Below are 288,358 nucleotides of genomic sequence, written 5' to 3' on the forward strand. Positions count from 1 at the left end.
ATTAACAGTGACTCATAGGTGGGTATCAATACATAAAAAACAGAATGGCTTCAAATAGTGTAAAATCCCAATTTAATGAAGGTTAAAAAAGATAAAATGCACACTTACAAACATGAAGAAACATCAGGCCTTAAGTGGGTTGCGCCGGCCGGATGCACACCATTACAAACCCGTCCTCCCCAGATCGTATTCACAAACCACGAGGTGACGTCAGCGCGACGCTCTTCCCTACGCATTTCGTAATAACTTACGTCATCTCAGTGAACGGGTGGTGCGCGGCATCACCTCCTATTTATATTATTATTCTCTGCCCAAACCTCGTTGGTTGGAGAAGCTGCCATAATCCTTATAAGCCATTTTTGACCCTTTGGGGTCTGAACCTTCTGGTAAGAAGCCAATTCTTATATAGGTGGTGGTGGATTCTACACGGCTCACAGCAATAGAAGAATTTTTGGATGAACTTTTATTCACCTTTATTCATCTATTCATTTATTGGTCACATTTATGGTCACAAGTGGTGCACATATTGTTATTTGGACTTTTATTTCAAAGGACTTTTAGTATGTGTTGTTAGTCACATTTCTTTATTTACAGGTTCGGAGCAATTTCGTATGTTTATTATCACTTTTAATTTATTATTTTGGTCACAAATTTATTTCAACAGTCTTGAGACATTCTGATTAGTGTCCAAATCCACTTTACATTATCAATGTTGTTTTTCACTGCTGTTCGTTTAGAACAGTTTTGAGTTGGTGGAGGAGAGTGGGGCCTTAAGTAGTGAGGCTATCCCTCAATCTAGTATATTTTTATCAAGGTCAGCGCAGTTCTAATATTTCACAGTTTGATTCAAGTTTGTATTTTTGGTACAGAATAGAACCGCAGCTTTCACTCAATTCAATCTTTCACGAGATTACTTATAATTTATACTGTAGCGCAGTTTCTTTTCCGACCTTTTTTTCCAATATAACAGTTTCATTAACTTTTATTTTCAAATTTCACACGTTGGTAGAGTAACTCTTCCTCTAAAGTCACTCTTCTTCTTTTTCATTGCAGGTGAATAATGGATGGTGAATTGCGGATGAATAATGGATTCCAAGCAGAAGCGTTGTGACTTTGCTGAGTTCTTGACCAAGGAGGGGGATAAGCCCACAGAATGGCTACAGAATGAGTATAGAGATGACACATTGACAAGATCCATTTTCATTGTCCTTCTATGGAAACATAACACAAAAACCTGATATTCACGCTATATTGGAAGCAGTGTCCACCGCTTGCTTCCTGGTGTGACTTCTCCCTGGTCATGGAACGCACTCATCTCGTCCGTCGTCGTAAGTTCGCATCCTGACTAGTTTCGTCATTATGACTTCCGAAGAAGACAAACAAGGAAGCAATCGGTTGACACTTCTTCCAATATAGCGTGAATTGCTCCTTCTCTGTGTTGTGAGGAATGCCCGTCCATTTTCCTAGGACGTTTTTGAATGTTTTGACCGATGAAGCTGTATGGAAAAACTTTTATTTAATAAACTAAAGAGAGAAAACTGAATTACACTATTGGAGCCTTTTTTTATGCCCTGAGTACCGGTGGATATGCTGTGGCACCTTCCTTGTTGCTGAGGAGATCTGTAGTTTATCAATCCATGCCTGATATATACAACCCTCTGGTGAGTATGAACCCCAAAGGGGAGTGTGATGCACAGACTTCGGTGTGGGGTGTTTAGAGTTATAACAGCAAGATTTCCATCTGAGGTTTCTGGGACTTTTTTCACATCATCTGTCAACTATTACTACTTGTGTGTACCATATACACATGAAATCTGATCATAAACTTTATGACAGTAGCACTGCTATAATAATTATAGGCACCTGTTTTGGACTTGTGCAATTTTTATTATCACCTTCTCTGATGTTTATGCATTTGCATTTTAAGCGGCAGCTGTTCTATTAATGTTACACAGTGATGACATTTATTGTTACAATTGTGGAAGTTCTATTAATTTTATAAAACCTGACATATCTTTAGTGCTGTGATACTATATTTTTTAGATATGATATTATAATTATTATTTTTTATTTTGGTCTTACAAAATGTAGGTTTAATTTTTTTTTTTTTAATTACTCAGAAAAAAACTTATTTAACAGGATAGTCTACAGTAACAAAGGCAAAAAACACAACTAATAGCTGTCCCGTGGACAGATTCTCCCATCTGATATGTGAATCTCTGCAGCTCCTCAAGAGTTACCATGGGCCTTTTGGCTGCTTCTCTGATTAATGCTCTTCTTGTCCAACCTGTCAGTTTAGATGGACGGCCATGTCTTTTTAGGTTTTGAATTGTGCCATATTCTTTTCATTTTCGAATGATGTATTGAACAGTGCTCCATGAGATGTTCAAAGCTTGGCATATTTTTATAACCTAACAATGCTTTGCAACGTCTCCACAACTTTATCCCTGACATGTATAGTGTGTTCCTTGGCCTTCATGATGCTGTTTGTTCACCAAGGTCCTCTAACAAACCTCTGAGGTCTTCACAGAACAGCTGAATTTATACTGCAAATAAATTACACCCACGTGAACTCTATTTACTAATTAGGTGACTTCTGAAGGTAATTGGTTCCACTAGATTTTAGTTAGGAGTATCAGAGTAAAGGGGGCTGAATACAAATGCACTCCACACTTATCTGATATTTATTTGTAAAAAAAAAGAATTAAAAAACATTTATCCTTTTCCTTCCACTTCACAATTATGTGCCACTGTGTGTTGGTCTATCACAATAAAATACATTTACATTTTGGTTGTAACATGACAAAATGTGGAAAATTTCAAGGGGTATAAATACTTTTTCAAGGCACTGTATGGCAGGAGAATATCTAGTGGTGAGTCCACAGTGACTATTGCAGGAGAATGTCCAGTGGTAAGAAAAACTACAGTGACTGGGAGCCCACCAGCCTTTACTCATTGATTCCTGGCAAAGGCAGAGCACTGTTAAAACCATTTGAAGAGGTAACATAATCACTTGTAGTTCAGCAGTATAAATCGAATTGTGTGGTTTAAGAAAGAACGTATCACAGCTCTGATTTCTTCCAAGAACATGTCATCAAATATCTAACAAACATCTTTTAACAGTTACATTTCTTCTTTGCCAAATAACCTCAGAAGTTTACTTAACCTGCTGGTACTGTAAGAAGTTTCAATTTCACCTTAAAGTGATATTATACGCTCACTTTGTATGCACTTTCAGCAGCTTACTTAATAATTTACTGAGTATGCAGCTTATTTATCTTTTAATCCTTGACTATGTCCCAGTTTAACCACTTCAATACTGGACACCTTTACCCCCTTTCTGCCCAGGCCAATTTTTAGCTTTTAGAGCTGTCATACTTTGAATGACAATTGCGTGGTCATGCAACACTGTACCCATATGATTTTTTTTTTCTTCACACAAATATAGCTTTATTTTGGTGGTGTTTAGTCACCACTGGGTTTTTTAATTTTTGCTAAATAAATGAAAAAAAAAAAAAACATATGTTGAAAAAAAATGCATTTTTCTTTGTTTCTGTTATAACATTTTTGCAAGAAAATAATCTTTCTTGATACGTTTAGATCAAAATGTATTCTGCTACATTTCTTTGGTGAAAACGGTGGCCTAAGTGGCGGTTCTGATCAAGCAACCCCATGTTTTCAGTATGCAGAGGGGAAGCTGTTGGAGCTGCCAAAAGAAGATCATGGCTATCACTGTATGTAGTATGGACTACTACAGTGATTTTCAGGATCTCCAGTGGTTCTACAGATATCAGATATGGCTACTGGCATCAAGCCAAGATGGACCAATGTAAGTTTACAAAAAAGGATAATTCCTTAAATTCCACTGTAAAGAAGAGTTCCACTCAAAAGTGGAACTTCCACTTATCCGTCCCCCCATCCCCTTGAAAGGTGGCAACAGGGAGGGGAGGAAATGGGTACCTCTTTTTGACAGGCAACGTTGCCCACTTCCAGGAGACGGGGCCGCTGGTTGGCTAATGCAGTGATCAGTAACGTTGAAGCCAGCCCCTGTGCTTCTCTCTGCGAATGGAGAGGAAGGATACATTGTATCTCTCTCTCCTTGCAGAGAAAAAAAAAAGAAACTGCTAAATAATAATATTAATTCTAATAATGAAATAAATAAATAAATTAGCTAGATCAAGGTTTGATCTAGGTCTGTGCCTTGGGTGCTACAAGCTGAGGTCTGCAGGCAAAGACCATGAAGTTTGTTCTTGGATAGAAAACTGGTTACAGGGGATGGTGATAAATAACGTGATTTAGTCTGGAGTAATAAGTGAGGTATCCCAAGTCTGTCTTGGGACCAATTATGTTTAATTTATTCATAAATGATATAGAGGATGAGATAAATAGCTCAATCTCAGTTTTTGTGGACAACACAAAAATAGGGTAATAACTTCACATCAGGATGTAGAAATTTTACAGAAAGACAAAATAATGGAGTGGGCAACTACATGGCAAATGATGTTTAATGTGGAAAAATGTAAGGTAATACACTTGGGGGCTAAAACATAAACGCAAGCTACTCACCAGTGGGAGAACCTCTGGGGAAATCAAGGATGGAGAAAGATCTGGGGCTCCAGGTAGAAGACAGACTGAGCAATAGCATGCAATGTTAAGCTGCAGCTACTAAAGTCAGCAGAATATTAGCATGCATAAAAAGGAGGATAGACTTCAGAGATAAAACTATAATCCTGTCACTTTATAAAAAACTCTTTTCAGGCCACATCTGGAGAATTCCATCAAGTTCTGGTCACCAGTCCTCAGAAGGGATGTGCTGGAGCAAGAGAGAGTCCAAAGAAGGGCAACAAAATTAATAAGGGAACTGGAGGACCTCAATTATGAGGAAAGGCTACAAGCACAAAATGTATTCTCACTGGAGAAGAGAGGATTGAGAGGGGACACGATAGTGATTTACAAATATCTCAATGGTGATCCCAGCATAGGAAAAAACAATTCAGTCTCAGGGAATGCAAGAGGACACAGGCCACACAATGAGATTGGAGGAGAAGAGGTTTAGCCTTAAGCTGTATAAGGGGTTTTTCACTTTCAGGTCGATAAGGATGTGGAACTCTGTTCCACAATTGGTGGTGTCAGCAGGGAGTAGGGATATTTTTAAAAGACTCTTGGACGTGCATCTTGAAGAGCACAACATACAGGGATATGGGAAATAATGATCAACACTGACACACGTAAACCTACACAGGTTGAACTGGATGGACTATTGTCCTTATTCAACCTAACCTACTAGGTAACTATGTAACAATGGTTATTGTTTGGGCCAAGTAAGGGTCGAAGATCAGGGGAAAAATGCCATGGTCAGTATATTTTGGACATGATTTTTTCCATTACTATCAGTGTCAGATAGCATCAGTGTGTTTTAGGTAGGATATAAAAAGGAAAATGCGCACTATTGTTTCTGACTCGGAGGGTCCCAGTTCATCTTGCATAGCGGAGCGGTGTGACGGAGCCGGCCGGCTAGAAGCAAGACTGAGCGCACCGGAGCAGAGCTGTTCCATTATTCAGATCCAGTTTGGTGAGAGGGCTGCTGCCCACAGTTTTTTGACACACTTTTATACACCTAGACATTTAATACAGTGTTGCTGGGACCTGTAGTCCCACGGAGGAGAACCTGATAAAAGACTGAGTTTAAGCAGGCCTCAAGCCTACCCTTCACTTTACTACCGACACTGTGTTATACAAAGCCAATTACACCGGAGGCAGTTGCAGGTGTATCACACTACAGGAACAGATCTAATATACTCTTTACGTTAACCCTTGTTGTACCACTGTTGGATTACAATTATCACAACACAAATAGCTAGCAGAAGAAAGAAGATCAAAGACTGCACTTCTCATTGCTAGGCCTTGCATCCATTTAAAGTAGGGGGAGCTCCCTAGTAATTGTGTTGTATTTCATTATTAACCCTGCATTCCTGTAGTTACCAGAGTGTACTGGAAGTGGGAAGGTGACCAGAGTAAGGCGTATTCACTCTGAGCATTAGTCCCAATTAGAGACACATTCTCAGAGACCATCATAGACAACTGTAAATGTACAAACTGTTGTAAATGTTTATTGTGCTGTTACACTATGTTGGTGTGAGAGTACAAACACTGTAACTACTATTTTATACACTGGTTCCAGTAAACATACATTCTTGTTTAAGTACTATTGGTGTGGAGTGTTGTTATATATTGTTGTTATACTGCACATTGTGGGGTCATCCTTCACTATTAGCTTCACACCAATATTGCACCACAGCTGTGTCAAGGGGACTGAGCCAAGTCAGTGGGGGGTTTAATAGCAGAGCACAGGCCCAACCAAATCCAGCAGCTCAATTCGGGGGTCAGTGCTACATTTGTATACACTGAAAATAAACAACGAGCTTAACATAGAGGATTATGAAGGACCTCAGGAACCCTGGGATATAGGCAAAAAATAAGTGCTGCAGAACATGTAGCACACAATAGCAAATGATGTTCATGGTCAAGTTGCACCTAACAGTGGAATAATTAAACAGGAGCTGAGCCTAGTTGCTGTATACCATGCAGCATTGCTTGAACAAATGAACATCAGAAGGAAATCGTATCTCAAATGTCAGAAATATGCAACATAACACTTAGGGCTCAGTAACATTAGTGTTTGTAGGGGTGGAAAAACTGTGACTCAACCACAGGGTTTTACCACCTTGTTAAGTGCTCCCCCTTTAGCTACAGAGGCAGTAGCCAGGGGTGTACATATACTTTGGTCCGTGGCTGTGGCAGGAGCTGTATCCCCTTATGCATTAGCAGCCACTACTGCCCACAAGTTGCGACCCATTTAAGTGAATGGGGATGCTTTACAAAGCACTACTTTTTCAAATCGCACCATGCCAAACCACATAGTACTGCAGTACCATGTAGTTTGGTGGCTGCAAACACACTGCCATTAACAAATAATGGCACATTCATGCGTCTCACATGGTTGCATGCGTCCAGTGTGAACCAACTCTTAGGAAGAGGGAAGGATTGCTATGGTATATGGAAGAAAGAAAGGAAGGATCACTATGAGACATGGAAGGCAGGGAGAAAGGATCCCTTTGCTACATGGAAGAAAGGAAGTATCACTTTGGTGCATTGAAGGTAGGAAGGCAGGATCACTATGGTACATGGAAGGCAGGAATGATCACTATGGTACATGGGAGAAAGAAAGGAGGGATCACAATGGAGGGAGAAATGGTCAGTATGGCATATTGAATGCAGGAATGATCATTATGACACATGGAAGGCAGGAAAGATCACTATGGCATATGGAAGGCAGGAAGAATCACTATGTTTGGAAGGCAGGAAGGATTATTATGTCACATGAAAGGCAGGAAGGATCACTATGGCACATGGAAGGCAGAAAGAATCACTATAGCACATGGAAGGCAGGAAGGAAGGATCACTATGGCACATTGAAGGCAGGAAGAAAGGATCACTATGGTACATGGAAGGCAGGAAGGAAGGATCACTATGGCACATTGAAGGCAGGAAGAAAGGATCACTATGGTACATGGAAGGCAGGAAGGAAGGATCACTATGGCACAAAAAAGCAAAGATATTTGCTTAACTAATGAATATAAGATGATTTCATATGAGCATGTGGAGCTGTATGCTTCTGTGATTTTTAGTGAAAGGGGAAAGGTCTGCTTTAAGAGCAGGTGATGTATTCTGCACACTGAATAAACTGATATTATTGCATTTTGGCCCTGTACCTTCACTCTTTGAGCATAGTGCCAATGATGATTGTGTTTTACAATAGATGATATGCATTGTTTGGATCCAGATTACAGCTTCTCAACCCCCTGTATCCCTAAAACCTGTTCAGCAATGGCAATTGGCATATTTCTGTCCTCACAGCACCAATATATTGAGAAGCAAATTTGTAAACATGTTATATTTACCTGCTCTGTGGAATGAATTGAATATTTATGTCAACACAGGGTGGCTACCATGGACATATACTGGTAAATATAAAGCATAAGAAAAAGAGGATCCAAAAATATGGGACTTTTTGCATTGTGTACGTCGGTCTGGATGCACATAAATAGGGAGAGATGATCAGCTGGGCCTCGTTGGGACCCACTGATCAGTCTCATGCAACATTGGAGTGCAGGTGAGGAGCAAGTAGTCTGGCAGATATACAGGTGACAAGGTAGGCATGCTTTCATGACTTGTGCTTGATGGGCCCCTTTGTATGGTGGGTTCTACTGTGTCACTGACTATTGGACCACTTACTATGCCTCTCTATATATTAAGAATCCCCAGAGGGAGGGTCCTGGATGTTCAGCAATCCCAGTGTGCAATCAATATATTATATCAGATGATACCATCCACATTGATGTATTCTAACATCAGCTATACCAATCCTGGATACTTCAACTTTGATAGTGATGAACCTATGTCTATATAGTCAAGATGCTATCACATTACCTATCTTCTGATTCTCTCACTGCAAGTTCTTCACTTTCTATGTAAGTTTGCCGTGTGGCCCCCAGTTTATATTTTATAACATATACAGCATTCCACAAATACTAATGTTAATCTATGCACCTCTTACCTAGGTGTATCCCCATATCTGCCTATCTCTAGGGGGCCATATGCACCATCTCCTCTGCCCCTTGTTCCACCTGACCCGCACCTGTTTCCGTAAGTATATATGGTTACCTTCTATGTATACAGTAATTTGTAAATGTAATACATTGTATAGCTTGTACTATTGCAAACCAATAAGTTCTGACTAAAATGTTTGTGTTTAACCCTAACAGGGAATAGAATCAAACTTAACCCCTTCAGCTCCTGAAGAAGCGTTCTTCATGACTCGCATAGGTGTGCACATCGTATTGCGTTAGGGTGTGCACGCCAAAGCTCAAGCACACATGCCTTTCTCGGGCAGTGAATGAATGGCAAGTACTCTGTGCTGAACGGTTTCCTATTAATTTACAAACTGAAACATAGTAAACACAGTTTAATATGCTTCTGTTATAAATGAACACAGTGAGCAAGTGTTCACTGTGTTCAATTAGAAAAGGTAGGGGCCAGTAAATTACATATTTACTAGTCCCTTGATTGAAAGCAGCAGGAATCAATAGCTTGTAGGTGGGGTGCAGCGTGGTGCGGCGGCAATTATTCACACAGTCAGGAGCAATAAGAAACTTGTGTTGAAGTAATGCAGCAACAGTCACAAAAAACCCAGTGGGAAGGGTGCCCAACCAGGTACACTCGCGGTTTCCAACAACATGAAGAGAGCAGGATTCAGCTGGACTGACAGTGTCTGCCAAAAGAGCAGAATGCGGCCTGGCCTTCTTGTGCCCAAGCGAAATGAAGCCCAGAGGAGTTCTCGTCAGGAACCTTTCCTTACTGTCCCTAACAGATGGGGTGCCTTTCCCTAATTTACCCACTCACATAAAGTGCAACAAACTTAGGAGCCAAGGCTCTTCCTGATCCAAGATGACTGTCAGAGTCACATGGGGCAGCAGTATCCAACCAGATAGCTACCCCAGTGACCTAGGAAACCATAGAGAAACTATGTTCCTCTTGACTTCCTCTCCAGCTGCAAGGCCACTGCGGTTGAGCGCAACCTGCAGTGGATAAGGTAGACTGCACTTTCCTACAGGTTTCCACGGCAATCAATCTGCCCAGTGGGGAGGGAGAAAACTACTGCTCGCACACACAGCACTGGATTGAGATCAAGCTCAGGTAAGTATAAGGGGGGGCTGGGGGGGAACCTACAGCACAGAATCTTGCTTTACCTTTTAGCCCTTGTACACACGATTGGTCATTCTGACAACAAAATCCGACGGATTTTGTCCGAAACTGGTGTTGCATACACATGGTCGGACAAAGTTGTCGGAAAATCCGATTCTTCGGAACCTGGTGACGTTCATTTGTTACGACGGGACTATGTTCAGGCTAGTAGCCAATAGCTTTGGTCTCGTAATTTGATCTAAGCATGCGTGGCACTTTGTCCGATCGTAATTCTCTACAAACGATCGGACAAAGTTCCATCGGATCATGTTGGCGGAAAATTTTATATCCAGCTCTCAAACTTTGTTGGTCAGACATTCCGATGGAAAAAGTCCGATGGAGCCCACACACAGTCGGATTATCCGACAACATGGTCAGATCGGACATTTTCCGTTGGAATTTCCGACCGTGTGTACAAAGGCAAAAAGGAGCTCCAGTTGTTTTTGCATTTATTAAAAGTCAAAAGCTACAAAAAAAAAACTGTAGCGGCTGACTTTTAATTAAAACACACTCACCTGTCCCAGAATCCAGCGATGGGCTTGCCCAAGCCGTCCTTTTCCACCAGCTTCTCTCGCCGGTGCTGGCATTTCAACTGTGGGTACCCAGCAGTGACAGTTTTCAGCTTCACAGCCGGGTGCCCACTGCACATGTGCGAGTCATGCTGTGCCTCCTGTATGCTCTGGCAGTCTTAAGGGACCTGTGACAGGGAAGGGGAAAGGAGAACTGTAAAAATTGTGTCCCCCCCCCCCCCCGAAAAAAATGACATGCCAAATTTGGCAGGGAAGATGTACTTAAGGCGGAACTTCCCCTTTTGGGTGGAGCTTCACTTTAACACAGAGAATGCATTGAGGTAAAGAAAACATAATGCTTTTAGAACCACCTTAAGTCAGTTTGCCTTGGCTGATATGAGGCTATCAGTCTTCTTCAGCCAGGAAATCAGTGAGGCCAGTGATCAGACTGCAACATTGTGACTTTGTAGCTAGTCGCAAGGCTGTGACGGGGCTGCTTTGTGTCAGACATTTGTGAGCACAACCTAGAACTACACATGCACCACATGAGCCAGAATTTCAGTCCAAGAAGTAGATGGTGACCCTGGTTGATACCTGAACAAAGATGGCTGTGCCCTTCTAGAGAGAAAAACAGATTAGGACATGGTCAAGGGGAGTACTTTCATCTTTGTCAGACATAATGCATACCTGGTAGCATTACACATTATTTGGCGTACATGCACGCTGCATGAAAATATATATTTGATGCTAGGTTCACTTTAAGCATATCATTTTATGTTACAGTAAGTTATAACCGTGTCTAGAGAGCTATGCAGGTGAATATGGAGCACCAACTGTTCTATTGTGTCTTCTATATAACATAATTGTACTGGGCTGCACCGAATTTCATGTCGGCTTATAAAAATCTATGTAGCGTGGTGCCTCAAATGACTTGCCAGTGCAAAGGGGACTAGGAAAGAGCTGAGCTATTGTACATTGAACCACATCCATCATACAGGCTGGTACTCTGAAATCCAGTTATGGAATAAGCATCTCTACAGTGGGCAGAGAGTGAAATAACAGAGAATTAGAAATTCCTACTGTGGTTATTTAAGATCACCTAAAGGAAAATTATAGTCATTTTCAGGTAATAGCCATTTGAGATAATGTTTTAACATTTATCTTAGATGAATTTTTAATGCGCAGTTTTACGAGATTTCCATAACGGTAGTCTAAATACGGATATGTAGGTGTTTATACCCCAGATGGGAGATGGAATCCTACCCACTGTGTGCTCTTTTTAGCCATTCCATTCTTAATGATCGTGTTTGATGACCTATCACAGGAGGTTGAAGAATGACACCAAAGTGGAGCAGTGACCAGGGTATCAGAAGAACACAATACAACACAATAATTCTCCAGCCCACTTTACAGCTACTGTACTCAATATAAAAAGACAATTTTAGGGTGACCTTACCAGTCCCAGAGAAAACATAGTTACATAGTTAGTCAGGTTGAAAAAAGACACAAGTCCATCCAGTTCAATCCAATATACCAAATTCCATACCCACAGTTGATCAAGAGGAAGGCAAAAAACCCCAGCAGAGCATGATCCAATTTGCTACAGCAGAGGAAAAAAATCCTTCCTGATCCCCCAAGAGGCAACTGGATTTTCCCTGGATCAACTTTACCTATAAATGTTAGTACCCAGTTATATTATGTACATTTAGGAAAGTATCCAGGCCTTTCTTAAAGCAATCTACTGAGCTGGCCAGAAACACCCCTGGAGGGAGTCTATTCCACATTTTCATAGTTCTTGCTGTGAAGAAACATTTCCATATTTGGAGATGAAATCTCTTTTCCTATAGACATAAAGAGTGCCTTCTTGTCCTCTGTGTTTACCATAAAGTGAATAACTCAACACCAAGTTCACTATTTGGACCCCTTATATATTTGAACATGTTGATCATATCCCCCCCTTACTCTCCTCTTCTCTAGAGTGAATAAATTCAGTTCCTCTAATGTTTCCTCATAGCTGAGTTCCTCCATGCCTCCTATCAGTTTGGTTGCCCTTCTCTGCACTTTCTCCAGTTCCCCAATATCCTTTTTGAGAACTGGTGCCCAAAACTGAACTGCATATTCCAGATGAGGTCTTACTAATGATTTGTATAGGAGCAAAATGATATCTCTCTCTCTGGAGTCCATACCTCTCACAAGAAAGGACTTTGCTCACTTTGGAAACCACAGCTTGGCATTGCATGCTATTACTGAGCTTTTGATCTACCAAAACCCCCAGATCCTTCTCCACTATGGATTCCCCCAGTTGTACTCCCCCTAGAATGTATGATGCATGCATATTCTTAGCCCCCAAGTACAGAACTTTACATTTCTCAACATTAAACCTCATCTGCAACATAGTAGCCCAATTAGACAGAGCATTAAGGGCGACTTGCAAATTGGAGACATCCTGTAAGGACAATATTCCACTGCATAGCATGGTGTCATCTGCAAAGACAGAAATTATACTTTTGATCCCAGACCTAATATCATTTATTATCATTTATTATCATTTAAAACAAAAGGAATGCATTTTGAAAGACATTGTTCTATGGGACTCAGTTCGGAATCTCTGATACGTACAAAGAACTACTGGCTGCCAGGCCCCCCCTGGGTTGGGAACTGAGGAGTGCTCCCCACACCATTACCCTTCTCCCCACCCACAACCCTCCTCTCATACACACTTTTTTTTTCTTTTTTTTTCCCTCTCTTTTTTTCTTCTCTATTCTCCTCTTATTACCTATAGTTATAGATCCAAAAAGTAAACAAAAAATCAGGAAGAGTTTGTTCTTTTTCTTACCCTTGTAGACAACCCTCTTAAACATTTTTAATGAGCAAAGCCACTATCTTCGGGAAATTTCTCAATATAGATGCATAAATAGATTAGGTACATTGCCCCAGTGTGCCTTCCAAAGCATCCATACATGTGTGCGAAGTCCTTAAAGCGGTAGTAAACCGCTGGGTGTTTTAATTTTTTCTAACCTGAAAAGCAACGTTATAATGTGTTAGTATGCATCACATACTTGCACATGTTAAACTTACCTGAAAACGAAGCCTTCCAGGCTGCGTTATAACTGCTACAGGTGCTTCCATCTTCGCCCAGTCTTCCTTCTGGGCTAGCGATGACATGTGCGGGAGCTGCCGTTTACAGGTGGCCATTTCTTCAGAGCACATGCGCCTGTGATGTCACCGGCTGCATGTACAGTAAATATCTCCTAAACAGTGCACATTCAGGAGATATTTACAGTGCCTATAGATAAGCCTTATTATAGGCCTACCCAGTGGCGGCAAACAAACCTAGCCCCCCCCCCCACTCACACTATCCCCCCCGGCACTCACTCGCATTAACCTCCCCCCCCGGCGCTCAATCAAGTGAATGGAAAGGTGGCAATCCATGGCCTTACCTTATGTGGGGAGGTGCGGGGAGGAGGTTGTGAAGGGCAGAGTCGATCCGGGGCATTGCTTCTCCTCCCGGCCGAACAGGAAGTGGGACCTGACTGAGGCCAGATCGGCTGGGAGTCCTAAGGCTCCCTGGCCAATTAGGTCTCATGACCCGCTTCCTGATTGGCAGGGAGGAGAAGCAGGAAGACTGTCAGAGTCACATGGGGCAGCAGCATCCAACTGGATACCCTGCATGGAGATTAGGGGCCAGGCGCATGAATTAGTGGGGAGGTGCCCCTGCGTCCGTAATGGGTGGCCCGCCACTGGGCTTGCCTATAGGTAAAAGTCAGAGATGGAAGTTTACTGCCACTTTAATTCAGTAATTTGCTTGTTGTTTATGTCCTTTAAATTACCAGATTGTACCTGTTGCCTACCAAAAATAAGGGACTTACAAAATAGACTATTTTAACATCTCAACCATTTAGGTGAAAAGCAGAGTTTTTTGTGCCATATGTTTGAAATACATGTGAAGCAATAGTGCCACATCAGGGTGTCTCTGGTAATTGTGGTCCCTGACTCTTCGTGCCATGCAAACAAAATATGTAAAAACAGCCCTCCCTTAATCCAGGCACCAAGGAGCTCCTAAAATGCAATACCTCCTGGAATGTTTGAAAAAAGTAGGTTTGGGGAAGGTAATTTACCATATACTGTATAGTTATACAAGTTTATCTACATATCACCTGTATTGAATAATATTTTATAAAGTACCAATATATAACTTATATAAAATATATATCAAGATACACTTTAACCAAAATAAAGTTGATTTTTTATTTAAAACAGATTTTACCTAAGCAGCTCAATGCGTCAAAATGCTAACCTATTGGTTCAACAAATTTTCACCAATTGTAAAATCAGTTATTTGGCCTAAATTATCCCACTAGTGCAATAATAATTACCTAAAAATGCTGGAGAGTAAAATGACCTCACCATTTCTTTTATCTGAACACAGTTGATGAGATTAAAGTCAAATGAATGCAATAGGCACAAACCAGTGTCCCAAACAGGGCCTCTGCTCCCACTACAGAACACCCTGTAGAAAGCACTGGCCTGAAGAAGACCCTCCATATGTGAATGTGCTTTGCATTAATACAGCATGAGTACACATCTGTACACACAGATTTACAAATAAGCTCAATCAGGGTGAAACACATTGGAGGTGTATGGCTCACAGGTGGGGAATGTTTGGGTACTATGTGACGGTACCAATGTGAGGCTCCGCTGTGTACTCATGCTGTATTAATGCAAAGCACATTAAAGTATGGAGGGTCTTCTTTGGGTCAGTGCTTGCTACAGAGTGTTCTGTAGTAGAAACAGAGGCCTAGGTTCTCCTGGGCTTAGTGATGGGGTCACTGAGCCAATTTTTCCAGCACTGAAGGTGACGAGGACCTGTAGGAGCCGCTATCAGGCAGCGTGCACACTGAGCACTGGCGAACCACATGTTGGCCACCACTGGTCTATTGTCTACATTTTATTGTCTACAGTAAACATGTTGCTCATCTATTTTACCAAACATATTTGCAATTAATATGTTTCTGATGTTGCTGTTACTGTAAGCAAAGGTACAGCTTGTTGACCTATAATCATGTTTGTATTAGATGAAGGTTTGAAATAATTTTCTTTGGCCGGTAAAGTAATATATAATGACCTTTAAGCGCTGTTTGAATGCCAGTAAAGGTTATAAAATTTGTGAAAGCTTAAACTAAACTCTAATAATTGCTCCCACGAGAGATGAACTTTCATTGCCTGTTGCTCAGAATCGAAGATAAAAGTTGGAGAGGGAAGCTATAAACTTTGATAATTGCTTAATCTGCTTACATTCTACATGAAATTTCAGAACTCTTTTAGGTACATGGAAGTATTAAACTATCTTCAAAGCGCTAAAGAATGCAGTCTGTTAATTAGGATGAGCAGCAGTTAGATACTGCAAGGGTCTTCAGTTGCCGATAATGACTGAATTTATCAAGAAGAAAACGTAAACATTTCTTATTAATCCAGTGGCTTATTAACAGAGTTTCTTGTGATATCGTAATCTCTGACTACAAATTTGCATAATGAAAAGGATGGATAAGGTTTGCATAAAAAGTCTAAGAACAAAGCTAGTAACATTTTATTTCCATAGCTGGCGCTTGGCCCATCCGGTAGCATACCTGAGCTTCCATATATTTCTAATGTATATAATGTCCTGGTGGGATTTGGTGTGGTGACATTATCCTCTACAATGCAGGAAGAAGAGTCTACATGTATATTGAGCAAATATATCTACATGTATCATTACAAATACATACGGTCCTAAGAAGGCTTTCAAAATAATGCAGATTGTCATAATTATTTACATCAAGCTGATCACTTTTAAATTTGTATCTAATTTTGAAAGCATACACATTCCCTTTAAATTCTGAGCTACATTATTTGATGCCATTATGCACAGTCAAGAGCCTGGTAGACAATAGGGTTGATTTACTAAAACTGGTAAGTACAAAATCTGGTGCAGCTGGGCATGGAAGCCAGTCAGCTTCTATCTTCAGCTTGTTCAAATAAGCTTTGACCAAAAAAAACCTTGAAGTTAATTGGTTTCTATGTGGAGCTGCACCAGATTTTGCACTATGCAGTTTTAGTAAAGCAACCTCAACATGAAGTTTGGTAGTTGACAGTAAAGGCAGACAGTAGATCCAAGAAAAATTGCATACTCATGTGCGCTCTATCAGATCAGACTCACATGAGTAGGTGGCCTGCATTAGATTTTATTTTCTGTACCAGAAATCATTCTCCAATAGAGCAAAGCTGGCCATTCAAGTTTAGTTTTTGTTTGTTGTTGGAGCGTTCCCTTGCTGAGCCCAGCAAAACCGGTAAGACAGAGGCGCCCGTGTGATGGGGGGCCTTAGGTGCTTTTACTAGGGGAAGAGATGGAATTTAGGGACACAAACTCCATCCCCTCCCTCAATGTCAGAATGGCGATCTGCCTTGTTTACAAAGGAGGATCGCAATTCTGTGTCTCTGCCTGATGATGGCTTCCACTGTGTGTAATCACAACAGAAGCGAGCCACCAGTGGTGCACCCCTACCCGGAAGTGCGGGATCACGTATATATGCACAGCTGCCACCCTGTAGCAGTAAAACTTCTATAGGGAGGATGGCAAGTGATTACAAATTCGGACCCGCCCCCTTCAGCATGCAGAAGGATATTAACAGCCTCAGCTGTTCATATTTGCCTATGAGACTCTGTAGAGGGGCGTGTCTATTCCTTTCACTCAGGTCTCAGATTACATTCAGCTCTCCTCTATTTGCGATGCAGCGTTTGAGTTCTGATCTCACTTTCTGCCTGCTGGAGCTGAGAGATAGCCTTTGATCTTTGGTTTTATAAGGCTGTAGAGGAGAGAAGATTGAAGATAAACAGATACAACTTATATAGGATGGTTTGATTCATGTCTGTGTATCAGTGAGGCCAGTAACTTCACTTTGTATATGTAAGGGTTTGCAGTTGCTTCAAAGTCCATAGTCTGGGCACAGGTGCATTTAAAGGCTAAATTCTAGCAGTAATATGAACAAGGTAATGTCTATTTTGAAAAATAGATATTAACCCAGAGAAAATGTGTTTTATATATAAGGTTGCAGGTTACACAATTCTGCTGATAGTGCTTGGGAACGCAGATGGGCATCAATACAGATATTTTATTCTGGATCAGCAAGACGCAGACATGAAAAACAGCTAGAGTTATAGAGAGAGGAGCCAATCTGTAGTAAATTACCGGTATACAACAGGGTTGCTGGAGCTCTGCCTCATAACATATGGAGGAGCAAGCCTTCCAAATAACCAGATCTACTTTCACTGTGTGTTTGTTTTTATTCCACATCCCTGCGCTCTTCCTCCTATTGTTATTTATATGAGCCAGCAGAATATTCAGAGCAGAAAACAGCAAGCATCCTGTATTTCTTAAAAAACAGAGCGCCTTGTTTATTGTAATAACTTATCGATGAGGACACGGGCAAGCGTTGCCAAGAACGCACCCGGCGGTGTCTGACCTCTGAGTTACAGTACATTACTAACATAATCACTTCAGACTTTGCTAAACTTTTTTGCTTCTCACTCATTATAGAACTGTGCCTTTCGGATGTACTTGAGAGTTAAAATCAATATGTAACACCTTTATAACATACACGCTAATCCTAAAGTACATGCCTCTACATAAATAAAACAAATATAGCTCAATGTCACATAATGCAACTGTGAGCTGGATGAATAAGAAAAAGCATTTCTATTTATTTATTTTGTTATTCTGGTAATTCCCACCTTCCCCTCATGACTTAAATCTGGAGTCTCCAAACTTTCTAAACAAAGGGCCAGTATACTGTCCTTCAGATTTCTAGGGGGGGGGGGGGGCGGATTGTGGCCAGTATGAGTAGAAAATGTCCTGGAGTCCAGTGGGAGTGAACAATGCTTTATCTTTGGTGTCAGTGGGAAGAATAGTACCCTTTCGTTGGTGTCAATGGAAGAAATTCTGGCCTATCGTTGCTGTCAATGGAAGGAATTCTGCCCCATCGTTGGTGTCAATGGAAAGAATAGTGCCCCTTCATTGGTGTCAGTAGGAGGAATAGTGCCCCATCATTGGTGTTAGTGGGAGAAATAGGGCCCCATCATTGGTGTCAGTAGGAGGGATAGTGCTCCATTGTTGGTCAGTGGATGAAATAGTGCCTCAAGGGCCAGATAAAGGCAAGCACAGGGCTGAATCCATCCCCCATGCCGCAGTTTGGAGACTGCTGACATAAAGGATCAGTCCACCTTAAACCAGTATTTGTTTTTGGTAGATAGTGATGAGTCAGGTGTCCTGGGTTTAATTCAAAGGACGCTAGATAAACAGGTAAAACTGTGAATATTTCCTGAACCCCACTGAAGTCTAAGGGGGACAAATTCTACAAATAGTTTTTAGGGCTAATAGGAAAGAGATTTTCAAACAATGCATGGGGAGCTGGGCCCCTTCAGGGGTAACATGTACCAATGCAAAAAAATCTCATCTGGGAGCAGCACTTTTAAGACTTATGCTGCATACACACGATCTGACTATCTGCCCATGTGTGACTTTTTTCTCCCCAAAAGCCTGAGTCCGGCGGACAATTTTGAGTCAAAACTCCTTTCTAAGTCCGCTGGACTCAGCAGTCCGGCGGACAATCCGCCCATCTGTGTGCTAGTCTTTTGAAATGAACGGACTTGCCCACACATGGAGAAAAGTGCGTCATTTTGAACGTGGCTCCAGGTAGACGGGACTAGCGAAGGAAGTCAATGTCGCTGCCTCTGTCGGCGAGATTGACACGTCGCTAGCTCTGTCACCTGGTATGGACTTAAAGGGGAAGCCCTATGCCGAAAAAACGGCATGGGGGACCCCCCAAAGTCCATATCAGACCCTTATCCGAGCAAGTAGCCTGGTCGGTTAGGAAAGGGGGTGGGGACGAGCAAGCACCCCCCCCCCTCCTGAGCCATAGCAGGCCGCGTGCCCTCAACATGGGGGTGCTTTGAGGAAGGGGGGCCCTGCGGCCCCCCCCACCCCAAAGCAACCCTGGCTGTTGGTTATCGGGGTCTGCGGGGGGGAGTCCGTTCATTTCAAAAGTACGGCGGATAGTCTGCCGGACCTAGTCCGCCAAAATAGTCCCATGTGTGGGCAGGTCCGCTCGTTCGAACAGTCCGGCGGACTTTATGGCGGTTTGTCCTCCAGACTAAGTCCACCGGATAGTCCGATCGTGTGTACTCGGCATTATCAACCAAAACCCTAGCCAGGTAAGTGGTCATTCATTACTGATGGTAGTAATACTACCAGTAATGAGTGACTTCCTGCAGCAGGCTGACAAACAGACCATTTCGTCTACTCATTAACCAAGACACAAACAGCTAGAATTTGCGGCAAACCTTGCACCAAACAAACAAAGATGTCACCGCTCCAAGTCAAAACCACTGACAGGCTGCTAGCTCTCCAAATGGGGTTCCAGGTGCAGGCTGATTGCATAAGCCAAATGTGTAGAAACAGAACGAAACTCTGGATAGCCGCACTCCGGATTGTGTAAAAATTAGATGCCTTTATTTCTTCAAAATGCAAGTGCAAAACTTCATTGAACAAAACGTCACAGCAAAAAGGGAACAAAAAAGGATTTTTGAATAAAATACTAACGCGTTTCACGCTACAAACAGCGCTTACTCATAGCTAGCTTATGTTCTGAATAACAAACAAATATATACTGTTCATGTATAAGCACACCACAGTGAAATCAGAGGTGAAACCATGACAGCTGATAAGGCTATCATCATAGATTCTCCACACATGCATTCTACACCAACAACTGGGTGTAGAATGCATGTGTGGAGAATCTATGATGATAGCCTTATCAGCTGTCATGGTTTCACCTCTGATTTCACTGTGGTGTGCTTATACATGAACAGTATATATTTGTTTGTTATTCAGAACATAAGCTAGCTATGAGTAAGCGCTGTTTGTAGCGTGAAACGCGTTAGCTATTTTATTCAAAAATCCTTTTTTGTTCCCTTTTTGCTGTGACGTTTTGTTCAATGAAGTTTTGCACTTGCATTTTGAAGAAATAAAGGCATCTAATTTTTACACAATCCGGAGTGCGGCTATCCAGAGTTTCGTTCTGTTTCTACACATTAAACCTTGCACCAGTTAGAACACAAACCTGATCTCTATTGGTAGATACCCAAGATTTAAGCTACCTGAAAGTTTCTCATGATATGCTTCTTGGGAACTCTATTAAAGAGACCTCAACACTGAGTTATCGGCTCTGCACACCTGTTGTGACTATTATGATGGGCTTTCGATTTTTATTAATTTTATACTATGGATGGAGACTATAACAGAAGGTGCAGGAACACACAAAGACAGGAAAAGATTCAGTAATTATGGTGGGGATCTCACAGTTTGAGCATCCAAAATAGAGAAGACAGCAAGATCTGACTCATTCCACCATGCTCTACCAATAAATATAATTTTTGACTGGATTGAGACTTTATGAATATCTGAGGTTTTTTAGTCACTGAGCCTTCTGCACTATCATAAAATACTTTAAGAGGCAGCGGAACAAAAAAAATAGACCCTTCTGCCAAAACACTGCTGTCCCTTGTTTTGGAATTATTTTTGTGTGTACAGTACAGTGTGCACTCTTGTCATTAGGGATGCGATTGATGTTCAGGTAACCCGAAGTTCAACTCGAACATTGGGTGTTCATCCGTTCACCAAAGAGCAAACATTATGGGGCGTCTGCGGCAAATTCGAGCGCCCCGGAACGCCCCATAATGCACTGCTAGATTACAGTGCATTGCTGTATGAGAAGAGGGGGAGATCTCACCGCTCCAGGAACACAAACAGATGGTGAATCTCTCTCTCGGTTCGGAAGCCGTAGGTACTGGCAATTGCTAGTGCCAATGAACAGGAACAAACTCTGGACTGCCGCACTCTTGAAGAAAATGCTTTCTTTATTTGAAAAAAAAATTCACACAAAAAAAAACAAAGAACACAGCAGACAAAAGAGCTGACGTTTCGCACCAGCAGTAGTGCTTATTCATAAGCATGCACCTGACCTGCATGCTTTGGCCAATCATGACTCATGACCCACACTATATAAGGCTGCTTACACGGGGGCCGTGTGTAGTGTTGTTGGTGTGGACAGAGAGATAGCTTGATTTAGATTAAGCAGGCAGGTTATTCAGGTTAGTGGCAGTGCATTTTATTTATATATATATATATATATATATATATATATATATATATATATATATATATATATATATATATATATATATATATATGTACTGGACAGACTGTGTGTATAATATATATATATATATATATATATATATATATATATATATATATATATATATATATATATATATATATATATATATATATATATATATATATATACCCTGTTTCCCCCGAAAATAAGACCTAGCATGATTGTTGGTGATGGCTGCAATATAAGCCCTACCCCCCAAATAGGCCCTACCCTGTTTCCTCAAAAATAAGCCTTACCCTGAAAATAAGACCTATAAGGACTTTAACTAGGGCTTATTTGGGGGGTTAGGCTTATATTGCAGCCATCACCGACAATCACGCTAGGTCTTATTTTCAGGGAAACAGGGTATATATATATATACAGGTCACTAAAAGAGGGTAAGCGGCCTCTGTTTCTACAGTCAACAGTGCTGGTCATGGGCATGGTGCATCCTCTGCAGGTGGCCGTGGGGCATGCTTGTCCTTTTTTTTCTGTTGCTGGCTGCGTTATTGAGCCAGAACATGCTGAGGATTTGGTAGAGTGGATAACTGTTCTCATACTCCTCATCCTCTGTCACCCAGGCTCAGAGTTTGCCTACCAATGCAGCTGCCAAAGTGCCTTAGCCCCACCATCATGCACGAAGGAGTCCCCAGAATTATTCAACCAACAGTGTTGGGTACATGATGCTGGAGGATGCACAGCAATTTGAAGGCTCTGATGGGAGGGAGGGGATGATGAGGTCACTGACTGTACTTGGATTACTGAGAGAAGAGAGGAGGAGGCACAACTCCAACAAGGAAGGATGTCCTCTTGAGGGCAGCTTAAGGGCAGCCACCCTATTGCATCACACTGTGGAGCTCCGCAGGTGCAGGGCACTGCTGACTTTTAAAAGTTCCTTGGTGTGGGCCTTTTTCGACACGTGTGCAGCAGATCGCCCTGTTGCTGTTTGCAACCTATGTCTGAAACGGATCAAGCATTGATAGAAACAGCAGCCGCTTGGGCACCACATGCTTGACCAGACATATACCGACCTGCCATGCAGTCCATTGGCAACAGCACTTGAAAGACCCACATCAAAGAAAAGGCCAGACTTCTCCTGGGATCTCCAACCCTACTATACCTCCAGTCCTCTCACAAACCTGCACTGAGAGGAATGAAGGTATAGCATTAGGGGTCCCAAGTACTTACAGCCAATCTGCTAGCAGTACATCACCATCTGATTTTAGCAGGCAAATTTCCCTACCCCATTTGCTAAACTGTAAAAAGAAATTCGGTGCCAGCTATCCAAATGCTCAGCGTCGAAATGCTAGCTTGGCCAGATTGCTGGCACTGCAACTGCTGCCTTTTCAGCTGGTAGACTCTGCCCCCTTTTGTGAATTTGTGGAATGTGCGGTACCTCAGTAGCAGGTTTCAAAACACCATTTCTTTTCATGGAAGGCCATTCCGGTTCTCTACCGACATGTGGAAGGCAATGTTTTAGCCTCGTTGGACAGGGCGGTCAGCTGTAAGGTGCATATTACTGACTAATGGTCCAGCAGGCATGGGCAGGGATGTTACCTTTCCTTACCTACCAGTGGTTCTTGAGCAGGTACCAGGCTTACAGGATCTCCTGAAGCAGGCCAGAAAAGTCTGTGGTCATTTCCCCCGGTCATACAATGCCAGTGCTCGGCTGGCTGACATTCAAAGGGAATGCAACCTGACCACCAACCGCCCCCTTTGTGACATGTCCACCAGTTGGAACTCAACGTTGGCAGTGCTGCAGCGGCTGTACACACAGTAGAGGGCCATCAATAAGTACCTGTGTGAGTATGGCACCAGGACAGTGTCAGGGGAGTATGGCTTCTTTTTGCCATGCCAGTGGCTACTGATCAAGGATGCATGCACTGTCCTGTCACCATTTGAGCAGGCCACAAGGAGGGTGAGCAGCGACAATGCATGCATCAGTGACACTGTCCCTCTAGTCTTCCTGTTGGAGCACACGCTTCATAGAATCATGGACAGGGCACTTGAGGCAGAACAGTGGGAGGAATAGGAGGACTGCCTTACCTCTCAAGGCCCCCTTTATCCAGATAGCATTCCTGCAGGTCTGCCAAACATACAGGAAGAAGAGGAGGAGGAGGGGGATTGTGTCAGCATGGATGTAGAGGATAACACTCAGCAGCAGTCTTCAAGGAATGGTTTTCAGTCCCCAGAAACCCAAGGATGTTGTACATGGCTGAGAAGAGGTAGTTACAGATCATGTGATCCTTAGTGACCCAGAGGATTTAGAATCGAATGCCTCTGCAAACGCTGCATGGCCTCCCTGATTTTGAAAAGCTTGCGAAAGGACTAGGATTCGTGGTAACAAGGAGAGGGTTCATTACTGGCTGGCAACCCTTCTTGATCCACATTACAAGGGTAAGGTTGCAGAACTCACCCTGCCTTCTCAGAGGGAGCAGAGGATGAAACATCTTCAAGAGGCCTTGAAGAAAGGTTTCTGCAACGCATTTCCAGACCCTGGGAGGTTACAATTTCCTGGTGCTGGACAACGTGTTGCTGAGGCCCATTTTTTCTGCCCCTGTTTAACAGGGGCATATAATTACAATTATTGATATAATATTTCACAGCAGGGCCTGTTCCTGCACCCCCCAAGAGTAACTGTGAGGGCTTACAGTGTTCTGGTACTACCACCATCACTTCTAAAGGCCCAATTATTCTGCCCCTGTTTAACAGGGGCGTATAATTAAAATTTTTGATATAGTATTCCACAGCAGGGCCTGTTCCTGCGCCCAACAAGAGTATCTGTGAGGGGTTACAGTGTTGTGGCACCACCACCACCCAAGGCCCAATTTTTCTGCCCCTTTTTAACAGGGGCATGTAATTACAATTCTTGATGTAGTATTTCACAGCATGGCCAGTTCCTACGCCCACCAAGAGTAACTGTGAGGGCTTACAGTGTTCTGGTACCACCAACCCCTAAGGCCCAATTTTCTGTAGAGTATATAGGGCAGGCCGTATAGTTTATATACTGCTGTTCAGAGTATATAGGGCCTGGGGGAACCCCAGGCCATTTTTTTTTTAAATTTGGGTTCCCCTTAATATCCATACCAGACCCAAAGGGCATTTTCATCTAAATTGCCGGGACCCAACACTGCGACCTTTTAACTGACAAATGCACGGGCGTGTGACCTGGTACCCAAACAAAATCGAGGTTCTTTTTTTCCCCACAAATAGTGCTTTCTTTTGGTGGTATTTTATCATGTCTACGTTTTTTTCTTTGTTTTTTTTTTGCGCTATAAACTAAAAAAGAGCGACAATTTTGAAAAAAAAAACACAATATTTTGTACTGTTTGATATAATAAATATCCCCAATTTTTTTAAATAAAATAAGTGTATATTAATTAATTTGTGCAAAAGTTGCAGCATCTACAAAATAGGGGAAAGAGTTATGGCATTTCTATTTATTTATTTTTTACTAGTAATGGCTGTTATCAGCAATTTTTATCTGGACTATGACATTATGGCAGACAGATCCGACACTTTTGGCAGATTTTTGGGACCATTGGCATTTGGCATTTATACAGCAATCTGTGCTAAAAAAATGCACTGATTACTATGTAAATGTCACTGGAAGGGAAGGGGTTAACAGTAGGGGTTAATTGTGTGTCCTAGAGAGTGATTCTAAATGTGGGGGGATGGGACTGCCTGAGTGAGGAGAACGATCTGTTGTTTATACCGTACTTAGTATGAACAACAGATCGCTCTCCTCACCCCTCACAGCATGGAGATCTGTCTGTTTACATTGACAGATATCCATTCTGTCTCTGTGTGGAGCAATCACAGGTGCCCGGCGGCCATCGCGACTGCCGGTCACTCGCATTGGCTCCGGCAGTGCACATGCGCTTCCTAGTGGTCCAAAGGCGAACCGACGTAAGGTCGGGAAAGGGTTAAATGAATTCTTTCCTTTAGAAATGTCATTTTTCTGTGGTATTGTTCTAAACACAGGAAACATTTGCTACTTTACAGGCATACTAAGGACACCCCCAAGCATGATATTTAAAGGAATATTTCATTTTTATTGTTTCATTTTAAGCATTATAAAAATCACTGCTCTCGAAAAAACAGCCATTTTTAAAACTTTTTTTGCATTGATACATGTCCCCTGGGGCAGGGCCCAGGCCCCCAAATACTTTTTATGGCAATAACTTGCATATAAGCCTTTAAAATTAGCACTTTTGATTTTTCACATTTGTGTCCCATAGACTTTAACGGTTTTCGAACAAATTTTTTACATGTTCTGCTGCAAACCAAACCGAGGGGTGTTCAGCTCATCCCTACTTGTCATATGTAAGATGCCAAGAGAAGAGCTGAGTCCTGGGACAATGTACCTCCAACATGCATGTAAAAGAGTTACCTCACCTCTCACTCAGAACTCTGATGCTGGGCACTTACTTCCATGATCAGCCTCAAACTTTCCCCATCTGCTGGTCAATACTTAGCACTGCAGCTCTGGTCTCTGCAGCACACACCTGTACCCTAATCAAGAAAGGTGAAATTGAATGTTAGGAGTTTGGCTTTTGTCTGAGTAACCTATTTCTCAGTTTGCTCATACTCTGGATCAAGGTCTGTCCATCTCTGACTTCTGCCTGACTGCTTATGTCTTGATTTATTCTTGTGTATTTTTTGGACTGCTTTTGTACCTAGCTTGTCTGTGAGTATGCTGATTACAGCCTGTGGTCACTGCTATGTCAGTCATTGCGCAATTTACCTGTCTGGAACCTAGAAGCTGTTTCTCTGTGCATGAGCTATAAATCAGTTTGTGTTGACCGTTTTTCTGAAGAGTTATACAGCTCTTAATTAGTCTTGCATGTTGCTAGCTCCTGGCAACATAAAGGGTCTACCTAACTCTATGACATTTACCCAGTCATCCTTACCTTTCTACAGCCTTCAGTGCTATTTGCATTCTCCAACCAAAATCTTCCTCGCTGCTGGACTCTATGCACATATAGTCCTTGCATAAGACCTGTCTCTGAGAGTCAATCAGTGTATAGACCTATGCAAGTGTATAGGGACATACTGTATAGGGGCAGCTAGTAGTGAGGAAAATTTCAAGCGGAAGAAAGAAAACATAGAAGTAGTAGTAGGTCTGGAAGGCTAAGGATGGTGAGTAACTGCACTTTTAGGCAAAAAACTTTTAGGCTGGCCATAGATGGATCAAACTTGCACCTGAATGGGTCAAATTATGATCTATCTATGGTTCTTCCTGTTCGAGAGAAGTGAGTCTAAAGCCTGGTACATGTGATCGGACTTTCCGATGGGAAAGGTGTGATGACAGACTATTGTCGGTAAATCCGACCATGTTTATGCTCCATCATTTATGCTCCTGGCTAGCAGGTTTTCAAATTTTCCGCAGACAAATGTGTGTTATCGGATTTTCCGAGCGTCTGTACACAAGTCCGTCAGACAAAAGTCCAAAGTACAAACACACATGATCGGAAGCAAGGATGAGGCAAAAACGGTATGTCTTGTAAACTAGCGCTCGTAATAGAGAATTAACATTCGTGACGTGGCAAGTTATGAAATCTGCAAATGCAGCGCACAATTCTCTTCTTCTTTAATGGGATAGTAATGAAGCTGCTTTGCTGGTGATACTGATGATGCTATTGCAAATTAATTTTCAAAGGCTTTTTTTTCTAATGATAGCAAGAATAATATTAATATTATTATGCTTTTTTTTTTTTTATTCGGATCAAAGGTACAACTATGTTGGTGTCCCTTGTCAATATTACATTTTTTTTAAATGTACCTGCCTACTTCCAAACTGTCATTTGAAGTAAAACACATAGCCAAGTATTATTCTCCACAATTTTTCTTATTGTGCATTAAAAAAAAAAAAAAAATAAATAAATAAATAAAATTAGGCATGCTATCTGCCAATATAACTTAACCAAAAAGTGTATTTTATGCATCCAAAAATATAGAAAACATACCAAATCAAATCATTATTCAACCAAAAAAATTATGTCAAAGCAACAACTCCGAGGCCAAGAATACAGTGGCACAGCTGGGAGGATTCCTCCATCCACCTCTCTTGTGTGGACAAGAGAATCCTTTATTTTTTATTTTTTTATCAGCTTGCTGGATGTTTGTCACTGGAATAAATGGAAAGAGAAATGTCACTGAAAAACCTTCCCTGAAAGAGGGAAGTTTTCCCTCTTTCAGGGAGCTTTGCAGGCGCTATTTTTAACGCTGTAGCACCTGCAAAGCACCCCAGTGTGAAAGGGGTCTTAAAGTGGTTGTAAACCCTTACAAACCCCTTTGACCTACAGGTAAGCCTAGATTAAGGCTTACCTGTAGGACCAAGCAATATCTCCTAAACCTCTATGGTTTAGGGGATATTTGCCCGAAAACAGGCACCGCTGTCTACGGCGCATGCGTCGTAGATAGCGGTGCGCAGGCGCACTGAGCACGGCATTTCCAAGAATGGAGCTGCCGCGCGTGTCGACTCCCGTGCGCATGCACGGGAGTGACATCATCGCGGCTTCGCCGAATGACAGCGGCGGAGCTGCGAGACCCCACCAACAAGATGGATGCGGCGAACTACAGGGGACAGCGGCAACTTCGCTGGCTCCTGTGTCAGGTAAGTGACACATAATGGACTACTATGCGATGCATAGTAGTCCATTATGCTTTGCCTTTGCAGGGAATGAAAGAGGAAGTAAACTCATCAGGGTTTACTTCCTCTTTAAGTGTTTAGGTAAATGATTAAAAGCTGACCATTGTAAGCACCCCTGCCAGTGTTAAATGTTTGTCTCCAACTGTCATTTTTGCTGGACATCTTGGTCTGTTAAAAGAAGTAGAAAAATTACAGACCTAATGGCAGGGTCACCAGGTGAAAATAAAGAAGAAAAGCAAAACAATTAAAAAATAAAAGCAGCGATCACAATTAAGGACTGGTAAATTGCAGTATATTAAATGTTTGTTTTTGGGTTTAGATACGCTTAAGTGACAGTCAAGGTATTTTGTGTTGAGGTTCTCCCTGGGCTTAGAGCACAGCCAGTGAAAGAAATGAACAATAACAATATATCATACCGTGCCTTCTGCAGCTTAATCAATTTGCTGTATCTTGCAACAACAGGTTCACTTTAATTTTCTACAATGATACACTTGGGACGAACAAGAAGATCAGTATTGACCATTAAACATGGTGCCATTTATTCAGTAAATGGGGGAATATTAGTGTACAATGTACAGCAGGAACAGAGTGATCTTAACTACAGAAAAGAATGACGCAGAGGAAAAGCCCAATCCATATATTCTATTGATTTACGATTAAATAATTGGCTCTGTACACTGTAATGCACTATCCAGAATGCTATATAAATGAAACAATTAAATGAAAAAAGTTCTAAAAAAAATTAATAAAAATAAAAGCTTACCTCCCTGCATTATCTATAGTACATTTGAACTGATGACCTAATATGACCCCAATTTAATAAAAACTAAAAAATGACGTTTGAGAAAAAAGTTTATCAAAATTACATTAGTTTCACATGGAAATGTGAACATTTTTCATGTCCATCAAACAGTGTATGAGAACTGTTGCCGATTACGCCATTGAATTCTGTACTCTGGCAGCAGAGGTCGCTTGGAATAATGAGGCCCTTGTGGCTGCTTTTTCTCATGTCTCTCAGATAACATCAAAGATGAGCTAGCAGCCCGAGACATACTTATAGATCTGGAAAAGCTGGTCACATTTGCCATTCTCATTCACTCCAGACTCCGAGGTAGACCTTCCTTTAAGGAGCGCTTGTGGAAGCCTCCTGTACATTTGGCCCTGAGCTTTGCAGTTGCTCCCTTGGCCCCCTCACCTCCCATGCCCCCTGGTACCGAGTCTGCCAGTGAGGTAGAACCCATGCGAGATTTTGCCTTTATTGTGGCCAGGCAGGTCACTTTTTAAAGCTCCTTTCCTACCCATCTGGGAAATGCTTGCACCTGAGCTTCTGTAGGGGACAGAACTTAGGTGGCATTGTTACGTCCCCAGTTACCTTGAAAGATAAGCCTCTAGTTCCAGTTGTCCTTTTGTGGTCTGAGTTGTCCATCGATACACATAGTCTTATCGACTCTGGGGCTGCATGCCTGTTCATAGACATTGCCTTTGTGTCAAATCACTTGATTCTGCTGCTGCTTCATGCCACTTCACTTACCACTGAGGCTATTGATTGGAGACCTCTACAGACTGCTGCATTGGCCATGGCCATAGGGGCTCTTCACCATGAGATAATCCAATTTCAAGTCATTTCTTCTCCTCATTATCCAGTAGTTATTGGTTATCCTTGGTTACAGAGGTACAACCTCACATTCAACCTGGTGCTATGCCTCCCCGTGGCCAGGTTTATCCTTTGTCTGTCTTGGAGGATAAAACCATGGAGGACTATGTTGCTGACGCACTTTCTCAAGGGTTCATCCGCAAATCATTGTCTCCTGCTGGTGCTGGCTTTTTCTTTGTGAAAAAGAAGAGTAGTGAACTGAGACTATAGGGGTATCAATCGCATCATGATTAAGAACGCCTACTCGATTCCGTTGATTACGGAATTATTTAACAGCCTTAGCGAAGCAACGTTTAAAAAAAAAAAAATGAACTAAGAGGGGCATAATCTTGTGAGGATCAAGGAGGGCGACGAATGGAAAACTTTTTTTAACAGCAGGACAGGACATTACGAATACCTCGTAATGCCATTTTCTCTTGCAACGCTCCTGAAGTTTTTCAGGAGTTTATTAACAATGTCCTCTGAGATATGTTGCATCAATGTGTGTTGGTTTATCTCAATGTTTTTAAATATTCGAAATCCCTAGATAGCCACCACACAGATGTCTCCCATGTTCTATAGAGGCTGAGAGATAATAACCTGTATTGTAATTTGGAGAAGTGCGAGTTCCATCATAAACAGGTTCAATTTTTGGGTTATGACGTTTCTATTGCCGTTTTTTTTAATGAAATTATCTGCAGTATTACAGTGGCATCCACCCGTAGGTCTACGTCCATTACAATGTTTTCTTGGCTTTGCCAATCATTATCAGAAATTTGTTTGGAACTTCTCTTCTCTGGTCAAACCCCTGACCGATGTGACCATAAAGGACAATAACCCACAGAATTGGTCTCTGGATTCCCCTGAAGCCTTGGAGTCTCTTAAGGCTATCTTTGTTTCAGCTCCTGTGCTGGCACATGCTGATCCTACGTTACTCTTCATTCTTGAGGTTGATGCATCTGAGGCTGGAGTGGATGCTCTTTTGTCTCAACGTCCTACCTCTGAGAGCGCTATGCATCCTTGCGGCTACTTTTATAAGAAATTGTCTCCTGCAGAATGCAAATACGAGATTGAGGACAGAGAATTTAGCTATCAATATAGCTCTTGAATGGAGGCATCTCCTTGAAGGTACCACTGTGCCGGTCCTTATTTTGACTGACCATAAGAATCTCACATTCTTGTCTGGGGCTAAACGCTTATCTCCCAGAAGAGCGCATGACCCGGTACTAAAAATGTAAGGGCTGATGCATTGTCGCAACAGCTTTCCTCCACTTCCAAGATTGGGATGGTGCCTGTTCCTCTACTACCTCCCTATCGCATTCTGGCTACTGTACACAACAGTCTCACCTCACCTTTGGGTGACAGAATTCATGGCGCTCAGATCCAGTCTCCTCCCGAGAAACCTGGTGACCGCTGCTTTGTCTCTGGGAATCTCCGCACTACTTTGCTACTACTTTTTATTATTATTTAGAGGACATTTTTTTCTAGTGATATGTATTTAACGTTGTTATTATGTCTTGGTTCTGTTGCTTTTATAGTGTTATTTTTTTTTTCATTCTTTCATTATTTGTTTTTACATAATAATATGTACTGAATATTTTCAGGTGCAGTTTAGTGTCTGCATTACAATTTAAAAAGGTTTATTCAACAACTGAGTGACATTTAAAGCTTAGAGTGGGATAGGCATGAACATCTAAACTGTAAGAAAGCGGTGGGGTAGGGATATTTGGTTTAAGGGTTGAGGCCTCCAGTAGGAATTCCAGTACAAGCGTGTCCTTGGAGGCTTGTATAAGTTTAGCTTTTGGGTGTAATTAGGGTGGGGGTATTGAGTCTGAGAGGTCTTATTAAGAGGGTCAGAGGGAAATAAAAAAGTTAGGTTGAGAGGGGGAAAATAGGGGGCTAAGGGAAAGGGGGAAGGCAAGTGCTGTGTTTCGAGGGACAGGGAAGCCCAGGATAGGTTGTGTGTTTAACCTCTCTCCAACCTACGAGGGTCCCCCAGATTCAGATCCAGTGAATAATTCACTATGACGCATGCAGTTGGGCACCCAAACCTTAGCAGTAGGGTACAATCATACAGATTGGCACATGGTAATTCTGTATTTAATTTTTATTTAATATTTGTATTGCAACCAACAGCCCCGTTTTAGTATATTCAGTTTACCTATCTTGGGCCGTGTAGATGAGTTTCTCTGTCTCAGCTACTGTATCCAGTCTCGCCAACCACATTCCCAGTGTAGGTGTTTGTGTTGTTCTTCAGTGGGTGTGGATACACATTCTGGCTGCGCTGACCATATCCATGGTTAACGATTTCACATGGTATTTCCTAGGTAGAGATGTATGATGTAAAAGGTATTAGGAAGGAGAGAAACCCAGATCATCAGTAGTTACTGCCATAACAATCTGGTAATCTTTTAACCAATATGACCTGGAGCACAGGGAATTGCCACCTTATATATAGAAAAGTCTATTCCTCTGCTGCGAATACCAAGAGAAATTCAATACTGTACAGAATTGGTGTAAGAGAGGCAATATTCTATATCATTGTGTACAGAGTTTATATCTATTTTCTTGGACATTGACGTTAAGGGAGCCCTTGTGAATGGTGTAATTTATGTATTACCAATCATCATCTGAAAGACGAATACCTAGATCTTTCTCACACGGTTTCCAAGCTTTCCCCATGTTGGTCGAAAATTGTAAGGTACTGATAGATTGCAGAGATAAGGTGCAGTTCAAGAGACAAAGCGACTCAAATGGTGTTTGCACCTACCTAATTACATGCCTGAGAGATGGTTGATTCAGAAAATGTCTACTCTGAAGATAAGCTCACATGTGGAAATGGTTTGTTTTGAGATTGTTTTGGGATTTTGGGATTGTGTTGTTTAGTCTGTGTGTTCTTGGAAAATAACCTTCTTAAAGTAATGGTTTACAACCAATGTGTATTTTTTTTTTATTTGTTGTTGTGAAAAACATAATTAATACGATTAATAAGGGATCATTGTTTGGTACAAGAATAGGTCTATGACCCTCAGTAACTAAAAGCCCATTGCACCCTTAAAACCATAACAACCACCTTAATTTTACCTTCTCTATTTACTCCAGTTCATTTTGCCAAAACACATTTTCTAAGTCTACAAATTTTCACTCACATTGAGTAGAACTTCACTTAGCCCTGAGAATACAAATTATGCTCACAATACTCCAGCCCTCTGATTCTAAACAAAAGATGAAGAGGTAGATATTGCCATTCTCCATCTTCTAGAGAGTGTGGTCACCAGAGACAATTCTCCACCATAGGTAATCAAAAATGCATGCCTACCAATATAGGTGAAACCTTGTGCTTAAAAATAATAGTGAGCTCCTGAGTATTAGTGCTGGAAACAGGAGTGTATCCAGGGAAAATGCTGTCTGAAGCAATTCTAGACCTAGCAGTCTGCAACTGTGGAATACTTCTGGCTATTTGTTCACTTTCGCTTTTTTGCTCTGTTTATAATGATTACAACTAAACATACAGTAAACTCCCCACAACCACTCCCATAGATACAACCTTTGACCTTACCCTAATCACACCTCATTAGACATGGGCTCCGTCAATAAATTCGTTATATTCTGTTCCGTTTCGATTCGTATTAAAATGAATTCGTATTTCGTGTCCGAAATTCCGTTTCGTTTCGTACGAAATATGAATTGTCGTTAGGTTCGTTAACGTGTACAAACGTTCTTTACGATGAAGGCAAAAATATACCTCAATATGACAGTCGATGCTGATCGAAGTTTGGTTTTTATCCGAAATAAGAAATTCCGTTGAATAATTTCCTATCCGAAATACGAAGTTTCATTAGATGAGAAAGAGAGAAGCGGATTGGTTGTCTGCAATTGTAGTGTCATATTTTGCTCCCCATCATAGAATGCTCCGGAAGTGACGTTGCGGCCAGAAATTTTGCACTGCGCATGCGCGATGCGTTCCAAATGCTTGCACCATGCGTTTCAGAGGATTTCCGACAATGTAGTTCAGTGAAACCGTCAGATAATGTCACGGGAGTGAGGGGAGGTAATCGTGATATTAACTTTAGACAGAGCAGAGAGCGGGTAACTGTGGCTCAGGGAGGGGATTACCTCCCCTCACTTCTCTGACATTATCTGACGGTTTCACTGGTCTGCATTGTCGCAAATCATTTGGAACGCATGGCGCAAGTGTTTGGAACGCATCGCGCATGCGCAGTGCTAAATTTCTGGCCGCAACGTCACTTCCGGAGCATTCTATGATGGGGAGCAAAATATGACATTACACCATGCACCGCTGGTCCAGTTTGCGCCTGCTCCTCCTGGGGCTGCTTATTATGAGGGGCTCCCACCATCCCTGTGCTGACATAAGCATAATGACGACAACTGATCTGAAATCCGAAATTCGTAAACAAAAGTTCGTATTGCGTACAGAATTCGGACGCACAGCAATTCGTATTTCGGATCCTCCCGAACGTACGAATTTTGGGAAATTCGTACGAATTTTGGGAAATTCGTACGAATTTGAGATTTGTACGAAACGAATCGCACATGTATACACCTAATCACACCCTTTCCTTATAACTAGTACCTTGCCTTGGCATACCTCCTTAGAGCTAGTCATGTGGACAGAACGACCACTTGCTGGCTTGGCAGAATCCACAAGCAACTTAACTTTTTAATAAGAACTTAACTTAAACCCAATGTAGTCTTACTTCAGATAAGTAGTAAAATACCGAAGATGCTTTTTCCAGTCTTTTGAAGTGTCAGAAGACAATTGCATTCTAAAGCCCTGTCTGCGGTAGAAACTATTGTGCAACTGGGAAAGGCAAGGAAGGTCTTGCTAGGGACTGTACTAATTAGAGACACAACTGAAGAGGAGGAGCAAATAAACATACCAAGGGTATAATAAACTAATAAAAAGGCAGCCATGGCAGCACAGTCATTACATGCAGACTAACTTTATACTTCTCACAAAAAATGCTCTTAAACATTCTCTTTCAAGAGAACATAAAAAGTTTGTAATTACTTTTTAAACTATTGATTGCAAAACAGCAGAGCTAACAAATGAGACTCTTCCTGAGTATTCATGGCTGGCACTGTGGCATTAATGTTTTAGAATTAAATAGTTATAGCTGTGGCTCTATATCAACCTTATATAAAAGGCTTGTCATAGAGCCTCTCAGTACATATTGGCTTCTACATAATTTCATAACCATATAATAGATAGAATAGGTCTGCTATCTTAACAGTTTTATCAACTGAAATGAATGCTCTCTATTGATTATTTTATGGTCAAGTTGTATAAAAACAAATATATGGGCTTGTCAGACAGTGATAGCTGTAGATGCAGAAAAATACTTTGTGTTTAAAGCTGAACTCCAGCCAAGGAACAAAAAACACAAGTGTTTACTGCTTTACCCAACTCCAGCCAATCTACCACAGTTTTTAGGTTTTCTTTTTTTTTTTGTGCTTTTAGTGAATTTTCAATGACACAGTCTTGTCCCCCTCTTCGGTTCTTCTGCCGGGCCACCGCGCCTTCTTGTAGCTCTTTTACAGGCGGTGGCCCGGTCTTCTGTCGCCGCTGCCTTCCGTTCTTCTGTCGCCGCCTTCGGTTCTTCTGCCGGGCCACCGCGCCTTCTTGTAGCTCTTTTACAGGCGGTGGCCCGGTCTTCTGTCGCCGCTGTCGCTGTCGCCGTTGCCGCCTTCCGTTCTTCTTCTTCTTCTTCTTCTTCTTCTTCTTCTTCCCCAGGAGATGTTGACACGTCGCTCTCTCCGGCCGGAATGCCAGAGCCGCGCTGTGCGGTCACTTATATAGTGACAATGGGGCGGTGTCACATGGTATATGTCACATGGGTTGGTCTCCTGGGGAAGAAGAAGAAGAACAAGAAGAAGAAGAAGAACGGAAGGCGGCGACGGCGACAGCGACAGCGGCGACAGAAGACCGGGCCACCGCCTGTAAAAGAGCTACAAGAAGGCGCGGTGGCCCGGCAGAAGAACCGAAGGCGGCGACAGAAGAACGGAAGGCAGCGGCGACAGAAGACCGGGCCACCGCCTGTAAAAGAGCTACAAGAAGGCGCGGTGGCCCGGCAGAAGAACCGAAGAGGGGGACAAGACCCCCGAAGTCGGGAGAAGAGGCCGGCGGCGGGGAGGAAGAAAGCCGGGCTCCTCCGCTAGTAAAAGAGCTACACGAAGATAGCGGAGGATTCCGGCGAGAAGACCCCCGAAGACGGAAGACCCCCGGAGCTGTGCAATAAAATATTTTTTCTCTGTGTTGTGTTTTTTTTTGTACTTTATTTCACAGGTGAATGGGTAGGGGTACATTGTACCCCATACTCATTCACATAGGGTGGGGGGCCGGTATCCGGGGGCCCCCTTCTTAAAGGGGGCTCCCGGATTCCGATAAGCCCCCCGCCCGCAGACCCCGACAACCAACGGCCAGGGTTGTCGGGAAGAGGCCCTTGTCCTCATCAACATGGGGACAAGGTGCTTTGGGGTGGGGGGGCCGCGCGGCCCCCCCTTCCCCAAGGCACCCCCCCATGTTGAGGGCACGCGGCCTGGTACGGCTCAGGAGGGGGGGCGCCGGCCGGCCGGGTAGCGTGCTCGGACAAGGGTCTGTTGTGGACTTTGGGGGAACCCCCACGCCGATTTTTTTCGGCGTTGGGGTTCCCCTTTAAGTCCATTCCAGGCGGCGGAGCCCGCGACGTCTCCTTCGCGGGCCCCGCCTACCTGTACACGCGCTCGAAATGGGCGGATTTGCCTCCGCCTTACGTGGGCGAGTCCGTTCATTTCAAAAGTTGAGCGAACTGTTTGTCAAACAGTTCGCTGAAACAGTCCGCTCAAAAAGTGCCGTGTGTGGCCATGTCCGTCCATGCTAATTTTGAGCGGACTGTTTGCCGAAACTGTTTGACAAACAAAGTTGGGCGAACAGTCCGCCCGTGTGTACGCGGCCTTACAGTGTGACTTTGCCAGATGAATTTAGTGCGACTTGGAGCGACTTTGAAGCAACTTCATGGAGTGCCTGGGTAATTTTCCTGTAATGTCGGATTCAAATCATATCAATTAAAAAAAAAAAAAGATAAGGATTCGACTTGGAGGTGACCTTCATTAAAGTCTATGGGAACAAGTCAGACAGAAGTCGCCTTGAAATAGTACAGGAACCTTTTATAAAGTGGGAGGGGACTTCAGTAGTGCTAATTAGCATAAAGACAAATGGATTTTTCGACCGGACTCGAGTCCGTCAGATAGATTTGAAACATGTTTAAAATCTAAAGTCCATCTGATTTTTAGACAGCAAAGGTCCGATGAAGCCCATGTTCCGTCTGACCTAGTCCATCAAAGTCCGATCGTGTGTATGCGGCATTATAGTTGTCCTGTGGATAGATTCTCCTACCTGAGCTGTGGATCTCTACAGTTCCTCCAGAGTTACCATGGGCCTCTTGGCTGCCTCTCTGAGTAATACTCTCCTTGCCCGGCCTGTCTTGATAGGTTTGCAGTCGTACCATACTCTTTCCATTTTCAGATGATGGATTGAACAGTGCTTTGTGAACTGTTTAAAGCTTGGGATATTTTTTTGACACCTAACCCTGCTTTAAACTTCTCTACAACTTTATCCCTGACCTGGAGTGTTCCTTGGCCTGCATGATGCTGTTTGTTCACTAAGATTCTCTAATAAACCTCTATAGAGCTTCACAGAACAGCTGTATTTATACTGAAATTAAATTACACACAGGTGGACTTTATTTACTAATTAGGTGACTTCTGAAGGTAACTGGTTTCACTAGATTTTATCTGAATACAAATGCACACCGCACTTTTCATATATTTATTTGTAAACAGTTTTGAAACCATTTATAATTTCCCTTCTACTTTACAATTATGTGCCATTTTATGTTGTTCTATGACATAAAATCCCAATAAATTAGATTTACATTTTTAGCTGTAACATGACAAAATGTGGAGAATTTCAAGGGGTATGAACACTTTTTCAAGGCACTGTGAATATCCTACTCCAGAAACATAAAAAGAAAAAATAGATTGAAAAACTCAAATCATTCGCTATAAACTATGTACCGAAACAAGTTTTTAAAAATCTTAACACTTACTGCTGCAAGAAAAAATAAAGCAAAACTTACTTATCTTGGACTCACCCTGGCTTCTGGCCTGTTCCCGTAAGCAGCAGTGATGTCACTCAGCCTTACCGCAGCCTCCAGGGAAAGCTTAGGATCCCTGTGGGTGGGGCCAGTGGTATGGTGCCCAACACGAAGAAGCAACACACTCAGAGACCAAGGAAGTTTCACAGTATGGTATTTAGTTGAATGCAGTTCCACAAATAGCACTTTCACTTGCAGAGTGCAAAAGTAAGCATTAGCAGCTTTATCTTACACAGATGTAGTATCTCTTGTGGTGACAGGTTCAGTATTATTCAGTAACAGGTTCAGTAACTCTCCCTAGGTCTGTAGTTCATTCCATAGTGGCAAGGCACCACCTGCTGGGTGGAGAATAAACTATACCTGCCAACACATCAAATCTCACAAAATGTTAACCTCTACACAGCAGAGGAGATGACTTTAAAGGGGTGTTCCAGCGGGGACATTCTTTTTTTAAAAGTCAGCAGCTAAAAAAAAAAGTAGCTGCCAACTTTTACTAATGACACTTACCTTTCCAGGGCGCCCACGATGACGGCCGCCCGAGGCCAACCCATCCCTCGGCTCTCGGGTTCCAGCAACCGCCATCCTCAGTAAGGGAAACAGGCAGTGGAGCCTTGTGGCTTCACTGCCGTTTCCTACTGCGCATTCGTGAATCGTGCAGCGCTTTGTGAATGGGACGCGTTGTGTTAGGAAACACACAGTTCCCAGAACACAGCATGTCCCATTACCCAGAAGACAATGTGAGGAGGAGAGAAGACCGAAGATCACTGCGGAGTAGGAAGAGGCAGATTAGGAAGACTGCCTAGCAACAGGGATTTCTGGTAAGGTAAAAAAAAAATTTTTTCACATTTTTTTTTCTTTTTTTAAGAATATTAATGAGTTTTTTTTTTTTTTAGGGTGGCCCTCCACTTTAAAGTAATATTAAGCCCTTAGTTTTTTTTTTTTCAGCAGCTAATTTAAAGTGGAAGCAAGTCCTTTAGTCATGTCAACAAACTGACCAGAGATCATGGGTGATGTCATTGTCCAAATATGGTCATGAAAAATTTGGTCAGTGACATGACCCAGGATGCCCATCGGCATGTCTACAATTTGAAAGAAGTCAGGCGACAGATAGCTGGAAGTGTAATTTAGCGGTGGTAGTAATACCACCGCTAAATGAATGACTTTAGCTTCATCAGCCATCAGGTTTGGTCAGGTGAACTTACCAAATCTAAGCATTTTGTTTCCCCATGTGGCAAACTGTGAACAGCTCAGAATCTCATGGCTGAACTGAACCCGTAACTTTTCACTAGTCACATTTCCTCCCACTGACACCAACAAAATGTCACTATTCCTTCCACTGATACCAACAATATGTCACTATTTCTCCCAAGCTGACACCAACAATAGCTCAGTATTCTTCTGATGGCTGATGTTGGGGCCTTTTTTTTTACTAATAGCAACAGTATGATGGAGTGATCTGGCTCTTTGTTTTAAAAGTTTAGAGGAGCAAAAGGGCACAGTTAATAGTGTGAGCTTAGCTGGCCTTATCTACTATGGCATTCTTAGATCTATTAAATCTGACAGTAAGTACAGACCTTTATGACATTATTCCTACTGATACATTACAGTAACTTTTGTCCCATATTTAAATAATAGTGTCAGTTTAACAGAACAGTACAGTTCTCTCTAAGCCAACATCTTTAGAATCAAATCAAAAGGGAATCCAAGTCTGAATACCATCTTAATGTATCCGCTGACTTTCACATCCTTTCATTTCCAATATGTTACATTAAGACAAAAATGCTAACTAGCTACAATTGAACTGTTCATAAAGTTTAATAGCATAAAGAAATTCTTTGTAAGAACTCTAGAATGGAAAATCATTACCAGTTTTTTTTTTTCTTAAGTGAGTCTTATTTGTTTTTAAATGTTGCCCTGTCACCTAGAGTAAAATAAATGCCATCCCACAGTGGAGCAGGGAGGAAAAACATCAATTTTATTGCTCAGAAAAACATATTTTTTTTCCCACCATACATTACTGGATGTCTTAAAACTGCTGAGATAATAATGTTGAGTCATTCATAATTCAGACTGAAATAGAAAGTACATTTCTGCTGAAGTCATTGAAACTCTGTTCAGCGGGCTGATTTGCATAATTACTTAGGATAAACCATTGCAGAATTCACTGCTCAAATCCTGACAGTACTTTGAAGAGCTTCCCAAGGAAAGAGGTTTGATAGCACAAGCCTTAGGCTTAATCTAGTAATAAGAAAGTGCAAAGCACCGTGTGGACAATGAGTGACAAGCTAGTAGGTCAACCTCATAGAGCACAGCAAAGAAGAGCTTTTGTAGACCTTTCTCCAAACAGGTCATTTGGACCCTGAGAACCAAATGCTGTAAATTCAGAATACTTTTCAATGTTACTGACTTCACTAATGACCTGCAGGCTTGCATTTCAATAAGAAGGCCTCTAAATGTTACATGGTCTGTGTAATAATGGGGCTGCCCGTAGATCTATGAGGGTAGTTGGATGTGCTTGCATGATCCAACCACCCTCAAGAGCTGGGGGTGTAGAGAAGACAAGATGAGTAGTGCTTGGCAGATGTTGCTCCAGAAGAACACTCAATGGGTCAAGTACCCAAACCACGTGACCTCCGGAAGATTCACCCCCTTAATGACCAGGCCATTTTTTGGGATACGGCACTATGTTACTTTAACTGAGAATTGCACGGTCATGCAACACTATACCCAAATAAAATGTGTGGCTTTTTTTCCGACAAATAGAGATTTCTTTTGGTGGTATTTAAAGTGGTTGTAAACCCTTACAAACCACTTTGACCTACAGGTAAGCCTAGATTAAGGCTTACCTGTAGTTCCAAGAAATATCTCCTAAACCTATACGGTTTAGGAGATATTTACCTGAAGACAGCCACCGCTGTCTACGGCGCATGCGCCGTAGACAGTAGCGCGCAGGCGCACTGGGTAAGCCGCAGATCATGGCGATATGCCGCAGATCGCGGCGATATGCCGCAGATCGCGGCGATATGCCGCGAGTGTCGGCTCCCGTGCGCATGCGCGGGAGTGACGTCATCGCTGCTCTGGCGAATCACAGCGCCGGAGCAGCGAGACCCACGGAGACCCACCAAGAAGATGGACGCTCGGAACTACAGGTGACAGCGGTGACTTCGCTGGCTCCTGTGTCAGGTAAGTGACACATAATGGACTACTATGCTGGGCTTGTGCACATCGCTGGATCTGATGGGTTTAGGTAAGAAAAAGAGGGGCTCTGGGGGCAGGTGCAACAAAGAAGGTTTTTCATCTTAATGCATAGAATGTATTAAGGTGAATAACCTTGAGACTTTACATTTACTTTAAAGTTGTTGTTGAAACAATATATGTGGTCTTTTCATGTACAGTATCCTACAAAGACCCAGTCTAGATTGTCAAAGATAGGATTAAAGGCTGTATTAAATCATATCAAAGGTTACACTGCTAGCATGCAAACAAAGGTTATTAAAAGCAACTGGCCTACAATTTGAGTAGAGAAGTACTTTAGGTTGAGTATTGTATGCAGGAGCCTAGTAGCAGTGATAATACAACAAAATAATACACCATCACCAATACAGAAGTGTTATAGCATATAGCAATTTTTGTAAATTGCGCCAATAGTCCCAATGCCTCTGCTACCTTAGGTTAGGGCCTGTGTATGAATGTGAGTTAGGGACCTTAGATTGTAAGCTCCTTGAGGGTAGGGACTGATGTGAATGTACAATGTATGTATGAATGTAAAGCGCTGCGTAAATTGATGGCGTTATATAAGTAACTGAAATAAATAAAGTAATACACCATCACCAATACAGCAGTGTTATAGCATGATCTGTAAATTGCGCCAAGTAGTCCCATTGTCCCTACTACCCTAGGTTGGGGCCTGTGACCCTCGATTTTTTTTTTACCAAATTTTTTTTGGTAAAATTATCTGAATATGTCTGTAGCGCTACCCCCGCAAGAGCCACTAGTATATTTTGGTCCTCTGTTCATCACTGAGCCCTGGGCAGTATACCACCTCCTCTAACACCACAAAAATACCTTGGCCAAGGAGTTCCCTGGATCTCACACAAGGAAAAATATGCATGCACTTATAAAATAAATGATTGGGTTGTGTTAAGATGAATGAATAGAATGGTTGGCAAAGAAAGAGTTGACAAGAGTAAAGTAGTTCAGCAAAGAAACAATACAATACAGTACAGTTCCCCTTTAACCACTTCAGCCCTGGAAGATTTGGCTGCTCAATGACCAAGCTTTTTTTGCGAAACTGCACTGCGTCGCTTTAACTGACAATTGCGCGGCCGTGCCACTTTGTACCCAAACAAAATTGACATCCCTTTTTCCCCACAAATAGAGCTTTCTTTTGGTGGTTTTAGGTCATCTCTGCAGTTTTAATTTTTTGCACTATTAACAAAAAAAAAAAACGACAATTGTGAACAAAAACACAATTCTTTTTTTAAAAAGCAAATGTTTAGGCCGATATGTATTATTCTACATGTTTTTGGTAATAAAAATCACAATAAACGTATATAGATTGGTTTGCGCAAATTTGTAGCGTCTACAAAATAGGGGAAAGATTACATTTATTTTATCAGAAGTACTTTATTCCCACCCCTTATAGTTATTTTCCCCTCCCCATCCCTCCCTCCCTCCCTCCTTAATGTCAGTAGTTTTCCTCTTCCGTATTTCTTCTATGAAAAGGTCTTTATGGTCCTAATTGTGCGATATAACTCCATTCTCTTTTGAAGTCTTTCCAACCTCTCCATTTTTTAATAAATACTGCTCTTTCACCTTCATCTCCAATCCTTAAACTTTCCATATTGAATATTTCCTCCACCGCATCCACCCACTCCCATATCGTTGGGCAATCTACGTCCTGCCATTTCTTGGGAATCAGTTTTTTCGCCGCGTTCAGAAGATGGGGGATAATTGTATCTTGGTATTGTTTAACCCCTCCCTCTGTACCGTGAAAAAGTACTATCCAGGGATCCACTTTCACGGTTATTTGGGTTATTTCTTTTATCATTTGCAAGATCCTTCCCCAGTATATCTTAATTTTTGGACATTCCCACCATAAATGTGTCATTGTTCCTAATGTTTTACAGCCTCGCCAGCACTCGGCCGATCCTCCCTCTTGATGTTTAGCAGTCTTATCCGGGGTATTATACCATCGAGATAAAAGTTTGTAATTCATCTCGGCGATTTTATTATCTATTGCCGAACTATGTGTTAGTTTCAATATTTTATTTATTGTTTCTTTATCTTTTTGTGCTCCTAATTCTTTTTCCCACTTTTTTATATATGGCGGCCCCTCCAGCTGACTGGCCGATATCAACAGCCCATACATCCTTGAAATTGTACCTTTAGCCTTGTCTGAAATACAGAGTTGCTCCACCCCAGTCAGCTCATCCTCGGATCTGACTGGCTGAGGCAACCCTTCTATGAAGTGAGCCAGCTGGAGATAACGCCATCAGTCCCTTGTGTTCTAAGTCTTCGAGTGATATAAGTTTCCCTTTTTTAATAATATCTTTTATTTGTAATTTTTCCTTTTTTATCCAATTCCCACCAATTTCCCTTTTACCGGGGGGGGGGGGGGGAATACTCATTATCTTTCAAAACTATCAGAGGTGAGTTATAGTGTCCATTTAATCTTTTATACTCCCCATCCCATATTTTAAGTGCAATCCATGTCAACTCATTCGTGTCCGGGTCTAATACCCAAAATTTTGGGGGATTCCATACTATCTTACTAAGTTGTGCCTTACTATATATACATTCTAAATTCACCCACCTTTTCTCGTCCTTTTTTTCCCTCACCCATTCCGCAATTCTGGACAACACTACTGCCTTATAATAATATTGAAAATCTGGGACTGCCAATCCCCCTCGCCTTTTCTCTCGTTTTAAAACAGTGTGGGAGATCCTTGATTTTTTGTTAATCCGTATATATTTACACATTAGGGATTTTATCTTAAGAAAATAACTGGGGGGTATTGGGATCGGCATCATCTGAAATTTGTATAAGATTTTGGGGAGGATAAACATTTTAAACACGTTTATCCGACCCAACCAGGATAGAGGTCTATTGGCTACCTTCCTTAGTTCAGTTTTAATTTAGTTTAATAATGGGATGTAATTTAGCTGGTAGATCTTACCTAAGGTGCGAGCCAGTTTTATTCCTAAGTATCTCAATTTTTTCACCCACTTAAATTTACAATATTCTTGGATTAGTTGTACTTCTTGTTTGCCAACATTTATATGGAGAATTTCATATTTCGTTTGATTAATTTTAAAATTTGACAGTTTCCCATAGTCGTCAAGGGCCTCAATTATCTTGGGCATTGAGCTTGTAGGTTTACTTATATAAAACAATACGTCGTCCGCGTATGCTGCAAGTTTATGCTCCTCCTGCCCCGCCATGATTCCTGTTATCTCGGGATTGTTTCTGACCGTCGAGAGTAGGGGTTCTAGCGAGAGCACAAAGAGAAGGGGTGAAAGTGGGCATCCCTGTCTAGTCCCGTTTTCCATCTCAAAGGGAGGGGAGGGAACCCCATTTATATTTATAGTTGCAGTCGGGTGGTGATACAGTGTTTTAATCCATTTGGCCATCCTTGGCCCGACATCCATATTTTCAAGTGTCTGAAACATAAATCCCCAATCGACCCTGTCGAAGGCCTTTTGAGCATCTGTCGACAGTAGTAAGGCCGGGGGTTCCGTCTCCTCCCTCTGAGATAGTACCAATAGGGTTCTAACCCCATTATCTTTGCCCTCCCTTCCAGGGACGAACCCTACCTGGTTGGGGTGTACCAGTGAATTCATTACTGTCTTCATCCTACTTGCCAAAACCTTGGCAAATAGTTTAGTATCTGCGTTCAACAGTGATATTGGTCTATCACCTGTTCTCATCTTTTCCTTCCTTCCGGATGACAGTAATTGAGGCTATCAATGCCTCTTTACTCAGTTCATATTCTGTCCCGATTCCGTTCATATATTTACATAGTCTCGGTATCAGAATATCTTTGAACCTTTTATAGTATCCAATTGTCAATCCGTCAGGTCCAGGGCTTTTCCCCAGGGCTGACTCCATTAACTCCTTATTTATTTCCGCTTCTGTTATGGGGCTTTCTAAGTTGTCTTTATTTGTCTCATCAATCTTGGGGAGTCTAGCGTTCTTTAGGTATTCATCTATTTCTTTTGTTTTCCCTTCTATCTTCTTCTCCTTATCTTTAACTGCGTATAATCTCCCATAGTATGTTTTGAATGAATCTTCTATTTCTTTTGTAGTATGCACCATATCCCCATGTTCTGTTTGAATTTTCTCTATATAGTTGGTGGCTTTTTTCTTTTGGAGCACTTTAGCTAGGTATTTAGTGGGTTTATTCCAGTCTTGATATCTTACTTTTGCTAGTTGATTAAAACATTTTTTTGTTTCTTGTTCCATTAATCCCCGTAGTTCCTCTCTTTTAGATAATAATTTCTGATATATTTTTTTATCCACAATACCTTGTTTATGTTGTTGTTCTATACTCAAAATTTCCTCCCTTAATTTGTTACTCCTCGCGGCACGTTCTTTTTTTTTTTCCACGAACCCCAAGCCATCAGAATCCCGCGGATGTACGCTTTGTGGGCGTCCCACAGGACTTGTCCAGATATCCCCTCCGTCTCATTCATTGAAAAGTACTTTTCTAATTCTCCCCTTACTACTTCGCCTCCCTCTTTATCTAGAATTAAATCTTCATTTAGACGCCACCTGTAGGCTTGTTTACTATAACCAGGGATCTGCATTTTCATTTTTACAGGAGCGTGATCTGACTGTGTTGTTATTTCTATGCTCGTTTCCAGCACCGTCTCTAGTACTCTATGTTCCACAAAAATATAATCTATCCTAGAATAGGTCCCGTGCAAAGGGGAGTAAAACGTATAATCCAGTTATTTTGGATGTTGTACCCTCCACTAATTGGCTGCTGCTCAGATTTTGATTTATCTTTTTTAGTTGTGCATTACTCCTTCCCTGTGCACGGGACGTACTATCTAGTCCAGGATCCAGGCAGAAATTCAAGTCTCCCATCATTATCACATATCCGCTTTTAAATTCCTGTATTTTGGCCAATATTCCCTTTAAAAATGTTATAGGATTTTTATTCGGGGAATAAATGTTAATCAATGTATACCTTATATTGCCTAATTTCCCCTTTAGAAACAAATATCTACCCTCTGGGTCCGTTTCTTTTCCCTCTAGGACAAAGCGAGTATTTTTTCCAAATCCTATTGCTACCCCTCTCCCCCTATTTGTAATCGTATCGCCATAATACCAACTCGGGTAGTCTTTAGAGTGAAGCCTGATCTTTGATGTGTGTGAAATGTGGGTCTCTTGTAAAAAAATCCCATCTGCCCTACATTGTTTTAATTCATCCAAAATTTTGTACCTTTTTTTTGCTGTATTGAGGCCCTTGACGTTATAGGACAAGAAGTTAATCTCCATTATTTCATTATCCATATTTTCTATTTAGACCTTGTTTTCTATTTTTTTCCCAGAGGATTTCACTACTGACATTACCCCCCCTCACCCTCAATCCCTCCCCACCCCCCCATCGCCGCGACCCCCCAACCCCCTCTTTCCCTCCCCTTGTTGGCCACAGTTCAGCCTTCGACTTGTTAATGGACCTGAGATCTCTGGCCATTTCCAAGTCTTTGATGTTCTGAGGTGGAGTTCTTTGTTCTGCCTCCATACCTCCCCTCCTTAGAATTATCCTTCAAAAAGGAGGTGAGGTAAACGGTAAAAGGTATTACCTTACCTAGGGAGTGATTCTAACTGTGGGGGGGGGGGGTGGAACTGCCTGGGTGAAGAGAGCAATCATTGTTCATATTTAGTATGAACAACAGATCGCTCTCCTCACCCCTGCAAGCACAGAGATCTGTCTGTTTACATTGACATATCTCCGTTCTGTCTCTGTGTGGTGCGAACGCCCCCCTAGAGGTCAAAAGGCAAACCAACCTACAGCTATGTCAGTTCGCCCAGGGGAGCCAACCTGCCGCAGTACAACTGCGGCGGCTGGTCGGAAATTGATTAAGACACACACACCCATCCTGCAGGACTGAAGATATAAACGATAACTCTCAGAATGGGAGATTTTCCCCAAGTGAGCAAAGAGTAACAAAAGCACAAGGCTAACTGACTTGTAGGCCCTCAGTCAGAAGAGGCAAAGTTTATGCTCCAGAAAGTTACTAAAATCCACCACTCACAATTAAACTATGTATCAAGTTCTTATGCTGGTTTAGCTGGGGCCCTTAAAGTGTTACTAAACTCACAACAGTAAGATCTGTCTGTATATACAGTAAAGCATGTTTGTTATACTCACTGTGGAACCTCAGGGGTTCATCCTCCACATTGTGTAAAAAGGCTGTTTGATCCTGTCTTATCTGATCCTCCCCTTCTTCCATCTGCTGATAGAACAGAGCCTTGGCGGCACACCGCACTGCTCAGTTTGGTGTGTATTGCTAGGGAGTTTTTTTTGTTTTTTTTGGGGGAGGACAGTCAGAGGAGCATGAAAACTCTTCCTACAAGCCTTAACCAGTGCTCAGCCAGACACTGATAAAAGTTGCAGGACTGCTATATACTGCTAATAAAAAAAGGTATTTAGCTATTTATATTTACTAAATATTGCATTTTCATGTTCTGTGTACTGTGGGAGACCAGGTATAGTAAATGCAGGGTCCTGGGTTTAGTAACACCCTCAGTGAGCATGCAGTGAAGGATATGAAGGATGTGAAGATGTGAAGAAATAGGATAATCCCTATGGGCAGTAAAGCGGAGGAGTAGGAAAGGTTCGTAACTCTGGTGACGTAACTGGCTGCATCCAGGGTGAATATCTCCTTTTACCCATACTTACCAGTCTTGCTAATGATTGTTTAAGTTTAAAGGCAAAGAAATCTATTGGTGCTTAAAAGTATTGCGTATTGATTTTTATTATTTAAAATAATCAGTTAAATTATTTTTTTGTCAGGTAAATAGAAAATATTGTATTTGAAAATGTTTTATTTCCTAAGGCAGTCAGCGAGTGAAGCTCTTGCCTTCTGTTCACACATTTTCCTAGGTCTTGTTAGCCCCTTTGATGGAAAAGGCCTACTGCTTGGGTTCAGTAGATCAAACTGAACTTTATACACACAACCGAATGAATCACAGTAGTGACTCATCCCTTATTGGATGGTTTGGATCCTGTTTTTATTGTCCTTGAAAATCCACAAGGCAGGTAGGTTTCAAACTAGCTGCAATCAGTTTATTATGACTAACAACTTTGGAGGAAAAAAATAGCAGTTCCAGTATTTAAAGTGGTTTGAAAGGCAATTTCTTTTTTTTTTACTTTACTGCATTCATAATTACATAGTTGGTCTGGTTGAAAAAGACACATGGCCATCTAGTTCAACTGAAGGAATATGGAAGGAATATATATATATATATATATATATATATATATATATATATATATATATATATATATATATATATATGTAGCACTCACCCCCGAAGGAGTGCCTGGTTTTGTTAGGCTTACCGTTACCTTCTTGACCTTGTGTGCGTCTAGGGGTTTCCCGAGGTAGATGGCCCAAAGAACTTGCAGAGACTGACACTGGATCCACTTTTAGGATATTTATTTAGCAACAATTAGACAGAACAGTCTTTCAATGAAGGGTAGAGGGCTAGGTAAGAAATTCAGGTACTCTTGGAACTGTAAAAGATAGGAAGTCTCTCACTATAGAAATCCAGAGAATTGCCACTCACAACTGGATTCTCACAGCTACCGGATAGACCTCCTCTCATTAGGCCTAGCAGCCGATAGAGTGTTTGAATAAAGTGAAGCCTCTGCCACAGACTTGCAGATAGAACACTTGAACAAAGTCGCTGCCACAGACTTGGATGTAGAACACTTGTGAATAAAGTCTCTGCCACAGACTTGGATGTAACTGAAGGATGTAGATAAATTTAGAGAGCCATCATACGGTACCAGTATCTCGCAGCCGGTCCGGCGATACCGTATGAGTGTAGATTCGCTTTGTGTCTTTCAACTGAGCCTCCAGGCTCTTTCTGAGAAGCCAGCCTTCAGCGTGGCCTTCTACCAAAGAGTCCTCCCCTGGTTGCTTCTCCAGTTACTGGGCCTCTCCACAGATGAGATGGCACCAGACCACCTTTGAATCCTCCTTCCAGTTAGTTTGCCTCGGGCAAGCCAGCCTAGAGACTCGGAATTGGATGGATCCGCACCCCAGACCATGAGGGCCATGGGGGCTGGTCAGGCACGTGATGTCAGTACCTTAAGTACCCTCTCCCAGAATGCACAGCAAGATGACACTCCCACTGGGCTGCTTCCGGGAAAGAATGGCACTCAATGCGCCTAGCTAAACTGCATTCTCACACTTGCCAGTGATGACAGCGCCATCTGTGGCCAAGCAGAATGCAGTGCAATCCAGCTAGACTGGTACTGAAACCATAATTTGGTATAATTGACCCTAAAACCCAACTGAGGTTTTAGGAACTTTAAATAGAAAAAAACACGTCACATGCTCATCAGGGGCCGGCACTACATATATATATATATATATATATATATATATATATATATATATATACACACACACACACACACACACACACATACATACATACATACATACATACATACATACATACATACATACATACATACATATATATATGTAAATATATATACAATTCTTGACCTACAGTTGAACCAGAGGTAGGCAAAAACAACCCAATAAAGCATGATACAATTTTCTCCTGCAGGGGAAAAAATTCCTTCCTGATCCCCCAAGAGGCTATTCCCTGCACAAAGAGAAAAACCTTCCAATAGCAGCGTCCTCCAGCCCACCCTAAACACCTACCTGAGTCCTGTATGATCCTGTGCTGTACTCGGCTTCAGCCGTTCTTTCCCCTTTTTCTTCTCTCAAAAGCTTCACTGAGAACAGCACACTCAGAAGCAAGCCCACACATCTGCCCCTGTAGGAAGCAGCTTCTTATGGCGGCACACTGAAAAGGGGAGTAGTGGGGAGCGTTGCCCCAGAAGAGGATGTTCGGGCTACTCTGTACAATACTATTGCACAGAGCGGGTAAGTATAAGATGTATGTTATTTTAAGAGATGTAGGCAGCTTCTACGCAGCAATAAAACATACATATGGTACATACAAATAATTCCTAGACTGCCATGCTCTAACCACACATCATATCCCTTTCTTTCAGGATAATAGGCACACCTTGTGCCAAAATCTCTGCCCCAGCAACAACCCCCCCCCCCCCCCCCAAAAAAAGGAGTTCTTGCTTACAAAGCTTGTAGGCAGATACAGTCTACTGTATTTTCTCCATTGAAGGTGGCGCTCAACTGCAGCAGCATTACAGAGGGAGAGGAAGTCGAGAGGAACACGGTTCTTCTATGGTTTCCTGGGTCACTGGGACGGTGATCCAATTGGATGCTGGCAGCCCATGTGAGACTCTGGTGGCCATCTTAGGTAAGGCAGAGTTTATTTAAGACCCTGGCACCTGGGATTGGTGCTCATTCTTGTGAGTAGATAGGTTAGGGGCAGATCTCCCATCTGTCAGGGAATGTGGCAAGCGGTAGTGAGAGGTTCTTAATGAGTAGGGGTATGCCTTCCTTCTTGGAATCCTCCCGCTTGGGTGCAGACCGGCCAGGCTGCATTTAACCTTCTGGGACAGATGCTATCAGCACACTCAAGAACTGCTCAATTCTACATTGGCAAGACATACTGTGAATGCTCCCAGTTGGGTGCCTTCCCACTAGGCTGTTTGTATCATTGAACTTTCTTCTTAATACAAGTTCTGTTTATTGCGACTCTGTGTCTGTACTGAACCACACTGCACCCAACCAACAAGCTGCTGCCACACTGTGTCTCTGCAGCTGAACATGCTCTGGATTTTCCATGGTTTGCAAGTGTCAGGTAAAGAGCGACTGAATATTTAAGGTGTAATTTCCTAAAAATATGTGAGAGTTGCATGCAAGTCTGAAAGTGAATATTTTAGAAAGTGATGAACTATGATGAGAGGTAGTTTAGGAAATTTACAACACATTTTCACAGTAATGTGCAAGGCAATATTTTGTAGTTGCAGGTTTTTTTTTTGCTAACAACAATATAATGATCTATGGATTTACACTTACCAGATATTCACTGGTCAATTTAGCTAAGCACCTGTTATTAGTAGTATATTAAAAATTCTAACGTTTTAATAATCAGTCTAGCCAAATGTAGGTGTTCCCCAGATAACTAGATAGCTTAATACACACACATATATAGCATGTCCTTCACTGCCAAGGAAAAGCATGACAGGGTAAAAGCCAAGGAGGGAAGAAAATGGCTCAGGAAGTGTTAGCCCACGTACACACGGTCAGAGATTTTGCCAACCAAATCCGTCGGATTTTGCCCGTCGGATTTAGTCCGACGGATTGCGTCCGAAACTGTTGCATAAACACGGTCGGGCCAAGTTGGCGAAAAATCCGATCTTTCAGAACGTGATGACGTAATTTCGTTACGATGGGACTACATTCAGGCTAGTAGCCAATAGCTTAATGTAGGAATTTGATCTGAGCATGCGTGGCACTTGGTCCGATGAAAATGCTCTACACATGATCGGATTAGGTCCGTCCGGCACAGTTGGTCGGGAAATATTTCCAACATGTTGGAAAATTGGGTCGGAAGGAGATTCGGACGGAATCAGTCCGATGCTTACCACACACAGTCGGATTATCTGATGACACGGTCCGATAAGACTCATTCCGACAGATTCTCTGACCGTGTGTACAAGGGCTTACAAATATTTAATATATTCCCAGCCAATTCAAGAGGTCCCCCCAAGATCAAGAAATCAAACATCCATAACACAGAGAGCCACCTCTGTAGCACACCCTGCTGGAACAAGTTCGTACACCAAGTGACAGAGAAAGTACATTGCATGCTTAAAGAAAATTAACAGGCACACACAGACAGGCTAAGTATAACCCACTGCACTACACAATCACAAAAAGGCAAAATTTGAATTTGGAAAAAAAGAAAGAAAAATGCTACATCCTTTACAACTACACACATTGTGCAGATAGGCTCTTTGCTTTCAAGGCAGAAGCATTGTTTTGCTGGAGCAAAAATCAATGTGTTCGCATGAAGCAGGAAAGAGAGGAGTGGGGTGTATGAGGACTTCTGTGGTCCAGCAGGCACAGCCAACAATGCAGCTTGAAATTTCATTGCAGCAAATGTGCCATGGTTTCAGCACAAGCAGCTCAATTATTTTTTCTATACTTGCAGGATTTTTAAGGGACAAAAAAAGGGGAAATGTCCATGTATTGCAAAGATGTACTAAATATATTTTGCCCTAAAGTGATTGTAAAGTCTCTTTAAAAAAAAATTAAAATAAATAACAAACATGTTATACTTACCCACTCTGTGCAGTGGATTTGCACAGAACAGCTCAGATCCTCCTCTTCTTGGGTCCCTCTTCTGTGCTCCTGGCCCCTCCCTCCTGTTGAGTTCCCCCACAGCAAGCAGCTTGCTATGGGTGCACCCAAGCCGAGTCACAGCTCCGTGTGTCCATTCAGACACTGAGCCTCGACCTGGCCCCGCCCTGCCTTCTCTGTCTTCTGATTGGCTAACTGACTTTGACAGCCACGGGAGCCAATGGTGTCGCTGCTGTGTTTCAGCCAATCAGGAGAAGAGTCCCGGATGGCTAAGACACTCGTTGACATCGCTGGAGAGAGAAGAGGCTCGGGTAAGTAATTGGGGGGCGTTGGAGAGGCTGCTACACGCAGAAGGTTTTTTTTTTTTTATCTTAATGCATAATGCATTAAGATAAAAACCTTCTGTCTTTACAACTCCTTTAACATACACTTTCTGAGATTCTACCTCTGGAATTCCTGAAGACTGGCTCTGGCAGATTTTGCGAAAGTGCCTCTCATGCATTCTAAAAGTGGTGAAGAATGCTCCAAATTCATGTACCTGCCTAGAATTTGTACTTGAATTTGGCTCATGCTGCACCACTTTTAGAATTCACGGCAGACCCTTTTGCAGAATCTGTCTGAATCAGTTTTTATCTCGGTACACCAAAAGAGAGTTTATTCTTAACTTGCTCCACTTTTACATTCAACGCATTCAATGCAACACAATTTAAAATCGCCCATCCAATGCAACACAATGTAAAAGTGGTGCATTTTAGAACTACCTGAACTTGATGAACGCTTTGCTGTCTGGACTAAGAGGGTTGCAAATTCTTCATAAATTTATAAATGTATTTATAAATGATTAAAGCAGATCTTCTCAAAAAAGTGAAAGTGCCGCTATTCCTCCCCTCCACCCCCACCTCTAACAATTTTTAGAGGTTTTTTTAATTTATTTTTACTGAGAGTGGGTATTTTTTGACAGGTACCCGCTCCCACTTCCTGAATTCTCTCCTAGGTGAAAGTGGCATCTATGCCCCCTGTCTTCATCCCGGGACACATCACACTGCCAGAAGTCTGCAAGTCTGCAGTCCTGTAGTGCCATGTGATCTGCATATGCAGTGCTAAGCTGGTTATGATTCCTCATGAAGTCACAGCCACCTCTCAAATCTAAGATGGGGGTGCCGAGGACCCACAATGGTAAAAAAGAACTGGCTGTGGAATTTAGCTCTGGACTCCAAGCACTGATTTTTTAACCACTTGCCCACCGATGTCGGCATATATACGTCAGCAGAATGGCACGGCTGGGCAAAGTAAGGTACCCGTACGTTACTTTGAATTTCCAGCCATGCGCGCCTGCCGCAAATTCGATGACCGTGCGCACGGGACCCGCGGACCTGATCGCAGCGGGGATACCTGCGATCGTGTCACGGAGCTCAAGTACGGGGAGATGGTGATGTAAACAGCATCTCCCCATCCTGCCTAATGACAGGACACTGATTGTTTGCTCCCTGTCATCGGGAGCAGTGATCAGTGTCATGTCACACACAGCCCCTCCCCCAGACAGTTAGAAATACTCCCCTAGGACCCAATTAACCCCTCCCCGCCCCCTAGTGGTTAACCCCGTCACTGCCAGTGACATTTTTACAGTAATCAATGCAATTTTATAGCATTGATCGCTGTATTAATGCCAATGGTCCCAAAAATGTGTCAAAATTGTCCGATGTATCTGCCATAATTTTGCAGTCATGATAAAAATCGTTGCTCACCGCCATTATTAGTAAAAAAAAATTATTAATAAAAATGCCATAAAACTATCCCCTATTTTGTAGACGCTATAACTTTTGCGCAAAGCCAATCAAAGCAATCAATAAACGCTTATTGCGATTTTTTTTGATTTTTTTTACCAAAAATATGTAGAAGAATACGTATCGGCCTAAACTGAGGAAAAAAAAAGTTTTTTTTATATATTTTTGACGGATATTTATTATGGCAAAAAGTAAAAAATTAGTTTTTTTCAAAATTGCCACTCTTTTTTTGTTTATAGCACAAAAAATAAAAACCGCAGGGGTGATCAAATACCACAAAAAGAAAGCTCTATTTGTGGGAAAAAAAGGATGTCAATTTTGTTTGGGAGCCATGTCGCAGGACCACGCAATTGTCAGTTAAATCAACGCAGTGCCGAATCGCAAAAAGTGCTCTGGTCAGGAAGGTGGTAAATCCTTCCATGGCTGAAGTGGTTAAAAAGTCAGCAGCTACAGTATTTGCAGCTGATGTCTTTAATTTTATTTTATTTTTTTCAACAATGCTGAAGTTCCTCTTTAATTATAATATTAATATAATAATGTGATCTAATCTCATCACAGTATATAGCCAAGAATTGCTATAGACTTCCTGTGAGTATTTTTCTCATTTTATTTAAAACTGTTTCAATGCAATATATTAGTACAAATAAGGCTATAATTTTTTAGGAGTAAACACATGAAAGAAGATTAAAAACACTTTTGGGTAAAGAAAATAAACTTTTCACGACAGTCGAGGAATGCAATTTTTCTACTTTACAAAAGACATTTACTTTAATGATTAATTTTAAACTTTACAAACCTGGATGAGATGTTCTATTGACTTTGGCTGATTTGTTGTTTGTGTTCTAAGTTTGTTGCAGTTGTTTCTTTGAGTTAGTTAATGACAATATTTGCAGAATTACACTAAAATAATGTTATCACAGCTGCTTCATGTGTTCTCTCTTCGCAAATTAATATTTATTCAGGTTCTCTGTGTCTCCTGTCTTGTTTCTTGTAGTATTTTTTTGTTAAGCTTCTTTGGTTTGTTATTTTTGTTTGGATAACAGAGTACAAGATCAATTACATTCCAACAGATGCGATGAAACGGCAACACATGGGTAGCAAACGTTTATTGTAATGAACAAAATTAAAAATGAGTGTTCCATAAAGTGTATGCCTAGCCAAAACTTATAGTCCCACAGGACACAGCGGAGGTGGTTGGAAAAAAGTAGAAGAAGGGCACATATGTCTTTTTTCCTAAAGGGGTCGACCAACACAGCCATAGCACACCCAGCAGATAGTCCTGACAACGATGACACTGGCCAATTTATAGCAAGCTATACCTGCTTCCATTGCCATTTAGTTAAGAAGATACCTTCTTAAAGCCGAGTTCCACCCATTTTTTTACCTTGTGATCAATCCAAAGGCCATGCTCATCTATATTTCAGATGGCAAATATTTCATTTTTTTCATACCCTTGCCGCCTAGGTGATAAGGTAACTAGTCGATTCCAATGGACTCCAGAGATATCGACATCATCTATCCCAGGAGTCCATGGGAATAGCCTAATGCCGTAATCTCACGAGATTTCAATACTGGAAATTATGTGATCGGGAGGACTAGGATGTCCTGATTGACAGGTTACTATAGCAACGGGGCGGTAGTGTCCCCTGATGCCCACCATTGCTATGGCAACGTGTCAGGACAAAAGAGTGCCATGCAGTGGCATTACTGTGCAGGGACGAGTTTGGGAGGTGCATGCTAGGTAGAAAGCTGCACCAAATCCCGGAAATCAGTACAAGAGGGCTTCTGAATGCCCACAGCAGAGATCAGAGATGCTTCTGAGATCAGGTCAGGTTTAAACATTAACTAAAAGGACCACATTATTGTCATTATCTAAATGTTAAATTTGAATTGGAGCCAATATGGCAGAGTATTTAAAAAAAAAAATCTATTGGGGGTCTGGAGCTCCACTTTAAGTAAATTGCAATATATCCAAAGTACGCACCTTTTTAACTGTTAAAACCACTAAGCAACTTATTCACTCTCCTATTATCTCTCACTTTGACTATTGTAACTCTCTCCTCATTGGCCTATCTCTCCGTAAGCTATCCCCTCTTCGGTCTATCATGAATGCTGCCGCCAGACCTTACCAACCGTTCAGTGTCCACCTCCACTTTCTGCCAATTCCTCCACTGGCTTCCCATTGCCCAACAAATAAAATATAAAACTCTAACAATAACATACAAAGCCATTTACAATTCTGCCCCGAGCTACATCGCCAATCTTGTCTCCAAATATAACCCAACCCGTCCTTTCTGCTCCTCCCAAGAACTCCTGCTCTTTAGCGCCCTTGTCTCCTCTTCCCATGCTTGTCTCCAGGACTTCTCCAGAGCCTCTCCCATCCTCTGGAATTCACTACCTCAATCTGTCTGGTCATCTCCTACTCTGTCCACTTTTAGACTATCCCTGAAAACTCATCTCTTCGGGGAGGCCCATCTTGCCTTCAACTAACAACCGAATCTTCTACTTCCTTCATCAGTTCATCCCTCATAGTTACTACCTTTTGTTTCATCACTCCCTATTAGATTCAGATTGTAAGCTAGCAGGAGCAGGGCCCTCCTAACTCTCTTGTATTGAATTGTATTGTTGCTGTATTGTCTCTTTTTATATTGTATTGTAAGTTGTACAATATTGTACAATATTGTTATATTGTATTGCAAGTGTTGCGCAAACTGTTTGTACTATATAAATCCTGTATAATAATAATACTTTCCTGTGACTTTCAGAGCTACTGCTTCCAATTTTTTTTTAAACAGAAATAAATCAGACTAACTATTTCAATACTGAGCACTTTCACCCCTTTCCTGCCCAGGGAATTGTAAGCTTTCAGAGCTGTTGTACTTTTAATGAAAATTGTGCTGTCATGCAACACTGTACCCATATCAAATGTTTATCATATTTTTTTGATTTTTTTTTTGTATTTAATCACCACTGGGTTTTTTTTTTTTTGCTAAATAAATGAAAAAAGATCAAAAATTTTGAAAAATAAAAACATTTATTATATTTCTGCTTGCCAATTCTTAGATGTGATGGCTGCATTTGTTTTCTTTTTTTTTTTTTTCTTTTTTTAGGCTTTCATTCCTTTATTTTCATCTGCAGATCCTGTAAGTCTGTTGTTTTTTCACAGAACAAGCTGTCTTGTAGCTGTAGCAGTTAAAACATTGAGACAAACCATTTACTACTGACAAGAGATCTTATAATGGCTAGCTTTTATTTATTTATGCAAAACCTTTATCTTAAAAGAAAACAAAAATGTTGCTGCATCTGCTTAAAAAGTGCTAGCTGTAGTTTGGGTTCAGTTTGGTTAGTGTATCTAAATCTGCTAGTGCATCTAACCCCCCTCCCCCAATGCTGCTGTCCATAGGTGCCTCCTGCGCTGCTTCCTCCAGTGTGGTACAGGAGGTGAGTTACTAGCCAGATTACCAGGTGAAAGCAGAGGGTAAAAAGAAAATAAATGCAGTCGCCACATCTAATAACTGTTAAGCTGCAATATATTACATTTTTGATTTGGGGTTTAATAACATTTTAAGGTGTAAATTCATTCAAATTCAAATATACCAGAGTATGCTGTCTCTAATGCCGCGTACACACGAGCGGACTTTTGAACATCCAAAGTCCGACGGAATGATTCCGTCAGACTATTCGATCGTGTGTGGGCTGCAACGGACTTTTGATTCGCCAAAGTCTGACGGACTTTAGAATATGGAACATGCTTCAAATTTTTCCGCCGGAACTCCGCCGGACCCGGTCCCTCCGAAAAATTTGCTCGTGTGTATGCTATTCCGACGGACTAAAACCGACGCTAGGGCAGCTATTGGCTACTGGCTATGAACTTCCTTATTCAAGTCCAGTCGTATGTCATCACGTTCGAATCCGTCGGAGTTTAGTGTGATTGTGTGTGGCCAAGTCCGCTCAGTCGAAAAGTCCGTCAGAACTCTGTCGGAACTCCGGCAGAACTCCGGCAGAACTCCTTCGGAAGTCTGTCGGACATAAGTTCTCTCGTGTGTACGGGGCTTAAGGCTGTCCATGAAAATGGTGCTGTTCTGTAACACCACTTCCAGCTGTATGGCATCTCCCAGAACTATAATGTAAAGAATTTGAGTATTTTCAAAGTTGCCATTGAAGCTGTATGAAAAGGCCCTCTCCGCACTGTATAATATATTTTTATTTTGGTGTTAATATATATATATATATATATATATATATATATATATATATATATATCCCTCCTTGCATTGTCTGGATCCCATTGCTTTTTGTTTGATAATAGTTTGGTTATTAACAGCAGCCTGCCTGGATACCAGGCAACATAGTAAAGGTCTGGACTAGCCTTTCTCAACCTTTGTATTCCAGAGGGACCGCTAAAAAAAACAATGTAGGTATTAGGGAATCCTGAGGGGTCAGTGTAAAAATGTCTCTTGTATTGGTGGTCAGTAGCAAGAATGCCACCCTTATAGTGTTGGTCAGATTTCTACTTGTACAAACAGTTAAAAACGCCACAGGTGTCATGCTGCTTGCTATGCCAAGTGGTATAGTCTGTGAAACTTTTCAGGCATCATTAAATGGAAGATCAATCAGCCCCAGCTCAAGAAACCCTTAACAACCTTTGAAGGTTGAGAATGTATAGACAGGTGAGGTCTATTTTCTCCACTGCAGGTGGTCCTCAACTGCAGCAGCAGCGCAGAAGGAGAGGAAGTCAAGAGAAGCATGGTTCCTCAATGGTTTCCAGAGTCACTGGGAAAACTTTCCGGATGGATGTTGGCAGCCCTTGTGACTCTAGTGGCCATCTTGGGTCAGAAAGAGTCTATTTAAGACCCTAGCTCCTGGGTTTTGTGCTCATTTAGCAGATGGGTAGTGTAGGGACAGGTCACCTATCTGCATAGGACAGTAATACCAGCAGAGAGAGTTTCCAGACAAGTAGGAAAAGAATAGAGACATACAACTCATCTTGGAAACTCCCCCGCTTGGGCACGGACCGGCCAGGCCACATTCTGCCCCACAAGACAAATGCTGTCAGTTCAACTGAGACTTGCTCTGCTAGACTGCTAGCTGCTGTTCAACCTGCAAGTGTTCCTGGTTGGGTTGTCTCCTCTCTTCCAATACCGCTTACTGCGATAGCCAGCTATAGATGAGGGCGGTGGCAAGTTTTTGTTATCACGTGTGTGTTTGTATTGGTCCAGCAGTGCACCAACACCTTTGCTGCCATTGTGCTCTCGCTGGGTGTTTGGTGTGCTCCTGTACCTTTAAGGAGGGATGGCTCCCCTTCAGTCCCCCTGCTCTCATCTATCCATCAGAATGCATGTGCCTCCACTGCGGGGACACTTATATTTTAGTGTTAGGACCACAGATACCAGGGTACCTTGACGTGGCTCTGTGGCTCACGCATGCGTTTGCAAATGCGTGTGGACTAAACCCCTGTTTTTATTTTCAAAAATAATTTTATTGAGGTATATCACATTAACAAGCATATGACATAAACATATTGTACACTACGTGCTGTGAGGCATTGAATGTTAGAACAAGTTGCACGTTAACACAATGAATAATCAATGGAAAACGCAGGCTGCTAATGCAAGAGATTACGGGCCTGGTGCCCTTCTGCTGGATCCTGCGGTTAAACCCCTGTTTTTAACGCATACTGTTAGACAGGTTAATTTGGTTGTCTGTGAGCTGGTGGTAAGTAGGCTTTGGTTTTTTCCTGGGCATTCCCCAGACATTGTTGTTACCTGTCTCCTCTCTGGGCCCGTTGTGAACTTTTGAACTTTGACTTTAATACAAGTTCTGATTATCGAATCTGGACCCTGTGTGGTTATTGCTGCTGCACCATGCTGCACCCACCCCCCAATGACTGATCTAGACTGTGAGATGAGCTGGAGAGTGGTAGATCTGTATAGGAGTATACTGTATGTTAATTACTGGCCACATCTTTTCCCACACCTGGGGTATAATTCAAGTCTTCTTTGGGATGAGTGGGTGTAGATGGTTTTTAAGCAAAAAACTGAAGCCGGCTGTGCTGGAGGAGTATGCCGCTCTAAGCGGACCCAAAAATGTCTCATAAGGCCCCTTTCACACAGACGGATAGAATGGTGCTTTTAGCTGCGGATTTTCTAGTTTTCTACTGCAGCTAAAAGCACACAATCCTTTCCTATGGCCCCATTCACGCACTGCGTTTAGCTGTGATTTTGTTACATGCGGTTCGGTGCGAATAGAAAAAATAGAATTGAATGCGTCCAGGTGCGATGTAGCGCAGCTATATGCACATAACCGCAGGTAATCGCAGTCTTTTGTGTCAACTGTGAATAGCAGCATGAGAAGAGATTCAAGGGACCAAATAAATAAATAAAAAAGGGTTGCTATGGGAACAGCTATATTAGATAACTGCAGCTGAACGCAACTGCACAGGAACGCACATAAACGCAGGTAATTGCACTGTACAAATGCAGCTGATCGCTGTGCCTGGAGTTTTGAATTTCACAGAGAAAAATAAACATGTTAAACTGCAGCAGAACCGCCGTCCGTGTAAAAGGGGCCTAAGAAGCCAGGAGGCTGATATTTTGTTATGTTCTGCATTGTGCTGAAATAAATCTCTGCAATGAAAATTTGTTTGCTTGTGTTTGCTTCAATGGTGACTTTTAACCATGCTCCAGAAGCCGTTGAAAGTGGAACGTCACTCTCGCAATCAACATTGATTATTTTTAATCCTTACACTGCTAGCATTAGTAAATAGATAGGAATATATATCATATTTACTTGTTTTAAACTTTTTTTTTTACATTTCTTCAGTTACTTCCTGGTTTCTTGCCTAGGCAAATGACATCATACATCCCAGGAGACTTCAGGAGGGGTTTCCTCAGCTAAGCTCTCCTGCATGCAGGCTTGAGATAAGGGGCAGATGGATTCCAGGTACTAAATACTACATGAATCATCTGCCCTTACTCAAGATGGCAACGGCCAGAAATGCTAGGAGGGTGTTTTTCAAAGTGATTTCCCAACAAAATAAAGCATGGAGACATGGATGGATGAGGGAGTTTGCTTTTAAATATTAAAGATGAATACATTTGTGTTTTTAGTTTGTGGTGCTCAGATGCAGTGCTTTAATGCATTCCAGTGTCTGGACTACCCCTCTGCAAGCTCTACATTTGAAACACTCCCCTACTCCCACATAGACTTCAATTTGGGTTCAGAGAAATGTTTAGAAGGTGTTCACCTATTGAACCCAGGTAGATTCGCTCATCCCTACTGTGTAATCACTGTCTTTGTTTGTCCTATTGACCCCTGTTTCTGGTACAGGAAACGATGGGGAATCCAATATTTTACAGTTGTCATGGGAACAATGCTGTTGTGAGATTTCACTGCAGAAAGAACAGTGGTGTCATCTAGGGTTGCCACCTGTCCAGGATTCACCCAGACAGTTCAGCTTTTGAATCATGTGTCTGGGTTTCAGTCCACCTGAAACCCAGACACATTATTCAGAAGAGGCTGTGGCTCCCCAAGTAACCGAGATAGTCATACACAAATCTGTTGCCGCTGCAGGCGGCTGTTTGGGGGTAGGTTTGGCATCACTGAAGGGTGGGGTGATGATGTCAGCAAGAGCGATTTGGCCACACCCACTGGTCTTTTATAATCCTATAGTGTTTACTGCGAAAAATTAAAATTGCCCTGTACCGCAAAAGTGTTCGGGTTTAGCTTGAAGAAAAGGTGGCAACCCTAGTGTCACCCTTTTTACGGAAATGGAAAAATGGTCCCCCGACCATCCGGGACTCTCCCTCCTGATTGACTGAGACACAGTAGTGGCTGTCAAATCAGTTAGCCAATCAGGAGAGAGAGGGGACATGGGCCAAACAGCAGCTCCATGTCTGAATGGACACACAGATCTGCAGCTCGGCTCAGGTACCTCCATAGCAAGCTGCTTGCTGTGGGGGCATTCAGCAGGAGAGATGGGCCAGGAGCAGCTAAGAAAGACCAGAGAAGAGGAGGATCTGGGATGCCCTGTGCAAATTCACTGCACAGAGCAGGTAAGTATAACATGTTTGTTATTTTAAAAAACGCATTATTATTATTATGTATTTATTTTTTACACACATTTTTTTTCTCTCTGCAAAGAGTGAGAGAGATACAATGTATCTTTCCTTTCCATTCACAGAGAGAGAAACACAGGGGTGGGCTTTACAGTGGCAGATCACTGTGATAGCCAATCAGGGGCCACCACAGCGATAAGGTGACCCGGAATCGGTAGTTCGCTATGGGACTTGGGGCTCTCGGTGAGACCGAGGTCTCTGTGGCGGAAGTGAGCTGTGTGGTGCGCTCCCAGCACCAAGACAGAAACACATATCTGCGGCCCCACGACTAAAAGCCCAGTCCAGTGAGGCCTCATTCATATGTTATGTTGGCGTGAAGGGGTTAATTAATTTGAATTTTATGTTTTATTTCATTTTGTATTTTATAGAAATGTTATATACACAACTGTTATCAATACAATAACTTTTTTGTTTATTTCAGGTACTTTTATAAAGCTGTCCCAATCTACACAGCGCTTTACATGTACAGTAGCTCACAAAAGTGAGTACACCCCTCACATTTTTGTAAATATATTATTATATCTTTTCATGTGACAACACTGAAGAAATGACACTTTGCTACAATGTAAAGTAGTGAGTGTACAGCTTGTATAACAGTTTAATTTTTCTGTCCCCACAAAATAACTCAACACACAGCCATTAATGTCTAAACCGCTGGAAAACAAAAGTGAGTACACCCCTAAGTGAAAATGTCCAGCTTGGGTCCAAAGTGTCAATATTTTGTATGTCCACCATTATTTTCCAGCACTGTCTTAACCCTCTTGGGTATGGAGTTCACCAGAGCTTCACAGGTTGCCACTGGAGTCCTCTTCCACTCCTCCATGACGACATCACAACGCTGTTTAATGTTAGAGACCTTGTGCACCGCCACCTTCCTTTGCTAACCACTTAGCCACTATGCTGCCCAAGTTGATTTTTTTTTATTGCAATTTTGTTCATACATACAATAATTCATATTACTGAAAAACAAATCTGCTGTTGAGGGAATGATAATAAGGGTTTTGTTTTGCTACATATTTGGTTTAACTGTGGCACTTATTTATATGTGCTTGTATCTACAGTGTGGATTTTTCATTATTTGCTCATGCTTATATGTACTGATGCGGGGAGAGTACCTTCGGGTTTCCAGGTCACAGTAAAGCATAGTTGAGGATTTATTTCTCACTCTTTCCTCTGTAATTTTCCACAAACCATAAATGCTCCTTTCATTTGGCAAGAATTGATGCCGCCCTTAATGGGCACTTATGGCATTCAACAAATGAAGGATTTTAGCATTGCAGCACACATAAAGCATATTAATTGCTAGCTGGGAGGTTTTTTTTCACACTGCAGTAATGTTTCATGATGGTTTGTGTTGACACAGTGAGCGCATCGACACCTAAAGTCAAAAAGGTTACTGGTAGCTTTTTACAGTACATTTAACAGTGCGACAGGACACTATATAAAATGTAAATGGTTAATGATGCAATATGCACGTTTACAAATTGTTAAATAATATGCCTGCTATTCAGCTATGCTTTTGGCTTTGCATCAAGGATGAAATGCAATTTTGCATCATAGCTGCCAATTAAATAAAATAACCACAGATCCCAACCTCCTTATATGGAGAGACTGTTCCCTTCTTTAGAGCCAACTCTATTGTCCCTCGTTCCTTCTCCTTTTTCCCTCTTTTTAATCTGATGTATAGACCTGTATGAAAATGTACTACTTAACTGCCAAAAGTGTTAGCCCTTGTACACACGGTCGGACATTCCGATAACAAAATCCGTCGGATTTTGTCCGACGGATTTTGTCCGAAACTTGTGTTGCATACACACGGTCGGACAAAGTTGTCGGAAAATCCGATCGTACATAACGTGATGGCGTTATTTCATTACGATGGGACTACGTTCAGGCTAGTAGCCAATAGCTTTGGTCTAGGAATTTGATCTGAGCATGCGTGGCACTTTGTCTGATTGGAATTCTCTACACACAATCGGACAAAGTCCGATCGGATCATGTTGTCGGAAAATTTTATAGCCCAGCTCTAAAACTTTGTCCGTCGGATATTCTGACGGAAACAGTCCGATGGAGCCCACACACAGTCGGATTATCCAACAACACGGTCCGATCAGACATTTTCTGTCGGAATGTCCGACCGTGTGTACAAGGGCTTACACCGCTCTGAACATTTCATCCAACCTCTATACCATTGCATTTATTATTTTGAAAAGCCAGTATTAAGCAAAAGAGGGGTCAAAAAGCATTTTTCATGTCCCACATAATTAGGGGCTTGGCAGGGGGTGTCCTTGTGTCTTCATATCTTTTTGCTAAAAGGTGTCCCTCTTTCTCTCTCAGAAGTTTAGTATAAAATAGCTCCCAGGAACACATTGCTGCTGAGCTGATTTCTCCAAACCCATTGTACATAATACTGCAGCGAAATACCATATGGCAAATCCAATAACGTCAACTGTCCCAGATTTGCTAACACAGCCCCGCATCTTGGTCCTCAGTCTGACCAATGCTGAGTCCCGGGTCATGTCCTGGGATCACATCAATGTTATTTGAGCTACTGCACATGTGCAGTAAATCAAAAAGGTATTTATTGCAGGGATCAGGGCTGCAACTGTCCAAAAGCCATTAAGTGGACATGATTTGGGGTATAAAATTTGGACTATGGGCACAGTTACCAATGTCCCAGGAACTAGAACCATAATGTTAGAAAGTATGCAAATTATGACTTAGTTATGCACTTGGCATATAAATAGGTGTAGCATCCTCTTAGTTAGCTGCTAGGATATTATTTAAATGTTGTTCTCTTTTGGCTCTGTAATCAGTGGAGAAGTTGCTGATTGTCTTGCACTGAGCTCAGCAGCAGGTTTGATTGCTTCTCCGTGCCATCTGGAAGGCTCCAGAACATAGGAGTGGAGCAGGTCAAATGAGCGTCTAAATATTTATGGGGCCAATCCCTGGGGAGGTGTGACCAGTAGGTCGTTGAAGAGCACATAAATAGTCTGGAGACACTACAAGAAAATGTGGGCAATGTAATAATAAACATTATAAGCGGTATTCATTAAAGTGTATTTAAAATGATACTAAAGTCTCAATTTCTGTTTCGCTTAAAAATAACAAATAGGTTATGCTTACGTGCTCTGTACTGTGGTTTTGCACAAAGCAGCCCAGATCCTTCTCTTCCCCCATGGCCGCTCCTGACCTCTCCCTCCTGCCGAGTGCCCCCACAACAAGCAGCTTGTCAATTCAGACATGGAGCCATGGTTCGGCCCCACCCCCTCTCTCTCCGTCCCACTGCTATCTCAGCCAATGCGGAGGGAGAGTTCCGGACAGCCAAGACTCTTGTGCAACATCTCTGGATCAAGATGGGCTCAGGTAGGTATTTGGAGGGCTGAGGAGGGAGCTGCACACAAAAGGTTTTTTATCTTAATGCATAGAATGCATTAAGATAAAAAAACCTTCTGACTTTAGAACCACTTTAAACAAAAGAACACAAATCTTATTTTATGCAGCTTACCCAGATGTGCTGGCTGCATTTGTTATATTTTTTCTGACTTTTTGCCTTTATTTCCTCCTGGTAATCCTATCAGTAGCCCACTTCTTGTCATAGATAACAACGCTCACTCACCCTACTGTATCTATGGAGAGACAGCGTTTTTACCCTAGGACAGAAAGTATTTTAGAACTACAGGCCTTACTACTCCACTTATCCTCCTTTCCATAATATAGGGGAGGAGTTCTGTAGTTAAAGGGGTTGTAAACCCTCAAGGTTTTTCACCTTAATGCATTCTATGCATTAAGGTGAAAAACCTTCTGTAGTGCCCCCCTTTTTTACTTACCTGAACCCGATCGATCCAGCGACGGGGACAAGCACAGCAGCTCCAGCCGCTGTCTCTGGTTCTAATTGGATAGATAGATTGATAGCCGCAGAAACCATTGGCTCCAACTGCTGTCAATCAAATCCAGTGACACGGGAGCCAGGCCGAGTCCTGCTGTCTGTGTCAATAGACTCAGCAGCAGGAATCGGGAGCATGAGTGTCCCCATGGAACGTGGCTCTCCGTGGGAGCACTTGAGAAGAGGAGGAGCCAAGAGCGCCGCTGAGGGACCCCAGAAGAGGAGGATCTGGGCCACTCTGTGCAAAACCCTTTGCACAGAGGAGGTAAGTATGACATGTTTGTTATTTTTTCATTTTTTTAACAAACTTTTACAACCTCTTTAAAAGATAAGATATAGCAAAACTCTTTGTCAGGAATTGTTTCACCCACTGGTGGCACTTTGATTTCCAGATCAATATGCTGTATTTAGAGATAAGGGGAAATTGAGAAAAGGGACTGGAGGGTAACCAACCCCCGGGACTTTTATGACGGCACCAAATATATTTAAACGGTAAGTAAAATCGATAAAGTTTTATTTAGTGTACAGAGAACATTTTTCAGACAAAAAAGACAGCTTCATCCATTTACATACAGAGTAGAAAATGCGGGTATACAAAAGTTGGTATATAAGCCTACAAGACTCCACAGATTACCACATTCATATACGATTTAAACTGCATTGTTTCTTTCCTACATGTTTCGCTCTTCTGAGCTTCCTCAGGACAATTGCAGCATACAGCAATCAATAGAAAACCCATATAGCTGATGAATTTATATAAATGTATATCGTTGTTTCCAAATATTATACACATCAATTTGTGCTTAGGCGAGGATAAATTATCTTCTCCTCCTTTACCATCAAACAGGCGGATTGCGGCGAGAGCACCATTAGGGATCCCCCATTCCTCCCCCCATGAATCTGGTGATACCAAGAGGGTGACTAAACTAGAACCAGTTGGACGTGCCCGGTACCAGCGAACCCCATATATTGTCAGATGAAAATTGAACAGAATATGTTTTTGAACACGAGAAATTTCTCTGTGCTAATCTGTAGTGATGGCCGAACGGTTCGCCCGGCGGTCGTTTCGCGGCGAATTTCCGACTTTCGCCGTCCGCGGGTTCGAACGCCTTTTTCCGTCGTTCGCCCCGGCGGACTTACGTGTTTAATGTATACAAGAACTTTAACCTTTCGTGACACGTTTATCATGTGTTACAGGACAACCAATTGAGACATGACAGCTCATGGACACTTGGACATTCCCCCTAACCTATAAATACACCCGATCCGGTGGCCATTTTACATTCTTTCTTCTGTCACTGTAGGGAAAGGATCCTGTGTGGAGTAGGGACAGAGAAAACGCTAGCTATTTGGTACACAAAAGTTCTTTTCAGGACTGGTATAGGTGTTAGGTCAGCAGCCTGAGTTTCTTTTGTCAGTTTAGATAAAGGGACAGAGCGCTGTATGCTGCTATTTTAGGGACAGCTCAGCCAGATTAGTCTTTCTTCATCATCATCATCATCATCATCATTAGCTGTTACTATCAGGTCCACAAAAGAGCTGTTCCAGCTAATCGTTCCAGCCTACTCTTTTTTGCCAATTTGTATAGGGACAGGCAGGAAGCAGTGTTGTCAGGCAGTGAGGATAATTTTAAAGACTTGCTGTTACTATTAGTTCCACAAAGGTTCTTTTCAGGACTGGTATCAGTGGTACGGTAATAGGCTTGTACACGTATAATATTCTTTCTTCCAAATATAGAAAGAATATTATACTTGACTGCTGCCCTTCTGCTGCAGTCTGCTAATCATTCACAACTCACTTGTTCCACAAAGCTCTTTATCAGGACTGGTAACTTGGTCTGTCTAGGGTGCTACGGTACATAGGCTTGGGTGCGGTACAGTCTGCTGTTCTGTAAGGACCGCTATCGGTCCACAATACATAGGGTTGCCGTGCACTACTGCTGACCGCTGCCCTATACTGCAGCAGTCCTTCATTGGTATAGGGACTGACGTACAGTCTGCTAATCACTAACACACAACCTGCTTGGTCCACAAAAGTTCTTATAAGGACTGGTAACTTGGTATAGGGTGCTACGGTACATAGGCCTGAGTGCAGTACAGTCTGCTGTTCTGTAAGGACCGCTATCGGTCCACAATACATAGGGTTGCCGTGCACTACTGCTGACCGCTGCCCTATACTGCAGCAGTCCTTCAGCGGTATAGGGACTGACGCACAGTCTGCTAAACACTAACACACAACCTGCTTGGTCCACAAAAGTTCTTATAAGGACTGGTAACTTGGTATAGGGTGCTACGGTACATAGGCCTGAGTGCAGTACAGTCTGCTGTTCTGTAAGGACCGCTATCGGTCCACAATACATAGGGTTGACGTGCACTACTGCTGACCGCTGCCCTATACTGCAGCAGTCCTTCAGCGGTATAGGGACTGACGCACAGTCTGCTAAACACTAACACACAACCTGCTTGGTCCACAAAAGTTCTTATAAGGACTGGTAACTTGGTATAGGGTGCTACGGTACATAGGCCTGAGTGCAGTACAGTCTGCTGTTCTGTAAGGACCGCTATCGGTCCACAATACATAGGGTTGCCGTGCACTACTGCTGACCGCTGCCCTATACTGCAGCAGTCCTTCATTGGTATAGGGACTGACGTACAGTCTGCTAATCACTAACACACAACCTGCTTGGTCCACAAAAGTTCTTATAAGGACTGGTAACTTGGTATAGGGTGCTACGGTACATAGGCCTGAGTGCGTTACAGTCTGCTGTTCTGTAAGGACCGCTATCGGTCCACAATACATAGGGTTGCCGTGCACTACTGCTGACCGCTGCCCTATACTGCAGCAGTCCTTCATTGGTATAGGGACTGACGTACAGTCTGCTAATCACTAACACACAACCTGCTTGGTCCACAAAAGTTCTTATAAGGACTGGTAACTTGGTATAGGGTGCTACGGTACATAGGCCTGAGTGCGTTACAGTCTGCTGTTCTGTAAGGACCGCTATCGGTCCACAATACATAGGGTTGCCGTGCACTACTGCTGACCGCTGCCCTATACTGCAGCAGTCCTTCAGCGGTATAGGGACTGACGCACAGTCTGCTAAACACTAACACACAACCTGCTTGGTCCACAAAAGTTCTTATAAGGACTGGTAACTTGGTATAGGGTGCTACGGTACATAGGCCTGAGTGCGTTACAGTCTGCTGTTCTGTAAGGACCGCTATCGGTCCACAATACATAGGGTTGCCGTGCACTACTGCTGACCGCTGCCCTATACTGCAGCAGTCCTTCATTGGTATAGGGACTGACGTACAGTCTGCTAATCACTAACACACAACCTGCTTGGTCCACAAAAGTTCTTATAAGGACTGGTAACTTGGTATAGGGTGCTACGGTACATAGGCCTGAGTGCAGTACAGTCTGCTGTTCTGTAAGGACCGCTATCGGTCCACAATACATAGGGTTGACGTGCACTACTGCTGACCGCTGCCCTATACTGCAGCAGTCCTTCAGCGGTATAGGGACTGACGCACAGTCTGCTAAACACTAACACACAACCTGCTTGGTCCACAAAAGTTCTTATAAGGACTGGTAACTTGGTATAGGGTGCTACGGTACATAGGCCTGAGTGCGTTACAGTCTGCTGTTCTGTAAGGACCGCTATCGGTCCACAATACATAGGGTTGCCGTGCACTACTGCTGACCGCTGCCCTATACTGCAGCAGTCCTTCATTGGTATAGGGACTGACGTACAGTCTGCTAATCACTAACACACAACCTGCTTGGTCCACAAAAGTTCTTATAAGGACTGGTAACTTGGTATAGGGTGCTACGGTACATAGGCCTGAGTGCAGTACAGTCTGCTGTTCTGTAAGGACCGCTATCGGTCCACAATACATAGGGTTGACGTGCACTACTGCTGACCGCTGCCCTATACTGCAGCAGTCCTTCAGCGGTATAGGGACTGACGCACAGTCTGCTAAACACTAACACACAACCTGCTTGGTCCACAAAAGTTCTTATAAGGACTGGTAACTTGGTATAGGGTGCTACGGTACATAGGCCTGAGTGCAGTACAGTCTGCTGTTCTGTAAGGACCGCTATCGGTCCACAATACATAGGGTTGCCGTGCACTACTGCTGACCGCTGCCCTATACTGCAGCAGTCCTTCAGCGGTATAGGGACTGACGCACAGTCTGCTAAACACTAACACACAACCTGCTTGGTCCACAAAAGTTCTTATAAGGACTGGTAACTTGGTATAGGGTGCTACGGTACATAGGCCTGAGTGCAGTACAGTCTGCTGTTCTGTAAGGACCGCTATCGGTCCACAATACATAGGGTTGCCGTGCACTACTGCTGACCGCTGCCCTATACTGCAGCAGTCCTTCATTGGTATAGGGACTGACGTACAGTCTGCTAATCACTAACACACAACCTGCTTGGTCCACAAAAGTTCTTATAAGGACTGGTAACTTGGTATAGGGTGCTACGGTACATAGGCCTGAGTGCGTTACAGTCTGCTGTTCTGTAAGGACCGCTATCGGTCCACAATACATAGGGTTGCCGTGCACTACTGCTGACCGCTGCCCTATACTGCAGCAGTCCTTCATTGGTATAGGGACTGACGTACAGTCTGCTAATCACTAACACACAACCTGCTTGGTCCACAAAAGTTCTTATAAGGACTGGTAACTTGGTATAGGGTGCTACGGTACATAGGCCTGAGTGCGTTACAGTCTGCTGTTCTGTAAGGACCGCTATCGGTCCACAATACATAGGGTTGCCGTGCACTACTGCTGACCGCTGCCCTATACTGCAGCAGTCCTTCAGCGGTATAGGGACTGACGCACAGTCTGCTAATCACTAACACACAACCTGCTTGGTCCACAAAAGTTTTTATAAGGACTGGTAACTTGGTATAGGGTGCTACGGTACATAGGCCTGAGTGCAGTACAGTCTGCTGTTCTGTAAGGACCGCTATCGGTCCACAATACATAGGGTTGCCGTGCACTACTGCTGACCGCTGCCCTATACTGCAGCAGTCCTTCATTGGTATAGGGACTGACGTACAGTCTGCTAATCACTAACACACAACCTGCTTGGTCCACAAAAGTTTTTATAAGGACTGGTAACTTGGTATAGGGTGCTACGGTACATAGGCCTGAGTGCAGTACAGTCTGCTGTTCTGTAAGGACCGCTATCGGTCCACAATACATAGGGTTGCCGTGCACTACTGCTGACCGCTGCCCTATACTGCAGCAGTCCTTCATTGGTATAGGGACTGACGTACAGTCTGCTAATCACTAACACACAACCTGCTTGGTCCACAAAAGTTCTTATAAGGACTGGTAACTTGGTATAGGGTGCTACGGTACATAGGCCTGAGTGCAGTACAGTCTGCTGTTCTGTAAGGACCGCTATCGGTCCACAATACATAGGGTTGCCGTGCACTACTGCTGACCGCTGCCCTATACTGCAGCAGTCCTTCATTGGTATAGGGACTGACGTACAGTCTGCTAATCACTAACACACAACCTGCTTGGTCCACAAAAGTTTTTATAAGGACTGGTAACTTGGTATAGGGTGCTACGGTACATAGGCCTGAGTGCAGTACAGTCTGCTGTTCTGTAAGGACCGCTATCGGTCCACAATACATAGGGTTGACGTGCACTACTGCTGACCGCTGCCCTATACTGCAGCAGTCCTTCAGCGGTATAGGGACTAAGAGTTTTGTCACAGGGTGATTTAAAAAATGACAGGCAGAGGAAGAGGCAGGCCCTTCCGCAGGGGTGGTAGGGGTAGGGCAGGAGCAACAGCCTTGAGCCAAAGTGGGAAGTTGCAGAAGGTGCGTTCAATTACTTTAAAGGACGCACCAGACTTGGTTGAGTGGCTCACTCAGCCTTATTCTTCTGCACCCTCCTCATCCTCTCGATCTGCACCCTCTTCTTCACTCTCTGCTATGTGCACCCCCAAAGACACTACCACCAACAACACGACCACCACCACCACCACCACATACCTTCCGCTTGAGTCACTGGAATTATTTTCCGATCCATATCAAGAGGACATTTCTGATGCGCAGCCACTCTTGGTATTGGATCAGGAAGAGGAGGTAGCAACAAGCGCTACTCAGCAGTCTGACGCCAGTACCCAGATCAGCCCAAGGAGGAGGTTGGTCCCCGGTGTTGCTGCCTACTCTACTTATAGCGGTGGGGAAGGTGACGTTGATGATGACGTGTCTAGTGATGTCACGTGGGTGCCCACAAGAGAGGAAGAGGAGGGGAGTTCAGAGGGAGATATGGACCAGCAGATAGGGAGGAGAAGCAGCAATGACTTACATTGCACAGCAGGGACAAAGCAGACTGCAAATGTATCAGGAGCGAGTCATCGACCATGTACGGTCACATCTGGCGCTCCCAGGACACCGGCACATGGCTCCGCAGTGTGGGCTTTTTTTAACGTGTCCGCTGCTGACAATAGCGTTGCCATCTGCAATCTTTGCAGTCAACGCGTTAGTCGCGGTAAGCCCAATACTCACCTAGGGACGACCGCCTTAAGAAGGCACATGAGCAGCCATCACCGAGCCCAGTGGGAGCAACGGAACACACAAAGCCACACTGCAGGCTCTCACCGTCCAGCCTCGTCTTCTACTTCTCCTTCTCCTCTCTCCTCACAATTGTCCTCCACTCCACCTTCCATCACGCCAAGCTCACATTTTTCTGCAAAAAGGCAGGCTTCCGTGGGCCTAATGTTTGAGCGTAAAAAAATGATGACGCCGGATAACCCTCTTGCCCAACGGTTGGCGGCTGGCTTGTCAGAACTCATAGCCCGCCAACTACTGCCATATAAACTGGTGGACTCGGAGGCCTTTCGCAAATTTGTGGCCATTGGAACACCACAATGGAAGGTCCCAGGAAGGAAGTATTTCTCAGAGAAGGGCATCCCAGAGCTATATGGCCATGTTCAGCGGCAAGTGAATGTATCTCTGGCACACAGTGTCGGTGCCAAGATACATCTGACCACAGACACGTGGTCTAGCAAACACGGGCAGGGAAGGTATATCAGTTTTACTGCCCACTGGGTGAACCTTCTGACGGCCGTCAAGCATGTAACCCGTGGCACCCGTGTAGATTTGGTTTTACCGCCACGGATTGCATGCAGGCCTGACTCTTCTTCTCCTCCTCCTACTCCATCCTCCTCCCTCTCCTCCTCAGCTGCCTCCTCCTTTTCCGCTGCTAGCGTCTCTTCCACTGCACCGCCCAAGCTCCCCAGAACCTATTCCACATGCCAGGTGAGACGTTGCCATGCCGTGCTGCGTCTGTTGTGCCTGGAAGCAAAGAGCCACACTGGCCCGGCACTCCTTTCAGCTTTGCGTTCACAGGCAGATGAGTGGCTAACACCGCTCAATTTGACAGTTGGTAAAGTGGTGTGTGACAACGGTGCCAATCTGCTTAGCGCATTGAAACAGGGCAAAATCACGCACGTGCCGTGCATGGCACACGTCTTAAACTTGGTCGTGCAGCGATTCCTTGTCAAATACCCTGGGGTCCAGGACATCTTGCGGCAGGCAAGGAAAATCTCGGCCCATTTCAGAAGATCTTACACGGCCATGGCTCGCCTTGCTGACATTCAGCGGCGACACCATCTGCCGGTCAGACGTCTTATTTGCGATTGCCCGACGCGATGGAACTCAACCTTCTATATGCTTGATAGGCTGCTCCAGCAGAAACGTGCAGTTAACGTCTACCTGTATGAACTCTGCGAAAGAAACGGTTCTGGGGAGCTGGGTTTTTTTTCACCGCGCCAGTGGCTGCTCATGCGCGACACATGCAGACTTCTGCGGCCATTTGAGGAGATCACCAAACTGGTCAGTCGCAGCCATGGCGCCATCAGTGACATGGTACCTTATGCCTTCTTTCTGGAGCGTGCATTGCGTCGTGTCATTGATCAGGCTGTGGAGGAGCAGGAGCGGGAAGATGAGGAAGTCGCAATGCTGGATGAATTCCCAGGGGGGGCTACTCTATCTGAGACAAGTCAACAACAGGAGTCTGATGAGGAGTCAGAGGAGGATGGTGCCGGGGCGGATGAGCAGGAGCAAGAAGAGCATGCTTTAAACCTTTCTGGGATCCCTGTTGTGCGAGGATGGGGAGAGGAGAATGAAGAGGACGACATTATCCTGGATGATGAGCAGGAGCCAGGCCACCACACCGCTTCCACTTTAGTGCAAATGGGGGCCTTCATGCTCCAGTGTTTTAATAGGGACCCCCGTATAAAAAGCATGAGGGTCAAGGACCAGTACTGGGTGGCAACGTACTTAGACCCCCGGTACAAACACAAAATGGCGGAAATGTTACCGCCGTCGCAGAGGGCTGTCAGAATGCAGCACTTCCAGGCCTTGCTTCGAGAAATGCTGCATTCTGCTTTTGCGTGCGCTGGCAGAGGAGCAATTCCCACTCCCAGAGAAGGATTTGCGGGTACCAATCCAACAGCGCCTGCAAGAAGAGGCCGGTTTGAAGATGTGTTGGTGACTTCGGATATGAGGTCATTCTTTCAGCCGACCCATCGACAGGTGTCATCCGGATCCAGCATCAGGGAACGCCTAGACCGTCAGGTGTCCGACTACATTGGGTTAACGGCCGATGTGGACGCTCTGAGGAGTGATGAACCCCTAGACTACTGGGTGGGCAGGCTTGACCTCTGGCCAGAGCTTGCCCAATTTGCAATCGAACTGTTGGCTTGCCCCTCATCCAGTGTCCTGTCCGAAAGGACGTTCAGCGCAGCAGGGGGGATTGTGACCGATAAGCGTACTCGCCTAGCTCACCACAGTGTTAACTACCTCACATTTCTAAAAATGAATGAGGCATGGATCTCGGAGGAATTCAACACATGTGATCAGTAGACCATGTATATGTCTATAAACAATTTTTGGAATCAAGCACACAGACCTTCTTAATTCATTTGGCTCACTTCCCTGACCCAAAAAAGCACACCGTACTATATGCCCCTACCCTCCTCTTTGAAGAGGTTGAGCGGTGTCATATTTCTACTGGGGCTGCTTATTATGAGGGGTTCCCACCATCCCTGTGCTGTGCTGACTTCCTCCTGGGTGTTCTTATTATGAGGGGCTCCCACCATCCCTGTGCTGTGCTGACTTCCTCCTGGGGGTTCTTATTATGAGGGGATCACACCATCCCTGTGCTGTGCTGACTTCCTCCTGGGGGTTCTTATTATGAGGGGATCACACCATCCCTGTGCTGTGCTGACTTCCTCCTGGGGCTGCTTACGGTGCTGCTGTCAGCGCTGTATGTCACGGAGCTGCTGTCAGCGCTGTATGTCACGGAGCTGCTGTCAGCGCTGTATGTCACGGAGCTGCTGTCAGCGCTGTATGTCACGGAGCTGCTGTCAGCGCTGTATGTCACGGAGCTGCTGTCAGCGCTGTATGTCACGGAGCTGCTGTCAGCGCTGTATGTCACGGAGCTGCTGTCAGCGCTGTATGTCACGGAGCTGCTGTCAGCGCTGTATGTCACGGTGCTGCTGTCAGCGCTGTATGTCACGGAGCTGCTGTCAGCGCTGTATGTCACGGAGCTGCTGTCAGCGCTGTATGTCACGGAGCTGCTGTCAGCGCTGTATGTCACGGAGCTGCTGTCAGCGCTGTATGTCACGGAGCTGCTGTCAGCGCTGTATGTCACGGAGCTGCTGTCAGCGCTGTATGTCACGGAGCTGCTGTCAGTGCTGTATGTCACGGAGCTGCTGTCAGCGCTGTATGTCACGGAGCTGCTGTCAGCGCTGTATGTCACGGAGCTGCTGTCAGCGCTGTATGTCACGGTGCTGCTGTCAGCGCTGTATGTCACGGAGCTGCTGTCAGCGCTGTATGTCACGGAGCTGCTGTCAGTGCTGTATGTCACGGAGCTGCTGTCAGCGCTGTATGTCACGGAGCTGCTGTCAGCGCTGTATGTCACGGAGCTGCTGTCAGCGCTGTATGTCACGGTGCTGCTGTCAGCGCTGTATGTCACGGAGCTGCTGTCAGCGCTGTATGTCACGGAGCTGCTGTCAGCGCTGTATGTCACGGAGCTGCTGTCAGCGCTGTATGTCACGGAGCTGCTGTCAGCGCTGTATGTCACGGAGCTGCTGTCAGCGCTGTATGTCACGGAGCTGCTGTCAGCGCTGTATGTCACGGAGCTGCTGTCAGTGCTGTATGTCACGGAGCTGCTGTCAGCGCTGTATGTCACGGAGCTGCTGTCAGCGCTGTATGTCACGGAGCTGCTGTCAGCGCTGTATGTCACGGTGCTGCTGTCAGCGCTGTATGTCACGGAGCTGCTGTCAGCGCTGTATGTCACGGAGCTGCTGTCAGTGCTGTATGTCACGGAGCTGCTGTCAGCGCTGTATGTCACGGAGCTGCTGTCAGCGCTGTATGTCACGGAGCTGCTGTCAGCGCTGTATGTCACGGTGCTGCTGTCAGCGCTGTATGTCACGGAGCTGCTGTCAGCGCTGTATGTCACGGAGCTGCTGTCAGCGCTGTATGTCACGGAGCTGCTGTCAGCGCTGTATGTCACGGAGCTGCTGTCAGCGCTGTATGTCACGGAGCTGCTGTCAGCGCTGTATGTCACGGTGCTGATGTCAGTGCTCTGTATTACGGTGCTGCTGTCAGTGCTCTGTATCTCCTGCACCCTCTTGTTTGCCTACCCTGGTCCCTGACCTTCCCTCTCCTCCATTGCCTTCATTAGCTCCATAGTCCTGAATTGTCAGAACAATTTCCCAAATAAAAAAAAAATGCTTGTAGTTATCGATCCCAAATTCACCTCATACATGTATTATGCTATTGTCCAGGTGGTGGGACTACGTGCTACCCCCTAATAATTACCCCGTGGCCGCAAATTCGACCTAAAGGTTTGCGAAATTCGCCTCCCATTGAAGTCAATGGAGCCCGCGGCGAACGGTCGTTTTCGCGAACGTTTGTGCCCGTTCGCGTTTCGCGTTCGCGAAACGTCCCGTCGGAAGTTCGTCCATCACTACTAATCTGTTCAATAGAGCAGTAGTAGTGTAGTCAGGAAGATTTAAGTGCTTCTCCGTCAGTGAGCGGCTCCACGTGTCTGCTTCCGTCACCTGTTTCTCAATTTCCCCTTATCTCTAAATAATCTTTAACTGGGATGTGGCACCCTTTTATCATCCATACGAATGTGACCATTAGCCTTTTCTATATATATCCTTTGTCCATCAATATGCTGTAGTTATGGTGTGCACTATCAGGTATCTATAAGCAGGTAGAAGCTCATAGTAATCAGCCATCGCCTAATGTTTGTTGCTGAAAGAGTATTTAGTCTTTCATGTGCTACTTCCCCTTGCTTTGGTGTTCTGCCCATGTGCCCCTGACCTGCGAACCATGTACCTGCATGTTGATCTTTATCCCATTCCTGATCCTCTGCCTGCTTCCTTGCTCCTGTTCCTGTGTACCCTCTCCCTGTTCTGGCTTGCTCCTTGCTCACTCTGCCTGATCTCCTGTGCATGATCCTGGCTTTGACACTGACTACACTTATCAGCCATGTCCCACTGTATATTTGGTTTAGGTGGTTGCTTATTGTATCACAGGATACCAGCACTCCGTATCCGTGACACTCTTCCAATGGTTCATTTAACAGACCAAATAGGGACATATAAAGTGCCTTGAAAAAGTATTCACACTCCTTGAAAATGTCCACTTTTTGTCATGTTATAATCAAAAATGTAAAGCCCCGTACACACGAGAGGACTTATGTCCGACAGACTTCCGAAGGAGTTCCGCCGGAGTTCTGCCGGAGTTCTGACAGAGTTCTGACGGACTTTTCGGCTGAGCGGACTTGGCCACACACAATCACACTAAACTCCGACGGATTCGAACGTGATGACGTACGACTGGATTCGAATAAGGAAGTTCATAGCCAGTAGCCAATAGCTGCCCTAGCGTCGGTTTTAGTCCGTCGGAATAGCATACACGCGATCGAATAGTCTGACGGGATCAGTCCGTCAGACTTTGGATGTTGAAAAGTCCGCTCGTGTGTACGGGGCTTTAATGTATTTTATTGGGATTTTATGTGATAGACACAAGTGGCACATTATTGCAAAGTGGAAGGAAAATGATAAATGGTTTTCAAATTTTTTCTTTTTTTTAATAAATAAATATCTGCAAAGTGTGGGGGGGTATTTGTATTTAGCCCCCAAGTCAATACTTTGTAGAACCACCTTTCGCTGTAATTACAGCTGCAAGTCTTTTTGGGGATGTCTCTACCAGCTTTCACATCTAGAGAGTGGCATGTTTGCCCATTCTTCTTTGCAAAATAGCTCAAGCTCTGCAAGATTGGACGGAGAGTGTCTGTGACCTGCAATATTCAAGTCTTGTCACATATACTCATTTGGATTTAGGTCTGGACTTTGACTGGGTCATTCTAACACATGAATAGTTTTTGATCTAAACCATTCCATTGTAGCTCTGGCTGTATGTTTAGGGTCGTTGTCTCTGCCCCAGTCTCAAGTCTTTTGCAGACTCTGGCATGTTTTTTTCTAAGATTGTTCTGTATTTTCTTCCATCCATCTTCCCATCAACTCTGACCAGCTTCCCTGTTCCTGTTGAAGAAAAGCATCCCCACAACATGATGCTGCCACCACCATGTTTCACGATGGGGATGGTGTGTTCAGGATGGTGTGTTCAGATAGCCTTTTGCCTTTAGGCCAAAAAGTTCAAACTTGGTCTCATCTGACCAGAGCACCTTCTTCTACATGTTTGCTATGTCCCCCACATGGCTTCTCAAAAACTGCAAATGGGACTTCTTATGACTTTCAACAATGGCTTTCTTCTTGCCACTCTTCCAGATTTGTGGAGTGCATACGTTTTGCAGTTGTGCTATACGCTTTCCATTTTCGGATGATGGATTGATCAGTGCTCCATGAGATGTTCAAAGCTTAGTATATTTTTTATAACCTAATCCTGCTTTAAACTTCTCCACAACTTTATCCCTGACCTGTCTGGTGTGTACCTTTTCTTCATGATGCTGTTTGTTCACTAAGGTTCTCTAACAAACCTCTGAGGGCTTCACAGAACAGCTGTATTTATACTGAAATTAAATTACACACAGGTGGACTCTATTTACTAATTAGGTGACTTCTGAAGGCAATTGGTTCCACTCGGAGTAAAAGGGGATGAATACAAATGCACGCCACACTTTTCAGATATTGATTTGTAAAAAAACTTTAAAATCATTTATCATTTTCCTTCCACTTCACAAGTATTTGCCACTTTGTGTTGGTCACATGCTTGCATCATGTAAAATCCCAATAAAATACATTTACGTTTTTGGTTGTAAAATGACAAAATGTGGAAAATTCCAAGGGGTGTAAGTACTTAGGGTCTACATCTGGCGACACAGTGGTGTAGTGAGTAGCACTCTCGCCTAGCAGTAAAATGGGTCGCTGGATCGAATCTCCAACCACGACACTAACTGCCTGGAGTTTGCATGTTCTCCCTGTGCCTGCATGGTTTTCCTCCGAGTACTCCAGTTTCCTCCCACACTCCAATGACATGCTGGTAGGTTAGTGAGTTGGGGACCTTGAATTGTGGGCTCCTTGAGGGTAGGGACCAATGTGAGTGTGCGATGTATGTGTGGAGCACTGTGTAAATTGATGGTGCTATATGGGTACCTTAAATAAATAATAATAATAGATGGCATCTTAATGAGACGCAATGGGTGTTATCTACGAAAGGCAAATCAACTTTGCACTGGAAGTGCACTTGGAAATGCTGTCGCTCTAAATCCAAGGGGTAGATCTGAAATGAGGGGAAAGACCCCCCCCCCCCCCAAAAAAAAGAAAACTAAAAAAAAAATACTACAGAAGAATCTTGCCATAAAAAGAAAAATATAACGTCAAAAGTCCATTAAAATGTCTGACAGCCATAGTGGTAAGAAAAATTTAGGAAGTCACTCTGTTCCTTCCAACAATGACGGTTGTATCATTTTAATAAAGCTGAAATTAAATAATACTTATTATATTTCTAATGATAATAGGTGAACAGATATCTTAAATCATAATTGTTGAAAATGTATGTAAAAATATACAGTATACTGTATATAGGCGTGTAAGCATAAACCTAATTTGTCCCACATTGTAGGGACTGTTTTGTAACCAATTTATTCTATCCCTCGTTCCTTCCAAATTGTCCCTCTTTTCGGTCTGATGTATAGACCTTTATTAAAAAAATACTATTTAACTACAAAAAGTGTTTAACTATACTGAAGTCTTTCATCCCACCTCTAAATCATTGCATTTGATATGTTGAAAGGCTAATATAAAGCAAACATAGTAATATAAAAAATCAACCATAACCATTCATTTTATGCATATCCTTATCATCCACAAAATATGGGACACGGTAAGGGTATCCTTTGCATGTATACATTGTGCTAAAATATATTCCCCTTTCTCATCTGAGAAAGTTGGGAGGTAAGTGTTTGCAATATAAATATGTAGGTAAAGTCAAATATTTGTTGTATACAGTACATGGCAATCAAGCACCAGACCTCAATGTCAAGGATCACTGGATACAGTCTGAGGCCAGCTGTGATGGTATAATTTGCATGTGGTAGAAATGACTGGATAATGTCTGAAGTCAGCTGTGGTGATGTACTTTTGCATGCGGTAAGAGTCTACTATCAAGAAATTGAGATATGTTGCAGTATAGCAGATCACATTAGATCTATATGCACACATTTGCAAACAATATTATGTGTGTCCATGGTTTTTTTTCAGCTGGAATTTGATGGAACTAAGTTCTACCACCTCGGGCTTAGGCCCTGTGCTCCCTGCTCAGCACTATCACTTGTAAACACAGAAGTCCGACTTCTGTTTTTACATGTGACAGCTCATCTCTCAGCAGCTCCCACAAATCTGGTGTCCTGGGTGGCTCCCACTGAGTGCAGGATGGGGACAAGGGAGATGTGGGTGCCTGTGGTGCAGTGCAGATGCTGACACCCCTACTGGATGATCTCCCTGCAAGTGAGAGAGGCAGAGCCATTTACAGTGTGCAATATGAAACATGACCACACCCAATTTTTGATGCTGTTTAGAGGGTGTGTGTGGGTGTCAAGGGGATTTTGGGTGGTCATGGTTTAGTTCCTGCACCTACTTTCTGAGAAAAAAGCCCTGTGTGTATCACAATAAATCTTGCCACACAAAAGTGTGCGGAGTCTGTAGTAAAATTGCAGAAATACAAGGATCAGCCTCCTATAGTCACAGACACTAAATATATCTAGTAAAGACTGAGATAGCATGTGAATTGCATTTAGGTTCTAGGTCAAGATGCACCTTTAAAGCATGGTTATCTCCATGAAAGTTCTATAAATAAAGCAGTTGTATATATTTAAAAGAATTTCAGATTGCAGGCTCCAGTGGAAGAGTATCTTATAATAGCATCCAATGCATAATCCTCCATGAATGTCAGTAAAACATAAGTCCACTGAGCTTACCTTACTGCTACCTTACAACATTTTCGAACCAGGCCCAGCATTCACCAAGGTCCAAGATAGAGCTTCCAAAATAGGCCACATGCTGGAGTATTCACTATAAAGGAAACAAAGTTCCATCTCACAGCAAAACATACATATTCAACTATCAGCTATTTAATGTGAACGAGTGCTTTGCCCTTTGGGTAGTACGGGTAAAACAGTCATGTGTAAGCTCAAATTGGATTTCAATTGGATCATACACAAGTTCCCATGTGGCATTGCTGGACCAACCGCCCAGCACATGCTGCCCTGTGCCTGGTATTTCCATATCTCTTGGTGGTTTCACAGAGCTGCAAGGAAGGGGGCATTAAAGTGACCTATTGCTTTTCCTTGCAAAGCACAGATTTGCTTTCCATAAAACATTTTAGACCACATTAATATTTTGGCCACTCCTACAAATTGTTCAAGTGTACTTTGCACACTGTAGTTTATACTAAAACCAAGCAACCCTTAACTGGCTTCAGTTATATGCTTGTTCCAACTTAATGACTCACCAACTGGTTAGACTATGATAAGGATGACAGCTTTCGAATAGCTCCTTTAAAATCAAGTAAGCAATGGTAATCTCTTAGCCCTTGTACACACGGTCGGAGATTCCGTCGGAATGTGTCCTATCGGACCATTTTGTCGGATATTCCGACTGTATGTGGTATGCATCGGACTGTTTCCGTCTGAATATCCGTCGGACCAAATTTTCCAACTTGCTGGAAATATTTTCCGATAAACTGCTCCGATTGGATATACTCCAAACATGTGTAGAGAATTCCGATCAGAGAAAGTGCCACGCATGCTCAGATCAAATTCCTACATCAAAGCTATTGGCTACTAGCCTGAATGTAGTCCCATCATAACGAAATTACGTCATCACGTTCTGAAAGATCGGATTTTCCGACAACTTTGTCTGACCATGTGTATGCAGCAGTTTCGGGCAAGATCCGTCGGACAAAATCCAACGGATTTGGTTGTCGGAATCTCCGACCGTGTGTACAAGGGCTAACAGGATGTTAGGCCTCTTATGGTAGGTCCCTGGCAATGGGTGTGTCACATAGAACGCCCTTGTGATAGTTTGGTTGTGGTGGTTGGATCTGGCGCTTGGATGGGTTGTAGTCCTTTCCTTTCTCTTCTCCTTCCTTTTATTTTCTTCTCCTCCTTTGATGGTACAATGATAACTTATTGACTATGATAGGTCCTATTGTGTAATGATGGTCATGCCTGAAATATTTCCCAGTGTGCAATGCAGTGGGTACCTAGCCTACTTACATTTTAATCGTTTGATCTAGAACACTTCCTCCTCATTTCTATACTTGACTCTCTTTGGTTGATACATGACCTGTACAAGTCTACTGCATTCATCATCTGTGCCCTTGTTGTGTACACATGTTTGATGTGTCCCATCTGCATTGCAGGATTTTGCCATCAAAGTTTTACTGCTGTATTGTTATCCTGTTTTAAAACTTTAATAAAAACAGCAGAGTGATTAACACCAGGAAGCAAAGCATACAAGGAATTGTAGTTCCAGGACTCAAGTTTCACATTGAGACTTGTTTTAGGACTACAACTTCCAGACTGCTGAGGAGAGAACCGACTGCTGGGAGAGGATATAAAAAGGCTGGTCTAGGCCTAGATCGCTTACTTGGAACGCTGGCCTGGACCTGCAAGCAGGGGCTCTGTGTTGAAGAGTGCTGAGGCTGAGTTGTGGCCTGCACAAGAAGAGCCACCACATGTGCAGCTTTGGAGCACCTGCAGAGAGCACTGCTTTACTGTCCAGCAACAGCCGGGAGGCCGTTTCTGCTCCATCTGAATCACACAGTAGCGGATCTGGGTAGACCGTGGTGGAGGTCAGACACCATCCCCTGAGCCAGAAACCAGAGGGAGAGCCTGTAAAGTCACATTCATTACCACAAGCTTTATCTGTTGCAGTATTTGGTGAGCGGGCACCTGCCCATTTAATCACAACATTGTCTTTGTTCGCCTCTCTCATATTTGTAATACCACCAGACACTGTATACAGACACCATTGTCTTTGTTCACATCTCTCGTAATTTGTAGTACCTTCGGATACAAGCTCATTTAAACCCAAAGACACTGTATTCCGGCAACATTGCCTTACCAGTGCCCACATTTGCAGGAACACTTACACCCTGCTGAACAGTCACTACATTACATCTCCCTTACCAGGATACTGCTAGCATCCTACATTCCACTTTGCCTTATCAGGATACTTTCAAGTACACTTTGTTTATCCTGCTCAATGGGACACCAAATGCACCAATGCCAGGCTAGCCGAAGATCCTGGATATCTCCATTGTGAGGACCCTTTCTGTTACTCTTTTAGTACCAGTAATTTAGTGATTCCACTGATTACCTTTAAAGGGGAACTCTCATTTTAATTGTTAAAGTGATAATTTGCATTTGTGGTCTATTGACTCATGCGATCATTACCTAGGTGTCAGAAATTACGTACCTGACTGATGAGACAGAGATAGCAGGGGAAGGCATCCCTTACGTGTCTGGTTCGCGGCCCCTGGTAGTATGGACAGGAGGCACGGGAGCACAGATTGGTATGAGAGCCTGGCGGGTTTGTTGCAGGAGAAGAGGCCCAAGGGCTTGATGCAAATGGGTTGGTGGTCTCCAGGCAGCTGGGCAGCGGATGCAGAGCAAGAGCTGGTGAGGCAAGTCCAGTCACAGGCACGGTTGGCAACAGACAGGTGGTGCAGTACAAGGGATCAGGCAAGTTCAAAGTCCGGGTCACAGGCAGGGCTGGCAACAGGCGGGCAGTGCGGTACAGTGGAGCAGGCAGGTTCAAAGTCACAGACAGGCCGAGGTCAAGGGCAGGCAGCAAATAGGACAATCCAAAGGTCAAGCCGGGTAGTCAGGATATCAGGAGCTTCAAAGCAAAACGGGTACTAGGGCACAAGGAGCTGCAGATCGGACAGCACCGAGCACACTGCGGGGAACACCTAAATAGGCCAATTGGTGCCAAGCCAAATTTTTGTCCTTTTTTCACACAAATAGAGCTTTCTTTTGGTGGTATTTAATCACCGCTGAGTTTTTTATTTTTTGTGCTATAATAATAATATAAGAAAAAAGACTGAAAATTCTGTAAAAAAAATGAATATTTCATTGTTTCTGTTATAAGATTTAGCAAATTAGTAATTTTTCTTCATATATTTTGGCCAAAATGTATACTACTACATATTTTTGGTAAAAATAAGTACAAATTGGTGTATATTATTTGGTCTGTGTGAAAGTTATAGAGTCCACAAGCTATGGTGCCAATATCTGAAAATTGATCACACCTGATGTACTGATGGCTTATCTCATTTCTTGAGATCCTAACATGCCAGAAAAGTACAAATACCCCCAAATGACCCCTTTTTGGAAAGAAGATATTCCAAGGTATTTAGTAAGAGGCATTGTGAGTTTTTTGAAGTTGTCATTTTTACCCACAATTCTTTGCAAATTCAAGATTTTTTTTCCTTTTTTTATTTTCACAAAATTGTCATATTATCAGGTTATTTCTCACACACAGCATATGCATACCACAAATTACACCCCAAAACACATTCTGCTATTACTCCCGAGTATGGCAATACCACATGTGTGAGACTTTTACACAGTGCGGCCACATACAGAGGCCCAACGTGCAGGGAGCACCTGCAGGTGTTCTGGAGCACCCAGGCCAATTCTGACATTTCTCTCCTACATTATATATGCTTTTTTAGCAAAGACCCTAGAGCAGGCATGTCCAAAGTCCGGCCCGGGGGCCAATCGCGGCCCGTGGCCCGGTTTTGAACGGCCCGCCTGGTAATCTAAACATATATATCTTTTGTGGCCCCCATAGATCTCCCAGCGCCGGGGCCACAAAAGATATATAGTCTGGCTGCATTGGAGATAGGAGGCTGTACGAGCGCTGTGCACACAGGAGTATTTCCTATTTACACTGCAGCCTCTGTAATAGGAAGTCCCATCTCCACCATTGGACGACTGTTCTGTCCATCAAAGGAGGCGGGACTTTCTCTTAAAGAGGCCGCTGTGAAAACAGGAGATTCTCCTGTTCTTTGGCGCTCGTCCAGCCCCCTCCATGTCCCCTCCAAGGCTGCACTGATGGCAATGGTAAGTACATTCCTGGCTAATAGTGAGTGAAATCCTGGCAATGGTGGCTGCATTCCTGGCAATAGTAAGTGAAATCCTGGCAATGGTGGCTGCATTCCTGGCAATAGTGAGTGAAATCCTGGCAATGGTGGCTGCATTCCTGGCAATAGTATGTGAAATCCTGGCAATGGTGGCTGCATTTCTGGCAATAGTATGTGAAATCCTGGCTAATGGTGGCTGCATTCCTGGCAATAGTGAGTGAAATCCTGGCAATGGTGGCTGCATTCCTGGCAATAGTAAGTGAAATCCTGGCTAATGGTGGCTGCATTCCTGGCAATAGTATGTGAAATCCTGGCAATGGTGGCTGCATTCCTGGCAATAGTAAGTGAAATCCTGGCAATGGTGGCTGCATTCCTGGCAATAGTGAGTGAAATCCTGGCAATGGTGGCTGCATTCCTGGCAATAGTATGTGAAATCCTGGCAATGGTGGCTGCATTTCTGGCAATAGTATGTGAAATCCTGGCTAATGGTGGCTGCATTCCTGGCAATAGTGAGTGAAATCCTGGCAATGGTGGCTGCATTCCTGGCAATAGTAAGTGAAATCCTGGCTAATGGTGGCTGCATTCCTGGCAATAGTATGTGAAATCCTGGCAATGGTGGCTGCATTCCTGGCAATAGTGAGTGAAATCCTGGCAATGGTGGCTGCATTCCTGGCAATAGTATGTGAAATCCTGGCTAATGGTGGCTGCATTCCTGGCAATAGTGAGTGAAATCCTGGCAATGGTGGCTGCATTCCTGGCAATAGTGAGTGAAATCCTAGCAATGGTGGCTGCATTTCTGGCAATAGTGAGTGAAATCCTGGCAATGGTGAGTGCATTCCTGGCAATAGTGAGTGAAATCCTGGCAATGGTGGCTGCATTCCTGGCAATAGTGAGTGAAATCCTGGCAATGGTGGCTGCATTCCTGGCAATAGTATGTGAAATCCTGGCTATGGTGGCTGCATTCCTGGCAATAGTGAGTGAAATCCTGGCAATGGTGAGTGCATTCCTGGCAATAGTGAGTGAAATCCTGGCAATGGTGGCTGCATTCCTGGCAATAGTATGTGAAATCATGGCAATGGTGGCTGCATTCCTGGCAATAGTGAGTGAAATCCTGGCAATGGTGGCTGCATTCCTGGCAATAGTATGTGAAATCCTGGCAATGGTGGCTGCATTCCTGGCAATAGTATGTGAAATCCTGGCAATGGTGGCTGCATTTCTGGCAATAGTATGTGAAATCCTGGCAATGGTGGCTGCATTCCTGGCAATAGTGAGTGAAATCCTGGCAATGGTGGCTGCATTCCTGGCAATAGTGAGTGAAATCCTGGCAATGGTGGCTGCATTCCTGGCAATAGTGAGTGAAATCCTGGCTAATGGTGGCTGCATTCCTGGCTAATGGTGGCTGCATTCCTGGCTAATGGTGGCTGCATTCCTGGCTAATAGTGAGTGAAATCCTGGCAATGGTGGCTGCATTCCTGGCTAATGGTGGCTGAAATCCTGGCTAATGGTGGCTGAAATCCTGGCTAATGGTGGCTGCATTCCTGGCTAATGGTGGCTGCATTCCTGGCTAATGGTGGCTGAAATCCTGGCTAATGGTGGCTGCATTCCTGGCTAATGGTGGGTGCATTTCTGGCTAATGGTGGGTGCATTCCTGGCTAATGGTGGGTGCATTCCTGGCAATGGTGGGTGCATTCCTGGCAATGGTGGGAGCACAGATGGGCACTGACCCTTATTTTGCTTCAGAGTTTTTTTATTTAAAATTGTAAGGCCGCGTACACACGCGCGGACTGTTTGCCCAACCTTGTTCATCAAACAGTTTCGGCAAACAGTCCGCTCAAAATTTGCATGAGCGGACTTGCCCACACACGAGCGGACTGTTTGACGAACAAGGTTGGGCAAACAGTCCGCGCGTGTGTACGCGGCCTTACAATTTTAAATAAATTGTATTTATTTATTTATTTATTTCGCTCAACTTTTGAAATGAACGGACTCGCCCACGTAAGGAGGAGGCAAATCCGCCCATTTCGAGCGTGTGTACAGGTAGGCGGGGCCCGCGAAGGAGACGTCGCGGGCTCCGCCGCCTGGAATGGGCTTAAAGGGGAACCCCAACGCCGAAAAAAATCGGCGTGGGGGTTCCCCCCAAGTCCACACCAGACCCTTGTCCGAGCACGCTACCCGGCCGGCCAGGAAAGGGGGGCGAGCGAGCGCGCCCCCCCCCTGAGCCGTACCAGGCCGCGTGCCCTCAACATGGGGGGTGCCTTGGGGAAGGGGGGGCCGCGCGGCCCCCCCACCCCAAAGCACCTTGTCCCCATGTTGATGAGGACAAGGGCCTCTTCCCGACAACCCTGGCCGTTGGTTGTCGGGGTCTGCGGGCGGGGGGCTTATCGGAATCCGGGAGCCCCCTTTAAGAAGGGGGCCCCCGGATACCGGCCCCCCACCCTATGTGAATGAGTATGGGGTACAATGTACCCCTACCCATTCACCTGTGAAATAAAGTACAAAAAAAAACACAACACATGGAAAAAGTATTTTATTGCACAGCTCCGGGGGTCTTCCGTCTTCGGGGGTCTTCTCGCCGGACTCCTCCGCTATGTGTGTGTAGCTCTTTTACTAGCGGAGGAGTCCGGCTTTCTTCCTCCCCGCCGCCGGCCTCTTCTCCCGACTTCGGGGGTCTTGTCCCCCTCTTCGGTTCTTCTGCCGGGCCACCGCGCCTGGTCCGGTGGCCCGGTCTTCCGTCGCCGTCTTCCGTTCTTCTGTCGCCGCCTTCGGTTCTTCTGCCGGGCCACCGCGCCTTCTTGTAGCTCTTTTACAGGCGGTGGCCCGGTCTTCTGTCGCCGCCGACTTCCGTTCGTGTTCTTCTTGTTCTTCTTGTTCTTCTCCAGGAGATGTTGACACGTCGCTCCCTCCGGCCGGAATGCCAGAGCCGCGCTGTGCGGTCACTTATATAGTGACAATGGGGCGGTGTCACATGGTATATGTCACATGGGTTGGTCACATGGTGACCCCGCCCCCTTACGATGTCATAGTCCCCATGTGACATCAACCCATGTGACCAACCCATGTGACATATACCATGTGACACCGCCCCATTGTCACTATATAAGTGGCAGCGGAGCGTGTCCCTGGCATTCCGGCCGGAGAGCTCGTCGAGTCAACATCTCCAGGAGAAGAAGAAGAACAACAAGAACGGAAGGCGGCGGCGGCGACGACGACAGCGGCGACAGAAGACCGGGCCACCGCCTGTAAAAGAGCTACAAGAAGGCGCGGTGGCCCGGCAGAAGAACCGAAGGCGGCGACAGAAGAACGGAAGACGGCGACAGAAGACCGGGCCACCGGACCAGGCGCGGTGGCCCGGCAGAAGAACCGAAGAGGGGGACAAGACCCCCGAAGTCGGGAGAAGAGGCCGGCGGCGGGGAGGAAGAAAGCCGGACTCCTCCGCTAGTAAAAGAGCTACACACACATAGCGGAGGAGTCCGGCGAGAAGACCCCCGAAGACGGAAGACCCCCGGAGCTGTGCAATAAAATACTTTTTCCATGTGTTGTGTTTTTTTTTGTACTTTATTTCACAGGTGAATGGGTAGGGGTACATTGTACCCCATACTCATTCACATAGGGTGGGGGGCCGGTATCCGGGGGCCCCCTTCTTAAAGGGGGCTCCCGGATTCCGATAAGCCCCCCGCCCGCAGACCCCGACAACCAACGGCCAGGGTTGTCGGGAAGAGGCCCTTGTCCTCATCAACATGGGGACAAGGTGCTTTGGGGTGGGGGGGCTGCGTGGCCCCCCTTCCCCAAGGCACCCCCCATGTTGAGGGCACGCGGCCTGGTACGGCTCAGGAGGGGGGGCGCGCTCGCTCGCCCCCCTTTCCTGGCCGGCCGGGTAGCGTGCTCGGACAAGGGTCTGGTGTGGACTTGGGGGGAACCCCCACGCCGATTTTTTTCGGCGTTGGGGTTCCCCTTTAAACCCATTCCAGGCGGCGGAGCCCGCGACGTCTCCCTCGCGGGCCCCGCCTACCTGTACACGCGCTCGAAATGGGCGGACTTTCCGAGCGGGAACAGTCCGCTCATTTCGAAAGTACAGCGGACAGGCCCACACACGGGCGGACTGTTCGCTCAAACAGTTTCAGCGGACAGTTTTTCGGAATTTCCGAAAGACTTTGTCCGTCCAACTGTCCGCTGAAACTGTCCGCTGAAAGCCCACACACGAGCGGACTGTCCGCCCAAACACTGTTCAGCGGACAAGGTTGGGCGAACAGTCCGCCCGTGTGTACGCGGCCTAAGTTTTTTTTCCTGAAACTTCCCTCTTATTCGTCAATAAATACGGTATATCCAAATAACACGCCCGAGCTCATCTCTTCAACACACACAGCCACAAAGGCAAGAGAATTCTTGTTGGGCCGTGTATTAGTGTTCGAACGAACACACTTAGACCAATTTTTAATGGTTCAAAGAATGTCAGGCAAAATGGTCGGCCCTCGTGCATGTTCACTTCATCAAATCTGGCCCTCTTTGAAAAAAGTTTGGACACCCCTGCCCTAGAGAATACAATGTCGGTCATTGCAACTTTTTAACTCGCATGGTATTTGCGCAGCAATTTTTCCAACCCTTTTTTTTTGGAGCACGGGGACAGGGGCACTTTAAAAAAAAAAAATTTATTGTTCATTTTACTTTATTTATTTTAGTTTAACACTTTTTTCTCCAAATATAATTTTTTTTATCACTTTTATTCCTATTACAAGGAATGTAATCCCTTGTAATAGGAATATGGCATGACAGGTCCTCTTTACAGTGAGATATGGGGGTGAATAAGATCGACCCCACATCTCACCTCTAGACTGGGAAACCCGAAATAAAAAAAATAAAAAAAGACGATTTTGGCTTCGATCGTAGTGGTGAGTCAGTAGAAGCACCGGGGGATGTCCCCTCTCGCCTCCCGTAAGAAAGATCAATCAGTGGAACAGGCACTATGATCATTCTTATGGTGTAGGGAATCGCCAGCTAAAAAAGCTGATATCTGAATAATGCCTGTAGCTGCAGGCATCATCCAGATATCCCCACCCAATTCAAGGACGTCATATGATGGCCGGCGGGCAGGAAGTGGTTAAAATGCATTTTTTTTAACACAAAGTTGTCCATTTATACAATATTTCTAACACATAGCATGCACAAAAATGACATCCCACAATAGATTCTCCTACTCCTCCTGAGTACGGCGATACCACATGTGTGAGACTTCCACAGCCTGGCCACATACAGAGGCCGAGTACAGCCAAGCATGGCCGAGCAGGGTCGGGTATGGCTGGGTATGGCTAAGCATGGCCGAGCATGGCTGGGTATCACCGAGTATTGCAGGGTATCACCGAGGTATGGCTGGGTATTGCAGGGTATCACCAAGTATGGCTGAGCATGGCCGAGTATGGCTGGGTATCACCGAGTATGGCTGGTTATTGCAGGGTATCACTGAGTATGGCTGGGTATTGCAGGGTATCACCCAGTATGGCTGGGTATTGCAGAGTATGGCTGGGTATTGCAGGGTATCACCGAGTATGGATGGGTATTGCAGAGTATGGCTGGGTATTGCTGGGTATGGCAGTTTATGGCAGAGTATTGGCAGGGTATGGCAACAATGGACATACCTGTACGTCCCCTTTAAGAGCCGGGGCTAGCAGGCGTGACCATGCCCGCGGGACCAGCGGACTCAATGTCACGGAGCCGCAGAACAGGGAAGTGCCTATTTTTTCAAAATTTGATTCTAGCTTCCATCAACACCCAAAAAGAATGGCACTAGGGAAGTGCCTATGTAAACAAGGTATTTCCCCGTTCTGCCTTGTGTCATGACAGAGATCACTGCTCCCTATCATTGAGAGCAGCGATCGCTGTGATGTGAGTTGAAGCCCATCCACCCACAGTTAGAATCACTCCCTAGGACACACTTAACCCTTTGATCGTCCCCTAGTGGTTAACCCCCTTCCCTGCCAGTGTCATTTACAAAGTAATCACTGCATTTTTATAGCACTGATTGCTGTATAAATGACAGTGGTCCCAAAATAGTGTCAAAAGTGTCCACCATAATGTCGTAGTCCTGATAAAAATCGCAGATCGCCGCCATTACTCATAAAAGAAGATTAATAATAAAAATGCCATAAAACTATTTCCTATTTTATAGACACTATAACTTTTGCGCAAACCAATCAATATACGCTTATTGTAATTTTTTTTTTACCAAAAATATGTAGAAGAATACATATTGGCCTAAACTGAGGAAAAAATTTTTTTAGATATTTTTGGGGGATATTTATTATAGCAAAAAGTAAAAAATATTGAGTTTTTTTTCAAAATTGTTGCTTTTTTTTGTTTATAGCGCAAAAACTAAAAATTGCAGAGGTGATTAAATACCACCAAAAGAAAGCTCTATTTGTGGAAAAAAGGTGCATCAATCTTGTTTGGGTGCAATATTACACGACCGCGCATTTGTCAGTTAAAGAGACGCAGTGCCGAATCGCAAAAAGTGCTCTGGTCAGGAAGGGGGTAAAATCTTCTGGGGCTGAAGAGGTTAATATGTGTGAATGACCTTGATCAGATGTTTGGTAAAATAGACCTTCAGCTGAGTCAGTAATATGTCAGATATTGCTGGTGTATGTAGCTAGTTTGAGTATGACATGTGGAAACTGGTATAGAATGTCATGGGAAGTCAAGAATAGAAAGGATCTATGTTATTAGAGGAATAATGCATACGGTATATTTGTTTAAATGCTGCTGGAATCTCCGTTATAAGCATTAGTGTCTGTGTGTATTTCCTTAATGTTGTTTAAGTTGGTAATATGTATTACTTTAACCACTTAAGCCCCGGACCATTTTGCTGGGCAAAGACCAGAGCACTTTTTGCGATTCGGCACTGCGTCGCTTTAACTGACAATTGCGTGGTCGTGCGACTCCCAAACAAAATTGACGGCCTTTTTTTCCCACAAATAGAGCTTTCTTTTGGTGGTATTTGATCACTTCTGTGGGTTTTATTTTTTGCATTTTGCTATAATAAATATCCCCCAAAAATATATATAAAAAAACATTTTTTTTCCCTCAGTTTAGGCTGATACGTATTCTTCTACATATTTTTGGTAAAAAAAAAAAAAATCACAATAAGCGTTTATTGATTGGTTTGTGCAAAAGTTATAGCGTTTACAAAATAGGGGATAGTTTTATGGCATTTTTATTAATATTTTTTTTTTTTACTAGTAATCAGCGGTTTTTAGCGTGACTGCGACATTATGGCGGACACATCGGACATTTTTGACACATTTTTGGGACCATTGTCATTTATACAGCAATCAGTGCTATACAAATGCATTGATTCCTGTGTAAATTACACTGGCAGTGAAGGGGTTAACCACTAGGGGGCAGTGTAGGGGTTAAGTATGTCCTGGGGAGTGATTCTAACTGTGGGGGGGGCGTGGCTACATGTGACACGTCACTGATCTCTGCTCCCGATCACAGGAAGCAGAGATCAGTGACAGTGTCACTAGGCAGAAAGGGGGAATGTTTGTTTACATTAGCATCTCCCCGTTCTTCCTCTCCGTGAGGCATTGCAGGTATCCCTGCAGACATCGAGTCCGCGGGACCCACGACCCGACTTATTGTGCTTGCCGCAGGCGTGTGCCCACAGACTGCCTCTTAAAGGGCAACGTAAAGGTACGCTAGTTTGCCTGTACGAGCCCTTCTGCCAACGTATATCGGCGTGAGTCGGTCGGCAAGCGGTTAATAGACTTTTGATTATATAACATGATCAGCACATTACAAAACAAGAATAGTGTGTTACATGTGGGCTTGTCAATCAAAGTCCATATATGACTCTGAATTAGTACCTCCTCTTGTATGGCATATTGCTGAAGTTAACATCAATGTTCTGAGTTTTGTGAAGGTATGACGTCCACATGGAGCATAGAAAAAGACAAGACATCCATATTCAGGAGGACACACATACACACACACAGGGGAAGGCTGACCAATCTTCAGACAATACCACATAAGGAGTCTATTCTCATACCCTTAGGCCGCGTACACACGGGCGGACTGTTCGCCCAACTTTGTCTGCTGAACAGTGTTTCAGCGGACAGTCCTCTCGTGTGTGGGCTTCAGCGGACAGTTTCAGCGGACAGTCTGACGAACAAAGTTTTTCGTAATTTCCGTAAGACACTTGGTAAGACACTGAAACTTGGTTTTGTCCGCTGAAACTTGGTTTGAGCGGACAGTCCGCTCGTGTGTAGGCTTGTTCGTCAAACTAAGTTCCGCGCATGCTCAGAAAGGATTTACACGGCCGAAGATTGCATTGCAGTGTATAGGACGTCGTTTTTCTAGTCCCTTCGTACGTGCCGTTCACGTCATCGCGCACGGTTTCAGCGGACTGTTCGTTCATCGTGTGTGGTCAAGTCCGCTCATGCTAATTTTGAGCGGACTGTTTGTCAAACTGTTTGACGAACAAGGTTGGGCGAACAGTCCGCCCGTGTGTACGCGGCCTTAGACAAGATGGAACAGCTGACTTCTCTCATTTTCCTGTTTCTTCTTGACTCACAAGACCGCATGCTTCCATAAGCTTGTCACAGCTTTATAACTACTTATTCTATTTCATATATTTTTACCTACACTGAACTGTTATACTTTTTACATTGTATTTATGATGCCAACTGTGTGACAATAAACACACTTTGTTTTTAAGTCGGTCTGACTATCAATGCTATTCATCTAGAAATGCCTAAAAGAAACTAAAATATTAGTTTTTTTTATATTTTTCACTCCCTCTATATGTCATTGGATGCATTTGGTAAACCAAATCTTACCCTATGAAAAACATATTTTTGAACTCCAGCATAAATACAATAAAATTTGAGATATGTGGTGTTCCTCAATGCTTACTATTAATATTTTAGCCTTCGTTTTCTGAGATGGTGTTTTGCCAAAATGTGTTTTGGGTCTGTTATGGAATATTGCACTGTATGTGTACTGCATTATACTTATGCTATGGGAAAAGTCTTATTTGTGCATATGCTCATGTTGAACATCATGGATATCGTACCAATTTTTATATCCTTGACAATAAAAAGAGTTAAAAAAAAAAAAGGATCACAGTTTGCTATTCTTTACTATTGAGTTATCAGACTACTGTTAATTTTGATTGTGGAAAGTCTCTCAGTAAACAAACTTCCTGTTCTCTATATTTGTGTCTGTTACTACTGTGTTTGCAAGTAGACTGTTTTCTAGGTGTGCCAGAGGGGCTGGGACAATTCTTGGGGTTGAGAGGCAGTGTACGGAACCAACTATACTTAAAGTGGTTCTGCACCTAAAAAAAAAAAAATTAAAAGCCAGCAGCTACTAATATTGCAGCTGCTGACTTTTAATAAAAACACACTTACCTGTCCCAGGGTCCAGCGATGTCGGCGGCAGATGAAGAGCGATCCTCTGTCAGGGAATCGGGAAGTGAAGCATGGCGGCTTCACTGCCTGGTTCCCTACTGGGCATGCGCGAGTCTCTTCAGATCCCCCGCTGTGTCCTGGGAACTGTGTGTTTCCCAGAACACAACGGGGGGGGGGGGGCGGGGCGTCTGCGGCGGTCTGACCGGAAGTGGGTGCAGATACCTGGATTATCCAGGTAACTGCACCCCCCCTCCCCCCTGAAAGGTGCCGATTGTGGCACCGGAGGGGGGGAGGGATCAGATTAGGGGAACTTCCCCTTTAGGGTGAAGAACCGCTTTAAGCAGCTCCTCCAGGGGCAGCATTACATAAAGTTGAAATTTCTTTAACTGAACCTGTCTGGACATTCTTCTGCACTTTGCTGAGAAGATGAAGAGAGAGAAAGATTCTTAGTATCAGTAGGGATTCAGTGCATACATTGAGGTTTGGTGTGCCAGGGCGACTGCCCTGGGAGAAGGTAAACTGAGTGCTGAAAAGTATACTCATGGGCTCTGCTTGGCTTTTTGGTTCAAGGGATCCTTGAATTTTGTGATCCTGGAAAACTTACATTTTGTTTTGGTGAGGAGTTTTTACTCAGCCAGTTCTTTTCTTTAAGAGAGAAACACTCTCTGCATTTGTCCTGTTGACCACCGTTACAGGGACTGAAAGTTAAGGAGAATTAAAACGTTGAGTAATAGAGGGGAAATCTTCAAATTGAGACACTTGTTTTCGTTGACAATTGTCTAAGCCCTTGTACACTTCGTCGGAGATTCCGTCGGAATGTTTCCACAGTTTTGTCGGATATTCCGACTGTGTGTGGTCTGCATCGGACTGTTTCCATCGGAATATCCGACGAACCAACTTTTCCAACTTGCCGGTAAAATTTTCCAACAAAATGCTCCTATCGGACATACTCCGATCATGTGTAGCCTACTCCGGCGGATAAAGTGCCACGCATGCTCAGATCAAATTCCTAGGCCAAAGCTTTTGGCTACTAGCCTGAACGTAGTCCCGTCGTAACGAAATAACGTCATCACGTTATGTACAATCGTATTTTCCGACAACTTAGTCCGACCGCGTGTATGCAACATCTCTTCCGGACCTCTTTTCCGGAATTAATCCGTCGTAATTACTCCGACGGATTTGGTTGTCGGAATCTCCGACCGTGTGTACAAGGGCTAAGAGGGGATTTCTTTCAAGTTGGAAAAATGTCCTCTAATTTTCTGTTGTCCCTACAGAATAGGAAGTAAAGGGAAATCTCCCTGATGGGACATAGATGTAAAAAAACAAAAAGCAAAACAAAAACAAAATGGAGAGGGGTTTATACCAGTCCCTGCTTTACTTCGAATGTAGGGGAAAAAAAGTTTTGTCTTTAGTTATATTTCCAGCTACCCCTTCTCTTGAATACATGCTATTGTAGCAGGGTCAGATATGAAAATGATGTGCATTTGCTCTAAGTTCATATTCATTCATATGGCATCTGCCATCATGATAGAGATGAAATCTCAAGACTAGACATGTGCGATTCGTTTCGTACGAATCTCAAATTCGTACAAATTTCCAAAGATGCGTACGTTCTGGAGGATCCGAAATACGAATTGCCGTGCGTCCGAATTCTGTACAGAATATGAACTTTTGTTTACGAATTCCGGATTTCGGACGATGACTCAGTGCCCGTTCACACTGCCGTGACTTGTCAGGCGACTTAGTCACCTGACAAGTCGCGCTCCGTTCTGTACTATGGAACCGTTCTAATAGGAGCGACTCAAGTCGCTCCGACTGAACTTTTGTTTACGAATTCCGGATTTCAGACGACGACTCAGTGCCCGTTCACACTACCGCGACTTGTCAGGCGACTTAGTCACCTGACAAGTCGCGCTCCGTTCTGTACTATGGAACCGTTCTAATAGGAGCGACTCAAGTCGCTCCGACTGAACTTTTGTTTACGAATTCCGGATTTCGGACGACGACTCAGTGCCCGTTCACACTACCGCGACTTGTCAGATAGAGTGATCTGACACCAGCACCGTGACATAACACATGTATGAGGTGCCCCAGGAGGATGTAAGTTTTTACGAAACATGTCGGGCTGTTTGTGCTGATACCACCACGCTTAGAATATTCCCTAGCACGGGTGTATATTTGTTCTTAATTTTAACCGTTTTTTTATGCATACTTTTTATTTGTTAGAATCGGACCTATTCGGTCATACCTTTGGTCTGCTGTGTATTTATATTTTTTTATTAATAAAATTGTCGACTGCTTAACGGTATGTTCACGATCAGAGTCCTTCTTTGTTTTCCCCTTCCCCACGCTCGTGGCCGGGAGGCCCGAGTGTTTTGTATTTCACCACAGGTTTGCGCACTGAAAAACCTTGACATCCGACGATGTCTTCTGGCAACTTACATTGACTTCTATCACAGAAGTCTTCTGCAAGTCATAATAAGCATAATGAGCAATGTTTTTGCCTTTAACCTCCTCCCGCCCGCCCTATAGCCGAATTAAGGCCTTAGAGCGGGCGGGTTCCTTCGCCTGGCCATCCCTGGACGGCCTGGTGTTTACTTCCGCAATGTGCGCCGCCGGGGGCGCGCATCGCGGAAGTATTGTATTCGCCGTGTCTTCCGGAGACAGGCAAATACAGATCGCCGTGAACGGCCAATCAAAGCGGCCATTCACAGCGCGATCGCAGCTGCCAATGGGAGATGATCTCATATGTAAACATATGAGATCATCTCCCATTGCCGTGTCTCTCCCTCCTCACACAGAGACAGCGTGTGAGGAGGGAGAGCGATCTGTGTGTCAGCCCCAGTGCCAGTGTCAGCCCCAGTGCCAGTGTCAGCCCCAGTGCCAGTGTCAGCCCCAGTGTCAGCCCCAGTGCCAGTGTCAGCCCCAGTGCCAGTGCCATCTGTCAGCCCAGTGCCATCTGTCAGCCCCAGTGCCAGTGCCATCTGTCAGCCCAGTGCCATCTGTCAGCCCAGTGCCATCTGCCAGTAGTGCCAGTGCCGCCAGTGCCACCTGCCAGCGCCAGTGCCTGTCGTCAGCCCCAGTGCCGTCAGCCCCAGTGCCACCAGTGCCAGTGCCGCCAGGGCCACCTGCCAGCGCCAGTGCCACCTGCCAGCGCCACCTGCCAGCGCCAGTGCCTCCCGTCAGCCCCAGTGCCGCCCGTCAGCCCCAGTGCCGTCCGTCAGCCCCAGTGCCATCAGTGCCGTCAGCCCCAGTGCCGCCAGTGCCGTCAGCCCCAGTGCCACCTGCCAGTGCCACCTGCCAGTGCCACCTGCCAGCACCAGTGCCACCTGCCAGTGCCACCTGCCAGCGCCAGTGCCATCCGTCAGCCCCAGTGCCGTCAGTGCCGCCAGTGCCAGTGCCACCTGCCAGTGCCACCTGCCAGTGCCACCTGCCAGCGCCAGTGCCATCCGTCAGCCCCAGTGCCACCTGCAACCACCAGTGCCGCCAGTGCCAGTGCCGCCAGTGCCACTTGCTAGTGCCACCTGCCACCTGCCAGTGCCACCTGCCATCGCCAGTGCCATCTGCCAGCCGCAGTGCCATCTGCCAGCCCCATTTGCCACAGCAATTAGCCAGAGAAAATAGCCAGCACCATCTGCCAGTGCCATCTGCCAGTGCCAGCCCCAGTGCCAGCCCCAGCCCCATCTGCCAGCCCCATCTGTCAGCCCCATCTGCCTCCAGTGCCATCTGCCTCCAGTGCCATCTGCCTCCAGTGCCATCTGTCAGTGCCACGTGTCGTCAGTGCCACGTGGGGTCACTTTGTGGGCATTTCCATTGTCCTGGTGCTCCAGGGCCTTCAAAACTGTAATAGGTGTTTGAGAAATAAGATGTGTAATTTATGCTCCTAGAACGCCTGATGGTGCTATTTCAATATCGGGCCTCTGTATGTGGTCAGGCTGTGTAAAAGTCCCACACATTTGGTATCGTTATACTCAGGAGGAGTAGTAGAACGTATTTTGGGGTGTCATTTTTGCTATGTATATGCTATGTGTTGGAAATATCTTATAAATGGACAACTTTGCGTAAAAAAAATGCGTTTTCATTTTTTTTCCACATTTTCCCAAAACTTCTGGAAAAAAAATTAACCATTCAAACGACTCATTATGCCTCATAGATTATACGTTGGGGTGTTAGCTTTCCAAAATGGGGTCACTTTGTGGGCATTTCCATTGTCCTGGTGCTCCAGGGCCTTCAAAAATGTAATAGGTGGTTGAGAAATGAAATGTGTAATTTATGCTCCTAGAACGCCTGATGGTGCTATTTCAATATTGGGCCTCTGTATGTGGCCAGGCTGTGTAAAAGTCTCTCATTTGTGGTATACACATGCCATGTGAGAGAAATAACCTATTACATTGAAAATTTTGTGAGAAAAAAAAAAAAAAAAATCTTCATTTTGCAAAGAATTGTGGGAAAAAGATGACAACATCAAAAACCTCACCATGCATCTTAGTAAATACCTTGGAATGTCTACTTTCCAAAAAGGGGTCATTTGGGGGGTATTTGTACTTTCCTGACTTGTTCGGGTCGCAAGAAATGAGATAGGCCACCAGTACATCAGATGTGATCAATTTTGTGCGATTCGCACCACAGCTTGTAGACTCTCTAACTTTCACAAAGACCAAATAATATCCACTAATTTGGGTTATTTTTACCAAAGATATGTAGCAGTATAAATTGTGGCCAAAATTTATGAAAAAAAATATATAATTTGCAAAATTTTATCACAGAAACAAAGAAATATGCGTTTTTTTTCAAAATTTTCGGTCTTTTTTCATTTATAGCGCAAAAAATAAAAACCCCAGAGGTGATCAAATACCACCAAAAGAAAGCTCTGTTTGTGGGGAAAAAAGGACACAAAATTCATTTGGGTACAGTGTTGCATGACTGAGTAATTGTCATTCAAATTGTGAGAGCACCAAAAGCTGAAAATTGGTCTGGTCAGGAAGGGTGTTTAAGTGCCCAGTAAGCAAGTGGTTAAACTCATCGTAAAGAACGAACGAACGACAATTCGTATTTCGTACGAAACAGAACAGAATTTCGGACACGAAATACGAAGTACGAATTCATTTTATTACGAATCGAAATGGAACAGAACGGAACTAATTTATTGACGGCGCCCATGTCTACTCAGGATACAGTAACTTTAGTCTTTCATCAATAAAATAAAGAGTAATCATTTATATTATTTATAAAGAATAAATTAAATTGCTCTGCTTTAATTGAGGAGACAAGAACAGTAGTTTTACATGGAATGATCATCAGTCTGTAACAGTTTGCTTGTGTAACATGGGTTTTAAGCCCATTTTGCTTTGACCTAACAATAAAAAGGCATTGAATATTGCTAGCGTGATGGCTTGAGGTATGATTTGGCTTATTATGTCACTATTGAAATTTGAGAGAATGAAAAAAAAAAAGATTAAAACATAAAGAGATCTCCGCCATTCCACCTCAAACCTCCACCACATGTCAGTCACGCTATCAGGGGCTCCAGTAAACCATGTGAGAGGAATAAAATATCCACATAGTGTAATACTGCTACAAAGTATTATTAATAATCAACACACCTTTATACAAGTTAAGTGTACCAAATCAAAGTTAAAATGAAGCATAAATGAAGAATGAAGTGCACTGTGCCTGTGGGTTTTCCCGGCCGCTGGAAACCATGACTCGATCTACCGGAAGCGACGTATGCGTTCCACAGGCCGAGCTACTAGAAAGCACACCGCTGCTGTACACAGCGGATGCTCTCTCATGGTTTCTGGCGACCGGGAAAACCCACAGGCACAGTGCACTTTATTCTTCGCTTCATTTTAACTTTAATTTGGTATGCTTAACTTGTATAAAGGGGGTGTTGATTTATTAATCAAACTTTGTAGCAGTATTACACTATGTGGATATTTTATTCCTCTCACATGGTTTACTGGAGCCCCTGATAGCGTGACTGACATCTGGTGGAGGTTTGAGGTGGAACGGCGGAGAGGCTTATTTATCATTAAAGGCACAGTTTTGCTGTATTTTTGGTGAATGCATCCTCCCCATCCCCGAAGTGTATTCTCGTTGCCATATATGTACCACCCTCTTTCAATTCTGAGGTATTGAGAACACTTTTAACTTACCAGATGGGCAACCCTGACATACCCCTCATCATAGTGAGGGACCTTAGCTGCTATATGGACCCTGTTTTTGGACAAAATCCCCCTCCGGTGACTGGCCGCAAAATCAAGCATTGCGGAAATTCACAGAGGAGGTGGTATGGACTGACCCCTGGGGAAGCCGTAACCCACAGCAGAAACAATTCTGTTTTTCTAAAACACACATCTCGCTCTTGAGAATTGACTTCTGTGTATGTACACCCCAAACGTGACATTTATTGCAGGATATACAGTATCTGGTAAGAGGAATGTCAGACCACCCTCCTCTGTTGGTCTCTCTAAATGTCAAACCTGCCACAACTTTGCCAATTGTGCCGTGGAAACTTAACACATTCTGGTTAACTGTATTTACAGTACCTCCCATGAACAGATATCCGCTGAAATCTCTGAGTTCTGGCAGTGCCACGCAGCCCACCCTGACTTAAACGTAGTTTGGGAGACATTTAAAGCATTTCTCTGAGGTATTCTTATTACTGAGTTTACGGGCATTAAAACCAAAATGAACAAAAAAGCCTTGTACACATCTATTCCACACTCCCTAGGCTTTGAGGCCAAAGAGATGGCCCTTCTTAGAGATTCCAGGTTATCGGTTGTACATAGGAATTTCTTCATGCAATTGCTGAGATTTGCATGCGGACATAACTATTTCTGGTTTCAGGGTACCTTCTAGGTTAGGTACATAGACGACATCCTCCTCATATGGAAGGATAATAGGGATTCCCTAGACCAATTTATGGTAATCTTAAATGATAACGATTGGGGTATCATCTTAGAATACAAGGCTTCCGCTACTTCCACCCAGTTCCTCGATTTGGAGATCTCGGCCATAAGTGGGAAGTTGGAGTTTAAAACTTACTTTAAACCGACCAACAGAAATGGGTATATCCCGATAGATAGCTGTCACCAAGAACAGAGGCTGATATCGGTCCCTAAAAGTCAGTTTCTCCGTTTGAGACGGAACTGTACGAGTATCAGCGATTACTTGTCACAATCTCAAATATTGAAGGCAAGATTCGTTGAGAAGGGTTACAAATCTGAGGAACTTGATGCAAAAATTCAGAAAGTTGAAAAGTTAGATCGAACTTTGCTTTTGGTCAGTCGACCTAAAAAAGTTACAGATGGCATATTCAAGTGGTCATTTTTTACCTCATACTCTATCCAGCACAGAGAAATTAAAAAGATCCTGAGTCGACATTGGAATGTCCTACTCAGTGATAGGCTTTTGGGACCCTCCCTCCTGCAGCGAGCCAATGTCATTTTTAGAGGGGCCCGCTCAGTTCAGGGAGAGATTGCCCCCAATACCTTAGATCCCACTAGTGCTGTTTCCTTTTTTCAGAACTGCAAGGGTTACTTCCCATGCAGGAAGTGTACTGTATGCCTACACAATTTGCGTGGCAGGCGGAAGTCCATCTCTTTCACGGTCACCACACGTAGTTATAACATGAGACACTTCACCACCTGTGCTACCAGGTACATTGTGTACCTGATAACGTGTCCATGTAAAAAAACAATACGTGTGTAGGACCATTAGAACCTTCTCTGTTCGAGTCGGGGAGCATATATCCAAAATCAAACAGGGTTGTATTAAACACACTATCCCACGACATTATCGTGAGCATCATAATAGGGACCCCACAGGGACACAGTTCCAGATTATTGATAAGTTTGTGCCCCATTGGTGGGGGATTCAAGTCTCAGGGGGGTGTTCCACCTTGAGACTTACTGGATATTTGAGTTAAAGTGTTACTCGCCATTTGGCATGAATGTTGAATGGGACATTAATTGTTTTATTAATCAAGCTTGAAGTGCCGTGATATTTTTGATTCACATCCCTATATTGGCCTTTTTTTTGGTATGTTTTAAATGTAAACAACTGTATATTGTTGGATATGTTTATATTTGTAATTTTTTTATCTCTGGGAAAAGCTCCCCCCAAAATGCGCCCATTTTCCGGCCCCTTTTGCGTTAGTTCGTCCTGTTATCCCTATGGATATTTGTTCCTTATCCAGGGCCTCCTTTGGGATAATGGACATTATCATTTCCTCTATTTAGGGCCCCCTTTGGGATAATGGATATTTTTATTTTATTTCATTGTAGGCATTAGGAGCCTTCCAAATTTGGTTGGGGACACTGAGCCACCAATGGCCGCTTTGGGACCGCGTGATCGTGGGGAGGGGCGTTTCTTATTTGAGGCGCGGTCCAATGATGTTTGGCTTCCTGTCCCGGTTCCGGATCGAGGCTTGGAGCACGCCGTCCCGGAAGTGACGTTTCGGACCACACTCTTAAGCCTCACTGTGAGAATGAAGCTTGGGAGGCATCCCCATGTTGTGGGAGTGTGTCGGGTCCTGAGTGGCTAATACAGTATGGGGCGGTGACACTCTCCGCCCCTCTGCTGCTGTGTCATCTATGGAGCCCTTTCATGATTGGATCCCTCATTTCTTGGTGAAATGAAGGCTAGTTTTGCATGCCTGCAGGAGGATGTCTTGTTTTTCACCCTACATCCACTGTCACCATTTGTGTGGTTACTTGGCCCCACCCCCCATAGTCTGGGGGTGGTGGTATGCACATATTATTTTTAAATATATTCACATCCAATTTGGCAAGTTCCATCTCTATGCATATACAGGGGTATATAAAAAATAAAATAATTTTTTTTATTCATACTGTTTGATTCATATTGTTTTCTAACTGCCAACTTTTTTTAAGGTTGCTCCAGTTAGATTATGGAGTATATGTTTTGTTGTGGCCAATGGAGAGATTGGGACTTGTCGTTTGGGTGCCTTTTCCCCGGAAGTGCTTCCCAGGATCGAGGCTTGGTTTCACTCGCTCCGGGAAGTACACCTATCAATTGAGGTTTGGAGTGCAAACCAGACATGCACTCCACTGTCATCATACTTACAGACAACTATCCGGCACTTTGGTATCACATCCAAAAGACCACCATTTATGTGCATTTGACCCACAGCCAGATGGTATGCGTGTCCACCTCTGCTGGTAAGAGTACCTCATTGAGTATTTATAAGCATTGATGTTCTCCGTGTCACAAGCATCACTCCCTTGTGCAGTCATCACCTCTGAGACACCACGGTTGATCCACATCTGGATTTAATTCCTCACATTGAATCATATTTTCCAGTTGTATATTGGTCATTGGACTTTAACTTGCACATTGCACTGTACTGTTCCCTTTGTGATCTTTATTTATTTCTTTATGGCTATTACAAGCCTTAGCGCTACACATTTTTTGTTTATATTAAAACCAAAATGAGCACTCAAAAGGAACAGGCTGCACAGCTGGAGGCAGATTTTTTAGCTAACCCTTGTGATGCCGCTAGGGAAACCTGGATGGCAGCTCAGGAGGCAGGTGACCGTATCATTAGCTCGGCTGCTGACAGGAAACATTTCTTTAATACATTAGCTTTCTATGAGGAGGGGGAACAAAATTGGGTCATATTTCTCTACCATTTCCTTTGCATAGGGGTACCCGTCAGGGATGCCCATTGTTACCTCTTCTATTTGCCATTTCCATAGAGCCCATGGCGGCCTTGATTTGGGCTAACCAGCGTATCAGGGTTTTCCAACATGGAGAAATCCATAAGAAACTCATGTTATATGCAGACGACACTATACTTCTTCTGGGTGACACTGCTGACTTCCTAAAGGAAGATGTTTTTGGAGTATATTCAGGGCTTGTAATCAATTAGACCAAATCTTCACTTATGATGCTAGATGCAGCTCTTGATAATCAGGGACAAACGGTTCATAATGTGCCGGTGACTCCGCTTTAAGTACCTGGGTGTCCAGATCACTCCTGAGCCACAAGACTATATTTCCTTCAATCTTTCGCCTCTGCTGAATAGAATTCGGGATAGGGCCAAAGTTTAGTCATGCCTTAGGATGTCCCTGGTAGGTAGGATGAATCTTTTAAAAATGATTCTCATGCCCCAACTACATTTTGCATAATACCCCTATGGTGGTTCCCCTTAAAGTGTTCAGAATAATTAATTCTATCATCAGGGCCTTTATATGGCTTGATAAGCCCCTACGGATTAAGTTGGAACAATTACAGAAGTCCAAGGATGCGGGGGGGGGGGGGGCGTTTGGCACTCCCTAACCCCTGGCGCTATGATTTAGCAGTCCCAACTGCAGCATATTGCCCGGACTATGCTGGTGGTGCCAGGAACAGGAGGGGGGAATGTAGACCTAGACCCCATGTGCCATGCCATGGGGACACTAACGATTTAGCTATGGGATTAGAGCCCTGGCCTATGCAAAATCCAATAAACAATTCCGAGCATACGTCCTTATACAAAAAGTGTGGAACAAGTCCAGACAGTTACAGGCTGTTGATGGCTTTACCAGCTATAGCCCTATTTGGGCCGATGGTTATTGTGAAGAGCTGCAGCCACTGGAGTGTGGGGCCCGGTGGAGGAGACATGGGGTGATGCACCTGTGGCACATTTTTGCCACCGGAAAACGGTGCTCTTTTTCTTCTTTACGGGAGCAATTTCATCTCCTGCAGTCGAGCGGGAAATTAAATTTAAGCGAGACTCCGTGGACTCTATCTCTGATCCCCATATTCCATTATATATAATATAAGCATTCTATTTCTAGATGCTACTCCATGCTTCTCCATATCTTCCTAGATGGATTCACTTTGGGAGCGGCGAGTAAGTAGGAAACTGCCCTAGATGCTTGAGAGACCATGGGAATCGAATACATTTGTTATGGCGCTGCCCCAAGCTACATTTGTACTGGACAGGGGTTCTGACTACTATTAGAGTTTTTCAGGTTGCTATACCGACAGACCCAAAGCCATGTGTATTGGGGATTATGGATGACCTCCCAATAGATGACAATCCAAAGCAAGCCATTGCTAGAGCCCTGTTTCAGGCTCGCAAGCTCATCCTCAGGCATTGGAAGGCAGTTGACCCTTCAATGTTGACGGAATGGATTGCTCAGATGGGAGACACTATATGGTTGAAAAAATATATCTTCCAACATAGGGGACACCCTGGCTGGATACCCCAGGCCTCTCTCCCCTAGATCTTGTATTAGACAGACTGTTGATCTAATAGCTTTGTTAGGATAACTGTGGGCGATAGGGGAAAACCTTTTTATAGCAGTGTTCTGAATTTAATGCTATGTTATGTGCAGGAGGTATTTAGGATTTACTTAATTCATATCATACATGGATGCAAAGTGATTGCTGTTTGTGACGATTGAGCCAATGTATTATCTGTAATCGGAATTTATGACAAATGCTGATGTTTCTCTGTAAGCTGTACTGTTTTTTTTAATTTTTATTTTCTAATAGACTTGTTTGAGAGAAAAAAAGGTTGTATAGGACAGGTTGGGTGGTATAGGACAGGTTCGGATGGTATATGGCAGTGTGGGTGGTATAGGACAGTTTGGGGTGGTATATTGGCAGTTTGGGGTGGTATATTGGCAGGTTGCGGTGGTATAGGGCAGGTTGGGGTGTTATAGGGCAGGTTAGGGTGGTATATTGGTAGTTTGGGATTGGTATAGGGAAAGCTGGGGTGGTATAGGGCAGGTTTGGAGGTATATTGGCAGATTGAGTGGTATAGGGCAGTTTGGGATGGTATAGGAGAGGTTGGGGTGGTATATTGGCAGGTTGGGATGATATAGGGCAGTTTAGGGTGGTATAGGGCAGGCTGGAGTGGTATAGGGCAGGTCGTGGTGGTATAGGGCAGTTTGGGTGGTATATTGTCAGGTTGGAGTTGTATAGGGCAGATCGGTGTGGTATAGGGCAGTTTGGGGTGGTATATTGGCAGTTTGGGGTGCTATAGGGCAGGTTGGGGTGGTATATTGGCAGATTGAGTGGTATAGGGCAGGTTGGGGTGGTATGTTGGCAGATTGGGGTAGTATAGGGCAGTTGAAGGGTTCATCCCGATATGTCAGAGCTGTAGCTTTATGCAAATGTGCTATTAGACAAAGTTACAGACATTATTTTAGTCAAATATTAAATTTTTAATGGTCCGACATTCCGCACAGCAAATATACAGCTAACTAAATGTTTGTCTAATGAAAGGTTCAAAATATGAATTTGTTTTGTATGTTTATGTACAAATCTAACAATGAAAAATGCATACATTTGAATCCAGCCACCTTATTGCATCTATTGGAGGAGGCTGGAGACAAAGAAAAACCACATGTGTTAAATTGATGACGTAGGAATCAGCTGCTGTGAGCCCAGTGCAGGACACAATCCCTGAAGACCTGAGTATTTACTGTTTTGTAATGTTATTCCTGGTTTTATACTGAGGATGCAATTTATCACCCAGAAGGGTACTCTGTATTCAGAGTCATTGGATCCTTTTTCCCCAGCTCAAGAAGCAGAGCTCCATGTTTTAGCAAAGCCTGTGAGCTATAAAAATAGTATATATTTATATAGATAGTCGAGATATAGAGAGCTTTTGGTTGCATTTGAAGGGCCAAGTTTGTTTTTACTTCAGCAAGTAAACCACTCAAGCATGCTAAGTTAATTTGATTGGCTGTTTTCAGCCTTCCAGGTTCTTGCTAGGGTAACCATACTAACAGTAAAACTCGCATATGGAAGCAGACCAGGCGACTAAGGATGCTGCATTTACAGCCCTGGACACTTGCTGGGTCTGTGCAACTCACAGATTCCACCCTAGTTCTAGCCCAGTATAGCTGGGATTAATAATTCAACTTTAAGGACCCCAGAACAAGAAGAACAAGTGGTCCACAGAGGGCAACTTCTTACGAAACAAGACTTTGGAAAAGGTGATCATTTATGTCTGCCAGACACTCTTTTCCCTCCAGCTTGACACATGGACCATGTCATCAGTCACAAGCAGTTATGGCTGCCTTAGTAAATGAGCGTGGGATAGAGCCAGGGTTCACCACAGTTGTATTTATAACATACCACTTCTTGTTTTACCTGTTACCAAAGGTGTTACCAAAAGCTGAACATCCCTTCCAGAGATAACAAAAAGATATATCCAGATGCCCAAGTCAGGATCTTGCGAGTATGTATTTTTTCTGTATGGACATGTTTTCTGGATGTCCAGTGGCAAATGCTACTGCAAAGGCCACAGTAAAAAGTGTTATCAGAAGTAGTTTGTAAGTACAGAGTGCAGAATTTATAGAGAGTAACAGAGGAAATCATTTTTATAGGAGAGTCCTTACTAGAAGTTTTGAGGTTTTATTTTTACACCCCCTACTGTCTACAATGTAGCGGACAAAGTAGAGTAAGAAACTAGAAAGCTTTTTCCTGAATGTTTTATTATATTTTATCAAGCCCCTAATGGGATGCTGGACTCTCTCCCTATGGGAATTGATTTGGGAGTTTGCTACTCACTTTCTTATATTTTGTCTCAGCAGCTGAAGTTCTCCATTCGGATCTCACAGAGAATGTTGCTGATCTTTTGAGGTTTTTGACAAACTCTTTTATGTATTTTCTCCCCAATTCCAGATCCTAAAAGTTTAGAAGGATCTAAAAGTAAAGCCAGGTGACTTGTGGTTTGTTAAGAGACATTTATATATAAGGAAATGTTTGGAGACTCAATACAGCATCTATTTCATGTACAGTTTTGCAAAACTTGAAGGAAAAGTCACCTGGATCCACACCAGACACTGCAAAAATGACTAAATTAAAGAAATATCTGTGATTGTTTCCCTCTTGAGATCATAGTCTAGGGTACTATTTGATCCAATTACTTTAATTGTAAGGAATATATATATTTGAAAAGTAGTTTAGCCATGTTGAAGTCATTTGTCTTTTGTACCTCTTCCATTTTATGTAGCATTGTCTGTGTTTACATATACAGATACGTCAGCATGCCAACAATTAAGCTAGAAGGCCATTCTGGTCACAGGAGTATACAGCCAGTACTATATACTATGTAAATATGTCTTATCAATCATTTGTTTTTCACAATGAAAAGTAATTTTGTAATCAAAAAAGCTGCTCAGCTATTTTCTCCACAATGGAGCTTTTGTCTCTTTGGCCAGGACTACCTCCACCTAAGCGTGTGGAGGTTCCAGGTTAAAGGTGATAATAGCAGGTATGGTTATTGATCAAAATATTGATCAAAAGAGAGGAGACTGTAATGGAAATTTGTAAGTTCTGTATATAATTGTATTCTATTTTATGTGTTGCACAATGCCCTCACTGTGCACATGGCACTAATAATGTTTTCAGTACATGTTTGCATTCTTTCGAATCCTGATTAGAATTAGCCTGCCTATGTAACGCCCCTTGTTACCATAAACGTACAATTGTAATATTAACCCCCCTGACGATATTCCCGAGTCTGGCTCGGGGTGGAATTTTTATACCAAAAGCGGTAACCCCGAGCCAGACTCGGGACCGCATCGCTGGATCCAGGAGGACGCTTACTTACCTTCTCCCTCGGATCCAGTGATGTCCCTGTGCTCTCTGAGCGAGCCATGTCTCGCTCGAGCTATCACGGAGCTGATCTCCGTGCCCTGCGAGCGTTGCGATGCATGGGGACGGAGATCGGCGCCAAATTCAAAAAGTGAAACACACACATTACATACAGTATAATGTAGTCTTACAGATTACATTGCTGCATGTAATAATTTCACATCCCCTTTGTTCCTAGTGGTCCGCCCAGTGTCCTGCACGCAGTTTTATATAATAAAAACTGTTCTTTATGCCTGGAAACTGGAGATTGTCCATAGCAACCAAAACTGTCCCTTTACATCAAAAATGATTTTAGACCAGCTAGAAAACAGCGATAATAAATTGTAATCACTTGCAGAATTGATCGATAGCGATTTGTGGGGAGATCCGTCATCAAATACTGAAAAGTAATGACAGTGACAATTCTGCAACTGAGCAAATTTCAGTGTTTTTGATTTGATTACATTATTGAATCATTTTTATTATTGTTATATTATTATTTGGTACAATTATTTATTATATTATAATTTATGATTTCATTTTTCAAACTTTATCATACCCGGGATGTCTGCTAGACTCTGGTTTGGACAGATTTAAGTGAGTTATTCCTAAGAATTACAGGACTACAATATAAAACGCCAAATTCATGCAAAATAATTGTACCGCTTTTAGCACCTAAAATCTGAAATAATCATACCGCCAGGGAGGTTAATGTTATACCTACGTAATCACGTGTAGAAAAATCTTCAATCGCGTCATAATAAAGGAGAACAGTTATTTGGAAAGATGCTGAGCGTATCTTTTGTGTCTGTTCCCTACTGCAGTAGTTATTATTAATTTGGAACCACTAATCAATATGAGGATAGGAGTTGCCTATCTATAAAATATCTATTTCAATCGAAAACAGTTCTCAGTGAAGAGAAGTTATAAAAATTACGGTAGGTATAGATTAACTTGTTAAGTGGCCAATATTTATTTATTTAAAGTATATCTAAAAGGAAGACTATTGCAAGACTAAGAAACATGTTTTTGTTTCATATATATTAATATGTATTGAAACTCTCATTGTTTAAAAAAGTGATATAAGGCAAAATGTTTTGCTGAAAAACATTGGGCTTCAGGAGGTAGAGGCCTCGAGACTCAATGTGATGATCCTCAGCTTCTGCCAAGGTCACATACCCCAGCTGCTGTCATTCAAAATGTGCAGGGCTGGGAGTGTGGGTGTGTCAGCAGTCTGACCACACACCCCTTTATATCTTCAGAAGGCAGAGACTCTCACTGGCTTCTCCTTATGAAGAACAGCAGTTTTTGCCAACATCACATATCCCAAGCCGCTGTCATTCAAACTGTGCAAGGCTAGGGGTGTATCAGCAGAAGTGACCACAAAAATACAGGCATGCCGTGCTTTAGCACAGAATCCTGTAACTCCCAACTGGAAGACAGAGACACAAATACGTGGTCAGATTTAAGCAGAAAATAAGTCGAACTGACAAGATCACCAGATATTTCGCAGATAAGGAAGAAAAAACAAACAACAAGGTACTTTTAAAGAAGTACATGTAAACTCACATACACATGTAAAATATTATATTTTACATATACACATCCTTATCCAGGACAGTGCATTCCAGCAAAAATCCTTTAGAAATTCTTCAGACTCCCAAATATTTATCACCTTCTTCAAGCACATTCTGGGTACCCCCTCTCAGGGATTGGATGAGGTCTGATAAATATTCATAACTGAATGATTAACCCTCTCTGTGCCATTTTCTGAAAGCTCTCTCCAGAAACAGGTAGGAGCAATCAACCACTCAGTCTAGGAAACCCTGACCAGACCAAAGAAAACAGATCATGCTCCACTGACTACAGTGAAGCCCAAAAGCTAAATTTAGCCTAACAGAGGCAGCCTAAGCTGGTTTATTATATTATTTTTCTGGTTGCTACAGGTTTTCCCTTAAGCTCTGGGTCATGATTGCTTTCGCCTGTTACTAGGAGGAGGCTTTAGTATCCATCCCTATTATTAAGCTCTTTTCTGGGTGAAGCACATCAGAGTGAGGCTTGGTTTGTGACCTGGTCCTAGATTAATAAAGCATTTGAAAGCTGATAACATTGGAATATGGTCAACTTGTTTGTTCACTCCATGTAGGGAGCATTGACAAACTCAGCAGGTACCTGAAACTACAGAGACACATTCTGAGTTTTGCGACTCTGTGCAGGACAGTCAAGTTCCTCCACCCCAAACTCGCTTATCCATGTCTTTATGGACCTTGGTTTGTGCATTGGTCCAAAACATTTTGTGGAGGGGGGAATATGGTGGGTTTTTTCAGGGTTTGGGCTTGGCCCCTTAGTTCCATTGAAGGGAATTCTTAAGGCATCAGCATACCAAGACATTTTGGACAATTTCATGCTCTCAACTTTGTGGGAACAGTTTGAGGATGACCCCTACCTGTTCCAACATGACTGAGCACCAGTGCACAATGCAAGGTCCATAAAGACATGGATGAGCAAGTTTGTGGTGGAGGAACTTAACTGGCCTGTATAGAGTCCTGACCTCAACCCAATAGAACACCTTTGGGATGAAGTAGGGTGGAGACTGTGAGCCAGGCCACAAAGTTGGGAGCATGAAATTATCCAAAATGTATTGGTATGCTGACGCCTTCACTGAATCTAAGGGGCCAAACCCAACCCCTGAAAAACAACCCCACACCATAATACCCCGTCAACCAAATGATTTGGACCAGTGCACAAAGCAAGGTCCAATTGATGAGCGAGTTTGGGATGGAGGAACTTGACTGACCTCAACCCAGTAGAACACCTCTGGGATGAATTTGAGTGGAGACTGCAAGCCGGGCCTTCTCCAACATCAGTGCCTGACCTCACAAATGCGCTTCTGGAAGAATGGTCAAACATTCCCATAGACACACTCATAAACCTTGTGGACAGCCTTCCCAGAAGAGTTGAAGCTGTTATAGCTGCAAAGAATGGGCCAACTCAATATTGAACCTTATGGACTAAGATAAGACTGGGATGCTAATAAAGTTCATGTCTGTGTAAAGGGAGGTGTTCCAATACTTTTGGTAATATAATGTATGTGGCGATGGCCTTGGATACCAAGTGTCTGCCTCAATGGAGCTGGGCTGAACACAGATAGTCTTGTCTGAGGAATGTCAAAGGCGAGCTGGATAGGAACTACCATTTGGATCTTGGAAAAGGGATCATTGCCCAGAAGCTCAATTTTTTTTTTCTTACGGAGGGACAGAAGTCAGATTCGGGAGCAAGGAAGCACCGTGACTGTGCTAGAAGGGTCACAGATTTATCTGGCTTTCCACCAGCATCTGATATTAGTGGTCGCTATCATAAGACCTACTAATGATTCAGTATATATCTGTCATCTGATTTTGTGCTTTTTGAGTATCTTTCAACTCCTATACCTTCTAAAATGTAAAAAGGCCCAAATGACTGGAGCCTGATTCTTGACAGGTTTGTCTGTGAGCTGTTGTGTTCAGATACAAGGCATTTCGCCAAGAGGCAAGGGAGAGAACCCAATTATTTACAGTTGCTCCCTAGGTAATCATCTCTGCACATGCAAATAACTTTTTAGTTGCGTTGTAAAAAGAACACTAAACTATTCACATCAGTTCCCACCATAAAGGAGATAACAGATTAATGTCTCAGCCAGAGTCGTTCTGACACACACTAGAGGACAATTTTCAAAACTGAAAGCAAAACCCATAACTGATAGAGATATGAAGGATCCCACTACTGACCCAATGAGAGATAGGAATCCAGGTTCAGATTTCTGCTTAGGTCACATTAGCTATGGCTTGGGGGTCATAGGGCTGCCCTAGGCATCACCCTGCTACCCTGACACTGTGCTGCTCATTAAAAGATATTAAAAGATTCCAGAATATCACTGTATTTTCTTTTCCACCAGCCAACAAGACTGCATTAAGCGCTGCATAGCGATTCGGGTGTCCCCGATGAGGCATTGTTGCAAGCGACCCGAAAAATCGATGTCGGGTAATGTCATCCCGACTTGCCCTGCCCCTCCCGCAAGAGTGCTCTGAGCGTTTTTGTCAAAATGGCTTTTGTTAATAAATGCAATTATAATCCATTACGTGGCCACCGCTGTTTGTGTGGTTTTTTTTTTATATATGCAGCTTCATACCTAATTTTTTAGTGTCTCCTCTCACATCTCTCCTGACGTCAGCCCCGCCCGCCTCTCTTCTGATCTGATAACTACAGTCGGTGGGCGGGGCTGAGAACTCCTACTGACATCAGGAGAGACGAGAGAGGTGAGACTGAGAGGAGAGAGAGGGGCCAGACCAAGCAGTCACATGAGCGGCATATACATACATTATACACACACACACACACTAAGAAACGAGGTATGAAGATGCATATATTTTAAAATGCACATACAGTGGTGGGCACTTAATGGATTATAATTGCATTTATTACCACACAGGTATCTTTTTAACAGCAGTATGTAGAGTACAAATGTGTTTGTACTGTACATACACTGGCTCCTACACTGCTCTGTGCTGACATCCCCCCCCCCCCCATTTGCACATTCCACTGTTAACTCCTAGTGTGCTGGAAGGTGCAAACGAGGGAGTCCAGAGAAATGTCAACACAAAGAGTACAGGGAACTTCACAGTTGTGGATTCTAATCCCGCCTGACCTCCCAGCAGCCCTGTGTGTGAATTCTTGTACCCTGTAGTGCAACGGATTAGTGCACTACACAAAGCGGAGTGCCACACGTTTTTAAGTTTATTAAAAGTCAGCAGACTTTTAATAATCAGACATTCACCTATTCCATGGTCCAGTGATGCAATGCGATGCTCCGCTCCTCTCCTCTCCTCAGTGCCGTCATATCTACTGTGGGCAGTGACACCCGCCCATGACAGCTTACGGCTTCACGGACAGGCACGCACTACGCTCTGCCATTGGCCAGCCAATCTTCTGGGACCTGTGTTGTGTCCCGGAAGATCGCCGGCAGGGAGGGGCCGCGTAGTAAATTTTTTGTTTAGTAAAAGTCAGCAGCTACAAAAAAAGTGTTCTGACTTTTAATAAAAAGACACTCACCTGTCTCACAATCCAGCAACGTGGCCACCCAAACACTTCATTCTCTCCCCTGCCTGTCCACGGCGCTGGCCATACTACTGTGGGCATCCGGCTGTGACAGTTTGCAGCTTCACAGCCAGGTGCGCATGTCTCATTGCTCTGTCCTGCACAGCCGGGCAATCTTCTGGGACCTGTGATGTGTCCCAGAAGATTGCAGGGAGGAAGGGCCGCTTAGGCAGCCCAAGTGGAAGTGGGAGCGCGTCAGTAATCGTGATGCATCGCAGAATCTAATCAAATCTTTGACCAGATAATCGTAATTGAATCGAATCAAATCGTGAAACCAGTGAAATGCACACCCCTAGTGGCCGGTAAGAGTGCTCTACTTGGACAGGGAACAGTGTATCCGTTATCATTATCTTTGCCCCTGCCCAACATTTATAGTTCATACACCTAGAAACACATTACTGACAGATTACGGAAACAGTTGTCTATCCTCTTCTAGGAGCAGGTTCTGAATTCAAGTTCAGATTTCTGCATAGGCCACACTAGGGGCAAGTTCTGAATGCAGGTTCAGATTTCTGCATAGGCCACACTAGGGGCAAGTTCTGAATCTAGGTTCAGATTTCTGCATAGGCCACACTAGGGGCAAGTTCTAAATCCAGGTTCAGATTTCTGCATAGGCCACACTAGGGGCAAGTTCTGAATCCAGGTTCAGATTTCTGCATAGGCCACACTAGGGGCAAGTTCTGAATCCAGGTTCAGATTTCTGCATAGGCCACACTAGGGGCAAGTTCTGAATCCAGGTTCAGATTTCTGCATAGGCCACACTAGGGGCAAGTTCTGAATCCAGGTTCAGATTTTTTGCATAGGCCACAGTAGGCACAGGTCTGAATCCAGGTTCAGACTTATGGGTACATACCATTATCTTGGTTTTGGGGAGGAAACTTGCAGCTGTAGGAAAACATAGGACATATACGTACCACATATGTTTGGGATTATGAGTTCTGCTTTAGTGATTTTGATAATTTTGCTTGTGTTGATTCTTTTTAAATAAAGGATGATAATACAACTGGTGAATGTTACTTGCCTGATAATTTTTCCTGCCTCTATACAAAATGACACAATGCATGTTTTTTTTTTCCATTTAGTGCTTCATAAATATAGATTGCCCAGGAGGGCTTGCAGTTAATTTGGGGGTAACGGGACATTTCAGAGATAAGGAAGTGTGATAGCGCCTTTGCATTTGTCTGCTTAATAACAATTTCGGGCGTTCAATAATTTTTTAATCCAATTTCAATTACACAGACTTCAACACCATAAATAATACATTGTGGCTGAAACTGCATTGTCCTGTCATATTTTGATATTAATCTTTTTATGGCTTCATGCACATGGCCACACAGCTGTCCACTGATATGAATTCGAAGATGCGTCTGTATGCTGTTATGCACCAAGGGTTGCACACTCCTAGACCTATGTTCTGAACACACATTATCTGCATTTCGAGCATACTTCTGTGTTGTTAGCTCAAGTGTAGTGCTTTCCAGTAAGATTAGTCATACTGGAAGTACTGTTTTGGGGCTTGCTAGCCCACTTTTATTGAAAAGAAAGAAAAAAGTTCAAATTTGAATATTTGACAGGAAAATGTTTAAAGCCTAAAGCAGGAAAAACATGAAAGTAAAGTCATGCTAGTCATAAATGCTTAGATTTCAATAGATTCCCCATCAACAGTGAGGATGGAGGAATCTCCCCTGCTGCCTATTGCATTCTGGTGGGGGTGGTAATAACACAGCTCAAATGTATGTTTATTATCACCCCCTCCCAACCACAAGTGTAAAAGTGCAAAGTGTTAAAAGGTAAGGTAAGCTTTAAACACAGAAAAAACAGTCCTTAGATGAGGTGTGGCTGAATTTGTTTTATTTGTTTTTTTACTTATTCTCACCTGTTGATCCTATGAATAACTGTCTCTGTGAGGCTATGCTCCCTTACTCCACTGTGGCATAAGTCATAGTTGTCATTGGCTGAACTACAAAAATTATCGCCTTTGTTAATCTTGGGGGGATTAGTAGTCATCTATTTTTGTTCTTGGCTTTACTTACCTCTTATGCACTGTACACATGGTCGGACTTTCCGACGGAAAATGTGCGATTGGACTATGCTGTCGGAAATTCCAATCATGTGTGGGCTCCATCAGCCTTTTTCCGTCTGCATTTCCGACACACAAAGCATGAGATCTGGATCTAAAATTTTCCAACAACAAAATCCGATCCTTTAAATTCCAATCGTGTGTAGACAATTCCGACGCACAAAGTGCCATGCATGCTCAGAATAAATTACTATATGAAAGCTATTGGCTACTGGCCTCTTTATAGTCCCATCGTACATGTTGTACGTCACCTCGTTCTGAATGATCAGGTTTTCCAACAACTTATGTGTGTATGCAAGACAAGTTTGGGCCAAAATCCGTTGGAAAAAATCCAATGGATTTTGTCGTCGGAATGTCCGACCATGTGTACAGGGCATTAAAGCTAAAGATTAGGTATAATTTTTTTTCTGCATAGTTACATTGGTCCATCTTGGAGCAATGTAAGTGTGGAAGCTGCAAATCCACTGTAGTAGTCACCACTGCTACAGTGATAGCAGCAGCTTCTGGGTCCTGAGCTAAGCAGCTGCAATTTGCATAGTAACCACAGGGGGTGACTGGCACTGCTGCCATTTAGAGAAATTATATATTTTTTAATGAATACAAGACATTCTTCATTGAGCAAGGTGGAGATTTTGACATCACCACCCTGCCTCTCCACTTTGTCCAATCACAGCATGCTTTGTATTCATGGAAAAAATACACATCTTTCTGTAAATAGAGGTCATGCCGAGCAAGCACTCTGTGGTTAGTAGTATGTGGAAGGGCAGCCACTCAGTACTGGACCTAGAAGGCTGCTGCTATCACTGTAATAATGGTGACTACTACACTAATTTGCACTTACACATAGCTCCCAACTGTCCCTGATTTCGAGGGACTGTCCCTGATTTGGAACAAAGTCCCTCTGTCCCTCTTTCCTCCTCATTTGTCCCTCATTTTGGTCTGATCTATATAGTTGTATATAAAATGCACTTTTTATCTTTAAAAAAGTGTTTCCCAGTGCTAAACCTTTCATCCATATTCTAAATTGCTGCATTTGTAATTTTTAAAAGGCAATATAAAGGAATAGTAGTGGTAAAAAAGCCCTTGTGGATTTAATTAGCCTTTTTTTTGCTTAATTCTCCTTTGGGGGGGGGGGGGCAGGGGGCGTGTCCTATGCCTACATACATTTGCTAGTAGGTGACCCACATTCCCATCTCAAAATATTGGGAGGTATGACTTACACAGGAATCAGTAAAGTATGGCACCTACCTACTTACATTGGCCCAAGCTATAGCTATGCATTACAATTCATACCTAAACTTCGGCTTTAATAACTTACAGTATATAAGAAAAAAACTGTAAAAAAAAAAAAAAAACAGTAGCATTTTTCCTTGCCAACTTTATAAGCTGGTTCTTTTTTGCTCCTGAAAAACAGTGTGACAAATCAGTATAACTCAGGAACATTGCACGCACCAGTACTTTTCACTTAACGCTATAGATTTCTTGATTAGACCTATTTATTGTATTGATTAAAATTCCATACCGGGGGCCCATGGTTAATCCTTCAAACATACACCTTTTACACTGCAAGAAAAATTAAGAGGCTCTTATCTCGAAGGCCAAAAGTTCCGATCTGTGTTTACTACTTACTGCTACAAGTCCACTGTTTATTTCACTTACCTTATATACATTGTACAGAAAGAAAATAAAGCAATGTGGAACAAAAGCTTTTTTACATTTTCTTGTGGAGTGAAGGAAGAGAAAAGAATGTGCAACTCATTGTGAACACAAGAGACTCCTTAGCAAGGTATGTAGGTATTGCGATTTATAAATGTGGCTGTGGACCACAGATGTTGGTCAGAAATTCCCATATAATCTTATTATCTTGGTGGAACAAAAGTAATCACCCATGTTTCTGAAACCAATGGTCTTCCCCTCCATGAGGGCAATGAAGGGGTGGAAATGTACTATATGCACACCAGTAGACAACAGTAATTTCATAACAAAATCGATTTCAGGGCACCCGTACAAAAATGATGGGCAGATGTCACTTCCGGTGTCCGTATATGTGTGTATATATATATATATATATATATATATATATATATATAATATATATATGGACACCGGAAATGACGTCCTGGCCGTGATGTCCTGGCCGCGAGCTCGCCGCTCATTTGTTACATTGCATGTTTTCATTCTAAATAATGTGAGTACCCAAACTTTTTATGTATAATAAAGAACATTATAATTTTTAAATATAATACACTATAGAGGCTCCTTGTTTCCCCTTGTATATACAATACCTGGTTTGATGCATTTGAGCGGTGTTTGGTTATTCACCTAATCCTGAAAGAAGGCATCCAGAGTAATCACCTCACAGGCTCTGCATATACTGGAAACCTTCAGGAGGAATGAATAGGAGACCCCATCTTCCCTTTGAGTGACCATCCATCCCCTCTGTTTTCTATGAATGAATGTAGGTGAATGTAGGTGTACTAACTTCTTACCTTACAGCAGTAAGGTAAGAAGTTAGTACACCTACGGGTGTTATTAGCACCGAAGACCCACAACACCTACAGTAAGTCACAGTGCCACCATTTTCAAGCTAGTCAGCACTTTTGATCTGCACTTTCCCATGGTTGGAAGATTTGGATTACTTCCAGACTGGGATTAATTTGCACCATTTGCACTTGTCTATATGGACTATTGTTGAATATTAATATTTATTTTGTGCATTTTTATTTGCACATTTTTGGATGTTTTAGCATTTATGCACTTCAGTCACTTTATCTGTATGATTATGAAGTTTTTAGTATCTATTCCCTACAGTCACTTTATTTTGCTTTAATTCCACTGTATTGATCATCACTATAGAAGGTTAATGCATTTGTTGATTTATGCATATCAGCTTCAATATTTAAGTGACACTATTATTATTTGATATCATACTATATTTTTTGTTTTTGGAGCGCAAAACCATTTATTGATTTTCTTATATAAACTTACCGACCAGCCACCAACCAAATTGACCTGTCTAACAATATTTGCAAAAACATGCGTAAGCTACAGGCCCCGTTAAGGGACTCTGTTTTCTGTAATTCCTAACTCTACATTCCGAGAGTCTCCACAATGGAACTACATGCATTTTGGTTGGTTGCTGGCTGGTTGGTGAGTTTGAGCTTGGAAATCTCTTTGCATTTGTTTGACATACGTCGCCTTTCCGGTGCTCCTTGCTGCAAAGACTAGTTATAGGTGAGGGCAGTGGCCACGCTCATTCGTTTGATAATCTCATTGTGTGTACCAGGCTTTAGTCACCTGTGAATGGCCTTTCCAGACTGTACTTGGTGGATGAGAGAGCAATAAGTCTACCAGCAATAGTAAAAGTCAGAGAGGTAGGTATTACTAAAATGTAGGACAATGAGGTTAACAATATGGCCTAACTACTCTGCCTAGGTGCTATCTAGCCATTGATTGGAGGGCTAACAAATGCAAAGTCTGCCAGTGGTGGAGCCCTTTTACTTGGCATGGGAGTGCTCAACCTTCAAATTAAAATATATTTAATCCAAGCTTGGAGACACACTTACAAAGTATTCTAGAGTAATTAAAGATAAAGGGATGAGTATGTCCCATTTAAATAGAGGTTCACTGGCAGTGGCATGATTTGTGAGAAAATTAGCAGGTTCAATACACACAAGAATGGCCTAAGGTCCCTCACCCATCAGATCCCCATTGGATGTTCTCCTGACAGCAGTCTGTAGTCTTATAACTGGCTCAGAAGACAGGGTGCATTACAAGCTACTTCCGTGGAGGACTGTATAGCCCTGGCTGCAGACAAGGGCCTCCAGTGCTTACACATCTTTCCAAGGCCAGGTGAAAGAGAGTGTAGCACCCTCCTAGGTAGGTGCTAGGATTAGATAGATAGATTTAGTGTTGGCTCGCTGTGTTTTATGGAGCTGTGTTTTTGATAGGTAAATTTAGCTTGTCAAACTGTAGCCAGTGTGGCTGCAATTGCTCACTGTATTCAGTGCAGCTCCCTTTAACTAGTTAGGTCTGCTCAGTGTTCCTAGCAACTGCTAGTCTGTTCACTCCCTCTGCCTTCCAGAAAAGCTACTTTCTGGATCAACATGAATATTGATACAGCCCTGGCCAGTCTCAGGGAGTTGGGCCCAGATGGCATGCTGGGTAATTGTATATATTCTCTGAGTACACTGGGCTCTGAGTCTTTTAATGGAGAGGATTAGTCCAGCAAGGCAATCCACTGGGGAAGAACCTGGGCAAAATTACAGCGGCTCTTACAGGAGTAGCAGAACAGGAGCATAGCTCTTTGGGGGCTTTCCTCCACCATTTTACACTTGCCCCACAGCTCCCCTCTCCACTGCTGTGCTGCTCTCTCCCTTTCCAGCTTTCCCCAGCTTCAAAAATCCCTCTCTGTCTCTGTCTCTAGGGTGGGGCTAAGTCCAGCCACCAATGTGGCTGGTCAATGTCATCCCATCTCTTGGCTACCTTCCGCAGGCCTGTTAATCACCAGTGGGGAGAGAGATTACCTGTGAAATGGTTGTAATGTCCAGGTTGTGTGTCTCTCACTTCTTGAAGGGACCACTAACCAGGGCTACACACAGGGCAACAGGGAAAGGTAAAAAAATATATATAGTTCCCTCCTGCCTGCTGATACTCTGTCCGCTCATCTGCTATAGCCATTGGAAGTACCTAATATTACTGTGTATGGGGGGAAATATGACCTTTTCTACTTCCTCCCCAGATGTAGTGCTTATGCCTAAGAGGCCAATCGCCCACACACTGTAACAATATTTGACACTCAGTGCTCTGTAATGGTGGGAGAGAGCACTTCTGAGTCACCCATTTTCTATGTCCCCTACCCACCTCCAAGCTCTGTCCCTTGGTTTCACACCCTACCCTCCTCCAGATACTATTATAGAATACAGAACCAAGTATAATTTTGTTGTGCAAAGTAATTTGCATGGAATTTGTTAATGATATCAAGAAAAAAAGCTGTAAAGTAGATCCCCTGCAGCTGGCAACAATAGACCCCATCCAGCAACAATAGATCCCCAAGCAACAATAGATCCCCCAGAAACAGTAGATCCCCCGACAATATATCCCTCAGCAGCCAGCATCAATAGACTTTCCAGCAGTCCACAGCAATAGAACCCTCCCTCAACAGTAGATCCTTCCCAGCAACAATAGACCCTCCAGCGGTCAACATCAATAGACTCTCCAGCACACCCCGGCACCCCTTGCCATTACATACATTCAGTGCTGGAGGTGCATACCCCCACATCCCTGATGAAAAAAATTCCTGAGTATGAGTGCGTGGGTGGGGTGGCCCTGAATGGACAAAGTGACAGATCCGTTTTAACTAATAAGTTGCTCAGTCTTTAACTCATCTTGTTCCAGGCAGTGCTGAATCCGTAAGGCCACACAGATTAAAGATATCTCTGAAAATGAATACACAGCAAAGAACACAAACAGCACATCTAAACACCAAACATAAAAAAAAAATCTGTCCTGATAATACAAAAAGCTTTGTAAAAGCCCTTAAGAATCCATTTGCCTTCTGCATATGTACTGTTACAAGAATTACAAGTTTCTGTTTGACAAACTACGTTTGTAACGTTTAGCCTGTCTAATCCTCTTCATTGTCGTCTTCTATAAACAAATTGTCCCAGCAGTGCAGGAAATCTGCGGCTGAAGCAAGATTTTATACTCTATAAAGCCGGAGGCGCATCTCGCTGAATAACCAATGCACCACTGACAGTGTACAATCTGCAATCCCTCTGATCGCATTTTGCGTCTGGTAAACCTTTAAAAAAAAAACATAAAACACACATAAGAGTACTTCTCTACTAAATGACTAGTTCTGAAATTATAGCTATTCAGCAGAGGAATTCAAAAGGGAACATCTATATCCACTTGTCTTTAGAAAGAAAATAGACGTCTAAAAAATCGAAAAAAAAGAATTGGATATAAAATGTAAATGAGGACTTTACTGGTATCACTGGAATTTGTCTCAGTGTGGGAATGAGGAATTATCAGATTATGTACCCACACAATCTAACATATCCTACTGATAGTACATTCAGGTCATCGCTCCTAGGCAGCTTTATGTGTTGTTTGTGAAGGCAAAACACAGGAGATGCTTAGATACATAAAGGATAAAGGCATAGCAAAACGAAATGAGCACAATATTGGTACGTTTTACAGTATCTATCTATCTATCTATTGGCAGACAGGGCCGTCATCAGGGGGGTACAGCCGTCACAACTGTAAGGGGCCCCCGGGGTCCAGGGGGCCCGCCCGGGCCAGAGGAAGGCAGGAAGGTTGGGCGGGAGCCGTGCTGTGCATTACAGAAATGATTTCACAGCTTCTGCTGTTCTTGTGTCACTGAGCTCAGACATCAAGCTTTTTACTGCCACCTCTGGCTACTATGTGTATGTGCACCCCTCGTGGGATTTGAACTTTGCGTCTCACTAACATGTCAGCTTTGTGAAAACGGGCTAGGACTGGGTAAGAAGACCTTCTTTACAACTAGGGGCTGTGAGGGAAAGGGAGGGGGCTGTTTGTGTACAGGGAGGGCCCAGAGCCTTGTTTGTTTACAGGTTTGTGTATGTGAGGCGCCGCCATATATATAGGTTTGTGTATGTGAGGGGCTGACATATATACAGGTTTGTGTATGTGAGGGGCTGACATATATACAGGTAGGGGGATGACATATATACAAGTGTGAGGGGTTCTGATATATACAGGTGTGTGTGGGGGGCAGACATATATACAGGTGTGAGGGGTTCTGATATATACAGGTGTGTGTGGGGGGCTGACATATATACAGGTGTGAGGGGTTCTGATATAAACAGGTGTGTGTGGGGGGCTGACATATATACAGGTGTGGGGGGGTTGATATATACAGATGTGTGTGGGGGGCTGACATATATACAGGTGTGTGGGGCAGTGGCGGTGCTTCCATTAGGGATGCTCGGGCGCTGCCCTCTTTCTCCAGCCACTCCCTCTGTGTACTATGGATAGATTCATGCATTGCATGAATCTATCGACAGGCCACTGTAGGGATGTGTTTTTGAAGCAACTGATTAGAGCCATAGGCATATTATGGGCACAAAGGCTGCAATTGATGGAACACAGTTGGCTGCATTTGCAGGGTACAATGGCTGCATATTATGGGCAGAGAGGCTGCAATTGATGGGGCACAGTTGGCTGCATTTGCGGGCACAGTTAGCTGAATATTATGGGCACAGTTGGCTGAATATTATGGGCACAGTTGGCTATATATGATGGGTACAGTTGGCTGCATATGATGGGCACAGGTGGCTGCTTTTGCTGGGCACAGAGTCTGCATATGATGGGCACAGTGACTGCATATGATGGGCAGAGTGGCTGCATATGATGGGCACAGTGGCTGCAATTGATGGCACAGTGAGGCTGCAATTGATGTTTGTTTCAGTATTTTTCAGAATTTTTTCAGTTTTTTGTGCCCCCCCCAAAATTTTTAGCACCAGCCGCCACTGGTGTGGGGGCTGACATATATACAGGTGTGTGGGGGTGCTAACATATATACAGGTGTGAGGAGGGGGCTGACATATATACAGGGGGGTGGGGCGCTGAGTGCATACAGGGGAGGTGGCCAGTGTGCGGATTCGGTAGGATGGCCCGTGGGCAAGCCCTGGGGAATGTTGGTGGTAAGACTCGGTGGGGGGGGGCCATGCCTAAAGCTGTGCAAGGGGCCCAAAAATTCTCCTTTAAGGTGGCGTGACAGGGGGTGTGTCCTATGCCTACATACCTTTGCTTATAGGTGTCCCTCATTCCCATCTCAAAAAGTTGGGAGGTATGGAAATAGCAGAGATCTAAACAGACAATTTTGAGACAGAGAAAGAGATTGCGGACACAGATTCCTCAATCCTTTCTCTGCAACCTGCAGCTGCAGAGTGAATGAACAGGAAGCATTCTGTACAGAGGCTCCCTGTTCATTCACACACTGCACTGAAGCATTATAAACACAGGGGGGGGGGGGGGGCAGAGTAGGATTGGTAATTGTGCTCACTTCTGCTGCTCCGGGCCCCCCTGTTGACCTTATAGGGCCTGGGCCCAGTACAGAAGGACAGCTACAACCCCCTTATCAGCAGCTCTGTCTAAAACCACCAGCCAGGGTTGTGGGAAAGAGGTCCTTGTTCTCATCAACAAGGTGTTTTTGCCAAGGAACGCCTAATACTCACCACCCTCTTTTTCTGTCTAGTCAGGCTGCATGCTCAGATTAGGGGTTTGGTAAGGATTTTTAGAGAAACCTCACATATTTTTTTGTTTTTTGAATTTTTTTTGCATTAAAAGTATGGCTTGTAGCATGGGAGTAAAATAAGCCCCAGTACTCTGCACCCCTTGTACCCCCATTGCTCAACACTAGGTACCATTTGCTTCCAGGGTTGCCATTAGAAGTCATCCACAGGATGCAGACCAATTGTAAAAAGCTCAAAAAACAACATAAAGTAGACAGGCTCTGTCAGTAAAAAAACATATCAAACATCCCAGCCAACTGCACAATTATAAGGATCTGCCCAAAAAAAGTATTTTACATAACATAAACAGCTGTGTGTCTTCTTGTAAATACTTGTATGCTCCTTTAGCATTTATTCTATGCTTTTGTTGCCTTTTTGGCTTTCTTACATGCTTCTTTCTTCCCCAAGCAGAGCTTGTCCTATCCCTTCAACATGTGATGCTGTTGTAACTGTTGAAGTTTGCTGGGCTTATGCTGTGGCTTTCTGTCCCCAATGTCGCTGCCTCCTCCATTCTGTAGTTGCATTTGGGCTGTCCCCTCTCCCCAGAGTTCCCAGCAGCTTCTCTCAGCAAGTCTGCCCATCCCTGAGCTCAGTTGCTACTATGACCCAGAGCCCCCAACAGATGCCCCTATTCAATGCAAATCCCCAGGCTGCATAGGCACTGACAACTCTGTATTTGAGGTGTCTGGTGCTGTGCATAATACCTTGTGCACCTCTCCCGAAAACTTCCTGCCCTGTGAGCTCCATGTAGACCCGCTACCTTCCTACCAGGGGTATGGAACTCTGGGAGTTGCAGTCAGAAAAGGTCCCATGGATTGAAGAATGGAGGAATCTAGTCCAATCATCTAGGTACAACACTGCCGCTGGGGACTTAGCCAAGGATGCTCATATCCTAGGAACAGACCCTTCTAAACAGGGATTCTCCTTAGGAAAATAGTGACAAATGGTCAACATACCTAAGACTGCAACTAGGTGCCTTTACCTTTGATGTAACGTCCGTAGCCCCAGCAAATTCATAACTGTCACTCAAGTGACACTCTATAGTATTCCCTTTCACTACTACCCCAGAATGTACATAATGGATTATGTAAAAGGGTGAGGGGAGTTACAGAGAAGCTAGGCCAGCACTCTTCCAGAACCAGAGAGGAAGGATTATGACATGAAAGCTGTGCTAGGGTTTTGACTCTTCTTAGATTAGTCAATTCATTAGCAATTTTAAAGGGATATTGCTAATGAATAAAAACATGTTTATGGAAATGAAAAACATTGCAAGCAAGAACTTGAAATACTTGAATTCATCATGTTTTTACTTGACTCTTTTAATTTGGTTACAGGGTCTCTATAAACAGCTTGCCAACACCAATAAAACAAAATAATAAACCTTTCTCTGTCACATCAAGTCTTTTCTAGCAAGAAATTGGCATTAGGTTCAGATGCACAAAAGCTGATTCCCAACAGAATCTCTTCATGGAGCCAAGTGCACAGGCTTTCCCAAGGTTTGAGACCCCTTTAACCACTTCCCGACCAGCGCACGACGATGTACGTCGACAGAATGGCACGGGCAGGCATATTGGCGTACAGGTACGTCCAATATTCGATGCCGCCCTGCCATCGGGAGCGCGCCGTCGGCGGCGCGCTCCCGCGCTGGTCGGGACCCCGTGAGTCCGGTCGCGGGACCCGCGGACTCGATCGCCGCGGGCATCCCTGCGATCGTCTCACGGAACGGCCGAATAGAGCAAATGCTGTGTAAACAACATTTGTCTATTCTGCCTAGCAACTAGTGACGCTGATCTCTGCTCCATGTGATTGGAGCAGAGATCAGTGTACACTAAATGAAAGCCCAACCCCCCCACAGTTAGTAACACTCCCCTAGGAACACTTAACCCCTACACTGCCACCCACTGGTTAACCCTTTCACTGCCAGTGTCATTTACACAGGAATCACTGCATTTATATAGCAGTGATTACTGTATAAATGACAATGGTCCCAAAAATGTGTCAAAAATGTCCGATGGGTCCCCCACAATGTCGCAGTCACAATAAAAATCGCTGATCGCCGCCATTACTAGTAAAAAAAAAAATTATAAAAAATTATTAATAAAAATGCTATAAAACTATCCCTATTTTGTAAACGCTATAACTTTTGCGCAAACCAATCAATAATCGCTTATTGCGATTTTTTTTACCAAAAATATGTAGAAGAATACGTATCGGCCTAAATTGAGGGAAAAAAATGTTTTTTTATATATTTTTGGGGGATATTTATTATAACAAAAAGTTAAAAATAATGCGTTTTTTTCAAAATTGTCGCTCTATTTTTGTTTATAGCGCAAAAAATAAAAACCGCAGGGGTGATCAAATACCACCAAAAGAAAGCTCTATTTGTGGGAAAAAAAGTACGTCAATTTTGTTTGGGAGCCACGTTGCACGACCGCGCAATTGTCAGTTAAAGCGACGCAGTGCCGAATCGCAAAAAGTGGTCTGGTCTTTGACCAGCAAATTGGTCCGGTCTGAAAGTGGTTAAAGACAGCCCCCTTTTTTTAGCAACAACTACAGAGGTGTTATAATTACTGGTGAGCAGACCTCGTTCAGGAGCAAACTGTACTCTTTTCAAACTTTTTTCCAGTTCCCTCTCACAAATCATAAAAGGAGCTTTCAAAGACATCAGAGGACAGTCAATGTGCAGACATAGACTGACCATCCTTCAACCATATTGGAAAATGGAGGCACTCGCTGAGATTTTGGAATTTAGGAATTTAGGACTTGGCAGGGTGTGGTCAAGCGTTGAAGCTTTGACAGACACAACCCTGGCCAGATAAATTTTAGTTTGGAGAATTGTGAGACGGACCAGGCTGTTAAGAAGGGGCTTATGAGAAGCCTGTGTGTGTCCTTGGTGGGACTCTGTTTAAAAACCTAATATTAGGCTCCTTTAGGGAAGGAGAAGGGAAAAAAAGGGTAATGGGGCAATTACCAATTACTACCGGAACCCACAAAACTGCTACAAACTTTTGCTCTATCTGGCTTTTCTTGTCTATCGCATTTGCATTAAAGTAATAAGATATGTGTTGTGTGAAACATGGTTGGAAGGTAAGACAGCCCTGTTTTCACTGTTATATGATGTCCCAAAAGAGGAAAATTAGATTAGAGTGAAGTAAAGTTCCCTTGTTAAATGCAGGTACTGTATCGTGGGAAAGGTGATTACTGTTATATGCATGTTCATATAAGTTTGCTAAGGTTTTCTTTGAAGAGACAATGGTATAGTATATGAATAATATGACTTCTCCCCTTTTAAGTATGTTGGTTGCTAGTATGTTGGCTATGGAACTCTGAAGTTATAGGTGCGTGATTCTGCTTGAGAAGTGCATAATTTGTTTGCACATGTTTAACATGTGTTTTGGTAACTCTTGGAAGGGTATCGGAATGGGATTTTTTGCAGGGTGTAAAATGTATGTGTTAGGCTGGGTTCACACTGCTGCGGGGGGAGATCCGGATGTGATTCGCACAGCAAATCACATCCGATCTCCGTAGCACTGCGAGTTCAGCCATACAGATAGTATGGCTGAACTCGCAGCTGTCCCGCAGCAAACTCGCACAGGACCCTTTTTTGGGTCCGCAACGGAATCGGATCGCATGGGGGTTCACACCATGCGATCCGATTCCTGTGCGAGTCGGCAGATCGCACTGCGATATGCCGACGGATCTGGGGGTGTCATTAACATAACATTGACACCCCCAGCCGTCCGCATAGGGCAGTGTGAACTGCCGGCGGGAGGTGAGCGATGCGGGAAAACGCCGCGGATTCGCGGCGTTCCCGCATCGCAATAGTGTGAACCTAGCCTTAGGTGGAAGGGGATTGATTTTGACAGGTGGGTATTTTGGAAGAATGCCCAGGAGTGATGAGATTTAAGTAAGTGACTAAGATGTTAATTAAGAATATCTTACATTTGTTGAGGGTAAAGTAAGTGAAGTTAGAAGGTAAAGGAGAGATTTGAGTTATTTATTAAAGGAAGGTGTGCATTTTGCAAGGTTTTTCAATGCATTGTTCTTTTTATATACAAGCCGGGTTTCAGAGCCATTTTAGAACTGACATAGAAGAAAGAAAAAAAAAGTGAAGGAAAGTTGCATTTAAAAACGGGAAGTTAGCAGAGCTTGTTTTGAGAGTTAAAGGGGACTTTCTATTTGTGTTGAGGAAATGATTTTAAAGGACAGCCGGGATGGGAGGTTTTGGGCAGGTAAGGAAATTAACACAGAGAGAGTTTTGTTTAAAATAAGGATTTTTAAAGTGTCACAGCTAGTTTTATTTGGATTAGCAGATAAAAGGTTTTGTTTAAAAGGAATGTTTTAGTGTAGACTTACCTTGTTTGTGTATTTGTGTGTCTGTTTGTTTATTATTTGTTTATTGTTGTTTGCTAAAGTTATAATGAGTCGGGGTTGGTTGGTCGGATGTGCAGATCAGTTCAGATCCCTGTTTGGCAACGGGTACGAGAAAAAGGTTCAACCAAGGGTAAAAAGAGAGAGAGCTGGTGGGGAGGCTACAAACCTTGTTGAAAGTACCCCACCTCGTGAAATGTGCAGCCCTGGTGCTGGGGTCTCGTGAGACTTTTGCGGGATTACGGTACCAGAGATTCATAGAGACATCAAGATGTTGGTTTATTGGGCAGTGATTAAATTGCTGCTAGATGCACTGACAGGGGGACATGGTTACTGTTTTAGGGGGTCTGAGTTAGGTAGAGGGAGAATATGAATCTTCCTGCTTCCCCCCTCGGATTCCCCCAGATTCCCTCATCGCTCCCCGATTCTCCACCTCTGAGCTGGTGGGTTTGGGGGTGTGAATTCTGACATGGATCTCCGGTGAGGCAAAGGGGTCGCAGTTTTATGGACTGACTGTTTCTGTCGGAGGGAGAACATGTTTAAACACTTCTCCCACGACTGTCTCTGCTTCATGGACTGTTTGTGGACTGTGGTTAGTGGCAGTCCTTGGGTCGCCCTGTTCGCAGTTTCATAAGACGGACACCTGGGTAGAGGGAACTGGTTAATGGAGAGAAATGCTTAATTTTATGTGTATGTGAATTTTTGTCTTGTCTTGGAATTCCAATTAAGAGTATAAGATTGTTTTTGTTTTCTGAATTCAGATAGATGGTTGGGTAGTTGATATATGTCCTATGATCCTGCTAAGACAGAGAGCGTTGCTAAAGTGGGCAGGTGAAAGGGACAGAGTTTCGGGTGGAAGAGGGGAACAAACTTCAACTATATTTTCACCACGGGTTTTGTGGGGAGTATATTTTTATATTTGTATTCCATAGTCAGCGACTTGCTGAAGTGGAAAATGAATGTTAAAAAAGGATCTGATTCAGAAAAGTTATCTATAAAATGTACATGTTTATTGTTAAAATGTTGCAACTAGTGTCAGTCTATTCATGAAATATGTTGGGCATATACTAAGCCGATATTTACTCCATAGTAAATTGGGAACATTAAAAGGGGAATGTGACATGTCACTGATAAAATTACCAAATGTTTTTTAAAGGAATCTGATCAGATGCAAATTTTTAGAGTCTGACTTTAAGACTATTTTGGGTGTGGTTGCCTATGCTTACATTATTAGAGTTAAAGTGTGTTTTTTTCTGATAACAGCAAATGTGCTATATTTGTGCGAATTGTTAAATGTTTAAGCTGTATTAACAATGATTTATTTGAAATATTGATTCTGACAGGGTTGAGAATATTATAATTAAGAAATCCAGAATTTGAAAGTAAATAAAAGGGAAGTTGTATATTCCAGGCGCTACGCCAGAGGAATTGTGGTTAGTAAAGAAAAAGAGAAGTAACTGTGTTGTGTAATTCTGGACACTAGAGAGAAAAATATTAAGGTTTAAAGGTGTTATAAATGAAATGAAGAAAGAATGGAATGGCCAGATGAATGTGGGATGAGAGAGAGTTGTTGTAGGTGTGTCTGGAATGTGCACAACAAGGTGTCTCATATTGTGTTTAGGCCCATGTTATACTTTCCCTAAAAGTTTGGGGTTAAATTAAATTAAAAGAATTGGTAAAGGGATTTTGGTAAAGGAAGGGTGAACATTTGAAAAAATGTTTGAGTCCATTAAATGACTGTAATCAAGATACTTTGCTGCGTATATTGAGTCCATGGGGTACTAAAATGTGATGGGAAGGATTTATTTGAAATAAGCAATCAGAATGACTATTCTGGATATCTACCTTCTGAATTAACAGGGTGTCAGTCATAGAGTGTTGGTGATGAAATGTTGTTTATCCATCAATGTTTTGTTTGTTGCTGATGATCAGACATATTTGCAAAGTTGGGAGACTTCTGAGTCAGAATATGTGTTTGGGTAAAATGTTCTGTCCTAAGTCCCTCGGGTCCACTTGGATCCCGGGAATAGAAGAAACTAAAGAGGTTTAAGTTTTGTTGAAGTTCTGCTATAATACTGGATTTGGAAAAATGTTTAGTTAAATATATTGAAGCTATGTAATGAAAACCCTTGCTGAGAAACATTTTTATTCCTGCATGTTTTATTATGTTTGAGTCAATTAAGAATATTATTTTAATATCTCCAATGGTTAAGGCCTGAATTGATCAGGTAGATTCTGTGACTACTCATGTCAGATGAGGAGTATCTGCCCCAGCCAGCCTGCATTCACCCACAGCCCTATTCACATGAAGAAATGCCCACCCCAGTCATACTCTACACCCCATCCATACCCTGCCCTATATCCTATCCTAATGAAGTGATGACTACAGCTTTAACATGGAAATCTTTGTTGTTCAAATACCATAGGAGGTGCTCAGATGTATAAAAGGCGGACTCCGGCTGGAAACTGTTCCTGCGAATGATACCTCAAGGGGGAGCCACATGACGCAAACCTGGGGTACAAAATTCCAATGAACACCACATGAAAAAGATCCAGATGTGCCAGCCGAAAGTCCCCGGTCTCGCCCAACGCATCAGTTCCAGTCTGTCTGTGGATATCAAGTTCTGTCCTTACAAAGAGGCAGTGTTTTGGGGTAGATAATTCTTGTCTGTACATATGAGTGATCACAGAATTGAACTAAAAGGTTTTGGAAAGAGTTGAGCAGAATGAGCGTTATAATGTGGACATTTCCTTTTCCTTCCTTTTCTGCAAATCTAATGGACATTCAGAAGCCATCCAAGAGACTTTTCTTTTTGAGTATTTCTTTGGGACTATTTTCATTTGGCCTAAAGGCTATCATGCCCCTCCCACTTGTTTCTATGGACTGTCACACCCCTTCCTCCCTTTTGCATTCCATGGACAATTGCTATGCAGCTGAGATTACATGTTTTATGTTTCCTATTTTTGCATGCTCAGAAGGTGATCCGGGTGAGGGTCAGGGGGTAATATTGGGATTGTTGTTGTAGTGTGTCCAGTACATGCTCGACCATTTCAGTGTATACTGTTTGAAGGGATATTGGCATAGGCACTGTAATATATATGTATTGGTTCACATGTCATCTACCAGCCTCTGTGTTCTAGGGGGAGCCTTAAGGTTATATGTGGCCTACCCGATAAAATCACTAGTAACACACTTATTGGACATAGAGGGGATGTGCATTCAGAGTCTACAGGAACTCCACAGTGCTTGACACCTTAGATCGTGCCCTACGTCACACTTCATGCATGCCTCTGGCCCCCATACTGAGATGGCCAGGCTACTTTCACAGCTTGCTTTTGCAGGATTCTCTGAGGGTGCCCAACAGGTCCTTAAGCAGACAGCCACTGGCCTTGGACAACAGCACGTACATTTGTTGTGGAAGACCATGCCATCCACGGATTCTGAATGATTCCAGGGGATGGTGTTACTTGGCCTCATTGGTTCTGATAGTGGTTATTCTCAGGGACAGTGAGGAATGTCACTTGCTCAAGGCTAGTGGTCGTCCTGCATGCCCCCTCAAACACCGTTATGCTAGGTCATTGTTTCTGGAAAAGAACATGACCTGGGCATGGTTCCTCTCAGGAGCCTGAGGGGGTATTGACATGATGAAAAAGCAAAATAATTGCTTGGAAGCCCCCTGGGTAACATGGGGGTTTGGTCTCAATGCTGAATCCTGGATTAATCCTGGATTGGGGATATTGAAATATGTGTTGTACTAATTTTGCTTATGGTATTATTTTTATATGCCTGCTTCAGGTTTATTATGTGCCTGGTTTCCGAGGTACTTGACCTTCCAACCCAGCTGCAGCTAATAGAATATATCTTAACTTTTACTATGGCCACCGGGATGAGTATGTCACCGTGAGAAGAAGTAAGTCATGTTCGTGGTTTGTCATGACTTAGAGGGGATTGTAGTAATATGGCTGAACCAGAGTGACTCCATATTTGTAAGTTCATATAGGATTAACCTGGTTAACTTTACTAGCTAGCTTGGATTCTGTATCTGCAGACTGTAGCAGTTTTTCTGTAAACATGCACATAAGGAAATATAGCTTGCATAAGCAGTCTCGTTCTATGATGTCTAAATAAAGAGATTGTGTCACAATATGTCTGGGCCACATATCCCATGACTGTGATTCAGAAGCAGATGACATGAGTAATGATATGTAATGATATGTAATGAACATCTCTGTATTAACCACACCCATGTTCTATGCAATGATTGGCTGATAAGGGTGCATATAACGTGCAGCCCCTCCCACAATAAATCAAACGACTGCTGAAACTGTAACATCGGCTGGGCTTTTGCTCATTGTCTCCTAATGCTGCAGCGTTAGTTAAAACGGGTTTCGTGAGTATTGTAATTGCATTAGTTACACCTAGCTGGTCTTTGTCAGGTATATAGAAATACCATTTTAATCACAACACTTTTCAAACTTTTTTCCAGTTCCCTCTCACAAATCATAAAGGGAGCTTTCAAAGACATCAGAGGACAGTCAATGTGCAGACATAGACTGACCATCCTTCAACCATATTGGAAATTGGTTTTCTTCAAAACATACAGTACATGCTTGGGTTGCAGGCAAGTAAAGTAAAACAGGGAGTGGGAGAGAAGCTGACAAACCGCTTCAGTGCCTATTATGCCATGGGTACACAAAAGGGATCTAACAAGGTTTTCTGAAGTTGTCTACTCTAGTTCCACCAGAAAGTGGCCAGTGAGTCAGATAGTTTGTGTCACGTGGTCTTCAAGATGTTTGCAAGCTGTATTATTCATGGTAAAGTCTATATCCTGCCTGTGTAGGCAGTTTAATCTTTGTCCTGCTGAAATTAATAGTGTTTTTTGCCGATTCATTTAAATTCAAGACCAAAAATAAAAAACTTTTTTGGTCTTGAATTTAAATGAATCGGCAAAAAACACTATTAAGTAAGTAAATGTTAAATATTTCATATGGATCTTCATATTCATATTTATGATTTCAGTCAGCCATTGGCCCCACTTTTGCCTAGTTTTCTGCTGACTTGCCTTTATACTGTGAATGGCCTGCCTAATTTGATTTCCCGCTAATCAAGTCTAATCTTAACACACACAAAGATGAATGAGTCAGAGAACTGCACCTGCCTCCCTTTTTCTAGCTCAGATTTACCAATATGAATTTCAGTTGAAGACAGAGAAGCAATCAAGAAAGGAGAAGAAAATGCTAAACTTTTTTTCCACAAGCTGTCACAGAAGCTCCCTACATTAATCATATATTTGTAAAATATTTTTTTTTTATACAGAATCATTTAAAAATGATATAAATATCAGTTAATATTTTAAACATTAAAAAAATCTAATATTAAAGTGACCTAAAAACAACTCCTTTACCCTTTATTTTTGTGGAAGGCAATCACAGCAACCAATGGAATGTATGGACCCAGTGGATCTCTCATGACATGTCCTGATCATTGAATGTTTGATTGATAGCCGTAATCCTTTTTTTTATTCAATTTGAATCTCTTCTGCAAGAAAAAATAGACAGGTCTATCAAGTCTGACGTCTTTTGGCTGCTTGGCCTATCACACATAAAATAGCATTCAATGAAAAGAATGTGTTATTAATATTTGCAACCAATGCCAAAAGATCCTTAATCATGAGTGATATTCTGAAAAATGACATCAGACAGAGGCAGAAAGAGGCCTGGATTATGATTTATAAGTCAGGGTAAGATTGCTTATGTATGTGGGTGAGGCTGATTTTCTTGACAGATACTCTGTTAGCAAGAATGCCAATAAATAACCAAACTTATGCCTTCTTATTTGACACTTGAGGAAATTGATGCTGTCAGGCTGAACATAAGAAAGCAGAAACTGCATCTACTAGTCAATGTATTCTCTCGTTATTCAATGTATTTTTGTTTTCTAAGCAGCTGGCCAAATTCATGCCAGTTTGAGGACTCAGAAAAACATTGCACTTTTTCAGCCTTTCATAAAAGGGCCAGATACTGTAGACCTGATCTGTTGTAAGTGAAAGGCACTAGCCGAAAGATGAATTGTGGTAGCCACTCTAGAAAGAAAAAAGTTAGGAATCTGAACTTTAAAGGAGTTGTAAAGTCTCAGTGTTTTCCACCTTAATAAATAATAAGAATTTGTTGCTCTATAGATCTTTAGTATCAGTTGGTTCAATAAGATAGCAGCCAGCACAATACTGAAGGAAGTCAATAACAAGATTATATATATATATATATATATATATATATATATATATATATATATATATATATATATATATATATATATATATATATATGTATGGTATGTGTGCAGTGCTTTAAATCCCAAAAGGACAATCCAGGAACAAAAGTTCAATAGTAGTTCAACCTGCAATAGACAGAGAATAGGGAGACCCGCCGCCAGCACCCGACAATACAACCGCTTACCCCATGTGGTGGACCCTCATCACAATGGTCACATCAGCTTATGTAAAGTAAACTCAGGTAAGAAGGAAGCCTATCAATCTTCATACACTACTGCTGCGTACACACGATGGGACTTTCCGTCAGAAAAGCTCAGAGGTTCTTCCCAATGGAGTTCCGACAGACTTTTGACCTGAGTTACGACGGACTTCCGACTGAACGAACTTGTCCACACACGAATGGACCAAAGTCTGTTAGTTTTGAACGTGATGACTTACGACAAGGAAGGAAGTTCAATAGCCAGTAGCCAGTAGCTGCCCTTGCGTCGCATTTGGTCCGTCAGACCAGCATACGGACGAACGGTTTTCCAGATAGAAATTGATTCTGTCAGACAGATTTGAAACATGTTCTATTTCTAGGTCCGTCTGAATTTTTGAAGAAAAAAGTCAGATGAAGCCCACACACTATCGGAATCATTCCGTCTGACCTTTCCTGCCAGAAAGTTTGGTCTGGGGACGCAGCATTAGTGGCAGCAGACCGGAGAGTGGATGCAGCAAACCTGGATGTGACTCTCCTTGTTCAAAAATTACCCTCCAGCAGTAATCATCAAATATATGTCATCCCATGCAGACAAAAGGAGATAAATCTCATTGCGCAGTACATCATAATAGTATTTATTCAGATAAAAATGATTGAAATTGCACTCAAAAGCAAGCTCTGTTTGTATGTATATAGCTGCTCCCCACCAGAAAGATGGCCGTTGTGTCCCAGCATGCAGTATTGTCACATTGCCGACTCCTCCTATTCTATGTGTTAAGGTGAAAAACCTTTTGTACTGCAGCTCCCCTTTTTCTTATCTAAACCCGATCGTTCCAGCGATGAGCACAACCCTAGTAGCTCCAGCTGCTGTCTCGGGTCCTCATTGGATAGATTGATAGCAGCAGAAGCCATTGGCTCTCACCGCTGTCAATCAAATCCAGTGAAGGAGCTGGAGCCAAGTCCTGCTGTCTGGGTCAATAGATGCAACAGAAAGACTCGGAAGCGTGTCTGCACAGGTGCCCACATGGAAATTGGCTCTCTTTGGGGGCACTAGCCAAAGAGGAGGAGCCAGGAGAGCCGCAGGGGACCCCAAAAAAGGAGGATCGTGGCCGCTCTGTGCAAAACCCTTGCACAGGGGAGGTAAGTGTGACATGTTTATTATTTAAAAAAACAAAAAAAACTTTACAATCACTTTAAGAACTGAACGCTAAGTTTAACATGTGAAGTGGTACCCCCAAAGGAGCTGCTTGGTAATTTGGATTCTCTGTTCTGTGTCTGGACTCCATTTGTTTGTATATATTTATATATGAACTGTCACAGATTTATTTATTCTATATCACATCATTTAATATTACAGATTATATTAGAAGAAAGCATTTTTCTGCATGAGTTTGGTGTCAATGATATTTATGTTATAGATAATTAATTTGTGCTTACTTATTTTTAATAAATGTGTTGTGTATAGTGGGGAGCAGCTTTAGATAAATAGATGTAAATGTTTAGGTGGGGTATCACTTGGTATATACACCAATCAGCAATAACATTATGACCACCTACCTAATATTGAGTATGGCACCCTTTTACTAAAACAGCCCTGACCCATTGAGGCATGGACACCAAAGTAAAATCCACATGAATGGCAGGACCCAAGGTTTCCCAGCAGAACATTGCGCAAAACATCACACTGCCTCTGCCAACTTGCCATCTTATACTGCATTCTGGTGCCATCTCTTCCCCAGGTAAGTGACGCACATGCATCCAGCCATCCACATGATGTAAAAGAAAACATGATTCATCAGACCAGGTCATCTTGTTCCATTGCTCTGTAGTCCAGTTCTGATGTTCATGTTATTGAAAGAACAACAGCAAGTAATGTAAAGTTGCATTTGTACTGTGAACAATACTTTATGCATTATACCTGTCTATACCAGTAAGTGGCACTGCAGTGTTATAATGTGCATTCTATGGTAATGTAATAACAGGATGCACCATCCATCTAAGTTCTGTGTACTTTTATGCACTTTGTTCCTGTTTCATATTTCCAATGCTGTAAGACATGCATTGCAATCCTCCATAAAAGCAAATCATATTGCTGTATACAAGAAGCTTCCAGCGTATGATTTCAATACTCAGCTAATGCATGTGATCATTGTAAAAGCTTTTGGCTGTGGACATGGGTCACCATGGGCTTCATAGCCCCATACACAACAAATGGCTATGCATCCGGGATCTGATGTGGATCGGCAGGATGTGGAAACCTTGCAAGAAGATCTGAACAAATTAATGGGGTGGGCAACTAAATGGCGAATGAGGTTTAATGTAGAAAAATGAAAAATAATGGGTGACAAAAATATGAATGCAATCTATACACTAAGGGGAGAACCTCTGGGGAAATCTAGGATGCAAAAGGACCTGGGGGTCCTAGTAGATGATAGGCTCAGTAATGGCATGCAATGCCAAGTTGCTGCTAACAAAGCGAACAGAATATTGGCATGCATTTAAAAAGGGATTAACTCCAGGGATAAAGCGATAATTCTCACACTCTACAAGACTCTGGTCCGGCTGCACCTGGAGTATGCTGTGCAGTTCTGGACACCAGTCCTCAGGAAGGATGTACTGGAAATGGAGCGAGTACAAAGAAGGGCAACAAAGCTAATAATAAAGGGTCTGGAGGACATTAGTTATGAGGAAAGGTTGTGAGCACTGAACTTATTCTCTCTGGAAAAGAGACGCTTGAGAGGGGATATGATTTCAATTTACAAATACCATACTGGTGACCCCGCAATAGGGATAAAACTTTTTTGCGGAAGAGAGTTTAACAAGACACGTGGCCACTCATTAAATATAGAAGAAAATAGGTTTACCCTTTAACTACGTAGAGGGTTCTTTACTGTAAGAAGGTTCTTTACTGTAAAGAAAACTATTAGATAAGCACCTGCAACGACCACAACATACAGGGACATACAATGTAAGGCCGCGTACACACGCGCGGACTGTTTGCCCAACCTTGTTCGTCAAACAGTTTCGGCAAACAGTCCGCTCAAAATTTGCATGAGCGGACTTGCCCACACACGAGCGGACTGTTTCAGTGAACTGTTTGCCAAACAGTTGGCTCAACTTTTGAAATGAACGGACTCGCCCACGTAAGGAGGAGGCAAATCCGCCCATTTCGAGCGCGTGTACAGGTAGGCGGGGCCCGCGAAGGAGACGTCGCGGGCTCCGCCGCCTGGAATGGGCTTAAAGGGGAACCCCAACGCTGAAAAAAATCGGCGTGGGGGTTCCCCCAAAGTCCACACCAGACCCTTGTCCGAGCACGCTACCCGGCCGGCCAGGAAAGGGGGGCGAGCGAGCGCGCCCCCCCTCCTGAGCCGTACCAGGCCGCGTGCCCTCAACATGGGGGGTGCCTTGGGGAAGGGGGGCCGCGCGGCCCCCCCACCCCAAAGCACCTTGTCCCCATGTTGATGAGGACAAGGGCCTCTTCCCGACAACCCTGGCCGTTGGTTGTCGGGGTCTGCGGGCGGGGGGCTTATCGGAATCCGGGAGCCCCCTTTAAGAAGGGGGCCCCCGGATACCGGCCCCCCACCCTATGTGAATGAGTATGGGGTACAATGTACCCCTACCCATTCACCTGTGAAATAAAGTACAAAAAAAAAACACAACACAGGGGAAAAAATATTTTATTGCACAGCTCCGGGGGTCTTCCGTCTTCGGGGGTCTTCTCGCCGGACTCCTCCGCTATCTGTGTGTAGCTCTTTTACTAGCGGAGGAGTCCGGCTTTCTTCCTCCCCGCCGCCGGCCTCTTCTCCCGACTTCGGGGGTCTTGTCCCCCTCTTCGGTTCTTCTGCCGGACCACCGCGCCTTCTTATAGCTCTTTTGCAGGCGGTGGCCCGGTCTTCTGTCGCCGCTGCCTTCCGTTCTTCTGTCGCCGCCTTCGGTTCTTCTGCCGGGCCACCGCGCCTTCTTGTAGCTCTTTTACAGGCGGTGGCCCGGTCTTCTGTCGCCGCTGTCGCCGCCGACCTCCGTTCGTGTTCTTCTTCTTATTCTTCTTGTTCTTCTCCAGGAGATGTTGACACGTCGCTCCCTCCGGCCGGAATGCCAGAGCCGCGCTGTGCGGTCACTTATATAGTGACAATGGGGCGGGGTCACATGGTATATGTCACATGGGTTGGTCACATGGTGACCCCGCCCCCTTACGATGTCATAGTCCCCATGTGACATCAACCCATGTGACCAACCCATGTGACATATACCATGTGACCCCGCCCCATTGTCACTATATAAGTGACCGCACAGCGCGGCTCTGGCATTCCGGCCGGAGGGAGCGACGTGTCAACGTCTCCTGGAGAAGAACAACAAGAAGAAGAACACGAACGGAAGTCGGCGGCGACAGCGGCGACAGAAGACCGGGCCACCGCCTGTAAAAGAGCTACAAGAAGGCGCGGTGGCCCGGCAGAAGAACCGAAGGCGGCGACAGAAGAACGGAAGGCAGCGGCGACAGAAGACCGGGCCACCGCCTGCAAAAGAGCTATAAGAAGGCGCGGTGGTCCGGCAGAAGAACCGAAGAGGGGGACAAGACCCCCGAAGTCGGGAGAAGAGGCCGGCGGCGGGGAGGAAGAAAGCCGGACTCCTCCGCTAGTAAAAGAGCTACACACAGATAGCGGAGGAGTCCGGCGAGAAGACCCCCGAAGACGGAAGACCCCCGGAGCTGTGCAATAAAATATTTTTTCCCCTGTGTTGTGTTTTTTTTTTGTACTTTATTTCACAGGTGAATGGGTAGGGGTACATTGTACCCCATACTCATTCACATAGGGTGGGGGGCCGGTATCCGGGGGCCCCCTTCTTAAAGGGGGCTCCCGGATTCCGATAAGCCCCCCGCCCGCAGACCCCGACAACCAACGGCCAGGGTTGTCGGGAAGAGGCCCTTGTCCTCATCAACATGGGGACAAGGTGCTTTGGGGTGGGGGGGCCGCGCGGCCCCCCTTCCCCAAGGCACCCCCCATGTTGAGGGCACGCGGCCTGGTACGGCTCAGGAGGGGGGGCGCGCTCGCTCGCCCCCCTTTCCTGGCCGGCCGGGTAGCGTGCTCGGACAAGGGTCTGGTGTGGACTTTGGGGGAACCCCCACGCCGATTTTTTTCAGCGTTGGGGTTCCCCTTTAAGCCCATTCCAGGCGGCGGAGCCCGCGACGTCTCCTTCGCGGGCCCCGCCTACCTGTACACGCGCTCGAAATGGGCGGACTTTCCGAGCGGGAACAGTCCGCTCATTTCGAAAGTACAGCAGACAGGCCCACACACGGGCGGACTGTTCGCTCAAACACAGTTTCAGCGGACAGTTTTTCGGAATTTCCGAAAGACTTTGTCCGTCCAACTGTCCGCTGAAACTGTCCGCTGAAAGCCCACACACGAGCGGACTGTCCGCCCAAACACTGTTCAGCGGACAAGGTTGGGCGAACAGTCCGCCCGTGTGTACGCGGCCTAATACTGACATATAATCACACACACATAGGATGGACTTGCTTCTTTTTTCAACCTCACCTACTATGTAACGGGGGGGGGGGGGGAGGGGGAGAAAAGAGGGGGAGAAATGGAGAAGAAAAAGAGAGGGGGGAGAGAAGAGGGGGAGAAATGGGAGGAGAAAAAGAGGGGGGAAGAAAGAGCAGGGGGAGAAAAGAATAGGGAAGGGGGAAAGGGAGAGGGAGGGGGAAAAGGAAAGAAAAAGAGAAAAAAGGGAACAGAAGAGATGGGTTACCTTAAACCCCTAACTGTAGAGATGCCGAAAGGAAAAATTGTAGCATCATATCACGGATATGTAATAGGGAGAGAAGAAATTCAAGGCGTATAGCTTTCAAATTTGGAGGGGACCTTCAATTCCAGACAATGTAGCCCAGAGTGCATTCAAGCTCACAGATGGATCAGCAGCTCATTCTATAAAGCACAGCAAAGGATAGATGTAAGGGAGACACTCCCATATCTGATTTGGAAAGTTAAGTGAATTAAAATAGTCTCCAAATAAAAAGAGAATCACTTACCAAGCAACCCATTTCCTAATGGGATGGAGCTCTTTATTATACCCATCTGTGGTTCATTATCAGTTGTTGCCTATTGATTTATGTGTTTTTTTCCTCAAGATATTTATGTACATACTATTCTGGATCCATGTAACTTATATTTCTTTTTTGTATCTTTTGTAGCCAATAATATGCCTTACATCTCCTGAAGAAGCAATATAGCGGAACATGTAGACCCCAACAGGCATTTATACAGCTACTTAAGCTCTATATGTACATTATTGTTCCATCATGTTGTAATAATTGTTTATATATTCTTACTTTTTGAGAGTTAACTTCTGTTTACTCTTTTTTAATATTTTTGATATTTTTGATATCAATAAAATATATTTTTTTTAAATGTTAAAATATATTCTTTGTTTATATCTGTGGCACTATTAAATCCCCCTTTCCTCATTTCCTTATATATTCTCTAATCTGGGATGTGGGTGCCTTGATCCTCGAGTAAAGCCTTGTACACACAATCGGATTGTTGGCCAACAAAACCATGGAATTTTGCACGAAGGGCATTGGCCCAAACGTGTCTTGCATACACACGGCACACAATTGTTGGTCAACAATCATGAACGTAGTGAAGTACTACTTGGTTTGAGCTCTTTAGCGCCACCCTTTGGGCTCCTTCTGCTAATTTCGTGTTAGTATAAGCTTGGTGAGTGTTGATTTGCGCTTTTCATTTCATGCTTTTCAGTTAGTTTCTGAAAGGCCGTTTGTCAACCAGACATGTTGCAGAATTCGGAGGAAATAACGTGTTATTTATTATTGGCCTTGGAGTTATTGCATTTGACATTATTTTTTTGGTTGAATAACGGTTGATTTGGTATATTTTCTATATTTTTGGATGCATAGAATGCACTTTTTGGTTAAGTTCTATTGACAGATAGCATGTCTAATTTTATTTGTTTTCTTTTTTTTTTTTTTATTGCACAATAAAAAAAATGTGTAGAATAACACTTGGCTATGTGTTTTACTTCAAATTACAGTTTGGGAGTAGGCAATTACATATAAAAAAATACAACGTAAAATTGACAAGGGACACCAACATGTTTTATCTTTGATCTTAAACGCTACAGGATAATGGTGTTGTGATAACTTGCCCAAAAAAAAAAAATAATAATAATAAAAAACTTAATCAGTATCACCAGCAAAGCAGCTTCATTATTATACCATTAAAGAAGAAGAGACTGTGGTTAGCAATCCACAGAACTCTGTATATTTTGTGCCTGCAAGGCTGGATGAACCATAGGAATCTAATCATGGGCACCCTGTAGTCAGAAACTCCACGTGAAATTGTAATTTCAGAGCAAACACAGCTCATCCTTCATGAGTAACGCAATGAAAGACTAAAACACAGGTACAGTACCTTGAAAAAGTATTCATACCCCTTTAAATTTTCCACATTTTGTCATGTTACAACCAAAAGAATAATTGTATTTTATTGGGATTTTATGTGATAGACTAACACAAAGTGGCACATAATTGTGAAGTGGAAGGAAAATGATAAATGGTTTTCAACGTTTTTTACAAATAAATATGTGAAAAGTGTGGCGTGCATTTGTATTCAGCCCCCTAAGCCCTTGTACACACGGTAGGAAATTCCGATGGAAAATGTCCGATCGGACCGTGTTGTCGGATAATCCGACCGAGTGTGGGCTCCATCTGACTTTTTCCGTCGGAATGTCCGACCAACAAAGTTTGAGAGCTGGATATAAAATTTTCCGACAACATGGTCCAATCGGACTTTGTCCGATCATTTGTAGAGAATTCCGATTGGACAAAGTGCCACGCATGCTCAGATCAAATTATGAGACCAAAGTTATTGGCTACTAGCCGCAACGTAGTCCCGTCGCAAAGAACAACCGTCATCACTCTCTGAACGATCGGATTTTCCGACAACTTTGTTCTACCGTGTGTATGCAACACCAGTTTCGGACAAAATCCGTCGGAAAAAATCAGACGGATTTTGTTGTCGGAATGTCCAACCGTGTGTACAAGGGCTAAGTCAATACTTTGTAGAACCACCTTTCTCTGTAATTACAGCTGCAAGTCTTTTTGGGGATGTCTCTACCAGCTTTGCACATCTAGAGAGTAATATTTGCCCATTCTGCTTTGCAAAGTAGCTCAAGACCTTTCAGATTGGATGGGCCCAAAAGTAAAATTTTGGTCTCATCTGAACAGAGCACCTTCTTCCACGTGTTTGCTGTGTCCCCCACTTGGCTTCTCCCAAATTGCAAACAGGACATCATATGGCTTCCATTTAACAATGGCTTTCTTCTTGCCACTCTTCCATAAAGACCATATTTGTGGAGTGCACAACTAATAGTTGTCATGTGGACAGATTCTCCCACCTGAGCCGTGGATCTCTGCAGCTCCTCCAGAGTTACCATGGGCCTCTTGGCTGCTTCTCTGATTAATGCTCTCCTTGCCCGGCCTGTCCGTTTAGGTGGATGGCCATGTCTTGGTAGGTTTGCAGTTGTGCTATACTCTTTCCATTTTCCGATGATGGATTGAACAGTGCTCCGTGAGATTTTCAAAGCTTGGGATATTTTTTTTATAACCCAAGATTGCTTTAAACTTCTCCACAACTTTATCCCTGACCTGTCTGGTGTGCTTCTTGCCCTTTTTGGTGCTGTTTGTTCACTAAGGGTCTCCAAAAAGTAAAATAAATTTAACCTTTTTGGTTGTGACATGACAAAATGTGGAAAATTTCAAGAGGTATGAATATTTTTTCAAGGCACTGTATATTCAAATGGAATAACAGCTAATTGAAATTAGTATTACACATGATAATTAGGTGCGAGTTCATCAGAAGGGGTTATAAGCAAAAGTATCACAATTCCATTTAATGACATAATGTATTAAAAGAAAAAAAAGACATTCATAAATTATTAAAACAAAAAACTAATTCTAAAAACAAACTAAAATAAAATGTAAACAACTAAAGAGATGTATTGCTAGCGTTGATGGCAAGGAATAGTAATTACTAGTCCTAAAGACTATTAATTATTGGTCTTTAAAAAAAAATTAGACAAGAGGAATTACACTGGAATTCTGCTGATAGCGAAATCCAGTGTAGAGTAAATGAACAAAAGTAAGTGATGACAGATTAATTACTAATTACAATTAGTTATACGTGTATGGCGCTGAAAGCAGAAGGATAAATAAATAAGTGTGGGCGTTATGCTGATAGTAAAATCCACTATGAAATGAAAGACAACAAAGAACTGTAGCTGCATGTGTGATTTATATGAAACGTAAAACGGTAACACATCAATGTGTCACTGCAAATGTACTATTGAAGAGTGTGAGTGATGTGTATTGATTGAGGAATAACACAGTAATATATTGATGTGTTATTGTATAGGTGCTGGGAAAATGCACAAAAGGTAAAAGTATTGTATAATAAGATGGAACATATTAAAAAAGAATAACGTAGTAACACAGTAATGTGTCATTGCCAAAGTGCAGTATTAGTGCATGGGTAATCTATCATTAAATAAATATAACACAGTAACTCACGTTACTGTATTAGTGCTTTAAAAATGCATGAAGCTAGAGTATGTGTGCTTGAGAATAGAATGTGTGTATAGAACTACCATATCAATAAATTATGTATTTCTCTAAGCTAAGTATACATTTGTGTGTAAAACTGTTTAAAAACACATTAATGTGTTACTGTGTTATTCTTTTTTAATGCATTCCTTCTGTAATGTATTTTACAGTACTTTTACCTTTCAAGCACTTCTATAGCACTCATAAAATAACACAACAATGCATTACTGTAATATTCCTCAATCAATACACATTACACATACTCTTCTATAGTACTGTATTTTCGAAGTGACTCATGGATCATGCATATTGAATTTTATTATCAGCAGGACACTGTCACTTATTATTCTTTGAATATGACAGGGTTAATTATCATGCCCATTACTGATTTCAGTAAAGCCCCATACACACTATCAGATAATCTGCTGAGTGTTTCCTTCAGGTTTACCAAAACCATGTAGTAGAAGGGCCTGCCTGATTGCATACACAATGAAACTCCTAAGGTGTGTCCTCATATTATATGGTTTTGGTAAATCTGAAGGAAAAACTCAGCAGATAATCTGATAGTGTGTATAGGGCTTTAGAGGAAGTTCAGGCTTGCTGTTCAATTTGCACTATATTACCAAAAGTATTTGGACACCTGCCTTTACAAGCACATGAACTTTAATGGCATCCCAGTCCTAGTCTGTAGGGTTCAATATTGAGCTAGCCCACCCTTTGCAGCTATAACAGCTTCAACTCTTCTGGGAAGGCTGTCCACAAGATTCAGGAGTGAGTCTATGGGAATATTTGACCATTCTTCCAGAAAAGCATTTGTGAGGTCAGGTACTGATGCAGACAAGAAGGCCTGGCTCGCAGTCTCCGCTCTAATTCATCCCAAAGGTGTTCTACCGGGTTAAGGTGCAGGCCAGTCAAATTCCACCACCCCAAACTCACTCATTCATGTCTTTATGGACCTTGCTTTGTTTACTGGTGCGCAGTCATGTTGGAACAGGAACATGAACCTCAAACTGTTCCCACAATGTTGGGAGCATTAAATTTAATTATCCAAAATGTCTTGGCATGTTGATGCCTTAAGGTTTTCCTTCACTGGAACTGAGGGGCCAAGCGCAATCCCTGAAAAACAGCCCCACACCATAATGCCCCCTCCACCAAATGATTTGGACCAGTGCACAAAGCAAGGTCCATAAAGACATGGATAAGCTAGTTTGGGGTGGAGGAACTTGACTGGCCTGGACAGAGCCCTGACCCCAACCCGATAGAACACCTTTGGGGGAATTAGTGTGGAGACAATGAGCCAGGCCTACTCATCCACATCAGTGCCTGACCTCACAAATGCGCTTCTTGCAGAATGATCATACATTCCCATAGACACACTCCTAAACCTTGTGGATAGTCTCCCCAGAAGAGTTAAAGTTGTTATAGCTGCAAAGGGTTGGTCAACTCAATGTTGAACCCTACGGACTGGGATGCCATTAAAGTTCATGTGCATGTAAAAGCAGGTGTTGCAATACTTTTAGTAATATAGTGTAACTGTTAGTGATACTTCTGAAGAGGGAGCAATGTTTGTCACATAAATCCTGATATGATAAAATTACATTTGTAACAATCATCTACCCAAATGTAAAAGAAAACAACTATTAATTGATATTCCAGATGCCTATACTATAATAACCAAGAAGTGTATGGGACACATTACAGTGCCTTGAAAAAATATTCCTACCCCTTGAAATTTTCCACATTTTGTCATGTTACAACCAAAAAGGTAGATGTATTTTATTGGGATTTTATGTGATAGACCAACACAAAGTGGCACATCATTGTGAAGTGTAAGGAAATTGATAAATGGTTTTCAATTTTTTTTTACAAATAATTATCTTAAAAGTGTGGCATGCATTTGTATTCAGCCCCCTTTACTTCGATACCCCTAACTAAAATCTACTGGAATCAATTGCCTTCAGAAGTCACCTAATTAGTAAATAGAGTCCACCTATGTGTAATTTACTATCAGTATAAATACAGCTGTTCTGTGAAGCTCTCAGAGGTTTGTTAGAGACCCTTAGTGAATAAACAGCATCACAAAGGCCAAGGAACACACCAGACAGGTTTAGGGATAAAGTCGTGGAGAAGTTTTAAGCAGAGTTAGGTTATAAAAAAATATCCCAAGCTTTGAACATTTCACGGAGCCTGTTCAATCCATCATCCGAAAATGGAAAGAATATGACATAACTGCAATCCTACCAAGACATGGCTGTCTACCTAAACTGACAGGCTGGGCAAGGAAAGCATTAATCAGAGAAGCAGCCAAGAGTCCTATGGTAACTCTGGAGGAGCTGCAGAGATCCACAGCTCAGGTGGGAGAATCTGTCCACAGGACAACTATTAGTCGGGCACTCCACAAATCTGGCCTTTATGGAAGAGTGGCAAGAAAAAAGACATTGTTAAAATAAAGCCATAAGATATCCTGTTTGCAGTTTGCGAGAAGCCATGTGGAGGGCACAGCGAACATGTGAAAAAAGGTGCTCTGGTCAGATGAGACCAAAATTGAACTTTTTGGCCTAAAAGCAAAACACTATCTGTGGCAGAAAACTAACACTCCCATCACCCTGAACACACCATCTCCACCGTGAAAAATGGTGATGGCAGCATCATGTTGTGGGGATGCGTTTCTTCAGAAGGGACAGGGAAGCTGGTCAGAGTTGATGGAAAGGCGGATGGAGCCAAATACAGGGCAATCTTAGAAGAAAACCTGTTAGAGTCTGCAAAAGACTTGAAACTGGAGAGGAGGTTCACCTTCCAGCAGGACAACAACCCTAAACATACAGCCAGAGCTACAATGGAATGATTTACATTAAAGCATATTCATGTGTTAGAATGGCACAGTCAAAGTCCAGACCTAAATTCAATTGAGAATCTGTGGCAAGACTTGAAAATTGTTATTTACAGATGCTCTCCATCCAATCTGACAGAGCTTGAGCTATTTTGCTAAGAAGAATGGGCAAAAATGTTACACTCTAGATGTGCAAAGGTGGTAGAAACAGAAGAAAATACTTGAAGCAGTAACTGCAGTGAAAGGTGGTTCTACAAAGTATTGACTTTGGGGGGCTGAATATAAATGCACACCACTCTTTTCAGATATTTATTTGTAAAAAAAATATTGAAAAACATTTATCATTTTCATTATCATTATTCATTTATCATTGTCCTTCAACGTCACAATTATGTGCCACTTTGTGTTGGACTGTCACATAAAATCCCAAATACATTTAACTTTTTGGTTACAACATAACAAAATGTGGAAAATTTCAAGATGTATAAATACTTTTTCAAGGTACGGTACATTAATTAAGTTAACACATGGTATCAATATAATGTAAGAAGCCTATCAAATGTAATTTTGTTCTGTGCAATAATATGTTGGTTATCAGACTGTAAAATATGGTGATCTAAAAATACTGAAAAAGAGAAGTGAAATTAAAGGAGTGTGCACTGAAGTATAATGACCCCCTTCAGCACTCCTACATCCATACCTCAGCTCTGATGATTGGGTAGAGGTTGGCTCAAACTCTAGAGGGTACACAACTAGCTGCTGCAATTGGCAGTTGAAAGTCATTTGTGAGGGCCAGTGACTGTTACTCAGAGCTAATTGGATTCTGCACAAGAACCAAGACAAACTTGTTAATTATTTTTCATTATTAATCCCATGTATTTCAGTGCTGCTTATTGTCTATTTTTTCAATATCTTTTGTGTAAATATTTGCAGCATTTCTTTTCTTTTTAATGGATGATATTTGAACATTGTTAAACTGATTTTCTAAATGCTCTAAAACACAATTTAAAGAACCCATTGCCTCTTTGAAGAAAGCTACCAGAGTTTAAGTGCATTCCCATTTGTGAGCATCATAGAAATGTCTTCATTTTCAAATTTTCTACTCTGATGGGTGCGTGTGGTGGCAGCTACTGTTTGTGTAGGGTTGGTTACCTGCGGAGATAATCAACCCCAGTGGTGATCACTTTCATGGTGCTGATGGCTTGACTGTTGTCCTGTGAGCTGGAAAATCTTGCAGGGTGCCCCTTTTTTATGTTTTTTTAGTACTACTTAAAGTGGTTGTAAACCCTTACAAACCACTTTGACCTACAGGTAAGCCTAGATTAAGGCTTACCTGTAGGTCCAAGAAATATCTCCTAAACCTATACGGTTTAAGAGATATTTACCTGAAGACAGCCACCGCATGCGCCATGGACAGCGGCGCGCAGGTGCACTGGGTAAGCCGCAGATCGTGGTGATATGCTGCGAGTGTCAGTTCCCTTGCGCATGTGCGGGAGTGACGTCATCGCTGCTCCGGCGAATCACAGACCCACCAAGAAGATGGACGCTCGGAACTACAGGGGACAGCGGTGATTTCGCTGGCTCCTGTGTCAGGTAAGTGACACATAATGGACTACTATGCGATGCATAGTAGTCCATTATGCTTTACCTTTGTAGGGAATCAAAGAGGAAGTAAACCCATCAGGTTTTACTTCCTCTTTAAAGGATAAGTTCACCTTCAGAACATATTATATGTTACACCCATTTTTAGGGTGTACAACATAACAGGTTTTAACTTCGACCCCCACTTTGCTCCCCTGATCAGTGCCTTCATAGTCCATTGACACTTCCTCCAGCTTTCTAAGACCCCTTTCACACATATTGCTAAAAATAGCACCTGCAAAGCCCCTGTAAAGTGCCTCTCCTGTCACTCCAATGTGAAAGCCTGAGGGCTTTCACACTGGAGTGGTACACTGGCAGGACGTCAAAAAAAGTCCTGCAAGCAGAATCTTTGGAGCAGTCCTTTGCCCCTCCTGCTCATTGAAATGAATGGGCACCGCTGCCGAATTGTCTGCAAAGCAATTCGGTGGCAGCAATACATAGGCGCATTTAACCCTTTATTCAGCCACTAGCGGGGGTTAAATTCGCCCTGCTAGTGGCCGAATAGCGCTGCTAAAATGGCGGTAAAGCGCTGCTAAACCTAGCAGCATTTTACCGTCAACGTACGCTCGCCCCAGTGTGAAAGGGGTCTAACTGAAAGCCTGTGTAAAGGTACGCCCAGAAAGCTGGAGGATGTGTCTGCAGCCTGGCATTGCACCCACGATCCACTGATCCTGCAAAAATATGTGCATTTATAATTTTTCCCTTTAAGATGAACTTAGCCTTTAATCCTGTTTGAAGGGATCAACATGGGGCAGCCTTTTAATGATTGATCCTGAAGAGTACATTCCTACTCTTAGCCCTTGTACACACGGTCAGACATTCCGACCACAAAATCCGTCTGAATTTTTCCAATGGATTTTTCCGAAACTGGTGTTGCTTACACACGGTCAGACAAAGTTGTCGGAAAATCCGATCGTTTGGAACGTGATGACGTTCGTTAGTTACGACGGGACTACATTCAGGCTAGTAGCCAATAGCTTTGGTCTCGTAATTTGATCTGAGCAGGCGTGGCACTTTGTCCGATCGGAATTCTCTACAAATGATCGGACAAAGTCCGATCAGATCATGTTAGAAAATTTTATATCCAGCTCTCAAACTTTGTTGGTCGGACATTCCGACGGGAAAAGTCAGATGGAGCCCACACACGGTCGGATTATCTGACAACACGGTCCGATCGGACATTTTCCGTGTCTGACCGTGTGTACAAGGGCTTAGACTACTTTGCTCCCCCCTGTTTTGCTGGGGTGTTTTTTGTTGTAAACACCTTCACAATATAAAACCTATAATTATGTGTCAAAAACACATTTTTAATTAGATAATTATTTTTCATTATAATTTAGTTCATAGGATTCAGTACACATGAGCATCAAAATGGTGTGTTTGGTGCTTTTGCTTACCAAGCAGACACTCAGCTACAGTACATGCAGTTACCGGAACCATGAGGCTCCTTTCTCCTTGAGTGGCAACAATTGATAAACATTGGTTTTTGGTAGACAATAGAGTGGTAATTAGGAACTCAGCCTATTAGTTCCCAGGTCTAGCCACCTACTGTGACCATAATGAGAGGTTTCCACCAAATGTATTAATTTATTTATTTCATAATGAGCAGAATGTAACATAACTGGAAAGACACAAAGGCAGGCAGCATCATCCAACGTTCTCAGATGGAAAAGAACATTCATGAACTATGCAGATGGAGAATCCAAGACATACAAGAAGCTGACTACATCCACCTACAGTATCTCACAAAAGTGAGTACACCCCTAAAATTTTTGTAAATATTCTCTATTTATTCTTCTTTTCATGTGACAACACTGAAGAAATTACACTTTGCTACAATGTAAAGTAGTGAGTGTACAACTTGTATAACAGTGCCAATTTTCTGTGTCTTCAAAATAACTCAATACACAGCCATTAATGACTAAACTGCTGGCAACAAAAGTGAGTACTCCCCTAAGCAAAAATGTCAAAATTGGGCTAATTAGTCATTTTCCCTCCACAGTGTCATGTGACTCATTAGTGTTACAAGGTCTCAGGTGTGAATGGGGAGCAGGTGTGGTAAATTTGGTGTTATCGCTCTCACTCTCTCATACTGGTCACTGGAAGTTCAATATGGCACCTCATGGCAAAGAACTCTCTGAGGATTTGAAAAAAAGAATTGTTGCTCTAAATAAAGAAGGCCTAGGCTATAAGAAGATTGCCAAGACCCTGAAACTGAGCTGCAGCATGGTGGCCAAGACCATGCAGCGGTTTAACAGGACAGGTTCCTCTCAGAACAGGCCTCGCCATGGTCGACCAAAGAAATTGAGTGCACATGCTCAGCGTCATATCCAGAGGTTGTCTTTGGGAAGTAGACATATGAGTGCTGCCAGCATTGCTGCAGAGGTTGAAGGGGTGGGGGGTCAACCTGTCAGTGCTTAAACCATACGCCGCACACTGCATCAAATTTGTCTGCATGGGTGTCATCCCAGAAGGAAGATGATCTTCTAAAGATGATGCACAAGAAAGCCTGCAAACAGTTTGCTGAAGACAAGCAGACTAAGGACATGGATTACTGGAGCTATGTCCTGTGGTCTGATGAGACCAAAATAAACTTATTTGGTTCAGATGGTGTCAAGCGTGTGTGGCAGCAACCAGGTGAGGGGTATAAAGACAAGTTTGTCTTGCCTACAGTCAAGCATGGTGGTTAGAGTGTCATGGTCTGGGGCTGCATGAGTGCTGCTGGCACTGGGGAGCTACAGTTCATTGAGGGAACCATGAATGCCAACATGTACTGTGACATACTGAAGCTAAGCATGATCACCTCCCTTCGAAGACTGGACAGCAGGGCAGTATTCCAACATGATAAGGACCCCCCAAACACACCTCCAAGATGACCACTGCCTTGCTAAAGAAGCTGAGGGTAAAGGTGATGGAATGACCAAGCATGTCTCCAGACATAAACCCTATTGAGCATCTGTGGGGGATCCTCAAATGGAAGGCGGAGGAGCGCAAGTTCTCTAACGTCTACCAGCTCCATGATGTCATCATGGAGGAGTGGAAGAGGACACCAGTGGCAACCTGCGAAGCTCTGGTGAACTCTATGCCAAAAAAGATTAAGGCAGAGTAGTGGAAAATAATGATGGCCACACAAAATATTGACACTTTGGGCCCAATTTGGACGTTTTCACTTAGGGTATACTCACTTTTGTTATTTTGAGGCGACAGCAAATTTACACTGTTATACAAGCTGTACACTCACTACTTTACATTGTAGCAAAGTGTAATTTCTTTAGTGTTGTCACATGAAAAGATATAATAAAATATTTACAAAAATATGAGGGGTGTACTCACATTTGGGAGATACTGTACATCTATAATATCACTTTTGTGTGAACTCACTGATCCTATAATCCTTTTGCTGCCAAAACCGTTTATGTGGGTTTTTTCACACGTAATTAAAAAAATAATTTTAGCCCCGAAGACTAGTTAAAACCCCCCAAATAATTATATTATATATTATCTGAAAGCAGAGACCCTGGAAAAGAAAATGGTGGCAGGTCTACTCGTGAGCTTTACTATCCATCTCTAATTTTCATTAAAGAATACACTATTTATGGTTAATATATAAAAGATTAGGCTGGACCAAGTAAGTAGATGTCCAACAAGTCGAAGCGTTAAAATTGCATGTGCCCCAAAAAACAATGACAAACTTCAGTACCCTGTATTTTTCATAGTTGATGTATTTTTCAAAGCTTTGAAAGCCCCTACAGGTCAGCACGACAAATTGTACATAGGCATCCTAAAGAGTATGTTTATTTTTGCATGCTCGCATTAGTGGAGGCAAGGTAGGTTCAACTATTTTTTTCACTAAAATGTTGTTTATATCACATGGGACAAAAAGTCCCCTATGTAAAAATGTATTCTTTGTGGCAGGTTCTCTTTAATTGAAAGATTGTGCTCCAATCTCCACTGGCTTCTTGCCTGTTCTCAGTGGCCAGGGAAAGTGACAACAGTAACTGGAAGTGGGGAAGTGGGGATATCAGCAAATGGATGCAAACCTGCCAGGAAGGTACTTTTAAGACACTTCCTGCATTTGTAGTTGCTACTATCTTGAGTAAGGGCAGATGATTATAATTCCTGGAAATCCATCTGCCCTTAACTCATGCACGCAGGTAGGAGGGGGTGCTTAGCTGAGAAAGTCCCTCCTCCAAATGAAAGAAATAATATTCCAATGTAGACTCCTGTGAAGTATGACATATTGGCCTAAGCCAGAAACCAGAAGGCAATTGAAGAAATGTAAAAAAAAACTGTTTAAAGATAGATAAATAAATATATAAATATATAATATAAAATATACCCTACTATCTATTTACTAAGGTTAGCAGCATACGGATTAAAAGTAGTTCATGTTGATTGAGAGAGTTTAGTTCTGCTTTAAATATTATTCAGTTATTGATTTACATTTTCTTTACAGAGGTTTCAAAGAATAAATTCAACATATTTTTAAAGTAGAGAACCTTGTTAACGTGGCATACTGAAGAACTGATAGATGTATGGGTGAATTAGGAAATCCCTTTAAATCAAATATCTCTCGTGAAGCCACTGTATAATTTAGGAAGCACTAGCATGGACAGCATGGATTGCATTCTTGTCAAGTATATTTCTGTATTTCTCTCCAAGGTAAAATCACTATTTCAAGAAATGTTCCCAAAACTTTGCCTGATTGCTTCTTGCCACATTTTTCTCTCTTGCTCCTCATATGAGCCCAGTCCAAGGTTACAGGATCGCCTTTTCATTTCTGAGGGCCGTAACAAACTCATCAATACCATTCTGCGCTCTCTACCGTTCTGCATTGTGGTTAAATCTTTCACTGTTTTATTTCTGTTTTCCAGACTCTATATTATATCAGACTTTCAGCACTACATCAAAGTGTTTTTGCAAGTCTCCATGGCGCTGTGAAGTTCATTTATTATGTGTCTAAAAATGTGTGCAAGGCAGAAACAAAATCTTTGTTTTGTATAAAAAAAAAAAGTGCACGTCAAGCCAAAAACTTTTATTTTAGTTTGAATAAAGTAGGGGAAGGCTAGAACCTATGTCACATTTTCATTGCTGTCGGTTCTCCCATACCTATATATCATTTTTCTTTGTTGTAGTGAAGTGCTTTGGGTTGCTATTGTTCTGTAGTATGCTGACAAACAGTGACAGTCTTGGGCCAGTACAACTTGTTTACTTATATGAAATGGTATCTCCCTCTGTTCTCCTCTCCTGTTTAGTGCTAGTTAGTTTAGTCCTAGTAAGACACTCCTTGTTTCTTCCATGTTGACTCAGTCCGTGTTAGCACTTTACAGAGAAAGGGCTTAGGAAAATCACTGTCTTCTTACACATGAAGGGACTGGAAAGAAGTAGTTTCTTCTGCAATTGGCTGAAGTAAAATTGCGTTCAATTCAACTCCTGTGTCTTATTGAAAAGTTAAGCTGCCTGTGGATGTCGCCAAGTCAGCAGGTAACCATTCTGTCTGGACAGACTGGGTCTAAGGAGGTATGTCAATGTATAAAGCGGTATTTAAAACAGAAAACTGTTGAAGTGCATGACGCACCAGGTTAGGAGTGAAGGTAGCCATCATTCCTTCTGAAGCGCTGCATACAGCTGCATACAGCTGCATATGGGTGGCACAGTGGTGTAGTGGGTAGCACTCTTGCCTAGCAGTAAAAAGGGCCGCTAGTTCGAAACCCAACCACGACACTAACTGCTTGGAGTTTGCATGTTCTCCCTGTACCTGTGTGGGTTTACTCCCACACTCCAAAGACATGATGGTAGGTTAACCTCCCCGGCAGTATGATTATTTCTTATTTTAGGTGCTGAAAGTGGTACCATTATTTTGCATGGAAATTTGGCGTTTTATATTGTAGGCCTGTAATTCTTAGGAATAACTCACTTAAATCTGTCCAAACAAGAGTCTAGTAGACATCCCGGGTATGATAAAGTTTGAAACACGAAATCATAAATTATAATATAATAAATAACTATAAATAATTATAACAAATAATAATATAATAATAATAAAAATTATTCAAAAATGTAATCCAATCAAAACACTGAAATTTGCTGAGTTACAGAATTGTCGCTGTCATTACTTTCAGTGTTTGATGATGAATTTCCCCACGAATCACTATCACTCAATTTCGCAAGTGATTCTAATTTATTATTGCTGTTTTCTAGCTGGTCTAAAAGCACTTTTGACGTAAAAGAAATTTTTTGGTTGCTATGGACAATCTCCAGTTTCCTGGCAGAAAGAATAGTATTTATAACTGCATGCAGGACACTGGACAGACCACTAGGGACAAAGGGGATGTGCAATTATTTGATACAGTACTGTAATCTGTAAGATTACGTTATACTGTATCGATACTGTGTTTTTTACTTTTTGAACATGGCGCCAAACTCTGTCCCCGTGTGTCGCAACGCTCGCAGGGTAACGGAGCTCGGCACTGTGACAGATCGAGAGAGACACGGTGGCTCGCAGATCACAGCGGGGAGACATCACAGGATCCAGGGGACAAGGTACGTAACCTTTACGTGGATACTGCGATGTGATCCTGAGTCTGGCTCAGGGTTACCGCTTTTGGTACTGAAATCTCACTCAGAGCCAGACTCGTGAATACTGCCAGGGAGGTTAAATGGCTTCTGTCTAAATTGACCCTCGTATATGAATGTGAGTTAGGGACCTTAGATTCTAAGCTCCTTGAGAGTAGAGACCGATGTGAATGTACAATGTAAATGTAAAGCGCTGCCTAAATTGACGGCGCTATATAATTACGTTAAATATTAATAATAATAATACGGCTGATGCTGGTTTTCATAGGCACAAAAGCAAGTGAGTGGAATATGTATGTTTTATGTGTTTTAATAAAATCAAATTGTTTAGTGTGTGTGTCATCGGCGCAAAACAAACCATATAAACAATGAATAAGGGAATATAAATCCCTGATATGTGGATTGCTGCAGCTAAATTAGCTTCCCTTAATTACAGTGAAAGTGTAAATCTATGTGCATATGTAGCTATATCCCATATAAAAAATATTATAGTGTTCAACTGAACATGTTACAAAAATGAAACAATAAATTGGTAGGTAAATTGTCCAAGCATCTGAACATGACAAAAACCTAAATAATGTCCAAAAGAAGTCTAAGCCCTTGTACACACGGTCGCATATTCCGACGGAAAATGTCCGATCGGACCATGTTGTAGGATAATCCGACTGTGTGTGGGCTCCATCGGACTGTTTCTATCGGAATATCCGACAGACAACGTTTTAGAGCTGGGCTATAAAACTTTCCGACAACATGATCCGATCGGACTTTGTCCGATTGTGTGTAGAGAATTCTGATCAGACAAAGTACCACGCATGCTCAGATAAAATTCCTAGACCAAAGCTATTGGCTACTAGCCTGAACGTAGTCCCGTCGTAATGAAATAACGTCATCACGTTACGTACGATCGGATTTTCCAACAACTTAGTCTGACCGTGTGTATGCAACACAAGTTTCGGACAAAATCCGCCGGACAAAATCCGACGGATTTTGTTGTCGGAATGTCCGACGGTGTGTACAAGGGCTAAAAGAAGTTTTTTTCTGTGCCAGTAGTGATTTTCTGCATATGATTCTGCTGTATGGTGATTCACCCAAATCAAACGTGATTTTTCCACCACTATCTGAAACACAAGTTTCGGACAAAATCCGACGGATTTTGTTGTCGGAATGTCCGACTGTGTGTACAAGGGCTAAAAGAAGTTTTTTCTGTGCCAGTAGTGATTTCCTGCATATGATTCTGCTGTATGGTGATTCACCCAAATCAAACGTGATTGTTCCACCACTATCTGAAATTCACACTCACCAGATAGTGGTATAATATAAGCCTGATCAATACATGGGTCTTTTGGATACAGCGATACTCCTCCATGTTTTCTGTTAGTCTCACCAAACTCCCCACTCAAGTACTCATATAATAAAATAAATATCCATCATTGCGCAACAAGAAGCATCCTGATGACATATAATTAATGTGAAACACGTTGAGGCTAGTGGAGCGACGCTGACGCCATATGCGGCCCCTGATGAGATTGAGGCTTGGACCGCACGGCGGCAGCAGAAAGTGGAGTGGCAGAACACATGGGCTGAGCCATTGCTGAATAGACTTAGTGGCGGTCAAACTGCACTTTTAAATATGAGTGCAACTTATTGTGTTTTTTTAATTGAATTGAATACATTTTTGGGATGTTGCGCAATGATGGCTATTTATTTGATTATATGAGTACATGAGAGGGGAGTTTGATGAGACCAACAGAGAACACGGAGGAATATTGCTGTATCAGTCCAAATCCAAAAGACCCATGTATCGATCAGGCTTATATTTTACCGCCAACTTCGTGAGTGTGAATTTCAGATGGTGGTGGAACAATCCCATCTGATTTGGGGGAATCGCCATACAGCATAACCATATACAGGGAATCGCTACTGGCGCAGAGAGTCTTCTTTTAGACTTCTTTTGGACTTTTTATAGAATTTTATCAATTTTGATTTCTGACACATCACAGTGGTGTTGGGTGGTTAGATGCTTGGACAATTTCCCCACCGATTTATTGTTTAATTTTTGTAACACGTTGAGTTAAGTTCTTTAATATTTTATATATGGGATAGCGCAGCTACACATGCACATAAATAAAATCAAATAGTTTTGAGCAATGAGAGTCTCCTCTTGGTAGTGTCTCTCCTCCTGAGTTGTCTGGCAGCAGGAGGATTCGGAGATGTGTGGTCGGTGTACAGTAAACAGGGATTGACCCTAAAGCACAGTGTAACCCATCTAGAAATAGGGGGTAAAAATATTGCAATGAGTGCAGATCCATGTGGTGGTACTTGAAGCACTCTGGAGCTGGACACGTGCTTATCTGTTTATAGGAGCGCTGTCTATGTCCTAATCCTTCCATGGGTAAAATTCTCAAAGAATTTTATTTGAAAATTGCAACCAAGAATTTTCATTTGAACTTCGCACCATTGATGAGCCGCAGCAATAGCCGATTTACGTGTGGCCATCGAATTGGAGTCATCGAGCATGGTGGAAATTTTTAGAAAAATTTATAAATTTCTAATCAATGATAAGAGACTCGTGCGAGAAATATAATTGAAAAAGAAATGGGCATGAGCTGTGACCTGGAAAGAAGAGAAGATTCCCAGCCACAAAAACAATTTTCTGTAGCAAAGTGGAATTGAAGGCTTGGTTGGTCAAATTTCGAAATCAATGGTGGCACCATCGGATCACAAAACTCACCAAATTTCTGATTTTCAAAAAACAAATGTGTTCTAAATTTGACCCATGTATGGCCTGCATTACTGGTTTGACTGCAAATAGCACGGTTCACAGTCAGACTCATTGGACTATTGATTTTTGTTGATTTGTTAACTTTTTTTATATATATATTTTTTCATTTTGTGGTTCACATTTATTATCATAGATTTGTATCATGACTTATATGAAAATGAGTAACATAACAAGTATGGAGTAATTGTTCACATCAATCGATGAATCAATTCAGATTCACATAATTAGATTCCACAGCACAGTTGACCTATATAGAACAAACTGACGAAGCAGAGCAGTTATACAATGGCCCAAGTTGAAATGCAAGAAGAGCGGAAGAAGACATCCTGGAGACTCCACAAAGATGTGTTGAGCAGGACATTTTCTAAGACTTATGATGTAGCAGTGCACTACATAGTATGAAGTAAATAAATATTAAGTTCATCATGCACAGAACCAGGCTGATGGCTAACTGGAAGGCAGATGAGGTGAAACTTGCACTCTTTCAGATAATGTGCCCAAGGCAGGTGCTGCTCATCCATTGGCCCAGAACTGCCATTGACAGGAGTTAAGAGGAAATTTCCCCACCGAGACACATTAATAGGGACCCGGCAGAGGTTCTAACCCTTTACCACTCAATGCGCAGCTAACAATAACTGGTGGCTTCAGTGGAGCTTTAAAAGTATTTTCTTTAAATTTAAGTTTATTCTCTCTTCTGTTTCTGAGGAATTTCTTGCTTTCATATGGTCATATTTTCCATTTAGTGTACACAGTACATCCTCAAGCAAGTTGGGAAAAAAACACATCTCAATTATCTATTTTTTTTTTTCAGTCAAAATTAGATAAAACATTCACGCTGCTCTATCAGTGGCTGAAAGGGGATGATTTGGAAGCGGAAGGACTGACTCTGTCATTTGCCTTTTTGCACTTTCAAATATGTTTTTGACATAAACACAGTGTTCACAGATGTAATCTATCCATATTGTTGATGGTTTAAATAAGGGAAACATTGAAATGTTGCCTCGAAGAATTGAGGTCATTGTGAGCCTTTGATTACTTTAGTGCGTTTTGGGAAAATATTCAGACAAACAAATTGACAAAATGGAGATTAACCTCTGATTGACTTATTATGAGGCTTGTCTGTGCAGCAGACAGTGAAAAGCAACAGAAAGGAAACACAGGAGATCTTTAGAAAAACACAATTTACACAGTTGTCAATGTCGTTTCTTAATGATAGGTTATCTGGAGTGGCCACCATTAAATCTCTATTTATTTCGAGATAATAAAACACTTTAAACAGGGCCACTGCAGGGCCCCTAAAAGCTTTGGCTGTACTCATCCAATATACAGTATCTCACAAAAGTGAGCACACCCCTCATATTTTTGTAAATATTTTATTATATATTTTCATGTGACAACAATGAAGAAATCAAAAACTATGAATCAGATTGAGACAGAAGTACAGTTAAATCTCATTTGTTTAATTGTAATAAAAAAGGTAAACAGAGTAAATGTAGTCAAAACAAAGCCAGAGTTCAGGAACCGGAACGGGTAGTCAGACAAGCCAAAATGTCAGGGAGCCAGAGACGAGCGTAGTAGAACAGCAAATAGGATCTAGAGGCACAAGGAATGTCAGCCAAGCAAGTCTTGAACAGGAACACAGGAGAGCGTCTCTAGAGATGTAACCAAGGCGAAGGCAGCCTTCATCTGGGCTGGACGGCTTAAGTAGGCAGGACTGACGAGCAGGATATCATCAACAGGTGAGTCACTGTGGATTGATAGGAGCTGGCAATTAGCTGACAGCTGAGCAGCCAGCTCAGAGAAGGAAGGGCTGAGCCCAACCCTGACAGTGCCCCCTTCTCAGTGACCCCTCCCTCTCAGAGGTTCACCAGGCTTGAGGGGAAAAAGCCTATGGAAATCACGGAGGAGGACAGGGGCATGCACGTCCGAGGACGAGACCCAAGAGTGTTCCTCTGGGCCATACCCTTTCCAATGCACAAGTAGGTGCCCACGGAACCTATGGGAGTCAACAATGGACTGTACTTCATACTCCTCATGGTTCTCAACAGAGTGAGGACGAGGCACTGAGGTGGTAAAGCGGTTGCAGACCAAAGGTTTTATCAAGGAGACATGAAATAAATTTGAGCTACGCATATTAGCCCTTGTACACACGGTCGGACATTTCAACAACCAAATCCATTGGATTTTGTCCAACGGATTTTGTCTGATGGATTTTGTCCGAAACTGTTGCATACACACAGTCGGACAAAGTTGTCAGAAAATCCGATCGTACTTAACGTGATGATGTTATTTCGTTACGACGGGACTATGTTCAGGCTAGTAGCCAATAGCTTTGGTCTAGGAATTTCATCTGAGCATGCGTGGCACTTTGTCCGATCGGAATTCTCTACACATGAATTCTCTACACAAAATCCGATCGGAGCATGTTGTCAGAAAATTTTATAGACAAGTTGGAAAACTTGGTCCGTCAGATACTCCGATGGAAACAGTCCGATGGAGCCCACACACTGTCGGATTATCCGACAACGCGGTCCTATCGGACATTGTCCATCGGAATATCCGACCGTGTGTACAAGGGCTAAGAAGGAAGGTCTAATGCGTAAGCCACTGGGTTAATCCTGCAAAGAATACGGAAAGGCCCATTAAACCGAGGTGCGAACTTCAGAGAGGGAACGCAAAGTTGGAGGTTTGCGAGATGACAGCCAGACCCTGTCCCCAACTTGGTAGGAAGGCGCAGGCAGGCGTCTGCAGTCAGCATGGAGTCTGTACCTATCATTAGCATGTCGTAAAGCCTCCTGGACTTGTGCCCAAGTGGGACAAAGACCACGGAGATGCTCCTCTAACGCAGGAATACTCTGCAGAACAAAGTTTGCCATAAACGGGGACAATCGGGAAGCAGAATTCAAGGTACTATTGTGAGCAAACTCCCTCGATGGTAGGAGGTCTGACCAGTTGTTATGATGGTCAGAATTATAACAACGTAGGAATTGCTCCAAGGACTGATTTGCTCGTTCTTCGGCCCCATTAGACTGTGGGTGATACGCAGAGAAATCAAGCTGAATTCCCAACTGTGCACAAAAGGCTCACCAGAACTGGGACACAATCTGACTACCCATGTCCGAGACAATCACCTTGGGTAGCCCATGTAAGTGAAAGATCTCCCAAGAAAAAATGGAAGCCAGTTCCTTAGAAGTGGACAACTTCTTAAGTGGTATACAATGAGACATTTTCCAGAACCGGTCAACCACCATAAGGATAACTGTGTTGCCCTGGGAGTTGGGTAACTCCACAATGAAATCCATATACAGGTGGATCTCTCCATTGGGTATGGTTTGTAGGAGGCCCACTGGAAGGTCTCGTGGAGTCTTATTCTGAGCGCACATGGAACAGGCAACTACGAAGGCAGTTACATCAGCACATAGACTAGGCCACCAGAATTGTTGGGAAATGGCCCAAAAGAGTTGATTCTTCACAGGGGGCCAGCAGCCTTGAGAGAATGGTAAGTCTGGAGCACGGCAGTACAGAGACTCTCTGGGACAAAGCAGCGGTCACAAGGTTTCTCAGGTGGAGCATGAACCTGAGAAACAAGAATGTTGCCACCCAAAGGAGAAGTGAGACTGGCGCGAACCATAGCCAGAATACGCTCAGGAGGAATCACGGGAACCGGAACCGATTCCATCTTGGAAGTGGAGGGAAATTGTTGTGACAAAGCATCAGCCCTTACATTTTTAGTACCGGGAAAGAATGAGACAATGTAATTGAAACGAAACAAGAAAAGAGCCCATCTCGCCCTTCTGGGAGAGCCTCAGACAAGAATGTGAGATTCTTATGGTCAGTAAGAATGAGAATCTTCTTTCAGGACTAAATGTTTTGCTAACAGCTCTCTGTCACCAATATCGTAATTGCAAACCACAGATGACAATTTCTTGGAAAGTTTGCCACAAGGATGCATAGCGGTGAAAGGTAGAGTGTTGAGACAGAAGGGCACCAACTCCAATCTCAGAAGCATCAACCTCAAGGATAAAAGGTAACGTAGGATCAGGCTGTGCCAACACAGGAGCAGAAACAAAGACAGTCTTGAGACTCTCAAAGGCCTTAATGGACTCTGGAAAACAGCACTGTGGGTTAGCATCCTTTCTGGTCATATCAGGGGCTTGACCAGAGCCGAGAAGTTACGAATAAACTTCCGATAATAGTTGGTAAAGCCCAAAAAAACCTGCAGAGGACCCGCGGGTCAGGGCCACTGTAGGGACTGTGGAAATGACATAATCCAGGAATTTAACCTGTTCACAATGGAATTCGCACTTTACAATTTACAGTAGAGATTGTTCTCTCTAAGTTTCTGAAGCACACAACGGACATCTGTGTGGTGGCTCTCCAGGGATAGTGAGACAAGCCAAAATGTCAGGGAGCCAGAGATGAGTGTAGTAGAACAGCAAGCCGGATCTGGAGCCAGAAAGAATGCCAGCCAAGCAAGTCTTTAACAGGAACACAGGACAGCGTCTCTAGAGATGTGACCAAGGCAAAGGCAGAGATCATCTGGGCTGAACGGCTTAAGTAGGTAGGACTGACGAGCAGGATATCATCAACAGGTGAGTCACTGTGGAGAGATAGGAGCTGGCAATTAGCCGACAGCTCAGCAGCCAGCTCAGAGAAGGAAGGGCTGAGCTCAGCCTTGACAAACTCAACACAGAGCCAATAATGTCTAAACCGCTGGCAACAAAAGTGAGTACATCCCTAAGTGAAAATGTCCAAATTGGGCCCAATTAGCCATTTTCCCTCCCTCGATGTCATGTGACTCATTAGTATTACAAGATCTCATGTGTGAATGGGGAGCAGGTGTGTTAAATTTGGTGTTACTGGTCACTGAAAGTTAAACATAGCACTTCATGGCAAAGAACTCTCTGAGGATCGGAAAAAAATAATTGTTGCTCAACATAAAGATAGCCTAGTCTATAAGAAGATTACCAAGACCCTAAAACTGAGCTGCAACACGGTGGCCAAGACCATACAGTGGTTTAACATGACCGGTTCCACTCAGAACAGGCCTTACCATGGTCGACCAAAGAAGTTGAGTGCACAAGCTCAGTGTCATATCCAGAAGATGTCTTTGGGAAATAGACATAGGAGTGCTGCCAGCATTGCCGCAGAGGTTGAAGAGGTGGGGGGTCAGTCTGTTAGTGCTCAGATCATACACCGCACACTGCATCAAATTGGTCTGCATGGTTGTTGTCCCAGAAGGAAGCCTCTTCTAAAGATGTTGCACAAAAAAGCCTGCAATTAGTTTTCTGAAAACAAGTAGACTAAGGACATGGATTACTGGAACCATGTCCTGTGGTCTAATGAGACCAAGATAAACTTCTTGGTTCAGATGGTGTCAAGCATGTGTAGCGGCAACCAGGTGAGGAGTACAAAGACAAGTGTGTCTTGCTTACAGTCAAGCATGGTGGTGGGAGTGTCATGATCTTGGGCTGCATGAGTGCTGCCGGCACTAGGGAGCTACAGTTCATTGAGGGAACCATGAATGCCAACATTCCTTCGGAGACAGGGATCCCCTCCCTTCGGAGACAGGGCCGCAGGGCAGTATTTCAACTTGATAACAATCCCAAACACACCTCCAAGATGACCACTGCCTTGCTAAAGAAGCTGAGGGTAAAGGTGATGGACTGGCCAAGCATGGGGCATCTGTGGGGCATTCTCAAATGGAAGGTGGAGGAGTGCAGGTTCTCTAACATCCACAAGTTCCATGATGTCATGGTGGAGGAGTGGAAGAGGACTCCAGTGGTAACCTGTGAAACTCTGGTGAACTCCATGCCCAAGAGGGTTAAGGCAGTGCTGGAAAATAATGGGGCCACACAAAATATTGAAACTTTGGGCCCAATTTAGACATTTTCACTTAGGGGTGTACTCACTTTTGTTGCCAAATGTTTATACATGAATGGCTGTTTGTTGAGTTATTTTGAGGGGGCAGCAAATTTACACTGTTATACAAGCTGTACACTCACTACTTTACATTGTAGCAAAGTGTAATTTCTTCAGTGTTGTCACATGAAAAGATATAATAAAATATTTACAAAAATGTGAGGGGTGTACTCACTTTTGTGAGATACTGTATGTGCCGTAATGCCATGTGAAATCTTCAAATCAGAAAGATCATACCTCTTGCCACCTTTGAACATGAGATGTTTCTACCTCTGCTGTACCTGATATTAGATCTACTTACAAGATCCATGTTTTATATGAACCTGAAGCAGAACTCCAGTCCAGACAAACAGATTAAGACACAGATGAAAACAATTAGTAAGAGCTGTTTTACGTGCAAAAGAGTACATTTTTTTCCCATCTAACCCTGCCCTGGAGCACAGTTCAGACTAGCAGGGGAGGGAATCTAATATTTCTCTGCTGTAGTTTCACTTTCACTTACAGATCTCCTTTCCAACCCTACCCTGTGACTGGACAGTGAAAGGAGAAGCAGCAGTACATTGATGAGCTCATGTCACCAGACTGGAAACTGTGATATGTGATTGCAGGAAAGGACAATAGCCACAGCAGCTGTTTTTCCAGAAAATAAAACTTTATTACAGAATATCAGCTGGAGAGAATTCCCCTCATTTCCTACCCAGAGGATGGGTGCCAGATAAAATAGGAAGTAAGAAAAAATCTCATCAGAATGAAGACAGCCTTTTTACTGCCAGAACCATTTTATGCATTTTTTGTTGTACACATGTGAAAAGCGAATTTTAAGCACAAACATTATATATTGCTTCTTACTCAGGCGAATGACAGCTTTGAACCCAGAAGTGACCAAATGCTTGTCACTTCCAGGTTCTTTCACTGCAGAGGTGATTAGGGAGCAGATGTTCACTGACCGTTCTCCACTCTTCTGTCACCTGCCATGGCTGTCAATGGTGCCCAGGACATTGGGATGGAGGGGTGAGGAGGGAACTTATTGCCACACCCATAGAAGTAATCAGCCACCTACAGCCACCTGAGTCACTTCCACAAGGAAGTCAACAGTTGGCCAAAGAAGTAAACTTGCAGTAAACTTGCAGTACATTCCTAGCTACTATAGCAGCTACTATAGCAGTCAAGAGGGTGCGTAAATGTCATGGTTGCTACCAACATAAGCCTTACCTTGGTGGCAGCAACAGAGGTTATAATCCTTTCCCAACCTGTCTAAAACAAAAAAAAAAGGAAAAATGCTAAAATTTGAATGTGTGTATAGCTCACCTGTATATAACATTTTTCTTGCAAAGATAAATTTGATACCATATTGCAAAAAACACAAAAAGCTGCGAAGGACATTCCCACCCATTCATCAACCTATCTAGTTGTAGCAGAAACAATTTTATTCCCGGTACTATTACAACACACAGACAAAACTAGAATCCTTCCACAATGGTAACAAAGAATTATATTCTCTGTGTTATTATGTACCCTGGAAGACTCTGCAAGTTTTGTTCTTTTTGTGTAAAATAGTTCTTGTATATAGAAGCATCATGCTGAACAAAGGCGCTGCCTTTTTGCCAAGTGACAGGTGACAATTTGTGTTCTCTTAGCCTGAGATAGTCTTCCCTGAATGGATTGCTCAATTGTTCTGTTAAATGCCATCAAAGAACAAAGTTCATAACGTGTAGTCTGACTTTCCATTCTTTTTGCTCCTCAATCGCTCGGATCAGAGCAAAAATGTATCCTTCTATCTTCTAAAGTGATAGATCATTTTAAAAGGTATCTACCCTTTAAAGTGATCCTTCAGCTAGAATTGTGATGTAAAGAGTAACTAAAGGCAAAAATAAATGTAAAATAATAACAATGCATTATTTATTTATTTATATAGCACCGTCATTGTATACAGCACATTAAATATTATACATTCACATCAGTTCTACCTTCTAGAAAAACCTTTCTCAAACTTTTTTGGGTTGAGGAACCCTTGAAATAACTTTCTGGTCTCAATGAACCCCTGCTAATATTTACTGTATCCACAGCTCATTATACAAAGTGTTATGGTAAGTGGGAAAAATCGTCCTTACATTTGTGGTCATTGGGAACATTTCCACCCTACAGATAATTTAAAAGACCATTGTTGTTGGTGGTAATGTTCTCGGAGGCAGAAATTGCTCATTGTTCAAGGAACCCTTAGTAACTCATTAAAATGAGAAGAAAAGAGGTTTAACCTTAAACTACGTAGACCAGCGGTTGCCCACTAACAGGCCAGGTTTGCAAGATAATTGAAATACGTCATAGGTGATACAGGGGCAGATCCAGGGGCGGGGGCCACAGGCAATTGCACCCCCTGAGAAAACATTAAAGACTGAGGCTGAGTGTGCCCCGGGTACCCAGATCTGCTCTGGTTACCCAACCAGCGGATGGGCTGGACAACTAGCAGCCATTCTAAGCATGAATTGCTGTTCAGAAACCTTGGGACTGCACTTTCCGCCCCCTGTACCTCCCCCTGCAGTTTTTCAGCCTCTCTCCTGCAGGCTGCTGCTTGAGTGGGCGGGATGGGGGTGTGCCTTTTCTCCAAGATCACGCTTGTCTGGAAGAGGGAGATGTGTGCAGCTGCTGAGCAGAGAGAGTCGTGTGAAAGTTCCTGGAGGTGAGCTCTGCTGCCAGCACTACATTGTGGATTTGTTTACAGGCACCTCACTGCTGAGTCTTCTAAGTTACTGCAGCTTAGCATAGAGGTGCTGTTAGATGACAAATGAGATCTTCATCTTCTTTTCATGACAAGTGAAAATTTTAACTCATTAAAAGATTATGACTGCCCCCGGTGTATGTCCTCCTGAATCCCCCCCCCCCCCCCCAGTGTATCAGTGCATGCCCTCCTGCTCCCCCCCAGTGTATCAGTGTAAGACCTCCTGAATCTCCCCTCCCAGTGTATCAGTGCATGCCCTCCTGCTCCCCCCCAGTGTATCAGTGTAAGACCTCCTGAATCTCCCCTCCCAGTGTATCAGTGTATGCCCTCCTGCCCCCCCCCCCAGTGTATAAGTGTACACCCTCCTGAATCCCCCCCCCCAGTGTATTAGTGTATGCCCTCCTGAATCTCCCCCTCCCAGTGTATCAGTGTATGCACTCCTGATCCCCCCCAGTGTATCAGAGTATGCCCTTCTGATCCCCCCACCAGTATATCAGTGTATGCTTTCCTGATCCCCCCCAGTGTATCAGTGTATGCCCTCCTGAATCCCCCCCCCAGTGTATCAGTGTATGCCTTCCTGACCCCCCCCCCAGTGTATCAGTGTATGCCTTCCTGAATCCCCCCCCAGTGTATCAGTGTATGCCTTCCTTATCCCCCCCAGTGTATCAGTGTATGCCCTCCTGAATCCCCCCATGTATTAGTGTATGCCCTCCTGATCCCCCCCAGTGTATCAGTGTATGCCCTCCTGATTCCCCCCCGGTGTATCAGTGTATGCCTTCCTGATTCCCCCCCAGTGTATCAGCGTATGCCCTCCTGAATCCCCCCCCCCCAGTGTATCAGTGTATGTCTTCCTGATCCCCCCCCCAGTGTATCAGCGTATGCCCTCCTGATCCTCCCCCAGTGTATCAGCGTATGCTCTCTTGAACCCCCCCCCCCCCAGTGTATCAGCCTATGCCCTCCTGATCCCCCCCCCCAGTGTATCAGTGTATGCCCTCCTGAATCCCGCCCCCCAGTGTATTAGCGTATGCCCTCCTGAATCCCCCCTAGTGTATCAGTGTAATGGAGCCTGCACCTTTAAGAGGTTTAGGATCCCGGGAGGGTTTATGACCATGTGACCGTTGTGATTGGAAAGCTGCCAATCACAAGCAGCAATCGGGAGCTTTCTGTTAGCCCCCGGTAACTGTGTCAGGAGCGAGCAGGGCACATGCTCTCAACACAGCTGTATTTGCACTAATACACGAAGGCCCACTCACCGAGAGGCCCCATGTTTACATGCAGCCAGAACCAAGTGGTGGATCATTGGATGGAGTAATCACGTGGTAAAGGGCCACTGTCATTGACCCTTTACCCCAAACACGTGATGCACTGGGTCCAGAGGACCCCAACAGTCATGGACATTCTCGAGTGCGCACCCCAGGGGGCGCGTGGGAAGCACAATTCTAGGAGGACATCATGGCCCAGTCGGCAAGTGGTTAAGATGTATGTGGTCTGCAAGCACTATACTGCAATAACTTTGTAGTACAACCTTTACTTATACTTTAAATTTGTTGGGATCTTCTCTACTAATTGAGCAGCACAGTGCACTGCAGTAGAGATTAATTGACTTAGAATTCTTCACTGCCACCTCCCAGTCTGATTACTGCTGTGTGCGTATCATAGAAAGCTCTTGTCAAGAGATCTGCTTACTTTTGACCACTGCTTGTAAAATGACATTTAATGTTTTTGTAAAGATGCCATAACTTCAAAGGGCTCAATTCACAAACCTTTACAAAGGGGAAGTCACTGCTGTACTCTGGGCACTAGAGGGAGCCTTGTGGAAGAATGACTTGTTCCCTGCAGTGGGTTTCCAGTGGCCATCTTGGAAGCCAGTGCCTATTATACTGTAGGTGCCTGTTTTTTTTTTTGTAGTTATTGATTTACAAGAAATGTAGTAATAGTTTTATGTTATCAATTATGTTAGTGTATAAATAATCATGTCTATCTATATACAACATGTCTAAAGTATACTGAGACATTATTGCACTCATTAAAGTTGGGAGCCTCAGGCTCTAATCATGTGCTTAGAAAATAAAATCATTGAAATCCATGCATCTGGCACCCGACATGTAGATTAGGGGCTGGGCGCATGGATTATGGGAGTGGCGCCTCTGTACCCCTTATGGATGGGCTGCCACTGGCTGGAATACAAAGGACCATTTGAGTTTCAATCTGAAGTAACGAAGAAGAGTCCGAATCAAGCGGACTGTCGCCTCCAGGAATTTCTAAATTAAATTGTGAACTCCCCTGGATTGAATAATGCAGTATTTATCTATTTTATCTATTTTATCATCTATAATGCATCTTTCAATTTTTTTTATGCCTAAACACAGGACCAAATTTGAATGCCTAAACACAGGAACTTGGAAGTAATAAAGTTTAACTCTTTATTACAGTGCTGAATTCCCTTGAGATTTGGGCAGCTGTTTTGGCATAGGCGTGATATAAAGATACTACATACTGGGTGAGCTCGCATGGGAAGAGGCAGCAGCTGACATGTGAGTGAAACACGTGGCCAGCCCTTCTGGGAAGAATGTTCCCTCTGCTTTTCCAGACCTGTCAATACCCTTGGCGGCATGGACATTTAGTGTTAAAGAGCCCTTTGAGGACAGTCGGGATAAAAATATTACTCTTTAAGAGACCTACTGAATACCAATGTCACTGTGAGTACCCAAGCACTGGAAGTTTTAATCTATTCAGGATAGCCTTTAAGGGTAACTCCACTTTTGTGGGGAAAAATACTCTACTTAGCATACACTAAAGTGGAACAAAAGTGGAATCAGGCTGTCTTTACACTGAAGCACTGGCCATTAGCGGTAAAGGGACGCTCGTTTTAGTGGCCCTTTACTACTGTTCAAGCAGCGCTTTTGCTCCACTTTTCAGCCACTAGTGTGGCGCTTTTAACCTCAAAGAAGGAGTTAAAAATTCCCATGTTGAGGCACTTCTGAAGCACTTTTCAGGCGCTTTGCAAATGCTACCCATTTATTGCAATGGGCAGGGGCGTTTTGCAAGCACTGTATACAGCACTCCCAAACTGCCCCAAAGCGCATTGCCCAGGTGGGAAAGCACCCACTGCAATAAATGGGAGGCAGTTTTCAGGCGCTTTACAGGGGCTATTTCTACCGTTAAACTCTTTAAGCCAGGGGTAGGCAACCTTGGCCCTCCAGCTGTGGTGAAACTACAAATCCCATCATGCTAAGCGCCATGCCTCTGATTGTCAGGGTCCTGCAATCTCTCATGGGACTTGTAGTTTCACCACAGCTGGAGGGCCGAGGTTGCCTATTCCTGCTTCAAGCCATAGATTCCAACTGTCCCTCATTTGGAGGGGCTGTCCCTCTTTTGGGACCAAATCCCGTTTGTCCCTTGTTCATCATCAGTTGTCCTTCTTTTGTGTCTCAACAAAAGATTCGCCCTAATGGGACTTTAAATGAGGTGGGCACCATTTGGCCAAAAAGCATCATACCAGTAATTGAAGTACAGTATAAAGTATATTCTTTTGTATCTCATGTATACAATTCTACAAAAAATCTACTATATACCAAAAGTGTTATGATGTTATATACTTTGTATCCATTTCCTATATTACTGCATTTGTTATTTTGAAAAGCCAATCTAAAGGAAAAATAAAGGTAATAAAATGCCTTTGTATGATAATTTTTATTTTACGTATTACATATTTGTGTTCCGTGTAACCGGGGATGTGGCAGGGATGTGTCCTTCATCTGCATACTGTGTGCTAAAAGATGCCCCTATTAATTCCTTCAGAAAGTTGGAAGGTATGCTCAAGCCACCATATTGGAAGTGCTTTCTTATGCAAAAAAAAAATTCTTGCTGAAAAGTGTTGTTCTAGTAAAGCTTTTAAAATGCAATCCAAATCTGACTGGGTATTCTCTCTCCCTCCCCCTGTTTGCAAAATGTTGGAGATAACAGGGTTTGCAGAAACATTATCAATGGAAGTCATGTAATCACCCAGATAACTCAAACAGCATGGACTGTTTTTTTAATATAACTATGAGTCTGGATGGTACTATAAGACAAAATTTCTATGTAGTAGAATAGGGAACCAACAGCAATCGCTTTTTCCAAGAACACATATACTTTCTGAATATTAACTTATCAAATTTGTTCCACTGGATGATTTTTCTAATTATGTAACAAATGCTTATTTTGCAAAAAAAGCAACTGTAATAATGTCAGTTTATGTTTTCCGCATGATGATAATAAATAATTTCATGCAGCTAGAATACTTGTTTTCACTTTTTAATTAGAGAAGGCAATAAGCCTATAAATTGAGGAGATTAAATAGCCCATTGCCTTCTAATATAGAGGTTCTTATTAAGACAGCTATGCATTATTCTCTATATTCTGAACATGATCCGGGTACATGAGTGCTTTGTCATAAAGTTGCTCCTATCATTCTCCAAAGTATAGAGCAAAAATTACAACTTTAGTTTAATTATAGCAAAAACACACACATATAAAAATGTTAAAAGAAATTTTAGGAAATTTGTTTTTTTTTTGGTTTTGTTATTGTATAACTCTACCCTACACCTTCACAGCCACCCAACATGCATTTTTTGCAACTTGCATCCTGTCCTCAGGCTTGTTTTTATGTTTTATTGAGGAAATGTAACTTGGATAGGGGATGAGGGGTTATAGGATGCCCAAAAGTGAGTTCAACAACAACTTGGGGGACAACTTCTCTATGTACAAGTTGCAGCAAAGCAGATCCTAGACTGTTCTCCCTGCGGAATAATAACAGTTTGATGGATCAGTAGCACTAGCAATTATCTTCTGGCAGGAGCTCTATGTCCCCTTAGTATAAATAGAAAAGTCCCAAACTGTATGTAGGTCCACTGTGTCCTCTTGATAGAAAAAATTAATCTCAACTATATGTAGGAACATTGTGTCCCCTTGGTGGAAAATTGCAAAGTCTCAACTGTATGCAGGAGCGCTGTGTCCCCGAAGTAGAAGCATCAAAGCCTCAAGGTTTTGCAGGAGCTCTATGTCCCTGTAGTAGAAAATACCAGCCAACCTCGCTTTCTTGAGAAATGTCCCAGAGAAAGGGATTCACAGTAGGTTAGCTCTGACACTGTCCCATGAAAGCATGGTGGATATTGCATCTGGCAGCCTTCTCCCTTATTGGCCCTGGGGCGTGATCAGGTAGAGGTACTCACACTTTCCCATGGATCCTGCTGCTTTCTTAGCCCTTGTACACATGGTCGGAGATTCCGACGGAATGTGTCCTATCGGACCATTTTGTCGGATATTCTGACTGTGTGTGGTCTGCATCGGACTGTTTCCATCGGAATATCCGACTGACCAAGTTTTCCAACGTGCCGGTAAAATTTTCCGACAAAATGCTCCTATCGGACATACTGCGATCATGTGTAGCCTACACCATCGGACAAAGTGCCACGCATGCTCAGATCAAATTCCTAGACCAAAGCTATTGGCTACTAGCCTGAACGTAGTCCAGTCTAACGAAATAACTGCATCTCGTTATGTACAATCGGATTTTCCGACAACTTAGTCCGACCGTGTGTATGCAACATCACTTCCGGACCTCTTCCGGAATTAATCCGTCAAGAATTACTCCAACGGATTTGGTAGTCGGAATCTCCGACCGTGTGTACAAGGGCTTAGACCACTATTCAGACCTCCTGCTGAACAGATCTTTGCTCGCTGGCCAGGATGTCTCCTGGATGAGACAGTAGGTTAGTGGAGATCCCTCTGCAGCATCTCTTCCTGTCTCCCTAGCCCCAGCTCCAGCCCCAGGGTCCCCTCACAGGCCTCAAAACTCCAGCCTCAACACTCCATCTCCCACCCCACAACAGCAACCTGCTGACCAGGCTCTTCCATATTTATGAGCCAATCCAACCACCTTGGCAAAGAAAAAATTTAAACCCAATGGATACTAATAAATTGTACAATAATACACCAGCTGCAGTAAACAATTACTGAAAAGCAATAAGCAATATAAAAACTATTTGCTGTGCTTAGTGTAGGTACATAAATATACATGCATTAATATCTTATACAGTTCGAATAAGTAATGGTATAAAGTGCTCATGCCTAGTAATGTATCCGTGTGCAGATGTGCTCAGACTGGCTGCCCCACATAAATGTACACCCCTAGGAGTTGACCACCTATCTCTGGTGTGGTCTTACAAGCATGTGGGGATACCCCTGTAGAAGTCTGTTACCTGACATCTTATGCCGAGAAAAGCCTCATGTGGATGGATGGAGATAATAGAAAGAGATCCTCAATGCCATTAATGATGATTTTATTTCATAAAAACAATATAACATTTCCACTCACATTTGAATGTGCCTATATCCTGGCACCCGGTGTGTGTAGCAGGTGATTAAATTATGCGGTTATTGGCCCACTCATAGGAGATAAAGTTCTTAGCGTTCGGCTTGATTCCCTGATTCCTCATATGGGTGGAAGTGTGTCGCAATGACGCTGTAAAACCTCAAGGCATTTCGGTCAATCAAAGGGCCATCATCAGGAAGTTCCAGCCACCTTGCCAGGCCTTCTGCCCAGGGATTCGTCAAATTCTCACAAATATGCAGATCACTGCCTTCTTCCCTCCGCCCACTAGCTTCTAGAAATTTCTGGTAGTTTTTAGAACCAGAGGGAGGTGCCAAAAGTCTGACCGGTAGAGCCCTCCAGCCGTACATATGTCTGAACTAATATAAATTACCCAAACTCATTTAAGCTACAGTGAGCCAGCAAAATTTTCCTACCAGTTTTTGTAAACTAGAGGATGCTACAATTGCACCCTGTGTAACATAACAAAGTCTACCTGAATGTATATCTAAATTTGATTATACAATTTCAAGATTTCACCTGCAATTTAGCATCAATTTAAAGAGTGTGGAAGAAAGATTAATGCTGTACTGCACTAAGTGCGGTCAGCGTGCTTTCCATTTTTCTTTTGCTATATTTTCACTTGGCAATCCTGCAAATAACACACTTCCTGTCTCTGGGTGGCTACGTCACTTCTCAACTATCTCTATGGAGGGAGCCATGGTTGTCACCCTAGGCTTCTCTCCTGATATTGGGCTCAAAACATGTCCATATCCTTTAATTTCCATTACATGGAAAGCAGGGCAATTTGTAGTTTACAGAGAATAGCTAGAAAGGAAGATATTCTACTGCGCATCACACAGGAAGTGACAAGGACACTACAGTCCAAACACATCAAAACAAACCAAATAAAGTGCTGTCTCCAATATTCCTGATCCAACAGCAAGCAGTCTAAATGTATAAACTCCGCTCTAGGTGTTCCAGCTCTCCAAAAAGTCCACTGGGTGCCAGACACAGATCTTTTGCTGTATATTTACAGTGACAAGGACACTGCATTTCAGGCAAGATCAACAAGTAATTGCTGACATTTTTATGGCTTGAAAAAAATTAAAACTAATGTAGCCAACACTACTACTACTACTGAAGTACTACCACTACTATTACTACTGTCAGCTGCAATATATTCAATTTTTGCTTATGGTTTTAGTTTTTTAGTTTCCCTTTAAAATAATGGAGCAGTTGCTGTGGCTCCTACCCCTCTGTGGTCTAGCAGTCTGTATGATGGACTGTTCCTGATTTCATCAAACCCATGGACCTACTCTGGATGTGAGGATATCAAGAACAGTCCACTGCTGGATCTTGGGGGGAGTGTCATTTGCCTATGGAACAGAGGATCCTATGTGTTGCTGGCTGGTGTATTCGTTGCAATTTTCCTGCTCCGATGCCCCCATTAGTCGGTACTCTTGATTAGGGTATATGACAGTCCTTTCGGCTCTATTAATGCCCCATCGAAAATTGAGGTACCTGGGGTTGATAGACACGAGGCACCTGTTGCTATGTTCACCCTTGCAGCTCCCTCCTTCATTTATAGAAACTGTACAGTAAGTTCCATAAAGGAAAATGGAATGGAGGATGGGCAGATGAATAAAAGCTCAGATTCCTCCAATCCCAGGTTGTTTTTCATTCATGGAAGCAAAAGTATGGATTCTATAATGGAGGAGTGTGGCAGAAAGGACATGCATAATTTATACTCTTGATGAGTGCAAATGACAGGTCCCTTGACTTTTTTAGGGATGCAATGCATTGGTTCCAAGTAATATCCATTGTTAACTTGTTTTTCCTATTTTTGATTAAACTTAGCCCTTTTATTCAACTCTCATGCACCGGGATAACTCACCACAACCAAAATAGTACAAAATATATCATTCTCAGGAATACCCGTGAAACTCAAAATAGTGGTCTTTAAAGATGTGTTGTCTCAGACCACTCTACTTGAGGACACACGTTTGGCCAGCCACAACATCAGAGGGTAAATTGAATCCCTTATCATATGACCACGATGGTGTTTTGGTAATCTTTAACTACTGAGAGAGGGCTCTACAACATATCCCTGGAGCAAAGCAGTGAGGATGGCTGCGTTACAATTTGGCAGCTCTATTGTTGGCCTGGCTGCCTCATCATATCAGTGATGTAATTTTAAAATGGACAGGTGTGTTTTTGACGTTTGAGTTCTGGATGGAACACAGCTCCCATTATACCCTTTTTGGCGAAACGCGTTGGAATTACACTATAGAATGTTTATCATTCTATCAACAATTTATGGACCAAGTTATTATTATTATACAGGATTTATATAGCGCCGACAGTTTACGCAGCGCTTTACAACACCATACAATTCAAGACAGGGGGAATAAGAGGGCCGTGCTCGTTAGAGTTTACAATCTTGTTGAGATTAAGTATTGTTTTTCATTGAGGGAGTTGATATTCTGTACACAACTTGGCACAAATGTGTGTTATGTTTTATGGCTACAGAAATCACAATACCTCATGTTTTGTTCTTTAGTAATATGTTTTTAAGCTTCTTGCGTAAGTTGTTAGAGTACACCTTTAGTTAAAGCCCCATTCCAGGATAAAATCCTCCCACCCACCAGCCTGGGGAGGAGACATTTTTCAATGTGTACACTTGTTCCAGTGAAATCTGTTTAAGAGGAGAATTCACTTTGGAGGGATATCCTTTTACTCTACAGTTGTGTGCACAGAACAGGAAATGGATGGAACTTTTCCAGTGGGGCACAAAGCGCAAAAAAAAATTGACAGGGTTTTTATTCATTCCCTACTTTATCTAAAGTTTTCAAAATAATTATTTTGGCTTTAATTGATACTTAAATGGGTGTAGGTGGACTTTAAACTTGGAAAAAAAATGTTTTTTATGTTATTTCACCATAATGCTCCTTCTAGATGCCCATGCAGAAAAGTTCAATAAAATTTCCATTGCTTTAACATTACTTTAGATATTGATTGAATCTTCAAGTAGGCTATCCTCAAGAGCCATCCGGAAATTATTCTATTTTAAGAAATTTATGACCTTTTAACATAACCTTTTCAAGAAAACGGTTTCTGCTGGTTTGCTAATATAAATAATCTTTGAGAATTCCAAGGTCATTCAACCATCTAATTATACAGTCTCCTTACATATGTCTGACATGTTCACGCCAATATCGCAACGATTAAAGGCTTTGTTCCATTCCTACCTGCACACGAGTATATGACCCCTGCACCTGCTTTTCTCCCATTGCCCAGATGTTTTTTTCTGGACATGTTGTTCAAAAACCTTTTTAAGTCACAACTGCTTGACAGCTGCAGGCAATATATATTTTTTATGAAATGCATTTTTTATCTCCATCATGAAAAAGAAACATCAGATTTAAGATGAGTCATTTAGTAGACAGAATTTTTCAATATATAGTCCTATGTCCTATGTTTAGAATAAACACCCTTTCGTACACTTTTTTTTACTTTTGGGTATAGTATAGAAGTGCCAAAACCACTGCCAAGTTTTTATTGTGGCATGCGTCCACGCTGTTGAGATCTACCCTCTCTGTTTGTTCTGGTGACCGTTGGCACAGGATTAGATATGTGCAATTTGTTTCGTTACAATTTAGTTTTTTAATGAATTTAAAAAAAATTGTTAATTCGGAAATATCAGAATTAACGAAAACTTGTTTAATGTTTTTTTCAGTGGCGGCTGGTGAAGTTTTAGGATGAGGGGGTGCAAGACCCAGCCCCTCCATGTTTGGCCCCTCTCACTTCTCATAAGCCACACCCCTTATAGAATTCACCCACTCCATCCCCTGTATTCCACTTGCTTCCATTCATAGTGTCAGGAGTAAACAGCTCAGCATCACAACACAGCGTATACAGCCCCAGCATCACAGTACAGAGTATATAGCCCCAGCACCACAGGACAGAGTAAATAGCCCCAGCATCATAGGACCGAGTATAGCAACAGCATCACAGTACAGAGTATATAGCCCCAGCATCACAGGACAGAGTATACAGCCCCAGCATCACTGGACAGAGTATACAGCCCCAGCATTACAAATCATGGTATATAGCGCAGCCTTACAGATCGGTGCAAACAAACTGAAAAATTACACTGTTAGCAATGAAGGATTCAATGGGCATTTATCAGGTGATTATCTGTCATTCCTGCTAGATAAAATATAGAAAATGTTAATGTTTAAGTCAACTGTTAAAGAACGCAATAAATGTACCATGAATCAGTGAATTTTTTTAAAACAGTAAACAAACTTTATTGCACAACAAACAGCAACAATGTGAACTGCATTATGATGGGCCAACTTCACAGTTAACATTGCTAGCCATCAGATTTGTAGAAACCTAGGCTCAGGGCCCGTTCACACTGCTGTGTGGTGCAAAAATCGCATGTGATTTGCACCGCACTGCAGTGCAAATCACATACGATGTCTGTGCGATGCGATTTCAGCCAGTTAGTATGGCTGAAATGGTATGCCGCCAACCACAAACTTGGTGAATCAGTTGACTTTGACTCATCTCTATGGAAACACAAATGAACAGTGAAATACTCAGAAATAGGCGCCACATGCTGTCACAGTGCTTTATTTTTATTTGGAGGCCTGCAGCCAGGGAAAGCCAAACACCTGCAGAACTATTATCTCATACCACCCAGCATTTCAACTATTAACTGAGACTGAGGGATATTGATAAGCGGGGGGATGGGTGTGCCACTGCTTCCGTCGACCACCTAATGTTAAAAAAATTAATAGGTGGGGGGGTGCCGCTACTGCCGCCGCACTCATCATAATGTTGAAAAAAATTGATAAGGGGGGGTGCCGCTGTTGCCGCCGTGAACACCTAATGTTAAAGAAAGGTTGATAAGCGTGGGGGGGGGGGGGAGGTGGTGTGCCGCTGCTGTCGCTGACCAACTAATGTTAAAAAAGTTAATAAGCTGGGAGGGGAGGGTGGATGCCGCTACTGCCGCCAAACTCCAAACTCATAATATTGAAAAAAGTTAATACAGTTGATCAGCGGGGGGGGGGGGGGGGGGGTTTAATATTTCAATAGGGAAGGCATGGCAAACTTCTGCTTACCTCTTGACGATCCTCTCAGGCGGTACGTTTGACAGAGCTGCCGAGTGCCGACGTCACTTCCTGTACTTTGAGTGATGTCAGAACTAGAACAGAAAGAAAGCATCGCCCATGTCCTAGGTCAGTGAAAGTCTATGCAGTGTGCACCTACCCGGCCAGTCCATCTCGCCGGAAGCTGTTGTGCGATCGACTGCGCCACAGAGCGAGTTTTTGGATGTAAATGAAGCGCCTCGTCTGCAATCTCGTGATTGCATAGACGTGGCGCTTCCCATATTGCACTGCGCCCAGCGCCTGGACACAGTGCACATAACAACAACCTTTTTTATTTTTTTTTCTTAAAGGTACATGTTTAAATAAATAAATATATATATTTTTTTTTGACTGCCTAGGGGGGCAGTCCCCCCTATGGACGGGCCGCCACCAATTTTTTTTCCAAATATTCGTAAAGTCGAATATTCAAAAATTTGTAAATTCAAGAAAATTTGAAATAATAACTAACTAATAATAACCAGGGCTTTTTTTCTCAGAGAATAGGCACTGGAATTCCCCCTTTTGGGAGTTACCAACTGTCTGTGCCCCTTCCTACCTCTGAGCACCAGTCCTTGGTTCCACCTACCCACCTCCCAGCACTGCCCCTTTTAGAGAATACAGAACCAAGTAACATTTGTGGTACTAAGTCATTTGTATGGAATTTGTTATTGATAACAAGAAAAGCAGTAAAATAGACCCCCCACAGCCAACAACAATAGACCCACCAGAAACAATAGATCCCCCCGCAACAATGGACCACCTACAACAGAATACCACCCTGCAACAATAGACCCTATAGCAGCCAGCAATAATAGACTGCTCCCTCACCAGTAGATCCCTCCCAGCGACAAATGAACCCCCCAGCAACATAAGACCCACGCCAACAACAATAGATCCCCCACCAGCAACAATAGATCTCCCCAGCAGCAATAAACCCTTCTGCAGAAATAGATCCCCTCCAGCAACATTAGATCCATCATCAGCCAGCATCAATAGACACTGAAGCACAACCCAGCACTCCTTGCCATTACATACATTCAGTGGTGGAGGTGCCGGAACTGCGTTCCCCTGTGTTCCCGCTGTAAAAAAAGCCCTGATAATAACTTAACTATTACTAACTATTAAATCATAGGGTTAGGGTTCTGTTCCATTTGTTTAGACATGGCATTCATTATTTTTCGGATAATTCTAAGGCCGCGTACACACGGGCGGACTGTTCGCCCAACTTAGTCCGCTGAACAGTGTTTCAGCGGACAGTCCGCTCGTGTGTGGGCTTCAGCGGACTGTTTCAGCGGACAGTCTGACGAACAAAGTCTTACGGAATTTCCGTAAGACAGTCCGTTCAAACTTGGTTTTGTCCGTCCAAACTTGGTTTCAGCGGACAGTCCGCTTGTGTGTAGGCAAGTTGGATGGACTAAGTATCGCACATGCTCAGAAAGGGTTTACACGGCCGAAGGTTGCATTGCAGTGTATAGGACGTCGTTTTTCTAGTCCCATCGTACGTGCTGTACACGTCATCACGCACGTTTTCAGCGGACTGTTCGTTCATCGTGTGTGGTCAAGTCCGTTCATGCTAATTTTGAACGGACTGTTTGTCGGATTGTTTGACGAACTTAGTTGGGCGAACAGTCCGCCCGTGTGTACGCGGCCTTAACGTTGGATAAATTTGTATTTTTTGCGTTCACTAACAGCCAAATTTGAAAGGAAATTCCAATACCTTTAAGTTAATGGTTAGTTATTATTGGTTAGCTTCCAAATTTTCAGATTTTCTTTCTTATTTTCAGGTTTTCAAATTTTCAAATTTACTAATTGCGATCATAAGGAATGACCCGAAAAAGAAAAAAAAAAGAATGAAACGAAAACACACAAATTGTGACACCATAATAGGGATAAAACTTTTTCACAGAAGTGAATTTAATAAGATACGTGGCCACTCATTAAAATGAGAAGAAAAGAGGTTTAACCTTAAACTACGTAGAGGGTTCTATACTGTAAGAGCGACAAGGATGTGGAATTCCCTTCCACAGGCGGTGGTTTCAGCGGAGAGCATTGATAGTTTCAAGAAACTATTAGATAAGCACCTGAACAACATACAGGGATATACAATATAATACTGACATATAATCACACACATAGGTTGGACTTGATGGACTTGTGTCTTTTTTTCAACCTCATCTACTATAACAGGGATTTTAATCCTTTCACAGTACATTAAGGCTCTGTTCATACTTATGCTGCGTACAAACGACCGGACTTTTTGACAGACTAGGTCTGACGGAATGAATCCGTTGGACAATTCGATCATGTGTGGGCTTCATCTGACCTTTGCTGTCTAAAAATCAGACGGACTTTAGATTTAAATCATGTTTCAAATCTTTCCGACGGACTCGAGTCCAGTCGAAAAATCCATTCAACTGTATACTTGTCTGACGGACAAAAACCGATGCTAGGGCAGCTATTGGCTACTGGCTATGAACTTCCTTATTCTAGTGCGGTCATACATAATCACGTTGAATCCGTCAGACTTTGGTTTGCTTGTCTGTGACCAAGTCCGTTCGTTTGGAAAGTCTGTCGGAACTCTACCGAAAGTCCGTCGGGAAGACCATCAGACCTAGTCTGTTGAAAAGTCTGGCCGCGTGTACGCAGCATTAGGCGTTTTTGGGCATTTTTCTGCTGTAAATCTCAGCTCTAAAAATGCCCAACAAGACAAATCACATTCATTTTAATGGCCCCTGTTCACATCTGAACATTTTGTCATCTGAAGCAAAATGCTTGAAGCTCAAAACAGTACAGGAGCTTCTTTTTTGGCAGATTACAGGCATGTTCTGCTTTTTACATTGGTGAGCTTTTGCCTGTACAAAATCGATGTAAAATCGTGCAAATGTTTGCCTGCAAACAAAACGCCTAGGTGTGAACAGATCCTCAAAATGTTTTTGGAATGTATTTGAAAAAATATAGTTTTGTTTGTTTTGTGCGAAGCTCTTCCATGTGCTCCTTAAGGGGCTTAAGGAGCACATGGAAGAGCTTCGCACAAATCAAACAAAACTATATTTTTTCAAATACATTCCAAAAACATTTTGAGGATCTGTTCACACCTAGGCGTTTTGTTTGCAGGCAAAAATTTGCACGATTTTACACTATTCGATTTTCTGCAGATTTTTGTCTTCATATTTACCAAAACCATGTAAGTGCAAGGGCCTGCCTGATTGCATACAAACTGAAACTCTTATGGTTTAACCTCGTATTATATGGTTTTGGTAAATCTGAAGACAAAAATCTGCAGAAAATCTAATAGTGTGTATGGGGCTTAACTCTATAAGCTGGTTATACAGTTGCAAAGTTTGAAGGCCCTTGGAGAATCAGTAATATACAGTATGTACCATTTTTGAGTGATCAGGCAAAACACAATTCTTTTATTTCCTATGGGATTCGTATTTAACTGTAGGTCATTACAGAAGGGCACAACCATTAAACAAAACATGGCAACAAGTAATGAATGAAATGAGCCCTGTTCAAAAGTCTGTATACCCTTAGTTCTTAAAACTGTGTATTGCCCCTTTTAGCATCAATAATAGATGGGGCCTCCAATATTTGCAGGTTGTATAGCTGCCCATTTGTCTTGGAAAAATTGCTCCAGATCATGCAAAGCCTTTGGTCCTCTTTGCATGAAGCTCATGTTTGAGACCTCCCCAGAGTGGCTCAGTCAACGTAAGGAGTAGACACGTGCGGTTCATTTCATTCCAAATTTAAATTCGGACGAATTTTCGTTTTTTGGAAATTCGGATTTATCCAAAATCTCTGAATTACAATAGTACCGAATTTAAATGAATCAGAAATAACGGGAAAAAAACAAACACAATTTGAATACTTTTTGAATACTTTTCAAATTCGAATTTGAGGGGCCTGGCCGAGAGCAGCATGTGAGCAGACGTGTCTCACAGAGCTCCCTGTAAGAATCCTGTAAAAGATCCTTCTCCTGGCCGATCCAAAGATAAAAAATGGCACCGGAGCCTACCTACGGACCCCAGGACACTGCAGGCACACTCCAGCCACAATGACAGCCGCGGAACCGCCATGCTGACCCGTAAACAGCAGAAGGGGGGAAGAGATGCTACCATAGGATACCCAAAATGGTGCTGCACCGACCCAGCATGCTCAAGAGGACAAGAAAGAATAGGGTAAGACTCTGCCCAAAACTCCCAGAGCACAGGGGAAAGACATAGTGAATTACACTCAAAAGCTGAATGGTATAGCAGGACCCCAGTCTGATGAGGGGCTGGACGCTACTCCTGATATCTTCCATATGCAGCAGACAGGGGAATCATCTAGACAGCTCCAGCAGCAGGCCTCAGAGCAACGATCCCCAGAGATAGCAGAGGAGGAAGAAAAGGAAGACATTGAACAGCCCACACTGGCTGCAATTCTAAAAGCTGTACAGAAGTGCACAGCCTCTGTTCAAACACTGCAGGAGTACTTTGGAGGGTTGAAAGTGGAGTTGGGACTGATCCAAAAAATTAGAGAGCACACTACAGCAGTGGAGGGCCGTGTCAGTGAGGTGGAGGACAGAATGGCCACCCTTGTCAGAGAGATGCAGATCACGGCCAGAACCGCCACAGCTAATGAACTCAAAAATGAGGACATTGAGAACCGTTTAAGAAGGAGCAATATTCGCATTGTGGGACTACCAGATTTCAAATTCGAATTTGAAAAGTTTTCGAATTCTAATAGTTTTCCAATTTCCAAAGAGAACAAAGGAATTGTATAGAAAAAAAAACAATAGAATAGAAAAGAATATAACAGCAAAAAGAAGAATAGAAAATAATAGAGTAAAACAGAACAAAATAGAATAGAAAACAAAAGAACAGAATAGACTAAAATATAATAGAAAAAATTGAATAGAATAACATAGAAAGAATATAACCATCTTCTGAATTTTGAATTTCAAATAGAATAAATTTGAAATTGAATACATAAGAAAAGAATAGATTAGAAAAGAATAGAAAAAAACAATAGAATAGAATAAACTATAATAGAATATAATTTAAAAATAGAATATAATAGAATAGAAAGAATATAACCATTTTCCAAAATTCAAATAGAAACAATTCAAATTTGAATAGAATAGAAAAGAATATATTAGACTAGAAAATAACAGAATTAGTATAGAAAAAAGACAATAGAATATAATATAATAGAAAGAATATAACTATCATCCAAAATTCGAATAGAATAAATTTGAATAGAATAGAAAAGAACAGAATAGAATATAAAATGAAATAATAGAATATTATAAACAAATAGAAAAAGAATATAATTTAAATAATAAAAATAGAATAGAATAGAAAAAAATTAACCAGTTCCCAAAATTCAAATAGAATCAATTTGAATAGGATAGAAAAGAATAGATTAGAATAGAATAGGAAGATGGTTATATTCCTTCTGTTCTTTTCTATTATTTTTTTCTATGCTATTGTGCTATTTTCTACTCTATTATACTCTATTCTTTTCTTTTCTATTCAAATTTGAATTGATTCTATTTGAATTTTTGGAAATGGTTATATTATTTCTACTTCATTCTATTCTATTGTTTTTTTATTCTATTCTTTTCTATTCTATTTAAATTTCAGAAGATGGTTATTTAACCATTACATTCTTTTTTTTATTCTATTCTATTCCTTTCTATTCTTTTGTATTTCATTCTTTTCTGTTCTTTTATTTTCTATCCTATTTTGTTTTGTTTTACTCTATTATATTCTATTCTTTTTTTCTGTCATATTCTATTTTCTATTTTATTCTATATTTTATATTCTATTTTATTATCTTTGGAAATTGGAAAACGTTTCGAATTCGCATACTTTTCAAAATTGATTTGAAAACATTTTGAATCGATCCGAATTCGAAAATTCAAATACGAACAAAATTAATTCTGAAAACAAATTAAACGGATTAAACTAATTTAACTAAATGAATTTATAAAAATAACGAATCGAAACGAAACAAATGTTTATATTCTGCACGTTTAGTAAAGACTGTGATGGCCACTCCAGAACCTTCACTTTTTTAAGTTGTGACCCCTAGAGGTTCAACTTGTCCTTGTGCTTAGGGTCATTGTCATGCAGGAAAGTCCAATAGCGTCCTATTCAAAGCTTTCCTGCAGAAGATTGTAAATTGTCTGACACTATTTTCTGATAACATGCTGCATTCATCTTGCCATCAATTTTCACAAGATTCCCAGTGCCTTTAGAGTTCACACACCCTGAAAGCATCAGTGAGGCACCACCATGCTTCACAGTGGGGATAGTATTCTTGTCACTATAGGCCTTGTTGACCCCTCTCCAAACATAGCGTTTATGGTTGTAACCACAAAGCTCTATTTTTGTCTTGTCAAACCAGATTACAGTGTGCCAGAAGCTGTAAAGCATGTCAAGGTTTTGTTGGGCATATTGGCCCAGACTTTTTTATGGCATTTGCGTATTAAAGGCTTTCTGGCAACTCGACCATGCAGCTAATTTTTCTTCAAGTATCATCGTATTGTGTTTCTTGAAACAACCACACCATTTTTTATCCAGAGCAGCCTGTATTTCTCCTGAGGTTACCTATGGGTTTTTTTTTTTTGTATCCCGAACAATTCTTCTGGCAGTTGTGGTTGCAATTCTTCTTGGTCTAACTGACCTTGGCTTGGTATCAAGAGATCCCAGAATTTTCAATTTCTTAAATGATTGGACAATACTGACTGGCATATCTTTTTATATCCTTTTCCAATTTTATAAAGTTCCATTATCTTGTTACGCAGGTCTTTTGACAGTTCTTTTCTGCTCCCTATGGCTCAGTATCTAGCCTGCTCAGTGCATACACATGAGAGCTAAAAGACTCATATACAATTTATACAGAGACAGTAATTGCAATTTATTAAATTCAACTTTAAATGCCATTTTAACCTATATGTGTCACCTTTTGTGTCTGTACCAAGGCCAATCATTCCAGGGGATGTAAATTTTTTATCATTATGATTTAAAAGGAGCCAAACAACTATGTGATGATAAATGGCTTCATATAATCATTATCCTTAAAGCCGAGTTCCACTCAAAAGTGGAAGCTACACTTATCTGCCTCCCCCTCCGGTGCCACATTTGGCACCTTTCAGGGGGTGGGGGAGCGGATACCTGTTTTTGACCAGTACCTCTCCCCACTTCCGAGAGATCTTGCCACGGGGAGATCAATCAGAAGTTCGGACCCCTGCCACCGGGCCATACACAAAGCGCAGTGCACTTCGCACATGCGCAGTAAGCAACCGGCTGTGAAGCCGAAAGGCTTCACTGCCGGTTTTGCCACGTACACACGATCAAACAATCCGGTGGAAAAGTCCGGCAAACTCAAGTCCGCCAAACAATCCCCCCGTGTGTAGCCTCCAGCATACTTTTTTGACCCAAAAGTACGGCGGACTTATGCCGCGTACACACGATCAAACAATCCGGTGGAAAAGTCCGGCAAACTCAAGTCCGCCAAAAAAAAACCCCTGGGTAGCCTCCGGCATACTTTTTTGACCCGAAAGTTCCATCGGACTGAAGCCGCGTACACACGGGCGGACTGTCTGTCCAACTTAGTCCGCTGAAACACATTTCAGCGGACAGTCTGCTCGTGTGTGGGCTTCAGCGGACTTTTTCAGCGGACAGTCTGGCGGACTAAGTCTTTCGGAATTTCCGTAATACAGTCCGTCCAACTTTGGTTTCAGCGGACAGTCCGCTCGTGAGTAGGCAAGTTGGACGGACTAAGTATGGCGCATGCTCAGAAAGGATTTACACGGCGAAAGGTTGCATTGCAGTGTATTGGACGTCGTATTTCTAGTCCCGTCGTACGTGCTGTACACGTCATCGCGCAAGCTTTCAGCGGACTGTTTGTTCATCGTGTGTGGTCAAGTCCGTTCATTCGAAAGTAGGACGGACTGTCTGTCGGATTGTCTGACGGACTTAGTTGGCCAGACAGTCCGCCCGTGTGTACGCGGCTTTAGAATGCCGTGTTGCACTCCAATCTTCCCGCCGGACTCGCATTTCGGCGGACAATCCGGCCGTGTGTATGCCAGTCCGCTGTACTTTTGAAATGAGCGGACTTTTCCCGCCCGGAGAAAAGTCCGCTCATTTCGAGCGGGTCTCCAGGTAGGCGGGGCCCGCGAAGGAGACGTCGCTGTCCCTGCCGCCTGGTATGGACTTAAAGGGGAACCCCAACGCCGAAAAAAATCGGCGTGGGGGTCCCCCCAAGTCCACAACAGACCCTTGTCCGAGCACGCTACCCGGCCGGCCAGGAAAGGGGGGAGAGCGAGCCGGACCAGGCCGCGTGCCCTCAACATGGGGGGTGCCTTGGGGAAGGGGGGCCGTGCGCCCCCCCCACCCCAAAGCACCTTGTCCCCATGTTGATGAGGACAAGGCCCTCTTCCCGACAACCCTGGCCATTGGTTGTCGGGGTCTGCGGGGGGTTTATGTCACATGGGTTGGTCACATGGGTTGATGTCACATGGCGATAGTCCCAGCATCCTCCGGGACTGTGACATCATAAGGGGGCGGGGTCACCATGTGACACCAACCCATGTGACATAAACCCATGTGACACCGCCCCTTGTCCCTATATAAGTGGCAGCGCAGCGCGTCCCTGGCATTGCGGCCGGAGAGATCGTCGAGTCAACATCTCCTGGAGAAGAAGAAGAAGAAGAACGGAAGGCGGCGGCGGTGACAGAAGACCGGGCCACCGCCTGTAAAAGAGCTATAAGAAGGCGCGGTGGCCCGGCAGAAGAACCGAAGAGGGGGACAAGACCCCCGAAGTCGGAAGAAGAGGCCGGCGGTGAGGAAGAAAGCCGGACTCCTCCGCTAGCAAAAGAGCTACAAGAAGATAGCGGAGGAGTCCGGCGAGAAGACCCCGAAGACGGAAGACCCCCGGAGCTGTGCAATAAAGTATTTTATCTCGTGTGTTGTGTTTTTTCTTTGTACTTTTATTTTACAGGTGAATGGGTAGGAGTACATTGTATTCACATAGGGTGGGGGGCCGGTATCCGGGGGCCCCCTTATTAAAGGGGGCTCCCGGATTCCGATAAGCCCCCCGCCCACAGACCCCGACAACCAACGGCCAGGGTTGTCGGGAAGAGGCCCTTGTCCTCATCAACATGGGGACAAGGTGCTTTGGGGTGAGGGGCCGCGCGGCCCCCCCTTCCCCAAGGCACCCCCCATGTTGAGGGCACGCGGCCTGGTACGGCTCAGGAGGGGGGAGGCGCTTGCTCGCCCCCCCTTTCCTGGCCGGACGGGTAGCGTGCTCGGACAAGGGTCTGTTGTGGACTTTGGAGGGACCCCCACGCCGATTTTTTTCGGCGTTGGGCTTCCCCTTTAAGTCCATACCAGGCGGCGGGGCCATTGACGTCTCCTTCGCGGGCCCCGCCTACCTGGAGACGCGCTCGAAATGAGCGGACTATCCTCTGCGTGTGTGGGCGAGTCCGTTCATTTCAAAAGTACGGCGGACTTAGTACGCCGTATTAGTCCGCTCAAAAAGTGCCGTGTGTGGGCAAGTAGCCCGTTCGGAAAGTCCGACGGACAGTCTGGCGGGAAGTCCGCCAGACTAAGTACGTCGGACATACCGCTACGTGTGTACGCGGCTTTACCCATACCAGGAATGGCAGCGGCAGCACCCGAGAGCCAATTGCTGGATTCCAGGACAGGTAAGTGTCCTAATATTAAAAGTCAGCAACTACCGTATGTGTAGCTGCTGACTTTTAATTTTTTACTGGGGGGGTGGCGGAAAGCCACTTTAACCGCTTGCGGATGAGCCGCTGCAGTTTTACTTCTGCAGGTTGGCTCCGCTGCGCAAAATCACGTTATGTTACGTGATCTCGCGAGGCTTGCATAGCAGACGCTTGCACCCGCTGCGATCTCCATGAGCCCGACTTTGGGTCTCGCAGACTCGATGTCCGCGGGTATACCCACGATCATCTCACGGAGAGGAGGAACGGGGGAAATGTTAATGTAAACAAGCATTTCCTCTTTCTGCCTAGTGACACTGTCACTGATCACAGCTCCCTGTAATCGGGAGCGGTGATCAGTGTTGTGTCACAGCTAGCCCCTCCCCCTACAGTTATAATCACTCCCTAGGACACACTTAACCCCTGCAGCGCCCCCTCCTGGTTAACTCCTTCACTGCCAGTGACATTTTTACAGTAATCAATGCAATTTCATAGCATTGATCGCTGTATTAATGCCAATGGTCCCAAAAATGTGTCAAAATTGTCTGATGTGTCATCAACAGGATCCATTATTTTAAAAATATTTATTCTAAAGAATAAATTAATCTAAAAAAAAAATCTAAATAAAAATGAAAATCTGTCTTAGAACATGCTTTATATGTGCATTGTCATTCATTCCAAATGGCACCTCAATCTACATACACAGTGCCAATCAATACACCTACACTTTAGTGCACCACAATGCCGGTAAGTCCAAGTACAACAAATGTTTTTTTCATGTTTTGAGGCTTATTATGGGCCCATTCAATGGGAATGTGTTGTCATAACTCAGTGTGCATCAATGGATCAAAAAAGCACAGTGTATGTATGGAGACGTGTGAATGAGAATACAAACACTCCTTTTACATGTGGTAGTCATTTCTCACAAAGGATAACTAGAAAGTGTTTAATGTAAGTGGTGCAGAGTCAGGTGGTGCAAGAAGATTGGCTGCAGGATCCGAATTTCATAGGGCTCAGGTGATGGATATGTAGGACCTGTCTTATTGCCCTTGGTGGCTCGATACTTGTAGGGACCAGTTCACATAGTGATCCTTCAGTAATGTAGCATCTAGGGGTAATGGGTGAGAAGCATCTTAGATAACAAATTAAAAAACATGGAAGCAAAATCCATTTTTTTGGGGATTTTATTTAGCTTGTCAGGTAAAAGTACAGCCAATACAATTCAGGGGTTTAACCACCTGCTGTCTGCCCCATAGCAGATTTACTGCTATACGACGGCTCTCTTGTCCATGATCACATATACATGTTATTCTGAACTTCTGCCTGCAGGGGACATGCGTGCGCCGGAGGTGGGCTGCTTCTGCTTTGATTGCACCGGCATTCTTACTGTGGGCACCTGGCTGTGGCTTCACAGCTAAGCACCCACTGCGCATGCGCGAGTGGCGCCACGCGCCGTGATACGCCGCAGTCATCTGGGACACGTGACAGGTCCCGGATGACTGTGCGGCGCAAGGGGAAGTGTTGTCACCAGCCTGGGCACTGAAGGAGGCAGACTACGAGGGACCCCCTAGCAACAGGCATTTAGAGGTGAGTAAAAAAAATTTTTTTAATTTTTTTAATGAATTTTAAGCTATTTTTTTTTTTGGGTGGCAACACCACTTTAAGTACAGGAGAAGCCGATTTGCAGGTGCTGGCCACTGGATGCCTTCCGGCATCCACCAACCATCAGTAACTGAGATCTGTAAACAAGGCAGATCTCTGTTCTGACAGGGAAAAAAATCCATCTCTAATACACAAAAACACTGCCTAGGCAAACAGTTTACCCTTTGAATTCCCTAGATGTTTAACCCCTACCCAGCCAGTGTCATTAGTATAGTAACAGTGCATATGTTTAGCACTGATCACTTTATTAGTGTCACTGATTCCCCAGTGTCAAAAGAGTCAGTTAGTGTCCAAATTTCCGCCTGCAATATCGAAGTCCCGCTATAAGTTGCTGATTGCTGCCATTACTAGTATAAAGAAAAAATGTCATAAATATATACCATAGTTTGTAGACCATAGTAATGTTTGGGTAAACCAATCAATATACACTCAAATTGAATAGGTTACTAAATTCACGAAAATTCTCCTACTACAGAAAAGAAAATCAGGAGTGATGTAATGTGCTGTAGTGTATTTGTAATGTATTTTCGGAAGACAACTGTACTGACTAAACGAAAATCGTACGATCTGGTATTGTGCGAGGAAAATTTTTGTGCTTGTCTGATCGAATAATATCGGATGAATTGTCACGATCGGCTCTCGAAAGCTCTGTACTAAGGATCCGATTGTCGTACGATCGCGTCAAAAGTAGCATTTTCCGTCCAATTTTCAGATTGTGTGTACAGGCCATTAGAGAGTTTTGTTGAAATAATAAATGTATGATCTTGCGTATTTTGACTGTATGGAGGAGGTGGAACCAGGGGAGGGAATATGTTAATATTTCTTTTTTTTTTTGGAACAAGATGTGGAATTGTACTTTTGTGAAACATATTATGTAAAATGCAAAAAGTACTGTATGTTTTATTTTGTATGTTTTTACTTGATACTTTTAAATAAAATAATTATTAAAAAAATAAAAAATAAATCAATATACACTTATTGGGATTTTTTTTTTTACCAAAAGTATGTAGCAGAACACATATTGGCCTAAATTTATACATAAATATGACTTTTTTTTTATATGTTTTATAGCAGAAAGTAAAATATATTGTTTTTTTTTATTATTTCAAAATTGTCTGTCTTTTTTTGAAAAATAAATAATGCAGAGGTGATCAAATACCACCAAAAAAAAGCTCTATTCGTGGGAAAAAAGGACATATATTTTATTTGGGTACAGCGTTGCATGACTGCACAATTGTCACGTAAAGTAACGCAATGCCGTATTGCAAAAAATGGCGTGGTCCTGAAGAGGGGGGGGGGGTTAATGAACCCCCTTCTTCATGGCCCATGCAAGTGGATTGCTAGAAGATTGAAATGGGACCTGAGAGATGGCTTCAGAGACATGTGTAAGAAAAAGACAACTTCTCCTGCGCTCTGGTGTCTCGGTCTTCAAAGTGTGATACCGACAGTTTGAGATGGTAGTGTCAAAAAGGTCTTGCAGCCCTCCTTAGAATATTGGGTATTCAAATACTGGAGAAAAGCAAAACAAAAATGGAAGGCGCACTGACCTAGTGCATTACCATAAATAGAGCTTTATTGAAAACAGAACACATAGCAAAATGGCTACTCACAAACGAGTATTGATAAAAGGCATAACCAATACAATTGGATCCATCGCACCGAACATCGATGCCTGGCTCGGGGAAAGGGATTCTCCCCAGAAATGCGTCAGCCGTTTACATTGGGGTAATCATCAATCAATCTATCTGACATCAGATCTGGATGTGTCGATGTTCGGTGCGATGGATCCAATTGTATTGATTATGCCTTTTATCAATACTCGTTTGTGAGTAGCCATTTTGCTATGTGTTCTGTTTTCAATAAAGCTCTATTTATGGTAATGCACTAGGTCAGTGCGCCTTCCCTTTTTGTTTTGCTTTTCTTCAGAGACATGTTTCCCACATATTCTGGTTTCATCTATGAATAAAAATTCTATACAAGAACATTGTGTCTGCCAGTGTGTGCTTCACAGGAACCTGCATTTATCAAAGGTATGGGTAGAGGAGGCTGATGACAAGTCTGAAGAGAACAATAAAAAATGGGTGATTCGATCGCTCTGGTGATGTGTAATTCCTCATATCTTTTTAGAGCCTCATTTGCTTAACAACAAACACATTACACAGTCGTCATTTTGGCACTTTTACATTGTTTGAAAATAAAACGTTATACGCAGCCATTCTCCTTTAATTTCTTCAATACAGATATGATTGTCAGTTTTAAAACTCTCTGACGATAAGCATCTAGCAGCACTTAGAATTTATTAAATTTCATTTATGCAAAAGAGTCTGTCACAAATGAAATAAACCCGCCAGTCAGGCGCAGCTAACGAGAGCGTGTGAGTATGAGGCACACATGCCTGCTCGCCAAACGCCATCAATTAACCTAAGGAGTGCTTCAGAAAAGCTTAGCTTTCATTATTTTCATTCCCTTCCTGTTATCCACTGGTATTATAAATATTTATCACGCAATATCCATGATCATAAAGCGTTCCTCTTTATCTTTTCTTCATGTGGTTTTATAGTTAAAGGGAGAATTAAAATGATTTTAAATGATATGGAAAGTGGTGTTGTGCTTTTGTAACATCTGGGTAATTGCATTTAATGAATTATTGATAATTTAACAATCCACAAAGCTCTTATGAAAAACACAATAGACTGCAGGGATAAACAAATAAAGTGGATTCATACAGGCCACTTTAAACTTGTAGAATGCAAAGTTACAAAAACACATTGGGGGATATGCTAAAAAAAAAAAAAAAAAAAAAGTCACACAACAAGTATCAAATAACATTTGGCATGACAGTTCACAAGAGATTGGAGGATACCTTCAGCTCAGGTATTTCTGTTGCTCACATCGAAAAACAAAAATTCAAATAAGCATAAAATAATGTTTTGTAAGTTAACTTTCAATTTTGTTTTTGAATCCTAACGAGCGCTGTCCTTGTTACCTCTTTAATATAGACAGCTTCAAGTTAAAAGAGGAAAGAAGATGACAACATCCAACTCTCAGAGATGGTGGCCTGCTTTCCCCGATAGCTGCCTGCTGTTCCCCCGATGGCTGCCTGCTGTTCCCTTCTTCACACAGCGTGGGGCAGTAATGAGAGACACAACACTTTGTATTAACAGTGGGGTCTTTGTGTTCTCACTTTCAATCATTTATTGGATTCCTACTATGCTTCTTTCTCTCTTTCTGGGCTTTATTATACTGTAAGTCACACACAGTTACTTTCTATCAATTGCCAGAGTCTAGAGAAACCTGTTTCCTCTCCAGAATATTCTTAACATATATTTCCACAGGGTGTTATGTATCAATACAAAGAACTTTTATATCATTTTTCTCTCTGTTCAGCTTTCACATTGGGTACATACACTGGAGATCCGTTATACATTTTTAACTTCACCTCACTTTACAGTGCCTATAGCAGTTCCTTACAGGGCAAAGGGCAGCAAGGTGGCTTAGTAGTTTACACTTCAGCTTTGCAGCACTGGGGTCCTTGGTTTCAGTCCTGGTCAGGATGCCATTTGGTTGGAGTTTGCATGTTCATCCAGGGCTTCTGTGGATTTCCTTTGGTTACTCTAGTTCTTTTTTCGCACTCCAAAGACTTGCTTGTGGGTTAATTGGCTTCCAAGATAGCAAGCAATTGAGCTGCAAGTTTGAAAATGACTTGCTAAGCTATTGGTAGACTTGCCAGGTTTCAAAAGTCTGTTGTACAATTGCAGCAAGTCCGCATTGAAAGACACCAGATCAAACGTTATTGCAAACATTCTGCAAGTCTGCTGCAAGTTCTGTTTCAGTTATGCTTTGCAGTAGTCATCCCACCACAGGGCTCACTGTAACTTGCAAAGCTCTTGGTGTAGACTCACTAGTGCAATGTTGCACTTGCTAGAGACTAGCCATACAAATTTGATACAAATTTTAAAACTGTCAACTAGAACTTGGGTTTCAAGGGCTCTACAAGTGTACAACTTACCAGTAAAAATGTGTAGCAAGTTAACAAGAATTACAATTCAACACTGCCACAAATTTATGGCAAGTTATCCTTGCTATCTAGACTCTGTCTTAATATTATATTCTACTGAATTCACCCAAGATGACTGCACCAACAGCAGATAAAGTGCTTTGGGTCCCCAGGAAGCAAACTGAGCATGCCAAAGGTCGTTGCCTTGCCCACAGCAGATAAAATGTTTTGTGTCCACAGTGAGAAAAACACTATATAAATTAATCAAAATGAAATCAAACCTGTCATGTCCCAGATGAGCTTAAAGTCTTATGGTCCCAACAGAAGCAAAAAACAAAAAAACAACCACTATATTTCTGGGTTAGGAGGTGTGCTACATTAGAAATCATGGTTACTAGCCCAGTGGCTGCAAGGTATTTGTTGGGTATCAAATGGTCTCCAAGCACCTTCTCTTAAGTCCATATATACCAGCCGAAAGAAGACACCCTATAAATGGGTGTAGTAAAGAGCAAGCACAGGACAGAGTAGGATGAAGACACATGGCAAACAGACATGTAAAGGATATAGGAATAATAGGCAATGAGTCTGTATGACGACTACTACAGAAAGTAAGACAGATACACTTGGCAGGACTAATATCTTTTAAAGAAAACCTGCCAAAATAAAAATTATATTTCCCAATTGTCCCTTATTTTGGGGGACTGTTGTCTTTTAGAACGAAATCCCTCCCTTCCTTTTTCCTTCTAGATGCCTTGTCTCTCATGCTATTACTTGTGCTGACTCAGAACAAATATATAAATAAGAAATCTGACTATTTTTATAATATTTGTCTAAGTTTTACATTACTGTGGTAAGCGGCACAGATACAGATCATGTACCAATGAAGAAAAAGAGAAAATACATATATAAAACAAGAATATAGAGTACGGAGAGTCAGGGCCTTCATTTTACTTACTGAGTCAAGTGTGCTCGGTTACCAGCCCATACATAGCACGGGGAAGAAGGAAAATGGCACAGGGTATGAGGGTAAAAGGAGGGGGGTCAAGCAACGTAAAATGATGGGTATAAAGGAATGAGGTAAAAAAGAACATTAACCTATGAATTATAAATTACAGATCAGGTAGGTGAATCATGATAAAGGAATACCTTAGCATATGAGATTGAGGAAAAATGTCCCCTTGTACATCAATGAAGGCTTTCCTTTTCATTTTAAATTCTCACCCAAAAAAAGTTGAATGACTGGTCAGTTCCACCATTCATGTGATAAGTTTCACCTTCTCCCACATCCTCTCCAGCACAAAGGAGGCACCATCAGATACATCTTCCCAGCTGGGAAGGCACTCTATACCAGCATTTAAGCAGCTTAGAGCTGGTTTCCTGAGTCATAGAGGTGATAGAGACAGTATGGATAAGCTTCAACAACTACATTAACTGGGGATCCATAACTGTTATACCCAAGTTCCATTTCCACTCCCTCATGAAAAATAGGGCACCCGTAATGTCCTTTTGTAAAAAAAAAAAAAAATGTACATCATATATAGGGTCCTAGTTGTAGGGGTCTTAGGGGCAAACAGTGATTCAAATGACATGAGCAGTCCAGCGTACCTAATAAATGTAGGTTGGTACTGTAACAAGTGTTGGATTTGTTTGTTTCCCCATTTGTTTATGTGGAAGTTGCCCTTTCCTTCTCTTATCTTCTGTATAGAAATTCATTAACTATCCATAAGAAAATGTGTATAGACCAGTGTAACTATCCATGGTCCAAGATCTAAAGAAGGTAATGTGTTCACCTGGTGTAAACCAGAGGCACCCTCCAATAGGGGGAGGGGATTTCTGAGCGTCTCTGAGACACTGTTCATAATGTCCCATAAAGGCAGGATGTGAGAGATGAGTGGCAAATCGGCATAAGGCCCTGAAATTCCGCTTGGAGCCAGGAAGCATGAGCTAGGTTCCTCCTGCCCATGCACCTTTCCATATAAACACAGAACTAGTCCTTGATGCCACTCCATACTTCTCTGTAGGGTAATAGCTTTCTAGGATAGGTATAAATTCAGGAATCATTAGCCTTAAGAATTAAAAATTCCGGCCTAAGAATGGAGTATGTCAGCTGGGGATTGTTGTTGTCAAACCAGGCAAACCTCAAAATCAAGCCATGCACCTGATGAAAAACTTGATTTGAGCAAAATGATTGTGAGCATCTGTAGAATGAACAGGATACTTGAGAGAAAATTCATTTTATATTAAATTAATATCCCCCAGCCAAGTAAGGGATGCCCTGTCCCAAATACAGAGGTCCCTCTTAACTATTGCCAGAAGAGGTTCATAAATAAGGGTGTACAAACATTGGAATTGGTTTAGGAGCCACATCCTAATGAAGCTATTAGCTCAAGAGAATCCAAATGATTCCATTGAGGGTCACTGGGTCATTGACCATTGAGGGTCATTGGGTCATTGACTGACTGACATGACTGGCTGCAGCACATTTGGCCTGTCATAGATTTTGCAGGCTACTGACAGCAGGGCTAGACACTACACATGTACCTTCCCTGCACCTGAAAACACAGGGATCTGATGCTGACAGACCAAATCACTCGTGTGCTTTCAGCCTAACATTCATTCTTTGACCACTACATGACTTTGGGCTTCCTGGATAATTGTAAGTATGTTTTTGTGTGACTCTTCTAATCCGTTGCTACTTTTACGCTTCCTATCATTTTAGTTTATTAAACACTTTTTCGGCTGACAGATGATTGTGTTTGTTAATAGCGCACAGTTGCACTTGTCACTGAGAAAACTTTCTGGCAATGCTCCAGTCTTTTCAGGATATGCTGAGCTCACTTTTATTCCACTGCTCTAAAATCCAGCAAGGCGGAGGAAATAGTTTTTGCTTGTTTATTGCAAAATACTATTTATAGTTTTTTATACACGGCTGACTGCTTGCAACCCGGAGTGACTTGTTACTCTGCAAGGAAGAAAAAAACTGAAAATATATGAAAATGCTGATAAGTAGCAGACAAGTGCATGGCTTTATGGATCTGATATGTTTTTTTAAAGCAGACATTACTTTAATGTGGTCCTATTTCTGTTTTGTTTTTTTTAGTAAATATGTTATGGACTGTCACTCTGCACAGTGTCTATACATCCATTGACTGCAATTAAAGCTGACCACCTACCTTTCCTTCATGCCTGGTACACACACTATCATTTTTTTTTGTTCAACCCAGCGGACCAAGCCTCGGTTCACACTGATGCGATGAAACGCAGTAAATCATGTGCGTTTCCCGCACCGCATTGTAATCATACAGCATCTATGCGATCTGCTACAGGTGTCAATGTTAGATTAACGACACACCAGAAACAGCTCACAAAATGCAATGCAATTGCGAGAATTGCATTGCATGGGTGTAAACACCCATGCAATGAGATTCAGGTGTGTAAAAAAGGGGTCCTGAGCCATTTTGGTGTGGATGTAATGCAATTTGAGCCATACAAAATGTATGGCTCAAATCGCACCACACAGACATCGCATGTGATGTGCAAAGGAATGCGGTGTGATTTCTGTGCAAACCACTTGCGGTGTCTGCAACACACAAAGCGTGAACCCAGGCTCAATGAAAAAAAAAAAAAAGAGGAGCTCACTGAACTAACTAACCGATGTTAGTGCAGAAAACACCAGTCTGGGCCATTGGTTGCAAGTCCTGATCGAATGCTAATCGAATTCTGGTTTTCCAGCATGTCCATTCAACAGCAGCCGGCCGTCCTTCCGGCTTCTGTCGGATAGGCCAGTGTACACACAGGCCAAATGTCGGCCATGTCTGTTGACTCATCCGATATTCAACCCATGTGTACCAGACTTTAGTCTTCTCCAAGTGGTACAGGCTCCTCTTTTATACTGAAATCACTTACTCTGATGTCACTGCACGCTGTGAGCTTGTAATGTATAATAAAGCTGAAGCACGTCAGATAGCGCCCACCTTATTGCCTGCTTGAAGCACACCCTAGCTTCTCCTTTTCACTCATTGGATTTCGGCTTTTAAAATCAGCATCCCATGTGGGCTTACCCAGAGTGGGCTGCAGGAAAATGCAGTCTATCTAGGACCTCTCACTCCTCCAGTGTGACACATACCCATCAAGGTTACCCATCATTGGTAAATGGCTCCCCAGTTCCCCAGTTCCTGATCAGCACTCTCAGCCAATGGCTGAGAGCGCTGAGCACAGTGTTCTGGCAGAGGGGCCATCCCCCTGTCAAAACATAATGATACAGCAGGAGAGATCGCTGTATTAACAGCGGATTGTTAGTACAGAGGGTCCAACCTGAGCTATTGTTTTTTTTTTCATTCAACCCAGTGGGTTGACGAATAAAATCTAGTAGTGTGTACAACAGTGACTGGTTAGCTGCATTTTGAAAAGCACTCCCCCATGTATCTCTTCTCAGAGCATGGGCTAGTATGAACCTATCATTCTCAGGTGAGAATGAGCGGTTAACTGCTATTTAGTTCAATTTTTTGTGAAAAATCTGCAGAGGAAATATATTGGAGAATTTTTGTTCTTTTATAACGCTGGTTCTACTGGTTGCAAGTGGTAAACGTGCAATTCTTCAAATTTACCTGATTATTTGTTTTTAACATTGGGCATATTAAGAATATCAAGTAGGAAAAATGTAAAACAAAATAGATTATCATTAAAGAATAACGAAACATCAAAATAAACATTTGATATATTGTAGCTTACTAGTCCTTTCATGCAGAGACCACGTTAACTTTATTTTTTTGGCTACAGTAAGTACAGAAAATGTCTGTTGGTCTTGTCATAAATGATGTGTCTTTGTCACATTCAGTGAGCTGCACTGAAAGAAAAATAAATAATATCTTCCTTCTGTAAACTACTAATCTCCACATCTTCTATGTAATAGAGCCGAACAAAGACAGACATATTTGCAGTCCAACCTGGGAGACAACACCACTCCTCCATGGATACAGTGGAGTGTTTTGTGACTGTTATACGCAGGATTGCCATGTGAATATAAAGGAAAAAAGCCTTAAAAAAGAAAGCTAATGCAGTCAACACACCTAAAGCTAGCCAAAAATTTAGCCAATTCAGCAGAGAACATCTGAATTTTGATCCATGCGTAGCTGCTCCTGTTTGTCTGAAGTCAACTGTGATGCCGGGTACACGCGATCAGACTATCCGGAGGTCCACCGGACTTTCCGAACGAGCACACTTGCCCACACACGCCCACACACTTCTCTGCTTCCGACATTGACACGAATATGGAGTAAAGTTCGTTCATTTTGAACGTGACGGATTGTCCGCTGGACTTTGCAGTGGAGGTCCGCCGGACTTTCAAACACACGGAGTAAAGTCCGTTCATTTTGAACGTGACGGATTGTCCGCCGGACTTTGCAGCGGAGGTCCGAATGAGCGGACCTGCCCACACAGGACCGGACTTTTCCAGCGGACTAGGCGTGGGGGTCCTTCCCCAAAGCACCCAACCCCCCAACAGGGCATGCGGCCTTGTATAGCGGAGGCCCGGCAGAAGAACCGAAGAGCGGGACAAGATTTTTTTCCCCCAGGTGAATGGGTAGGGGTACATCGTACCCCATACTCATTCACATAGGGTGGGGGGCCGGAATCTGGGGGGCTGGAATCTGCAGACCCCGACAACCAACAGCCAGGGTTGTCGGGAAGAGGCCCTTGTCCTCATCAACATGGGGAAAAGGTGCTTTGGGGTGGGGGGGCCGCAGGGCCCCCCCTTCCCCAAAGCACCCACCCCCATGTTAAGGGCACACGGCCTTGTATGGTTCAGGAGGGGGGCGCTCGCTCGTCCCCACCCCCTTTCCTGACCGGCTGGGCTGCGTGCTTGGATGAGGGTTTGGTATGGACTTTGGGGGGACCCCCACACCGCTTTTTCAGCATAGGGGTTCCCCTTTATATCCATACCAGACGATGGTATGTCAATCTCGCCTATGGAGGCGGCGACATTGACTTCCTTCGCTAGTCCCATCTACCTGGAGTCACGTTCAAAATGAACGGACTTTACTCCATGTGTGGGCAGTCCTGGGGGATGCTGGGACTGTGACATCATAAGGGGTGGGGTCCCCATGTGACATCACCCGGTGACTCCGCCCCTTATGCCTATATAAGTCGCCGCACAACACGTCCCTGTCATTATGGCCGGAGAGAGCATTGTGCCAACATTGGAAGAAGAGAAGAAGAAGGCGGCGACAGCGACAAGACCGGGCCAACGCTAGTAAAAGAGCTGTAAGAAGATAGCGAAAGACTGGCAGAAGAACTGAAGAGTCGGAAGAAGACCCCCAAAGTCGGAAGAAGACCCCCGGACGGTGGCGACGACGAAGGAGAAAGCCGGGCTCCTCCGCTAGTAAAAGAGCGGTAAAAGAGCAGAAGATAGCAGGGGAGCCCGGCGAAAAGACCCCTGAAGTCGGAAGAAGACCCCTGGAGCTGACTAATAAACTACTTTAAAAACCTGTGTTGTGTGTTTTTATGTAGATTTTTTCCCCCAGGTGAATGGGTAGGGGTACATCGTACCCCATACTCATTCACATAGGGTGGGGGGGCCGGAATCTGGGGGCCCCCTTATTAAAGGGGGCTCCCGGATTCCGATAGGCAATAAGCCCCCTGCCTGCAGACCCCGACAACCAACGGCCAGGGTTGTCGGGAAGAGGCCCTTGTCCTCATCAACATGGGGACAAGGTGCTTTGGGGCTGGGGGGCCGCATCATACCCCATACTCATTCACATAGGGTGGGGGGGAGGAATCTGGGACCCCCTTATTAAAATCCAAATGCAGCAATTTAGAATTTGGATGATAGGTTTACACAGGGAAACACTTTTTGAAAGATAAAAAGTGCATTTTATATACTATATACTATAGGGATCAGACCAAAATGAGGGACAAATGAGGGGGAACGAGGGACAGAGTGACATTGCTCCAAATCAGGGACAGTCCCTCAAATCAGTGACAGTTGGAAGCTATGTACAGTGCCGCTCAGATAGACTCTACTGTTTTCTGGGTATGAGTGTCAGAAACCATGAAATCAGACCAAGACAGAAGTACAGTTAAATCACATTTGTTTAATAATAAAAATAAACAGAACAAACATAGTCAAAACATAGCCAGAGTTCAGGATCTGGAACAGATAGTCAGACAAGCCAGATGTCAGGGAGCCGGAGATGAGCCTAGTGAAACATCAAGCAGGATCTGGAGCCAGAAGGGATGTCAGCCAAGCAAGTCCTATAACAGGAATGCAGGAGAGCATCTCTGTGATGTTGACTAAGGTGAAGGCAGAGATCCTCTGGGATGGACGGCTGAAGTAGGCAGGACTGATGAGCAGGAAATCATCAACAGCTGGGTAACTGTAGAGAGATAGGAGCTGGCAATTAAAGCCAGCTCAGAGAAGGAAGGGTTGAGCCCAGCCCTGACAATGAGACTGGAAGGCCTCGGCTCGAACCCGGAATGCAGTGCTACATGTTATATGTAACCTCAGCTACATACAGTTTATCCATTTGCTGACCACCCTATAGCACTTTTATTGCTACAGGGTGGCAGCTGTGGGCAGGATCACGTATATATACGTGATCCTGCACCTCCGTCTGCAGGAAGTGCATGCGGATCATTGGCGAGCCACTTCTGTTGTTATAATTCACAGCAGTAGCTGATCCGCAGGTCACGGGGACTCGATGTCCTCCATCACCCATGGATCGTCAGTAAGACACAGAGAACTGAGATATGCCTAGTTAAACAAGGCATATTTCAGTTCTGATGGGGGGAGGGACTGATCCTGTGTCTCTGCAAAGCAGGGACTAGAATCAATATCTTCCCCTAGTGAAAGCAGACCACAGTGTACACAAAAACACTGGTTAGACACACAGTTACACCTAATGTAAACAAGCATCTCCCCGTTCTGCCTAGTGACAGTGTCACTGGTCTCTGCTCCCAGTGATCATCAGTGATGTGTTACACATAGCCACGCCCCCCCCCCACAGTTAGAAACACAACCTTAGGACACACTTAACCCCTACACTGTCCATAATGGTTAACCCCTTCACTGCCAGTGTCATTTACACAGGAATCAGTGCATTTGCATAGCACCGATTGCTGTATAAATGACAATGGTCCCAAAAATGTGTCAAAAATTTCCAATATATCCGCCATAATGTCGCAGTCACGATAAAAATCACTGATCACCGCCATTACTAGTAAAAAAAAAATTATTAATAAAAATGCCATAAAGCTATCCCCTATATTGTAAACGCTATAACTTTTGCACAAACCAATCAATAAATGCTTATTGCGATTTTTTTTTTTACCAAAAATATGTAGAAGAATACATATCAGCCTAAACTGAGGAAAAAAAATGTTTTTTATATATTTTTGGGGGATATTTATTATAAGCAAAATGTACAAAAGAATGCTTTTTTTCAAAATTGCCACTCTTTTTTTGTTTATAGCGCAAAAAATAAAAAGAGGTAATCAAATACCACCAAAAGAAAGCTCTATTTGTTGGGAAAAAAAGATGTCAATTTTGTTTGGGAGCCACATCGCACGATCGCGCAATTGTCAGTTAAAGCGACACAGTGCCAAAACACAAAAAGTGCTCTGGTCTTTGGCCAGCAAAATGGTCTGGGCTTAAATGGTTAAAGTCTTTATTATTCATTTACTTTTAGTAAGTAGTGAGCACATTTGGTATGGAAGCATTCTAGAGTATTTTTACTTGTTTATAATAGAAAACCCGAGTGGTGGAATGATGAGGGAGGAAGATGGACAGAGAGATGGGAAGAATAAGGGATGGAGGCATAGATTGGGTGACAGAGAAATGGATAGATGAAGAGATGAAGCAAGGCATGGAGGGATGGTCAGAGAGACAGAGAAATGGCGTAATGAACAAAGGATGGAGTGATGGAGATAGGAGGTGATGGAGACAGGAGGTAATGGAGGAATGGAGAGATGGAGACAGGAGATAATGGAGGGATGGAGACAGGAGGGGATGGAGTGATGGAGACAGGAGGGGATGGAGGGATGGAGACAGGAGGTGATGGAGGAATGGAGAGATGGAGACAGGAGATAGTGGAGGGATGGAGACAGGAGGTGATGGAGACAGGAGGTAATGGAGTAATGGAGAGATGGAGACAGGAGGTGATGGAGGGATGGAGACAAGAGGTGAAGGAGGGATGGAGTGATGTAGACAGGAGGTGATGGAGTGATGGAGACAGGAGGTGATAGAGGGGTGGAGACAAGAGGTGAAGGAGGGATGGAGTGATGTAGACAGAAGGTGATGGAGTGATGGAGACAGGATGTAATGGAGGGATGGAGTTATGGAGACATGAGGTGATGGAGGGATAGAGACAAGAGGTGATGGAGGGATGGAGTGATGGAGACAGGAGGTGATGGAGTGATGGAGACAGGAGTTGATGGAGGGATGGAGGGATGGAGACAGGAGGTGATGGAGGGATGGAGTGATGGAAACAGGAGGTGATGGAGAGATGGATTGATGGAGACAGGGTTGATCGAGTGATGGAGACAGGAGGTGATGGCTGGATGGAGACAAAAAGTAATGGAGGGATGGAGTGATGGAGACAGAAGGTGAAGGAGGAATGGAGTGATGGAGACAGGAGTTAATGGAGGGATGGAGTGATGGAGACAGGAGGTAATGGAGGGATGGAGTGATGGAGACAGGAGGTGAAGGAGGAATGGGGATGGAGACATGAGGTAATGGAGCAAGGGAGTGATGGAGACAGGAGGTAATGGAGGGATGGAGTAATGGAGACAGGAGGTGAAGGAGGAAGGGTGATGAAGACAGGAGGTAATGGAGGGATGGAGTGATGGAGACAGGAGGTAATGGAGGAATGGAGTGATGGAGACAGGCGGTGAAGGAGGGATGGACTAATGGAGACAGGAAGTAATGGAGACAGGAGGTGATGGAGACAGGAGGTTAAAGAGTGATGGAGACAGGAGGTGATGGAGACAGGAGGTTAAAGAGTGATGGAGACAGGAGGTGATGGAGACAGGAGGTTATAGAGTGTTGGAGACAGGAGGGGACATTGTGGAGTGATGGAGACAGGAAGTCTTTAGAATTGGGGACAAATTCTGGTGATCCTGGTGGCTACCAGGGATTTCCCCTCACTTTCTGTAGTGGCTATGGAACAGAAATTGAGTGGAAATCTCTCCAGTTGGACATAGATGACAAAATCTGATGGGTTATATTAACCCATCCTTAGTATATATATCGAAAATAACATAAGAGATACATTTTTGTACCTTAATATCTATCGTAAACCACATTGCTAATTGCATATTGTACTTGTTTATAGCTTAGGTACTGAAATTTGCACCTAAAACTGTAATATTATAACTTTTGGAAAATGCCAGTAAAAACATGTCTGCGCTAGTAAATTCTGAGTGTCATGTCAGTAAATTTCAGTCTGGTAGGTTGGCAACACCGATTGACTCAGGGGGGCTGAATACAAATGCACGCCATACTTTTCAGATATTTTTTTGTGAAATATTTTAAAAAACATTTATCATTTTCCTCCCACTTCACATTTATATGCCACTTTGTGCTGGTCTATCTCATAAAATCCCAATAAAAGACATTTTTATTTTTGGTTGTAACATGACAAAATGTGGAAAATTTCAAGGGGTGTGAATACTTTTTCAAGGCACTGTAAGTCGCCGATCGCCGCCATTACTAGTATAAAAAAATTCCATAAAAATATCCCATCGTTTGTAGATGCTATAACATTTGCGTAAACCAATCAATATACTCTTATTGGGATTTTTTTTTTACCAAAAACATGTAGCAGAGTACACATTGGCCTAAATTTATGAATACATTTGATTTTTTTTTTCATTTTTTTATTGGCTGTGTTTTATAGCAGAAAGTAAAAAATTTATTTATTTTTCAAAATTGTCTGCCTTTTTTTATGTTTATAGCTCAAAAAAACAAAAAATCAAATACCACCAAAAGAAAGCTCTGTTTGTGGGGAAAGAAAATACATACATTTTATTTAGGTACAGTGTTGTAAAATGGCCTGGTCATGAAGGGGGGGGGGGTAAATCTTCTGGAGGTCAAGTGGTTATACAGCACATCCAGTGGCCTCACATGTTAGTAAGGGACATAGTTCATTTGGGCCAAATGAGCTATGTAAAGTGTAACAAAAGCTGTAGTCCAGCTTTAACCGTTTCACCCCCGGAAGATTTTACCCCGTTCCTGACCAGAGCACCTTTTGCGATTCAGCACTGCGTCGAATTAACTGACAATTGCGTGGTCGCGTGAAGTTTTTCCCCACAAATAGAGCTTTGTTTTGGTGGTATTTGATCACCTCTGCGGTTTTTATTTTTTGCTCTGTAAACAAAAAAAAAGTGACAATTTAAAAAAAAAATCAATATTTTTTACTTTTTGCTATAATAAATATCCCCCAAAAATATTTTTTTTCCCCTCTGTTTAGGCCGATATGTATTCTTCTACATATTTTTGGTAAAAAAAAATTCGCAATAAGCGTATATTGATTGGTTTGTGCAAAAGTTATAATGTCTACAAAATAGGAGATAGTTTTATGGCATTTTTATTATTCATTTATTTTTTTAATAGTAATGGCGGCGATCTGCGATTTTTATAGGGACTGTGACATTATGGCGGACACATCAGACAATTTTAAAACATTTTTGGGACCACTGCCATTCATGCAGCGATCGGTGCTATAAAAATGCATCGATTACTGTAAAAATGTCACTGGCAGTGAAGGGGTTAACACAAGGGGGCGATCAAGGGGTTAACTTGTGTTCCCTGCTACGTGTTCTAAATGAAGGGGGGATGGGACTTGCTAGGGGAAGAGAAAGATTGGTGTTCATACTTTGTGTGAACACACGATCAGTCTCTTCTCCCCTCAGAGAACCGGGATCTCTGTGTTTACACACAGAGATCCCGGTTCTCGCCATGTCGCCATGTCACAAGCGATCGCGGGAGCCCGGCCGTCATCGCGGGAGCCAGGCGGTTATTGTGACTGCCGGGTACTCACATCGGCTCCAGGGGCGAGCAGCGGGCACGCGTGCCCCTAGTGGCCACAGGGCAAAGGGTTGTTTCGTCCAGCCGTGCCATTCTGCCGCAGTGCAACTGCGACGGCTGGTCGGCAAGTAGTTAAACGTTGTTCTTGGGTTTAAAACCTTTACAATACAATGTTCAAAATATGAAACAGCAAACAAATAAAAAATGTGAATGTCACCTTGAAAATTACTTTCATATTGATATTACAGTAACTCTAAATATGTACTTCCTGAAATACACTAAAGTTTTCCTTTAATATTGCAGATTATTAGAGTGTTTCCAGTACACTTGCATGCTCAGTGCTTCCAATGTGACACACTGCTCTAAATGAAATGGAATTAATTTGTCCACAGTGTTCTACCTGCGTTTAATAATGTGAAATCACACGAGGCAGCTGGGAACTGATATACATGATGGACGTGTTATTACACTATTAGACGATGTGAAAGGTCACAAAACGAAGCCATTACATCTTTCTACATTCCTCTCCAGAGTTCATGTAAAAGATTTCTGCAGTTGCCAAATGAATTTGTGCATTAATTAGCACTTAGACGTTAACATTGCATCGGTGGCTGACCTGCACAGATAAAAGCCGTTTACTGCGTAGAATGTGTCACTGTTCTATGATAGTCATTGTAATCTGATCATAGAGAGGAAACGATTTATAGAAAATATATACAGTAAACTGATAATTATTTGGCTTTCCATTAATAGTCACGTGGCCTTCTACTGAAATTAACTTCTTCTGGAATGTGCAAATTGATCCAGGTTTCTTACCATGAATACATAATGTATTCTCATTAGTTATTTAAATCATAAAACCTAATCTCCAGATAAATATAAAATGCCACTTTTTAATCCAGCCACTAGACATGTGCAATTAATTTAGTTCCAAATTCTTTTTTTTAACAAATTTTCAACAAAGTCGTTAATTTGGAAATATCCAAACTAAAACCTGTTTAACAAATTTTTCGAAATATTCGTAAATTTGAATATTCGAAAATTTGTAAATTCGTATATTTTGAAAATTCCAAAATTCAGAAAGTGAAAATCTGAAAATTCGGAAAATTGGAAATCTGAAAATTCGAAAATCCAAAAATAAGAACAAAAATCCAAAAATTAAAAAAAATCTGAAATGATAACTAACAATAACGTAACTATTACATTTGACATGGAAATTTATAGATAGGCAACCCCTATCCTCATGTTGATTAGCAGTTATTTAGAAAGATGCAGACTGTATCTTTTGTGTCTGTTCCCTACTGCAGTAGTTATTATTAATTTGGAATCACTAATGTATATGAGGATAGGAGTTGCCTATCTATAAATTTCCATGTCAAATGGTGAGCTTTGCCTAGGAGAGGATTTACAGGTGACCCTGAGAATCCAAAACGAGGAGCTTGAGACGATCCGGGAATTTCTGATAATCATCTGGCTGAGGTAAACCTTTTGCTTACATTTGAGTTATCAGACTTCCTTGATCGGTAAGGCATTTTCGGGACAAAGGGTACCGTATTTATCAACATATAACACGCACCCCAAGTTTACGAGGGAATTTTAAGGAAAAAAACTTTTAGGAGGGAAGTTTAAGGAAAAAAACTTACATTTAAATGCCCATCAATGCAGCCTTATCAGTGTCATTTGCAGCCTTGCATTGCAGCCTTGTCAGTCATTTGCAGCCTTGTCAGTGTCGTTGCAGGCTTGCCATTTAAAAATGGAGCCCGCCAAGATACAGAGCGGATGTCCTGTGTATCTCGGCGGCGCTCAGTAGCTCTCGGCCATTCTCAGCGGCTTTTGGCTATTTTCAGCTGCACTCGGCCGTTCTCGGAGCTGCCGAGAACGGCCGATTGCAGGCAAAAATTGCCAAAAGCCACCGCGAACGTCCGAAAGCCACAGAAAACCTCACAATCGCCAGGGGATCGGCGTATAACACGCAACCCTGATTTTAAGGGGGAAAAAGTGCGTGTTATACGCCGATAAATATGGTACTTATTTTACTCCCCTTAATCAAATGGTATTAATTGGTGGTTATATCTTATGTTGTCCCTGTCTACTGTCCATCGGAGTGTTATAGATAAGAATGGGAATAATATTGCTGTTCACAGGTATATGTAGTACATCTGCTAGATAAAGTAGTTTAGAGGCAAGAGGGTATAGGAACAAGTAGAAAAGAGAGAAGGCTGGCCAGTCATTATGGACATTAATTTAAGTAAGGGAATGACGGGTAAGAGACCCTCAAAAATGCCCAGCGCAAGAGGAGCGCTATAAAACATATGAACCGAAGGTGCCGTTCCACCTATACTGAGCCCCTAGATTAATGGTTAGAGTGGACAGGGATCCACAATGGGTAACTGGGTTACCAAAGTCCACAGGGACTAAGAATCATGCAGAGTAAACAGCTAGAGAAACATCTAAGTGAGCAGGATGGATCAAGGGTGATAATTATCACTAGACAGAAAGGAACATTTTGATGTCACATTATAGGAATTTCCTTTCAAATTTGGCAGTGAACATAATGAAAGCTAATTTATCCGAAGTTACAAATTATTCGAAATATCGAATGCCGTATCTAAACAAATGGAATGTAACAAATTAAAATTAATAAATAACAATAATAATAATAATAATAATAATAATAAAAACATTTTTATCATTATTAATTTATTCTGTTCCATTTGTTTAGATGTGGCATTCGTTATTTCAGATAATTCGATATTTGATAAACTTGTATTCGTTATGTTCACTAACAGCCAAATTTGAAAGGAAATTAAAATACCTATAATTTAATAGTTAGTTATTATTATTTAGTTAGTTATTATTTTGAATTTTCAGGTTTTTGTTCTTTCAAATTTTCAGATTTTCTTTCTTATTTTCAGATTTTTGAACTTTTGGATTTTCGATTTTCTGAATTTATGAATTTTCTCATTTCCGAATTTCTGGATTTTCTAGTTTTCTAATTTATGAATTTACGATTGTTAGAATTTACAAAGATATGAATTTTCGAATTTTTGAATTTAGACATATTTTAATTTATGAATTTTAGAATTTATGAATTTCCGAATTTTCTAATTTCCGAATTTTAGAATTTACAAATTTTTGAATTTACGACTTTTCAAATTTACAAATTTTCAAATTTACAAATTTTTTAATTTTTCATTCATGAATTTTCGAATTTACGAATTTATGAATTTTCGAATTTACGATCATAAGGACTGACCCGAAAAACAAAAAAAAAATAAACGAATGAAACTAAAATTAACACATTTTTCAGCAGTGTACATGTCTACCAGCCACAGATTTATCAAATTATCATTGAATAGATGTTTTATTACCATTATCTAAGCCAAGAACTTTATTACCTGCAATAGCTTGTTTCCCTAGAACAGAATGAAAGTCTCCCAGGTTTAACCATCAATGCTACATAATCAAAAGCTCTGAATATCAGTCTACTTTCAGAGAATTCCCAATCAATTTTCTTACTCAGCTCAGTATTTAGTTGACTCCCTGGAATTACAATATATTATACACCGTTCAGTCAGTAATAACTTTATGACCTGACGGGGTAAGTGAATAACGTTAATTATCTCGTCACAATGGCATCTAAAAGTCAGTGAGATATATTAGGGAGCAATTAAACAAGTTGTCCCTGACATTGATGAGTTGAAAACAGAAAAATGAGGCATCGCGATTTGTTGCATATGAGGCTGCATAGTCCACTCATTGGTCAGGGTGCCCAAGCTGACCCGTGTCCATTGCCAAAAGCACCTACAATGAGCACGTGAGCATCAGAACTGGACCACAGTGCAATTGAAGAAGGTGGACTGGTCTGATGAATCATGTTTTGTGCTACATTATGTGTATGGCCTGGTGCGTGTGCATCCCTTACCCGGGGAAGAAATGGCACAAGAATGCATTATGGGAAGAACACAAGCCAACTGAGACAGTGTGATGCTTTGGGCAATGTTCTGCTGGGAAGCCTTGGGTCTTGCCATTTATGTGGATGTTACTTGACACGTACCACCTACCTAAACATTGTTTCTGATCAAGTATATTCCTTCATAGAAAGGGTATTCCCTGATGGTTTAAGATTGGCTTATGGAACAAAACAACAAGTTCAAGATGTTGACTTGGCCTCCAAATTCTCCAGATCTTAATCCAATTAAGCATCTGTGGGATGTGCTAGCAAAACAAGTCCTATCTATGGAAGCCCCACCTTATAACTTAATGGACTTAAAGGATCTGCCACTGACAGCTTGGCACCAGATACCACAGTATATTTTCATGGGTCTAATGGTGTCCATACCTTGATAGGTCAGGGCTGTTTTGGGGGCAAATGGGGCTGTTTTGGCGGCAAGAGGGGTACCTACTCAATATTAGGTGGGTGGTCATAAAGTTATTGCTTATCATTGTGAATCCAATAGATTCCACAACAGTAGGTCATTTTAAACGCATCCAAACTTCCATGACAAAATACAATAATTTGCATTGGACTAGAAATGCATGTTGCAGAGGTCACAACAGCTCCTATATTTCTGTATGTAGAAGGATGGCGTTTTACTGCTATATTGTCCTCCTCAAGCTAGGATAAGCATGGCACTACACTGTGCCATTGATCCCAATATGAAAGTAGAACTATAGGCAAAACTTTTTTTTTCATTTTGGATAGAGCAAGGAAGGGTTATGACCCCTGTTAGATTTTTTTCACCATCTGTGTCCCATTGCAGAGATTTCCTATCACTTCCTGTACCATAGCCAAACAGGAAGTGAGAGGAAATCTCTGTAAATCAAGGGAATTCCTTGGGCACTCCCAGGCCACCAGAACTAGTGTCCCCATTAGAAGATTTCCTCTCTATTCATTTTCTAGGGACAACCCAAAAATGCCACCATCTTAGTTACTCACATTCTTCTGGCTGGATTCCCACCGCTGTAAAAAAGTAATATCCACAAATAGCCTTCTAACTAAATCTTTGCTGTGGCAGCAACACAACAGCAGTTCTGTATATTTATCCTTTGCCTGCACAGCTGTAAGGCCAGCATTCACACTTCACCACATCAGAAATGCATATTAACACAAAATAGTCAGCCATCTCTTCTGTGCTCCTCAACACAGGTCTCCCATAGGTGGGTCCTCCTCCTGAGTCTACATGGACCTACCCTGAAAGATTATCTTCCTAAGGATACAGGATTACATGTTATAATAAGGGTAGTCTGTTCCCATCACTCCTCCACCTGAGACGTCTCCATCACCATGTTTTATAGGGACACCACACTCTGTTCACTGGCCACAGCCCAAGGAGGGACATTGCTAATAGAGGGACTGACCCATACTTACAAGTGCAGTAGCAATACAGTACAATCTACACAGGAATATGTAGGGAGAACTGCCAGAAACCTTAGTGCAGGCATTGAAGAGAAGACATGCCTAAGAAGTTCCTTTAGAGCAGGGGTGACCAAACTTTTTTCAAAAATGGCCATATTTGATAAAGTGAACATGTGTGAAGGCAGACCATTTTGCCTGACATTCTTTGAACCATTAAAATTTGTTCTAAGTGTGTTCGTTTGAGCACTAATACACTGCCCAACAAGAATTCTCTTGCCTTTGTGGCTGTGTGTGGTGAAGAGATGAGCTTGGGCGTGTATTTGGATATACCATATTTATTGGCGTATAACACGCACCTTCACTTTAAGAGTCTCAGGAAAATAACTTAAATTTTAAATAAAGAACTGTGAAGCAAAATAAGGGTCAGTGCCCATCTGCAGCCTCACAAGTGCCATGAATGCAGCCCCACCATTGCCATCAGTGCAGCACCCCCGTTTCCATCAGTGCAGCACCCCCAATTGCCAGGAATGCAGCCTCACCATTGCCATGAATTCAGCACCCCCATTGCCAGGAATACAGCCCCACCATTGCCAAGAATGCAGCCAAACCATTGCCAAGAATGCAGCACCCACAATTGCCATGAATGCAGCACCCAGTATTGCCAAGAATGCAGCACCCACCATTGCCAGGAATGCAGCATCCACCACTGCCAGGAATGCAGCGCCCACCACTGCCAGGAATGCAGACTCCCCATTGCCATCAGTGCAGCCTGATTGATGCCCATCCATCTTTTGGCTTGGAGGGGACAGGGTGGGAGGCAGGAGAGCGCCAAATGATTACATACAGGAAAAACTCCTGTTTTCTCAGCGGCCTCTTTAATAGAAAGTCCCGCCTCCTTTGATGGATAGAACAGTTGTCCAATGGCAACGCTGGAGACGGGACTGAACAGAAGCTGGGACCCGACATGAGATTTCACAGATTTGGTGCAAAACACCTAAAGCAGGCATATGCAATTAGCAGACCCCCAGCTGTTGCAAAACTACAAGTCCCATCATGCCTCTGCTTCTGGATGTCATGCTTGCAGCTGTCAGTCTTGCTATGCCTCATGGGAGTTGTAGTTCTGCAACAGCTGGAGGTCCGCTAATTGCATATCCCTTACCTAAAGGATCAGATCTAAAAGGAGGCACATGCACTTCTCTGCTCCCTCAGTCATAATGGTGATGTCCTATAGCAGCAAAAACAGAAGTTACAATTTTGCTTCATACTGCACAGGAGGAAGGCAGCCAGGATGATCATTCAGGCTCTGTTTTATGCACTGAGCATTCACAAGAATTATTTTTTAAAGAAAAGTTTTTATTTATCAGACACAATCACAAGAAGGATAGCAAGGTACACAGTACAAATATTCCTGTAGAGAGTAACATCAATATATGAAAATATAAGACCTTGACAAAGAATCATGCAGTGACAGTTAAGCTGATTTTCTAAGGCACTCGGGGGAGAATATCCAGAAGAAGACATAGTTAGAATGTCAGCAGGAGCTAGTTTGGGGAGGATAGAAGAGGGGGGGTATGGGGGGGGGGGAGTTGGGGAGAAGAGAGGAGAGGAGAAGTCATAAACATCCTAGCCAGAGGAAGACTTTGAGTCTGAGCTCTGCCCCCCAGTTCTCATCTAGAGAGAGCCCTAATTGGTGCTAGGTCTTGCTTTCACCCAGGCTCCCCAAATCTTGTTGAATTTTTTAGGACATTTGTGGCTCATATATGTCAATTTATATAGGGCCAAGACTGCGTCAACCGTTGATCTCAACTCTGAGACAGTTTGTAGATAGGCTAATTTCCATTTAAACAAAATAGTTGTCCTGGCATAAAAGGATGCATAGAAGATAAACAGCCGCTTATGTGTGTTAGGAGTAGTAGGATCACAGATACCCAATAGGAGAACCCTAGGATCGACAGCCACATATAGAGGCGGGAAAAGTGATATAGTTGAAGCACAATGACAGAAAGTAGGGGTACAAGTCTCAGATGAGACTCTAAATATTATTAATCTCTCTGATTATAAGTTATCAGCTGATGAGATAGCTTTATTAAGTAAGGGTCTTACTTTTTGCCCTTCTTCCAACATCGACACCTTTGAAGCCAATAAAGATTTGCATCTTTTTGCATGCAAATTAATATTTAAATATTTGTATACGGTACCCAAACAGGCAATAGGTTTACGGAATAGGGAGCAACAAGCATTGGATGACTTGGTGTCACGGGTTTGGGACACGAATGAGAGTATCAGTGGTTCTTGTATAGATGTTTTTTGTGCATTTCTTTGATTGTATATTTTTATTGGAGACATTTTGTATCTGGGTGTCTCCTTTTATTTTGTAATGAATAAAAATACAAGTTTTACCTGAAATTTTGGTGGTATTGGTGGTCTATTATTAAAGTCCCATCAAGGGGGTTTCTTTTTTGAGAGAGCCACATACAGTGGTGTGAAAAAGTGTTTGCCCCCTTCCTCATTTCCTGTTCCTTTGCATGTTTGTCACACTTAAGTTTTTCGGAACATCAAACCAATTTAAACAATAGTCAAGGACAACACAAGTAAACACAAAATGCAATTTGTAAATGAAGGTGTTTATTATTAAAGGTGAAAAAAAATCCAAACCATCATGGCCCTGTGTGAAAAAGTGATTGCCCCCTAAACCTAATAACTGGTTGGGCCACCCTTAGCAGCAACAACTGCAACCAAGCGTTTGCGATAACGTGCAATGAGGCTTTTACAGCGTCCTGGAGGAATTTTGGCCCACTCATCTTTGCAGAATTGTCCTAATTCAGTTACATTAGAGGGTTTTCGAGCATGAACGGCCTTTATAAGGCCATACCACAACATCTCAATAGGATTCAGGTCAGGACTTTGGCTAGGCCACTCCAAAGTCTTCATTTTCTTTTTCTTCAGCCATTCGGTGGTGGACTTGCTGGTGTGTTTAGGATCATTGTCCTGCTGCAGAACCCAAGTTCGTTTCAGCTTGAGTACACGAACAGATGGTCGGACATTCTCCTTCAGGATCTCTTGGTAGACAGCAGAATTCATAGTTCCTTTTATCACGGCAAGTCTTCCAGGTCCTGAAGCAGCAAAACAGCCCCAGACCATCACACTACCACCACCATATTTTACTGTTGGTATAATGTTCTTTTTATGAAATGCAGTGTTCCTTCTACGCCAGATATACTTGGACACACACCTTCCAAAGAGTTCCTCTTTTGTCTCATCGGTCCACAGAATGTTGTCCCAAAAGTCTTGGGGATCATCAAGATGTGTTGTGGAGAAATTGAGACGAGCTTTGATGTTCTTTTTGCTCAGCAGTGGTTTTCTCCTTGGAACTCTGCCATGCAGGCCATTTTTGCCCAGTCTTTTCCTGATGGTGGAGGCATGAACGCTGACCTTAACTGAGGCAAGTGAGGCCTGCAGTTCCTTGGACGTTGTTGTGGGGTCTTTTGTGACCTCTTGGATGAGTCGTCACTGCGCTCTTGGGGTAATTTTGGGCGGCCGGCCACTTCTGGGAAGGTTCACCACTGTTCCATGTCTTCGCCATTTGTGGATAATGGCTCTCACTGTGGTTCGCTGGATTCCCAAAGCTTTGGAAATGGCTTTATAACCCTTTCCAGACTGATAGATCTCAATTACTTTCTTTCTCAATTGTTCCTGAATTTCTTTGGGTCTCGGCATGATGTGTAGCTTTTAAGGATCTTCTGGTGGACCTTACTGTGTCAAGCAGCTCCTATTTAAGTGATGCCTTGATTGTGAACAGGTGTGGCAATAATCAGGCCTGGGTGTGGCTAGAGAAATTGAACTCAGGTGTGGACAACCACAGTTATAGTATGTTTTAACAAGGGGGGCAATCACTTTTTCACACAGGGCCATGATGGTTTGGATTTTTTTTTCACCTTTAATAATTAACACCTTCATTTACAAATTGCATTTTGTGTTTACTTGTGTTGTCCTTGACTATTGTTTAAATTGGTTTGATGTTCCGAAACACTTAAGTGTGACAAACAAACAAACAAGGAACAGGAAATGAGGAAGGGGGCAAACACTTTTTCACACCACTGTATAGGCCTCCAATATCATTCATTTCTTCTACCACTCCTTTCCAGAATTCCTGTATCAGAGGACAAGTCCTGAACACATGGATGAATGTCCCTATGTCCCTCAGGAATTTGGGGCAGCAGTCCGATTGTGTAGGGTAGATCCTAGCAAGCCTTTGAGGGGTATAGTAAGCTTTATGTAAAAATTGAAGTTGAATGTATCTTTCCCTAGCAGAGATCATCAGTGGGATGTAATGTTGGACCCCCTCATCCCGGTCTTCTGAGTCAAGGGTAAGTATATCACCCTGCCAGCTGTTAAAGAGTTGTGTGTTTTTAACGGTATCCCTGGAGGAGATTCTGAGGTATAGGGACAAGAGAATCCTATCTGCGTTGTGAGACGTCAAAAAGGACTCTACAATGGGGAATGAAACATTCAGGACCTGTGGATATTGTGATTGGATTGCATGACAAAGCTGGAGGTATCTGAAGAACATCCAGGAGGGTAGATAGAATGTAGCCTTCAGGGTAACGTACGGTAGTAGATTACCATCTGGCATCACATGCTGTAGCTTAGTGATGCCAAATCTAGCCCACACACTTGAATCAGGGATTGAATCAGGGATTGAGCGAGGTGTGAGAACCTAGGGTTGCCCCAAAGTGCTGCATGGGGGGAAACCACCTGCTAGGAACATATGAACTTGGTCATCTGATCCCAGACTGTAACTGTGGTTGACATCAGTATAGTCATGGTGTTGTGCGCTGTCACTTAGTGCCGCATAAGACCCCAATATGTCTGCTTTCAAATTGACCACAGGGTTTGTATCCACCTGCGCAAACCACCAGCGAACTGTCACGAACATCTCCACACATCACACAATCCATATGTTTCCACCCATCTACAGAGGGGGGAGTCCAACAAGGGGTCAGGGCTCAGTTTATTCATGTTGGGAACCGGGGGCATATTAAGATCTCCAGCTAGGAGTACCTGTATGGTAGGGTATTGTGCTATAATAGAAGCCAATTTAAATAAAATTGACGTTAGGCAGGGGAGGTATATAGACCCCTTTACAATGACCAGCCCAAGTCTAACACAGAGTGCATGTAGCACAACATAGTAAATCAGGAGAGTAAATTGTAGGGATTTGTGAATCAGGATGCTTACTCCTCTTGCATAGGAAGAGTATACGGAGTGGTAGCAGGAGCCTACCCAGGGCTTTTTAAGAGACATCCCCCTGCTGCCTATTAAATGTGTTTCCTGTAGTATACAGATTTGGGGATGGTATCGCTTCAGAAAGTTAAACAAGAGGGAATGTTTAATTTTAGAGTTTAGACCTCTGACAATCCAGGAGATTATGGAAACGGGGGCCATTTAGTGTGTGAAATAGTCGTAAACGTGAATCTCCACCTGTGTCGCATTAAGCCCCATTACAACACGATATAGCAGACGTATGATAACAGCAGAGGATTGAGACAAGGAAAGGTGAGAACCTTTCAGCAGAGATATTCATATAGAAAAATCGCCTCACAGAGCTGAAGAATGGGGAGATGCTAATATAAACAAGCATCTCCCCATTTTGCCTAGTGACACTGTCACTGATCATAGCTCCCTGTGATCGGGAGCTATGATCAGTGAGGTGTCACACACAGTCCCTCCCCCTAACAGTTAGAATCAATCCCCAGGACACATGTAACCAGCTAGTGGTTAACTAGTGGCTAACTGCCAGTGTCCTTTTTACAGTAATCAGTGCTATTTTATAGTAAAAATTGTAAAAATGACAATGGTCCCAAAAATGTGTCAACATTGTCCGACGTGTCTGATATACTAGTAAAAAAAAAATTAATAATAAAAATGCCATAAAACTAACCCCTATTTTGTAGACACTATAACTTTTGCACAAACCACTCAAAAAAAAAATGTAAAAAAAAAGATTTTTTTATATATTTTATGGTGATCAAATACCACCAAAAGAAAGCCCTATTTATGGGGAAAAAAGGACGTCAATTTTGTCTGGGAGCCACGTCGAACGACCGTCAGTTAAAGCGATGCAGTGCCAAATTGCAAAATGTGCTCTGGTCTTTGGCCAGCAAAATGGTGCGGGGCTTAAGTGGTTAATCCAAAAACCAAACGGCGACTGCCAGTTGGGGTCATGTACAGTGGTGCACCAGAGGAGATAGCGTTAGCCTGCTACCAGAGTCTATCCATAGGAGAGTCTGCCAAAAGAAAGAGAAACAGGATGTAACATGCATTTTCACCCAGAGGACCTGGGGGCACAAAACTTGTACATGTTACATTGCAGAACAAAAAAGGCCGAACAGGCCAGGTATATAAAGAAAGGAAACTGGATAAAAGATTCCAACAATAGTTCTCGTCTGTGTCAGAATTATATATCAGAGTATATAGTACATATCAGTTATAGTATATATCAGAGAGAGCATTTAGCTTGCACCAGGAGATGGTAGGTAAGATCCTTGCAACCGTTGCCTTTCAGGTCAGCAAGGCATATGGCGGCTGCCTCAAGTCTATGTTTGACAGAAGAAGAAGCAGGAACCAAAGTAGCTCAAGCAGCTGGGCGTTCAGGCAGTGGGCACAGGGCAGGGCCCCATCAATACACCATACAGTTTTTCGCTGATCTGGAAAATGATCCGACCCGTCACTCGGATCCGAGGAACGTTCGCTTCGGGAGAAATCTGTTTGCTGAGTTGGTGCTGTTATCTCAGATCAGCGGATCTAACCCTTCCTTTTGTGAAATAACTTTTTCCAATTTGGGTTCAAGTAAAATATTTCAGAACCTTATACTACTGAGTTGTTAGATTCTTGTTTTATAGTGTTAACAGGATGTCTGAACCCAGAGTGTCAGGTGGGTTGGAAGGTTCACTTTTTCATTGCCATGCAGGTGAGCAGGTAATTCTCTGCAGTCCCCAAGGGGGTCGTGCTACATAAACAGCAATGATCTACAAAATAAAACAAGAGCATTATCTCAAAATAGCATCCAAATCCTTCCCTCCAGTTCTCAAAAGACCTCCTGCTCTCTAGCTCCGTCATTACCACCTCCAGAGCCTCTCCCATCTTCTGGAACTCCCTACCCCAATCTGTCTAGCTGTCTCCCACTCAACCCACCTTTAGGCCATCCTTGAAAACCCATCTCTTTAGAGAAGCCTATCCTCCTAACTAATAAGCTGGCTTTTTTACTTTCTCCATCAGCTCATACCCCACAGTTATTACATTTTGTATCACTTGACCCTCCCAACTAGATTATAAGCTCTAATGAGCAGGGCCCTCTGATTTCTCTTGTATTGAATTGTATTGTAACTGTAATGTCCGCCTTCATTAAAGTGTTATTAAACCCACAACAGTAAAATCAGTCTGTATATGCAGCATAGCATGCTTGTTATACTCACTGTGGAACTGAAGGGATTAAAGCGGAGGTCCACCCTAAAGTGGACCTTCCGCTCATTGGAATCCTCCCCCCCCTCCGGCGCCACAATTGGCACCTTTCAGGGGGGAGGGGGGTGCAGGTACCTGTACAGTACAGGTATCTGCACCCACTTCCTGGATAGCTCTCTGCGGAAAGGGGTGTAGATTACGCCCCTTTCCGAAAGTCCCCCGCTGCCTGCTGGGAAACACACAGATCCCAGAAGCAGCGGGTCCATCCTCATTGCGCAGCGCGACTCGCGCATGCGCAGTAGGGAACCGGGAAATGAAGCCGAAAGGCTCCACTTCCTGATTCCCATACCCAAGATGGCAGCACCTGAGAGACGATCGAGAGATCGGCTTCGGGTGCCGACATCGCGGGCGCCTTGGACAGGCAAGTGTCACTATTTTAAAAGTCAGCAGCTGCAGTATTTGTAGCTGCTGACTTTAAAAAAAAAAAAAAAAACGCGCACTCCCGGCGGACTCCCGCTTTAATCCCCCACATTGTGTAAAGGCTGTTTTATCCTGTATGCATAGAGCCTTCCCTCTCTGCAATGTCTATCTGGGGAAATCCAACTAACACACCGGCAATAGCCAACAGGCTCCAGTGATAAAATCTCCTCCTACCTGAACTGTTAGCATTGGAGAAACTGTGCAGTTAGTGATGTAACCGTGGTATACAGATCATCCAAAAAGGTATATAGTGGCAATATTTTAAAGTAAAAAGATGATTTATAAGCTGTGTGTGTGTGGGGGGGGTGAACTAATTTCATATTACTGGGTTTAGTAACACTTTAAAAGTAATTCTATTGGTTGAACTAGATAAGGGGTGTCAAACTCAATTTAATCTTGGGCCATATAAACAAAGGGCCGGTTGTATCTGTAAGACTAAATGTTCAGAGTACCCCACCCCCCCATTATATAGAGGCCCCCCACTTCACCATCAGAAGTCAAGAGTCTTCCATCCTCCCTTACAATACAGTGCACCCCCCTTACCTTGTGCTGCTGCTGGGAAAAATCTGGGGACCTTGCTGGGCAGAAAGTGCAGGGTCTGGAGAAGGACCAGAGGCGGACTGGAACTTTCCTGCAGTTGCAGGAGAGGTGCAAGAGTCACATGAAATGGCCTGGAGGGCTAGCTTCGGCCCACAGGCCTTGTGTTTGACACACGTGAACTAGTTACAAAGTTGCTAAGGTTGAGAAAACACATCGAGTACAACCTGTGTGTGTGCGCTTGTATGTCAATATTACATTGTATGTCCCTGTATGTTGTGGTTATTTAGGTGCCTATCTAATAGTCTTTTGAAAATATCTATGCCCCCTGCTGAAACCATTGCTTGTGGAAGAAAACCACATTCTTACCGCTCTTACCGTAAAGAACCGCTTTTCCTCTAATTTTAATGGATGCCCGAAAATCTTTTTAAATGCCCTTTCATGGAAAAGTTTTATCCCTATTGTAGGGTCACCAGTACGATATCTGTACATTGAAATTATATCCCCTCTCAAGCGTCTCCAGAGAGAATAAGGTCAGTGCTCGTAATCTTTCCTCATAAGTAATATCCTTCAGACCCTTTATTATCTTTGTTGCCCTTCTTTGTACTCTCTCCATTTCCAGCACATCCTTCCTGAGGACTGGAGCCCAGAACTGGATGGCATACTCCAGGTGCAGCCAAACCAGAGTCTTGTAGAGATGGAGAATTATTGTTTTATCCCTGGAATTCGTTTTTAATGCATGCTAATATTCTATTGGCTTTGCTTGCAGCAGCTTGGCATTGCATGCCCTTGCTGAGTCTGTCATCTACTAGGACCACCAGGTCTTTTCCTAGATTCCCCCAGAGTTTCTCCCCCCAGTGTATAGATGGCATTCATATTTTTGCCGCCTGCATGCATAATTTTACATTTTTCTACATTAAACCTCATTTGCTATGTAGTTGCCCACCCCATTCATTTATTCAGATATTCTTGCAAGGTTTCCAAATCCTGCAGAGAAGCTACTGCCCTGCTTAGCTTAGTATCGTCCGCAAATACAGAGATTGTACTGTTTACCCCATCCTCCAGGTCGTTTATGAATAAATTAAATAGGATAGGTCCCAGGACAGAATCCTGGGGGACCCCACTTTCCACCCATTCCGAGTACTCCCCATTTATCACCACCCTCTGAACTCGCCCTTGTAGCCAGTTTTTAATCCAGGTACTCACCCTATGGTCCATGCCGACAGACCTTAGCTTGTATTGTAAACATTTGTGAGGAACTGTATTAAATGCCTTTGCAGAATCCACATACACCATGTCTACAGGCCTTCCTTAAACTAGATGGTCTTGTGTCTTTTTTCAACCTGACTATGTAACTATGGTCTGTGGGCCCATTGGAAACAATGCATAACTGTGACTGAAAGATGTGTCTGCCCTCATGTTGTAAAGTGCTGTGCAAACTTCTGGCGCTATACAATTATTGTATAATAATGATAACAATAATGTAAAAGCAATTTCACCCAGTAAACTGTAGCAACCATTCATATTTCATCTTAGATATTATCCTTTACATTGTATATCAATGGAATGCTTTGATGCTGGTTTTTGCTGGTTTGAAGCACCCAATCGAGTGCTTCTTGTTAGTGATTATATGCATTTGAATTCTTTTTTTGTCTCTGTTTGGCTTTTGAAGCTTTAGATACAAGTATCTTGCTGTGCAAAGAGCATGTGTTCCTGAGTCCCTATTGCAAAACTCTGTTTTTATAGGTTGATCCCCTTTTCTTATTTTTATTTTTTTATTTTTGTTTTTGGAGATTTATTCCCATTTGTGATACATAAACAAATTCTATCACCCTCTATGTTATTGTAGCTGGCCCTTAAATGCTCCCTATGGGGGACCTTCAGGTCTGGTATGGATTTTAAAAGGAACCCCTTTAATAAATTTTTTTTTTTAAATGGCGTTGGGGTCCCCCCAAAAATCCATGCCAGACCCTTATCCGAGCATGCAATCTGGCAGGCCTGCAGGAATAGAGAGCATCCCCCTCCTGAACCGTACCAGGCCACATGCCCTCAACATGGAGAGGGTGCTTAGGGGTAGCCCCCCAAAGCACCTTGTTCCCATGTTGATGAGGACAAGGGCCTCATCCCCACAACCCTTTACTGTTACCATTTCAAATGTGGGGGCCAGGATCTGGGAGTCCCCTTGTTAAAGGGGCTTCCAGATTCTGATAAGCCCCCACCCACAGACCCCCACAACCACCGGGCAAGGGTTGTGGGGATGAAGCCCTTGTCCCCATCAACATGGGGACAAGGTGCTTTGGGGTGCAAAGCACCCTCCCCATGTTGAGGCATGTGGCCTGGTATGGTTCAGGAGGGGGGCTCTCTCTCGTCCCCCCTCTGCCAGATTGCATGCTCAGATCAGGGTCTGGTATGGATTTTGCGGGGGCACCCCACGCCATTTTTTTTATTTTGGTGCGGGGTTCCCCTTAAAATCGATACCAGACTTCAGGATTAGTATGGATTTTGAGGGGGACCTCTACGCCATTTAAAAAAAAAATGGTGCAGGGTTTAGGCCCCTGAAGGGCCTGGTATGGAATTTGGGGGGACCTCCACGCAATTTTTTTTTCAATTTTGGTTGGGGGTTCCCCTTAATATTCATATCAGACCCAAAGGGCCTGGTAATGGACTGGGGTGGATCCCATGCCGTTTTTTTCAATGACTTTTATCTGTATTGCCGGCACCCGACAATTCATTATAGCCGCGAGTAGTTTTAAATTACTTTTTTTCCTTTAGTAATGTAATTTTGTGCAGGGACTGTTCTAAACACGGAAAACATGCGGCGCTTTACATGCATACTATAGACACCCCCAGGTACGAAATTTAAAAGAATATTTCACTTTTATTGTTTCACTTTAAGCATTATTAAAATCACTGCTCCCGAAAAAATTTCAATTTTTAAAACTTTTTTTTTGCATTGATACATGTCCCCTGGGGCAGGACTCGGGTCCCCAAACACTTCTTATCCCAATACCATGCATATAAGCCTTTAAAATTAGCGCTTTTGATTTCTTCCATAGACTTTTAAAGGGTGTTCTGCGGTTTTCGAAATTTGCCACGAACACCCCAAATTGTTCGCTAGTCGGCAAACAGGCCAACACCTAATGTTCGTGTCAAACTTACATTCGACTCGAACATTGGAATCCCTAGTTAAAAGCCTATAAAATCCCCCTATATCTATTCAATCAAGTGATGTGGTGCTAATAAATGTGGTTTGCCCATGGTTATAAAACCTACTTCATCTTAAATGTAGAAAAATTTGAAATATGAGAAATGGTTTCTCTGAGGTACTGCACCTTGGACATTGCCCTGTACCTGCAAACCAGCCGCTTTGTTTCCTAAATAATTGCACACCAAGCAAACTGAAGTTAGTTTTACAAAGGACCTTAAGGTTTCTGTTTGAAGATGCAGTAAACAAAGTCACGCAGCTCATGCAGTGTAAACACTGGTGAATAATTTAACAAGCAAAAGTATTTTAGCTAAAATGTATGGGCAGAAGTTGGTAAACCGATGTCCCAGTTCTTATGACTTGTTTGAAGTAAGGAGTTGAGAAGTTGTTTTCAATCCTGGTTGAATCTTTTAATCCCTGTTGAGTTGTAAACATCTCATTTGGCAGCAAGGAAATCCTGATGAATTCCACCAAATGATAATCTTATCTTTAATTGGTCAGAAAGCTCATTTCTCCATGGAGCGCTTTTACTTGATGTTTTTTCTTGTCTTTCATAACGCCGCACGTTTAGAGGTTGCTGCAGGATCTGAATTATGGCATCTGCTGTGAACTTATCTCTATGCATTAAAGAGAAATGTTTTCATTTTTTTCCTCTCTTGAAATTTACACTCTAGTAAAAATTGAAAATTAAAATCTGAGCTGTATACAGGGAGCATGGCCCACCTGCTGAGCAGTTACATATTCCCGTCTAGCTGTTTATGTAGTGCACCAGTTCACTGCACTCCTTTCTGTCTGTAGCCCTGGAGTGCACCCACCGGGGATGGCGAGACACTTTTCTTGCTGCTTCTTACACACACCGAAAACCTGAGTTTAAAAACGTAATTAAAAGGATGATTTTTACAACCCAAAAGCACTCTCCTGCACTCGGGTGGTAAGCTTAGAAGTGTAAAATATATTTATTCTTTGTCAGTGCCAGTGGTCTTGCTGCCCTCTCAGGACAATGGGTATCCTTATGGACTGCAAAACAAGAACATAAAAAGGGTGAACCAACCTAGCGTATTACCAACATAAATTGTATTTAAGAATAAATACAACAAGTATTATACTTATAAACGCACGGCATATACTGTATATGCATATCATGACAAGTAAAAACCATCACCTTTAGGCCTGCTGCAGTCAACCAATAGTGTGGGAAGACCAAGCAAAGTCCATAATGGCTGACTCATTTTAAGGGAGAACTCTCCTCATCAGAGCGATGAGATGATCAACTATTTTGGCTCTGATGAGAAGGTTTCTCCCTTGAAATGCGTTAGGCATTACAGACGTTGCTTGGTCTTTCCACACTATTGGTTGACTACAGTAGACCTGAAGGCGATGGTTCTCACATGTAATGCTATGCATATACTGTATATGCAATGTGTATGTGAGTATAATACTTGTTTTTATTCTTAAATAGAATTTATGTCAGTAATGTGCTAGATCGCTGCACCCTTTTCTTGTTGTTGTTTTGATTTCTTACAGCCACCTGCCTTGGAAGTATAAATGTGAGTGGTGATGCTGCATGAAGAAAGATAGGAATTCACACATAGCGCCTGTATAGTGCCTGAAAAAATCCGGCCCTTTTCACTCCAGTGTGAAAGCCGGAGGGCTTTCACACTGGTGCGGTGCGCTAGCAGGACGGTAAAAAAAGGTCCTGCTAGCAGCATCTTTGGAGCGGCGAAGGAGCGGTATATTCCCCGCTCCTAATCCGCTCCTACCCATGGAAATCAATGGGACAGCGTGGCTATACCGCTGGCAAAGTGGCGCTTTGCGGGTAGTTTTAACCCTTTTTTGCCCGCTAACGGGGGTTAAAACTGCCCTGCTAGCAGCCGAATAGTGCTGCTTTACCGCTTACGCCGCTCCCGTCCCAGGGTGAAAGGGGCATTACCAAATGATGCTGTTTCTGTCATCACTCTTCTGGAGCTCTGCATTCATTTAGTGCATGCACAGTACTACTGGGATGAACAGTAATATAAATGGTAAAAAAATACAGAGCAGTTGCTAGTAGGGATTAGGGTTACCACCTTTTCATAAAGCCAAACCAGAACACAGCAGCCCGGGGGTTGGGGATCCCTTTGGTAAAATATAAAATATCAAGTTAGATCAAGTAAATAGATACTAAACATGTCATGCTTTAAAATCGTGACTACCCGTGGAACGGCGCCAAATCATGGTCCCTAAAAAAATAGGCAACAATTTAACAGCCTTTACAAATTACCAGTGCAGAGTTACACAGGGGGTCTGACATAAAAATATACATATGCGTGCGAGAACCTACGTGTGTATTCGCATTTGCGCGCGGGCACGGGCAGGGAGGGTGAAAGGGGGTTGGGGGGATGTCGAGGGCACTTCAATTTTTTCTTTTTTATTTAAAAAATATTTTTTAACACTGTAACTTTAAAGTGGATGTAAACCCTTACAAACCACTTTGGACCTTGTTTTTCTCCTTTGGCCACCTTGTCAAAAATAATTGCAACTTCCACAATTGGCTTGTAATTAGAATAGTCGTTTATAATAATTTTAATATTGCTGTTTACAATGCACACTTGTATACACAAGGTGATGCAAATAGATGCAAATTTTAGTCCAACATGTGCTCTGTTGCTTCTTTCAGTCTCTAAGCTGGAGTCTGAGTTCCCAGGATGTACCTGTTTCTCTTCCTTAGACTGAAGAATAATGGGAACTTTTATTAAAGGTGAACAGGTACTAGTTTCTGCAAAAACAGTAAATTTACCATTGGTGCCATCTTGTGGTCAAATCTTTTATTGCAGGCAAAACAGCTTAATTAATATCCTACTGAAGGCAGAACAGCTGTGAACATTAAAACACTTGGTTCCTCCTGGATCAGCTGGTTGAAAACTATGTTCTCTCTCCTCTCATCCTTTCCTTTTCTTCTCATTCTTTGTATTCTCTTTTCCGATGCTGTGGAGTTGCCCCCATTGCCTCACATGGCCTTATTATATATGTCTGCTAATTATGGAGATCTACAAAAACTGTGAGAGCATCTATTGTGTTAATTGCTAGGATAACGATAATCAAGCTCTTGCAGCTCTCACTTCTACCTTGGTTGTGATAAAACAATTCATTGGATGGCCAAGTTGACTCACTCTTTAGCTGTATTTTATTTTACATGCATAAATGGTCATGTTCTTGAGAGTATGTAATGCGAGTGTATCCTATTCCTTTTTTTCTCTTGTATGTACCTATTGACTGGGGGCAAACGTAGCATTGTATCTAATGTGTCATATTTTGCCAAGTTTTCTCTGTACCCTTTCTTTGCAAATTTCAATAAAAACCATTGGAAAAGAAAACACTTGAACCCATATTATGATCCAGCGCTGCAAGGATGTAAAATTTGTGAGGTCAGACGTTAGGGTCTCTTTAAGCCCGGTTGCGGTGTATCATTTTTTACCTGGCATTACTCTTTTAAAAAATATTTTCCACTAAACTTGTATCACTAATAGCTGTACATACATGACAAAACAACCAAGAAATTAGCATTCTTGTCTTTGCTGAACTGTATCCCTGGGTTTAAATTATACAGTATTTCCAGTTGGATAAAGTGGGGAAGGGTTAGACCCTCTAGGTTTTTATTGCTGTCTGTGTCCTCTTTGGGAAAACTCACCTCTTTTTGGGCTGGTGACCATTGTCACTAGGGATTATGGTTCGAGTTTGAGTCAAAAGTAAGTTCGACTGGAACATTGGGTGTTCGCCAGGTCGTTGAACAGTGAATTTCATGGGGCGTTTGCGACAAATTTGAACACCCCAAACTTGACTTACAAGTCAAGTTTGTTTGTTCTCTGACAATATGCCTGTTGACTGCTTCTCAGTCTCAACTAATGATTCAATAAACCTGCCATTGAACAGTTTAATATCCTTGACCATCTACAATAGGGTTTGTCAGTAGGTGTTCTACACTTACATCTTACATAGCTCCCCTTTTTTCCTTGATTTGGTTATATATATTTTAATCTCACCAATACAATTTATTGAGGTATTCATTTTCCTTTTTCCTTTGTACACAAGCAGCACTTGGGAGTACCTTGTACAGCCATAACTTTGCTTCTTTATATATCCTTTTTCATAGGTTGGTTGATCGTTTCTTAGTATTTTGTATCTCTTAATTCTATCTATGTATCCTATTGGGTGCTACGGTTCCCTTCCACAACTCCTGGGTCAAAGACCTTGCAATGGTCGCCATTTGAAGCTGTTATTTTAGATCACGTTGCCAGCTTGTTTGTAAGTTATGTTTTATTTAAGTCACTACCATGCATTTTTTTCTCTTGTATCTTTTTTTTTTTCAATTCTAAATTCTTTTTGAAATTTTATACAAATTTATATAACAAAAGACATTATCTACTTACCATAGGCAATAATAAAAAACATAACACATTACAGAAATATACAAAGCATAAAACATATTACATATGCAAACACTTTGCAGGAACAAATAAAACAACATGGACTAATTCTCCCGTATCTTTAGGGAGGGCCTTAATACATTTTTTGAATTTGTTTTTAAGTTTCTAGATCTTATAATGGTGGCATCTGCTCCTGAAGAAGTGAAGCAAGTGTAGCGCCCTCTAGTGTGTGCTAGAAGGAGTGTTAGCCCTTGTACACGCGGTCGGAGAATCCGTCGGAATGTGTCCTATCGGACCGTGTCGTCGGATAATCCGACTGTGTGTGGTATGCATTGGACTGATTCCGTCGGAATATCCATCCGACCCAATTTTCCAACATGTTGGAAATATTTCCCGACCAACTGGTTAGATCGGACATACTCTGATCATGTATAGAGAATTTTGATCGGACCAGGTGACACGCATGCTCAGATCAAATTCCTACATCAAAGCTATTGGCTACTAGCCTGAACGTAGTCCCATCGTAACAAAATTACGCCATCACGTTCTGAATGATCCGATTTTTCAACAACTTAGTCCGACCGTGTGTATGCAACAGTTTCGGACAAGATCCGACGGACAAGATCCGATGGATTTGGTTGTCAAAATCTCAGACCGTGTGTACAGGGCTTTAGAGTTTAGAGTAGGTAAATGTACTTTAGTTGAGGGCTATTTTAAACATAATGGGTTGTTTTAAAAGGTGACTTTAAAGTGGTAGTAAACTCTGTTGTACCACTTCTACCCATAGGCAAGCCTATAGTAAGGCTTGCCTGTAGGTACTGTAAATATCTCCTAAATGTGCACAGTTTAGGAGATATTCAGAGTGCATGCAGCCGATGTTGGTTGGTGACGGACCTTCAGAGCCCATGCCGCAAATGGCAGCTCCCGCGCGCAGGAGTGATGTCATCACCCTCCTGGCCACTTATGTAGCAGGAGGACACGAACCCGGAAGGAAGACCCGGAGAAGATGTCAGCCCTCTCAGTGTTGACAGTGCGGCACTGGAGGGCTTCCTCCTAAGGTAAGTCTCTCACAATGTGCTAGTATGCGATGCATAATGGCACATTATGACATTGCCTTGCAGGGGATTTTTTTTCCCCCCATCAACTGCAGTTTACTACTTAAGTATAGAAAGCTGTGCTATTCCAAGGAGCCTATTACAGGAATAGAGTGTAACCTACATTTTCATTACGTTGTTCGTTTTTCAAAGGAGGAGGCACCAGGCAATTGTTCTCCTTGTACCCTTCTAGGACCAACTTTTTAGCCAAGCAGGAATGAACCAAAAAAATGTGCTATGCTCTGTTTGAACTGTCTTGTCACTCTGTGTGATGTAATGGAGGGGGGAATGCAGACACATACAGGATGGGGTCAAGTACTGAAGTTCAAACGACAGAAAAATGTGGTAAAGGTTGTATTAGTTACAGTTTTCTTAAGACAATATCTTGTTTTTCCATTTGACCATTTTTTCCATTTCTTTCATGTTAGCACACATTAGTGATCAGAATACATTTCTTGGTATGCCAGCACTGTTTCTAGATACTGTTATCACAGTTGGCCACTGTGAAGATGATTCACCTTAACTTGCTGTGAAATTGAATGGAACGTGAAACATCCCAGAGCTTTCACTTCGTGTCAAATGCTATAGTGCATGCCAGTCATTACAGAGATGAATTCTCTGCAGTGACCCATAACTTGAATCATTTGAACTCATATGTAGTCTGAAACAGTCTCACTGGGAAACACATCTTAGATGTCAGTATGTATCTGCACTAAGCAGACCGCAGATGTAAACCATGAACATGCAAGAAATCAGGGCTGTATTTAAATTGGCACTTGGGGGGTCAGCACCTTGGGTGGTGGGGATAGAGGGGCACCTTACAATATATAAATCCTGCATTGGAGATGGATGGGACCTGGGTCTGTAGCCTTGATGGAAGCGGAGCCCTCCCCCTTTTTTTCAACCCCCAAAATTTTACTATAATCTCTGCTAGTCCTAAACTGTTTTTCCCCCTCTGTCAAGCCTTTTTCTCACCATATACCCCACCCCAACACAAAAAGTCTTAATAACATAGTAGGCAGAACTATACAATTACCATGTACGGTTCCGTCACACTAGTAGCAAATACTGCCATTCCTCTGAAAAGTGACCCATGCTCAGATCCCTTTTCAGAGGCATTCAGAGGTATGAGGAAGCAATATCACACCTCTTTTTTGCATGTTTGAACCCCCTAAATGCCGCTCCACCATACACATTGCATACAGTTGCGGGGTGATGGCAGAGTAGCCTTATTCACTTGAAATGGAGTACAACTTCTGCTGTGGACATAAAGGAAAGCAGCACGGCTGGGGCATAAGTACACCCAGTGATGGCTGGTGCTCAATTTTTTGGGGAGTGGCAAACCAACGCTCTACCCCCCCCTTCCCGCATGCCCGCCAGCCCCACACTTACATCAGCCCGTCCACCCGCTTACCCGCTCACAGCCACACGCTTACACCAGCCTGCCCACTTGCCTGCCAGCCAGCCCCACACTTACCTCATCCAGGTCACGGACAGCTTCCCGATATATAAATCCATGCGTCCGGCACTCTGCATGGAGATTAGGGGCTGGGCGCATGGAGATTTTGGGGTCGGCGCCCCTTATGTTACGGCTGCCACTGTGTACATCACTGGTCACTGCCTAATTAGGTAAGCTGGTATCGGTTGGGGGGGGCAGTAAAAACGGTGCTCACCCTCATGGTTCCCTCCCCCAACCACAAGTGTGAAAGAGCCCAATGGCTATGTTTTCAGTTTAGTTATATACATGTATACAGCTTAATATATCCACCTATTTTATTGTGCAAGATGTCATGTTTGTTATGAAAATCCCAAAATAATGAATGCAAAAACATACCTCCCAACTTCTTGAGATGGGACTGAGGGACATCTATTAGCAAAATGATGTAGGCATAGGACACACACCCTGCCACACTCTCTTAAAGGAGAATTATATAAAAAAATGATTAGTAAAACCCGCAAGTGCCTTTTTTACCACTACTATTCCTTAATACAGGCTTTTCAAATTTACAAATGCAGGAATTTAGAAACTGGATGAAAGGTTTGGCACTGGAAAACACTTTTTGAAAAGATAAAAAGTGCATTTTACATACAATTATAGAGATCAAACCAAAATGAGGGGGTGGTGGGACTTGAATTCCAAATCAGGGACAGTCCCTTTGAAATCAGGGACAGTTAGCTGGGAGCTATGCAAAAAAAAGGAATAAATTGTGATAACTTTCTCCTTGTTTTGCTTCACTCACGTCTCTGTGGCTAAATATGTTGCTAAATTCAGCCAAAGAACTGTAGTTGGAAAGGGGTGCAGTGGATGCAGAGAGGAGTTAGATGACTCTTTGCAGTACAGAAAACATGAAGCCATCATTACGTTCTCATGTTTGGTGCTCTCTACAGCTGAAAAGTGGCTCTGCATATAAAGTAAACCCCATGCTGCCTCTGAGAGCACATTTTAGCAATAGTTTTTACTAACATAGTCACTTGAAACAAAGGGGCAGAACCATAAGTGTGCGCAGCCTATTGCATTAGGGTGTGCACCTCAAAGCTCAAACACACATGCATGTGCGTGTGTGTCTACATGTATATGGCCCCGGTACATTAATGTCTCTGCTGGCACAGTGAAAGAGAAGATAAGTAAATGGGGTAAGAGGGAGATTTTTTCCATCTTCCTGCCGGCACGCAGATCGATAATGCTAATATGCACTAGGTGATTAGTGTGTGCCAAGGCACACCCGGCACACTGTGTGCACACGCCTATGGGCAGAACACATAAAAAAGAGAATCCTCATATTGAGTGTACAAAAAAGAAAGACAATACCCATCCAGTCTCTCTGCAAAAGGTGAGTAATTGGTGTCCTCGCTAATGGTGTCTTCCTAGCACCCGGGTGCAATATGAAATCAAGATGAATAACTAGAAACTTATCATTCAAAGTGGATATGTTTCTTATTGCTGGTGGAGTACAGTTGGACAAAGACTGAGTTTGCCTAGGCAGAATGATGTATATATATATATATGGCACTGCAGACAATAGCTTGGCTAGAAGATACATAGAGAAGCAGTGATTCCAAGAGGGAGGGAAGTCCATGGTGGTTGGTAAATGTCGCTGTGATTTCAATGTAGGCAATACACAAATGTTTATTGTGCAGATTGTTACTTTCTAAAAAATTACAAGCTTAGTGTGCTAGGTGTGCATAGTTGTAAGCTGTAATGTAGGTAAAATTAGCCTGGCTGAGAGTCAGACTGGGTTGAATCTGGGTCAGGGATGAGTGACTCTGGGAGGCTGGATGACTCAGGCAGCACCTTTGGTACTTCCCCCAAGTACCTTGAAGAAGATTCCAGAAGAATGGGTTGGGAGGTTAGTAGAAGCTGCTTGGAGTATTGAGGAGGCAAGCCAACCCCCAGCAACTAGTAGTGTGTGCAAGGCCTAACTCAAGATTGGATATTGCTAGAAAGTTGATTTCATGAAAGCGTATTTTGCCACATCCATTTACAGTGAGGGAATAGATATCAGCAGTCAGTTTGAATTTGAGACAAGGGTAGTTGGCTTTTTCAGATTTTTGGGATATTAAATGTTTTGTATTGAGATGTTGTTTTATGATTTGCTAATCCAGAAAATTGTGTAAAAATGTTATAAGCCTTTGCTTGGAGATAAGTGTGAACTTCTAAAGTATAAGCTATCTAGTGAGAGAAGGAAAATGGGCCAGTTGAGATAAAATGTTGATTTATTACCAGTTCATGCGGTTTTAAACCCAAAACCAAAAATGTAATATATTGCAGCTTATCAATTCTTATGCCGTGTACACACGGTCGGACTTTCCGACAGAAAAAGTCAGAAGGAAACTTTTCATCAGACATTCCGATCGTGTGTGCGCCTCATCGGACTTCTTTCTAGGAAAATTCTGACGGACCTAGAAATGGAACGTATTTTAAGTCTTTCCGACGGAACCAATTCCTATTGGGAAAACCGCTCGTCTGTATGTTTTTCAGACGGACCAAATACGATGCATGCTCTGAAGCAAGTGTGAGACGGAGGCTATTGGCTACTGGTTATTGAACTTCCTTTTTCTAGTCCTGTTGTACGTGCTGTACATCACCGCATTCTTAACAATCGGACTTTGGTGCGATCGTGTGTACGCAAGACAGTTTCAGCGGGAACTCTGTCGGAACTCCGTTGGAAAAACCTTCGGAGATTGTTCCGAAGGGAAAACCGGTCGCGTGTACGCAGCATTAGATGTGGTGGCTGCATTATTTTTCTTTTTTAGGCTTTTTTTTTTACCTCTGTTTTCACTAAACTGTCTCAGTTAACATTAAAGTAGTAGCAAACTGCATAAAAAAAAAAAAATAATAAAAATAGGCCCCAGGCAGTTTAATTCATAACATTCTAGTATGCATCGCATACCAGCACATTATGACAGACTTACTTGAAAAATAAGCCCTCCAGCGGCGCGCTGTCACCGCTGAAGGTGCTTTCCCCTTTACTTGGTCTTCTTTCCGGGTTTGCAGGCTTCGACTATCTGATTGGCGGAGTCGGCCATGACCCTGTTTACAGAAAGGCTCTGTAGGAACAGCATAGGTATACCGTTCCTTCAGAGCGCATGCGCTGGTGATGTCACTGGCTGCATCTAAATTAAATATCTCCTAAACAGTGCACGTTAAGGAGATATTTACAGTACCTATTGGTAAGCCTTTTTATAGGCTTACCTATAGGTAAAAATGGTACATGGGAGTTTACTCCCACTTTAACTATTTTTACCGTATATACTCGAGTATAGGCCGACCCGAGTATAAGCCGAGGCCCCCAATTTACCCCCAAAAAACTGGGAAACCTATTGACTCGTGTATAAGCCGAGGGTGAGATATGCCTGTCCATCCCTGTGTGTGTGTCCATCCATCCATCCATCCCTGTGTGTGTGTGTGTGTCCATCCATCCATCCATCCCTGTGTGTGTGTCCATCCATCCATCCATCCCTGTGTGTGTGTGTGTCCATCCATCCATCCATCCCTGTGTGTGTGTCCATCCATCCATCCATCCCTGTGTGTGTGTGAAACACCGTAGTCATACAAGTACTACTCAATGACTTCATCACACTAACTTTACAATGATGTCATCTTGTATCTGGACCTTGTATGCTCCTGCATTTTTCAGCTTTTTTATGAATGTCAGAGTATCTTTTATTATTAGTTCCTCAACTAAACCATGGGATAGACATAAGTGAGGCACTTGCCCTTTAATCCTATAGAGTATTCAATTGAGAACATTTCTGATGGACTCTCCTAATGGCTGCTTTCTCTGCTGTTACTGTAAAATACCTTTCTTTTTTACCATTTAGATCTGAACCACTGAACTGATATTTGAGATATCCCAGCGGAGACAGATACACACATAGAGCTTTTTTCTTGATCTTGTCCAGCCTACCTGTGTCCCCAGCCTCCGTCCGGTCCCGAGCCTCCGTCCGGTCCCGTCCCGTCCCGAGCCGAGCCTCCGTCCGGTCCCGTCCCGTCCCGAGACTCCGTCCGGTCCCGTCCCGTCCCGAGCCGAGCCGAGCCTCCGTCCGGTCCCGTCCCAGGATCACCGCTCTTCGTCGGCGCCCATTCCCCTGTTCAAATGCCGCGCCTCCCTGTCTGTGATAGGCGGAACACAATTTTCCAGCAGTCTGTGTTCCGCCTATCACGGCCATCCTTTCATCCTCGTCCGTAGTACGAGGATGAGACGATGTCCGTGATAGGCGGAACACAGGCTGCTGGGAAATTCAGTGTTCCGCCTATCACAGGCGAAGGCGGAGCCGGAGGCGCGGCTTTTGAATTATAGAATGGCCGCTGTCTGTCTGCTCGACACGCTGATCGAGCAGGCAGACAGCGATGACTCGAGTATAAGCCGAGGGGGGCACTTTCAGCCTCAAAAAAGAGGCTGAAAATCTCGGCTTATACTCGAGTATATACGGTAATTCTTATTCTGCTAGTATTAGCAAATAGATTGAAAGGTATATTTTATTTACTTGTTTTAAACTTTTTTATTTTTACATTTCTTTAGTTGCTTCCTGGTTTCTGGCCTAGGCCAGAAGGATGTCATGCATCCCAAGAGTCTTCCTGAGCATTTTTTTTTCTTTAATCTGGAGGAGGTGCTTTTTCAACTACGGACACCTCCCTACCTGCATATCTGAACTAAGGGCAGGTGGATTCCAGGAAGTAAACCCTACATGAATCATCCACCTTTACTTAAGTGGACCCAGCTAGAAATGCTGGGGGGGTTCAAAGTGATTTCTCAATAAAATGAAGCATAGAGACATTGATGGATGGACTTTGAATATTAAAAATGAATTAAGCAGCATTTTCAGTTTTATTTAAAATATTAATTTACTTTAAAACGTCACTTTCAGTGGTTAAATCTGTGACTTTCATTCAAATTATACCCGGTGACACGGCCATGAAAATCCTTGTACAAGCTCTTCCTGTTGGCCCTTGTACACACGGTCGGACATTCCGACGGAAAATGTCCGATCGGACCGTGTTATCGGATAATCCGACTGTGTGTGGGCTCCATCGGACTGTTTCCGTCGGAATATCCGACGGACAAAGTTTTAGAGCTGGGCTATAAAACTTTCCGACAACATGATCCGATCGGACTTTGTCCGATTGTGTGTAGAGAATTCCGATCGGACAAAGTGCCATGCATGCTCAGATCAAGTTCCTAGACCAAAGCTATTGGCTACTGGCCTGAACGCAGTCCCGTCGTAACGAAATAACGTAGTCACGTTACTAACGTCGTCACGTTACGTACAATCGGATTTTCTGACAACTTTGTCCGACCGTGTGTATGCAACACAAGTTTTCGGACAAAATCCGACGGATTTTGCTGTCGGAATGTCCGACCGTGTGTATAAGGGCTTAGAAAGCATTCAGCGGCTGCAGGAGGAAAATGGAGGGCATCAGTTCCTCTATATGCCACCTGGTCCTATACAGGTTACTTGTCTCTGCTGCGCCCCTGCCCCTGTCAGGATGGAAAGCAGGGAAAGGGGCCGGTAAATATGTCATTTATAAAATTAAATAAAATAAAATGGTAAAAAATAATAACAAAAATAAAAAACTACTGACACTAGTGGCAGAACTACCAGGGTCACAAAGATCACAGAGCCCCAAGGTGGTAGGAACACGTGAAAGTGTCCCTCTGTGGGACCATAATAAAGGGCCCATGACAGGAGTAAAGAGCCCTGGGATCAGTGAGAAGGGCCCTGAGCTGGGAGGGAAGGGCCCCAGTGCAAGAATCCATGAAGGGGCCTTCTGACCCCCGTCTCGGGCTCTTCCCTCTGAGTCCAGAGCCTTTCCCACTGATCCCAGAGTGCCTTACTGCAGTCGCGGGGGCCTTTATTATAGTACTGCACTGCAGTTCATACGTTCTGCAGTGGGCCCCCTAAAAGGTTCTAGTTAGGGCTCTTCATAACAGACATTAACAGACATTATGTGCTGCTCACACAATTAGGGATCCTTCAATGAAAAATGCCATAAAACTATTTTTGGAGTACAATTAGACAGAAGGTAACTGCAAAGAGGATGCAGACAATTAAAATCACTCAGAGAACAATGGTCCAAAAAGGTAAAGATTGTTTTTTAAAAACAGGCTGGCAATTGTTTATGATGCACAATATCAAACTAAGCTTCATTCATTTTGTTTTTACATCTGCTCAAATATTAATTTCATATGCAAAAATATCTATCTCACAACTATGTTATAAGGTAAAATAAAATTTGTGGTAAAATAAAAAAAATGTCAATACATAATATGTGATATTCTTATTACATATATAACCCTCTTCCCTCTCTCATACATACAATCTCCTCTATTCACCACCATGCTCCCTAATTCTTATTTACATATATCCCTCTTTGATCTCTTAAATTGTACCAGTCTTTCGAAATGACTTCCAGTTTACAGTGCCTTGAAAAAAAATTAACACCCCTTAAAATTTTCTACATTTTGTCATGTTAGTATCAAAAACGTAAATGTGTTTTATTGGGATTTTATGTGATAGACCAACATAAACTGGCACATAATGGTGATGTGGAAGGAAAATGATAAATGATTTTCAAAATGATTTGCAAATAAATATCTGAAAAGTGTGGCGTGCATTTGTATTCAGCCCCCTTTACTCCGATAACCCTAGCTAAAATCTAGCAGAACCAATTGCCTTCAAAAGTCACCTAATTAGTTAATAGAGTCCACCTGTGGGTAATTTATTCTCAGTATAAATACAGCTGTTCTTTTGCCGCGTACACACGTAGCAGACTATCCGGCGGACTTAGTCTGGCGGACTTTCCGCCGGACTGTCCACCGGACTTTCCGAACGAGCTACCTGCCCACACACGGTACTTTTGCGGCAGACTAATACGGCATACTAAGTCCGCTGGTCTATCCACTGTACTTTTGAAATGAACGGACTCGCCCACACACGCGGAGGAAAGTCTGCTCATTTTGAGCGCGTCTCCAGGTAGCCGGGGCCAGCGAAGGAGGCGTCGCTGGCCCCGTCACCTGGTATGGACTTAAAGGGGAATCCCTAGGTCCATATCAGACCCTTATCCGAGCATGCTACCCGGCCGGCCAGGAAAGGGGGTGGGGACGAGTGAACGCCCCCCCCCCTCCTGAGCCGTACCAGGCCGCGTGCCCTCAACATGGGGGGGTGCCTTGGGGAAGGGGGCAGCGCGGCCTCCCCACCCCAAAGCACCTTGTCCCCATGTTGATGACGACAAGGGGCCTCTTCCCGACAACCCTGGCCGTTGGTTGTCGGGGTCTGCGGGCGGTGGGCTTATCGGAATCCGTGAGCCCCCTTTGATAAGGGGGCCCCGGCCCCCCACCCTATGTGAATGAGTATGGGGTACAATGTACCACTACCCATTCACCTGTAAAAAAAAGTTAAAAAAAACACAACACACAAGGGTTAAAATAGTTTATTGCACAGCTCCGGGGGTCTTCTACCATCTTTGGGGGTCTTCTCGCCGGACTCCTCTGCTATCTTCTACTAGCTGGAATTGGAGGATGCTGGGACTGGGACATCATAATGGGCGGGGGACATCATCCGGTGATGTCCCTATATAAGTCACTGCGCGCCGCGTCTCTGTCATTGTGAGCAGAGACAGCGACGAGGCAACATCTGAAGAGAAGAACAGAAGAACAGAAGACGGCGACAGCGACAGAAGACCGGGCCACCGCTTGTAAAAGAGCTAGAAGAAGGTGTGGTAGCCCGGCAAGAAGAACCGAAGAGGAGGACAAGACCCCCGAAGAGGGGGACAAGACCCCCGAAGTCGGAAGAAGAGGGCGGCGGCAGCGAAGAAAGCTGGGCTCCTCTGCTAGTAAAAGAGCTAGCAGAAGATAGCGGAGGAGTCTGGCGAGAAGACCCCCGAAGACGGTAGAAGACCCGAGGATGGAAGAAGACCCCCGGAGCTGTGCAATAAACAATTTTAACCCTTGTGTGTTGTGTTTTTTTTTTTACTTTTTTTTTTACAGGTGAATGGGTAGGGGTACATTGTACCCCATACTCATTCACATAGGGTGGGGGGCCGGGATCCAGGGGCCCCCTTATTAAAGGGGGCTCACGGATTCCGATAAGCCCCCCACCCGCAGACCCCGACAACCAACGGCCAGGGTTATCGGGAAGAGGCCCTTGTCCTCATCAACTCGGGGACAAGGTGCTTTGGGGTGGGGGGGCTGCACGGCCCCCCTTCCCCAAGGCACCCCCCATGTTGAGATGTTGAGGGCACGTGGCCTGGTATGGCTCAGGAGGGGGGCGCTCGCTCGTCCCCACCCCCTTTCCTGGCCGGCCGGGTAGCGTGCTCGGATAAGGGTCCGATATGGACCTGGGGGGACCCCCGCGCCGCGGATTCCCCTTTAACTCCATACCAGGCGACGGGCCCAGAGACGCCTCTTTCGCTGGCCCTGGCTACCTGGAGACACGCTCAAAATGAGCGGACTTTTCTCCGGGCGGGAAAAGTCCATTCATTTCAAAAGTACGGCAGACTGGCACACACACGGCCAGATTGTCCGCCGAAATGCGAGTCCGCTGGACTTTTCCACTGGATTGTTTGATCGTGTGTATGAGGCATTTGAAGCCCTCAGAAGTTTGTTAGAGAACCTTAGTGAACAACAAGCATCATGGAGGCCACCTGACAGGTCAGGGATAAAGTTGTGGAGAAGTTTAACCACTTTCAGACCGGACCATTTTGCTGGTAAATGACCAGAGGTCTTTTTACACTTTGGCACTGCGCTGCTTTAACTGGTAATTGCGCGGTCATGCAATGTTGTACCCAAACAAAATTTGCGTCCTTTTCTTCCCACAAATAGAGCTTTCTTTTGATGGTATTTGATTGCCTCTGCGATTTTTATTTTTTGCGATATAAACGTAAAAAGACCGCAAATTTTGAAAAAAAATGATATTTTCTACTTTTTGTTATTAGAAAAATCCAATAAACTCAATTTTAGTCATACATTTAGGACAAAATGTATTCAGCCACATGTCTTTGGTAAAAAAAAAGTCAATAATTGTATATTTATTGGTTTGCGCAAAAGTTGTCACATCTACAAACTAAGGTACGTTTTCTGGAATTTACGCAGCTTTTAGTTTACGACTGCCTATCTCATTTCTTGAGGTGCTAAAATGACAGGGCAGTACAAAACCCCCCCAAATGACCCCATTTTGGAAAGTAGACCCCCTAAGGAAATTGATAAGAGGCATGTTGAGCCCATTGAATATTTTATTTTTTTGCCTCAAGCGATTGAATAATGACAAAAAAAAAATTTTTTTTTTTTTTTTACACAAAGTTGTCACTAAATGATATATTGCTCACACATGCTATGGGCGTATGTGAAATGACACCCCAAAATAAATTCTGCTGCTTCTCCTGAGTACGGGGATACCACATATGTGGGACTTTTTGGGAGCCTAGCCGCGTACAGGGCCCCGAAAACCAAGCACCGCCTTCAGGCTTTCTAAGGGCGTAAATTTTTGATTTCACGCCTCACTACCTATTACAGTTTTGAAGGCCATAAAATGCCAAGATGGCACAAAACCCCCACAAATGACCCCATTTTAGAAAGTAGACACCCCAAGCTATTTGCTGAGAGGCATGTTGAGTCCATGGAATATTTTATATTTTGCCACAAGTTGCGGGAAAATTACAAACTTTTTTTTTTTTTTTTTTTTTTTCACAAAGTTGTCACTAAATGATATATTGCTCATGCATGCCATGGGCATATGTGAAATGACACCCCAAAATAAATTCTGCTGCTTCTCCTGAGTACGGGGATACCACATATGTGGGACTTTTTGGGAGCCTAGCCGCGTACGGGGCCCCGAAAACCAAGCACCGCCTTCAGGCTTTCTAAGGGCGTAATTTTTTGAGTTCACTTCTCACTACCTATTACAGTTTTGAAGGCCATAAAATGCCAAGATGGCACAAAACCCCCACAAATGACCCCATTTTAGAAAGTAGACACCCCAAGCTATTTGCTGAGAGGCATGTTGAGTCCATGGAATATTTTATATTTTGCCACAAGTTGCGGGAAAATTACAAACTTTTTTTTTTTTTCACAAAGTTGTCACTAAATGATATATTGCTCACGCATGCCATGGGCATATGTGAAATGACACCCCAAAATAAATTCTGCTGCTTCTCCTGAGTACGGGGATACCACATATGTGGGACTTTTTGGGAGCCTAGCCGCGTACGGGGCCCCAAAAACCAAGCACCGCCTTCAGGCTTTCTAAGGGCGTTACAGTTTTGAAGGCCATAAAATGCCAAGATGGCACAAACCCCCCCCCCCAAATGACCCCATTTTAGAAAGTAGACACCCCTAAATTTAGGGGTACACTAGTGAGACTAGGTAATAAATGGCGGGTGCCCTGAAACTATAAAAAAATAACTAACCAACCAGCGTCACCTGTAACAGTTATATGGTGATCACTGGTGAAAGGGTTAACTAGGGGGCAATCAGGGGGCTTTATGCGGTAGTATATGGGGGTCCCTGGCGCTATAAAAAGCTGCGGCGAACCTAAATACCTACCTGCCTAACTAGCGTCACCTGTGACACTAATACAGCGATCAGAAAAACGATCGCTTATTAGGCTGGGTTCACACTGGAGCGATGCGGGAACGCCACGAATGCGCGGCGGGTTCCCGCATCGCATGCCTCCCGGCGGCAGTTCACACTGCCCTATGCGAACTGCTGGGAGTGTCAGTGAAATGTTAATGACACCCCCAGATCAGTTCGCATATCGCAGTGCGATCTGCAAACTTGGATCGCATGGTGTGAACACCCATGCGATCCGATTCTGCTGCGGACCAAAAAAAGGGTCCCGTGCGAGTTTGCGGCGGGTGCGGCGGGTGCGACACGAATTCAGCCATACTATCTGTATAGCTGAACTCGAATCGCACAGAGATCGGATGTGATTTGCACTGCAGTGCGGTGCGAATCACATCCGTTCTCATAAACCGCTGCAATGTGAACCCAGCCTTAGTGACACTGGCGACGGGGGGTGATCACGGGGTTAAACCTTTATTGGGGGGGTTAGGGGGGTACCTTAGAACTAAAGGGGGCTAACCCTAACTGCCCTAACAGTTATTAGTCACAAATGACACCTGCCGGGTGATCAGGGGGTTAAACCTTTATTAGGTAATAAATGGCGGGTGCCCTGAAACTATAAAAAAATAACTAACCAACCAGCGTCACCTGTAACAGTTATATGGTGATCACTGGTGAAAGGGTTAACTAGGGGGCAATCAGGGGGCTTTATGCGGTAGTATATGGGGGTCCCTAGCGCTATAAAAAGCTGCGGCGAACCTAAATACCTACCTGCCTAACTAGCGTCACCTGTGACACTAATACGGCGATCAGAAAAATGATCGCTTATTAGGCTGGGTTCACACTGGAGCGATGCGGAAACGCCGCGAATCCGCGGCGGGTTCCCGCATCGCATGCCTCCCGGCGGCAGTTCACACTGCCCTATGCGAACTGCTGGGAGTGTCAGTGAAATGTTACTGACACCCCCAGATCAGTTCGCATATCGCAGTGCGATCTGCAAACTCGGATCGCATGGTGTGAACACCCATGCGATCCGATTCTGCTGCGGGCCAAAAAAAGGGTCCCGTGCGAATTTGCGGCGGGTGCGGCGGGTGTGGCGGGTGCGGCGGGTGCGGCGAATGGCTGAACTCGAATCGCACAGAGATCGGATGTGATTTGCACTGCAGTGCGGTGCGAATCACATTCGTTCTCATAAACCGCTGCAATGTGAACCCAGCCTTAGTGACACTGGCGACGGGGGGTGATCACGGGGTTAAACCTTTATTGGGGGGGTTAGGGGGGTACATTAGAACTAAAGGGGGCTAACCCTAACTGCCCTAACAGTTATTACAGTCACAAATGACACCAATGCAAAAAAAAAAAAAAAAAATGACATTGGTGTCACTGTGACTGGGGGGCAGGGGTAATTGGGGGGGTGATCGGGGGGTAAAGGGGGGGTGTGAGTGTGCCTGGCATGTTCTACTGTGTGTGGGATGTGTTGGTGCAACTCACTGATCCGCTCTCCTCCGTGTCGGAACGAAAAATACCGACACGGAGGAGAGAATACATCACTTCCTCTCCTGTGTTTACATTACAGGAGAGGAAGTGATGTCACCGGGGATTTCCATTCGTCGGGAGCGATCGCGAGGGGGTGGCCATGAATGAATGGCCGTCCCCTCGTCCGGGATCGCTCCCGAACGAAAACCGACCGCCGCAGGCACCGGGCGGGGGCCCGATCGGGCCCCCGACCCGCGGGAGGCAAATCACGTACATCTACGTGCTTATGCCTGCCCGTGCCATTCTGCCGACGTACATCGGCGTGAGGCGGTCGGCAAGTGGTTAAAGAATGGTTAGGTTATAAAAAATTATCCCAAGCTTTGAACATCTCACAGGGCACTGTTCAATCCATCATCCAAAAATGGAGAGAATGGCACAACTACAAACCTACCAAGACATGGTCGTCCACCTAAACTGACAGGCTGGGCAAGGAGAGCATTAATCAGAGAAGCAGCCAAGAGGTCCATGGTAACTCTGGAGGAGCTGCAGAGATCCACAGCTCAGGTGGGAGAATTTGTCCACAGGACAACTATTAGTCGTGCATTCCACAAACCTGGCCTTTATTGAAGAGTGGCAAGAAGAAAGCCATTGCTGAAAGAAAGCCATAAGATGTTCTGTTTGCAGTTTGGGAGAAGCCATGTGGGGGACACAGCAAACATGTGAAAGAAGGTGCTCTGGTCAGATGAGACCAAAATTGAACTTTTTGGCCTAAAAGCAAAATGCTATGTGTGACGGAAAACTAACACTACACATCCTTCCACTTCACAATTATGTGCCACTTTGTGTTGGTCTATCACATAAAATCCCAATAAAATACATTTACGTTTTTTGGTTGTAACATGACAAAATGTGGAACATTTTAAAGGGGTATGAATACTTTTTCAAGGCACTGTATCTAGGGAAGCTTCACATGTATACATTATCTCTTCAGCTTCATATATAATATCAACTTTTGTGGCCCATTCCACTATAAAGGGTATTTTTTGTGCCTTCCAGTAGGAATTAACCCCTTTGCTGCATTCAGCACGGTAATAGACAAGGTAATAAAGACTGCATGTACTGCGCCATTGGTATTTCCATACAGTGAAATAGACACTTCCAAGGATCCCACTGTACCTGCTTTCACGTTATATCTTATATAGTATAAAAAATCCCTTCCCAATATACTTTTACTTTTGGGCAATGCCTCCATATGTGTCTCAGGGTATCTAATTCTCCACACTCCCTCCAGCATAGAGAGGACGCCTCCTCTTGACACTTCTGAGCTTTTAGCGGGCTTGTATACTACCTTGCAAACTCAAGTTATGAACTAATGCCAGGCCTTTCAATTGCATTAAATTATAATGAGCATAACTTATTCTCTTAAAACAAAATCCCTAAAAGAAAAGTCCAAATCCTTTCAGGAATGTGAAAGGGTGAACAATTTCAGCGTCAGAAATTTCTCTTTAATTGGCAGGATTGGGAAATAGGGTTTTCTTTTTTTACTTTCAGGGTGGTACTATCCTTCTGTCAAGCCTTGTTCCTGGTTGCTAGGAGTTATTGCACATCATTACCACTTACTGACTGGTTGCTAGAGGTTTATACACATTATTAGGGTACTGAACATTATTACCGCCAACCCATCACTTAGCTCCATAACCCCAACCAATTCTACATTGCCCTGTCCCCTCCTGTACTCTTCAAAGCCTCACCCACAATGCCCTTTTCTACTCTCAATAGCCCTGCTCACAAATTTTCCTCTACATAGCCCCACCCCAAATGCCATTCACCTCTCCATAGCCCCTCCCACAAAGCCCCCTCTACTCTTTATTACTCCATCCCCAAATGTCACTTCGCTCTCCATAGGGATACCATTCAAAGCCCTCTAATTCCAATAGCCCTGCCTACAGATCCCCCTCCGATCATAAGATCTCCTCTGGTCTGTGCCCGGGGGGAGCCCCATAGATGAGGCTTGCAGTGCGGGCATTCCCCGCAACTCCCTTTCCCTCTCGACCTATACAAGCCACTGCCACTGATTACTCAGGCTGCTGACAAGGTTAGGAACAGTCAAAAGGAGGGGGAAGAAGGACTTATCAGGTCCTGGCCAGCCAAGCTCACCTTTTGCAGGTTTTCAGTGCTGCTGGCTGGCTCTCCCACACCAATCTCAGCTCCTACCCTGCGGCCTCCTGAGTCCTAAGTTAACAGGCTGCATTCCATGGGTGGAGTCAGAGCGTCAGGGTAGCTCCTGGCCCCATCCGCTCCTTGCAATAATACAGCCCTGCCTGTCCCCCGTGCTCCGCAGTGCCAGTGGGGCCCCGATTGTTAGCAGATGCAGCCCAGTGGCTCAAGGCCAGTCTGGGCCTGTTGTGAGTGTATAATTGTCTTTTACCTTATTCAGATTAATAAATTGCTGCACTTAGTTGTTGGTGCTTTGTTTCACTTTCGTCTTATTATTATTATTATTATTATTATTATTATTATTATACAGGATTTATATAGCACCGACAGTTTACGTAGCACTTTACAAATTGAGGATAGGGACATCACCGGATGTCCCCGCCTATTTTGATGTCACAGTCCCAGCATCCTCTGGGACTGTGACACCATAATGGGCGGGGACATCATCCGGTGATGTCCCTATATAAGTCGCCGCGCGTCGCGTCGGTACCATTGTGAGCGGAGGATGCGACGAGGTAACATCTAAAGAGAAGAAGAGAAGAACAGAAGGCGGCGGTGACAGTGGCGATAGAAGACCAGGAAGAAGTCGGAAGAAGAGGGCGGCGGCGAGGAAGAAAGCCAGGCTCCTCCGCTAGTAAAAGAGCTAGAAGAAGATAGCGGAGGAGTCCGGCGAGAAGACCCCCGAAGACGGAAGACCCCCGGAGCTGTGCAATAAACTATTTTAACCCTTGTGTGTTGTACTTTATTTTACAGGTGAATGGGTAGGGGTACATTGTACCCCATACTCATTCACATAGGGTGAGGGGCCGGTATCCGGGGGCCCCAGATTCCGATAAGCCCCCCCGCCCGCAGACCCCGACAACCAACGGCCAGGGTTGTCGAGAAGAGGCCCTTGTCCTCATCAACATGGGGACAAGGTGCTTTAAGTCCATACCAGGTGGCGGGGCCAGCGACGTCTCCTTCGCGAGCCCCGCCTACCTGGAGACGCGCTCAAAATGAGCGGACTTTCCTCCACGTGTGTGGGCGAGTCCGTTCATTTCAAAAGTACGGCGGATAGTCCGGCGGACTTAGTACGCCATATTAGTCCGCTGAAAAAGTGCCGTGTGTGGGTAAGTAGCCCGTTCGGAAAGTCCGGCGGACAGTCCGGCGGGAAGTCCGCTGGACTAAGTCCACCGGATAGTCTGCTACATGTGTACGCGGCATAACATCCACTTCACAAATAGACATGCTCAAGTTTTGCTGATCTAGTTTCGTTTCTCATGTTACTGTTATCTTCTTTCAGTTGTTTCATTTCTTGGAATGCACATGATTTTGAGGAATCACTAGTTTCACTTTTATTGTAGGCTGTACTTGTATATGATTGGATAATCTGTATGACACGTTCAAAGGGCGGTACTTTCTGAAAGCTCCCTTTAAATATTCACACCAAAGAATAAAGATTAGATTTGCTCGGAGAGACTTTGTTGTTTTGTGCCATTGTCTCAATGGGCTAATCTCCCAGGCCTGTGTGGGTGATTGGACATCACACTTTAACAGACATGAAGGGGTTAAAAATCACCTCTAGACAATCTACATTCCCTTCAGTTGTATCTTAAATGTAATTTGTTGGTTGAGTGGCAGCCAATGGAGGGATCGACAGAGAGGGGTAGCAGACGTCAAGAGGTTTGTAAGATGGATGAGCCTGGCAGCAGCATTCATGATGTACTGAAGGGGGGATTGCCTATGCAAAGGTAATCTAATTAAGAGGGAGTTGCAGTAGTTGAAGTGCGAGATGAGCAGGGAGTGAATTAGAAGCTTTGTGGTCTCATTGGTTAGGAAGGGTTTTTTCTTTTTTGGAGATGTTGCCAAGGTTGAGGCAGCAAGCTGTGGACAGCGATTGGATGTGGGGCCAAAAGGATAGTTCAGAGTCCAGGATTATACCTAGGACCTTGGCATGGGGGGACGGGTTGATAGTTGAGCCCTTGGTTTTGACAGTCAGGGGAAGATGCACATGGAGGAGGAAATGTCATGAGCTCAGTTTTGGATAGGTTGAGTTTGAGGAAGTGGTGTGACATCCAGACTGATATGTCTGTAAATAAATTAGTGATACGTGAGGAGACTGATGGAGTGAGCTGAGGGGTAGAGAGATAGATTTGGGTGTTATCTGCATAGAAATTGTATTGAAAGCCCTTGGGGGACCTTGATGGAGAAAGAAAGAGGAGAGGAGGAAGTAGGGTTGTAAGTGACATGTCTTTATATGATGATGATTTGCACAGCCCAGCAACTCCTAACCACTGGACTCTACCATAAGACACCTCATAAGGCAGCAGGGTTAGAGGGGGTGGCACTAGGTCCCAACAATTACTGTTATTATGTTTATTTTCCCCATTTTGTTCCCTCACTCTTCCACCTATGAACATTTGTAGTTAAATTCAGAAACATATTCAGGGGATGTTGAGAATAGTCATAAGACTCTTTATAGTGCAGAAAACAGAAAACCATCTCTCCTTTGTTGTTTGGGGCTCTGAACATTTGAAAAGTACATCTAAATATAAAAGCCAACCACATATTGCTTCCAATAGTACATTTAGTCGTTTTTTTTTTTTTTTTTAACAGTCAGGAGTTTTTATTTGGTGCCTAGAGAACCGTTATGACCAAATACAGCCCAACTGCCCAATCAGAGGACACACAAAATTCAGCAACACATGGCAATCTCTTTAACCACTTGAGCTTCTGCCAAATTCCAGAAGATTTACCTCCCCCCCTTCATGACCAGGCCATTTTTTTGCAATACAGCACTGCGTTATTTTAGCTGACAACTGCATAGTCGTGCGATGCTGTACCCAAATAAAAATGTTGTCTTTTTTTTTTCCACAAATAGAGGTCTCTTTCAGTGTATTTGATCACCTCTGTAGTTTTTATTTTTTGTGCTATAAACAAAAAAAGACCTATGCAGTAATTCGCAGGAAAACCTGTTCCTCTGTGTAGGAGCTTCCTGTATCTAAAGACCAATCATCACTGCTCTCTCTCCTTGTGCAGGATGACTGGTCTTGTCTCCGCCCCCCTCCTGTAGTTCTCTGCAGGCAGCTTGTAGGGAGTGGAGCCTGCTGTGGCCCCTCCCACAGCTCTGCTTTCTACACAGGCTATGTACAGCACAGTGATGATGTCACTACTACCTTTTACAATGTAATATCTGGGTTTGCAATGGCAATTGGGGCACACAAAACGGATTTATAACCTTTGTGGCTATTGAAAAATATTTTTTTTAAATGTATATTTATTGAAAAAAGATTTTTGTATAGCAGAAAAAATTGTACTTCCGATACAGACAATCAAGATTGACAATGCAATTGTAACAGGAAAAACCGGCGCAGGCGGGGTACAAAATGTTAACATCTTAATACATCACGTTGAGAGGTAAGGAGAAAAGGATACACCACGGATCGGCCGATAAAGATACATAAATAAACCAAGAGTTGTATTTTTGGAAGGGGACATAGAGTAAGAATCCTGAGATTAAACCTGAGAAAAACATTCCCGAAAGTAAGCAGCCACAAATCAGGGTGTTGTCTCGGGGTTAAACACGGAGTTGTCCCACCTGTCCCATATTTTAGAAAACTTGGGTAGGGAGTCTTGTACCAGTGCAGTCATATGTTCCATCCTGCGTATGTATGCAATGGCGGAAATTAGCTGTGAGTGGGTCGGGGGGGAAGGGGACAACCAGAGGGCAGGAATCACTCTCTTAGCAGCTAGGAGGATAAAAGCTGTCAGCTTCTTGGCGTTTTTAGATAGTGCCGCAATAGGTAGGCCTAGCAGGTAATGTCTAGGGTCTAACGGAACATCTATCTCCAATACAGATTGGAGTAGGGAATGGACCATAGACCAAAAAGGTATAATCAAAGGGCAGCTCCAGAAAATATGGTAATGGGTGCCTTCATTTCGTAGACACCTCCAACACAGCTTAGATACGGTATGATCATATTTATGTAACATTTCAGGGGTTTTGTACCAAAACATTAGTATCTTATAAGCCGTCTCTCTCTGCTCCACACATCTAGAGACTTTAGAAGTGAAAGTCCAGATGTCCTGCCATGGAGAAATAGTTAAGGGGGTCGGTAAAATTGCGGCCCATCTCCTCATATAGAGATGTGCTTCCGTGGTGGGCGTGATTGAATTGTGAAGGATGCTGTAAATAGAGGATATAAGTCCTTTCTGACAGGGACCTTGGGAGCACAAAGTTTCAAAGGCGCTAGGGTTGGCTAAAGTCAGGTCAGGGGATCTGGAGTGGAAATAATGTTTAAATTGAAGGTATGAAAAAAGGAGCCGGTCCGGAATGTCATATTTATCCTGAAGCTCTGGGAAGGATAGGAATTTGCGAGATATCGGGTGTACCAGGTGGCGGAGTTGGAAGATGCCTGACCTGTACCAAGGAAACATATTCTTCACAGAGAGACTGTCAGGCATATCTGGATTGAAAATGACATTCAACAGGGGTGAGCATGGAGAAGAGAGAGAGAACCTCTTGTGACACTTTTTCCATATGGACAGAGTAAAGAGCATCGGCCCAAGGCTTATGCGCCTAAGCTGAGCCACAGAGGAGGTCAGATCTGACCACAGCATGGAGCAAGGATGAACAGGATTGATAACACTCATTTCCAGCTCTGACCATCTACTGGTAGCAAAATACGACGACCAGGAGATAGCCACCAGAAGATGCGTTGCATAATAATACTTCACTATATCGGGGGCCCCCAACCCTCCATGGGACCGTGGAGCAAAAACCACTGTTTGGGCTATCCTATGCAATTTATTCCCCCATATAAATTTAGCAAAATCCCGCTGAATGTTCCTAAGCTGAGGCATGGGGATAGCAACTGGTAATGTTTCAAAAAGATATAAAAACTTAGGGAGTATGGCCATTTTTAATACATTAATCCTGCCCAGGAGAGATAGGGGGCTCGACGTCCAACCTCTAAGCAGGCTGTGCGTTTCCGCAATTAGAGATATAAAGTTAGCTTCATAGAGGCAGCTGTACGTGGCGGTCAAGTTAATGCCAAGGTATTTGAGGGAGACGGGGCACCAATGAAAGGGGTATTCGTGTTTCAAAGAAGCTAGAAGCGGGGGTGGGATATGAATGGGGAGCGCTTCAGTTTTAGTTGTATTAACCCTATAACCCGAGAGTCTGCTGAATGTATCTAAAAGAGTGTGAAGTTTGGGAAGGGAGATGTGAGGTTTCGTCAGGGTGAGGAGTATGTCGTCTGCAAAAAGAGACAACTTGTATTCTTTCAATCTGAGGGAGATTCCGCTTATGTCCGAGTCCTCCCGTATAGCTGCAGCTAAAGGTTCCAGGCACAATATAAACAACAAAGGGGAAAGAGGGCATCCCTGTCTGGTACCATTACTGTGTGTAAAGAGTGGGGATCTATAAGATGCCAGTTGGACTTGGGACGTGGGAAGTGAGTACAAGGCCTGCAGAGCTGACAGGAAAGAACCAGAAAAGCCAAAACGCTGGAGCGTAGCAAACATGTAAGGCCATCCCAGCCTGTCAAAGGCTTTTTGTGCGTCTAAACTCAAAACGATGGCAGGGCAAGATGTTTTATCGAGCAAGTCTATGAGGTCAATGGTACGTCTAGTGTTGTCCCCAGCCCGTCTACCCAGGACAAATCCCACCTGGTCATTGTGGACCAGGGCGGGAATCATTGAGGAAAGTCTATTAGCTAAAATTTTGGTGAAAATTTTATAATCGGAGTTAAGTAAGGCTATGGGTCTGTAATTATTCGGTAGGGTAGGGGATTTACCCGGTTTCGGGATAACTGTGATGTGTGCATGGAGGAACTGAGAATGAGGTACAATGCCCTTCTGTAGGGAGGTAAAGAGACTTAGCAGATGAGGGCTTAGTGTCGGAAGAAAAGTTTTATAATAAATATATGGAAGCCCGTCGGGACCCGGGGATTTATGGGACGGGAGGTCTTTTACAACCGCAGCCAATTCTTCTGGCGTGACGGGTGCATTAAGGGTAGCTACTTGCGAGGAGGATAACACTGGCAGTTTCAGGGAAGCGCAGAAATCATCAAAGCTATCTTGAGAGAACATGTGGTTGGGATCTGAGGCTAGGCAATTATATAATTTTTTTGTAGAAAGCACCAAATACTTTAGACATCGTCAAGGGGCAGTAAGTCAGAGTGCCGTCTGACTGTAGAAGGAGATCAGGGTAGGAATGAAATGGACGGGGCTTTAGCTTGTTCACCAACATCCTATGAGGCTTGTTGGCAAACTCATAAAATTTCTGTTTTGCCCAAAGTAGAGCCTTAGAACATTTATGCATATCTAAGGATTTTAACCGTTCGCGTAGGGAGGTCACTGTGCGAAGACGTGGCACCGATGGGGAGGACAAAAGCAGAGCCTCAGCTTTTTGCAGTTGCGAAAGAATGTCCAGTCTCTGCGCAGCCGAGTCCCGCTTAAGGCGGGAGCCAGCCGAAATACACAATCCTCTGAAAAAGGCCTTGTGGGCCTCCCAAAGGGTGGACACGTCCCGCACTGACCCTTCGTTAAGTTGAAAAAATTCGGCTAAACTCCGGATCGCAGAGGAGAAAATCATTGAATCTCCAGTGGCAGGTCCTGGGTGTAGAGAAGGCGAGGGCGAGGTCAAGCTGGACCGAGGCATGATCCGACCATGTTATGTGGTTTAACTCCGAGGCTACTGCCGACATTAGAAGAGGCGCCGTAACAAAGATGTAGTCCAATCTGGAGTACATCTTGTGTGGGGGGGGGAGTAGAAGGAGAATTGCCGGTGCGTAGGGTGTTTAATCCTCCAGATGTCTAAAAAATTATGGGATCTAATGAGTTTGCGAAACGCAGTAGATTGACGTTCCGTTTTTGAGGAAGGGTTGTCTGAGAACAGGGTCTGTCTATCCTTCCTAGCAGACATGGTCATATTAAAGTCCCCGCCAATGATCATGAATGGCTGGGCATATGTGCCCAGGTTACCCAAGACCTCAGTAAGGAAATGAATCTGACCCGAGTTGGGAGCATAAACATTAATGACAGTAAGAGAACGAGATAAGTAGTCACAGTCCAGGAGAATCTATCTACCCTGTGGGTCAATAAGCGAAGACTTAACCCGTAGCGGACAGGTCTTTTTAATCAGTATCGCCACCCCTGCTTTACCAGAGGCCATAAAAGAGACCGGAAAATGTTTGGCTGCAAATTTGAGAGAGCCCCCTGGGCGAAAGTGAGTCTCCTGGACTAGGACCACATCTGAGTGACCACATCTGCGTTTGAGGATTTGAACTCCTTCAAAGCTAACCAACGCTTATGAATTGAGTTCAAGCCCTTAACGTTGTAAGTGAGTACCCTCAAAGCCATCGTGTGTAAAACAGTGGAAGCTTAAAGTACCCATAATATACACACAGTAAACGGACATAACCATACAAACCAAGAAAATATTGGGTCCCGTGGTGTATCCTAGGAAGGAAAAGCAAGTGAAGTCATATAATAACAACAATGCATCTATAGAGTGAAAAAAAGAGCATCAAAATTGAGCAAAAAGTGGAAGAAAGGCCAAAAAAGAGGCCTGAAAAATAGAAAAAGAAACCATTAGTATTAGAAAAAAGGCCTGGGGGGTAAAAACCACCCAGGAGTCCACAGCCGTAGCCGTGGAACAAAAGGAGGCACATCAGGGGTTCCAGCTCATCTGGAGAGACCCCGCCACCTTCCAGCAATAGTTACAGGCAGTAAGAACAGTATACTGTAGTCCCAACAACCAAAAACAGGGGCAGTAGAAAAAATATAACCCGTAAGTAAAGTTGCAAACACCCCTTGTTAAGGGGAAAGCATGGTGAGATAGGGGCCGAGGCCAAGGCCAGCCAAATACTGCACATGGAAGTTCTCATCAAGGAGGGAGTCTAGGATGTAGGTTACACTGGGGGGTAGAAAATAGACATGTGCAGAGTAAAATATTTCGTTTCGGAATTTCGTTTTCGTCTGAAAACTTAATTTATTTAGTTACTCCCGAAATTCGTTTTTATTTATTTCGTTTTTCGTTCAAAAATTGCATTCGTCCGAAAATCCACATGAATCACGGTCGAATCTGTCTTTGAAGGCTTATGGTGTCTGTCGAATGTATAAAGAAGATTCGACGGAGCTAGTATATAGCATACTTTAGAACCCTATTAAAGTCTATGGGACTCCAACGTTCAAAATCTAAAGTGCTCATTTTAAAGGCTAATTTGCAAGTTACTGTCCTAAAAAGTGTTTGGGGACCTGGGTCCTGCCCCAGGGGACATGGATCAATGCAAAAAAAAGTTTTAAAAACGGCCGTTTTTTCGGGAGCAGTGATTTTAATAATGATTAAAGTGAAACAATAAAAGTGTAATATTCCTTTAAATTTCGTAGGGGGGGGTTGTCTATAGTATGCCTGTGAAGGGGCGCATGTTTCCCGTGCTTAGAATTGTCCCTGCACAAAGTGTCATTTATGCAGGAAAAAAAGTCCTTTAAAATCACTCGCAGCTATTATGAATTGTCGGCTCCGTAATACAGAGAACACTCATTGAAAGTCATTGATAAAAAAATAAATAAATAAATAAATAAAAAAAAGCGTGGGGGTCCCCCAAATTCAATTACCAGGCCCTTCAGGTCTGGTATGGATATTAAGGGGAACCCTGCCTCAAATTTAAGAAAAAATTTGACGTGGGGTTCCCCCTAAATATCCATAACCAGACCCTTCAGGTCTGGTATGGATATTAAGGGGAACCCCGCGTCAAATTTAAAAAAAAATTGACGTGGGGTTCCCCCTAAAAATCCATACCAGACCCTTTATCCGAGCACGCAACCTGGCAGGCCGCAGGAAAAGAGGGGGGGACGAGAGAGCGGCCCCCCCTCCCTCCTGAACCATACCAGGCCACATGCCCTCAACATTGGGAGGATGCTTTGGGGGTCTGTGACCCCTCAAAGCACCTTGTCCCCATGTTGATGAAGACAAGGGCCTCATCCCCACAACCCTGGCCGGTGGTTGTGGAGGTCTGCGGGCGGGGGGCTTATCAGAATCTGGAAGCCCCCTTTAACAAGGGGACCCCCAGATCCCGGCCCCCCCCCCCCTGTTTGAAATGGTAAGGGGGTACAAAAGTACCCCTACCATTTCACAAAGAAAGTGTAAAAAATGGTTAAATAAAACAAACACACTTTTGAAAAATTCCTTTATTAAAAATAAAAAAATAAAAAAAAGATTCCAGCGGCGGTAATCCACTCTTGCTATCCAGCGACGGACGGTCATCTCTCCAGCGATGTCTCATCTCATCCAGCGCAGCGATCCATCCTTCTGTCTCCGTGGAGGAGACACTGCAAGGATTCCGGCGGATGACGTTTCTTATATACGGAGGGCGGGGCCACCCGTCACCTGACCCCGCCCCCCTCTGACGCAAGGGGAAACCCGGGGTTCCCCGTGACGTATGGGTGACCCCGCCCCCCTCTGATGTAACGGAAACCTGCCTGTGTTACATCAGAGGGGTGCGGGTCACCCCTACGTCACAGGGAACCCCGGGTTTTCCCTTGCGTCAGAGGGGGGCGGGGTCAGGTGACGGGTGGCCCCGCCCTCCGTATATAAGAAACGTCATCCGCCGGAATCCTTGCAGTGTCTCCTCCACGGAGACAGAAGGATGGATCGCTGCGCTGGATGACATGAGACATCGCTGGAGAGATGACTGTCCGTCGCTGGATAGCAAGAGTGGATTACCGCCGCTGGAATCTTTTTTTTATTTTTTTATTTTTAATAAAGGAATTTTTCAAAAGTGTGTTTGTTTTATTTAACCATTTTTTACACTTTCTTTGTGAAATGGTAGGGGTACTTTTGTACCCCCTTACCATTTCAAACAGGGGGGGGCCGGGATCTGGGGGTCCCCTTGTTAAAGGGGGCTTCCAGATTCTGATAAGCCCCCCACCCGCAGACCTCCACAACCACCGGCCAGGGTTGTGGGGATGAGGCCCTTGTCTTCATCAACATGGGGACAAGGTGCTTTGAGGGGTCACAGACCCCCAAAGCATCCTCCCAATGTTGAGGGCATGTGGCCTGGTACGGTTCAGGAGGGAGGGGGGGCCGCTCTCTCGTCCCCCCCTCTTTTCCTGCGGCCTGCCAGGTTGCGTGCTCGGATAAAGGGTCTGGTATGGATTTTTAGGGGGAACCCCACGTCAATTTTTTTTTAAATTTGACGCGGGGTTCCCCTTAATATCCATACCAGACCTGAAGGGTCTGGTTATGGATATTTAGGGGGAACCCCACGTCAAATTTTTTCTTAAATTTGAGGCAGGGTTCCCCTTAATATCCATACCAGACCTGAAGGGCCTGGTAATTGAATTTGGGGGACCCCCACGCTTTTTTTTTATTTATTTATTTATTTTTTTATCAATGACTTTCAATGAGTGTTCTCTGTATTACGGGAGCCGACAATTCATTATAGCTGCGAGTGATTTTAAAGGACTTTTTTTCCTGCATAAATGACACTTTGTGCAGGGACAATTCTAAGCACGGGAAACATGCGCCCCTTCACAGGCATACTATAGACAACCCCCCCCCCCCTACGAAATTTAAAGGAATATTACACTTTTATTGTTTCACTTTAATCATTATTAAAATCACTGCTCCCGAAAAAACGGCCGTTTTTAAAACTTTTTTTTGCATTGATCCATGTCCCCTGGGGCAGGACCCGGGTCCCCAAACACTTTTTAGGACAGTATCTTGCAGAATCTTTTCTCTCTGTCAAATCTTTTTTCTCTGTCGAATATTTTCTCTATATAATCTTGGACTAATAGAGGTAAGGTTAGGCACATTCGAACACAGGTTCTATAGACACAGATTGTTCAGAGTCATGTCGAATCTCCTATTCTATATCGAACTGTTGTAACAATGAAAACGAAAATAAAGCATTTATTTATGTCGGATCTTTCGTTTTTCGGATTTTGTGCTTTCGTTATCGTTTGTCAAAACGAAAACGAAAATAGCTGAAATTCGGACGAAAATGCATTCGGACGAAAACGAATGCACATGTCTAGTAGAAAAGGACTTCTGCGATTTCTGGCGCGCAGGGGTCCAAATCCGGGCAGGAATGGAGGAGGGTCTAGGCGTCGTCGGAAGCGGCATGGGATCCTCGTCTGGCAACGGTGGTAGACCCAGGTTGCGTATGAAAGCTTCACTTTCCTGAAGATCTCTCATGGAGTATTGAGTCCCATCTTTAGTAGCTGAAAGACGGAAGGGAAACCCCCAGCGATACGGGAACTGATGATTCTGCAGATGAGTAGTCACAGGGCGAAAACTACGACGTTTGGCAAGAGTGATAGGGGATAAGTCACTGAAAATTTGTATCTTGGCCCCTTTAAATTCCAAACGAGACTTGTTCCGGGTGGCCATGGTCAAAGCTTCCTTGCTGTCGTAGTAGTGGAAGCGTACGATAATGTCTCTAGGGTTGGCCCCGGCAGGGGGCTTTGGGGCCAGGGATCTGTGGGCCCTATCCAATCTCCAGTCTATGTCTGGGATTTTAGGGGCAACAACATTGAAGAGGCTGAGTAGGTACGGTTTGATCTCTCCCTCACTGACGGCCTCAGAGACGCCTCTAATACGTAGATTTTGGCGACGTTCCCTATTCTCCAGGTCTTCCTGTTGGGACTGAAGCTGAGAGACAGATTGCTTCAGACCGGCGTTGTCTTCTTCTAAAACGTGTACATACTGTAACAGGTCATCAAATTTGGTTTCCAGGACATCAGTCCGTTCTCCAATCTGAGCAAGCTCCCCCCGCAATTCATGGGCCAGTTTACCCATTTCCTTAGAAACATTGCTTGTCAAGTCTTGCAGGAGAGCTCGCAGTTTATCATCAAGTACGTCAACTGTGACAGGGGCGGACAAAATGTCTGAGTGGCTATGTGACAAAGAGCTTGGGTTGTCTTGTACCGACACTTGGGAGGCCACTTGTTCATATGTGAAAGAACCTGGAGAAGGAGCAGGGGAGGCCGGCCTGCTCAGAAATCGATCTAGAGTCTGTGAGGGCCGCAAATCCGGGGACAGAGACTGAGGAAGGTGATTCGGCCCGTATTTCACCATGAGGCGTTTGGACTAGGCATATATTCAGTTACATGTGGTGCTTCCCATATAGAAGTAGCGACTGTGAGTAGCACGGGAGCATTGGAAGGCGGCTAAGGCCCATGTAGAATGATCACATGTCTGTCAAACAGGGGGGACCCGAGATGTGACCCCAAATTAGAACGTTGCCGGTTAGAAAACACAAGCCAACTGGGGGGGGTAGGGGGGTGGAGCGGGTGAGCAGGCCACAGCAGTCCCAAACAATCAGGGGGGGGAATTCCAGGAAACACTGCACCACTAGGTTGTATGAAGAGTCAAGGCAAAAGCCAGGGCAGAAACCAGGGCAGAGAGCAAGCAAGTATAGGCCTCAGGGAGTAGAAGAAGGAGTTGGGTGAACCAAGATGGCCGCTGACCAGGCCGAGGGCAGTTGCAGGGTATGAGGATGCGGCTGTTGTGGGCAGGCAGTCACTCAGGGGGAGGCAGGCTCCGTTGAGGCAGGGGTTAATGCCTACGTTGGAAGGGGCAGCAAGCCAACAACAGGAGGGGGTGAGCAGTTATACTGCAGGAGGCCTTGGGTGTAGTAAGATGGCCGCCGGACCTCACCTTTCAAGCTGGAACCTAGGCATCTCCTCAGGCATCCAAATGACGGCCAGCGGGGCTCAGCGGTGGGCAACACCAGTGGTCCCGGCCGAGATGGGACCCGGGATTCGCTGTCCGGAGGCTCCGCAGAGCGGTGTAGGGCGCAAGATGGTGGCGGTGTCCGGCCTGTCTCGCCGCTCGCAGCCGCGGGACCGAGCACGGCAGCGGAGCGGCCAGAAAGGATAGCTCCGTCCGGAGCTCTGAGGACCCACCGGCGGGATGGATGGGCCGGTGGGCAGAAAAAAACTTGCGGCAGGCGAGGATGGACGAAGATAGAGCAAGGCCTCGGCGGAGCTCCACTCAGGCACGTCCATCCTCCTCGGCTTCCGGCCACGCCCTGAAAAATATTTTAATATTTATTTTATTTATTTTTTTGCCAAGAATTCAGCTTTAATGACCTGACTATGGTCTGTATGGCAGCATCTCCTTAGTCCATCATTTGACATATGCCTGTATAGATGGATTATTTCCAGGCTACATATAATGTGAAATCAGATATATTTGTTCACAAATATGTCCACATAGTAACATATCAGAGTTGTATTTCAATGACAGCTTAGATCTGATTTATAAAAAAATAAATCGGGGAATGTGGAAGAGACTCATAATAAATGTATTATCAGAAGGATACTGTGGTGGATTTATGTCAGCTGTCCAGATGAATTCTTCCTGAAATCTGCAATCTGCATATGTATACCGTCCTCACAATGCACAGATGTTATTATAAGATGGTCTCAGCTGCTTGTTGTGGTGTAGACGCAGACCCACCAGGATCGCTCCTAGCCTGAACCTATCTCCGCTAATAGATCTCATAGAGAGTTACCAGGCACTGAGCATACACATCAATGGAAGTGTCAGCAGACAGTTATATTACATAACCGGAGAGAACGACATCCCAGCATTCTAAACTTATCACCCAGATATTTTATTAATGGATGGGGGGAAGCAAATTGTTTCCTCTTCAAAACTGCTAACCACACATTGCAGGGTTTTAATCTGAGTGATGAAGCATGTGGGTGAATGATTCCTTTATTACACGGCCCCCTAATTATATGTTTAACCACTTGCTTACTGGGCACCTAAACCCCCCTCCTGCCCAGACCAATTTTCAGCTTTTAGCGCTGTCGCTCTTTGAATGACAATTGCGCGGTCATACAAAACTGTACCCAAATGAATATCATTTTTTCCCCACAAATAGAGGTTTCTTTTGGTGGTATTTGATCACCTCTGGGTTTTTTATTTTTTGTTAAAAAAATTAAAAAAGACAGATTAAAAAAAAATAAAAAATACAAACCCGTTTTATATTTTGTTAATAAATTTTGCCAAAGGGTAATTTTTCTCCTTCATTGATGTATGCTGATGAGGCTACACTGATGGGCACTGATAGGCTGCACTGATGGGCACCGCGATAGGCTGCATTGATGAGCACTGATAAGGCTGCACTGATGGGCCCTAATAGGCGGCACTGGTGGCCACTGGTGAGGTGGAACTGGTGGGCGCTGAGAGGTGGCACTGATGGGCGGCACTGAAGGGCATTGATAAGTGGCACTGAAGGGCACTAATAAGTGGCACTGATGGGTGGCAGTGATGGGCACTGATTGGCACAGGTACTTGAAACATAAGCTGGTGATCGGTTGTCAGCGTGAGAAGAAAAAAACAATTACTGATCTTCTGTTTACACCAAGTGATCAGCTGTCATTGGCTGACAACTCATCACATGATAAGGGGACCGGGATCAGTCCCTTACTCGGATCTGTGATCACCCGAGTCTCTTGACTTAGGTGATCACAGCATGCACCGCACACACCCTTCAGGGGGAGTGGCAAGCCTGCTAGGGGAGGACATCAATAGACATACTCCCGGCAAAGAGGATCCATGCTGTAGCCGTCATTCGGCTATAGTGTGGATCTGAAGCCGTTAAAGTATAACTAAAGGCATTTTTTGGATATAATAGAGAGGGGTAATAGAACTGTCAGGTTTTAATGTCTGTGCCCCATTGGGGGGATTGACCCTCTCTATTTGTCATGTTTACCATTTTCATCGAAAGTGAAAGTAAAAGAAAATCCAACATTTTGGGACGTCCCGAGAAAAGGACTCGAGGTAAAATCTAATGGGGATGTTGGTTCTGGTGAGCCTGGTGACAACCAGGGATTCCCTTACGTTGGAGGGATTTCCTCTCATTCCTGTTTTGGCTATGGGACAGGAAGTGAGGTGAACTCTCCTTTTTGGGACATAGATGGAAAAAAACCCCAGATGGGTTAAAACCCTCCCATACTCTATCCAAAATGGAGGAACGTTAGGCTTTAAAGTAGTACAGGCAAAGTTTTATTAAACTTCTGCTTAGTGGTGTCTTAGTTCTTTGCCTTTCCCCTCCATACCCCCTTATCTATAGTCTTCATTTGCTGTGAGGTTTATTATGATTGCCTGGACCCATCACATGCACTCATCAAGAGTGCTGACTATGCCCTCCCTTTCCACCCATCTCCTCCAGTCATCAGTGAAAATGATTCTATGAATGGAGGAGGTGGACCTTTCACTCATCTACCCATGTTGTGAGTAGCATTAACTATGGGACACTGCTCATGGGAGGTCTGAATGTATCACAATTTTGCTCTGACCCCGGACATGCCCCTTTCCTGCCATTTTAGGGTGACATTGTCAGGGCTGGGCTCAGCCCTTCCTTCTCAGAGCTGGCCACTCAGCTGTCAGATCCTATCACTCCACAGGTACTCAGCTGTTGATGATATCCTGCTCGTCACTCCTGCCTACTTAAAGAGGAAGTAAACCCTGATGGGTTTACTTCCTCTTTGATTCCCTGCAAAGGTAAAGCATAATGGACTACTATGCATCCCTTATGTGTCACTTACCTGACACAGGAGTCAGCGAAGTCACCGCTGTCCCCTGTAGTCCGGAGCATCCATCTTCTCGGTGGGTCTCGCTGCTCCGCCGCTGTCATTCGGCGAAGCCGCAATGACGTCACTCCCGCGCATTCACACGGTAGCCGCCACTCGCGGCATATCGCCGTTGACAGCGGCGCGCTCAGTGCGCCTGCACGCAGTTGTCTACGGCGCATGCGCTGTAGACAGCAGTGCCTGTCTTTAGGCAAATATTTCCTAAACCGTGTAGGTTTAGGAGATATTTCTTGGACCTACAGGTAAGCCTTAATCTAGGCTTACCTGTAGGTCAAAGTTGGTTGTAAGGGTTTACAACCACTTTAAGCTGTTCAGCTCCATCTCCTGTGGTCCTGTTCAAGACTTGCTTTGCTGACATCCCTTCTGGCTCCAGATCCTGCTTGCTGTTCCACTACATTGATCTCTGACTTCTGGCTTGGCTGACAATCCATTATGGTTCCTGAACTTTGGCTATGTTTTGACTACATTTGATTTTTTTACTTTTATTATTATAAGTGTGATTTAACTGTACTTCTGCCTCGGACTGATTTCATGGTTTCTGACAGACATGCTTTTCTACTTGCTTGAAAACTGCCCCTTTGGTCAGAGGGACGTTTGGAGGTATGCCATACCTATGAAGTTGGGCTTGAGGTTGAGGCTTTTCACTTTCTGAATGCTCCCCAGTTGTGAGTTATCTAGGGTATGGCAAGTAGGGCCCCAAAAGAGGGGGGAGCTGCACAACATAGCATGTTTGCCTCTTTAGTTGAATCTGAGTTACAATGGTCCAGCTTATGATGTAACAATGTACTGTATATACCATACCTGGCCGATCCCCGAGAACCTGGAAATCACTGAAGTACACACCGCTACTCCAATAATTCCCCACTTGCTCCTCAGTGGCTGTCCTGCTACAATGTGATTTGTTCGCTTGTTCTGCATGGTCGTTTTCAAAAGGTTGCTTTGCATTTTCTCAATAAATGTAAAGCATTCTTTAATTGAATGAAGTGTAGAGGTGGAGTGATGATGTCACAGTCATTCAATCAGGTCACGTGTACACCCTCTTAGATAGGTGCTAGGATTAGTTAGATTTAGTTCTGGCTCACTGTGTTCAGTGGAGCTGCATTTTTGTTGTTAGGTAAATTTAGCTTGTCTCACTGTATCCAGTGTGGCTGTAGATGCTGTGTTAGGCAAATTTAGCTGCGCTCACTGTAATCAGTGCAGCTGCATGTGATTAGTTAGGTCTGCTCAGTGTTTCAGCTGCTGGTGGTTTCATAGCTTCCTCTGCTTTCCAGAGAACAGTAGCATCCTATAGAACAGGGATATGCAATTAGCGGACCTCCAGCTGTTGCAGAACTTTAAGTCCCATGAGGCATAGCAAGACTCTGACAGCAATAAGCATGGCACCCAGAGGCATGATGGGACTTGCAGTTTTGCAACAGCTGGAGGTCCTCTAATTGCAGATCCCTGCTCTAGAACATAGGCACACCTCCCAGCTTTTTGAGATGGGAATGAGGGACACCTAATAACAAAAGTATGTAGGCATTGGACACACCCTGCCCCGCCCCCTTAAAGGAGAATTAACGTTAAACCCACAAGTGCTTTTTTTTTTTTGCCACTACTATTCTTTTATATTGGCTTTTAAAATTTACAAATGCAGCCATTTGGAATTTGGATGAAGCACTTATTAGCACTGGGAAACACTTTTTGAAAGATAAATAGTGCATTTTTTATACAACTATATAGATGAGACCAAAATGAGGGACAAAATGAGGAGGAAAGAGGGACAGTGTTCCAAATCGGGGGCAGTCCCTCAAAATCAGGGACAGTTGGGAGCAATGCATAGGTGGGGAATAATGCATAGGTAGGAAGTAGCATTAATATTTATACAGTCCTGGCCAATCCCAGGGAGGGCGGCCCTAAAGACTGCTGGGAGTCTTTTATAAATACTCATAGCTGCCATATATTTTACTTTAGGAGAAGAGCACAGCCTGGGGGCTTGCTGCCCTGCAGTTCAGCCCTGCCTTGTGCTTGCTGTCTGTGAGACCTTAGGTGGGTGACCTGAGGGCCTGGATGCCGAAGCTGCAGAGAGCTGACTGAGGGGCTGCCTGCTGAAGAGCTAGTCTGATATCACTGGAGAAAGCTGTTGCATTGATGTTTGAAGGTGGCAACCAACTTTTCCTGGACATTTGTGAGTACAAACTGCTGTGAAAGATCTTATGCCATGTACACACGACCGGACTTTGACAGCAACGTTTCGACGGAACGAATCTGTCAGACAATTCATATGCAGGTCCGATGGACCAACAACGACATAAGGGCAGCTATTGGTTACTGGCTATTGAACTTCCTTTTTCTTGTCCTGTTGTATGTCATTGCGCTAAACAATCAGACTTTGTTGTGATCGTGTGTAGGCAAGTCTGTTTCAGCGGAACTCAACCGATAAGTCTGTCAGCGTTCATTCTGACAGAAAGTCCGATCGTGTGTATGTGGCATTGGAGACTTTTAGGCTGCTGCCACCTGTCTGGTTCTAGAGAGTCAGTTTGCTTCTGCAAGGACCTCAGCTTCAGCTCTACAGAAGTCTACTGTCCTCAACCTATATATATATGTTCTTTTTTTTTTTTAAGTATCTCACTTTATTCTCTAAACCCTATCCCAGTTACTCCAAAAATAAAAACACCAAAAAGAACACCCCTAGAGTTGTTATCAAGGCAAAGTCTGCAGGGCAATCTACTGGGAAAAGAACCTGGGCAATTTCCAGTGGCTCCTTCGGTGGTAGCACTACCCTTGAAAGTTAATGCAGATCACTGAATTAGTGGTGTCTACTACAGTAATTTCCAGCTTCCACGGGTAGCAGCCAGGTATGGTATATGCATAGTTACATTTAGGGTTGCACCGATTAAATTTTTGTATCCGCGAGGAGAAGTATCGATACTTGTGCTCAAGTACTCGCTGATACCACATACCGATACTTTTGCAGTATGATTTGAGCCCATGCTAAATTAATGGGCTCAAATTGCACTGCAAAGAATTGCTGTCCGAATCACATGTGGTTTCTTGCACCATTCCTGTGTGATCCCAGGCTGAAGTCACTATGACAGGCCTGGGCTCAAATTGCACTGTAAAGGTGTTGGTTTAGATATCGGAACATTTGCACAAGTACTCGTGCAAATGCTCAGTATCAGCATCAGTGCAACCTTACTTACATTGGCATATGTAGGTAAGGTTGCACCCCAAAGCTCAAAAACATGTGTGTGTGTGTGTGTGTGTGCGTGCGTGCGTGCGTGCGTGCGCGCGCATTTGTATATATACTGATATACTGACAGTGTTAGAAGGGCGGAGATTGGTGTCAGTAGGGGAGTGGACAGTGTAATTTGTTTTTATTTTTATTATTTTATTTTTTGAAATTTTTATAATTTTTTTACTATTTTTTTTAGGAGCCCTATTAGGGGGGCTTTGCTGAGATATCAGGGGTCCAACCAGGGGGAGTCTGCACCACACAAGGTGATTAGGGTGTTCCCAAGTACACCTGGCACACACCTACTGTATGTACATTGGTCTAAGCTGGATCAAAGTAATTATGTAAAAATATCCATACCTGGAATTCTTCTTAAACTAAAGGGGCAAACACGGTCCCTGTTCCTAAGTGGTGCAGCATCCCACCCCCAATTGGTTCCCAGGGTGCATGCCCTGCTTGCCATACCCTGAGATAACCTATAACAACTCAGAAATGGGAATATCTCTACTTCAACTCCAACTTTAGGGATGAGCTTCGTGTTCGAGTCGAACGTACGTTCGACTCGAACATTGGCTGTTCGTGCGTTCGGCGAATTCCGAACGTTTTGGCCGTTCGCGTCAAAATTCGAGTGACGCGCGCGCGGACCACAATGCACTGCGTTGGCGCAGTGCATTGCTGCCCGATGATTGGCCAAGCATGCACTGTGACCCCGCATGCTTGGCCAATCGCAGCGCCGGCAGCGAGGAGAGCCATGATTGGCCACAGGCATCCTGCCTGTGGCCAATCATAGCTCAGGCTGTGTAGTGCACGCCCCACACTATATAAGGCCGCCTTTAAGGCGGCCTCCTGTAGTGTGTTACTTTGCATCTGAAGCAGTGGGTGTTCTGTGTACCTTCAACACAGTACACACCAATCGTTTTTGGCTGATTTCCTATCTTGCTGCTGTGTAGTGGTTGTTGTCTGTGCCCTGACTGCAGTATACACCACTATATTCACCTCACCTATATAGCTAGTGATCTAGCTTTAACCACTTAACAACTGCCCATTGCCGATTAACGGCTTCAGGGCGGTTGTTTAACTCAGAGAGGCCGTTAATTAACGGCCTCCCAGAATTCTGCTCTCGCGTGCCCCGAGGTGTGCGCACTCGAGAGCATCCGTGACCGCCAGGTCCATAGGACCCGGCGCATCACGGTAAACGGCCGCTCATGGCGGCCGTTTACCACGTGATTGCTCCGTCAAATGACGGAGTGATCACTTGGAAACAAACCGGCGTCATGTTATGACGCCTGTTCCTCCCTCCCCTTTCTGTACCGATCGGTACAGCGGAGGGGAAAGAGATCGGTGTCAGCAGCGATGTGGGCTGCATCTGCAGTGCCCACATCGCTGCTCACCGAATTTAACCCCTCAATTCCCTGCCAATACTCTGCAATACCAGTGCATACTCTGCAGTACCCTGCCATTACTCTGCAGTACCCCGCCATTACTCTGCAGTACCCCGCCATTACTCTGCAGTACCCCGCCATTACTCTGCAGTACCCCGCCATTACTCTGCAGTACCCCGCCATTACTCTGCAGTGCAGTACCCTGCCATTACTCTGCAGTGCAGTACCCTGCCATTACTCTGCAGTACCCCGCCATTACTCTGCAGTACCCCGCCATTACTCTGCAGTACCCCGCCATTACTCTGCAGTGCAGTACCCCGCCATTACTCTGCAGTGCAGTACCCTGCCATTACTCTGCAGTACCCCGCCATTACTCTGCAGTACCCCGCCATTACTCTGCAGTGCAGTACCCCGCCATTACTCTGCAGTGCAGTACCCTGCCATTACTCTGCAGTGCAGTACCCTGCCATTACTCTGCAGTACCCCGCCATTACTCTGCAGTACCCCGCCATTACTCTGCAGTACCCCGCCATTACTCTGCAGTGCAGTACCCCGCCATTACTCTGCAGTGCAGTACCCTGCCATTACTCTGCAGTGCAGTACCCTGCCATTACTCTGCAGTGCAGTACCCTGCCATTACTCTGCAGTACCCCGCCATTACTCTGCAGTACCCTGCCATTACTCTGCAGTGCAGTACCCCGCCATTACTCTGCAGTGCAGTACCCTGCCATTACTCTGCAGTGCAGTACCCTGCCATTACTCTGCAGTACCCCGCCATTACTCTGCAGTACCCTGCCATTACTCTGCAGTGCAGTACCCCGCCATTACTCTGCAGTGCAGTACCCTGCCATTACTCTGCAGTACCCCGCCATTACTCTGCAGTACCCCGCCATTACTCTGCAGTGCAGTACCCCGCCATTACTCTGCAGTGCAGTACCCTGCCATTACTCTGCAGTAACCCCCATTACTCTGCAGTAACCCCCATTACTCTGCAGTACCCCCCAATACTCTGCAGTACCCGCCATTACTCTGCAGTACCCCAATACTCTGCTATTACTCTGTAGTACCCCGCCAATACCCCGCCAATACTCTGTAATACCCTGCCATAAATTGCCATACCCAGCCATACTCAGAGATACCCAGCCATACTCGGTGATACCCTGAAATACCCAGCCATAGATGCCCCCCACCCCTCACCGCCCTCCGGTGCTTCTACCAACTCGCCAGTACGATCAAAGCCAGAATCTTTTTTTTATTTTTTATTTCAGGCTTCCCAGCCTAGAGGTGAGATGTGGGGTCATATTGACCCCCCAGATTTCACTGTAAAGAGGACCTGTCACCCCATATTCCTATTACAAGGGATGTTTACATTTCTTGTAATAGGAATAAAAGTGATCAAAAATATATTTTTGGGAAAAAAAATGTCAAACTAAAATAAATAAAGTAAAATGAACAATAAAAAAATAAAATAAAAATTAAAGCGCCCATGTCCCCATGTGCTCGCATGTGCCACACATGTGAGGTATCGCCGAGAATGTTAGAGCGAGAGCAATAATTCTAGTCCTAGACCTCCTCTGCAACTCAAAACATGTAACCAGTAAAAAAATATTTAAAGCGTCGCCTATGGGGATTTTTTAAGTAGCGACGTTTGGCGCCATTCCACGGGCATGTGCAATTTTGAAGAGTGACATGTTTGATATCTATTTACTCAGCCTAACTTCATCTTTCACTTTATGCAAACATTGGGCTAACAAGTGGTTAATATAGAGCTTGCAGTCAGTAGTGTTAGGAGTGCGTGCTGTCTGCGTGCTCTGTACCCAGTACATACCGCTATAATATAGGGCAGGCCCCTACTTTCAAACATCCAACTTACAAACATCTCCTACTTGCAAACGCAAGGAGACAGCAGCAAGTGAGATGAAAAAAGATGGACGACAAAACAAAATTATACAGGGGTGATAACCCTTCCCTATGTTTTCCAAAAAGCTTAAAGATAGTTTTTTTGACTGGAGCTACACTTTAAAAATGTACCGGTTGAAAATGACAAACAGATTCAACTTAACACAACAAACCTACACAGTCCCTGTCTTGTTTGCACCGCCTGTATACTGCTGTTCTGAGTATATAGGGCCTGGGGGCCACACGCATTTCCTTTTTTTTAATATGGGTACGGGGTTCCCCTTAATATGCGTACAAGACCCAAATAGGCTGGTAATGGGCAGGGAGGGCTACCCATGCCATGTTTCTCAATGATTTTCAACCATATTGCAGGAACCAGATATAACATTAAAACCGCAAGCAGTTTTAAATGGTGTTATTTCCGTTTAATGTCATTTTGTGCAGGGACTGTTCTAAACACGGGAAACACGTGGCACTTCACAGGCATACTACAGACACCCCGCAGGCACCATATTTAAAGGAATATTTCACTTTTTTTTTTTCACTTTAATCGTCATTAAAATCAGTGCTCCCGCCAAAACGGTAGTTTTTAAAACTTTTTTTTGCAGTGACCCATGTCCCCTGAGGCAGGAGGCAGGTCGCCAAACCCTTTTTAGGACACTATCTTGCATATTAGCCGTTAAAATTAGCACTTTCCAATTCGAACGTTCGAGTCCCATAGACTTCAATGGGGTTCTAACGTTCGTCCCGAACGCGGGGGTCGTTCGCAAGTTCTGGTGCGAACCAAACCGGGGGGTGTTCGGCTCATCCCTATCCAACTTCATAGGTCTGGCATACCGCCAAACCTCTCTCTGGCCAAATGGGCAGTTTTTCATCCTAAAATGGCAAGAAAGGGGCATGCCAGCAGTGTAGGGTCAGAGGAAATATGTGATGTCCTGGCTGTTGCTGAGTTTGGAGGACTCCATGGTAGGGTGGATTTGATTTAAATCAATACTAAAAAGCGCGTGACCTGTTTGGACCCCAATGCAACATAAGCATGCCTCCATCCCTATATTGATAAAAGAAAAATGAAAGTGGATTGTGGGACTTTAAATGAGGCATGGATATGTATTTGAAATGGTCTAGGATACCTGAAATGTTATTCATTGTCACTGTCCCTGCAGGAAAATCTGTATACCCATAAAGAATTGCTAATCAATCCAATAAATGAAATACAGATACTGAATAGTAGGTATATATAATGTATCATAATATATAATACATGGATCATGCAACAAGAAGCATAATTAATTGTAGTAATAATCATATTGACATATTTAATGTATATAATGGATAGACATAATTGGTACAAGCAATCACAATTAAAAAATTGAATGGACATACAAAGCAGGTGAACATGGTTATCCTAATAAATATAACAATAAATTAATAAACTTTCATTTTTCTTTTATCAATATAGGGATGGAGGCATGCTTATGTTGCATTGGGGTCCAAACAGGTCACGCGCCTTTTAGTATACATATACCAGGGTGGAAGACACCCATTCCCCTTGTGACCTGCTATGGAAATACAAAAACCCAATATATCCAAATGATTGTATACCCTCAGTTTTTAGATTTCTGAGTTAATTTATATTTTGGCATCTCCCCCACTAGTTTGTATCATCATTAGGATCTACATTAATATACCCCTTTCATTAATGGGTCATTATATCAAAGTCTCTTTTTATTAATGTTCTGATATTTCAGCTAATCAGCTTTCTCTTTTCATGCCCTTTGGCTCGTCCAGCCCACTGGATGGGTGGTCCTGTTTATTTTGGTCTTTCTCTCCTGGGGTTGCGAGGCATCCAGCTCCCTCTCCCCCGCCCCCAGGGTCAGGCCAGCAGCTCACTTCACACATTCCATCAGGAGGAGAGGTTCTATGGGCTCTGATCTACACTCTGATCTACACTCTAGGTAATTAGGAGGTCCTATTTAAGGATCAATCTAGACACATGCTTGCACAACACTTAGACTTTTGTGTATATATATATATATGCTATTTAACCCCTTTTTTCTATCACTTACTACTTAGTTTATTTCATTATATATACACTCACTTATTTGTAATGTTTCTCATCACCTAGTCACTTCTTGATAGGTGTTTAAGCCTAGGTGGACAGTGTTGTTTTTTGCAATCCCCCGTTACTTCACACACATTTTATAAACACATTTTTTTTTTTTTCCCCATTTAAAACGTCATTATTCATTATAGCTTTTATCATCCAATTTTCATTTTATTTTACTTCACAACATTTATTTTTTCAATTCATTTTATTTATTTACTCTTCTTTTAGATTCTGATCTGTGGCCCATATGTGCATACCTCATACTCTGGCATTGTGGTGTGGCTGTTCGCTTCTCCCGTTGGCCGCTGTTTCCCACTGCCCCTTCTCCATTCTTCCAGGTTCCTTGGGGAGCTATGGCTTAGGGTGAGGGGGATGTGTCCCCGCCTCAACCCCGGGGGAGACAGTTCATCCAGTGCCACCATCCTATTCCCTTTTTGGGTCTGTTGGGTTACTTATCTGAATGTGGCCAAAGGTAATGCATTCACATTCAACACCTGCTCTCTTTTTGAAAGCAATGATTTTTCATTTGAGACTGTGACCGACCAATTTACTCATTTATTTCATCTCTTTATTTAGCGATTTTTTTTTTGATGCATCCCACTCCTGATGATTGGCTGAAATCGCCATGAAACGCGTAGAGTCCATACTCAGGGATGCCAAGTCAAGTTTGCTACAATCATGAATTTCTTTTATTAATTTATTGTTATATTTATTAGGATAACCATGTTCACCTGCTCTGTATGTCCATTCAATTTTTTAATTGTGATTGCTTGTACCAATTATGTCTATCCATTATATACATTAAATATGTCAATATGATTATTACTACAATTAATTATGCTTCTTGTTGCATGATCCATGTATTATATATTATGATACATTATATATACCTACTATTCAGTATCTGTATTTAATTTATTGGATTGATTAGCAATTCTTTATGGGTATACAGATTTTCCTGCAGGGACAGTGACAATGAATAACATTTCAGGTATCCTAGACCATTTCAAATGCATATCCATGCCTCATTTAACTAGTTGCTGACCGCCGGCCGTCAAATGACGGCCAGGCGGCGCACCTATTGTGGCGGGAGGCCGTCATATGACGGCCTCCCGTTTAAACAGGGAATGCGCGCGACCGAGCGCGCGCATCCCTGTTTCTTCGGTGGCGGCGTGTCACGGAGACACCGCTCGCCACCGAAGGGGGTGAACAGCCATTCGTTATGGCTGTTTACCACGTGATCGGCCGTGATGAAGTCACGGCCGATCACAGATGGTCACACCTCGAACGTGCACGGCGCATGCGCGCGAGCGCGTCGGTGGCGGTGTGTTCCCCAGGAACACTGTTCGTCACCGACGCTGGTAAACAGCCATTGGCCGGCTGTTTACCCACGTGATCGGCTGTGATCCTTTCACAGCCGATCACAAAAATGTAAACAAACTGCGGTAACGGGATGTTACCGGGTTCTCCTCCTCACACACTGATCGTGTATGAGGAGGAGATTGCGGTAACATCTCGTTACCGCATACAGTGTACACCAATCATACTGATTGCCCCCCCCCCAATAAAGAGGACCTGTCACCACCCCTCATAATACCTGTCAATCACAGTCCATCAGAGTACCTGTCACAGTCCATCAGAGTATTTGAGTACCTGTCACAGCACATCAGAGTACCCGAGTACCTGTCACAGCCCATCAGAGTACCCGAGTACCTGTTCCAGTCCATCTGTGTACCAGAGTACCTGTCACAGTCCATCTGAGTACCCGATTACCTGTCACAGTCCATATGAGTACCTGTCACCGCCCTTCAGAGTACCCAAATACCAGTCACCAAACCATCAGAGTACCTGTCACCAGGCCATCAGAGTACCCGAGTACCTGTCACCAGGCCATCAGAGTACCCGAGTACCTGTCACCAGGCCATCAGAGTACCCGAGTACCTGTCACTAGGCCATCAGAGTACCCGAGTATCTGTCACCAGGCCATCAGAGTACCCGAGTACCTGTCACCAGGCCATCAGAGTACCCGAGTACCTGTCACCAGGCCATCAGAGTACCCGAGTACCTGCCACCAGGCCATCAGAGTACCCGAGTACCTGCCACCAGACCATCAGAGTACCCGAGTACCTGTCACCAGACCATCAGAGTACCCGAGTACCTGTCACCAGGCCATCAGAGTACCCGAGTACCTGTCACCAGGCCATCAGAGTACCCGAGTACCTGTCACCAGGCCATCAGAGTACCCGAGTACCTATTTGCAGCCCATGTCTCATAGAATATACGTTGGGGTGTTTGCTTTCCAAAATGGGGTCATTTTGTGGGTAATTTCACTGTCCTGGTGCGCCAGGACCTTCAAAAGTGTGATGGGTAGGAATGAAATGAGATGTGTCATTTATGCTCCTAGAACGCCTGAACGTACTACTTCAATGTTCGGCCTCTCTATGTGGCCAGGCTGTGTAAAAGTCCTACACATGTGGTATCGCCATACTCGGGAGGAGTAGCAGAATGTATTTTGGGGTGTAATTTTTGCTATATACATGCTATGTGTTAGAAATATCTTATAAATTGACAATTTTGTGTAAAAAAAAATGCGTTTTAATTTTTTTCCACATATTCCAAAAACTTCTGGAAAAAAATGAACCGTTCAAAAGACTCATTATGCCTCACAGATTATACGTTGGGTCGTTTGCTTTCCAAAATGGGGTAATTTTATGGGAAATTCCATTATCCTGGTACTCCAGGGCCTTCAAAAGTGTAATAGGTGGTTGAGAAATGAGATGCGTCATTTTTGCTCGTAGAACGTCTGAAGGTACTACATCAATGTTGGTGCTCTGTATGTGGCCAGGCTGTGTAAAAGTCCTACACATGTGGTATCGCCGTACTCGGGAAGAGTAGCAGAATGTATTTTGGGGTGTAATTTGTTGTATGCATATGCTGTGTGTGAGAAATAACCTGATAATATGACAATTTAGTAAAAAAAAATTAAAAAAAATAAAAAATCTTCATTTTGCAAAGAATTGTGGGAAAAAATGACAACTTAAAAAAACTCACCATGCTACTTACTTAATACCTTGGGATGTCTACTTTGTAAAAAGGGGTCATTTGGGGGGTATTTGTACTTTCCTGACTTGTTAGTATCTCAAGAAATGAGGTACACCTGATGTACTGAAGGCCTGATCAGAAGTGATCAATTTTCAGTGATTGGCACCATAGTTTGTAGACTCTATAACTTTCACAAAGACCAAATAATATATACTAATGTGGGTTATTTTTACCAAAGATATGTAGCAGTATAAATTTTGGACAAAATTTATGAAGAAAAATTACTAATTAGCAAAAATTTATGACAGAAACGAAGAAAAAGGCATTTTTTTTTCACAAAATTTACGTTTTATTTTATTTATAGCACAAAAAATAAAAAACCCACTAGTGATTAAATACCACTAAAAGAAAGCTCTATTTGTGTGGAAAAAAGGACGCAAGTTTCATATGGATACAGTGTAGGATGACTGAGTAATTGTCATTCAAACTGTGAGAGTGCTGAAAGCTGAAAATTGGTCTGGTCAGGAAGGGGGTGTAACTGCACTGTATTGAGGTGGTTAAAGTCCCACAATCCACTTTCATTTTTCTTTTATTGATTTAAATCACTAGTAAAAAGGCTTGATTTAAATCAACATTTTTAAAGAGGGATTCCACCAAAAAAAATAAAAAATTAAAAGCCAGCAGCTATAAATACTACAGCTGCTGACTTTTAATAAATGGACACTCACCTGTCCCGGGTTCCAGCGATGCCGGCAGCCGAGGCCGATCGATCCCTCGGCTGCTGCCGCCACCATTCTAGGTGAGGGAATCAGGAAGTGAAGCGAATCGGCTTCACTTCCCGGTTCCCTACTGCGCATGCGCGAGTCGCGCAGCGCAATAGGAATTCTCCGCGCTGTCTCTGAGACCCGTGTGTGTCCCAGCAGACAGTGCGGCAGGACAGGAAATGGCGTAGACTCCCACGGGAGTCTATGCCCGGAAGTGGGTGTAAATACCTGTCTTTGACAGGTATCTCCACCCCCCTCCCCCCTGAAAGGTGCCAATGGTGACACCAGAGGGGGGGAGGGTTCCTATCAGCGGAGGTTCCACTTTAGGGTGGAACCCCGCTTTAACCACTTCAGCCCGGGAAGAATTTACCCCCTCCCTGACAGGCCATTTTTTTGCGATACGGCACTGCATCACTTTGACAATTGCGCGCGATGCTGTACCCAAACAAAATTGACGTCCTTTTTTTACCACATGTAGAGTTTTCTTTTGGTGGTATTTGATCACCTCTGCAGGTTTTATTTTTTGCGCTATAAACAAAAAAGAGTGACAATTTTGAAAAAAAAAAAAAAAACACAATATTTTTTACTTTTTGCTATAATAAATATCCCAATTTAAAACAAAAAAAAATATTAATTTTTTCCTCAGTTTAGGCCGATATGTATTCTTCTACATATTTTTGGTAAGTAATAAGCAATAAGCATATATTGACTGGCTTGCGCAAAAGTTATAGCGCCTACAAAATAGGATATTGGTTTATGGCATTTTTATTATTATTTTTTTTTTCTAGTAATGGTGGCAATCTGTGATTTTTATCAGGACTTCGGCATTGCAGATTGGACACTTTTGGAATTTTTTTGAAACCATTGACATTTATACAGCGATCGGTGCTATAAATAGCCACTGATTACTGTAAAATGTCACTAGCAGGGAAGGGGTCAACACTAGGGGGCGATTAAGGGGTTAAAGGTGTTCCCTCACTGTGTTTTCTAACTGTGGGGGGATGGGAATGTCTGGGAAAGGAGACCGGTCGGTGTTCCTATATACTAGGAACACACGATCTGTCTCCTCTCCCCTGACAGAATGTGGACTTATGTGTTTACACACACACAGATCCACAGTCCTGCTCTGTCAGGAGGGATCACGAGAGCCCGGCAGACATTGCGGCCACCAGGCACGCTCTTTGGCTCCTCAGTGACATGGCGGCGTGCGTGTGCCCCCTATACTGCGGAGAAAATCATATGATGCCCAATCCCATCTGTGGACGTCATTTGACTATAAGCTGGGAATTAAGTGGTTAAAGATTAACTGTCCCCTCTGTCCCACATCGGCTCCTCCTCTGACCCGCTGTTGACTCACCAACAGTCCCATTCACTTTAATGGGACAGCTGGTGATGTGGCAGTGATACTGCCATGATGAATATGAGATGACAGGTGCTCTTTAAATGTAAGGACTCATTCTTGCTGGTAGTTAGAATCTTTATGACAAAGTGGTTATGGCTAAGGCCTTATAGGCTGAAACGCGTCAACTGACTTAATCTGCATTTGTTCACTGTGGCTATTCAATAAAATGAAGACATTTTAAGAGCAACAACCGGAGTGCGGTTCATTTTTTCCACATTGCTCAGCCAGCGACTGTGGATCGAGCACATGGGAGCTCTGCTATCTATGTGGTGTATGGGTAGTAGCACTGACTTTTCTGTTTATAGTTAGAATCTTTAATATTTACAAACAAAATTAGGATTTCCTATTTAGAATAATAAGCTGTCAGGTTAGTAAAACAGCGATATCACAACCAATTTAATCATACAGTTTGTAGTGTACTTAGATTTGAAAAGCAATAGGATAAAGGAATATTCTTGAACTTTGTTTTATCTCGTAGTTACTGTGAAATTGTGTGAATGCATCAATGCAGTGCATGATATCTCAGCTTGCAGAGCTTGGATTCACTGAATAAGTTTACCAAAAATGTAAATATTGCAGAATATACAGCCTTGTGCTACATAACTAAAGTAGAAGTAAACTCCCCTATCGTTTTCAGCCAAGGAAGCTGCCATCTTTGCCTCTGTTTAATCTTCAACTGCTATGGTGCTGCACATGTGATTCGTTATGACACCAGCCATTGGATGGTTTGATAGTTTGGCTGAGCACAGCCAATGTGCAGTTAGCATTCCCGGCATGCCTTTTTTTTTTTAACTGTTTAAATCGATGGGTTTACTTCCACTTAAGTTCAATTTCATGCTGAATAAACTAAATTATTAATGTATCTTAAATAGAAAACTATCTTTGGATAGATTTCTACTCCAAAAGCATTTTCTTAAAATGCATTTCATAAAAATAAAATAAATTGATTTACAATAAAAAAAATCAGATTTAAATTTAAAAAAGAAACAAAACAGATTTGGAATCTTAAAAAAAAAAAAAAATCATTGATTTTTATCCACCCCGCTCCACGGTCACATAGAACCATTACGCTCAAGTACATGCAGGCAGCTTGTGATGCTCTTAATTGCTGTGTTGATAGATAGACAGACGGACGGATACTGTATTCTCACCAGGACTTTTTCCTTTATACAGGACTACTTATTTTACCAGTTACTCAATCTGATTACTTCCAGAAAGAGAAGTTCTCATGTTCTGTGTGAATAATTTGAACAGCTGATGCTCCTGCAGTGAGTGTGGACAGTATGCAGACAGTTATGTTAGTTACACAAGGATATATAGAACAGATTTAGCGAAAACTGGAGCTTGCCTGCCATCTAGTGTTAGTTTAGGGTAAACTAAATTTAAATTGTTTCTGGTTAAAATAAATTAGCTTGTTTTATCTCATAATATAATAAATATGCAGTAGATATAGCATGGTCCAGAAAGGCTATAGGGAACACAGAAAAAATCCTCATTTGTGGATTTTTCTTACTACTTAGTAATGTCGCTTTATAGCTTTCTTAGTAAAGCTACAATCACCTGGCCCTTCAGAGACAAGGGCATTCTTGATTTTTTTGTACCTGGAGGACTGGCTGTGTCCCACGTGTAGGGATTGTGACCGCTATCTGCAGAGGGCAGGAATGCTAACTGTCTGGGTATAGTCAAAGGAGAAGGAAAGGGAGTGGGAGAAGAGAAAACTCTGTGTGCACCTGATCTCACTGCATGCTATGTGTGCCACAATCGTCCACCCTAGTTATGATTGTCTGTGGTGTGTTGGGTGTTTAAGAACCCTTGGAAAAAATTAGGCAGCTCATTCATTTATAATATGAACAAATAGTAGGAGCAAGTGATCACAGGTGCATGCAATTTCCCAGTACAATGTTTCCAGCTTGCAGAGGAAATCTTTTCACAAGGATGTGTCCGATATCTGCAGTGGTAGGAGATCTGCAACTCACTCAGAGGAATTCCCTACACTTTTCTGGTACTGTGGCCCTCTAACCACTTCAGCTCTGAAAGGTTTACCCCCCCCACCCCTTCATGACCAGGCCATTATTGCTGTCCCCTCAAAATAAGTCAACACACAGCCATTAATGTCTAAACCGCTGGCAACAAAAGTGAGTACACCCCTAAGTGAAAATGTCCAAATTGGGCCCAAGTAGCCATTTTCCCTCCCCGGTGTCATGTGACTCATTAGTGTTACAAGGCCTCAGGTGTGAATGGGAGCAGGTGTGTTAAATTTGGTGTTATCGCTCTCACTCTCTCATACTGATTACTGTAAGTTCAAAAGAACTCTCCGAGGATCTGAAAAAAGAATTGTTGCTCTAAATAAAGATGGCCTAGTCTATAAGAAGAGTGCCAAGACCCTGAAACTGAGCTACAGCACAGTGGCCAAGACCATACAGCGGTTTAACAGGACAGGTTCCACTCAGAACAGACCTTGCCATGGTCGACCAAAGGAGTTGAGTGCACGTGCTCAGCGTCATATCCAGAGGTTGTCTTTGGGAAATAGACGTATGAGTGCTGCCAGCATTGCTGCAGAGATTGAAGGGGTGGGGGCTCAGCCTGTCAGTGCTCAGACCATACGCCACACACTGCATTAAATTGGTCTGCACGGCTGTCATCCCAGAAGGAAGCTTCTTCTAAAGATGATGCATAAGAAAGTCCGCAAACAGTTTGCTGAAGACAAGCAGACTAAGGACATATATTACTTGAATCATTTCCTGTGGTCTGATGAGACCAAGATAAACTTATTTGGTTCAGATGGTGTCAAGAGTGTGTGGAGGCAACCAGGTGAGAAGTACAAAGACAAGTGTGTCTTGCCTACAGTCAAGCATGGTGGTGGGAGTGTCATGATCTGGGGCTGCATGAGTGCTGCCGGTGTCCTATCATATATGGTCCCCCATCAGATAGTGTCCGCTGTGTACTGCACATGCGCAGTACACAGCACACACAGATTCCGAAAATAGCTGAGGATGAACGGCGCCTGCGCCGTGAGTCCAGGTTCTATCCCCACCATCCAAGTGGTAGGAATATAAAAGAGCCAAAAAAAATATTTACAAAAATGTGAGCGGTGTACTTTTTTGAGATACTGTATATCATATTCTGCCATACTTCACTTAAGAGTCTGAAATCAATTCGTAGTACAATGAAGTTGTTTTAAATTCAAACCATTTTGCCCATGTCTTGAAATATCTTCCGATCAGTGCCCTATTCCTACATGCTAATTCTTCCAAGAAATGGAGATCATCAACCTTTCGTAACCATTGAGAGATGGTAGGAATCGACTGTTTTCCCCAATAAGATGGAATTAGGGATTTGCCAGCATTTAATAAATGTGGAAATTTTTTACTAGTAATGGCAGCGATCAGCGATTTTTAGCAGGACTGCGACATTGCGGCAGACAAATTTGACACTAAGTGACACTTTTTGGGGACCAGTGATACCAATGCAGTGATCAGCGCTAACAAAATGCACTGTCTCTGCACTAAAGACACTGGCAGGGAAAGGTTTAAGCCTTTGTACACACGGTCGGAGATTCCGGCGAAATGTTTCCTATCGGACCGTTTTGTCGGATATTCCGACTGTGTGTGGTCTGCATCGGACTGTTTATATCCGACGGACCAACTTTTCCAACTTGCCGGTAAAATTTTCCGACAAAATGCTCCGATCGGACATACTCCGATCATGTGTAGCCTACTCCGACGGACAAAGTGCCACGCATGCTCAGATCAAATTCCTAGACCAAAGCTATTGGCTACTAGCCTGAACGTAGTCCCGTCGTAATGAAATAACGTCAGCACGTTATGTACAATCAGATTTTCCGACAACTTAGTCGGACCGTGTGTATGCAACATCACTTCCGGACCTCTTCCGGAATTAATCCGTCGGAGTTACTCCGACGGATTTGGTTGTCGGAATCTCCGACCGCGTGTACAAGGGCTAACATCAGGGGCGACCAAAGGGTTACCTGTGTTCTCTGGGAGCGCTTTCTAACTGTGTGGGGGATGCATTTACTGTGGAACTACAAAGATCGGTGTTCCGGTGCTTAGCAGAAACACAAGGTCTCTGTCTTCCCTTCTCAAAGAATGTCGATCTGCCTTGCTTACACAGGTAGACCGCCGTTCTGCTGATCTCTGGAACGTTTGGCAGGTTCTAGTGGACATCAGGTCCGCCGGACCTGCTGATTGGCTCCCACTGTACCCAATCACTAGGTACTGCCGCACTATATCTGCACGGGGTGGTCGCAGGGTGGTCGCTAAGCGGTTAAATGATCTGCACCTGATCTGCACCTGATTCAAATATCCCCGAAACAACCTGTTTCGGTAGCTTTAGTGACACCTGCGGTAGATTGTGTACTGTAGTTCTTAAAAGCGCCACTTTTAGGCCTTGTTCAAATGAGCATACTAAAGCGCACACCTGTGTAAGAGCCGTGTTTACCTGCACAGGGTTGCACAGATGTTCCATGCAGGCAGTCCCATCCATGTCTATTGGTATTCAGCAGCTGCATGGACACAGCTACTGCTCCCAGTTTGAAATCTGTGTGGGTGCGGGTCCACGGATTTCATTGTATTAAGGGCTGATGTACTAATGTGTTTTAGATGCATTGTAATTGCTTTAACCAAGCATCACAATGCCTTCTATGGAAGAATAAATGCAAACTTTTTTTCAAGATGACCTAATCTGAACTCAGAAGCATAGAACAAGAGATGGCAGCTGGGTTGCTGCCTTGAAAAATATAAGGGAACCTTGTAAAGATTACTCAACATGAAAGGGTAACCTTGGGGAGCTAACACCTATCTCATATATGAAGATTGTATACAGTCTATTAGAAAGTAGACTCAAAGTTCTCATTTAGCCCTTAGCACAATACTATACACCCTTACAAATTTCTGTCAAATCTTTGCTTTAAAGCATATCTATGGTCAAAATGTAAAATCATAATTACTTGTGAGCTTAAACAAAGGGCACTGCTGTAATTACCCCTCAGCTTTAATAAAGGGCCCTACCATAAAGAAAAAGTAAAAAAAAAAAAAAAAAAAAGCATATATTAATTTCCACATTGTACTTCAATTATTTTTAGCCGACTCCTATTAATTTGAATGATCTTAAAGTTTGTAGATTAACTTCGTAAAGATCCCCACACATTTACTTCCTTGAATTCTGTGACATGTATTCACTATGCCCTGTGAGTAGGCACTGCTGTGTCACACATTTCATAGAGCCTGCCGCTGCCTTCTGGTTTACGGAGGTACTGGGAGGAAGAGTTTTCAAGAGGGAAAGTCAGTGCAGGAATGCTTGCAGGCAGTAAGGTACCATGGAATATGTAGTCCTTAGAAATGGAAAGTAAACAGCAGAGGAGAAGCAGCAAATCATGCAGGGAATCCAGAAAGTTGGATGTAACAACATGAAAGCTGATTTTTTTTCAAGTAAGCTTATTTTGTATTGTTGAATATAACCACTGTTTGTATTGTTATTATAATGCTTATTATAAAATGAAAATGTAATCTGTGACCATAGAATTCCTATAAAACAGGGATGTCAAACTCAATTTCATTAAGGCTGCTTTCACACTGGGGCGGTATTTAGGCGTTACAGCGCTAAAAATAGCGCCTGTGTAGCGCCTGAAAAAAACCGGCCCCTTTCACTCCAGTGTGAAAGCCGGAGGGCTTTCACACTGGAGCGATGCGCTGGCAGGACGGTGAAAAAAGTCCTGCTAGCCGCATCTTTGGAGCGGTGAAGGAGCGGTGTATTCACCGCTCCTAAACCGCTCCTACCCATTGAAATCAATGGGACACCGCAGGAATACCGCCGGCAAAGCGCCGCTGCGGCGGCGCTTTGCGGGCGGGTTTAACCCTTTTTCGGCCGCTAGCGGGGGTTAAAACCACCCCGCTAGCGCCCGCAGACCGCCGCTAAAACGACTGTAAAGCGCCGCTAAAAAGAGCGGCACTTTACCGCCGACGCCTCTCCCGCCCCAGTGTGAAAGCAGCCTAAGGGACACGTGAGCATTATTGTTGCCCCCAAAGGGCCAGTTGTATCTGTAAGACTATGTTTGCGAAGTTCAGGAGTACGTATGCACAGAGTGCAGAGTTCAGGAGTACACAGCAAGCAGAGTTCAGAAGTACATAGTGTACAGAGTGCAGAGTTCAGGAGTATGCAGTGTACAGAGTGCAGAGTTCAGGAGTGCGTTATGTGCAGAGTTCAGAAGTACACAGCAAGCAGAAATCAGAAGTACATGGCGTACAGAATGCAGAGCTCAGGAGTGCATTATGTACACAGTTCAGGAGTAAAATGCCAGCAGAGTTCAGGAGTTTCATGGTGTACAGAGTGCAGAGCTCAAGAGTACGTGGCGTACAGAGTGCAGAGTTCAGGCGTACAGAGTGCAGAGTTCAGGCGTACAGAGTGCAGAGTTCAGGCGTACAGAGTGCAGAGTTCAGGAGTACATGGCGTACAGAGTGCAGAGTTCAGGAGTGCATGGTGTACAAAGTGCAGAGTTCAGGAGTATATGGCGTACAGAGTGCAGCATTCAAGAGTACGTGGCATACAGAGTGCAGAGTTCAAGAGTACGTGGCGTACAGAGTGCAGAGTTCAAGAGTACGTGGCGTACAGAGTGCAGAGTTCAAGAGTACGTGGCGTACAGAGTGCAGAGTTCAAGAGTACGTGGCGTACAGAGTGCAGAGTTCAAGAGTACGTTGCGTACAGAGTGCAGAGTTCAGGAGTGCATTACAGAGTTCAGGGGTGCGTTACTTACAGAGTACAGAGTTCAGGAGTATGTGGCGCACAGAGTGCAGAGTTCAGCAGTACGTGGCGTACAGAGTGCAGAGTTCAGCAGTACGTGGCGTACAGAGTGCAGAGTTCAGGAGTGTGTTACATACAGAGTGCAAAGTTCAGGAGTGCATTACATACAGAGTGCAGAGTTAAGGAGTGCGTTACATTAAGAGTGCAGAGTTCAGGAGTGCATTACATGCAGAGTGCAGAGTTCAGGAGTGCATTACATGCAGAGTGCAAAGTTCTGGAGTGCGTTACATACAGAGTGCGGAGTTCAGGAGTACGCAGCTTAGAGAGTTCAGAGTTCAGGAGTACGCAGCATAGAGAGTGCAGAGTTCAGGAGTACACAGCATAGAGAGTGCAACGTTCAGGAGTATGCAGCATAGAGAGTGCAGAGAGTGCACATACAAGAACAAAAAAGCAGTGATCGATTAAACAAAAATTATATACATAGGAAAAAGCAAACAGGGACAGGAAGAAAAAATATAAAATATATTGGGAAAGAAAATAGCCAAGGGTATGGAATACCAGGGACAAGCAGATCTAAAATTAAAGATAAATTATCAAAGAATTCTGTATATGGTATTATATTTAGCATGGGGGCCCCAGGATGTCATGGCATAGGGTTTTTTTTTTAGGGGTGTGAAGTTACACCGAAGTTACACACGGCAAACGTCGCTACTTAAAAATCCCCATAGGCGACAATTTAATTTTTTTTTACTGGTTATATGTTTTGAGTTACAGAGGAGGTCTAGGGCTAGAATTATTGCTCTCGTTCTAACGTTCGCAGCGATACCTCACATGTTTGGTTTGAACACAGTTTTCATATGTGGGCGGGACTTACGTATGCGTTCGCTTCTGCATGCTAGCACATGGGGACAGGGGCGCTTTAAAAAAAAAAAATGTTATTGTTCATTTTACTTTATTTATTTTAGTTTGACATTTTTTTCCCCAAAAATAAATTTTTTGATCACTTTTATTCCTATTACAAGGAATGTAAACATCCCTTGTAATAGGAATATGGCATGACAGGTCCTCTTTACAGTGAGATATGGGGTCAATAAGACCCCGCGTCTCACTTCTAAGCTGGGAAGCCTGAAAAAAAAAGATTCTGGCTTTGATCGTATTGGCGAGTCGGTAGAAGCACCGGAGTGGGAAAGTTTACTTCCTCTTTAACCCCCTGAGCCATAATTAGGCATAAGGCACCCTGCCTTTGGCCAATTATGGCTCTCTTTGCTGTCGGTGCTGTGATTGGCCAAAGCATTCTTGGCCAATCATCCGCCAGCAATGCACTGCAATGGCTCAGTGCATTATGGGGCATGACGCGCCAGTCGAATTTGGCACGAATGCCCCATAACAATCAGCCAACAGCCAATGTTCGAGTCAAACTCATGTTCGACTCGAACAGAAAGCTCATCCCTAGCCATCAGTATTACAAGCAAAGCAGCTTCATTATTATACCATTAACCACTTGACCACTGGGCACTTAAACACCCTTAATAACCAGACCAATTTTTCAGCTTTCGGTGCTCTCACATTTTGAATGACAATTACTCAGTCATGCAACACTGGACCTATATGAAATGTTTGTCCTTTTTTTCCACACAAATGGAGCTTTCTTTTGGTGGTATTTAATCACTGCTCGTTTTTTAATTTTTTATGCTATAAAAGAAAAAATACAGAACATTCTGTAAAAAAATGAATTTTTCTTTGTTTCTGTTATAAAATTTAGCAGATTAGTAATTTTTTCTTCATAAATTTTGGCCACAATTTATACCACTACATATCTTTGGTAAAAATAAGTACAAATTGGTGGATATTATTTTGTTTTTGTGAAAGTTATAGAGTCCACAAGCTATGGTGCCAATATCTGAAAATTGATCACACCTGAAGTACTGACGGCCTATTTCAATTCTTGAGACCCTAACATGCCAGAGAAGTACAAATACCCCCCAAATGACCCCTTTTTGGAAAGAAGACATTCCAAGGTATTTAGTAAGAGGCATGATGAGTTTTTTGAAGTTGTCATTTTTTCCCACAATTCTTTGCAAAATCAAGATTTTTTTTACTATATTTTTTTTTTCACAAAATTTTCATATTATCAGTTTATTTCTCACACACAGTATATGCATACCACAAATTACACCCCAAAGCACATTCTGCTATTACTCCTGAGTATGGCGATACCACATGTGTGAGACTTTTACACAGTGTGGCCACATACAGAGGCCTAACATGCAGGGAGCGCCATCAGGCATTCTGGAGCACCCAGGACAATTCTGACATTTCTCTCCTACATGTAAAAATCATCATTTATTTGCTAGAAAATTACATAGAATCCCAAAACATTATATATGTTTTTTTAGCAAACACCCTGGAGAATACAATGGTGGTTGTTGCAACTTTTTATCTCGCACAGTATTTGCGCAGCAATTTTTCGAATGCTTTTTTTTGGAAAAAAAACTGTTTTGTGCTTAAAAAAAAAACACAGTAAAGTTAGCCCAATTTTTGCATAATGTGAAAGATGAAGTTACACCGAAGTTACACACGCCAAACGTCGCTACTTAAAAATCCCCATAGGCGACAATTTAATTTTTTTTTACTGGTTATATGTTTTGAGTTACAGAGGAGGTCTAGAGCTAGAATTATTGCTCTCGTTCTAACGTTTGCAGCGATACCTCACATGTGTGGTTTGAACACAGTTTTCATATGTGGGCGGGACTTACGTATGCGTTCACTTCTGCATGCTAGCACATGGGGACAGGGGCGCTTTAAAAAAAAAAAAATGTTATTGTTCATTTTACTTTATTTATTTTAGTTTGACATTTTTTTCCCCAAAAATAAATTTTTTGATCACTTTTATTCCTATTACAAGGAATGTAAACATCCCTTGTAATAGGAATATGGCATGACAGGTCCTCTTTACAGTGAGATATGGGGTCAATAAGACTCCGCATCTCACTTCTAAGCTGGGAAGCCTGAAAAAAAAAAAAAAGATTCTGGCTTTGATCGTATTGGCGAGTCGGTAGAAGCACCGGAGGGCGGCGGGAGGGGGCGGTGTCTATGGCTGGGTATTGCAGGGTATCACCGACTATGGCTGGGTATTGCAGTGTATCACCGACTATGGCTGGGTATCTCAGAGTATGGCGTTGCAGAGTATTGCATTGCAGAGCATTGCAGGATATTGGCGGGTGTTGCAGAGCATTGCAGAGTGTTGCAGGGTATTGGTGGGTGTTGCAGAGCATTGCAGAGTGTTTCAGGGTATTGGCGGGTGTTGCAGAGCATTGCAGGGTATTGGCGGGTGTTGCAGAGTGTTGCAGGGTATTGGCGGGTGTTGCAGGGTATTGGTGGGTGTTGCAGAGCATTGCAGAGTGTTGCAGGGTATTGGCGGGTGTTGCAGAGTGTTGCAGGGTATTGGCGGGTGTTGCAGGGTATTGGTGGGTGTTGCAGAGCATTGCAGAGTGTTGCAGGGTATTGGCGGGTGTTGCAGAGCATTGCAGGGTATTGGCGGGTGTTGCAGAGTGTTGCAGGGTATTGGCGGGTGTTGCAGGGTATTGGCGGGTGTTGCAGAGCATTGCAGAGTGTTGCAGGGTATTGGCGGGTGTTGCAGAGCATTGCAGAGTGTTGCAGGGTATTGCAGAGCGTTGCAGAGTGTTGCAGAGCGTTGCAGAGTGTTGCAGAGCGTTGCAGGGTATTTCAGAGTAATGCAGAGTAATGCAGAGTATTGCAGGGTATTGCAGAGTAATGCAGAGTAATGCAGGGTATTGCAGAGTAATGCAGAGTGATGGCAGGGAATTGAGGGGTTAAATTTCAGTGAGCAGCGATATGGGCACAGCAGATGCAGCCCACAGCACTGCTGACACCGATCTCTTCCCTCTCCGCTGTACCGATCCGTACAGAGAGGGGGAGGGAGGAACCGGCGTCATAACATGACGCCAGTTTGTTTACAAGTGATCACTCCGTCATTTGAGCGATCACGTGGTATACGACCGCGATGAGCGGCTGTTTACCGTGATCCACAGGATCCGGATGTGCACTCCCCCAGGGGGCGCGCGAGATCGGAATTCTGGGAGGACGTCATATGACGGCCTCCCAGAGTTAAACAACCGCCCTGTAGCCATCATTCGGCTTTGGGCCGGTTGTTAAGTGGTTAAAGAAGAAGAGAATTGTGCGCTGCATTTGGAGATTTCATAATTTAACGCCACAAATGTTAATTCTCCATTACGAACGCTAGTTTACAAGACCGAACGCTTCTGGCTCGTCCTTGCTTCCGAGTTTAGACTTTGGACTTTTGTCCGACGGACTTGTCTACACGTGCTTGGAAAATCCAACAACAGACATTTGTCCGTGGAAAATTTTAAAACCTGCTATCCAACATTTGTCCACGGAAAATCCGACAACAATTGTCCGATGGAGCATACAAACGGTCAGATTTTCCTCCAACAGCCTGACATCGAACATTTCCCGGCGGAAAATACGATCTTGTGTACGAGGCTTAAGACTAAAACAAAATTGAAATTTGATGATTTACCTGATTCCCCATCTTATTTCTATGCAACATTCACCCTGTCTGTTGATATTTAAGTTTAGGAAGTATGTGTTAATACACTTTTCCAATTGCTTTTTGTTGCTTTAGATATTGATAACTTTTTGGCTGGAGTAGCCTACAAGGCGATTCCTGTGGATGTTTGCATCTTGCTCATCCTGGGATGCACGCCCACCCATCTACTGCTCTGCAGACTGCTTCAGTCATTTTGGGTTGGGAGTCCCCGTTGATTTTATTCCTTGTGTTTCCTTTTTTGTTTATTGTACTGTGGCTCATCATGTGAGTATTAGAATGGTCACATATATTATATACCAAATTTATACTCTTATATTGCTTGCTATGTCCACGTTGTGCTTTACAGTGTGATTATCATGCAGTCATTTCAGACAATGAGAATTAAAGTCACCCAGAGATAATCTTCCCTGATGAAGGAATGCACATTGTTCATTCCGAAACATGTTGGGCTATATACAAGAAATCCCTATTGACTGACAACAGCTCATCTCTGGCAGCACGGGGCATACTTGCCTTTTGTTGGGTTTTGACAAATATGTTTTGATGTACCACCATTTTTTCTAATTTTGTACTGTGTGTTTTACATTATTTGCCTTGTTGGCTATGTCTATACATAAACAAGTTTTTATGTTTGGTATTAATAAAAGTGGCATTATATTGCCTTTTACTATAAAATGATCTTTATGACCATTTCTGCCTAAAAAGTCCAAGGGGGCTGCTCCAATCCTGCACTAAGGGGTAGGTGTACAAATCTTTTATATGTTTAGGATGTTGGCAGTCCAAACACATATATATCCCATTTCGTCTTTCCTCTATGTACAGAGTTCAGTGGTATACTGTGTACAGAGTGCAGGGATGAAGAGTGCACTACATACAGAGTGCAGGGTTCAGCTCTCTTTCACAGACTGTTCACATCTCACTTCCACCCCTCCTCCACAGCTCTGACCTCTTCAACACTCTCCCCCATCACCACATCTGCACACATCTCCCCACATCTCCTACCACAGCCCTCATCGTTCCTCCCTCCAAAAGCTTCCTCTCATCTCACCTACCCAGCCTAGCTATAGTACCTTCTGGCAGTATAGGCGGCTCCGCTTATCTCTCTCACTTGCAGGGAGATCATTGGTTGGCCTGGTATGGTTCAGGAGGGGGGGCGCTCTCTCGTTCCCTTTCTTTTCCTGCTGCCCTGCCAGGTTGCATGCTCGCATAAGGGTCTGGTATGGATTTTGGGGGACCTCTATGTCATTTTTTAAATTTTGGCTTGGGGTTACCCTTACAATCCATACCAGGGCCTGGGGGGATTTTTTTTGGGGGGGGGGGGCATGCCATTTTTTTTTTTACATTTTGGCTAAGGGTTGAGAATAATGCTTCCTGCCTTCCGTGTGCCATAGTGATCCTTCCTGCCTTCCATGTGTCATAGTGATCCTTCCTGCCTTTCATGTGTGATAATGGGTCTTTCCTGCCTCTCATGTGTCATAGTGATCCTTCCCGCCTTCCATGTGTCATAGTAATCCTTCCTGCCTTCCATGTGCCATAGTGATCCTTCCTGCCTTCCATGTGCCATGGTGATCCTTCCTGCCTTCCATGTGTCATAGTAATCCTTCCTGCCTTCCATGTGTCATAGTGATCCTTCCGGCCTTTCATGTGTCATAATGGGTCTTTCCTGCCTCCCATGTGTCATGGTGATTCTTACTGCCTTCTATTTGCCATGGTTATCCTTCCTGCCTTCCATGTGTCATAGCGATCCTTCCTGCCTTCCGTGTACCATTTGATCCTTTCTTACTGCCTTCCATATTCCCAAGTGATCCTTCCTTGCTGCCTTCCAAGTGCCATAGGGATCCTTCCTGCCTTCCATGTATCATAGTGATCCAGTCTTCCTTTCTTCCATATACCATAGTGATTCTTCTTTCCATATACCAGTGATTCTTTCCTCTTTCCAATTTCTCTCCTAAAGGGTTGGTTCACACTGGGGACTCCAGCTTGTGGCACAGCAATCAAACTATATTTTTTAGGGAAAAGGAAGCCCAGG

This window comes from Lithobates pipiens, unplaced genomic scaffold (genome assembly GCF_037356315.1).
Source record: "Lithobates pipiens isolate NorthernLeopardFrog02 unplaced genomic scaffold, aLitPip1_a1.2 Scaffold_19, whole genome shotgun sequence".
NCBI lineage: Eukaryota > Metazoa > Chordata > Amphibia > Anura > Ranidae > Lithobates > Lithobates pipiens.